Here is a 288,358-nt window from a genome sequence, read left to right as displayed (position 1 = left end):
TCTAAGACCTGAAATTATGAAACTACCAGAAGAAAACATTAGGGATGTGCTACAGGACATCAGTCTCAGAAAATATTTTTGGATAAGACCTCAAAAGTATAGGCAATCAAATAAAAATAGATAATTGAGATTTTTATCAAACTAAAAAGCTTCTGTACAGCAAAGGACTCAATTAACAAACTGAAGAGACTGCATACAGAATGAGAGAAGGAATTAATAATCTAAATATATAAGGAACTCAAACCACTTACTATTGAAAACACAAATAATATTATTTTTAAAGTAGGCAAAGTACCATAATAGACATTTCTCAAACAAAGACATACAAATTGCCAACTGGTATTTTTAAAAAACGCTCAACATCACTAATCATCAGGGAAATGTGACCACAAATAGATAACATCTCAATGCAGTTAGATTGGCTATTATTAAAAATAGAAGCTCTGATGAGGATGTGAAGAAAGACAAATGCTCCTATACTGTTGGTGAAAATGTAAAGTAGTATAGCTATTATGAAAAATTGTATGAGATTCCTCAAAAACCTAAAAATAGAACTACCGTATGATCCAGAAATCCAAAAGAAGGGAAAAAGAAATGAAATCAGTACATTAAGGAGGTATCAACACTTCCATGTTAATTGCAGCATTATTCATATCAGCCATGACATGGAATTAATCTAAGTATCCATCAACAGACGAATGGCTATATACATAATGGAATACTATTCCACCATAAATAAGAATGATATCATATCATTAGCAGGAATGTGGATGGAATTGGAGGTCATTATATTAAGAAAACAGACCAGTCACAGAAAGACAATTATCTCTTGTTGCACACAAATGTGGGAGCTTAAAAGGTGGATGTCATGGAGGTAGAGAGTACAATGGTGTTTACCAGAGGCTGGAAAGTGAAAGAGATGGGTAGGAATGAAAAGTACCCTGTTTCCCTGAGAATAAGACAGTGTCTTATTTTAAGTTGTGCTCCCAAAGATGTGCTAGGTCTTATTTTCAGGGGACATCTTATCTTTTCCTGTAAGTAGGTCTTATTTTCAGAGGATGTCTTATTTCCAGGGAAACAGGGTAGTTGGCGAATGGCTACAAAAGTACAGTTATATGTAGCAACATCATTCTTTCAAGAACTTGAAAAAGTGGTACTTGAATTCATACAGAATCATAAAAAAACCTGAATAGCCAATGCAATTAAAGCAATAAAATTAAATCTTGAGGCATGACATTATCAGATTTCAGGTTATGATACAAGTCTATAGTGATCAAAAAAGCCTGGTACTGGCATAAAAACAGAGACATCGATGTATGGAATAACGTACAAAATCTGAGGTGAATGTAGCCACATATCACCATCTGATCCTCAATAAACCAAACAAAAGCATACACTGGAGAAAAGACTCCCTATTTAATAAACGGTGCAGGGAGAACTGGTTAGCCACATGCAGGATACTGAAGCTGGGACTGCAGCCCTGAGAAAAAACAGATGTAGCAAATAGATTCAATTCTATTGAGTAAACGAAATTTTTAGTTTAAAATATTCCCAAAAAATATACAAAGAAAAGTCCAGGTGAAAATGGAACCACTAATAAATTACACCAAACATTTAAGAAAGAGGTAATACCAATTCACCACCAACTTTTACAAAAACTTCAAGAGGAGAGAGTAACTCCCAACTCATTATATCAGGCCATCATTACCCTGATACCAAAACAAGATAGAGACATTACAAGAAAAGAAAATTGGCTCGGTGCCCATAGCACAGTGGTTACAGTGCCAGCCACATATACCAAGGGTGGTGGGTTCAAACCCATCCAGGGCCAGCTAAACAACTGCATCAACAACAACAAAAAATAGCCAGGTGTTGTGGCAGGCTCCTGTAGTCCTAGCTACTTGGGAGGCTGAAGCAAGAGAATCTCTTAAGCCTAAAAGTTTGAGGTTGCTGTGAGCTGTGACATCATAGCACTCTACCAAGGGCAACATCTATCTAAATGTTTTTTTGTTTGTTTGTTTGTTTTTTTTTGTAGAGACAGAGTCTCACCTTATCGCCCTCGGTAGAATGCCGTGGCGTCACACAGCTCACAGCAACGTCCAACTCCTGGGCTTAGGCGATTCTCTTGACTCAGCCTCCCAAGTAGCTGGGACCACAGGCACCCGCCACAATGCCCGGCCATTTTTTTTTGTTGTTGCAGTTTGGCCGGGGCTGGGTTTGAACCCGCCACCCTCGGCATATGGGGCCGGAACTGTACCCGATGAGCCACAGGTGCCAACTATCTAAATGTTTTTTGAGACTCTGTCTTTTTTGAGATTCTGTAAGAAAGAAAATTAAATACCTCTATACATAGATGGAATAATTATAAAATTTAAGCAATCTAAATACAAGAAGATATAAAAAGCGTAATGTACAGGGTGGCCACAAAGTTCCTGTGCAATTTTAAATAGTGTGCAATTTTAAATTGCACATGAACTTTATGACCATTCTGTATAATGGCCCAGTGGGGTTTATTCCAGTAATGCAAGGTTGGTTTTACATTGTGCCACCTGACTTTAAGACATTACCAAACTATATCATCAAGATAATGCAGTACTGTCATTAAGATCATATAGATATAGATATCAATTAAATTAATATATTATATTATATAATTATGTATAATATACAAAATAATTATAATACATTAATATTATTACATGTAATATTATATATTATATATGAATATATAATATATAGTATATGTAAATATATAAGTATTAATATATAGTATTATATATTACATATAACGTTATATATTATAATTTACCAATATGTTATATATTAATAATATATATATTATTCACTATGTTGACGAACTAAGAAGAAACAATATGATCACATATATTACTAAAAAAAAGCTTTTAATAAGATTCAAAATGCAACATCCATTCCTGATTTTAAACAAAAATAAATGTCTCATCAAATTGAGAATAGAGAGGAACTTTCTCAGCCTGATAAAGTAAATTAATCAAAAATCCATGCCTGACAGTATACTTAATTGTGAGAGACTGACTGCATTTGACCAGGAATGAGGCAATGATACACTCTCATCGTTTCCATTCTACATTGTACTGGAGGTGCTTTCCAGTACAGGAGGAAAGAAAAACGTAAAAGTCATCCAAATTAAAAAGACAGACTGAAATGACTTTTATTCACAAATGAAATGACATCTACCTCTAAAAATCCTATGGAACCTACAAAAATGTTAAAAAACTTATAAGTGAGTTTAACATTAAAAAATTATCTTTCTATATCCTACCAATAATAAAATGGGATATGATATTAAAAAGATAATTCTACTTATAAATCAGTAGTATAAAAAAAATTAAACACAGAGATGCAAAGGTAAACCTGTCAAGGGACGTGTAATGCTTACCCACTGAAAACTACAAAACTTTTCTGAGAGAAATTAAGGACAACTTAAATAAATGGAAAGTTATACAGTATCTATGAGTGAGAAAAGTATCTACAGTTAAAACAGAAATACAACAAAGCTAGAATAGCCAGCCCCACTTTGGAAAAGAAGAATATGATAAATTATGGGACCTGACTTTAAGACATTACCAAACAACATCATTAAGATAACGCAGTACTGTCATTAGGATCAACTGGGCAAAATGGTAAGAACAGAAAGAGACACAAACACATAGTCAACTGATTTTCAACAAGGAGGCAAAGGCAACTCAGAGGAGAAAAGACAGTGTTAGAACAATTAGATATCCATGTGCAATAGATGAGATTTGGCCCATGCCTTACATCATCATAGGCCTAAATCTGTGACCCTAAGTTAGGCAAAGATTTCTCAGATAAAACACATAAAGCAAAATCCATTTATTTAAAAAAATGAGAGGCTCTTCTACAACTTGAACTTTACCTTGAAAGTGAGAACTATGTAACCTAAAAATTTGTATCCACATATTAATTTGAAATCAAAAGATAAATAAATAAATGATAAATTAAACTTTATTAAAATAAAAATGTTTTTCTCTTCAAAAAAAATAATGGTTTATGGAATCAAAGAAGTCACAGACTGGCATAAAACAGTTCAAGTCAACCATCTGATAAAAGACTTGTATCCAGAACATATAATGAGTCTCAAAACCAGTAACAGAGCTACAAATAGCCCAATTAAAAACAACTTGGGAACATTTTAAAAATTTATTTACTAAAGAAGACATCCAGGTGATAAATAAGTATACAGAAAAATGCTTAACATTATTCACTGGAGAAATAAAATTGAAAGTCCAGTAAGATACAAGTACAAACACAGAATGCCTAAAATGTAAGATTTGCCATTCTAAGTGTTGGCAAGAATGCAGAGCAACTAAAACTGTCATCTACTGCAGGTGGGAATGTAAAATTCCACGGTCACTTTGGCACCTATTTGGCAGTTTCTTAAAGAGTTATACATGTGTTTACCACACAACCAAAGCCATTTCACTTCTAGGTATTCACTTAACAGGTAAATGTATTAAAAAAAAATTGTGTTCCATCCAGATAATGAAATACTACTCAGCAATAAAAGAGAATGAACTATTGATATACACAATAACATGGATCAATCTCCAAATAAACTGAGTGAAAAAAGCCACACCACTCCCAACAAAGAGCACATACTCTTTTACAAATTTATATAAAACTCTGAAACATAAATTACCCAGAAGAAAAGAAATCATTTTATCATAAGGACATTTGCACTAAACTGTTTGTCATAGGTCAACTTACAATCACCAAAATGTGGAAACAACCTAAATGCCCAGCAACCCAGGAATGGATTAACAAGCTGTGGAATATGTATACCATGGAATACTATTCAGCCATTTAAAAAGATGGAGGCTTACATCTTTCATGTTAACCTGTATCAAGTTGGAGTAAAGCACCACAAGAATGGAGAAGCAAGAAGCCAGTGTACTCAATTCTGATATGAAGGCCATAGATGAGCTAACACAAGGCTAGGGTAGGAGAATGAGGCAGCAGGGAGAGGGGAGGAGGTAGGGGATGGGGGATCAGTGTATGACACCCCTCCTGGGGGCAGGACACAATTACAAGAGGGACTTTATCCAACAAATGCAATCCGTGTAACCTAATTCTTTGTACCCTCAATGCATCCCAAACAATAAAAGAAAACATAAATAACTACAAAACCAATAAATGAAACAGTATGATTTTTTTTTTTATTCTAGAAGCAAAAGCAGAGAAAACAAATGGTTGGTCAGACCAAGAGTTGGAGGTTAGTCAAGTGGGTGCAGCCAAAGGCCAAGAGCAAGACAGACCTGCAGCTGCTGCTTAAAGCGTGTTTGAAATAATTCCTCAGTTCTGACTTAATCATTCATTCACTGAAAAAAATGTTTATTTAAGATCTGGTGAAACCTGTGAAGCATACAAGAACAATTGTATTCAATGAAGTATATAATCAGTAGTGAAATAAATATATTTATTGATTCCTATTCTTTGAGGTGGACATGAAGCTCTAATTGAATCACAGCATCGTAGAGCCGGAAGAGGTTTTAAGGGTTATAAGTCTCAACACTGTCATTTTATTGATGAGGAAACAAACACAGAAAACATCTGAAGATTTTTCCAAAGGTAACAGGAAATTGAATGAGACCCATCTGCCTCCCAGCCAGTATTTTAGCAACTCACCAAACCTTTCAAACTTTCTGATCAACATTTAAAGGCATTTACATGATAATTATTCCTGGAAACATTAAAACCAGTGCATGATTTAGGGAAATAATTTTGGTTAGGAGAACTCTGTTCTAACAGTGACCTTAAGCGTGCACCAGCAGTAGCTATACGACCTACCATCTTAAAGGTAATTAAATTAAGTCATTTTTACACTTGCAACAATATCAATATTAAGCAATACCTATTTTTAGCATATTCCAACGCTGATTTTTTCTTTATGTTTATAAACTGAAAATATAAGCCTATTTCAAATAATACTATTTTACTGCCTAGTTTTTCCAGTTCTTAACTGATTTCCTAGTTATAAGGAAAGTGCCGTTTCAGGAGCAGGTTCTAAGGAGACATTCTAGGATTACAGCACAGCAGAAAGTTATTCCCACATAACAGGAGCTCATGGGTTCCCTAAATCCAAGTAATGTTTTGTTCACTGCTATGTTATCCAGCACTTAGGTTATTATCTACCATACAGCAAGTTCTCAAAATGTACTTAAAAATAAACTCATAATGCTAGCCAGGCGGGCACAGCGCCCTATAGGGGCACGCGGGGTCCCCATCTAATTTAGCAGGTGGGGGACAGGCCAAGGAAAAGTCCAGTACTCAGTATCCCAAAGGCATCTGAGCAGTAGGTGGGAGACCCCAGGGCAGGGGAGGTAGGAGGAGTTTATTCTGTGGCTCTGAGCGTCACTGGGTCACTGGGCTGGTCCTGGCTGCACAACAGCCTCTGTGTGACATAAGGCCGAGGATGACGCGGAGTGGGGACGAGGGACTCCAAGAGTGGACTCTGGAGTCGGAGACACGGGTTCAAATTTTACCTCTCTTACTAACCAGCAGTGTGGACCGGCGGTTTGTTTAACCCACTGTCATTCTGTCCCCACTGTGTGCTGGAGGACAGTAGCCATCACCGGCCACTGGCTTTGGCCTCTGGTCCGGGTTTAAACCCTGCGGTCACGCCGTTCCAACGTTTGCTCCGCAGCCTCTGGGGGGCGCCCTGCCGCCGTCCTCTGCGCTCTCTTCCGGGGCTCCTTCTGGCCAGCCTTACCCTGGCAGCCCTCTGATTACCGGCGTCCTAGATTCCCTTTCCGTTTCACCCCGTATGTTCTCTTCAGTCTCACTTTCCACATTCCTTTAGCTTCAACCTATATACCTCTAACACCTCCGTATCTCTTACTACCTACTTCCTATCTCCTTGTGACTATTTCTCAGTCACCTACGAGCAGAGCAGAGCTCATCGCTGTTTCTGCTCGTCCCCTCCCTACACCCGCACCGACCCTCCTCTGTTCTCCACGCTGGCTCACGGTTCCAGCCAGATACCCGAACCCCTCTCCCGCACCTTTACCAACTCCAGCAGGGAGTTCATCTTGTGTTTTCTGTGAATTATTTCTCACGTCTTCCCTTCTTTCCTGTGCTCACTGCTCTCCAGGTCAGGCTCACCTCTTCTTCCAGTGCGGTGATTTTCATCCGCTGTAGGTGCAAAAGCCTTTCATGGCCTGATCCCTCAGCCTCATCTCCAGCCACCCTCCCTTTGTCCCAGTCATGTTGAATTACTTGCCACTTCTGCTTGTGATCTGCTCTTGTGTGATTTTATGGTGTCAGCCACCTTCCACCTGAGTCACCGTGGAGTAGTCCCCATTCCGCCTTTAAGACTCACAGCAAGGATGTTCTGAAATACCTCGCCCAAGCTTCATGAAACCCCTGGGAAGGGAAGACCCCTTCCTCCCTTGTGCGTCTACTTCTTTTATAACAACCACTCATCATCTTCCTTTTCTTCTTTTCATTATATCTACCTATATGAAATTGTTATTCCTTAGGGCCAAGAGCTATGTCTTATTTACCTTTTAGTGTCATAACGCATAGCACTGTCCCTGGCACATAGAAAGTGCTTGACACGTGCTGAAAGGACAGATAATTGAGCTGATGGACGAGTGAGACAATCCTGGTGGGTGAGAGAACGGGAATGAGCAGAATAATGTTAAGGTCAAGAGGGTGAGCCAGCCTGGCATCATTCAAATTCCGTTTACATATAGAAGTCTTTGGTTTTTAAATATTAACCAGCAGTAAAGCCGTCCTTTGGCATCACTGGATCTCACAACAGGAGAACAGGGAATCAGCTGCCTGTAGGATTCCTTTTCAAATTCAATTTTCAATTAAAACGGTAGGGAATTGACATTAAAATAATTTTTGTTTTGCTAGGTGGCGGCAACCTAGGATGAGTCATTTCTCAAAAATAAATAAATAGCTTCTCTCCCACCCACCGGGAGATGCTTATCCCTCTAGGAGAAGCCCTTGGTCTCCTCTTCCAGTGGTTTACCTCACTATTTCAAAGCTTATCCCAGGAAAATCTTTGTCTCCTTAAATATACATCAGATAAACAACACAGCTGGATTGGCCTTTGGAGACACCCAGATCGATCCCTTTACCTCCACAGATGAAAAACACGTAAGGACTCCAAATTATGCTCCCTGAGAAGTGCAGCCTTCACCTCCCCCCAGTCCTCCTCATCACTCCCATTACATCTAGTCAAATAAAAGCAGCACAGACATGGTGGGATGTACAACAGATCCCAATGCTACTTAACTCTGGTGTCGGAAATCTTGCATCATCAGAAATGCTGTCATTTTTCAAGATGCTAGTTTGAACAAAAAAGTCACATCCTTTACCATGTGTATTTCTAACAGGACTCCTTATCCCACTCCTCCAATCGATCCTCTAAAAAGAGGGGTGCCTTCTGCTTTATCCTCATTCACAAACTGAGAAATGACTCAATAAGCCCTTTGGACTCTGCAACACTTGCTTCATATGAAATAATCATCATTATTTTAACTCTACCACTCTCTAATCTACCATCCTTTTCCCCCTTTAAAGTGATAATTGTAGTAATGACCTCACCATCAGGTATTTCTTGGGAATTAATGGTCAACTGAGGTTAATGGCCCACAGAATAGCGATGGTCCATCAACTCCACCCAGCCTGTCATTAATCCCCCGGAAATGTCTTGCTTCCAGATTGTTATTGCTTAATTTAGATTCTCTTCATTCTCATCAAGCCTTACAATATTGCTACATCCACCAAGAAGCTTTGTTTTATTTTATTAGTCTATGCCTTAATGGTTCAGCAAGAGTGGTTTCCCTAACTGATGATCAAATAAAACTAGAATGTACCTTATTGAAAGTTACCTTAAAAGCCATTAAATATCTCTAGACATTCTAGTATGTTATACTACTTTTAAATCAACGAATGGGATGGAGTATTGTGTCCTTAAGAATACAACCTTCAACATTCCCTCCAAATTCAACTTTAGCCCTCTACGTTCTTTACCACATGGAATAAATGTAACCCCTTTATTTATTTTTACAAGTTCCTCCCCCAGGCTCAAAGTGGTTTTAAACGCTAAATGGTGTCACCAGTTGCCTGCAACGCTAAATGCCACACACTCCTTCCTAGCAGTTCACAAACATGGTAGAGGCTACAGCGTCCCCACCTGTTTACTTGCTGTACCTACAATGCTACATTTCACTCAGAGAGGCACAGAGCTTCGCTGGCCCTCTTTTTGGTTCATTTCCTTCTTCAGGTAGATGAGTGGTGCAAGGCTAGGGGAGGTGAGAGTAGAATGTGTGGAGAGTGAGGTCTGGGGGAGAATTTACCAAGCCAGAGCTCTTTCAGCACCAAAGCCAATTTTTAAAAAATTATATATATATATATAATATATATAAAAATATAAATTATATATAAATTTATATATTATATAATTATATACTAAATTATATATACACACCAGGTCCTGATTTCAAGAAAAAAATACATTATCAACAAATAGTACTTAATAAAAATAGAGGGAAAAGATATCTATATTGTCACATTTGCTTATGAGTATAACACATAAAAAGGAAAATCGGAGGGTAACCAGTTACCCTTAGTTAATTCTTAATGGTTTCTTTGATGCAAGTAAAATGCCATAATAAATACTGAGGAATTCAAACACAAGTATAGTGAGACATACACAGGCATCAAGTCTTTGAAAGATGAGAGCTTTCATCTGACATCTGCCATTCATTAGCTATGTGACCTATGCCAAGTTATTTATTCTCCTTGACTTTCAGCTTCCTCATCTAGATGAGCTATTAAAATAGATAATGTCATTGTGCTTGTTTTTTAATAATATTTTATAATCCCTTTAATCTATATAATAACCAACTGTTATAACAGAATCTCATTAGATACGATGTATATTTTTTAAAATATATTTATTTTCTTTTACTCTTAGCTGATGTGTTGACTTATACTTGTCTTTGCTGCCCAAATGTGAGAACATATTCTATGAGGTAAACAATATATCATAGGGAATGGGACAGTTTTAATACAAAAAACAAAAATTACATGGATGTCAGAATGTAATCTCTGCCTCTGTGCCAAGAAGCATAATGTTAATAACAACAAATGGCGATAATTAGGGAATAAAGACGGTAAAAGGGGGAATAAAATGGACTTGGAGCAGGAATAGCTGAGAGGCTGAGACTGGAAACAGAGAAAACTTCATATGCAGTTATAACATTCATAAACTTAGGGCAACCAGACAACCGGGCTAGAAAGCAGAAGCAGAAGAGGTTGGAAAGGCAGGCATGGCAGGTCAGATTAGACCACATAGTTCACAGAAAGGAGTTTGAATTTTATCTGAAGTGGAAGTGGAATGGGGAGCTTATTGGATACTTTTACTCAATGGTTAACCAGGAAAAATAATTTCAGACTTTTCCAAGGAGAATATGAAAATTATTTCATTTAACCAAACATTATAAACATAAAGGATTTCAGGTCTACCAAAGTTTAAACACACTTTTTAAAACCACATTTAGAAATACACATGTAATCTATAAGTATCTATAAGTATATACATTAGATAAATGGATATGATAATTAGTTGGGTCATACCCTCAAGGTCAAGTTTGTATTTACAGCCCAAGTGCTATTTTTTACTTCCAAAATGTGAAATAATTCTATCAACTATTTCACAATTATTTGGAAAGGATTAATAACCCAGTTACAAGTCAAATGGATTTACTAAGAGAGAATGAACTTAATCCATGTGGATATACAACTCAAAGAATGTTCAAAGACAAGAAGAGAACCAGAAGTCAGCGAGGGCATTCATGAAGTGTGTGTGGGGGGGATAAAAGAGCCGTGTTTGAGCGGCAGTCTCACAAGTGACAGCAATAAATGAGCTTACTTTGGGTTTCAGGAACTGTTTGGTATGCTCCAAACTTCTGTGTGAGATATAATCTTCCAAGGGATTTGATAAAAGCCAAAACATTGGGGGCTTTTAAGCCCAGACAAGATAACATATTAGGAAGGATTTTCAAGGAATCAGTTCTGCACCAGGAAGAAACTGAGCTCCATGAGGTGTTTCTCTCTTCTACTTTTCAAATGTTCAATATAATTGTAAATAATGGAGAGAGGATGATAATTCAGAATTCTTTTTATCTTCACATATACTAGGTTTTATATTTTTCCTCTCAAGGATAACCAGACTAGTACAACTCATAAAAGTGAAAATAGAACTTGCATTATACCAGTGCACATTTAGATGTATACTGAGTAAGATGACATGGAAGAAATAGATGCAATTTGCAATTGAACTTAAGGAATCCTGAGAATTGAGAGTAATCTATCAGCTCAAATTTTTCACCTATAAAATGGGAAAACTAGTGGTATATCACTACATGGTATATTTATATGTTCATCAATCTTTGGCCTATGTTTGTAACATAAATATATATCATGTCACTACCTAAATAATAAATACATGCATTAATAAATAAACACATGCATATTGTTCTGTCAAAACTCTTTCCCTAGCAAACTGAAATTGGTTTAGGCAAAAAGAAGGAAAAAAAGAGAACATGTTAGTTACCAAAACTGAAAAATCTAGAGGGTCAATCCAGATACAGGTGGATCCAGGAGCTCACATAATGTTTTCCTGAGAAAACTCTAGCCATAACTATAGTGTATAGAAGGGGTTAAGACCGTTCTGGGCATTCTGAGCAATGAAAAACAATAAAATTAACTGAAAATCAAAACATAATGTTTTATTATAAATTAGGCTGAGTTGCTAGTAACAGCAATCCACATGAAATAGAATTGAATGTCTTTTTCTAAACAATCCAAATGTGAGTGGTCCAGAACTACTCTGGAAGCTCCTTCATTGTCTGAAAGCAGGGCTACTTCCAAGTTCTTGCTGTGCCTCCCTGAGGGTGTGGCCCTCGTCCTTTTTCTCCAGGATGGAGTCCCATCCGGTAAATCCACATTCCAAGCAAAAAGAAGAAAGAAAGAAAGTGGCAACAGAACTCAAGACCACTTTCTGGGAGAAATTTCCTGAAAGCAGCTAGACTAGCTTAGACTCCCACATATCACTCAACTAACTTTGAGCTGTACTTGGAATTGTTATTCCAGGCACTTGAAATTTGGGGGTCCTAAGGAAGAAACTGTGTATTACAGTAAGAAGCCCGTACACCCACAGCAAGACATAAGTGCCCTGATCAGGGACTTTGTGTCATTCATTTAGTGCCAGATTGTGAAATAGTTACAGTGAGTGCTCAATGAATATTTAAGAGAATAAATCAGTGAATGCAAGCATGTTTAGGGACAAAAACAACTAAAAACCTGTAATGTTATTGCAGGTTTACAATTATAGATTGCAACAGCATAGAGAACAGCATAAAAGCAGCTTCTTCACAGTTCACAGATAATATGGAAAAAAAACAGGAGCTGTGAAATCGCAGATCTAGATTGCTAAACTAGGGTCACTGCTTATTAATGTTGTGATCTTTGAAGTTTATCTCATCTTGTTATCTCTGAAGGCATAAAGTTGGGTCTAAACATCTAAACTTTCAGGAGAATTTAACTGAATTAAATATGTGGAAGCACAGAATATAGTGCTTGACATATAAGCCCTTGGTCATGGTCATTTGTTTTCTTTGTTCAATTAAATTCTGTATGGCTATATAAACCTTGGCCAATTTCTCCAGCTCTCTCTCTCAAATTTACCTCCAAAAGATTCTGTTCTTTTGAATCTTATTCTTAGATGGGTTTGATTTGCACTCAGGGCAGATACTAGAAACTTGAGTTCTACCAATTTTTAGCCCAAATCTCCCTTGGGTATATTGTTACATGCAAATGTGTTAAAGTTAATGTCCTCAAAATAAGCCAAATATTGGGGAAAGCCTTTTAAAAGAATGCTAAATTCTGGAATAAAACTGTTAATCACAAACATTATTTTTGTTCTTAAATATATACATGTACATAAAATAAAGCATTTATTATAATATGAATTGTAGCTTATCATATTCTAGCACTCAGCTCCAATATACTCTGGTAGAAGAATCTAATTTGAAAAAATGAAAACAACAAAATAATGGAGAAATAATATAACATAACCTGTTTTCTAAAAATATAAACAAAATAAAACACAAACAGAAAACTCCCCCTAATTTTTAAGATCACATTTTTATTTTTTGATTGATATAATTTCAAAAAGAAAAAAATACATGCCTGACTAAACTAAAGTAAGCCTGGTCAAGACACATTTTATCTTTGAGAATCATCTGAAGAAAGATCTGGGGCTAAGATAATCACTAAAGGTCAAATTTACTGGAAAAAGTAATTCTAAAGTAGGTCAAGAATTTCTTGAAAGCAGTAGACACACTTAAAAACATCCCAGCTGTCAACTGAGAATCAAGTAACAGTGTTGATCCTGAAAAAATTTTTCACTGTCACCATGAAGTGAACTCAAAAGAACTAAGAATGTGGTCAATGCCATGAAAACTCTAAACTGCTTTTAGGATTTATATTTTTCCATCCTTCTAAAGGTAGCATTTAATAAAATACTCTGGCTCTTTCTCAAATTCAATCATAATAAGACAGAGATTTCCAAATCCAATTTGCTATTATTTCTTCTCTGAGTTTTAAGAACCATTCATCCTTAGAACCAGTCTCATTATCAGAAAAGGTATTTACCCATAAGTCCAATAAGTATTATGAATTTTTGAGGGAAAATAGCAACAGCTTGCAGCTGAGAGATGTCGCCTCTTACACCGAATGTGTGGACAGCCCTACAATGGCCTCAATCCCTGAGAGGTAGCTTGTCTAGCATGTGTGAAGGGGCTCTTGCTGTTTTGTTTCTTGATGGAGAAGAACCAAGAGGGAGCTGGAATTTGTTCAACACTTAGATTTACATCCAATATAACATTTTATCTGCAACAACCTGGAAAGTAGAAGTTACTAATTTGCATTTTACGTTTGAGAAATGGATGCTCCAAAGGGCTACGTGACTTGCAAAAGGTAACTCACTTAGGAAGTTATCAGTTCCCGACTCAGGCAGGACTTAAGTTTTTCTCGGCACACCTCTCTCTTTTCAGTAAACTGACTAAACAATGCTGCTTTCTCTAGAGTAAGCGAAGGGAAGCTGGGTAAAAGACACACTCGGTCATGAAGAAGTGACAAACCCTCTTACCAACGATCAGTAATTTTTCTAGTGTGTGAAAAATAGTTTACACAGCCCAAAGTAGTAAACGGGTATGAGCAAAGGTAATAAGACCTTTAGTTTAACCGCGCAAATCTTCCGCCCCTCACGATCTTCTCTTGCCTGCCCTCTGATGCATCCACAGCCACACAGATACCAAATCTAAACTTGTGACTGCAGAGATAGTCAAGGGAGCAAATATTTACAAACAATTCACCTCAAACCTGTAGCCAAGGGAATCAGCTTTTACATGACAGGCCCCCTCTTTTCTGGGATCAGAATAGTGGTAAACATAGCAGTAATAATACCCACCACTCCTTTAGAGCTTACTACACACTGTGATAAGGGTGTTTCAAGCACTATGTTAACTCCCAAACAACCTCTGGGGTATGGGCTCCTTTTCACAGGTGTAGATGATATGGCTTAAGAGGTAAGCGGCGCAGCTGAGGTCACACAGCTGGTGATGTCAGTGTGTGCTAGAGAGCTGATCTGCCCGACACCCGAATTCGTCCACATTGATTGGTGCTTTGTCCTCTTACCCTTCCAGTGTCCCGGTCCTCTTTCACTCTCACCCTCCCAGGGATGGCCTTATTCAGGCTTTACAAGGGGTGCTACAGAAATCACACACAGGAAATTTTCTCTAACTTATGCCCTGATTATTTTCTATAATTTATACAATTTATATAATTTAAACAATTCTTTTACTTCTACTAGCATTTCCTCTAATTGAGATTAGCTTTCTTCCCACTTACCACCTTTTCAAACTCTACATAATCTAAAACGTGTTTAAAATATTTAAAAGTCTTGATAAAATCAGAGGAAAGATGTAGGCTTCACCCCCAGTCTCTCTGAAGCAATATAATTCACAAACAAAAGAAACCCACTCACAAGAGAGGCAACATTCTTTTCCTCTTCACAGCCTTATTTATCTCCTTTGGAAGACTTTCCAGGTGCTTTTGTTAGAGACACGTCTTAGTCTCTTTCCCTTTTTACTACATTAGCAGATTCTCATTTATTTTCAGTCTTGTTATCAGCATTTATTCCTATCTTAAAAGCAGAGTTAGGAGTTCTCTGTCCCTTTAGACCTTATAAGATAGTATAAATGTAATTCTATTGAGACTTATGCCTTATTCAACTTTTTTTTTTTTTTAACTCAGCTTGCATGTCAGAATCAAATCATTTCAGTGTTAATTGATTGGAAATACTGTATACTAGTTCCAAACCAGAAGTAAAAGTTGATGCGTTCAATCTTGTTTCTAGAGACACATCACCACATCCATGTGGGAAATTCTATTTTTAGGGAAGATAAAAATGGAAATTGCCAGGTGAATTTCGTGGTGCCTCACTTCAATGGATGGGTGTCAGAAATGTGGAATACAGTTGTCTTTTTTCACAGAGGCTCTTGGACCCTGTTGTTCTGTGTTATGAATCTCTAAGGTAATCAAGCTAGATCCTGCCAAGTCTCACTTGATAATCTCCCTCTTACTGTCCCAGCCCTTTTGTTTATACATTCTACTCTACCCATCAGTGGAAGGATCCACAGACATGTCCCACAGTATTTTAAAATGAGAATATCGTGTGACCTCGGAAAATTTAACTGACAATGTTTAAAGCATATAACTTGGGCGAGATGTAAGCATTCCACATTGTATATCAAATCAGCACATTGTAGCTCATCAATGCATTAATATACACAGCTATGATTTAGTAAAGAATTTTTAAAAAATAAAATACAACCTCTGTTACTGACAGGAAACTTCCCTGTTTATCCCACCACTCATCTTGATCACTTCAATCACAGGATGACTTCCTTTTCACTGCTGAACATAGCCTCTCTAATTTGAGTGTAAAGGAGTTTCTAAATCACTTGCATTTCCTTTTCACCTTTGGAGAGTAAATACACTATAGAAACTTGAGAATTGCTTGTAAAATTAAAATGAAGCAAGTAATGTTTCAATGATATGACTTTGTTCTATTTTTATTTTTATTTTTTTTAACCCAATGAAATAGAAGATCTTCAGTTATATCTCAGGCACTCCTAGAAGACAGAAAACACTTAGCAGCCAAAGTGAAAAAACTGTCTTAGGTGGGAGGTTTTCAGTCACACCTTTGATATAAATCGACCAGAAAGCCTCAGGAAACAAGACCAGGGTGTTAGCTCACTGGCCTGGAATCATCTGTCTGGGGGCCTCATGCAGCGCTTCTAAGAAGTCAAATAAGGACAGCAGGTAGTTTCTGTCCTGGAGGATCCCAGCTGGGAAAGCGGGAAGCTTCTGTTGTCATGGATAATCTGATATTTCTGGCACACTTGCCAGCTAGAAAATCCATGTTAAATCCTTGCTATATAGAACAGTCATGTTTTCAGGATTACTAGGGGAAGATCAGAGCCCTAAATATTCACTAATTGGATTCCAAATAGATGATCTGATGTCTGTGACATTAGAGTACCAACACAGAGGAGGGAAAAAAATCAAATCTGTCTGTCCTTTTCTCACGTGAAAAAGAATTTCCATTTTTTCCAGATTTAGGAGAGTGTAACAGGAGTAGCATATGTTTTTCTAATAAGCACCGATTAGCAGCACCTTAAAACGTCTTTTACACGGCTCTAGGAGAAGTTTGACCTTAGCCAGGTGTCCCGCATTCTGGAGTCTTAAAAGATTACATTTCCCCCCAAATAAGTATTCCATGTTCCTAATAGGTCAAAACATTCATCCTCTGGAGCAAATATCTTCCTGAAACCAAAACCATAAAAAGGACCCATTAAGAAAAACACACGCACACACCCCAATTTCACTAATGAATACAATCCAACAATACTCAAAATCCTAGCAAATAGAATACAGGTGTGGGACGGGGCCAGCGCCCGGGCACGCTGCGGCGGGTGACAACGGTCCCCTCGTCAGTCTCACCTCACCGGCTGCCGTGGTGACAACCGCTGCGGCTCCCCCGTTCCTCGCCGCCTTTGCCTCCAGCAGCCCCGCGTCCCGGCCAACTCTCCGTCTCCGTCAGCCGCCGCCTGCCCGACTGCGCACAACGTAACCGCGTCACGTGACCCGGCGCTGGAAGACGGCGTCCCCGCGCACGTCCGACAGCCGAGGCGCCTCAGGCCAGCGCGGGCTCCACAGTGGCCCTGGGCCAGGAGGCGAAGCTCGCCGCAGCCCCAGTGCCGGCCCTTCCCGGGGACCGACGCCAACGTGGTCCTCCAGAGACTGCGCGACCGGCAGTGGCTGGAGGCGGTGTTTGGGACCCCGCTACGAGCCGGCCGGGTGCTGCAGCGCACTCACGCCAGGCCCAGCTTAGGCGAAGTGCGCGCGCGGTTGCGCGCGGTACTGTGCCTGGTGCGGGGCTGCGCGGCCTGAGCCAGGGCCTGCGGGAGGCCGAGGCGGACGGCTGCGCCTGGACCCTACTGCACGACCAAGCCGCGCCGCTGCGTGCCCAGCAGGCCGAGCGACTGCAACCGCTGACCCAGGCCGCCTATCTGGACGAGGCGCGGCGGAGGCTGGAGGGTCCGGCGCCGCCATCTGAGGCTTCGCGAGAGGGCTCTGGAACTGAAGGTCGACCGGGAGGAGGAGGCCAAACTATCGGGCCCGGCAGCGCGTGGCGCTGGGGATGGATGCTGCGCCAGGAACGGTCGTCGCGCGCGGTCAGGCCGGCTGGACGGGTCCCAGACGCACAGCTCACAGCGCTGGGTCACGTGACGCGGTCTCGTGGCGCGCAGTCGGGCGGCGGCGGCTGACGGAGGCGGAGACTTGGCCGCGACCCGGGGCTGCTGGAGGCCGAGGCGGCGAGGCACCGGGAGCCGCAGCGGTTGTCACCACGGCAGCCGGTGAGGTGAGACTGATGTGGGGACCGTTGACACCCGCCGCAGCGCGCCGGGCGCTGGCGCCGTCCCACACCTGTATTCTATTTGCTAGGATTTTGAGTATTGTTGGATTGTATTCATTAGTGAAATTGGGGTGTGTGCGTGTGTTTTTCTTATTGGGTCCTTTTTATGGTTTTGGGTTCAGGAAGATATTTGCTCCAGAGGATGAATTGGGAGTGTTCTTTCCTTCTCAATGTTTTTGAATGGATTCTGCAGCATAGGTATGAGTCTTCTTTGAATGTTTGTTTAAATTCTGGTGTAAAATCATCTGGTCCAGGACTTTTTGTTGTCGTTATTAGAAGCTGTTTTATTTTTGCGATTACTGTGCTTGATATCGGTCTGTTCAAGAGTTCTAATTCTTCCTGGTTAGGTCTAGGTAGGTAGTATAATTCCAGGTATTAGTCATTTCCTCCACAATGTTAAATTTCTGGGCATAGCAATTTTTGTAGCAATCAGAGATAATCTCTTGTATTTCTGCGACATCTATTGTTATTTTCCCTCTTTCATTTCTCAGTGAGGTTATTAGAGATCTTACTTTTCTGTTTCTAGACTAGCCAAAGTTTTATCATTTTTTTATTTTTATCAATTTTATTTATTTTAAGGAACCAACTCTTTGTTTTCTTAATCTCCTGAATGGTTCTTTTGTTCTCAATTTCATTTTCTTCTGCTCTGATTTTGGTTCTTTCCTTCTGCTAGGTTTGGGATTGGATGGCTCTTTCTTTTCCAGTTCCTAGAAATGATGCATTAGATTGTTGATTTGTGCTTTTTAAATTATTGGCTGTGGGCATGTAATGCAATAAATTTCCCTCTTATGACTGCTTTCTCAGTATCCCAGAGGTTTTTCATCATCATTTTGTTAGACAAATCTAATGATTTTTCTCCTTTGTCTTCTCCTTGAAATAGTTGTCTTTCGCGTAAGATCATTTAGTTTTTATGATTTTGAGAATGAAAGGTTTTGTTGGAAATGAGTTTGACCTTGATTCCGTAGTAATCTGTAAGCTACAAGGTATAATTTCTATTCTTTTAAATTAGGCGAGGTTTGATTTGTGTCTTAGGATGTGGTCAGTTTTGGAAAATTATTCATGAGCTAATGAGGAGAATGTGTATTTGGTAATATCCGGGTGGTATGTTTGGTAGAGTCATGTTAAAGGCGATCGTTTCTTTGCTCAGTTTGTTTGGAGGGTCTGTCCAGTTCTGTCAATAGGGTGTGAAGTCCCCAGAAATTATGCTGTTGTAGGATATTATATTGTTCAGACTTGTTAGAGTTCATTTTGTAAATCTGGAAACATTTAATTAATTTGGGTGCATAAAGACTTAGGCTTGAGATGTCTTCTGGTATTGTTCCCTTGACAAGAAAATAGAGTACTTTATTTTTATCATTCCTTATCTGTTGTGGTTTGAAGCCCAATGTATCTTGAAATTGTGATCCCTGCTTTCTTTTGATTTCCATCTGCCTGAAATATTGATTTCTAATCCCTCAACCTGAGTCTTGTTTTGTCCTTAGCTGTTAAATATGTTACCTGAGGACAGCATAGAGTTGGCTTGTGCTTTTGATCCAGTCATCTGGTCTGTGTCTCATCAGTGGGTAATTCAAGCCATTCACTATGGCTTGACTATGATGGATTTGTGTTTGTCTTTTGTGAAGGTTGCCACCTACATTTATCACTTGTACCATTGAGGAAGTTAGGCTATGACCTTTAATTTCTGTGTGTCTTTGCTTGTGGTACATTGTTATGTTCGATGTGTAATATTACTCTGGAATACTTCCTGGACAGGTGGTCTTATAGTGGCAAATTTCTTCAACGTTTACTTGCAAGGAAAACATTCGATGTATCCATTGAATATGGAACTTAGTTTCGTAGAATACAGAATCCTAGGTAGGGAGTTGTTGTGTTTGAGTATATTGAAAATGAGAGTCCTATCTATTCTAGCTTGTTGTTCTTCAGCTGAGAAATCTGCTGTCACTCTGATGGAATTGTCCTTGTAGGTCAACTGGTGCTTATTCCTGGTGGCCTTCAAAATTTTCTATTTCATTTTGGCCAAGTTTTTTACAATGTGTCTAGAAGATGCTCTGTTTGAATTGAGATAAACTGGGCTTTGATATTTCTCAACGGAGTTTCTCTGAATCTTTGGTAATACTTAAACATTTTTCATTTATGATATCCTCCAATAGGTCTTCTGTGCCTATAATTTGTATGTTTATAAACTTTATAAAATCCCATAATTCTCTAAGATTGCTATTCTTTTACTCTCCTGGATTTGTTTGTTTGTTTTGTTTTTTGAGATAGACTGTCACTTTGTCACCTGAGGTAGAGTGCCGTGGTGTCTTAGCTAATAGGAACCTCAAACTCTCGGGCTCATGCAATCCTCTTGCCTCAGCCTCCCAAGTAGCTGGGACTACAGGCGCCCACCACAATGCCTATTTTTAGAGATGAGGTCTCACTCTGGCTCAGGCTGGTCTCAAACCTGTGAGCTCAAGCAATCCACCCTCCTTGGCCTCACAGAGTGCTAGGATTACAGGTGTGTGCCATGACACCTGACCTTTGCTCTCCTCTTTTCTGCCTCATTAAATAAGTGAGTTAGCTCAAGAGCCTTGTCTTCAAGTTCTAAGATTCTTTCTTCTTCAAGGTTTATGCAGTTATTGAAATTTTCTATTGCATTTTTAAACTCCTTGAATGACTCCTTCAATACTTTGAAGTCTTTTCTTTTTTTTTTTTTTTTTTTATTTTTGGCCGGGGCTGGGCTTGAACCCGCCACCTCCGGCATATGGGACCGGCGCCCTACCCGTTGAGCCACAGGCGCCGCCCACTTTGAACTCTTTTCTAATTTCATCATGTCTTTTGATGGTTTCTTGGGTCAGTTTTTTTTTATTTCTGTTTGGTGACTTTCCACTTGCCCTTTAATTCTCTTCATCACTTTGGACATCTATAATCTAAATTCTTTTTGTCTTTTCATCTTTGACAGCAGCTTGGTAATCCCTTGCAGGATTGGTCTATTCTAGATTTTCAAGTTGATATAATTTTTATTTGTTGGATCCTCTGCATGTGTTGTTACTTCTTGTTATTTCCTTCCCCTACTTAACTTTTCGCACTTCCTAGTTGTCCTGAAGCCTCTTTGTTTCTGTGCTTTGAGATTAAAGTTGTCTTTTGGGCGGCGCCTGTGGCTCAGTGAGTAGGGCGTCGGCCCCATATGCCGAGGGTGGCGGGTAAAAACCCGGCCCCGGCCAAACTGCAACAACAACAAAAAAATTAGCCAGGCGTTGTGGCGGGCGCCTATAGTCCCAGCTACTCGGGAGGCTGAGGCAAGAGAATCTCGTAAGCCCGAGAGTTACAGGTTGCTGTGAGCCGTGTGACACCAGGGCACTCTACCAAGGGCGGTACAGTGAGACTCTGTCTGTACAAAAAAAAAAAAAAAAAAAGTTGTTTTTTGGTACAAGGATTAAAAAGTGAAAAGGAAGGAGAGTAAAAGAATGAGAAAATTAGAGATAAAAAGAAGAAAGCTAATGATGATAATTGTAACAGGCCATGCATAGTGAAGCATACCAGCAATTATCAGTGATCTGGCGGCTCTAGGGCAGGTGTATTACCCAAAGTTAGATGATTCTGACCAGCCTTATCCAGAGTGAGACCCTACTTCCATCAAATATGGAAAAAACAAACAAACCAACAAAAACATGAACTTTAGTGAGGAACAGCTGTTGCAACTCCTCAGGAGGTCAAAGCAGGGATTTCCAAATCCAGGTGTTGAAGGCCACCATGAGCCAGACCATTGCTGCAACACTGCCATGGAGGCCTTAGAGAAATGGTCTTCCAAAAAACCAAACACAAAACACACTCAAAAGAGAGAGATTATCTTGATTGTTACTTAAGGGATTTATGAGAGAAAGATTAGAAAAGTAGAAAAATAAACAAAAAGAAAAAGAAATGGAGAAGAGAATAGAAATAGTATAAAGTTAAAAAAAAAAGGAAAAAATCAAAAATACATGTATTGCATGGTCCGTAAGTAATGCTCCCAGATTAGGAAAAGCAAAAGAAAAAGAAAAAACCTTTTCTTCCTAATGACAATACGTGGCACTTCTTGGTTAAGAGGGGGGAAAAAAAAAACCCAGTACTCTGTATTCTGCATGTGGTAGAGGTGGGATGTTATCAGCTAGTTTCCAAAGAGATCCAGTCTTGTTTTCCTGATTCATTGATGTTATTCTGGGCTTGGTAGCTAACTGTATGAGAGATGAATCCCCATGGGGGTGGTAGAGGCAAATTCTTGAAGCTTATGCCAGACTATGAGGTGGGGAGGCAGGGAAGACTCTGCCATCCAAACAGTTCCCTGCAGCCACAGATGGAGCAGTGTCGTAGGCATAATCTGCTCACCTCTGCCCATGTGTCCAAGGAAGTCAGCCCTGTGGTAGCTCCAACTGCTGGAGTCAGAAGCATTAACATAATGGGGTACTGTGAGGCTGCTCCAAGCTTGGCTGCCTTGGGTGTCAGCCAGCTCAAGGTTTTAGCATTATCCACACCTGCCCTGTCAGTCTCCCTAGGCAATGGGGACCAGGCTGCCAGGCCTCCCACTGAACAGGCTCCAGGACCAGATCTGCCCAGCCAGTGGCAGTAAAATGATAGCCTGGGTTCAGGCCTCTGGCTTTGTCCCTAAGAGGCAGAATATACTCTCTCCAACCCTTGAACAAAAGGCCAGCTTCTGTGCACCTGAACGTCCTGTGGGACCTATATTCCTGCTTATTTCGTATCAGTCTTCAGGCATGGATGGACAGGCCCTCTCAGAGTTCAGTTCAATTCCCAGTCCACTCCTACAGAATGCCATGGTGCGGTGTGGGGAAATCACCTGCAAAATTGATCCCCTAGGGATTCCACATGCAGGCTCTCTCTCTCCCTGGGTTGCTGCAGTCCTTTGCATCTGCTTTTCATGCGTGCCTCTCACCCTTCTTAACGTTTTGCTCCTGGTACTCCATTCTGTCTCACTGTGCCTTTGCAATGTTGTTTCTGGACAGGACAATCCAGATGGAGGCACCTAGAGACTCCGCTCATCAATTTGACTGAGATCAGCTGATGAAGAAATGTCCCTAGTCTGTCATCATGGAGCCTCCCTTTCTTCATTCTTTTTAAAACCCATCTGGGTATTTATGGACTGAAAATAGATTAGAAGATTTTTTATATTTTCACAAAAATGAATGGATTATTTTGTTTCAACGTATTACTGGTGTAAAAATATTTCATGTTACATGGATCATTTTTGTGATGCTACAGTCCTGACTATAGGTATGCCCATCACTCATATGGTATTCATAGTACCCACTAGGTTGGCTTAGTCCATTTGCCTCCTTCCCTCTACCCCTTTCCCTTGGTTGATTTCCACATACTTTTACTTCCTTCTATGCACATGTGAGCTCATCAGTAGCTCCAATTTAATAGTGACTGTATGTGGTGTTTGTTTTTCATTCTTGAGGTATTTTACTTAGAAAGATGGTCTCTGGTGCCATACAGATTGTTGTAAAAGGTATTAATTTATCATTTTTTGTGGTTGAGTAGTACTCCATGGAATACATATACAACATTTAATTAGTCCACTCATGAATTTGTCAGCACTTGGTTTGTTTCCACATATTGGCAATAATGAATTGTGCTGCAATAATCGTTCAAATGCAGGTATCTTTTTGGTAAAATAATTTCTCTTCTTTTGGGGAAAATAACTAGTAGTGGGATTACTGGGTCAAATTGTAGGTCTACTTTTAGTTCTTTGAGAAAACGTCATTCTCATTTTCATAGAAGTTTTACAAATTTGCGCTCTAACCAAAAGCATACAAAAATGCCTTTCTCTCTGTGTCCATGTCAGCACCTATTGATTTGGGAATTTTAATAAATTCCATTGTAACTGGAGTAAGGTGATAATGTCATTGTGAATTTAATTTGCATTACCCTAATAGGTCATGAAATTGAATATTTTTTCACATGTTTAATGACCATTTTTTCTTATTTTGAGAATTGTCTTTTCACGTTTTTTGCCCACTTGTTTATAAGATGGTTTGTCTTTTCCTGTTGGTTGCTTGAGTTATTTGTAAATTCTAGTTACTAGTCCTTTATTGGAAGTGTTATTTGTGACTATTTCTTCCATTCTGTTGGTTGTCTATTTTGATCTGTTAATTGTGTCTGTAGCAGTGCAGACGCTTTTTAGCTGAAACAAATCCCAGTTTTGGTTTTGTCATGATTGCCTTTGGGGTCTTTTTCTTAAATTCTTTGCCTAGAATCATATTTAGAAGAGCTTTTTCTACATTTTCCTCCAGAATACTTATGATTTTGTGCCATAAATCTTTTGTATATCCTGAGTTTGAGCGGTGAGGACTAGTGGTCCTACTTCATTCTGGTGCATGTAACAATCCAATTTTCCCAGAGCCATTTATTAAATAAGGCTTCTTTTCCCCAGTGTATGTTATTGCCTGCTTTGTCAAAGATAACTTTGTTGAAGGTAGGTGGTTTTATATCTGGGTCCTCTGTTACATTGGTGTATTTCCATATTTTTGTAGAAATACCATGCTGTTTTTGTTAAACTACAAGGCTATAGTTTCATAGTATGGCTGCAAGTGTGGCACTGGGAGTCCTACAGATTTGTTCTTTTGCTTAAGATTCAGGCTCTTTTATGGCTCCAAACAAAGTATAAAATATTTTTTTTCTTTATCTGTGAATTATGACTTTGGCAAATTGATGGAGATTGCATTGCATTTATTAATCACTTTAGGTAGTATTGATATTTTAACATTATTGTTTCTACTAAGTCAAGATATTTGTTTATATCCTCTGCAACTTTTTTGTTCAGAGGTTTCTGCCTTAATTTCTGTTGTCACCTCTGCTAAGGAAAGAGTTGGGTAGTTACTCTGCTTGTGGACTTCTGATTTCCCCTCTGAACCACAACATAGAGGTGGGACATGATTAGAAAATCATTGGGATTTCTTCTGCTAAATTCAGTCTGTAACTGAGCACATGGTGAGCACGAGGTACACCACAACACACCTGTAAGGCACTCTGGAAACTTCTGGGCTGAGCCAGCAGGGCACGGTCCTTAGGACTTGGTGTCTGTGCAACATTCAGGCTTCAGTGCAGTTCGGAGTTTAGGACTTTGAAAGGCAAGTGAGCTCATTTTTATTTCATTGGGGGAATTACTTATTCCGTTCAGCCTATGGCACATGAATGGCTTTTAGTGACCTAAAAACAAATCTCTTTTGCGGATGAGGAGGGAAGGACAATTTTTCACTTATGAATCATGTGTGTACACATGCATACGAACGTTTTTGTGTATAAAATGCGATAGTGTATCTGTGTAAACGGATACACATGGGTGTATCTGGTCCGTCTCTCAGCGCGCGCACACACACACATACACACATACACACACACACACACACACACACACACACACTACCACATGCCCTAAAAAGTACTAGCTTGCCTCCTGTTAATTCAGAATTACTGATGCTTTGGAAAATGGCTGAGGGTTTAAGTGTGGACTTTAAACAGCTTATCAAGTAAACATTTGGTAGGAGTGATAAGCTGATTAAAACATATTCTGTTTATTAAAGGAGATTCTCTTTGGTCTTAAACTAGAAAACCAGGAGTGAGCTACCACACCTGGCCTTATTTTCCTTTTTTTTAATGACAGTTTCAAGGAAAGAAAAATGTTTTCTGTGATGCAAAAAGAAAACAGTTTTAGATCCTATCTCAATTACTTTACATTCTTGGAAATTACAAACAATCTTTGTTTCAACCAATTATAAAATTCCTAATAAAAGTAACAGCTGAGGGCAGCTAAGCCCCAGCTTCTACACATCATCTCACTGAGTTCTCATGATGGCCCCAGGAGGCAAGTGTTACTGTCACCCCAGTGTTACACATAGAGCTTGGTGATAACCCAGGTCCTCGGCCTGGCAGAATCAGGTCTAACTTCTACCTTGTCTGACTCCATGTTCTTAATCCCTTAGAGACTATAGTCTCATAGGCCATACAAATTAGTAAAATTTGCTTTCTGTATTCTGCATAGTTGGGTCCTAAAGTGAATAGAGGGTCTTCTCAGTATAGACTCTGGAAAAATCTGTGGTTTGACAGCCAATTCCACTGCTTTTAAAAATATAGCATCAGGCCTGGCATGGTGGCTCATGCCTGTAATCCTATCACTCTGGGAGGCCAAGGCAGGTCGTTCGCTTGAGCTCAAGCAACTTGAAACTCTTGGGCTCAAGCGGTCTCCTTGCCTCAGCCTCCCCAGTAGCTGGGACTACAGGTGCCCACTACAACGTCCAGCTATTTTTTAGAGATGAGGCCTCACTCAGGCCTTACTCAGGCGACTGTGAGGTACGACACCACAGCACTCTACCAAGAGAGACAAAGTAAGACTCTGTCTCAAGAAAAATAAGTAAAATGAAATAAAAGTATACCATCTTCTCTCATGCTGGGTGGGTTGTAAATTACGTATTTCATTAACCACTTAGTCAATCATTTGTAATCCCAGATATTAACCTTGGTTCACGTGATGGTGTACATCTTTGCTCTCTATTCTGGATTATATAATTTTGTTGCTTGGAAGAGGCAACGACTGGAAACCAAACCTTCCATATTATTGACAATCAAACTAACGGGAGACCTTAATTTTCTGCCAGCTCACTAGAGTGGTAACAAGTAGCCAAAAGGAGAATAAGAAAACTGAGCGAATCCTCAAAGAGAGTCGGGACCTGGCACGTTCATCGAGAGGCTGCAGAGGAACGTCCAAGGTAGTGTGAGCAGTGTCTGGTTTGGGGACTCTGTACTATTCTAGAAAGAAGAGTCACATTTGCGTTCAAATGTACAGCTGTGTGTGTCTTGTGCTGGGCTTCCTGGAACCAAAAGACTGGCATATGCCACAGTTTGGGGATCTTGAAATGTCCAGGCCGTAGTGTTTGAGAATTTTAGCTTTTAAAAAATGCATGTTTCTTTTTAAATTTTCTGTATCATGGCTAATTCTCAAGCCCCATTATGGTAAAGTCAGATATCTCCCCATCCATTTGCACAAAGTAGGAGCTGGTACGATTTGGGGCTTCCATTTGGTGCCAGCATTTATCCTCCACATTGGAGTAAATTTAATCACTCCTCAGTGGGATCTAATCTGGCTTTTAGCATGCTATTTTCAATTTTCTGGCTGCTAGAATCATATTTTTGCTTTTCTTTTTGGATTATGGTAGAATGGCTTAAAAGTATAGAATCCTATGCAAGTCCGACTTTGTAGGACAAAGGTAAGAAAATTATTAAAACAAATCATATTAATAATACTATGAAATATCAGTAGTTTCTTCATGTGCTATTAAGTTAAATAATTATTTATTAAGAACTTTTATGTGTCAAGGTCTGTGCCAGGTACACACAATGGACCCTGCCCTTACGGAGATGATGAGTACTTGGCAAGACTCACATTCAATAAACTGGTTATCCTAAGTCCCTGGCCAGGCCTGGAGGTCCAGCCCAGCTTAGGTGAACAGAACATCACTTATCAAAGAGGGCTCTAAGTTTTTCATTTATTTCTGTTCACTTTTGAGAGATTTATTATATAATTGATGATTTTCTCCATAGAAACGGTTGAAAAGGCAACAACTTTGAATCAGACTTTGTATGAAGATTTCCAGCTGCCCAGCTAGATGCTTGAGAATATGCAGCAGAACATTTCATCTTTGCTCAAAACCATACAGAAAAGGCACTTCATGCAGTTGCACCAAAATGTCACCCTGGAACTCAAGTAAGTTCCCAGGGACAGAAGCTTGGGTGTTATCTCCAAAGGAGAAGAAGGCATAATGGAAAGAACAGTGCGGCCTGGGGGTTGGATGTCAGAAGAGAGGAAAAGGGTCCCTGTATTCAAGTAAGTTAGATGGGGACAGACACCTCTAACTATATGGGACACTAGTGTTGTGGCGGAACACAGTTTCAAAAAGACTGTTGCATTCTGTTAACTGAACACAAAAGAAAAAGCCAACAAAATGTTCTGAGGGTTTTGTTAATCCTGTCCCTGCCACTGAAGGACTGTCACTTCATCTCATTGTAGTTGAGAGAGTAAAGTCACGTCATACGTGAAAATTTGACCTCATCTTAAACTTCCTCAGACAGATACCTTATTTTTTTCTTTCTTTATTATTTATTTATTCATTTGAGACAGAGTCTCACTCTGTTCATGTGGGTAGAGTGCTGTAGCATCATAGCTCACAGCAACTTCAAACTCTTGGCCTCAAGTGATTCTCTTGCCTCAGCCACATGAGTAGCTTGGACTACGGGCGCCCACCACAATGTTCAGCTATGTTAGAGATGGGGGTCTCACTGTAACTCAGGCTGGTCTCAAACTCTTGAGTTCAGGCCATCTTCCCACCTCTGCCTCCCACAGTGCTAGGATTACAGACATGAGCCACCATGCCCAACCCAAGATACCTTATTTAATGATAAGGAATGACAGATTCATGATCAGACAGTAGAGAAATATATTGGTTTTATTTGTGTTCTTCATGTATCTATTTTAGATCTTATTACCTATTTCATAGACCAACATCTTTATAATAAGTAGAAGTTATAAGTATGTGTAAATAGTCCTAATATTATTCTAATGATGTCAGAGTTAAAATATATATCCTTGAAAAATACTGTCAGATATGACTTGACCCAGAGATCTGGTATCTGTGAAAGGTGAGGATGTTTTATAAGGAATTTTCCATGCAGTTTTTCCAAGTTCTCCTGACCAATTGAAGCAGAGAGTTAATGGGCTGTATTCAACCACTGCAAGAATTTGTTGTATGAAGTTTATTCACACTGCCATGAATTCAAAGTTAATTTAAATAAACAATTTGGTAGCATACTTATAAAGAAATAGGAGAAAATCTTTCCATTTCCTAATGCTTACTTTTATCATGGTAAAAATTATATCTTTTTAGCAATTTGAATTTGAAAGTTTTTATAAAATCTGTTTCTTAAGTAGATATAGAAAACCGTTTATATCATATAAATAAACTGGTGAATTCACAGCAAATCACTGATTAGCCTCCTGTTAATCTCTGACCGTATTCTGATGAAAGATTGCAGTTCCTAACATTAACACAGATTGTAGTCCTAATTTTCTAAATCCAGATTCACTGAGACTATGTATTTCGATTCCATTACTAAAATGTGTTAGGAATTTTGTGAATAAAAGTAATTTGTTAAGGATAAAGTGTAAATCTTCCATATCTGTAGCTATCTTGGAAAAATAGTTTCCATGCTTAAACAGTTATGCTGTGTCACGATTTCAGGGAGAAACATGGTATGAATATGTAAAAATTCCTTCTGCTGTCATGTGAAAGAACAAGTTTTGCTGTTCATTTGCTTACTGTGGGGACTATTCACATTTATCAGGGCTGCTCAAGACTTACTGTCATAAATTCAGAAAGCATACCAGAAGCCACCTGAAGAGTTGGAAGTGTTGAAAGAAATAGCAAGCTGGCTCCTGGCCGAGCACAGTGGACAGCTGCAGGCGGCCAGGACACTAGTGAAGGACGCAGAGGGAAAGAGCCAGGAAAGCGACCGTCTGCTGCTCGTGGCCAGCGCCAACCTGAGAGAGTTTGAGGTGAGTCTGACATGTTCCATCCTGCATAGTTAGAACTGGCAATCAAATTCTCCTGTGTCAACATCATTTTTAGCTTCTTAAAACTTTGAACCCCAACACTAACTTACCTTCCTTGTATATTTTTCTTTCTTTCTGTTTTTCTTTCTTTCTTTCTTTTTCTTTTTAAACAGAGTCTCACTTTGTCACCCTCAGTAGAGTGCTGTGACATCACAGCTCATGGCAACCTCAAACTCCTGGGCTCAAGTGATCCTCTTGCCTCAGTCTCCCAAATAGCTGGGACTATAGGTGCCCGGCACAATGCCCAGCTGTTTTTAGAAATGGGGTCTTTTTTTTTTTTTTTTGAGACAGAGTCCCACTTTGTCACCCTCAGTAGAGTGTCGTGGGGTCACAGCTCACAGCAACCTCCAACCTCCAACTTTTGGGCTTAAGTGATTCTCTTGCCACAGCCTCCCAAGTAGTTGGGACTACAGGAGCCCGCCACAATGCCCCGCTTTTTTTTTTTTTTTTCATTATAGTTGTCATTGCTGTTTTTTTTAGCTGACCAGGGCTGGGCTTGAACCTACCACCTTGGTATTTGGGGCCAGCACCCTACCCGCTGAGCCACAGGGACTAGAAATGGGGTCTTGCTCTAGCTCAGGCTAGTCTCAAACTCCTGAGCTCAGGCAATCGACCTGATTTGGCCTTCCACAGTGCTAAGATTACTAGCACAGTGAGTCACTGTGCCCTGTACCATTATATATTTATTTTTTTGAGACAGTCTTAACTCTGTTGACCTGGGTTGAGTGACATGACAACTGGATCAAAAAAATAGCCGGGCATTGTGGCAGGCACCTGTAGTCCCAGCTACCTGGGAAGCAAGAGAATCGCTAAGCCCAAGAGTTTGAGTTTGCTGTGAGCTGTGATGTTATAACACTCTACTGAGGGCAACATAGTGAGACTCTGTTTCCAAACAAAAAAAAAAAGAAAGAAATTACATTAACCTTGTGTTCAAAATGTAAATGTGATTGTATATTATGAACAGAAATTTTAAAAGTGGCGGCGCCTGTGGCTCAAGGAGTAGAGCGCCGGTCCCATATGCCGTAGGTGGCGGGTTCAAACCCAGCCCCGTCCAAAAACCACAAGAAAAAAAAAAGAAGAAATTTTAAAAGTAAAATCTTTTACCAAACTTGAGAAGGAGGTTGAGTTGAGTCCTAGTTGGGTGTCCGGAAGGGACAGCGGGATGGCCAGGGAAGTAGAGGGAGGACAAGGAGCTCCTGATAGAATCCCATGTTTGGGGTTCATAGCCCAGAGGAGAAAGGTGACCATGATAAAGTGTGAACAGGGAGCTGGTGAGTCTGGTTAACACTGCGTGATTTAAACACAGTTCTTCATTTTATTAGCTCAAAACTGGGGATGAAATTTAAGAAGAAATATCAGTGAGAAAGTGCAATAAGCAAAGTGGAAAAAAAGACCAAGCTGGCTAAAAACACACTCTTACTCTCCATCATGGATGGTGCTAAGTCTTGCTGGAAAACTTTCCATATTGCGATTCTCCATATTAAGCTATTGATTCAGTAGATGGGTCAGAAGTGATAAAGAAAGCTGTTTCCTAGGCAACTTTTTAGTAGGCTAACCTAAAAGAGAACATTTCCACCCCCTTCTCTTTAAATAGGTATTGCATCGGAACTGAGTAAATTGAGAAATACAGCAAACATTTCAAAAGAACGCTGATAAAATTACCAGGCAGACCAATGAATCACTCTCGATACATAGAGCAATTCCTGAAGGTAAGTAGAAAGGAGTTTATGGATCTAACAATGTCTTCTCCTTGTAAGAGCACCACACAGGAGCACAGGCAGGCCTGCCTCAGGCAGTCCAACCAGAGTCCCCACTGGAAAATCAGACCAAGACTGATAAAGGTTTTATCTGTAAAGGAATATGATTGAGAAGTGAAGATCACCGGGTCTTTCTTTTTAAATAACTTCAGAACATTTACACTGACATAGTAGAATATTAGAACAGAGACTTTATAGAGCCATCTTAATTGATTATTTTTGAAATGAGCTTGACATAGCACTTCGATAAAAGAAGAGGCATCCAAAAAGATGAGTAAGGAAGGAAGCCAGATTGCCCTTTACCTGCCTGAAGAGAAAATGCCAGGTTTATTATACATGTAGTAAGTGGAAGAATTCTGACTTGGTCATCTTACTTCATGATCCAATCAAACATTCTGAAATAGGCCCACCCATCACCTTCATATTGATGGTTTGGTAATGCAGTATTCATTAGCATTTTAAGTAGAATAGTTTTTTAAGTGTAATACGAATGATTTGTGCTGCAGTTTATTATTTATACCACTTCAAACTTCTCCTTGGTTCTTTCTACGCATTTTTTGAAAGTCTTAACAAGGTGCAGAAGCTCTGCTCCCAGGTGTGCCTGCTAAGTTTCTGACATAGTCTGAGTGTGTCCAGCAGAGATGTGCTGGGAGCCCTGGAATTATCTCTTACTTTGAATCAATAGAGGATTTTCTGATCTGGAAGTGCATTTTTCCTTTCCTTTTTTTTAAAGGATAATATGGTGTAGATCTCTATATATTTTTGAGATAGAGTCTCACTCTGTTGCCTCAGGCTAGAGTGCTGTGGTATCATAGCTCACAGCAACCTCAAACTCTTGGGCTCAAGCAGTCATTTTACCTCAGCCTCCCAAATAGCTGCATCTACAGAATCCTGCCATGATACTCAGCTAAGTTTTCTATTTTTAGTAGAGATGGGGTCTTTCTCTTTGGCTGGCTGGTCTTGAACTCCTGAGTTCAAGCAATCCACCTGCCTCAGCCTCCCAGAATGCTAGGATTACAGGTGTGAGCCAGTGTGCCTGACCTAATATTTTAATTAAACAATTTAATTACTTTTCATTTGGAGATAATTTCACACTTAAAGAAAAATTGCAAGGAGGATAAAAAGGCCATTTTGTATACCCTTTATCTGGCTTCTTCTATTGTTAATGTTTCACCTTATTTGTGATAAAACACTTTAAAAATTAATAGTGCTTTAAAAAAAATCCTTACCCAGATTTTTTTAGTACAACTGATTCCAGTTTACCTTGAATGGGTATTTAGTCTTTGTTCTGCTATTATTTCTGCATCCAGCTGATGCTGTGGGCAAAGGCCAGTCCTCTATCCTAAGTCCTTCTTGACTGCAGACTTTCTTTACAAAGCTTTCTTAACCAGATATGAATTGAGGTGGAGAATGTGTTTAATTGTGGCAATAAGGGGTGATAAAAGAACCCAAGTAAGGAAATTTAGCTTATTAATATATAAGACACCAAGCGTGGGGTTATTAGCCCATACTTTTCATGATCTCATTGTATATTGAAATCATATTCCAAAGAATTGGGATCAAAAATTATTTAATTTAGGCCAAGGGTGGTGGCTCACTCCTGTAATTCCAACACTCTGGGAGGCTGAGGCGGGTGTATGGCCTGAGCTCACAAGTTCAAGACCAGCCTGAGCCAGAGCAAGACCCCGTCTCTAAAAATAGCCGGGCATTGTGGTGGGCACCTCCCAGCTACTTGGGAGGCTGAGGCAAGAGAATCACTTGAGCCCAGGAATCTGAGGTTACTGTGAGCTAAGATGCCCCAGTACTCTACCAAGGATGACAAAGTAAGACTTGGTCTTCAAAAAAAAAAAAAAAAAAAAATATATATATATATATTTAATTTGTCCCTGAAAGAGTATTGAATCCAAATAAGTGACTGAAGCACAAATCCCAATCAATGGAGGCTTTTCAAGCCCAAGTTGAAGACATGCCTGGGACAAACACAGACCACCTCTAGATTTGTGGCTATTTTTCGAAAGTGGAATTTGGAGTTTTCAGGATTTAAAGGGGAGTAGGGCATTAAAAAAAAGTGGGGAGGGGGCAGCTGTAGTGAGACAAAGTAGTCACATTCTTGTGACACCCAGGAATATGTACCTTTTACGCAGGACAAGGGAGCTATGAGAAGAGGGAGGGAGTGAAGGAAGCATCGGTTCCACACATGTCCTTGCTCTAGAGCAGGCCGGTTTTGAGAATGATTTCTCCAGACAAAGATCAGGATAGAAAGAAGAAAAAGTTTATTTTACTTTATGTAGACAGGAAAAATAGCCAACACAGTGAAAGACAGAGAGATATTGTTGGCTGAGATAACCAGGAATTCTGGCTTTTTCTTCAGTTGTTGTAAAGCGGGTGAAGAAGATTTATGGCTGTAGCTGAATCCGCAGGCTGCTGTGGACCCAGCATCGGCTCCGTCCCTCTTCCTAGTGGCAGGCCCCCAGCAGAGGGAAGGACAGGTTTGTCAGTGGTGGTTGTGATCTTAGTAATTCTGCCCCAGAGGTAGTGGTAGGGGGTTTTTGGTGTTTTTTTTTGTTTGTTTTTTTGAGTAGGAGCTCACACCTAAGCTGTCTGTCCAGGAGCTGTTTGAGGCTGTAAAACAGAATTTCAAAAGTAGTTTCAAGTCAATAGGTCTAAAAATGCACATTTCTTTTCTTTCTGTTTAGCTCTTCCCAGATGTTGTGAAAACAGAGACACCCCCCCACCCCGTGCCTGTCAGCAAGGGAGAGCGGGAGGGGCATGGGTAATATGATTGATCCCTTACTGAGAAACTATGAGTTAGATAATTTTCTGTTATTGATATTTTTCTGTTAATTTTAGTAAGAATGTTAATTTCAGGAAGCAAGTCTGATCCTTCTTCTCTCTGGTCTTCTCCCTGTGCAGATAAACTTGTAATTCATTTTTAGCACAGAATCAAACAGACTTTAGTTGTAGGGGCTGGTGGGGAGGTGACATTGAGGTTTTTATTTTCTTTTACAAAGAAGTAGTAGAGCATGTTATATGTAGGTGTATTTCCATGGAAAACAAGAAGCTCTGTAGACCATTGACTACTGCCCAAAAGAAAAAAAAGCAAAGAAGGCTCAGTTTGTATTCAACAATCAGTAAACTACCATAACATATTTTTCTGTAAAGTTGTATTTGTCACATTTTTATTCTTTTCCCTGTGTGTAATCAGCAGAGTGCTCACTTACGTATATATTTATTTTAGATGTGGGACACCAAGGAGCCAGAACTAAAGAGCTGGCCACATCTGTAAACAGGAGCGCTGTGAGCACGCTGGCAGATGTGGCAGGGGGTTGAGCTGGAAGCTGCTCGACACGTCGACTGGCCTGTCCCGGGGTCAACGCCACATTGCGAGAGACAAACAAGCTCCTGCATGACTCGAACCTGACCAGTACGTCAGTGTCCTTCCTTGGAGGGTCTTTTGGGGGTTTTTATTGAGACAGAGTCTCGCTGTGTCACCATGGGTGTTAGAATGCTGTGGGGTCATAGTTCATGACAACCTCAAACTCCTGGGCTTAAGCGATCCTCTAACCTCAGATTCCTGAGTAGTTGAACTACAGGTGCCCACCATATCTCCTGTCTAATTTTTCTGGTTTTGGTAGCTAGGTCTCAACTCTTGCTCAGGCTGGTCTTGAACTCCTGAGCTCTAGCCATCCACCCGCCTCTACAGTGCTGGGATTACAGGCATGAGCCACCACGGCACCTGGCCCTTCCTCGCAGTTTTTAAATCTGCATCGTGCTCACTCAACATGCAACGGGGCCTTGCTCATAACCGTCCTTAAAAGGAAAAATGTGCTAACATATGATTAGCATTTATAAAGAAGAGCCTTGGGTAAATGCATGCTACTGGTGCATTTTTCAAATATTTACCAATAATTCACAGAATGATTATTAGGATATTCTGTTTTCCTGGTGCATTAGTGATGAACAGTTCACTATCTCGTTTCTCCCCCTCTCCTCCTTCCCTTTCACCCCTTGCCCTGTTGCATTTGCCAGCTCTGTTAGTGGAAAGAAAAAAGATGTGGAAACACAAGCCAACCTTCTATTTGATCAGTTGAAACCTTTGAAGATTTTAGAAGAGAATCTGAACAGAAACCTTTCCGAATTTAAACTGCTGATCAGCCAGGCCCGGAAACAAGCAGCTTCTGTGAGTCGGGGCCCCGGGCTCTGTGTATCCCTGGCTCTTGGCAGCCTGGCTGGGTCGCGCCCCATCCCCAGAATTCCTGCACACCAGGTCCTAGTAACCCCAGGTCCTCACAGCCTCATCTTGGTGTATTTAAACCAGTGACCCAACTCATTTTCTTTGAGATTTGCTTTTTATTAGCATGTTTCCAAACATCATCAGCCAAGAAACCTCCATGTCTTTATGGAGAGCTATTGGTAGGCCTAGATTTACGGCTACATCAGCCTCGAGGGAACAGAACGCGGTGATACAAGTGTTACCGACCCTCTGAGTTTCATTGGTTTTATATGGTGCTGCTTCTTCATTCTACCAACTTAGTTTTAATAATCACAATACTCTTCAGAACGTCTGTGCGGCTTTGGCCTCGTCCTCTAAAGGAGTCTGAGGAGACAGTTTGTAGACCCACAAATGTCGTACAAATCCAGGTCACTAAATTCGTAAGCCGCTGGGCATCTGGAGAAGTTCAAAGCTCAGGAGAGTTTTTACAGCCACCCTTAGGACATGTGCTGGCTGTGTTCTGGGGGAGGGGATTTTCTGGGCGTTCTGTGACCCCTCCTCACTGCCCTCACTATCAGAAAAGAAATGTGGGTTTCCATGACCTCTGGCTTCCATTTGCTTCAGTTACAGTGGCAAAAACTAACAAATGTCAGCCCAAAGGATGGCTCTGAATGCAAAAGTTAATGCCAACTTAGAATCTTTAAGGTTAATGTAAGATACATATGCAAATCATTACTAATCCAAGAAATAATGTGGCAAGTGCAGTAATTGTTCTATAAATATTTGTCAAATGAGCCTCTCAATTTACCAGATGATCATCAAATATCCTCTTTGTTCAGGTGGAAAGATTTCAAGGTGATAAGTTCCTTGTCCTTAAAGAATTAAATCTCATGTGAGTGAGACAGTTTCCTATGATACCCTATTAAAAGAGGATTTTCCCATATGTAAACATGTTACCAAACAAAATCATTCTTACCATCATCTGATTGCTCACTTTTTGAAACACAAAGTAGTGTGCATTATCAAGAGAAGCAGCCTGCCCCACATGGAAAATTCATTATAGGATAGCACTTTGGACCTGCTGCTTGCTGTGTGTGTCACTGAATAATCCTGACGCAGTCTCTGTCCGCAGACATGGCAACTTTAATCTGTAGAAGGAAAAGGGAAGTGTCAGATTATTCAGTGACACACACATCATTCTTACCATTGAAAGTTCTTTTTATGATTCTTTGTGACCCTTACATTTGTAAACATTGTCTCACTGAGTGTAAAGGAAATGAGCTCAAATCAAAAGCCACCATCAAAAACAAGTAAATCCCCTGGAACAGCCAAGGTTCTGGATATAAACAATTCAACACTCATGTTCGTTGGAGGACTAGGAGGACAAATCAAGGTAATGTTCTGAAAGTTGATCTGAACAGGACCGATTGGCTGACTTTACCCATCTACAAAATTAATATTTTAAATTGTTGAGTAGGTCTCAGGCAGATGAAGATTTTTCTACTTCTATTGTTTTGCTTTGTAACAACTCACCTGTAGACCTAGGCTGGTGCTTGTTCAATGATGTAATCAGTGACAGGAAGCCAATGGCTCATTTTGTTGTTTTGGGTTTCTTTTCTAATGGCAAAACAGGAAATTCAATATTCCGTGTTAATTTCTATAAAGTTTCTTTAGCTAATGGTTGACTGATACTGATTAGTGCTTAGCAAAGGGGCCTACCATGTTTATTTCATCTGTTAACCCTCCCCTGTTAAATGCAGTTGAGCTCCTTGGACCTGGAATCGTGTAGGGGACCCTCAGCAGACCAAGCACATCCCCCGGGTCTCTGTTTCCTCATATGTAACAGAAGCTTTCTCCAGCAGTAACCAAGATGATCCTTAAGATCCTGTCTAGTTCCTGCTCATTCTAAAATCCCACTTCATAACTAAAAGGAAATCCAGTGATTACAAACTGGCCGTTTTTCTGAATGTTACTCTCTCAAAATTTAAATTTGTTCCATTTGCGTTCTCAGGGAGTTTTGTGCTCTGGGAGTATTTTTTTCACTTCATCAACTAAACTAAATGTAGCTTATGTGTTTGTTTCCTTACATCAGAAATCTCCCGTCGTGAAGGTAACCATTTCAGACACTGCATGGGAGAAGCTTTCTTAAATGGAAAATCCATCAGCCTGTGGAACCACCTAGAAAGGGAGGGTAAATGTCACGGCTGCTTTGGAAGGTGAGATGTCACCACAATTTTACACGTGATGTGTCATCCTGTTAACATCTGAGGGCTGTGGAAAAAACTTAATGCACATCAGAGGGTTTGTGCTATTGTTTATTTTATTGCAAAGGATATGAAATAGATTATCTCTTGGGCATAATTTTTAACTCTTTAAAAAGAAGTGCTCTTTTTGCTGCATCTTGTATGTGTACCATATGCTTTGTTTGTGGATCATAAACTCTAAAAGCTTCAGACTTTTCTTTAAACAACCTCTGTCTCAATGAGCCACAGTTAAATTGTGGGGAAATCACTGTACATTTTTGTTTTGAAAATACCTCCAAGAGGCTCGGTGCTTATGGCTCAAGCAGCTAAGGCGCCGGCCACATATATCTGAGCTGGCAGGTTTGAATCCAGCCTGGGCCCACCAAACAACAAGGATGGCTGCAACCAAAAAATAGTCAGGCATTGTGGAGGGCACCTGCAGTCCTAGCTACTTGGGAGGTGGAGGCAAGAGAATCGCTTGAGCCCGGGAGTTGGAGGTTGCTGTGAGTTGTGAGGCCACGGCACTCTACCCAGGGCGATAGCTTGAGACTGTCTCAAAAAAAAAAAAAAAAAAAAAAAAAACACTATTCCTCCAAGAATGAGGGGTATGTGTGTACACAATTTTTACAGATAAATACTTTCCTATTACTAACCAAGTTGTATAATTCTAGAAATGAAATGCATTTGTAAGTGGAGAACAAGATCTTTTTGCACATATTAATATAATAGGAGGCATTTAATAACTCAATCTCACCAAGCTCAATACCTGCCCTGTTATTTTGTAATAAAGTAGCTATAGTCCCTTAAGTAAGTAAGGTCTGCTTTCTAGCACTGTAATAATTAAGACAATAAATTGTCTTTTGCTATTAGAGAATTGTAACATCTAAGTTATCTCATCTAAGGGGCTGCTCTGTTCAGATAAATATCTGTAATTAACAGCAAGTGTGACAAGATCAGTTAAAAGCAACTTGAGTTGGCTCACACCTGTAATCCTAGCACTCTGGGAGGCCGAGTGGATGGATCGCCTGAGCTCAGGAGTTGGAGATCAGCCCAAGCAGCAGGGAGACCTCATTTCTACTAAAAATAGAAAAACTGCTGGGCATTTTAAGCCCAAGAGTTTGAGGTTGCTGTGAGCTGTGATACCACAGCACTCTACTGAGGGGGATATAGTGAGACTCTGTCTCTTTTTTCATACACAGAGTTCCTACCAAGGAACTCTCCAGCAATTTAGTAATTGTAACGTGAAAAATGCCCCAACCCCACCCTATAGCCTTCTGATTTCATGATTGTTTTTAAGCACCAAAAGAGTTAAGAAAAGCATCATCTTTCCCTGCTGCAGCCCTTTTAATTAAAGGATTTGTTCTGTAGAATTTGGATTCAGTCCAAAGGCCACACTTAAGGATCTAGAAGGCCACAAGTTTCCCTAAGGTTGCAGGTTTCCCACCCCTGCTGAAACCTCACGGTTAGAAAGGAAAATTGTTAACAGCAGTTTCCTAATCAGAACATTTTAATGTTTCTAATCTGGAAAATGTCCCCCTACTTTAGCTGTTACAATGTCCCCTATTTTCATTGTCATCTTCAGGGTTATTTTGAATCCCCTGACCTCCAGTTACAGCCCTGAGTGAAGGTGATGGTTGCTGGCTCTTTTTGTCTTTTGTTGGAAGGAGGAAGTCAGTTTTCTGTGTGGTCAGTTTTGTTCTCATTGAGAAACCTGCCCCACAGATTCCCACCCACCCAGGACCTTTGACTGATGAGGAGGAGGAGGAGGGAGCCTGACATGCTGTGTCCTCCTGATAACACACGGCCTGGCTTGTGGATAGAGGGCAGCTGCCACACTCAGCTGGTAGACCACAGAGACTTATCAGCTCAAGAAAACTAGGGCTTCATAAACCATTTGACACATTTTTATCACAGTGGTTAACATAGCCTTTCTGGCGTTATCTCAGTTACTGTGCCAAAACATTTACATTCTACATTTACCAAGTTTCGCAAATACCCCTGTAAGATGCACCACAGGTGTGATCCCACCGATCCCCCTCCCTCTACCCACCCCCCCTTCCCACTTCCCCCTATTGTTAAGTTGTAGCTGGGTTATAGCTTTCATGTGAGAGTCCCAAATTAGTTTCATAGTAGGGCTGTGTACATTGGGTACTTTTTCTTCCATTCTTGGGATACTTTACTAAGAAGAATATGTTCCAGCTCCATCCATGTAAACATGAAAGAGGTAAAGTCTCCATCTTTCTTTAAGGCTGCATAGTATTCCATGGTATACATATACCACAATTTATTAATCCATTCGTGGATTGATGGGCACTTGGGCTTTTTCCATGACTTAGCTATTATGAATTGGGCTGCAATAAACATTCTGGTACAAATATCTTTGTTATGTTGTGATTTTTGGTCTTCTGGGTATATGCCCAGCAGAGGAATTACAGGATTGATGTGTCAAATGGTTTATGAAGCGAGTGTATGATGCCCCATGATCATATCAATGTATACAGTTATGATTTAATAAAAAAAAAATACATCCAAGAACCAGGTCTTTGGAAAAAAACAACCAAATGTACAAAGGTCTCTTTAAAATTACAGAGATTACTAAAAAAAAAAAATTAAAGAATAAAGTAGAAATAAGAAAAAAAAAAGAAAACTAGGGCTTGGTGAATTGCGCTTTTCTGCAGACTGAACAAGTCAGCAGGCTATTCTTATGTTTATTGGCCAACATTTCCAGTAATTGGTATTTGTAAAGAATACCACTTTGGTAGGACATGAATAGATAGCCTATAATAGATATCCTGATCACGAATGTTTTGGAAGCACTAAGTTAAAAAATTAAACTTTTTTTGCTGCAAGGCTATCTGAGCCTGTATTTATCATTGGTGTGCTAATATGCATGGTAACCCAGTCCTGAGGAGAAGGTGGAGTTGCAGAATTTTCCAAATGAATCGACCCTGAACCCTTTTTTAAAAGGAGCATGCAGAAAATACTTTAGCAGGTACTGATATAGACACAGATGGGGGGCTTTGAGTCTGTTTGTGAATGGATTGAGCTGTCTTCATTATAAACCCCACCCCCTTCCCCTGACTTTAGGCAAAAACTTTAGAAGGAATAACAACCTAATTTTAATAATAATTCACTTTGGCTGACTGTGATTAGAATTCATTTTGCATTTTTCCTCTTTGTGTAATTTACCATTATGAAATCATGAGGGTGCTCCATTGATATTCTTTAGATTTTTTAAAAAATTTATGAGTGGGGCAGCGCCTGTGGCTCAATGGGCAAGGCGCTGGCCCCATATAACGAGGGTGGCCGGTTCAAACCCAGCCCGGTCAAACCACAACAAAAAAATAGCCGGGTGTTGTGGTGGGCACCTGTAGTTCCAGCTACTCGGGAGGCTGAGGCAAGAGAATCACCTAAGCACAGGAGTTGGAAGTTGTTGTGAGCTGAGATGCCACAGCACTCAACTGAGGTTGACAAAGTGAGACTCTGTCTCTAACAAAAAAAAAAAGTTTATGAGTGTTAACCCATAAGTGTAACTCACATAGCAAGTCAACATGCTGATTTCTTTTTTATTCCTCCTTGACTACATTTTTACACTTCTTTATGTGGGATCACTGTTTATAATTGTGAACAATCCCTTAAATTCTAAAACGATATTATAAAATTAATCACTAATTCTAACAGTTCTCATTAAAATGAATATAGAAAAACTTTTTTATTTAGTTAATGGGCACAATCCTTGCATTACTTAAGAGTGGCTGTGGTGACAGTGTTGGCCACCAGCTGACCTTGGACCAGGGCCTTTTCTTAGGCACTGACTTAGTCTATATCAGCCACACAGTCTGTCTCCTGGGATAGCTCATGGTTAGGGAAATGGCCTGTATACAAAAAGCAGCTGTGAGGGGCTGTGCCAAGGTGTGTGAAGGGCAGCAGAGGCAGCAGCCTGAACACAAGGCCCAGGATTATCTCACACCCCACATCACCCCCACACACTTGCTCTAAGGTCAACACAGGATTATCTGAATCTCAGGAATGACAAGCTGGAGATTAGGGAGGGCTGGTGAGTCCTCCAGACTCACAGGACTGATAGCTGGGTTTGCTGACTATGTGGCTCCCACATGTGCCCTCAGAATAATGGGGGCATTTCCAAATCCAAGAACAGAGCTATCCACAAAGTGCTGTCTTGTGTCCCTCAACTGGGCACAAGGCTGGAGCCATCTTCCTATGGCCCCCTTGGGTACAGGCCCCGGGGCTAACTGGAGACTCATATGAGCCTCTGGTCATAGAACAAAATCCTGCAGTAGCCCCTGAGAACCCCGGGATGTGGGGAGGCCCCAGAAACATGACACTGCCCCCACGGAAACAAGCCTGCAGACAGTCTCATCAGTCATCATTTTATGTGAATTCATCCTGCACAGCTGCCTGGCTTGAACAGGCCCTGTTGAGGGAAGGGCTCAGGACTCACCTTCCTGAGAAAAGATTGCTTTCAGGGTCTGGGAGAGAAGGTGTCTGCACAGGGACAAGACAGATATCCAGAGTTTTCTTTGAAACTTCAGTTTCTTGGGGTGTGTCTGTGGCAAGGCATGTAATCTTTGAGGTGGCTCAGCTTTTAGTAGGCCTGATGAAGGGAGTGTAGGGAGGAGCTCGGAACACAGCAGAGTCAGAAGGGCTCATGTAGTGTGAGCATCTGCTGGGGGCCAGGCACCGGTTCAAGAACTTTATGTATTCTAACTCATGAATAGCACTCCCAGAGAGGTTCTATTATTAGAAATTTTACAGATGAAGAGAATGGACACTGGTTAAGTAACTTTTCTGAGTTCTCACAGCTAGTAAATTGGGAAACTGGGATTTGAACTCCAGGCATCTGGTTCTGGAGTCTGTGACTGCAGCCAAAGGTTTTAGCACAAAAACTTCAGAATCAAAACACACTGTTTTAAGAATTTATGCAGAGTGCATTTCCTGGGAATTACACCTCCTAAAAGAGATCACATGATGGAAGTTTTTGAAAAAGCAAGAATGCAGGTAGCTGTAAATGTGAAACCTCAGGCTTACAAAGCACTGCTGTTCTTTATTTTGTTTTGTTTCCTCAGCTTGGGGACTCTTTCTTCTCACTGGATGTCCTGTCTTGCTGGGACATGAGGCACTGGGTTTAGTTGTTACACCTTCACTTAGGGAGAAGGTGAATTCTTACCCCCAAACCATCCTAATCCAGATTTTACTCTCAAGCCCTATGTTACAGTCCAAAAAATTATTTTTAAAACATAACTATGTTGTGTCCCAGATGAATTACTCTAAATGAACAGTGAGTCCAGTCAGCCTTTTGAAGTATAGGAGGAAGACCAGGGAACACACTTAACTGAGCATTGCCCTGGCCCTCCGGTGCAGGTCTGGTGTGGAACATGCTTACCTGAGCAGTGCCCTGGCCCTCGGTGCAGGTCTGGTGTGGAACACGCTTACCTGAGCTGTGCCCTGGCCCTCCGGTGCAGCTCTGGTGTGGAACACACTTATCTGAGCAGTGCCCTGGCCCTCCGGTGCAGGTCTGTGTAAGCCATACATTCACCCCACAAAGTAAAGCAGGTCTTTAAACTCATCAGGCAGATTTTTGAGGATATCTATGATTTTTTCTTGTTTTCTTTTGAGACAGAGTCTCACTATCTTGCCCTTGGTAGAGTGCTGTGGCGTCACACTCAAACTCTTGCCTCAGCCTCCCGAGTATCTGGGACTTCAGGCGCTGCCACAACACCCGGCCATTTTGTTGTTGTTGCAGTTGTCATTGTTGTCCAGCTGGCCAAGGCCGAGTTCAAAACCGCCAATGTTGGTGTATGTGGCTGGTGACGTAACCACTGCACTACGGGTGCAAAGCCTCAATGATTTTTTTAATGATCCTTCTGGTACATGTTTGTTTTCCATATAATACTATTTTACCTGATGTATTAGTTAAAACCAGCAGAGGGTGGCTGGGCGTGGTGGCTCCCACCTACAATTCTGCACTCCGGTAGGCTGAGGTGGGAGGATCCCTTGAGCTTAGGAGTTCAAGACCGGCCTGAATAAGAAGAAACCCTGCCTTTTCTAAAAATAGAAAAATTAGCCAGGCATGATGGCAGAAGCCAGTAGTCACAGCTACTGGAGAGGCTGAGGCAGGAGGATCACTTAAGTACAGGAGTTTGAGATTGTTGTAGGCTAAAGTATTTCCAGGGCAATCTAGCTTGGGGAAAGAGTGAGTCTCTGTCTCTAAATAAATAAATGAAGTGAGTTAAAAAATAAAACGGCACAAGATGATAAATGCCAATATAAAAATTGTTCTGTTGAGGGCACCGGAATTAAGAAAAGATAGTTACATTGAAGAAAACTAGAACAAACAAACAAATCTAAATAAGTAGAAATATTTATAGCATTATCCTCCTGTGAAAAACTTTCTTCTTACTAGAGTGAACACTGCCTACATTAACTTGCTTTTCCTTATAAAGCAACTGGCTTAAACTCAGGCAAGCATGTGGTAGTAGACCTTCTGTAAGTTGACCACTCAAGGGGCTGCACCAAACACGTCAACATACGGAGGTGGTCAACATAAAGACCTAGGCCTGTTATACATTGAGTACCTGTGATGCATGTCTGTTGTATGAAAATTAGGGCAACTTAAGGGAGTGGTCAGTGTAGGGAGGTGGTGGACCACAGGACATGCACAACATGTACATATCAGTATAGTAGGCCTAGTTTCTTATGGTGGCCACCTCTGTATGTTGACCAATTTGTTACACTCCCTTGAGTGGTCAACTTCAAGAGGTTCTAATGTATGCTGGTTTCCCTAATTAATGTGATCAAAGTATTAATGTTATCAATTTATGACTAATAGCTCTACCGTAAATTTTGTGAGGGAGAAATCAATAAACCTATTGTTTGTTCTCTTAACTGTCTTGAAAATGGATTGTATCTTGTCTCTTCTGCTTTGCAGCTCCCAGAATGAAGACTCTTCCTTCCATTTTGATGGGAGTGGGTACTCTTTTGTGGAGAAGACGCTTCGGGCGACTGTGACTCAGATAATAATGCTCTTCAGTACCTTTTCACGCAATGGACTTCTTCTCTACCTGGCTTCCAACGGCACAGTAAGAGTCTGGGCACAAAGCCCTCCCATGTACACACGTTTGTATTGCTATGAATTTACTTTTGTTTAGTGAGGATTTTCTAATTAAATCATACATTTGTACGCCATGCAAGTTTATGAACATATACTAATATATAGGTATGTATGTCATACAATATCCCCATTTTGCATCATTTATTTATTATGTTAATATGAATTTACTGTAGAACAGAGCTTCTCAACCTTCCTAATGCTGCGAACCTTTAATACAGTCCCAAGGGGTCTCAACCCATAGGTTGAGAACCACTGCTATAGAACCTTTGGGACTGGGCGGCACCTGTGGCTCAAAGGAGTAGGACGCCAGCCCCATATGCCAGAGGTGGCGGGTTCAAACCCAGCCCTGGCCAAAAAAAAAAAAAAAAAAAGAAAGAAAAAGAACCTTTGGGACGTATGAAAGAGCACCAAGTGGAAACCAGTCTTCCAGTCATTACACATATCAGTTAAACATTTGTTATTAAGTTTTGAGTTCAAATAATATGTTTTGTTCTATGTTCACTGCAACCACAGGGACCTTATTTAAATTGCACTCATAGGAATGTCATGATCCCAGCTTCCTCTCATGTGCTGGTAATTTCCATCTCTCCGTCTTCTACTTTTATTTTTTAGGACTGGCCCATTTATCAGTCTGAATAAAAAAGATCCAAAGAGATTCCACTTGTCTTATGAAAATTGTAGATTTTCATAGCAATGAGGATGGTTTCATTCTTATTTGCATAGATTTTCATAGCAACAAGAGTGGTTTCATTCTTATTTGTGTAAATTTTCATAGCAACGAAGATGGTTTCATTCTTATTTGTGTAGATTTTCATAGCAACTAGGATGTTTTCATTCTTATTTGTGTAGTATTCCAGAAAACCTTCATGGACATTTTTAGTTTTATAGCATAGACGTCTGGTGATGGGGCCAGATCCAGTTTTCTGAGTTTGATTTTGGGTTTCTGCCATTCCTGACTTGAAGGGAAAGGGACACGTGGGATCCAGATATAGCCATGGGGAAATGTGTTCTTTTCTTTACAGAAAGACTATATCCATCGAGTTGGTCCACAGCAGAGTGAAAGTTACTGTTTACCTGGGTTCGGGACCCCTTGCTCTTATTACAGACAGATGTTACAGCAACATGACCTGGTACAAAATTGCCTTTCAGCGAAACCGGAAACAAGGTAGGTGCCCAAATGGATTTGTCTGCTGCCCGTCAAATTCTTCTAAAAGCAGCAATCCTTATTCTACTTTAGTTTCCTAGGCATTCTTAAATAATATTCTAATTGAAAGCCATTGTCTTTGGTATATTAAGCAACAAAATTCACAGTTTGCGGGAGGAATAGTATAATAATTAGCTGTGGTTTCCAATTACATTTTTTTGTTGTTGTTGCAGTTTTTGTCTGGGGCCGTGTTTGAACCAGCCACCTCCAGTATATGGGGCTAGGACCTACTCCTTGAGCCACAGGCGCAGCCCCCACGTACATTATTTAACATTAAATGCTGAATTGAGATCAAACATTGAATCCATTCTGTTTTCTTCCATACCCGTACTGCTGTCATTTATCAACGTGTATATTGGATTTATTGACTTTGGTCAAGAAGATTTTTCACTTGTCTTTTAATAGCCCAGAACATCAGCTGGTCAAATTTGCAGAATTTAAAAGTTGATGTCTTCGTAAATGAACTTTGTCAGCAGATGTGTGCATTTTACTTTAATATAGAAAGTGATTTTCATTTCATTGCCTCTTCCTTTCAACCTCCTTTTTGGTCTCCTAGCGGTCATCACGTACAACACTAGTTACAAAGAGACTAAGCAAGGCGAGACTCTGGGAGTATCTTCTGACCACAATCATCTAGATAAGGATCCCATTTATGTGGGTGGATTGCCTCGGTCAAGAGTTGTAAGGTATGATGTTAAACTGCAGCAATTCTGTGTCCCTCATTTCTACAACAGAGTGAGACCCTGTCTCAAAAAACACCAAAGGAACAAACAGAAAAAAATTTAATCTCTCCCAGTTCCATTTTGACATTGAGGTGTTGTCAGGGCTTTGTCCCTTGGAGGACCGTGGGAGAGAACCCACTCCACCCTCCTGGCTTCTGGTGGCTTCAAGGGATCTTCAGCCTGTGGATGACGTTCTCTTTGTGGCTTCATCTCTGTGCCACGGTCCCTCTGTGTCTAGATTTCCCCTTTGATAAGGACCCCAGTCATCCCCAGTCATCCTGGATCAGGACCTACCCTAATGGCCTCATTTTTAACTTGAGTAACTCCTCAAAGACCCTTTTACCAAATAAGATCACAATCTCAGGTTGTGAGGGAATGAAGAGGCCAAAACTGCAACATCTTTTGAGGGGACACCATTCAATTCAATTCAATTCAGTTCAGACTCATAACCCATCATGCTTTTATTCAAAGTACTCTACGCCATATTAATTGGCAAATAAAGCAAGCCTTTTGCAAAAACATTAATTATTTTATATTCATTGCCATTAGAATATCCTTTTTTGTTGTTGCTGTTGTTGAAATAGAGTCTTATTCTGTTGCCCCAGCTAGAGTGCTATGGCATCAGCCTTGTTCACAGCAACCTCAAAGACCCAGGTTCAAGTGAACCTGTCACCTCAGCCTCTTGAGTAGCTGGACTGCAGGTGCCGCTACAATGCTCAGCTAGGTTTTCTATTTTTAGTAGAGACAGAGGTCTCGCTCTTGCTTAGTTGGTCTCCAACTCCTGACCTCAAACAATCCACCTGCCTCAGCCTCCAGAGTGTTAGGATTACAGGAGCCTGGCTGACCAGTAGAACATCTAAATATTGTTTACTGTGCAATATTTGGGGACCCCACTTGTCATACTCCACTCCCTATCTGGACATTTTATTTTATTTTTATTTTTGTAGAAACAGAGTCTCACTTTATTGCCCTCGGTAGAGTGCCGTGTTGTTACATGGCTCACAGCAACCTCCAACTCCTGGACTTAGGCGATTCTCTTGCCTCAGTCTCCTGAGTAGCTGAAACTACAGGCACCCGCCACAACTCCTGGCTATTTTTCTGTTGTTGTTGCAGTTTGGCCAGGGGCTGGTTTGAACCCACCACCCTCAGTATATGGGGCCAGAACCCTACCCTCTGAGCCACAGGAACAGCCCCTGGACATTTTAAAGTAGTAGAATCTCTCTCTCCTTCTCTTTTTTTTTTTTTTTCCTTAGACAAGGTCTTACTCTGTTGCCTGGACTAGAGTACAGTGGCATCAGCCTAGCTCACTGAAAACTCAAACTCTTGGATTCAGATGAGCTTAGGAGCCTCAGCCTCCTAAGTAGCTGGAATAACAGACATGCATCACCGTGCCGCCTACTTTTTTTTCCTTTTTGTAGAGATGGGGGTCTAACTATTGCCCAGTCTGGGGTTGAAGTCCTGGGTACAAGGAATCCTCTTACCTTGACCTTCTAAAGTGCTGAGAGCCACCCATGAGCTGCCATGGCCAGTACAGAATAAGAGAACAGTATAATTTCTTTCTTTCTTTTTTTTTTTTTTTTGAGATAGAGTCTCACTATGTTGTCCTCACTACCGAGGCATCACAGCTCACAGCAACCTCAAACTCTTGGGCTTAAGCGATTCTGTTGCCTCAGCCTCCCAAGTAGCTGGGACTACCGGCGCCTGCCACAATGCCCAGCTATTTTTTTGTTGCGGTTGTTTAGTTGGCCCGGGCTGCCACTCTCAGTGTATGTGGCTGTGCCATAACCACTGTGCTATCGGCGCTGAGTCAGAAAGTAGAATTTCATTACAGGAAAAAAGTAATCCTGCTTTCCGCAAACTTCTCTGGATTCCCCTTTTGTGAGCTAGAATGAATAATGTACGTGGAAGTTTAAAGTCCAGCATCGAGAGCCCAGATGAAATGGGGCAGGGGAGAGACAAGGAATCCTTTGTAACAGTGATTCACGTTTAGCTTTGTGACTTTAATGATTTACCTAAACCCATTTGTCATTTGTGTAAGTCTAGCAATCAAGGCAAGATAGCTTCCGGGGAGTAGAGTCATCAAATGTCCAATCTGGATCACCCAGCCCAGTGGCTTCCAAATTATCCATGGCAGTGCCTTGTCTTTAGACCCAGTTCTTTTACAAAAGGCCGATGTGTGACACAGAGGAGCAGCCATACAGTGGCTGTGAGCAGCCCAGGGTCCACTTCCCACTGTGCCCCTCCCCTCTGCCAGGCATCTGGAAAAGGGCTCAGGAGAAACAGTTTGCAACCACAGTCACTTCCTGGTCTTAGACGCGAATACTGGAAACCTCTGGGGAGCTGGTCACTTGCCAAGTCAGAGCCAGGACTGTGGATGTCTCTGAATCCCACCCCAGGTGTCATTCCCTGTTCCTTCTGTGGTTAGTTTAGCCTCATGAGAGGTGGCTACAAGGAATCAACATCCGAGTCTTCATCAGTGTCACGTGCGTCTGTACTTTGCCCACACGTCACAGGGTAGACACTGGAGAAAAGGAAAGGAGTTCAGACCCCAGACGTTCATGTTAGAAGACACCTGAGTATCTTCGTGGCCCACCTCCTTATTTACGTTGGAAGAAACAAAGATCCAGAAAGGTTGAAATTTGCCCCACATCATGCAGTTGCTTAAAGGTCCCCAGCTGATTATTTAACATAGACAGAAAAAAAAAAAAAGAGCTGTCATTGTAAGAGAAAACCACCTCACTTCAAAGCTTTCTTGTAACTAGCTGATGCGTGAAGTTTGGAGATGGTCAACGGTCTCCGTGTTTGGAAATGAGAGCCTGACCCCGGCCAGGCATGGGGCAACTTCTGGAAAGAAAAATATGCTTTTGACTTGGAGGCTAAGAAATAGGGTCTTGGGCAATCTCAGACTTTCCCAAATGCAATTATTTCCTTTAGGACAGACTTCATGGGTGCATAGTATGGACAGAAACTCGTGACGTCTTTAGCCTCTGATCCTAGCACCCCTTACACCTATCCTCATGAGAGGCAAATGTTCTATTCTACATGATAACTGGATTATAACCTGTGGGCTATAATTTCCTTATGACAATGTATTGCCTTTATTATAATTGGACTGTGTTTTCATGAGTTTATTTAAATTGTCACAACTTAAAGTGAGTTCCTCTTAAAATATTAAATGTATTTGTTTGTAGGCAGCCATCAAAGTGGCCACATTCACTGGTCTAACTAAGCCCTTTCTCTAGTCCTTAGGAGAGTATTCCTTTGACCTGAAGTTCTCACCATCAATACCATTATTAAAGAGAGGCCTAGACGTTTCTGCTGCGTGGCCCATGGAAACAGATTTTTTTATAAATATAGGTCCTTTTTTATTCCTTCTTTCAAAAGTGGCATTATGAAATCCAAATTTCCTTATGATTTTTCTCACATCCTGCCCTGCAGGGAAGGAATCACCAGCAAAAGCTATGTGGGCTGTATCAAGAACCTGGAAATATATTTTTTTTAATATTACTTTTTTTTTTTTGTTTTTTTATTGTTGGGGATTCATTGAGGGTACAATAAGCCAGGTTACACTGATTGCATTTTTTAGGTAAAGTCCCTCTTACAATCATGTCTTGCCCCCAGAAGGTGTGGCACACACCAATCCCCACCCCTTTCCCTCCTTCCATCTCTCTGTTTTTCCTCCCCACAATGACCTTAATTGTCATTAATTGTCCTCATATCAAAATTAAGTACATAGGATACATGCTTCTCCATTCTTGTGATGCTTTACTGAGAATAATGTCTTCCGAGGCGGACAGGACGGACGTGTAGCCCACCTCTCCCAAGCCACCAGGTGAGGAAAGGCAGTCTGGACCTTCCCTGTGTGTGGATTATTGGAGTGGACAGACTGCTGGAGAAGCCCAGCGAACTGGCAGTTTGCTATATATGAGGGGTAATTTAAAATCACACACTCTGTTGTAGAGAATCTTCCCTGCTCGGCCGTGCTGGCCAGCAGGCCCCTCCCCAACGGAGATCAGCAGCTTGTAAATGCTGACAAAATCCAATTGACAAGTAATTAATCCTGAACTGAGGGAGGCATCCGAAAGTAGAGCCACTCAAAACCACAGGGAGCTGGGAAAACTGCTGGACAATTGAAGGGAAGGGATCCTGCCCGGGAAACAGACATTTTGAACTACCCAAAAGGGCAGGCACCTTTCCCCCAGGTGTTGGAGGGGGCTGGCAGTTCAGACTGTGCAGCGAACTGGTGGCTGCCCATCCAAAACTCTGAACCATAAAACTCAGTATAAATCCCACAAGCGCTCCAACCACGGAACGGCTTGAAGCCCAGGACCGGCTTTGGCTTCTGGGGCCGCGGAGCAACTGAAGCCGCGGGAACCAGCTACAGGAGACACCGCGGGAACTCAGCACCACTCCCCTTATGGCCGATTGCAGTCACCAGTTTGCAGGGGAACCTGGGAGCAGAGTGGAGGAACTTAGGAAGCGTGGACACCTGCACTGAGTGGGAGAGTCGGTCACAAGTGCTGTCCCGAGGAGAACAGCCGAGGTTGCACAATTCTTAGGCGACAAACTTTTACAGAAACTCCAAAATGGCGATCGGCCATGGAAGGTGGTTACCATGGTAATGGTATAAACTAGAAACCAGGTATAAGTCTCAAAACCACTCTCAGCGCCACCTGCTGTCCAGAAAGTATATTGCAGTATGAATATATTCCTACGAAAGTTGATCCCTACAGCAGACATATAGACATTTATAGGTATATTTCTACCACAAGAATATTTTTGCAGTTGGTGCCCTTTTTTTTTTTTTTTGGTTTTCATGGGTTTTTTTTTTTTGCTGTTGTTTTCTTTTTGTCTGATTTTTCCTCACCATTTTCTTAGAGGAGATTTCGATAATTTTTTATTATTACATTTCATATAGATACATTTTTTATTTCTATGTCTTCTAATTTTAATTTCTTCTTTCTTCTCACTTAACATTCCTTCTAACACCACTTTTTTCTCTTTTTTTTTCCTTTCTTTCAATTATTTTACGATTATCACTGTTTTTATTGCAGTTGTTCTTATATTGCTGTTGTCGTGGCTATTGCTTGTATATTTATGTGTTTCCGTCTATCTCTGTATCTATGGGCCCATGTGCCTGGTAACCTTTGTATCTGTTTATTTGTTCATTTGGACTCAATGAGTTTGGTGTTATGACCTGTAACCCTGAGCTCCTAACACCCCCCCTCCTCTCTCACTCCGTGATCTGGAGACCTGCCCCCTCAGGAGTCCAGATTCTTGGCTGAACTCTCAAGAGGTATAGACAGGACCTGGACTGCAGCTGGCCAGTGCTGACACTGTAGCAAAGGAGCAAGAAGACAACAGTCGGCTGAGAGGGAATTAGACTGGAGCGGTGGTGCCCCGAGGTGCAGAGCAACAGCCATCTTCAGCAATAACAAGGCCCACCCCCAGATATCCCATAGCCTCTCCTCCTGTCTTCCTGGGCAACCAGATGAGGCCGAGCATCTTCTCAGATGGCAACCACCATGGAACAGACCTGGGACTGAAACACAGGCCCCGTGAGTAAAGGGTTTTCCTGAGACGGTACCAACCTGGGTGGAACACGGGGACTAGAAAACACACCCGCTGAGCCGGGAAACTCCTAGGGTAGGGCTGATCCAGAGAACTGCTCTACTGAGCCTAAGACGCACCTGGCCCTTAGGGGATCACCAGCCCATAGACAAAGGAGGCCAAGAGGCTACAGCCAACAACTGATCGTGCTGCGAATACAAACCCGCAGGACTAAAGACAGGGCCTGAGACACAGGTTCTGGGAACTCAAATCAGCCTCTCCTCTGCAGAGGAATCTGGCAAGGTCAGAAACAAACTCCCACAGGGTTGTTCCCTTCACCCAGTAACATAAACTAAGGGTGGGGCTGGAACTGAGTGAACACCTCCAGCCTCCATCAAGTGCCCGAGGTTGACAGGCCACACCACTCCCTACTGGATAAAGACAGAGAATAGTGGCCTAGTCGAGCAGACACAGACTACCCTGTGACTTAGGCAGGTGCAAACCCCTGGAGAATCTGCTTACTGCAGACAACTGACTGGGTCACAGCCCTGTGCGGCTAGCAGAGACTGGGTGTGACAGAGCTGCAAGGAGGGGAAGGAGGCATCATTCTTCCCAGACTGATCTATTTACTGGTGGCTCTTCCTGACTCCACGCAGCACTGGAGCAAGCCTTTTAGAGCAGCCACCAGACCCCTGTGACCCAGTTCCCAGGGACTTCTTGAACTCTCCCACCCGAGGAGCTGCTGACTGAGAAAATTGACTTGGACTTTTTGAACTGAGTCACTCACCTGGGGACTATCCAGGTGGTGCCCTGGGTGTGTGGTTGTAGGAAGGTTTGATTTTCCTTTTCCATTTTTTGCCTGTGGTGGGTGGGGTGACTTAATTGCTGGTATTTCTCCACAGCTGAGACTTCAACCCAGAGTAACTGTTTCACTAGGGTCACATAGAAACCAGCTGAAAACAAGTCAGAACCACTTAGCCCCTCTACACCAAACAGGGCCCCAGTTTCTCAGGCCACAGCCCTGTACGAGTCCTCGACAAAACACTAGAGGAAAATCAAAGGGAGTAAAACAATCATGGGGCGGAATCAGCAGAAAAACACTGGTAACATGAATAACCAGAATAGATCAACCCACCCAAGGAAAGATACGGCAGATGTAATTGAAGATCCCATTCACAAACAACTGGCTGAGATGTCAGAAATCGAATTCAGAATTTGGATGGCAAACAAGATTAACAAAATGGAATTAGGAATTCGTGGAGAAATTCAAAAGCTGTCTCAAGAATTTAACAAATTTAAAGACAAAACCACAAAAGACTTAGACACACTGAAACAAGAATTTGCAGCCCTCAAAGATATGAAAAATACAGTGGAATCCCTTAGTAACAGAATGGACCAAGCAGAAGAAAGGATCTCCGACATCGAAGATAAAGCATTTGAACGCTCCCAAACTCTCAAAGAGGAAGAGAAATGGAGAGCAAAAATGGATCACTCACTCAGAGAGCTCTGGGATAACGCGAAGAAGGCAAATATCCGTCTCATAGGAATTCCTGAAAGAGATGAAGTGGCCTCACTGGGCGCAGAGGCCCTTCTGCATGAAATTATGAAAGATAATTTTCCAGACATGCCTAGAGAACCTGAAATTCAGATAGCAGATAGCTTCAGAACCCCAGCACGACTCAACCCCAATAAGACATCCCCCAGGCATATCATAATTAACTTCACTAAAGTTAATATGAAGGAGAAAATTCTCAAAGCTGCCAGGAGAAAGAAATCTATTACCTTCAAAGGGAAGAACATTAGAATGACTGCAGATCTCTCTGCTGAAACTTTTCAAGCCAGAAGAGGGTGGTCATCAACGTTTAATCTCCTCAAGCAAAATAAATTTCAACCCTGGATCTTGTACCCAGCTAAACTGAGTTTCCTTTACGACGGAGAAATTAAATACTTTAATGACATACATATGCTAAAGAAGTTTGCCATAACCAAACCAGCTCTTCAGGATATTCTCAGACCTATCCTCCATAATAACCAACCCAATCCTCTACTACAAAAGTAAACTCACTCAGAAACTTCTGATCAAACTCTAACTTCCACAATGGCAAAAGGATTAAAAATGCCCACTGGACTTTCAAAAAACTCAATACCCCAAATTTCACCAAACTTATCAATGCTCTCCATTAATGTGAACGGCTTAAACTGCCCTCTAAAGAGACATAGGTTAGCTGACTGGATACAAAAACTCAGGCCAGACATTTGTTGCATACAAGAGTCACATCTTAACTTAAAAGACAAATACAGACTCAGGGTGAAAGGATGGTCATCCATAATTCAGGCAAATGGTATCCAGAAAAAAGCAGGAGTTGCAATTTTATTTGCGGACACAATAGGCTTTAAACCAACAAAAGTAAGGAAGGACAAAAATGGTCACTTCATATTTGTTAAGGGTAAGACTCAATATGATGAGATTTCAATTATTAATATCTATGCACCCAACCAGAATGCACCTCAATTTATAAGAGAAACTCTAACAGACATGAGCAACTTGATTTCCTCCAACTTTATAATAGTCGGAGATTTTAACACTCCTTTGGCAGTGCTGGATCGATCCTCCAACAAAAAGCTGAGTAAAGAAATTCTAGATTTAAATCTAACCATCCAGCATTTAGATTTAGCTAACATCTACAGAACATTTCATCCCAACAAAACTGAATACACATACTTCTCATCAGCCCACGGAACTTACTCCAAAATCGATCACATCTTAGGTCACAAGTCTAACCTCAGCAAATTTAAAGGAATAGAAATTATTCCATGCATCTTCTCGGACCATCAGGGAATAAAACTTGAGATGAGTAACAACAGGAATCTGCATACACATACAAAAACATGGAAGTTAAATAACCTTATGCTGAATGATAGCTGGGTCAGAGATGAGATCAAGAAGGAAATTGCCAAATTTCTGGAACAAAACGACAATGAAGACACGAACTATCAGAACCTCTGGGACACAGCAAAGGCAGTTCTACGAGGGAAATTTATAGCACTGCAAGCCTTCCTCAGGAGAATGGAAAAAGAGGAAGTAAGCAACTTAATGGGACATCTCAAGAGACTGGAAATGGAAGAACAATCCAACCCCAAATCCAGTAAAAGAAAAGAAATAAGCAAAATCAGAGCAGAACTAAATGAAATTGAAAACAAAAGAATAATACAACAGATCAATAAATCAAAAAGCTGGTTTTTTGAAAAGGTCAACAAAATAGATAATCCTTTGGCCAACCTAATCAGGAAAAAAAGAGTAAAATCTCTAATCTCATCAATCAGAAATAACAAAGATGAAATAACAACAGACTCCTCAGAAATCCAAAAAATCCTTAATGAATATTACAAGAAACTATACTCTCAGAAATACGAAAATTTGAAGGAAATCGACCGTTACTTGGAAACACGTCACCTTCCAAGATTTAATCAAAAACAAGTGGAAATGTAGAACAGGCCCATATCAAGTTCAGAAATATCATCAACCATACAAAATCTCCCCAAAAGGAAAAGCCCGGGACCAGATGGTTTCACGTCAGAATTCTACCAAACCTTTAAAGAGGAATTAGTACCTATACTACTCAACCTGTTCCAAAAGGTAGAAAAAGAAGGAAGACTACCCAACACATTCTATGAAGCAAATATCACCCTGATCCCCAAACCAGGAAAAGACCCAACAAGAAAAGAAAATTATAGACCAATATCACTAATGAATATAGATGCAAAAATATTCAACAAGATTCTAACAAAGAGAATCCAGCAACATATCAAACAAATCATACATCATGACCAAGTCGGTTTTATCCCAGGGTCTCAAGGCTGGTTCAATATACATAAATCTATAAAGGTAATCCAACACATAAACAAATTAAAAAACAAAGACCATATGATTCTCTCAATCGATGCAGAAAAAGCTTTTGATAACATCCAACATCCATTCATGATTAGAACACTTAAGAAAATTGGTATAGAAGGGACATTTCTTAAACTGATAGAGGCCATCTACAGCAAACCCACAGCCAATATCATATTGAATGGAGTTAAATTGGAATCTTTCCACTTAGATCTGGAACCAGACAAGGCTGCCCATTGTCTCCATTGCTCTTTAACATTGTAATGGAAGTTTTAGCCACCGCAATTAGGGAAGAAAAGGCGATCAAGGGTATCCACATAGGGTCAGAAGAGATCAAACTTTCACTCTTCACAGATGATATGATTGTATATCTGGAAAACACTAGGGACTCTACTACAAAACTCTAGAAGTGATTAAGGAATACAGTAGTGTCTCAGGTTACAAAATCAACATTCATAAATCGGTAGCCTTTATATATACCAACAATAGTCAAGTTGAAAAAACAATTAAGGACTCTATCCCATTCACAGTAGTGCCAAAGAAGATGAAATACTTGGGAGTTTATCTAACAAAGGACGTGAAAGATCTATATAAGGAGAACTCTGAAACTCTAAGAAAAGAGAATGCTGAGAATGTTAACAAATGGAAAAATATACCATGCTCATGGTTGGGAAGAATCAACATTGTTAAAATGTCCATACTACCCAAAGCAATATATAATTTCAACGCAATCCCCATTAAAGCTCCAATGTCATACTTTAAAGATCTTGAAAAAATAATTCTTCGTTTTATATGGAATCAGAAAAAACCTCGAATAGCCAAGACATTACTCAAAAATAAAAACAAAGCAGGAGGAATCACGCTACCATACCTCAGACTATACTACAAATTGATAGTGATCAAAACAGCATGCTACTGGCACAAAAACAGAGAAGTAGATGTCTGGAACAGAATAGAGAACCAAGAGATGAATCCAGCTACTTACCGGTATTTAATCCTTGACAAGCCAATTAAAAACATTCAGTGGGGAAAAGATTCCCTATTTAACAAATGGTGCTGGGTGAACTGGCTGGCAACCTGTAGAAGACTGAAACTGGACCCACACCTCTCACCATTAACCAAGATAGACTCTCACTGGATTAAAGATTTAAACCTAAGACATGAAATTATAAAAATACTAGAAGAGAGTGTAGGGAAAACCCTTGAAGAAATTGGGTTGGGCGAGTTTTTTATGAGAAGGACCCCCCGGGCAATTGAAGCTGCTTCAAAAATACACTACTGGGACTTGATCAAACTAAAAAGCTTCTGCACAGCCAAGAACACAGTAAGTAAAGCAAGCAAACAGCCTTCAGAATGGGAGAAGATATTTACAGGTTATGTCTCCGACAAGGGTTTAATAACCAGAATCCACAGAGAACTCAAACGAATTAGCAAGAAAAGAACAAGGGATCCCATCGCAGGCTGGGCAAGGGACTTGAAGAGAAACTTCTCTGAAGAAGACAGGCGCACGGCCTTCAGACATATGAAAAAATGCTCATCATCTTTAATCATCAGAGAAATGCAAATCAAAACTACTTTGAGATATCATCTAACTCCAGTGAGACTAGCCTATATCACAAGATCCCAAGACCAGAGATGTTGGCGTGGATGTGGAGAAAAGGGAACACTTTTGCACTGCTGGTGGGAATGCAAATTAATACATTCCTTTTGGAAAGAGATATGGAGAACACTTAAAGATCTAAAAATAGATCTGCCATTCAATCCTGTAATCCCCCTACTGGGCATATACCCAGAAGACCAAAAATCACACCATAACAAAGATATTTGTATCAGAATATTTATTGCAGCCCTATTCATAATTGCTAAGTCATGGAAAAAGCCCAAGTGCCCATCGATCCACGAATGGATCAATAAATTGTGGTATATGTACACCATGGAATATTATGCAGCCTTAAAGAAAGATGGAGACTTTACCTCTTTCATGTTTACATGGATGGAGCTGGAACATATTCTTCTTAGTAAAGTGTCTCAAGAATGGAAGAAAAAGTACCCAATGTACTCACCCTTATTATGAAACTAATGTAGGACCTTCACATGAAAGCTATATCCCAGTTATAATGTAAGAATAGGGAGAAAGGGGAAAGGGAGGGGAGGGAGGGGGGAGGGAGGCGGAAGAAGGGGGACTAATGGGATTACACCTGCGGTGCATCTTACCAGGGTATATGTGAATCCTAGTAAATGTGGAATGTAAAGGTCTTGGCAAAATAACTAAGAAAATGGTACAAAAGCTATGTTAACTAATGTGATGAAAATCTGTCAAACGATATATGAACCAAGTGTATGGTGCCCCATGATCATACTAATGTACACAGCTATGGTTTAATAAAAAAAATAAAAAAAAAGAATAATGTTTTCCACTTCCATCCAGGTTAATATGAAGGATGTAAAGTCTCCATTTTTTTTAATAGCTAAATAGTACTCCATGGTATACATATACCACAGCTTGTTAATCCATTCCTGGGTTGGTGGGCATTTATAATAATAATAAAATAAAAGAGAGAAGTAGATATTGTAATATTTTATATTATTTTTATTATAAACTACTCAATGAGCACCAAATATTTATTGCTTTACCTACAGAGAAAGTGAAAAGAATGAGGTGTTAATCATTCATGCAGAATGAATTCATAAAGTCATTCTCATTGTAATATATTTCCATTAAAATGAAAAGGTCTATTAATTTCGTTGAGCCTTCTTCTAGGTTTTAGGTTTAGAAAGTAGAATGAACTACTTGGCATTGAAATTAATAGCATGTAGTACATCTAGGATTAACAATATGAAAATTTGTTGAAATTTTTATTTTTTCCTTTTCTTATCTCCTATTATCTCATTTTTACATTAAGATGCTATATTAGAATAAAAATTTCATGCTTTCCAATTTGCATTTTTCCTCCTAAGTTTGTGATACATTCAATTTTCTCTATTAGAACAATCAGAGCACTAAGTATAGTTAATAAAATAATAAATATGTAGAATATAAATTACATTTAATTTTTTTAATTTAATTTTTTTTTAATTTTAGATTTAAACGGTACAATTAGGTTACATTATTTGCATTTGTTAGGTAAAGTCCAGGTTGTAGTTGTGCCCCTCCTCCAGGGCATAATATACGCTTACATTGTGCCTGTTACGCGAGAGCACACCAATCTCCCTCCATACTCCCCCCACCATCTCTTTCCTCCCCCTCACTTGAGTTTAATTGTGTTTTTCTCTCATGTGCTCGTGTATTTGTTCATCTACGGATTTCATATTAGTATTAAGTACATTTGGATACTTGCTTTTCCATTTTTGTGATACTTTATTAGGGAGAATGTTCTCTGACTCTATCCAGAATAATTTCCATTTTAAATTAATATTATATATATAATATGCCTTTAATGCTAATAATATTATGCTAAATTCAACTTAATTTTTCTTAATCATAAAATACTTTGAGGTATATAATTATTAATATCAAGGTCATTATAATTAATATTTTATGCATTAAAATACCAATTACAGCTTGATTAACTGAAATAAAGATGAGGAAAAGTCCATTTAGAAGCTAAAATCCAAATTATAATCACATTGATTACAATATTGTACAGTGATTTAAATGTAAGTTTATCATACTTTTACTCAATATTTAAGAATACATTTATTATGCAACAGAAAAAAAAGAAGAACCTGGAAATATGCAGGTCGACCTTTGATTTACTCAGAAATTCCTATGGAGTGAGAAAAGGTTGTATGTTGGAGGTAGGAAACATTTAATTGATGTTGGAATGAGTTTTTATAAATATCCACTGATATAGCAAAATAATAACATAACAAAATCTAAACCAGTGGGGTGGATAGAATGGAGAAAATGGGGAAGCCCAGCGGCAATGGGGAGTCGGCCTGTGGCTGGAAACTCACAGCTCCTCTTATCCCCTCTAACCAGCCCATCTGAAGTGTTAGCCTCTTAAGAGGCAGCTATGTTGAGTTGCCATCCAAGTCTTTGAGCCCAGAATCGGAATTGCTGGCCATATTTGCCACCAAGAACAGCAGTGGCACCATCCTGGCTGCCCTTGGCAGGGACGTGGAGCTTCAGGGTCCTGGGCAGGCCCACGTGGTGAGTAGTTCCCCTGCCGCCCGGCTGCATGCTCCTAAACTTTTGGTGTGTTCCTGGTTGTTTATGAGTATGTATTTTTAATAAGTAAAAGTTACATCGCTGAGTGCCGTTCCCTTATGAATCAGTGATGTCCTGTGCTGTGCAATCCATCCTTCTTGTCCAGTGACTTAGGAAAAGACACTTGCCATCCACCTATAATTTTTGTGAAAACACGTTCGGCGAGCACACACTGAGTTGTCCTCCATGCGTCATGGTCCTTAGTTTTCATTCTAAGGTGAAACAGCAGTCCTTCAGTGCTGTTCAGATCTTCAGTCTACTGCTCTAAGGCAGGGTTTTCTTCATCTGCTATAGTAGTGATTTTCAACCAGAGTACTGTGAAAAATTTTAAAGATAATGAATTAAATTATTTCCCAAAGAAGTTTAAAACACAGTGAGTATATTCTCTTTCTTTACTTTTCTTTTGATCAACATAATTTCAGTATGCCGTGGAAGTTTAACTATAGGTTCAAGTATGACATGAGATAAAAAAAGGTTGAAACACATTGCTTGAACAATTTGAAAGGATCGAAAGAGCAGCAAGGGGCGGCACCTGTGGCTCCATGGGTAGAGTGCCGGCCCCATATACGAGGGTGGCGGGTTTGAACCCAGCTCCGGCCAAACTGCAACAAAAAAATAACCGGGCTTTTGATGGGCACCTGTACTTCCAGCTACCCGGGAGGCTGAGGCAAGAGAATCACCTATGCCCAGGAGTTGGAGGTTGCTGTGAGCTGTGACACCATGGTGCTCTAGTGAGGGCAATAAAGTGAGACTCTGTCTCTAAAAAAAAAAAAAAGAAAGAGCAGCAAGAGAGTCATAGCCTGTGATGAGCACATTGAGCAAGCTCCAGGAGAGGAGCGAGGACAGGGTTCCATGTTCATGTTGCCATATTTATATTCCATTTTAGGAGCGTAGGTGATACTTACCTTACCCTCTGCTCAAACTTGCACCTGTCACATGATTTGGAGAAACTTAGAGATTGCTAGTGTATTGTGTTAACGAAGTGGAGCCTGTCTTAACCGCAGTGTACTGGGGACCTTCTTTACTGTACAAGACACTTTACAGACATTGCTGCATAAAGATTATAGCCACCTGCAAGGCAGATGCTGATGCTTACATTTTGTTGAGGAAGAAATGGATTCAGAGAGCCCAGTTTATGTGCCCAAGGTCACACAGCTGTTGTGACATCTGTTTATAGACGCCAAGCATGTCACAAGCCACTTGGCGAAGAAGGGCTGATAAGGACTAACATTGGTTTGGGACTCCATTGATCATTTCATTTTAAAATATTTTTTCAGTTCTTCTTTAAAAAGTTGAACTGAAAAACTTTTTTTTTGTTTTGAGACAGTTTCAGCTGTCACCCTGGGTAGAGTGCCGTGGCATCACAGCTCACAGCAACCTTCAACTTGGGCTCAAGTGATCCTCGTGCCTCAGTTTTTCTATTTTAGTAGAGACGGGGTCTCGCCTTTTGCTCAGGCTTGTCTCGAACTCATGAGCTCAAGCAATCCCCCCACCTCAGCCTCCTAGAGTGCTAGGATTACAGGCATAAGCCACCACAACCAGCCTGAAATTTATATAAAATTAATCATTGTAGAGTAAATAAGTCAGTAGCATTTAGCACACCCACGGTGCCACAAGGCCACCTTCTCTGTTTATTTCTAAACATTTTCATCACCCAAAATAGCAGTCTGGGACCATTAAGCAGTCACTCCCTGTGCCCCTCTCTCCCCACCCCTGCGTTTTGTCTCTAAGGATGAATTTGCCTATTCTGGATGTTCCATATGAATAGAGTCACACCACGTGTGATCGTGTCGTTCACCTAGCCCGTCTTTGAGTATGTCCACACTGTCATATGTAAGGTCTTAATTCTTCATTCTTTTTTTTTTTGGCCGGGGCTGGGTCTGAACCCGCCACCTCCAGCATATGGGGCCAGCACCCTACTCCTTTGAGCCACAGGCGCCACCCAGATCTTCGTTCCTTTTTCTGGCTGACTAGTATCCCACTGTGTGAACCTCTCACAGTTTATCATTTGCTTCCTTGATACATGGGATTATTTCTGCTTTTTGACTATTATGACTAATGCTGCCAGGAAGTGTTTGAGGCCCTGTTTTCAAGTCTTCTGAGTGCATACCTAGGAGAAGAGCTGTTGGTCATATGGTAATTGTATATTTGACTTTTGGAAGACCTGCCAGACTGTTTCTGAGCCAGCAAAAACAGAGTAGTATCGTCCAGTAGTAACAACGGTATTGTGAAACACCCCCATTCCAGTTCTTCTGGTGGCATTATGAATTGTTATACCTATTTTCAATATGGCAAAATGATTTTAAGAGCTTTAAACATTGTCAAACTTTAGTTCCACTTTTAGAAATGTTAGAAACAATTTCATGGGCAAAAAAATTTAAATATTCATGTGGATGATAATAAACAATTATTAAATTGAAACTACTTTAAATGTTATTGATTAAAGCGACAAATTTATAATCTGTCTACTTATTGTACATAATGTAGCAATAAAGAATCCCTGTGACGGCAATGCAGACATGGAAACATGTGGTGGTATGTGTAGTGGTAACAGCATAAGGCAGAATGTAAATTACATGAAGGGATTAGAAAGTAACACGATAAATTTAAAATAGTTGTGTTCAATGATGAGAGTCTTAAGGAATTGCTTGCTTGATGTTAATATTCCCATGTTACCTTGGTAAGATGGAAATTTTTTAAATCCTATACTAACGAGCTTTTTTCTGGATAATTCTCTGCACACTCCTGCCCCCAGCCCTTCTCCATTCTGCTGATTCAGGGCCATGTTGAGGTTCACATCAGTCTTGGGGACAGGTCCAGCCTGAGGAAAGCCCTCCTACACTCTCCCACAGGCACCTACAGCGATGGACAGCCGCATTCCATCTCCTTGTAGGAATCGGAGGTACTGTCCCCACAGCAAGGCGTGAGTCATGACTGGGTGGGGACCTCACCAGGGCTTCCAGCAGAAACATTGTCCTGGCACCCTATGCAGTTAAATGACTGGCATGATTAGCATTCCAAATAGTTGTAGAAGCCAAACCTTGCCAGACAGCTCCTTATGAGATGTTTGTGCTATTTCTATAATTGAACAACTTTATCCTTGCCCTTTTTTGAAACTCAATATAAATTATATTGGATTAATTCTGTGGCAAAGAGCATTGTGGTATCAATAAATAGTATTATATCAATAGTAAATAGTACAGTAGTAAGTAGGTTATGTCAACATTCCTGTATATTTCCCTCCAGAACTCTAGAGCAAACATTTTAAAAGTATACTGGACATTTTCATCATAGGTAAAGAGGTAAAATTATACTGTTCTCAAAAAAGCAGTCAAATTCAATGATTTTTGTTAACATTGCACTCATTACTGAAGAATTTTCAGTTGTAAGTTTTAATCTTTAAGATTCACCTTTTGTTCTGACATGTCATATTAAAATTTGTCTTCCAGGAACTTTTATTATTCAGTAAGAACTTTGCTGGGATTGTGTGTTAAAATGGGCCATTGATTTATTATAGTTAAAGATTTTTGTTTATTTTCTCCTTTGATCTTTTAGAATTATCACTGTTAAATTGGCTGAGACCAATCCTGTGGAAATGAACTTGGGTCCATTAGCAGAAAGCAGGACTATAAATGTGTCCAACCTGTACATAGGGGGCATTCCTGAGGGTGAGGGGACCTTGGTGCTCAGAATGAGAAGCTCGTTCATTCCATGGCTGCATCAGAAATCTGATCTTTAACCTGGAGTAAGTGAAACTGTGCTCTCTGCATGTTTTTGCATTTTCTGACCTTCAACAGTGAGTGCTAACGCTAACCTGCAGTCTAATTTTGTTGTTTGAGATTGCCTAAAATTTTAAAAGTTCCTGAAGAACATACGAACCCCGTTTGTCTATCATAGAAATCCCCACAAATGGACTTTATTGGATTCAAATGATTGACAGGTACAGTCACCTTACTTTCAAAGAAAAGATGGAATCTTAGCTCCACACACAATTATCCATAAATAGCTGGGGTTAAATATATTTTTGATAAGCACTTAAAAGAAGATAGATTTTGTAATACAAATTTCTGAATTGTTTTTACAATTAGGCTACTAGCAGCTTCATATTATTAATGGTTCCCCTGAAAGCAATTACTGTATAATTAAGAACTGGAAGCCTCCATCCCATGTGTGGTGGGCTTGTGATGATTCATTCCTCCTTGCTGACCCTCTGCCCACGGTCAGCGTGCTGAGCAGACCCAACACACGCTCTGCCCTGCAGGGCCATTGTCTGCTTGGGGGAAACTGGATGTGAGCTGATGAGATTGGGATCTCTCCCGCCGAACCACTGACTTGCCACTCGATCTTTAGCAAGGACTTGGATCTTTCAAGATCACAGCATCTTTCCCCATGAAATTACCTCTTATGGGTCCCTGAACCGGGCAAGATTACAAATGTATTCATGGATTTCAACATGATTACAATGTCGGAGCCTTGGTTTAGCTATTTCTGTAGACTTATATTTAGTCACCTGTTGTCTATTTATTCTTTCCCTCACTGGAGAGTCATCTTCATGCTCCTTAAAGCTGTGAGGCTGTGGACTCCACATCTCTTGTGGTTCCCAGCATGTCCAGGAAAGTGCCACAGGGTCACATGCAGGTGCAGGACTTGGTGCTAGAGCTGCGTAGTGAAGGGGCGTGTGACGAGGGAAGCCCACAACCTCCCTTGAGGGGACATCAGTGTTCAGCTGAGGTCACTATGCAGACAGGTAGAAACCAGAGCATGAACGTGGCCATAGGGCAGCCCAGTGAAGGCTGCAGGAAGTGTGTCAGCTCCGGAGCGGCTCTCGCAGGGCGCACAGGAAGGGCCTGGGGTAGTGTTTCAAGAAGCATCAAACAAGAAAGTACCGGGTGTCCCAAAAGTCACCATGCATAGGAAAAATGGAAAATCATAGCTAAATATACCTTTGTTTAGAAAATGTTCATTACAAAAAGGTGGCCAACATGTAGAGAATATTTTGTAAATATTTTGTAAAATTGTGTAATGAACATTTTATGAATAAAGATGCATTCAGCTATAATTTCCTTTTTTTTATGTTTGATGACTTTTGGGACATCCCTGTGTATAACATGATCTATCCAGACTCTCAGGCATGCTGAAGGATGGTCACTCTGATCACTCCAAGAGAAACAGATTCATTGTTTCTTATGGATTTTAATTGTACACTAATTACATGACACAGTTTCTGGTTTGTGATATCCTAATTTTGAAACTCTCCCTTGTTTGTGCCTAGACTTTTGGATTTCACCAGTGCAGTTGGCTCTGAACAAGCGGACTTGGACACCTGCTTGCTTGCACAAAGGCCTAAGCTGGCTTTTCTTGGCGAGGACGGGGAGCGCCTGCCAGAGCCCCAGGTGTTCCCGGTGAGAGCAGCCTCCTTTTTTTATTTTTAGCTAAATCATAGCTGTGTACATTGATATGATCATGGGGCATCACACACTAGCTTCATAAACCATTTTACACATTTTCATCACACTGGTGATGTTCCTGAGGTCCTGTCAAAAAAGGCGAGAGGAGGCCAGAGGGGGTTAAAATAGGGCCTGGTGATAAAGGTATTGTGAGAGGAGGAGCTGGGTCCATGATAACAATCAGAGCAGCATAAGGTGTTGGAAGGTGCTCCCAGCAAACTGATGGGTGACATGGCCCATCATTTCTGTGTCGCAGGCCCCAATGCTCAGGGACCCTAACTAAGCTGATACACAGCAAGCTTTTTTCCAAAGGTTCTAGAAGGATTTATTATCACTTTAGATCAGTGATTTTCTCTCTTTTTGGGGTGTGTGTGAGACAGTCTCACTCTATCACCCTGGGTTGAGTGCCATGGTGTCATCATAGCTCATAGCAACCTTAACCTCTTGGATTTAAGCCATCCTCTTGCCTCAGCTTCCCAAGTAGCTGGGACTACAGGAACCTGTCACAGCACCCAGCTAGTTTTTCTATTTTTTGTAGAGGTCGGGTAGAGACCAGCCTCTTGGTCAGGCTGGTCTGGAACTCCTGAGCTCAGGCAATCCACCTACCTTTCTTGGCCTCCCAGAGTGCTGGGATTACAGGCATGAGCCACACCCCCAGCCTAGATCAGTGATTTTCAACTGGTGTGCCGTGGCACATTGGTGTGCCGTGAGAGGATCTTAGGTATACTGGGAAAAATTTTAAAGATCATGAATTAAATTATTTTTGAAAGAAGCTCAAAGCACAGTAAGTATATTCTTTTTGTTACTCGTTTTTTCATCAACATAATTTAAGTGTGCCATGGAAGTTTAGCTCTAGGTCGGAGTATGCTCTGAGATAAAAAGGTTGAAACACTGGTTTAGATATAAGCAGGAAATCATGAAAATATGTACTTAATGTAAGCCATTATACATATCTTCATTGCTAGAAATTTTTAAGAGATTTAATTCACTTAGGAAAAGCCAGTTTGGGGCAAGCAGTTTTTAATGGCAATCACTGTTATTTTCCATTTTCTCCCCCTTCTATTTCTTGGTCCAAAGCGTGCACTCGAATAATTTAAAAGATGATGCAATTGACCCAAAGCAGTGCTTTCCAAGCAAGGCCTGTCTTTGAGTTCACGATGTTTTTTTGTGGTGGCATCTGGCTTGGGCACGGTCTGGCAGCCTGAACACGCTGTGGCACCGTCCCTGGGTCTCTATCCCCTGCCCCAGGGTTTAGGAGCTCTTCCCATCTGCTCCTCTTATCTGCACCTTGTTCCTGTCGATGTGAACTCAGATGCGTAGAACTCTGAGCCTTGTGAGACCTGTGAGACCCGACACCTGTGGGCTCTTCCAGTTTCCCGGTTCCTGTGCTATGTGGACCCTGGGCTGCTGTGTCCTCAGGGCCATTCCCAAAGACCGGGACCATGATGGGGGTGGAGAGAACATGGCAAAGCCTCTGCCCTTAGGGCTGTTGAAAATTGGGGGAGGGACTTCAGCCTCCTTTTGAATTTAAGTGAACTTGAGATGGCTTCAGGCACCTCTGTCTAATCATCTGATTAATGTGAGAGGTAAGGGTTGACCAGGGCCTCACTGAAACTGAAGATGAAGGGAGTGTAGACACCCATTCATGGTGCTGTGCCCTTAGATGATGGCTTCTGAGATGTTTTTCTCATGGAAGAAACATGTGTTACCAGGGCCGTGGCTGCAGGTGGCTGAATGTCCCCATGCGTCCCTTTCAGGAGCAGTGTGCGGTTTACGCCCCTCTAGAGTATGTGCCTGGCACCCACCAGTTCGGCCTGACGCAGAGCAGCCACATGGCATTGCCTTTCAATCAGTCTGGCATCATGAAGAGGTAGGTGTTGTTCTGGGGTCCCTATGGGGCATGTCTCACGGATGAATGAGTCATAGGCATGTTCTTCAGCAATAGGGTCTTCTCCAAAAGAACGTTTTCATTTGATGATTGGGGGCTGACTAGCAACCTAACAGCAGCTGTATAAAGGCAGAGATAGGAGCTGTGTGGGTACAGACCCTACGCCTTAACCGCTGTGGGCTCCGCCTTACCCCTCCTGGATGTCGGCAGCTTACCGCCCCTCTGTGTGTGTAGGGAGGCATGTGGCTGTCTGAATCAGTCTTCCTTCTGAATCCCAAGCCCGGATCAAGCATCGTCTGGCCTTCTACTCCCTTCTACTTTGAGCATTCACTAGTCAGATTCAGTTGTCTCCCCAAATGTTTCGCTATGGCCCCCAAATCTGTAGTGCTCCGTGTTCCTATGGCCTTCGCACCTTCTGGGAATCCTACTGTTCCACTGATCTCCAGGCCTGCAGCTCCTCTGTCTCTCAGCCCTCAGATCACCCCAGGCCTACCCGCAGCCCTGCAGCACTCTGGGCCTTTCCCTGCGCACACGGCTCAGACCCTGGCTCACCCTCTCTCTTTTGCAGCTCCTGCCTTTGCTCTCTGGGACTTCACCAGCCTCCCTGCCCCTAGCCTTTCAGTGTTCTGGTTCCAGCTGCTCCCACAGGCAGACCTGTGACTTCTTCATAAGAGTCCATCCCCCTTCCCAGTCTGGATTGTAGCAGCCTCCTGCTAGCCGATCTCTTCCTCCTTATCTCGCCCCTTCCTGGTCCTACAGTGCTTCCGTGATGTGGAGGCCCCTAGGCTGCGATTCATCCTCTTCTGAGGGGGTCCAGGCCACTGCCACAAGTGTGCCACTGCAAACTCCCTCACCACCACCACCACCACCCCCAGCTGTTCCACTGTGGGAGCCCAGGTGAAACCCAGCACTTTGCCTTCTCCATGCTGGGACCCAGGCTGGAGACCCAGGCTGGGCTCTGCTCACCTCCTGCCTGACTGGTCTGACTTCAACTGCATGGCCACCAATCTCAGGCAGAGCCTCCAAACTGTGTGGAGAGCTGCTGCATTCCCCAATGTTCTCCTGGTTTATTTTCCATAACTCCTTACTCATCACTGCTCTCTTTTGTTTTTTGAGACAGTCTCACTCAGTTTCCCCAGTCTGTAGTGCCATGGTGTCATAGCTCACAGCAACCTCAAACTCCTGGACACAAGCAATCTTCCTGCCTCAGTCTTCTGAGTAGCAGGGACTAGAGGTACCCACCACAAAGCCCGGATAGTTTACCTATTTTTAGTACAGACGGGGTCTTCCTCTTCCTCAGGCTGGTCTTGAACTCCTGAGCTCAAGAAATCCTCCTGCCTCAGTCTCCCACAGTGCTGGGATTTCAGGCAGCAGCCACTGCGCCACTCACAACCTTTAAATGTCAGAGCTCTACATACCTGCCGACCTCTTTTCACACCCCAGCTAGTGACTTGCCTCATTGAGAGGACAGAACTCCTCCTGTCCACTACCAAAAAGAGAAGCCGCTGGCTTTGTTCCCAGCCCTGAGTCCCATCTGCTGCATGGATGGAGGGTTCTGCCCCCTGGACCCCATTATTCCTCTCCTCACTCGGACGCCTGCAGAAGCCAGTCCTCCCTCCCTAATGCATGACTCCCACCAGACACAGCCCCGTCAGCCTGCTATCCTCAGTCATAGAAGAGCAGCAAACCCTTGTACTGGATATCAGCTCGCTATTTCACTCAGATAACAAGATATACTTGGTGACAGTTACCCTATGAGGAAGTTTTTTTTGTTTGTTTGTTTGTTTGTTTTTTTGAGACAGAGTCTCACTTTGTTGCCTGGGTAGAGTACCGTGGTGTCATAACTCACAGCAACTTCAAACTCTTGGGCTCAAGTGATTCCCTTTCCTCATTCTCCCGAGTAGCTGGGACTACAGGTACCCAGCATAATGCCTGGCTATTTTCAAAGACAAAGTCTTGCTCTGGCTCAGGCTGGTCTTGAACCTGTGAGCTCAGACAGTCCACCCGCCTCAACCTCCCAGAGTGCTGGGATTACAGGCGTGAGCCACTAGGCTGGCCGGAAGATATTCTTGTTATCATTATTTTATAGGTAAAGACATGGAGGCACAGGGCGCTCAAAGTCACATAGCCAGTAAATGGTAGAGCTGGGTTCAAACCTGGCCTTGTGGCTCCAGCATCTGTGCCTGTGCAGGGGACGCTCATCCTGAGACCTCCGTGGAAGCCTCAAACCATGGATGGTACTGAACCCTCCATGCACTGTTTTCTCCTATATGTGCGCACCTAGGATAAAGTTGAATTTATAAGTTAGGCACAGGAAGAGAGTAACAACAAGTAGCTATTAATGGAGCCAACTAAACGGATATGTGGCATCACTCCTGTTGCACTATGGGGCAAATGTTCAGTAAAACAAGGGTGCCGGGAACACAAGCAGTGTGATCCACTACAGGTGATCTGAGGACTGAAGCAAAACTACTGAGGGAGCACACAGGTGGCGTAGACACGTGGACCCGCTGCCTTGGTTGACTGTGGATAACCATGGATAACCATGGGTAAGGGGGCTGCTGGCGCCGCTATGCTCTGTCCCTGCTATAGAACCCTAACTTCTGAGACAGAGACTCCCCAGGAGGCTTGACACCCACCTCCACACACATGTCCTGAGGTAGTGTAGCTCTGTCTCACAGCAGGGCTTCTGGAAGAGTGGCCTTACGTGGCTGTCTGTCCTTCCATCAGGGATCATTCCCTCCTCTAACCACACAATCAGCCTCCCCTGCTCCCCTCTGGGGTCTCAAACTGACTTGCTGGCCACTCAGCCCTGCTCTCCTGGACCCCCGCCACAGCCCCCTGGCTCTCTGCCTGTGCCGCATTCAGTCTCCTTTGCCTGGTCCATCCCACACATCCTCCTGTGGTGGCTGAGTTCCAGTGGTTTTAAAATACCACCTAGATAGGGAAACACCCTCCTGTCCTCTATGACACCTCTGAGGGGACTCAGGGGTACAGGGACAGTGAGCCTCACCCAGCAGCAGGGACTTCCCTCCTCCCCAGACCTGCCCTGCTGCTCTTTACTATGTCAGCACCAAAGCCTAGACCTACAGATTATTTTACTATTTTTTTTCACTCCCCGAACCGAGTCTTATCAGCGAGCCCTCTTACTTCTTCCTCCAGAACTTTCCCTGAATCAGTTCAGCTCCTCCGTGTCCCCACTGCCACCTGGTCTAAGTAAGCCCCCTTGTTCGTGTGGACCATTGTGACAGCTGCCTGGTGGCCCTGTTTCACCTGATTTGTTCTTCACACCAGAGGATCTTTTAAAGATGTCAATCAAGTCACACCCACTTCCTCCTCTAAACCACCCCCGTAACTTCCCACTGTGTTTAAAATAAAGTCGGAATACACCCAGCTCCTCCCCAGCATTATAGAACTGCCCCTCCCTCCCTCTTTCCCTGTGTGCTCCAGCGACTGACCATGGTGGTCCTTCTGAGGAAGGCGTGATGCCACTTCCCTCCACCCCAGCATGGCCACAGGTGGGGTTCCTGGCTGCTGACCATAAGCAAATTAATTTGATGGTCTCTGTGTCACCCTCACCCAGGGTGACAACTTTCCCTGCTCAGCTCTGTGGGGCTTGCTGTTTTGGAAAGCTCTCAGCTGAAATAACACCTTCCAGAATTATCTGACTATTTAGTGGAGCCTCTATGGAACGAAACCATGGCTTCCTGAAGTGTCTCTGGTGTCAGTACCAGGAGAAGGGATCGCCCTCTTTGTTCATTGCTCTATCCTCATCCCAGAAAAGCTCTGGCACACACAGGGACAAGCTAACCATTTATTAAATGAACGGGTGTGTGAATGAATGGATCATGGCTCTCCTGAGATACTCCACATAAATGCTGGAATGGCTTTCAGATTCTTTCTCTGAGGTTACTCCTTCCTGAGTAAGGCTCCTGTCCCCCAGGCTCTCGGTGCAGCTGAGCCTCCGCACCTTCGCCTCCAGCGGCCTTGTCTACTACGTGGCTCACCAGAACCAGGTGGACTGTGCCATGCTGCAGCTGCACGGCGGCCACCTCCACTTCATCTTTGATCTCGGCAAAGGCAGAACAAAGGTCTCCCACCCAGCGCTGCTCAGTGATGGCAAGTGGCACTCGGTAAGTCCCCAAGAGGCCTGCGGCCTGCCTGTCACTGGGGCTCACTCCATTATGCCCCCCCCTTTTTATTAAATCACAGTTGTGTACATCACTGCCAATGATGGGGCACCATACACTGGTTTTATAGACCGTTTGACACATTTTCATCACACTGGTTAACATAGCCTTCCTGGCATTTTCTTAGTTATTGTGTTAAGACATTTATATGCTACATTTACTAAGTTTTGCATGTACCCTTGTAACATGCACCACAGGTGTAATCCCACCAGTCATGCTCCCTCCACCCCCTTCCTCCCTTCCTCTCCTCCCCTTCCCCCTTCCTCATATTCGTAGGTTATAACTGGGTTATAGCTTTCATATGAAAGCCGTAAATTAGTTTCATAGTAGGGCTGAGTACATTGGATACTTTTTCTTCTATTCCTGAGATACTTTACTAAGAAGAATATGTTCCAGTTCCATCCATGTAAACATAAAAGAGGTAAAGTCTCCATCTTTCTTTAAGGCTACATAATATTACATGGTGTGCATATACCACAATTTATTAATCCATTCATGGATGGATGGGCACTTGGGCTTTTTCTATGACTTAGCAATTATGAATTTGGATGCAGTAAACATTCTGATACAAATATCTTTGTTTTAATGTGATTTTTGGTCTTCTGGGTATATACCTAGTAGAGGAATTATAGGATTGAATGGCATATCTATTTTAGATCTCTAAGTATTCTCCAAACATCTTTCCAAAAGGAATGAATTAATTTGCATTCCCACAAGCAGTGTAGAAGTGTTCCCTTTTCTCCACATCCACACCAACATCTCTGGTCTTGGGATTTTGTGATACAGGCTAATCTTACTGGAGTTAGATGATACCTCAAAGTAGTTTTGATTTGCATTTCTCTGATGATTAAAGATAATGAGCATTTTTTTTCATTTGTCTGTAGGCCATGTGCCTGTCTTCTTCAGAGAAGTTTCTCTTCAAGTTCCTTGCCTAGCCTGTGATGGGATCACTTGTTCTCTTCTTGCTTATACGTTTTGAGTTCTCTGTGGATTCTGGTTATTAAACCTTTGTCAGATACATAACCTGCAAATATCTTCTCTCATTCTGAGGGCTATCTGCTTGCTTTACTTACTGTGTCCTTGGCTGTGCAGAAGCTTTTTAGTTTGATCAAGTCCCAGTAGTGTATTTTTGAAGCTGCTTCAATTGCCCAGGGGGTCCTCCTCATAAAATACTCACCCAGACCAATTTCTTCAAGGGTTTTCCCTGCACTTTCTTCTGGTATTTTTATAATTTCATGTCTTAAGTTTAAATCTTTAATCCAGTGAGAGTCTATCTTAGTTAATGGTGAAAGGTGTGGGTCCAGTTTCAGTCTTCTACAGGTTGCCAGCCAGTTCGCCCAGCACCATTTGTTAAATAGGGAATCTTTTACCCACTGAATTTTCTTAATTGGCTTGTCAAAGATCAAATAATGGTAAGTAGGTGGATTCATCTCTTGGTTCTCTATTCTGATCCAGATATTTACTTGTCTGTTTTTGTGCCAATACCATGCTGTTTTGATCACTATCGATTTATAGTACAGTCTCAGGCCTGGTAGCGTAATTCCTCCTGCTTTGTTTTTATTTCTGAGTAATATCTTGGCTATTCGAGGTTTTTTCTGATTCCATGTGAAAAAAAAAAGTATTATTTTTTTCAAGATCTTTAAAGTATGACAGTGGAGCTTTAATAGGGATTGCATTAAAATTGTATATTGCTTTGTGCAGTATGGACATTTTAACAATGTTGATTCTTCCCAGCTGTGAGCATGGTATGTTTTTCCATTTGTTAACATTTTCGGCTATTTCTTTTCTTAGAGTTTCATAGTTCTCTTTGTAGAGATCTTTCATGTCCTTTGTTAGATAAACTCCCAAATATTTTATCTTCTTTGGCACTACTGTGAATAGAGTAGAGTCCTTAACTGTTTCTTCAGCTCGACTATTATTTATATATATAAAGGCTACCGATTTATGAATGTTGATTTTGTAACCTGAGACACTGCTGTATTCCTTGATCACTTCTAAGAGTTTTGTAGTAGAATCCCTGGTGTTTTCCAGATATACAATCATATCATCTGTGAAGAGCAAATGTTTGATTTCTTCTGACCCTATATGGATACCCTTGATCACCTTTTCTTCCCAAATTGCAATGGCTAAAACTTCCCTTACAATGTTAAAGAGCAGTGGAGACAATGGGCAGCCTTGTCTGGTTTCTTTTCTGAGTGGAAATGATTTCAATTTAACTCCATTCAATATGATATTGGCTGTGGGTTTGCTGTAGATGGCCTCAATCAGTTTAAGAAATGTCCCTTCTATACCAATTTTCTTAAGTGTTCTGATCATGTAGGGGAGCTGGATATTATCAAAAGCTTTTCTGCATCAATTGAGAGAATCGTATAGTCTTTGTTTTTTAATTTGTTTATGTGGTGACTTATACTTATAGATTTACATATATTGAAGAAGCCTTGTGACCCTGGGATAAAACCAACGTGGTCACAATGTATAATTTGTTTGATGTGTTGCTGGATTCTGTTTGTTAGGATCTTGTTGAATAGTTTTGCATCTATATTTGTTAGTGATATTGATCTATAATTTTCTTTTCTTGTTGGGTTTTTTCCTGGTTTGGGAATCGGGGTGATGTTTGCTTCATAGAACATGTTGTGTAGTCTTCCTTTTTGTATATTTTGGAAAAGGTTTGGTAACATTGGTACTCGTTCTTCTTTGAAGGTTTGGTAGAATTCTGATGTGAAACCATCTGGTCCTGGGCTTTTCTTTTTAGGGAGAATTTTTATCGTTGATGCTATTTCAGAACTTGATATGGGCCTGTTCAACATATCCACTTGACTCTGGCTAAGTCTTGGAAGGTGATGTGCTTCCAGGTATTGGTCAATTTCCTTTAGATTTTCATATTTCTGAGAATAAAGTTTCTTGTAATACTCATTAAGGATTTTTTTAATTTCTGAGGAGTGTGTTGTTATTTGGTTTTTGTTGTTTCTGATTGATGAAATTAGAGATTTTACTCTTTTTTTCCTGGTTATGTTGGCCAAAGGTTTATCTATTTTATTGACCTTTTCAAAAAAACAACTTTTTGATTTATTGATGTGTTGTATAATTCTTTTGTTTTCAATTTCATTTAATTCTGCTCTAATTTTTTTTTTCTTTTCTTCTACTGGTTTGAGGTTGAAATGTTCTTCCTTTCCAGTTTCTTGAGATGTCCCATTAATTTGTTAACTTCCTCTCTTTCTGTTCTCTTGAGGAAGGCTTGCAGTGCTATAAATTTCACTCTTAGGACTTCCTTGTGGTATTCCAGAGGTTCTGATAATTTGTTTCTTCATTGTCGTTTTGTTCAAAACTTTGGCCGTTTCCTTCTTAATCTTATCTATGGCCCAGCTATCATTCAGCATAAGGTTATTTAAGTTCCATATTTTTGTACGAGTATGCAGATTCCTGTTGTTACTGAGTTCAAATTTTATTCCATGGTAGTCCAAAAAGATGGAAGGAATAAGTTCTATTCCTTTAAATTTACTGAGGTTAGACTTGTGACCTAAGATGTGATCGATGTTGGAGTATGTTTCATGGGCTGATGAGAAGTATGTGTATTCAGTTTTGTTGGGATGGAATGTTCTGTAGATGTCTGATAAGTCAAAATGTTGGATTCGAAAATTTCTTTGCTCAGCTTCATATTGGAGGATCTATCCAACGCTGCCAAAGGAGTGTTGAAATCTCTGACTATTATGGAGCTGGAGGAAATCAAGTTGCTCATGTCTGTTAGACTTTCTTTTATAAATTGAGGTGCATTATGGTTGAGTGCATAAATATTAATAATTGAAATCTCATCATACTGAGTATAACCCTTACCAAATATAAAGTGACCATTCTTATCCTTCCTTTTGTTGGTTTAAAGCCTATTGTTCCTGTAAATAGAATTGCAACACCTGCTTTTTTCTGATTACCATTTGCCTGAAATATGGACGACCATGATGTCACCCTGACTCTATATTTATCTTTTAATTTAAGATTTGAATCTTGTATGCAGTAAATATCTGGCCTGAGTTTTTGTATCCAGTAGGCTAACCTGTGCCTTTTTAGAGGACAGTTTACGCCGTTCACTTAATGGAGAATATTGATAAGTCTGGTAAAATTTGGGGTTCGGGTTTTTTGAAAGTCCAGTGGACATTTTTAATCCTTTCACCACTGTGGAAGTTGAAGTTTGATCAAAAGTTTCTGAGTGAGTTTACTTTTGTGGTAGAGGATTGGGCTGCTCATTATGGAGGATAGGTCTGAAAATATCCTAAAGAGCTGGTTTGGTTATGGCAAATTTCTACAACATATGAATGTTATTAAAGTATTTAATTTCTCCATCATAAATGAAACTCAGTTTAGTTGGATACAGAATCCGAGGTTGAAAGTTACTTTGTTTTAGGAGATTAAAAGTCGATGACTACCCTCTTCTGGCTTGAAAAATTTCAGCAGAGAGATCTGCAGTCATTCTAGTTTTCTTCCCTTTTGTAGGCAATGGATTTCTTATGTCTGGCTGCTTTCAGAATTTTCTCCTTCATATTAACTTTAGTGAACTTAATTATGATATGCCTGGGGGATGTCTTATTCAAGTTGAGTTGTGCTGGGGTTCTGAAACTGTCTGCTATGTGAATTTTCGAATCTCTTAGCATCTCTGGAAAATTCTCTTTCATAATTTCATGGAGAAGGGCCTCTGTGCCTTGTAAGGCCACTTCATCACTTTCAGGGATTCCAATGAGGTGGATATTAGCCTTCTTCGAATTATCCCAGAGCTCTCTGAGAGAATGATCCGTTTTTGCTCTCCATTTCTCTTCCTCTTTGAGAGTTTGGGAGTGTTCAGAGGCTTTGTCATCAATGTCAGAAATCCTTTCATCTGCTTTCTTTACTCTGTTACTGAGGGATTCTACTGTATTTTTGAGATCTTTGAGGGCTGCAAATTCTTGCTTCATTGCATCAAAATCTTTTTTGGTTTTGTCTTTAAATTTGTTAAATTCTTGAGACAACTTTTGAATTTCTCCTCAAATTTCTAATTCCAACTTTTGAATTCCTCCTCGAATTACCCCAAATTTTCTTCCATTCTATTAATCTTGTTTGCAATCCAAGTTCTGAATTTGATTTCTGACATCTCGGCCAGCTGTTTATGAGTGGGATCTTCAGTTACATCTGCCATATCTTTTCTTGGGGGTGTTGATCTATTCTTGTTATTCATGTTACCAGAGTTTTTCCACTGATTCTGCCCCATGATTATTTTACACCATTTGACTTTTCCCCTGGAGCTTTGTCGAGTACCTGTACAGTGCTACGGCCTGAGAAACTGTGGACCTGTTTGGTGTGGTGGGGCTAAGTTGCTCTGTCTTGTTTTCAGCTGGTCTCTGTCTGACCCAAGTGAAACAGTTACTCTGGGTTGAAGTCTCAGCTGTGGAGAAATACCAACAATTAAGTCACTCAGCCCCCCACAGAGAACAATTGGAAAAGGAAAATAAAACTTTTCTACAACCACATACCCAGGGCACCACTTGGATAGTCCTCGGGCAATTGGCTACATTCAAAAGGTCCAAATCAATTGTCTCAGTCAGCACCTGTCTCAGGTGGGAGAGTTTAAAAGGTCTCTGACAACTAGATCGCAGGGGTCTGCTGACAACTCAAATATGACTTGCTCCGGTGCTCTGTGAAGTCAGGAGGACCCACCCAGCCAATAAATTAGTCTGGGAAGGTTGATGTCTCCTTCCCAACCTTGCACCTCTGTCACACCCAGTCACTGATAACCCCATAGGGTTGTGACCCAGTTGCTTCCAATGAGCAGATACTCCAGGGGTTTACACCTGTCTGAATCACAAGGAATTTTATATATGCTCAGCCAGGCCTCTATACAGCAGGGGGAGGTGAGGCCTGACAACCTCAGGCGCTTGATGGAGGCTTGGGGATGTTCACTCAGTTCTAGCCCCGCCCCTGATTGATGTTACTGACAGAACAGAACAACTTTGTGGGAATTTGTTTCTGCCCCTGCTAAATTCCCCTGCAGAAGAGAAGCTGTTTTGAGTTCCCAGAACCTGCGCCTCAGACCCTATCTTTGCTCCTGCAGGTTTGTATTCACAACATGATTAGCTGTCAGTTCTAGCCTCCTGCCTGCCTTTGTCTATAGGCTGATGATCCCCTGAGGGCCAGGTGCATCTTAGGCTCAGTAAAGCGGTCCTCTGGGACAGCCTCACCCTGGGAATCTTCCAGCTCTGCGTGTGTGTTTTCTAGTCCCCTCACTTCACCCAGGCCGGTACTGCCTCAGACAAACCCTTTACTCACGGGGCCTGTGTTTCTGTCCCAGATCTGTTACCCAGTTGTTGCCACTTGAAAAGATGCCAGGCCTCCTCTGGTTGCCCAGGGAGACAGGGGGTGTGACTTCGGAATATCCGGGGGTGAGCCCTATTTTTGCCAAAAACGGCTGCTGCTCTGCCCCTTGGGGAGCTGCTGCTCCGGTGTGGTTCCCTTTCAGTGAACCATCCTCTCTCCTCACTCCCATGCCACAGAATCAGCACTGACCAGCTGCAGTGCAGGCCCTTTCCACACCCCTTGAGAAATCACCCAAGAATCCGGACTCCTTGGGGACAGGCCTCCAGACCTCAGAGTGAGAGTTGAGGAGAGTGCTGGGAGCTCAGAATTGCAGGTAGAGAATATATACAGTTTTATGCCTGGCAGGAGAATGCCATGGCAACCTAGTAGGGGAGGTAAGTCCAGTTTTTAGAGGATCTCTCCCGTGGAGTGTAGTGGGAGGACCTTTGAACTCTGCTCATTTGTTTGTGGGGCACTCTGAGCCATTCTTATGGGGGGAGGGGACTCCGTCTGCTTGATGATAGATTTTGAACCTTTTGTTTGTATCCTTGTGGTCTCAGCTCGCCTCAGTGGGGTTGATGTGCATTCTTCAACCTTCTCTCTTGGTGAAGCTCTAATCCACAGTTACTTGCCAAATTTTTGTCCTTTACCTCTCCTGGACGGGAGCCTCTGTGGAAAGTTGGCTTCAGTCAGCCATCTTGTCTCCGCACCTCTCCCTAACCCTTTAAATCCCTGTCTGCCAGAGCCCACATATGGATTTCTCCCTAGTTAGGAATTTCACACCATCTACACTCCAGGTGGAATAAAAGCCACTTTCATTGCATTAATTGGATCTCCATCTCTGTTTCATCTCGTGTCTCAGAATGATTTTATCCTTGGGTCCACAACCTTTCAGATACATAAAAAGCAAACTGTGAATCCAAATATAACCAAAAATTCTTGAAAGTACCAGTAGAAAAATAAGCACACATTACACAGAGGGAAATACTGATTCAATAACTATTAATTTCTCAGCAGAAACCATGAAGGCCAGAAGGTAGCAGGACCACATTGCTAAAGTACTATATTGCAAGAAAAGAGCCTACCAACCCAGAACTCTGTTTCCCACGGAAGTATCTTTCAGAGATAAAGATGAAATAAGAACACTTTTAAATGAAAGACAATGAAGGGAATTTAGTAGCAGCAGTCCTGCTCTTGTGCCCAGACAATGAAAGAAATCTCATAACTCAACAATAAGACAAACAACCCAAATAAAAATGAGTCAAATATTTGAACACATATTTCTTTCTTTTCTTTTTCTTTCTTTCTTTCTTTTTTTTTTTTTTTTTTTGAGAGAGAGCCTCAAGCTGTCACCCTGGGTAGAGTGCCATGGCCTCACCTCACAGCTCATAGCAATCTCCAAGTCCTGGGCTTAAGAGATTCCTTGCCTCAGTCTCCTAAGTAGCTGGGACTACAAGTGCCCACCACAATGCCTGGCTCATTGTTGTTTGGTGGGCCTGGGGTGGATTTGAACCCACCAGCTCTTTTGTATGTGGCTGGCACCTTAGCCACTTGAGCCACAGGCACCGATCCTGAACACATATTTCATAAAAGAAGAAACATGAGTGGATAATAAGCATAATAAAGATGGTCAAAAACAGTCATTAGGGAAATACAAATGGAAACCACAAGGCAATCCTACCACATCCCTTGAGGATGGCTCAAAGTGTTGGCCAGGATATCGAGCAACTGGAACTCATGTATGTTGCTGATGAGATTGTAAAATGGCATAACCACATTGGAAAAAATTCGGTAATTTGTCATGAATTTAAATATACACCTTCCATATGGCCAGATAAACTATCCTTGGCTATTTATTAAACAAAAATAAAAATATATATCTACACAAATATTTATGGATAAATATAGGAGCTCTATTTGTAATAGCCAAATACTGGAAACCTCAGATGTCCATGAACACAAGAACAAATAAACTATAGTATACTCATGCTGTAAAATACTACATAACAATAACAAAGAATAAACTACTGAGACATGCAATGACATGGATGAATATGAGGAGCAGTATTTTGAATTTTAAAAGCCTTACACAATAGTACATGCTTTATAATATTTGTATAAAATTCTAGAAAATGCATGGGGTCAGAGTGGAGGAAGATATATGTTTCAAAACAGCAAGAGGAAACTTTTGGGGGTGATAGAACTGCTTACTATCTCAATTGTGGTGATGGCTTGAGTGTGATTATATATCAAAACCAATCACTTTATAGTGCTGTTTCATTGTACTTAATTTTACCTTAGTGGGACTGTAAAAATAATCATTTAAAAATGTGACTTCCTCAAATCCTCTTGCTTCAATCAATAGTTATTAATAGCAGACCCAACTTAAATTCTTCATGGGAATTTGAACTTGATACCTCAAATCTGTCCTGTAACAGGGAGAATTAAGTTCACCACTGAAGACAACTATAGACCCTTATCGTCCAGAGATGACACAAGAGGAAAGCATTGTCTGCTAATGTTGATGACACTAACAAAAACTTTGTCTGACATTTATTTGCCTTCCATAGACTCAACTTTTTTCCTTTGGCTTGTCAGTTCTCTAAAAATTTACTATTCTTTGTAGAAGATGTAATTCAAAACAACTTCTTTGGGACACTAATTCTCTGGGTGTCTCCCATGTTTATATAAAAAACATGGGGGGGGAAAGGAAGGATTGAGGCAAGAAAATATTGTAGCTCCTTAACAAAGTATTGTAGCTGCAGCCTCTACTGTGTCCCAGACATGCACAGTGTGATCCAGAGAGCCTTCCCCTTTAAGGCTAGACATGGGGCTTCCATCCTCTGTCTCCTGCCTCTACTGGCCTTTGAATCTCCGAATTTTCTTCACCTCCATCCCTGGGACTCCTGTGATGGCCTTTTGGCCTCCTGACCAGCCTCTTTGGCGTTCCTAAAGTGGCCTCTATTGTTGGTCCCACCTCCAGACCCTTGGTTGTATCAGTCCCCATATTAGGTCTCCTCCATGGGCCTCCCCTGCGCTGGGAACACAACCTCCCTCTCTACACTTGCTGCCACCTGAGATCTCGCTTTCTCATACCTGGACAACTCCAGTGGCTGCCAGCTTCCAGGCTCTCTCTGCACAGCACAGCCATGGAACTCCCTCCTGAGTTACTCTACCCTGGGAACTTGAAACAAAGTCATTTTCACACAGCACTGGAAAGTCAGCTTTATCCTCCTCATTTTTTAAAAAAGCTTTTGTTGACAGAAAAATGCATAGATCATAATTGGAAGACATGACAGAAGTCCACCAACTGGACACAACAAAATCCACGATTACATCAAAGTGAAACAAAACAAACAAATCACGATATTACCAGGACCCCAGAAGACACTGCAAGATTCTCCTCCAACAGTCGGTCCTACACAAGACTCACCACTGCCCTTGCTTTCAGTAGATGGATTTGTGTGTCTGGTCTCAAACTTTATAAGCTTGGAATTGTTCAGTGTGTGTGTTTTGGGTCGAGATCATTCCCCTCAACATCATCTTTGTGGGATTCAACCAATTTGCTGTGTGTAGTTCTTACCGATTTCTTCTCAGTACATAATTCTCAATATTATATTGAGAATGGATTATATCCTCAATATAATCTATTGTGACATATCATCTATGTGTCACAATATGTTTCTTCATTCTGGTTAATGGACATTCTGGTGGTTTCCAGTTTGGAGCTATTTGGGATAGTGCTGCTGTAGACGTTGGAGGACATTTCCTTTGGGGAGTGACACGTAAATTTCTGTGAGTGTAACTGCTGGGACATTGGTCATGCACATACCCAGTTTGGGGTATTTTTCCCAGTTTAGCAAAGTGATTGTAGACATTGATACTACCATCGGATGTGTGTGAGAGTTCCAGTTATTCTACACTTATCCACACTTGATATTTTCCATTCAACCATTCTGGTAACTAACCAGTGATTAACTTCATTTTAAAATTTAAAAAATTATGTTCAGTTGGATAAACTGTCTAGTCCCCTAATGCCAGCAAAGGAAGCCCTTACCTGAGTCCTGTCTGTGGCAAACATCCATAGATCCTTTTGCAATAATATTATGCTTCTTTTTTTCCCTAATACTTCAGTCAACACTCTTTCTTTCCATAGATAATTATACCTTTGCTTTTAAAATCAATCATTAATAATTTTAAAATTGGAGCAGAATTAAGCACCGTAGCTCAGTAATTAATAACATGATCTTTATTTAGCACCAGACTAGTCTGTGTTCAAGTGCTAAACTTCAATCATATTAGCTACAGTTCTCTATGCCTCAATTTCCTCACCTCTAAAAATAAGAATGAGAATAGAGTATAGCTCCCAAAGATGTTATGAGGATTAAATAAGACCAGACATAGAAAAAGCTCAGAATGTTGCCTGAGCTTTATGGAATGATACAATGATCATTCCATAAATTAATAACAAAGGAGAAATTGTGTATTTGGAGACTTTTAAATATTTGCAGTGAGTGGAATTAGAATAACCGATTCTAAGGTAAGGTGCTGAGATCCCTCATTTTCATGAATATAAAACTTAGTGTTCATTAGCAGCAACTCTGTAACTTAGCAGCAGTTTCCATTTGCTACACTATTCATCACTGCCCTGGTGTAGTGCTGGATGGTTAAAGCGATCATAAACCTAAGTGCACAGAAACTATTTTAAATAAGGAGGGGAAGGCATCCATCAGGATTTGCTGGAAATTTCAGCAAATCTCACCCTCATTGTGAGAGTCTTGGTAAGAAGCTTCTTGTACCAGGAAGGACCATTGGTGGCTTGTCAGCTGGGCTTGTTCAATCATGCACTCCACCCAGGAACAGTTCTGCAGAGGGCGATGGGCAGCGAGGATTCACATTATCTCTTGAGAGCTCATGGTATCAGGGCTGGGAGGGCTCAGTGTTACTGGTGGAGTAGACAGTTCCCTGGCCCGGCTCTATTCCCCTGCTACCCAGCTCCCTCATGTCATTCAGAACTGGCTCACCACCCTGTCTGTTGATGTGGTAAAAAGAAACCATTCTGCTTTTTAAATTGCCCACATGTGGCTGCTTATTAATTCAACCTAGGACCCTAGGAGTACACCAGGTTTCTTTATATTTGATTACTCTAACTCAGGCCTACATATCTTTCTCTGACGGTATCCAAAGTTCACAAGATTGAGGATTTTGTTTTCTATGAAAGGCAGACTGGAGGAAATAAGTTCATAGTAACTTAGAAGTGGGAAGCTGTAAAGTAAAGATGGTCTGGAAGCATTAGTCTTCCTATCCAACTTTGGAAGTCCTGGATTTGCAGGATTATCTGTCTCTCTGACTTTGGAAGTCCCGGATTTGCAGGATTATCTGCCTCTCTGACTTTAGAAGTTCTGGATTTGCAGGATTATGCAGTGACTCTTCTGGTTTGTTCTCTGCTCTTATTTGTGTACTAGATAACTTGAGTGCAAGTGTGCAGAATGAAGTTGCCAACGTGCAGCTCAGGTTTTGCAGCATTGCTTCATTTTTGGATATCCTAATCTAAGAGAATTTGCATTATTGTGTCAGCCTGGTGGGTCAGAAAATACAGGCTGTTTATAAAGCCACCCAGGAACCCTCACTGATGATAACATGTCACGGGAAAAGTAAGCTTCCAGAGGATCATGAAAAATCAACTTGATCATAGCCATACTAAGCACTGCCTAAGAAGTGATAAAATGCTAAATTTAGTTCTACATTTGATATACACACGAGAGCCAAAATTTGTATTCATTATGTGCAAGGCAAACGTGGGTATACATGGATTCATGGACCCCTCTCTCTCCCACAACCTACTCTGCAGTCACCACAGCCAGCCCTACGTAGAGCCAATGACTCTCACCCCAATGTGGTCATGAGGGCCAATGGAGCTCTCTGATGCAGCCTAAGGGGGTGAAAGGGACAATTACAGCTCCGGCTTCAGACAGCAATAATCCCTTCCTTGGGAAGTACCTTCAAGGCGGCACAGGGAACACGGTATCCAGGGATGCCCTGAGTTTGTGCACATTCTCAGCATCTTTACAAGGGAGCCACTTCAGCAGGAGTATCCAGAGAAAACAAGCTTAAGTCAAATCCAAAATGGCATCTCAGCTACCTTCAAATCTGGGCCATGTCTGTGTTTCAGCTGAGCCTTCTAGGATTTGGTTATGGCTCTATGCAAGGCCCACTCGCCTTTGTTCCTTAAAAGCAGTTTGAAATACAGAAATTATCCTCCAGTAGCCAAGAATTTCCAGTAAACAAAAATAACGACAGCAAAAGCAGTAGTGACCCAGGACCATAACAAGAGTAATAGCTGCCAGTGATTTCCGGGACAAATTTCATGTATCTCCTGTTATGTCATCCAGTCATCCCGATAACTCCATTGTTCTGATGGAATTCTCACTTTACTTGTAAGGAAAAGGAGCTTTGGCAAAGTTCAGTACATTGTCCAGTAGGAATCTTGGGAAACTTGCCCCCTCACCAAAGTTTGCTGAAAGATCAAGTCACAATTAAGGCAGATTAATAAATACCATGAACGTGGGGAACCACATGAGTGATTACACAGTGTCTCAGAGATGGTCAGAGACCTTTGTAGATGCCTTTTGAGGAGGGGAAGGAGGCTGCAGAGTACAGGGGCAGCAAGTGGTTGCTAAGGAGAATGAGGTGGGGGAAATAGATTGACTTGTAAGTTAACCTGAGAGACAGGTATTGTGCGTTGAATGACTTGGTCCAGGTCTTCCAGAATTCTGGAGGAGGAAAAAAAGTTGGGTGCCCATCCCCCTTGATGTTTTGATCAGGTCAGTCTGGTTTTATGCAGATAAAGGGAAATTCCCTTCCAAAGCTTTCTGACTCTGAATGGCCTTTAACTCAAAATATTCTTTACCTCAAATAGGCATGTTTGGGGATGAAATTCTCTTAGCGCCTTCATCCCAGAGTCTCACAGCCAGTAAATTGGAGAGCTGTCATTTCAGTCCAAGTTGGCCAGCTCCAAGCGCCTTTCTTTACAGTGAGAACACCATGAACTCAGTATAGACCAGGGCTGTATTACTTTACTCTCGGTCTCCTAGGTCTTGGCTTCCCATCTGTAAAGTAGAGGAACTGAATGAGATTTGTTCTCATGGGGCTCCAGCTCAAAAAATCCATGGCATTGGTTAAAGTTACAGGGGAGGACAGGGCAGGAAAGGGAAAGAAGCAGTCCCGAGGATGGTAGTGTGTAATTCCAGAGTGTGGCCACCAGGTGACAGCATTGTACTTCGTTTTGATGTAGTTCCTACAGACTGATTTTTGGGTTCAGGTAACTCCACCACATGTGTATAATGACAACAAGTGTCTTTTCCCAAGGGGCTTTATGCCTAGCACTGAATTACCCAAAATGAAGACTGTGTATATCTTGGAGCAAAGCAATACAATCCAATACCCCTTCCCCAATTATTTTTAAATAATTTTATATTTTAATTTTAAAAAGCACTTGAAAAGAGTCATTTTTTGGGGAAAAAATAGTTAGAACTTCTTTGACTTCCCTGCACTTTTTTTTTTTTTACTATTTAATATTGATTTCATATTAAATTGCACGTGTTAGGGGTTGGGTGTAGACATGGGTTGTCTTAGGGCCCCCTGGAGGCCTCAGTCTGGCTTTGCTGGTGAAGTCCATCAAAGGGTTAATAAACATTGCTTTTGATTCTTTCAGAAATGTGCTAATTTTCTTTTCTTAATTGTTAAATCATAGCTGTGTACATTTGTGCAATCAAGGGGTACAATGTGCTGGTTTCATATACAATCTGAAATATTTTCATCATACTGTTCAACGCAGCCTTTATGGCATTTTCTTAGTGTTTGTATGTAGACATTTGTATTCTGCATTTAGTAGGTTTGGCATGTACCCATTCTAAGATGCACCGTAGGTGTGGCCCCACCCATAACCCTCCCTCCACCCTGACATCCTCCCTCTCTTCCCCTCCCTTGGCCCTTTCCCCATATTCTTGTGCTATATAGTTGGGTTATAGCCTTTATATGAAAGCTATAAATTAGCTTCATAGTAGGGCTGAGTACATTGGATACTTTTTCTTCCATTCTTGAGATACTTTGCTAAGAAGAATATGTTCCAGCTCCATCCATGTAAGCATGAAAGAGGTCAAGTCTCCATCTTTCTTTAAGGCTGCATAATATTCCATGGTATACATGTACCGCACTTTGCTAGTCCATTCATGGGTCGATAGGCACTTGGGCTTCTTCCATGACTTAGCAATTATGAATTGGGCCGCAATAAACATTCTGATACAGATGTCTTTGTTATATTGTGATTTTTGGTCTTCTGGGTATAAACCTAGAAAAGGAATTATAGGATTGAATGGCAGGTCTAGTTTTAGATCTCTAAGTATTCTCCAAACATCCTTCCAAAAGGAATGTATTAGTGTGCATTCCCACCGGCAGTGTAGAAGTGTGCCCTTTTCTCAGCATCCACGCCAACATCTCTGGTTCTGGGATTTTGTTATGTGGGCTACTCTTACTGGGGTTAGGTGATATCTCAGAGTAGTTTTGATTTGCATTTCTCTGATGATTAAGGATGATGGGCTTTTTTTCATGTGTCTGTAGATTGTGCGTCTGTCTTCTTTAGAGAAGTGAAACTATAAAAATACTTGAAGAAAGTGCAGGGAAAATTCTTGAAGTAATCGGCCTGGGTGAATATTTTATCAGGAGGAATAACCAGGCAATTGAAGCAGTATCAAAAATACATTACTGGGACCTGATCAAACTAAAAAGCTTCTGAACAGTCAAGAACATAGTTAGTAAAGCAAGCAGACAGCCCTCAGAATAGGAGAAAATATTTGCACGTCATACCTCCAACAAAGGTTTAATAACCAGAATGCACAGAGAACTCAAACGTATTAGCAAGAAAAGAACAAGTGATCCCATCTCAGGGTGGGCAAAGGACTTGAAGAGAAACTTCTCTAGAGAAGACAGATGCAAGATCTACAGACACATGCTACTTTTCTACTAAAAATTTTTGACTTATTAACGTGAATTGGGAGCTTTTTCAGCTTTATGGCAGGAAAATTGTGAAAACGCTGTTCATTGGGAATGAATCCTCATAAGAGCCAAGACTTTCTACCTGCTAGGAAACTTCTCTAGGAAACAGAAGGAAGTGACCACTTCATTTGCTCAAAGACCAAATTTATTCTCTCTCTGTTATCAATGAAGTCTAGACCCTCAAACCTCCAGGTCTGGGCAATGGCCGCATCAGAAATGAGGATTTCAGGGATCCCCTTTCATCTGTGTTTGTCATTAATCTGCAGCTGGCAGTGTGGAGCCTCAACTGGTTCAGCTCCCACCTGATTCCGGTGAGGCTGACAGGCGCTGCCAACGTGCAGCGACCCCAGAGAAACTGGATGCAAGATTAATGCTGCATAAAATGTCCCATGGCAAATGTCTCCTCCGAGGTGCAGGATTTCTGCAAATAGAAGGGAAATAAGACCTGAGAGTCATTTTATCTCACTACAGAATGTTCATTAACAACACACCAAACATAAAGAATGAGTGTGTGATAACACAAGAATATATTCAACAGGGAGAGAACATTTTATTCCACATTTTATTCCCCAAGGCCTTGGAAGCTCTGGAAGTTTTGTGAGGAAAGAACAGCTACCAAATATATGAATAAAATTTATAGGAAAGCTACTTAAGAAAGGAAAGATCATAAACAATGCAAACGCGAGTGGCAGGTTATTTCTAACATCCCTCGGGCTCCATTTTGGATCCCAAATATGCACATTGTATGCAAGAAATATTCATTTATTCATTTGCCATTAGGAATGAAGGATGCCTGCCTTTTGCTTTTCAAACTTCTCTCCAAGCTGTCCTTCCCAGGATCGAGAAAGCAAAGGGCCTTTCTCAAATGAGGCCTCAATTCCCATGACCTCCACAGAACTCTCTCCTTCTGTCCTGGGCTTGCGTTGACCCCACAGGATTTATTTTCCTAATTCTAGAAGACCCATGTTTAATTTATTATTACCATTTTTCTTGGATTAAAGATGACACACCTGTTATGTGATTACCTCATTGTCTAGTTTTCAGAATAGATACCGATGGCCTCTCAGTCATTTCAAATTGAGGCCATTTTTGACAGAAAACAAATCTCAACACCGAAAACCCAAGCATGTACATTGCATCTATGAAGTAGGTAGTTTGGGCACAGCAAACAATTCCTAGAGAATTTTTTGCAACGTACAAAAGGAGTGCCTGGTATATATTGTTGGCAGCATTGAACTCAACCTGATATGCCTGCATTTACTATAATAATGTAGAATTCCTGATAATTAAAGTAGGTAAATCTTTCATTCATCTAGTAATCAATATCCTCTATGTGTCTGTTACTCATGGGTTAAGGAAAAGTAAGAAGCAAAGCGGACCCATGGCACACTCCTGTGGAGAGTCAGGGTTACTGCAAATGCCGCAGAGGAAACCCAGCAGATACCTTATGACCTTGGGTCCTCAGAGAAGAATGTGGGAAGATGGGAGGGGTATTGAGGAACTGAGTTCAAGGGACTCAGCAATTGGACATGGAATTAACCAAGGAGACTGTGTCACAAACAAGTCCTGAGTTTCTGGTTTAGCAGATCAAATTGACAGAATAAAACATATTTTAGAAATGGCAACTAAGTGATTTTTGGTATACCAATAAACATAGAATTAAAGGACAACATTTACCCATAATGTCAGAGAAATGACTGTGTCCAAGTTAATATTTCCAAAGCTTAGAGGTCATAACTTCAAAATAACACAATTTTTTAAAAAAGCACTTTAGCCCATAATTTATGGCAATGGTATAAAAAAATTGGATATAGGGTGGTGCCTGTGGCTCAGTGAGTAGGGCGCCAGCCCCATATGCCGAGTGTGGCGGGTTCGGACCCAGCCCTGGCCAAACTGCAACAGAAAAATAGCCAGGCGTTTTGGCGTGCGCCTGTAGTCCCAGCTGCTCGGGAGGCTGAGGCAAGAGAACTTTTAAGCCCAAGAGTTAGAGGTTGCTGTGAGTCGTGTGATGCCACTGGCACTCTACCCAAGGGCAGTACAGTGAGACTCTGTCTCTACCAAAAAAAAAAAAAAAAAAAAAATTGGATATAACCTATAGTAAGGATTAAGTAAAACTTCCCAACTTTGAGGACTTTTCAGGCAGTGCCCTGGGTGTGCGGTTGTAGGAAGGTTTGATTTTCCTTTTCCAATTTGTGCCAGAGGTGGGCGGGCGGGGTGACTTAATTGCTGGTTTTTCCACACAGCTGAGACTTCAAGCCAGAGTAAATGTTATAATAGGATCAAACAGAAACGAGCTGAATACAAGACAGAACCAGTTAGCCCCACCACACAAGACAGGGCCCCAGTTTCTCAGGCCACAACACTGTACGGGCCCTCGATAAAGCCCCAGGGGAAAAATCAAAGGGAGTAAAATAACCATGGGGCGGAATCAGCGGAAAAACTCTGGTAACATGAATAACCAGAATAGATCAAAACCCCCAAGAAAAGATACGCAGATGTAATTGAAGATCCCATTCATAAACAACTGGCTGAGATGTCAGAAATCGAATTCAGAATTTGGATTGCAGACAAGATTAATAAAATGGAATTAGGAATTCGAGGAGAAATTCAAAAGTTGTCTCAAGAATTTAATGAATTTAAAGACAAAATCACCAAAGACTTAGACACACTGAAGCAAGAATTTACAGCCCTCAAAGATCTGAAAAATACAGTAGAATCCCTCAGCAACAGAATGGAGCAAGCAGAAGAAAGGATTTCTGACATTGAAGATAAAGTCTTTGAACGTTCCCAAACTCTCAAAGAGGAAGAGAAATGGAGAGCAAAAATGGATCATTCTCTCAGAGAACTCTAGGATAATTCGAAGAAGACTAATGTACGAATAATTGGAATTTTTGAAAATGATGAAGTGGCCTCGATGGGCACAGAGGCCCTTCTGCATGAAATTATGAAAGAAAATTTTCCAGAGAAAATTGCCTAGAGAATCTGAAATTCAGATAGCAGACAGCTTCAGAACCCCAGCATGATTCAATCCCAATAAGTCATCCCCCAGGCATATCATAATTAGCTTCACTAAAGTTAATATGAAGGAGAAGATCCTCAAAGCAGCCCGGCAAAAGAAAACCATTACGTACAAAGGAAAGAATATTAGAATAACTGCAGGTCTCTCTCCTGAAACTTTTCAAGCCAGAAGAGGGTGGTCATCAACTTTTAATCTCCTAAAGCAAAATAACTTTCAACACAGGATCTTGTATCCAGCTAAACTGAGTTTCATTTATGATGGAGAAATTAAATACTTCAGTGACATTCATATGTTAAAAAAATTTGCCATAAGAAAACCAGCTCTTCAGGATATTCTCAGACCTATCCTTCACAATGACCAACCCCAATCCTATACCACAAAAGTAAACTCACTCAGAAACTTCTGATAAAACTCAAACTTCCATTCTTGGGATACTTTACTAAGAAGAATATGTTCCAGCTCCATCCATGTAAACATGAAAGAGGTAGTTATGATTTAATAAAAAAATTAAAAAAAAAAAAACTCAAACTTCCACACTGGTGAAAGGATTAAAAATGTCCACTGGACCTTTGAAAAACTCGATATCCAATATTCCACCAGACTTATCAATATTCTCCATTAATGTGAACAGCTTAAACTGTCCTCTAAAGTGGCATAGGTTAGCTGACTGGATACAAAAACTCAGGAAAGATATCTGTTGCATACAAGAGTCACATCTTAACTTAAATGACAAATACAGACTCAGGGTGAAAGGATGGTCATCCATATTTCAGGCAAATGGTAATCAGAAAAAAGCAGGTGTTGCAATTTTGTTTGCAGATACAATAGGCTTTAAACCAACAAAAGTAAGGAAGGACAAGAATGGTCACTTCATATTTGTTAAGGGTAATACTCAATATGAGGAGATCTCAATTATTAACATCTATGCACCCAACCAGAATGCACCTCAATTTATAAGAGAAACTCTAACAGACATGAGCAACTTGATTTCCTCCAGCTCCATAATAGTCGGAGATTTCAACACTCCTTTGGCAGTGTTGGATCAATCCTGCAACAAGAAGCTGAGCAAAGAAATCATAGATTTAAACCGAACCATCCAACATTTGGATTTAGCAGACATCTACAAAACATTTCATCCCAACAAAACTGAATACACATACTTCTCATCAGCAGATGGAACTTACTCCAAAATCGATCACATCTTAGGTCACAAGTCTAACCTCAGTAAATTTAAAGGAATAGAAATTATTCCTTGCATTTTCTCGAACCATCATGGAATAAAACTTGAGCTGAGTAACAACAGGAATCTGCATACTCATACAAAAACATGGAAGTTAAATAACCTTATGCTGAATGATAGCTGGGTCAGAGATGAGATTAAGAAAGAAATCACTAACTTTTGGGAACAAAGCAACAATTAAGAAATGAACTATCAGAACCTCTGGGACACCACAAAGGCAGTGCTACGAAGGAAATTTATAGCACTGCAAGCCTTCCGCAAGAGAACGGAAAGAGAGGAAGTTAACAACTTAGTGGGACATGTCAAGAAACTGGAAAAGGAAGAACATTCCAACCCCAAACCCAGTAGAAGAAAAGAAATACCCAAAATTAGAGCAGAATTAAATGAAATTGAAAACAAAAGAATAATACAACAGATCAATAAATCAAAAAGCTGGTTTTTAGAAAATGTCAATAAAATAGATAAACCTTTGGCCAACCTAATCAGGAAAAAAAGAGTAAAATCTCTAATCTCATCAATCAGAAACAACAAAGACGAAATAACAACAGACTCCTCAGAAATCCAAAAAATCCTTAATGAATATTACAAGACACTGTATTCTCAGAAATATGAAAATATGAAGGAAATTGACCAATACTTGGAAGCACGTCACCTTCCAAGTCTCAGCAGAATCAATTGGAAATGCTGAACAGGCCTATATCAAGTTCAGAAATAGCATCAACCATACAAAACCTCCCTAAAAAGAAAAGCCCGGGACCAGATGGTTTCACGTCAGAATTCTACCAAATTTTTAAAGAGGAATTAGTACCTATATTACTCAACCTGTTACAAAAGGTAGAAAAAGAAGGAAGACTACCTAAGACATTCTATGAAGCAAACTTCACCGTGATCCCCAAACCAGGAAAAGACCCAACAAGAAAAGAAAATTATAGACCAATGTCACTAATGAATATAGATGCAAAAATATTCAACAAGATCCTAACAAACAGAATCCAGCAACACATCAAACAAATTATACATCATGACCAAGTCAGTTTTATCCCAGGGTCTCAAGGCTGGTTCAATATACGTAAATCTATAAATGTAATCCAGCACATAAACAAATTAAAAAACAATGACCATATGATTCTTTCAATCGATGTAGAAAAAGCTTTTGATACTATTCAGCATCCCTTCATGATCAGAACACTTAAGAAAATCGGTCTAGAAGGGACATTTCTTAAACTGATAGAGACCATCTACAGCAAACCCACAGCCAGTATCATATTGAATGGAGTTAAATTGGAATCATTTCCTCTCAGATCAGGAACCAGACAAGGCTGCCCATTGCTTTTTAACATTGTAATGGAAGTTTTAGGCATTGCAATTATGGAAGAAAAGGAGATCAAGGGTATCCATATAGGGTCAGAAGAGTTCAAACTTTCGCTCTTTGCAGATGATATGATTGTATATCTGGAAAACACTAGGGACTCTACTACAAAACTTTTAGAGGTGATCAAGGAATACAGCAGCGTCTCAGGTTACAAAATCAACATTCATAAATCGGTAGCCTTCATATATACCAACAATAGTCAAGTTGAAAAAACAGTTAAGGACTCTATCCCATTCACAGTAGTGCCAAAGAAGATGAAATATTTGGGAATTTATCTAACAAAGGACGTGGAAGATCTCTATAAAGAGAACTATGAAACTCTAAGAAAAGAATTAGCTGAAAATATTAAGAAATGGAAAAACATACCATGCTCATGGCTGGGAAGAATCAACATTGTTAAAATGTCCATACTACCCATAGCAATATATAATTTCAATGCAATCCCTATTAAAGCTCCACTGTTATACTTTAAATATCTTGAAAAAACAATACTTCGTTTTATATGGAATCAGAAAAAACCTCGAATAGCCAAGACATTACTCAAATAAAAACAAAGCAGGAGGAATTATGCTACCAGACCTCAGAGTATACTACAAATCAATAGTGATCAAAACAGCTTGGTATTGGCACAAAAACAGAGAAGTAGATGTCTGGAACAGAATAGAGAACCAAGAGATGAACCCAGCTACTTACCGTTATTTAATCTTTGAGAAGCCAATTAAAAACATTCAGTGGGGAAAAGATTCCCTGTTTAACAAATGGTGCTGGGTGAACTGGCTGGCAACCTGCAGGAGACTGAAATTGGACCCACATCTTTCACCATTAACTAAGATAGACTCTCACTGGATCAAAGATTTAAACTTAAGACATGAAACTATAAAGATACTAGAGGAGAGTGCAGGGAAACCCCTTGAAGAAATCAGTCTGGGCGAGTATTTTATGAGGAGAACCCCCCGGGCAATTGAAGCAGCTTCAAAAATACACTACTGGGACTTGATTGAACTAAAAAGCTTCTGCACAGCCAAGAACACAGTAAGTAAAGCAAGCAAACAAGCCCTCAGAATGGGAGAAGATATTTTCAGGTTATGTCTCTGACAAAGGTTTAATAACCAGAATCCACAGAGAACTCAAACGCATTAGCAAGAAAAGAATAAGTGATCCCATCACAGGCTGGGCAAGGGACTTGAAGAGAAATTTCTCTGAAGAAGACAGGAGCGTGGCCTACAGACTTATGAAAAAATGCTCATCATCTTTAATCATTAGGGAAATGCAAATCAAAACTACTTTGAGATATCATCTAACTCCAGTAAGATTAGCCCATATCACAAAATCCCAACACCAGAAATGTTGGCATGGTTGTGGAGAAAAGGGAACACTTCTACACTGCTGATGGGAATGCACATTAATACATTCCTTTTGGAAAGATGTTTGGAGAACACTTAGCGATCTAAAACTTGATCTGCCATTCAATCGTATAATTCCTCTACTAGGTATATACCCAGAAGACCAAAAATCACATCATAACAAAGATATTTGTACCAGAGTGTTTATTGCAGCCCAATTCATAATTGCTAAGTCATGGAAAAAGCCCAAGGGCCCATCGATCCATGAATGGATTAATAAATTGTGGTATATGTACACCGTGGTATATTATGCAGCCTTAAAGAAAGACGGAGACTTTACCTCTTTCATGTTTACATGGATGGAGCTGGAACATATTCTTAGTATAGTGTCTCAAGAATGGAAGAAAAGATATCCAATGTACTCAGCCCTAGTATGAACCTAATTTGTGGCTTTCACATGAAAGGTATAACCCAGTTATAACCTAAGAATCTGGGGAAGTGGGAGAGGGAGGTGAGGGAGGGGGGAGGATGGGCAGAGGGAGGGTGATTGTTGGGACTACACCTGTGGTGCATCTTACAAGCGTACATGTGAAACTTAGTAAATGTAGAATATATTTGTCTCAACACAACAACTAAGAAAATGCCAGGAAGGCTATGTTAAACAGTGTGATGAAAATGTGTCAAAGGGTCTATAAAACCAGTGATGGTGCCCCATGATCGCATTAATGTACACAGCTATGATTTAACATTAAAAAAATATTGCTAGCTGTTATTTTTGTTGTGGATCTTTTTGGTCACCTGTTTGTGGTGGCATTGCTCTCTTTGCCCAGGTCTCCCCATCCTGTTCAGTTTGTCTGAAGCGCATCTAGTTGTGAGGGTGGGTTAGGTCTCAGAGGAAGTTCTGTCTGTCTAATATTATCCTAAACTTGGAGGGCAGCCAGGCCCGGGAAACACCATTTTGGTTTCTGAGGCATCCTGGGCATACTATGATGCTTTCATCTTCTTTAACTCTGTTTGCCCCTCCTTAGAATTCCAGTTCCTTTACTGATGGACAGACAGGCCCATGAACGATTCAATCAGACTCTAGCCCTGCTGGCTGCCCCAGGACCCCATGAATGGGCTAACCCCCAATGGCCCTGTCAGAAGCCCACCCTTCTGTGTGCTAATGGGAAACGATGGGACCCCAGGAAGAATGGGGCAGCCCAAAGTCCACCCAGATGCTTCCCCCAGGTGCTTCTCTGTTTTGAGTAGTCCATGATGTCAAGAGTGAGCTTGCTTCCCTGAATCCTCCTTGAGAACTACCTAAATGATTGGCATCTTCTCATGGCCACTCAATGGGGCATGACACATGGGGTCCACCCATGTTCCTCCCCTGCTTCCTAGAATTGAGTTCTGCTCCTGTGGTCTCTCTAGCTCCCTCCCACCATGGACCACCCCACCCTCAGGACATTCACAGCTGTCCCTCAGAGATGCCAAAGCTCCTGTCATCCTCCTTCACGTGTTTCCTCTGCTTTGAAAGTACCCACAATGTTCCTTTACCACTTGACTCTGGCTTTAGTCTTCCTTTGCCACTCGCCCCATAGGGACTCCACCCAGTGCATCCCTGCACTTCTCATTCTTGGCGTGGATCATGGTTTGTGCTTATATGTTTATTTGTGTGGCCACTTGGTTAGGGCCTGTCTTCCCAGTCAATTTTAAGATCTAAGAGGCCAGAGACCACAGGTATAGGGCCAGCCACGGCATACAGGAGGTACGAGCTCCCCACTATTGTAGCTACGCTGCTGCAGTCATGCATTGCTTAGCGACAGGGATACATTCTGAGAAATGCATCATTAGGAAATTTCATCATCGTGCAAACATAGAGTGCACTTACGTGAACCTAGATGGTGTAGCCTACTACACACCTGGGTTGTATGGTACCACCCATGGCTCTTAGGCTACACACCTGGACAGCATGTTACTGTGCTGAGCACTGTAGGTAACTGTAACACTGAGAAGGCCAAACAAAACCCAATTTGCACTTTCTTTACTCCTCCCCTTCAGCACTCTCTTCAGTATGTAGGCCTTGCAGAAATGGGCTGTTAAATAAACATATCCTGCAGAGACAGGGGATTAGCCCAGAGTCACAGGAGACCCTTATAAAACTGCATTCCCATCCCCAGTTCCCCTGGTAATTACCTGACCCCCAACCCTGTAAATCTAACCTTGCAAAGATCCTACCTCAATTGGAAAAAGGTATATGGAAGAGAATTTGGGATATGTGATATGGGACAGAATTTGGGATATGAATCTGTCTCAGTTGGCTTAGCCAGTAAAGGACCCCATGCCTAATTTAAATTCAGTGTGCTGGTGTTTTCTTTATAATTCTACCAGCATTGGGTACAACAACACAATAGTCAATATTTGTGTGTCTTAACATAGAGAGGGTGCAGTAGAAATATTGCATTATAATCTTACGGGACCTTGTCATCATGTCATATAGAGATCCATTGTTGACTGAAATGTCATTATGTAGTGTGTAAGTGTGTGTGTAAATTAGCTACTTTTGAAATGATCTTTTAATAATAGCTCATACAGTTCTCTGCAAACAGAAAAGGACTTGGAAGTTTCAAATATGCCTAGAGCTCATACAAAAGGATTGATGGGTTAATCAAATAAAAATATGACACTGATACGATAAGAATGCAATAAAACGGGAGCAATTTATTTATAAGATCCTAAGTTATATATTATTTCTGCTTATAAAATACTAGCCTATAAATTATGATTCTACTGAGCTTCAGTTTGAGCAAACCTGCCATGTTGGTGTTAGGCCCAGGAGTTTCTCAAAGACCACACTACCAGGCAATTCGAATTAAAGAGGAGTCCTATTATTGAAGAGCCGGCTGGTGATTGCCTCAGTGTCGCACATGGGGTTTCTCAGAGCAGCCCTGAGTTGTCTGAGGGTCTGACTTTAATAAGGCAAAATTTTTCCAGAGGGCAAGCAAACATAGCAGTTAGGGGAAATCATGAGGGTAAGGCAGCTTAGTTAGTTTACACAATGCTATGATTAGGAGAGCAATGAGTAATTTTTACAAAACAGGTGCAATGTACAATGTCCTAAGGTAGTGTAGGGAGGGGAACTCACAGATGAGGGTTGTAAACAGCATGATCATAAAAAGCGCTAATCACCAGGGATATAACTGTGAGTGTAGTCAGTAACTTACATCACTAACAATTTTAGTTGAATGCATTCACAGTTACACAATTGGAGGGCAAATAAGAGGAATCAGTTTTGAAGGTAACGGAATATAACAGAAAAGGAGTAAACAGTAAAGTGGAGTCAAACTTGCTCTTTTAACGTTCCCATGTCATATACAGATGGCATGAAGACCACCTTAACATAGTCACAAGGGTAGTTAGTGACTTTCTACACAATACTAATAATTCTAATAGTTCTAACCAGGTACACTTAAAATACTATGCAATGGATGGGGAGGCAAGTGGAACCGGTTTTTTTAAATGCAATAAAATGTAACAAAACAACAGAATGGAATCAGGCCTACTTTGCCTTCCCACTGATTCTCAGGAAAATAAAAACGGAGCTAGGCTTGCTTGTCTTTCACCTTAACATTGGAAATGTGAGAAACTACAGAGAATGAGTAGTTGGATGAGGAGTCTTGAGAAAAGTGGTAGGGACGTCACTAGGTGGGGTTCCAGACTTTTAGGAGCAGCTCATTTGGAGGCCCCGTGAGACTGCATAGATTTCTGATTCTGACTTGCCCTGTAGTGAGTGTACCTGCCCGGGTGCAGAGGGGCTCTTGCCTGGCCCTCCCACCCTGCTCTGAGCCTTTGGCAGGGCTATTGTATTCAGTAGGAATCTTGCAGAGGAAAGTTGGAGGATGGGTGTTGACTTGCTTTACAACCAGGGCTTCTGGGATTCCTAAGTGTCACCCCAGTGGTCCACAAGTCAGTTGTTTGTCTCCTCCCACTCTTTCCCCCAGAAATTAAGATAGCCATAAGACTCTTCTCTTCCAGAAAGGGCTCTTTCCCTTCTGGAATTTTACAAATTGGGGTATTTGTTTGTCCCCCAGATCTCTGATGGTTTTTGAGCTCTAAAAAAATCTATTTTTTTTCTTTTTCCTTTTTTTTTTTTTTAGGTTAACTGGCTAGTGAGTAAAACCAATGATCTCTTGAGCCTTTTACATTGTAACTGTAGGTAAATGCCCAATAAGTGATTTTTGAATGAATAAAAATTATTCTGACCTGCTCATAGGAACTTGGCATTGACAAGCTCAAGAAGGAGATTTTCCTATTTGCTCTCATCTCTTGTTTTTGTGTCATCCAATATAGTTACAAAACATCATAGTTAATTTTTTCTACTGGGGGGGTGGGGAGAGTAAGAGAGAGAGAGAAGATATGTGTGCTGAATACTCTGTGGCTCTTCAGGTTAGAAGAAAGAGTGCAGCTGAAACTGTATTCCTTCCCTGACTTCTAATGCCTTGGTCCTCTGCCCAATTGTTGGAGAACAGATTGAACTTGAAGGATTCAGGAACCTTCTTTTGGCTCTGTTACTCTGTTTCCCATCAAGATTGTTTTCTTTTCTTACTTCTGGTCACCATCTAGAGAATTGCTTTCTCTGATGGATATAGGCCTGGGAGCTAGGGTAAGCTAAAAAGACACACCCATTTTATTGTCTTCACATCAATTTCTATAAACAATGTAATGCATTTTTTGTTTGTTTGTTTTTTTGAGACAGAATCTCAGTCTGTTGGCCTGGGTTGAGTACATGGCATCATGATAGTTCACAACAATCTCAAACTCTTGGGCTCAAGGATCCTATCCTCTTGCCTCAGCCTCCCAAGTACAGGTTCCCACCACCATGTTCAGCTAATTTTTCTGTTTGTACTAGAGTAAGTATCTTGCTCTTGCTCAGGCTGGTCTTGAACTCCCGAGCTCAAGGGATCCTCCTGCCTCAGGCTTCCAGAGTGCTAGGATTATAGGTGTGAGCCACTGCACCCCACAATGTAATATTTTTGATGGTGACTCTAAATCCTATGTGATGTATAAGGAAAATTTTATGACACTTGGGTATACCAGAACAAAGGACAATGGCCCCAAAGGCATTGGCTCTGTTACTTAAAGGATAGTAGTGGGCATGACTATAATTAAAGCCTTGCTTTTACACAGTCAATTCAACTTTTTGGTAGATCTAGGAAACAACATGTAAGAAAGCAAACACAGGGAATTAATTCTCATGCAAGAAAGGTGCATGAAAACATGAATTTATGTTGCATCTGTCAGGTTAACAAATACAGATTCCTGACTTAGGAAGGGTGAATTAAGAAGCAGCTGCAAGACTCTTAGATTACCTACAAACGCCACTTGTAATAAAACTCTATCCCACAGAAAGCAGTAAGGAAAAGAGTTGCATAGCATAGACTCTTTCTGCTTAGACAAGAAGTGGTTTGACCACAAGAAAAGAGTTTAGCAGTTAAAATTCTTGTAGTTCTACATTTTCCTCTTAGTGACCTCACTAATGGTTATTGCCTCATCACTTCATGTTCCATAACTTTAGGATTAGGACAGTCTCAACTTCTTCATTCTTAACATACTTGCTTTGCCCATTTTAAGTACTAACATTTATGGAAGGCACAGGCAAAATTCAACCTCACCAAGGCTGAAAAATATCCTTCCTGTTTGTTGGTATCATTTATCCATTCTTCCCCAGTCTCTAATCACACCTGCTCATCCTGTGAATACTTCCTCCTAGGGAATATTTTAGGTCCCATTAATATTAGAGGTGATATAATCAATCTTGAAAGCACAGCCAAATGAAATTTTGTCACCCAGATATTTCCTTATTTGAGCAAAGGTCTAGGCTTTTAAAAACACAAATTGTTGATGTAGGAATACTTTTCTTCATCCCAAATATTACCAAGATATATTTGGTTATATACTGGATATAGATATATTTGGATGTAAGTATGTATGTATATATGTATATTCTTATATATATTTGGATATGTTCTGGATTTAGATACATCAACCACAAAGTTTACATTCTTTAAAAACTTTATTTAAAAAGAGAAATGAAGGTGCAGTGTTTGTAGCTCAAAGGAGTAGGGCGCCAGCCCCCATATACTGGAGGTGGCAGGTTCAAACCCAGCCCCGGCCAAAAACTGCAAAAAAAAAAGAGAGAGAGAGAGAGAGAAATGGTCTAGTGTGCCTTCTTCTGAAAATGCTCTTTAAATATGTATATTACCTGAATAGATTATTATTATTATTGTATTATTATGAGAAGGGAAGTGTTTATTTTCAATGGGCTTAACTCTGAAATCTTTGGTCTTTTAAATCACTATTCCACATTTACTTATGTTCTCTAGGATTTCCTAAATTTGATCAGGTTACCAAGGTGTGGGCACCATGATGGATTACATATAGTAGGTACTAAAAATATTTATTGATGAATTGATTGACAATTGACTCATACAATAATTAGGCATAACAGATGCAATAGGTACTCTGCCCACATCTCCTTCGCACGAACTGTTCCCATAACTCTGCATGAGGGGTTTCTACCTGCAGGCATATACAACTCTCTGGCTTTCTTTGAGGACAGAGCATTGCAGAGGTGCCTAGACGTGAATGCTTCCTAGAAACAATTCTCGATCAAAGGCAGTTGGGAGTTGGTGGATCAATACCCCAGCTCCCTCACCATTCAGGTGGAACAACTCTAAGGCTTCTTCTTCACCATCTCACAAAAGTATCCAGTGTGATGGGTTTCCAGTTGTCCCTAAGAGTAACCTGTTAGACTGATGCATTTTTTATTGGTTTATTTCTCCTTCTGGTCTTCCTTCCCCACTCCCCTGCTGGTATTCAGTGGGATCGCCTAGTAAATAAATTATTCACACTTTCATCTTTGTCTTGAGATCTGCTTCTGGGAGAGCTCAACCTGAGAAATTAGGTTAAGTGAATATGCCTGTATCTTAAGAGGTGTAAAAATATTTTTTCATGTCTCACTGAGAAATCATTGCAAGAGTGTGTCAGGGATGTCATAACTCACCCACTCCTTAGAGTGATCCTCTTGCATTTATAGGGCTTTGGGAGTGTGGCTGTTAGTTTCAGTCATTTGACTGGGCCATAGATTTGCAGATATTTGGTCAAATATTATTCTGGATACACCTGTGATTAGATCAACATTTGAAATGGGAGACTGAGTAAAGCAGATTGCCTTCTCTAATGTGGGTAACCTTCATCCCATCAGTTGAAGGTCTGACTACAAGAAAAAGGTGAACCCTTTTAGGATTAAAGGAACTTCTCCTTCCTGACTGCTTTGAGCCAGGACATTGATCTGTGATAGCCTTTGGATTTGAACTTAAACATCTGTTCTTCTTGTGTCTAACTCTTGCTGGCTTTAAGACTGTAACTTACACCATTGATTCTCCTGGGTCTCAGGCCTTAAGACTTGAACTAAGACTATATATCTACTTTCCTGGGTTTCCGGATTGCTGACTATAGATCTTGGGACCTCTTGGTCTCCGTAACAGCATGACCCAATTCCTTGCAATAAATCTCTCTCTCTCCTCTCTCTCTCTCTCTCTCTCTCTCTCTCTCTCTCTCTCTCTCCACACACAACGCACGCACACACACACTCACGAACGCACACACACAAACACACACACACACATTTTGTTGCTTCTATTTCTCTAGAGAACCACGACCAATACAGATTCTGGTACTGAAAAGTGAGATACTGCTGTAACAAACATCTGGACATGTGGAAGCAGCTTTGGAACTGGATAATGAATAGAGGTCGGAGGTGGGGGTTGAGGTGCATGCTAGGAAAAGCCTGCATTGCCAGGAACAGAATATTGGTAGAAATCTGGACATTACAGGTCATTCTGGCAAGGTCTCAGAGATGAAGAATTTATTATTGGAAACTGGAGGAAAGACCATCTTAGTTATAAGTGGTAAAGAACTTAGCTGAACTTTGTTCTAATGTTTTTGGGGAAGGTAGAGCTTATGAGCAATTAAACTGGATAAAACAGTCCAAAATCATCCATTGTTTTTCTTTCTTCAGTTACTCCTGGTCAAGTGAGCTCTGAAAATATTAAATGGAAAATCCCAGAAATAAACAATTCATAAGTTTTTAAATTGAAGGCTGTCCTGAGTAGCCTGATGAAATCTCACATCATCCCCCTTTGCCTTCCCTGGGACGTGAATCCTCCCTTTGTCCAGCATATTCTCACTGTTTGTTCTTTCCTCCACCCCCATTAGTCACTTAGTAGCTGTCTTGGTTATCAGACTATCAGGTATCACAGAGTTTGTGTTTAAGAATCCCTTAATCATGTCCCCAAATCATGACAGTGGTGATGTTGGCACAGTGTTATAATTATTCAATTTATTATTATTTGTTGTTACTCTCTTACTGTGCCTGATTTATGAATTAAATGTTATCATTGATGCAAGGTCTGACAATTAAGTTTGTGAACTTTCCACTGTGTGCGTATGTTGGCAGCACTATACAAACAACTTGGTTAGATTTCATAACCTTGGTATAGCAGCATCTCACAGCTGTGTTCATGTTGACATGTGGTGGTGTCTTGCTGAGTGGTGTTCATTTATATGTGTTTTTGTGTGCTGTTGTGAGAATTGGAGCAATGTACAAACATTCATAAATTTGTCATTAAACTTGAGTAGAGTTTAATGAGCAAGAGTGGATGTGAAATCTGGGACATGTTAGTTGTAGGATAATGCCATGAAGAAATTGGCAGTGTACAAATGGATAAAATGTTTTCCTAGGGGGAGAGAAAGCATCACTGGTGAAAAGAGGTCAGGGCTGCCAGTAATAAGAACTAATGAAAACATTTCAAAAATTCATTGAATTGGGTAAGAAAATTATCAGTCAATTGTGAACAGCATAGCAGACCAATTAAACATTGATAGAGAAACATGAAAATCTTTATTTTTTTTTTTGTAGTTTTTGTCTGGGGCTGGGTTTGAATCCACCACCTCCAGCATATGGGGCTGGCACTCTACTCCTTTGAGCCACAGGCACTGCCCAGAAAACAGGAAAATCTTTTTATTCATTTATTTATTATTTTTTTATTGTTAAATCATAGCTGTGTACATTAGTGCAATCGCCTGTACCCATTCTAAGATGCACCATAGATGTGGCCCCACCCATTACTCTCCCTCCACCAAAACCTCCCCCCTCCCTTCCCCTTCCTTGGCTCTTTCCTCATAGTCTTGTGCTATAGTTGGGTTATAGTCTTCATGTGAAAGCTATAATTTAGCTTCATAGTACGGCTGAGTACATTGGATACTTTTTCTTCCATTCCTGAGATACTTTGCTAAGAAGAATATGTTCCAGCTCCATCTATGTAAACATGAAAGAGGTAAAGTCTCCATCTTTCTTTAAGGCTGCATAGTATTCCATGGTATACATGTACCACAATTTGCTAGTCCATTCGTGGGTCGATGGGCACTTGGGCTTCTTCCATGACTTAGCAATTATGAATTGGGCTGCAATAAATATTCTGGTACAGATGGATGTCTCTGTTATATTGTGACTTTTGGTCTTCTGGGTATAAACCTAGTAAAGGAATTATAGGATCGAATGGCAGGTCTATTTTTAGGTCTCTAAGTATTCTCCAAACATCCTTCCAGAGGAACATATTAGTGGGCATTCCCACCAGCAGTGTAGAAGTGTGCCCTTTCCTCCACATCCACGCCAACATTTCTGGTTTTGGGATTTTGTTATGTGGGCTACTCTTACTGGGGTTAGGTGATATCGCAGAGTAGTTTTGATTTGCATTTCTCTGATGATTAAGGATGATGAGCTTTTTTTCATGTGTTTGTAGATTTGTGTTGGTCTTCTTTAGAGAAGTTTCTTTTTAAGTCCCTTGTCCACCCTGAGATGGGGGTCACATGTTCTTTTCTTGCTAATACATTTGAGTTCTCTGTGGATTCTGGTTATTAAACCTTTATCGGAGGTATAACCTGCAAATATTTTCTCCCATTCTTAGGCCTGTCTACTTGCTTTACTCACTATGTTCTTGGCTGTGCAGAAGCTTTTTAGTTTGATCAGGTCCCAGTAGTGTATTTTTGATACTGCTTCAATTGCCCGGGGAGTCCTCCTCATAAAATATTCACCCAGGCCGATTCCTTCAAGAGTTTTCCCTGCACTTTCTTCAAGTATTTTTATAGTTTCGTGTCTTAAGTTTAAATCTTTTATCCAGTGAGAGTCTATCTTAGTTAATGGTGAAAGGTGTGGGTCCAGTTTCAATCTTCTACAGGTTGCCAGCCAGTTTACACAGCACCATTTGTTAAATAGGGAATCTTTTCGCCACTGAATGTTTTTAATTGGCTTGTCAAAGATCAAATAAGGGTAAGTAGCTGGATCCATCTCTTGGTTCTCTATTCTGTTCCAGACATCTACTTCTCTGCTTTTGTGCCAGTACCATGCTGTTTTGATCACTATGGATTTATAGTACAGTCTCAGGTCTGGTAGCGTGATTCCTCCTGCTGTGTCTTTATTGCTAAGTAATGTTTTGGCTATTTGAGGTTTTTTTCTGATTCCATATAAAACAAAGTATTATTTTTTCAAGATCTTTAAATTATGACAATGGAGCTTTGATAGGAATTGCATTAAAATTATATATTGCTTTGTGCAGTATGGACATTTTAACAATGTTGATTCTTCCCAGCCATGAGCATGGTATGTTTTTCCATCTGTTAACATCTTCAGCTATTTCTTTTCTTAGAGTTTCATAATTCTCTTTGTAGAGATCTTTCACGTCCTTTGTTAGGTATACTCCCAAATATTTCATCTTCTTTGGCATTACTGTGAAAGGAATAGAGTCCTTGACTGTTTGTTCGGCTTGGTTATTGTTGGTATATATAAAGGCTACAGATTTATGGGTGTTGATTTTGTAGCCTGAGACATTACTATATTCCTTGATCACTTCTAAAAGTTTTGTAGTAGAATCCCTGGTGTTTTCCAGATAAACGATCATATCATCTGCGAAGAGTGAAAGTTTGATCTCTTCTGACCCTATGTGGATACCCTTGATCGCCTTTTCTTCCCTAATTGCAATGGCTAAAACTTCCATTACAATGTTAAAGAGCGATGGAGACAATGGGCAACCTTGCCTGGTTCCTGATCTAAGTGGAAATGATTTCAGTTTAACTCCATTCAATACGATATTGGCTGTGGGTTTGCTGTAGATGGCCTCTATTAGTTTAAGAAATGTCCCTTCTGTACCAATTATCTTAAGTGCTCTGATCATGAATGGATGCTGGATATTATCAAAAGCTTTTTCATCAATTGAAAGAATCATATGGTCTTTATTTTTAAGTTTGTTTATGTGTTGAATTACATTTATAGATTTACGTATATTGAACCAGCCTTGAGACCCTGGGATAAATCCGACTGGGTCATGGTGTATAATTTTTTTGATGTGTTGGTGGATTCTGTTAGGATCTTATTGAGTATTTTAGCATCTATATTCATTAGTGATAGGAAAATCTTAACTGAAAATCTTGACCAACAACTCAAGGCTCTTGCATCGTGATGATTCACCAGCTCACACAGCACTCACCATAAAGGAGTTTTTATCCAGTTAACAAATAACTGTACTGGAAAATCCTCCTTACTCATCTGATCTGGCTCAGATGAGTAAGGAGTTTTTTGAGTTTTTTCTTTACCTGAAGATAAAAGAAATATTGAAAGGAAGACATTTTGATGACATTCAGAACATCAAGGATAATACAATGACAGCTCTGATGGCCATTCTAGAAAAAAAGAGTTCCAAAATTTCTTTGAAGGGTGGACTAGGCATTAGCATCAGTGCATAGTTTCCCAAGGGGAGTACTTAAAGGGTAACCATAGTGATATTCAGCAGTGAGGTACACAGTACTTTTTCTAGGTTGAGTTTGCAAACTTAATTGTCACATCTCATGTGTAGGAAAAAACATAGGGTAGATAGGGTTGAGTACTGTCTGTGGTTTCAGGCATTCCCTAGGGATCTTGGAATGAAACACCCATAGACAAGGTGGGGCTCAACTCTGTTTAGCTGAGGAAATGTCAAGGCAGAACATTGAGGGACTGGCTTGACTCCTCCTGATTGTTTATAAAAAAGATATGAATGGAGAGAGATGAATTGAAGAAGGAATTCTTAAGCATATTGTTTATGTCAAACAAAACACTCTGAATCATGTACTAGATTCATCCACAGATAAACAAAAACAGGCCCAAAATATTTTAGACTATTGTCTGCAACCATCTTTGGAGAAATACACAAATATGCTGAGGACTTTCTTTCTTTTTCTCTTTCTCTCTTCCTTTCTTCTTTTCTTCCTTCCTTCCTTCCTTTCTTTCTTTTTTTTTGGACACAGAGTCATAGTTGCCCAGGCTAGAGTGCAGTGGAGCCTACCCTAGCCCACAAATCCTGGGTTCAAGTGATCCTCCTGCCTCGGTCTCTTGAGTAGCTGGGATTATAGGTGCCTGCCTTGATGCCCGGCTAATTTTTCTATTTGTAGTAGAGTTAGGGTCTTGCTCAGGCTGGTCTTGAACTCCCAAGCTCAACAGATCCTCCTGTCATGGCCTCCAAGAGTGCTAGGATTATAGGTGTGAGCCACTATGCCCAGCCTACTGTTTGGATTTTGAACCAGGCAAATGTATTATCTTTTTAACAATTGAATTTTAAAAATAATTCAGGGAAGAAAAACTGTAAAGGAAAAATGATGATTTTGGAGTTCTTTTTGGTAGACAAAGTGAACATAGTAGGAAAATTAATAATTGTTGCCATTTGTATTTATTGGAATTCCTAGCATGTGCCAGGCACGATGGTAACATGGAACAGGGCTTATCTCATTGAATATCCTCAACAATATAGGTCCCCATTTTTCAGAAGAACCATTTGCCCAACATGTCATTTAGAAAGCTAGAGAGCTAGAATTTGAGGACTAGTCTGTCTTGTTCTGTAATCTGGGTTTTAAATCACTCTTTCTACTGCTATAGAACAAGAACACACACAGAAAGCTATGGGAACAAACAAAATAGGAGGGAATAGAGAGCAGGGCAGAATGAAGGATGACCCTTTAACTTCTTGGATTCTGCAGGACCAAACCACAGAGCTACTCAGCTGTGAGTATGTGCTATTCTTCAAGGAAGGGAAGAATGACCTGGAAGGGGATGGAGAGGCTATCTGAGCTGCCACTGCTACCACAGGCCCAGGAACCAAAGCTATGTCACAGGGTGGGGCCGTGTGTCTGGTTTCAGCCAGGATGACCCCAGCTGGGGCCTCCTGGGTGGGCTGCCCTTTGAAAACAGCTGTGTAGACAGGGCTGCTCCAAACTGGGGGGATGCTGTCAGCCCAGGGGCCTCTAGGGCAGAGCATCAAACTAAAGAGGTTTATCCTTGAACTTTCTGATCTAATGGGATTTGCCTGGCTGAGCTTTACACTTGCTTGAGAGCCTTTCCTTCCTTCCAGCGATTCCCTTTGGAAGGGGAATGTCTGTCCTATGCCTGCCCCAATACTGCATTTTGGAAGCACGTAACGTGTCTGCTTTCACAGGTTCACAGATGCAGAGAAATCTTGCCTCAGAATGAATCATACCTGGCGTCTCACTCATACCTGATTTAGATGAGACTTTAGTGTTGATGCTGGGATGAGTAAAGACTTTGGGGGCTCTTAGGGTAGAATCAATGTATTGCATGTGAGAAGGGTGTACATTTTAGGAGGAGGCCAGGGTGGAATGCTACAAACTGAATTTTTTCCCTGCAGAATTCACACGTTGAAGCTCTAATCCCCAATGTGGCTAAATTTGGAGATAAAGCCATTAGTAGGTAATTAAGGTTAAATAAAGTCATAAGGGTGAAGGTCTAATCTGATAAGACTGTGGACTTTTAATAAGAGGAAGACCTCCCCTTCCATACCTTCCTCCCCCAGCCGTGTCAAGACACAGGCAAAAGGCCTGGAAGGGAGCTCTCCCTAGGGCTGGACCTGAATTGGCTGGCACCCTGATCTTCCAGAACTTTGAGAATTTTGAGAAATGAATTCTTGTTGTTTAAGCCATCCCACCTGTCTTGTTCCAAGCCTTTCCTGAATGCTCCTGGAACTTTTCCTGAGTGGGCAGTCTTGTTTTTGCACTCAAAGTATCAGTAGGTCTTATGCCAACCCAGTACCCTCTCCCAACTGGAAATATCCCACTTGGTGCCACCTTGGAGCATTTGTCAACAAATAATCCCATACATTCAACTCTTTTTCATCTGTTTTATTATCATCAATATATACAAAGTGGAAAATGACTTAATTTCATTTTTTTCTACCTTAGAAAGTTTGTTTTGCTTTTTATTCTGTTTGGCAAGGAAATGAAAATGAAAATTTTGCAGGAGATAAGCCTACCTTGGAGGGTGCCGAACGATTCAATGATATTAGAACTCCAGTGACCCATCACACCTCGTCAGGGACATAGAAAAGTCATGCCCTTTGCATTTACCTCCAAGGAAAGGGCACTTTTGTCTGTGCCTCATGCCTCAGCCTAAACCTAGCCCAGGTAATTTGCCAAATCACTTCCTCTTTTACAGCCATGCTGATGATGTAGCCACCTGGCTTGTTCCTGGGCTGTTGGGCAGTTTTCAAAGCTATCAGCCTGAGATTCTGTAGGCTCTCTCCAAGGAGCTAGCATCAGAAGGTCATCATTAAAACACATCTATGAAACTAAGTAAAGATGGCCATCAACTAGTGATCAGAATACTTATGTTAGCTAAATAATTCTACCAAAAAAAAAAAAAAAGGCTAAAAGCTGAGCTCCAAGCTGCAGAGGGTCGAATGTGTGCATTTTTAAAGCACAGGGTGGTAGCTGACAGATACAGCTTATATGAATTAGCATGTAATACGTGCCATCACATGCATTTGCTGAAGCTCGCGATCTCTGTAAACGTATGTCCCACTGTTTTAAAAACAGAGTGGCTTGTATGAAGGCTCAGTTCATTCTCGAGTTTCTCAAGAGTATATCCTGTTCAAAAATATTTAATCCCAGTGAGTTTTAATATTGATTTTATAAAAACACACATATATGAACTGTAATGAGATGCCTTGTGCGTTTTTGGCAATAGTATTATTATCATTTGTTTGTACTTTTACATGTTACAAATACACATTCAGATATTTAAAAAAGAAAAATAGACATCAACCTGTCTTTTCAATCACACTGTACCTTTCTGAACGCACATGATCCATCTCTAGGCTAAAACAAACTTTTAAAACATGGTTATAGGTGCCTAACTACCAAGACAGAACTAAGACATTGGTCTCCTAAAAGAAAAAAAAAATACTGTTTCTATCTGTCCAATAGCTGAGAAGAATACCTGGGCCTGGCCTGGTCAGTTTTAGGGAGCAGGTTTAGAATAAATACATGTGTTTTGTAAGTCTTTACAAAAGGCTAATGTTTAGTTTTCACATACCCATACTATGTTCTAAAATCGAATATCATTAATAGAATTCTTCATTCCAGATGACCCAGGGTTAGGGTTAGAATTAGCATCAAATAGATACGAAAACAAGGATTGGATTCTGACTTTTTTTTTTTTAAAGGTTACATTATTTATGTGTGTGTGTGTGTTTTTTTTTTCTAAACATGATGTTCACTAAGATCCTGGAACTCTTCTCTGGTTTTTGCATTGAATGGGGGTGGGCTTTGGGTCCTGGAAGCAGCTCTTACCGATTTTTTGCCATGTATTACAAATGCAGGACTCTCTTCTGGAAGAAGTAAAATATTATGGCCTCAGATCCCCAGGATTGAAGTCGGAGCTCCTGCTGGGAAGGACGAGTGTGCATAAAACCAATATCCCTGTCTTCCTCAAGATGTTTCCAAAGTAACTACTAACATATGGACTCCTAGCCATTCTCCCTATGGCATGGCAGTTTTCTTGTTTGAAAACCAGCAGACCTAAAACAATTCTATAAAGCAAGGGGGGCAGGGCTCTAAAAGCCACTGAGCCTGTCTAAGCCATCGGCCATTATTTCCAGTCCCAGAGAGGTGGATCTGCCTCACACACCCTATTCCTTCCTTTTCACTACACTTGTATTTAGAAAAGAATTTTTCAAAGAGTCATATGCTCACTAATATGTTGGGACAAAAGGACTCTAATAACTATCTATGGATGCCCATGTGATCAGATGTGGTGCTGTGAATTCCTGTCTGGGCCGAAATTCTTCCTTCTGCCCTCATTGGTGTTCAGGTCAGATGATACAAATTCCATTGGATAGTTTGCTTTTATTTTTATTTATTTATTTTTTGGGGGTGAAAAATACTTATTTTTGCAAGTGGGGATAGGCAGTGTGTGTGTGCATGTCTCATTGTGTTGCCCAGACCGGTCTCTAACTCCTGGCCTCGAGCATTCCTCCCACCGGCCTCTCAAAGTGCTGGAATTACAGGTGTGAGCCACCACACTGGGCCTGGCTGTGATTTTGAAGTCCCCTGCCTCTATTCTCTGCATCTCCACAGACAGCATTCATGTCTAACTGTCTAACATCCAGACAGAACTTCAGGAAATAGAAAAGTAAGTTCCTTCTCACAGGACTCCCCCTGCCAAATTACTTATTCCTGAAGGTGACTCCTTTTAGAGAAAGAGAGTGCTTGAATTTCTTCTGTTTTGAGGGTCAAGACTTTCCAGAAGCCCAGGAGAAAAACAGAGTTCACCCCTGGATTTAAGAACACAGCGGCTCCCCTCCCTCCCACACAAGCCCTAATAACTATATGAGTGAGTCGGCCCGTGCCTCCCAAGCCTGTAGATTTATGATCACATCACGGCCTCCTGAACAAGACGATGGATTCTGACACTTGTAACATAAATTACTTCCTCTTTCATCCTTGATGGAGTGTCAAAGAAAAGAACATTTTATTAATTCAATCCCCTCACCCACCATTCCCCCTCGCCCAGTTCTTCATCGCAACTCTCAAATCTCTCATTTTCTCTAGAATTTCTCCTTTTTGTCATTTATCACCTTTTTAGCAAAGAAAAAACAAGTTTAAAAAAAATTTGTCACTGTCCAGTGAGGCAATGTTGGTAAAACACCACATTTATGCAACACCTTTGCTGCCTTCGGGACCATGAGAGGGAGGGCATGAGGCAAACCCTGGCAGAAGCTGGTGAAACTAGAAGTAAGGACACAGCATTTGTTTTGGAGCAGACCTTAAAAAATGGGTGTAAGCACCCGTGCTAAATTCCAAACTGTGCAAAGCCAACAAGAGCTACTAATCCTTTCCAACCTAATCTTGGGACTGAGATTTGTCCTAAAAACACCTCTTCAGGGCATGGATCCTAAAGAGGGCGCAATTTGATGCAGCCTCAGCATGGCATGACGATGGGAAACACCTGACCTGCTGTTTTCTGTTTTGGCTGCTGCAAGTCTTCCACCTGCCTTCAGCATTGAGGCTGTAACGTGAATTTGGCTATGGCCACAATACATCCAAACCACACCTATTTCACTTTTTTTTTTAAATATAATAACTACAGTGAAGAAAACAAGAAATCTTCAAGAAAGAGTCTAAAGAAAAGACAGTTGACACTCCGGGGTTTCCATCAAATGCCACATGGTCTCTGGATGGATGTCTTAAGGAGGTTGTATTTGTGTTCATATCTGTAAGTCCCCTTCTTCCGTGCTCTCTTTAGATGGAAACCTCATACTCTCTGGTTTCCTGCAAGAGAGAAGCACAGATTTGTTACATCTTGTGTAGTAGATTAACACACTGATGGTTCCACTTCTTCACACCTTCCTGTGTCCATGCCCTTGGCTGTGACTTTGCAGTGCCCTTCCACCCTGACCCCACCTTGCATTTGCCAGTGGTTTAGGGGGAAATGGCACATGCCAGCTGCTTGAAAAGGGCATGTGTGCTTCTTTTTTCTGTGTCTGCTCCTCTGTCATCACCATGAACAGGACACGTTCTGCAGGCCTTTAATCCCTACAGAAAGGTGAAGGACACACAGGAGAATTGAGTCACCAGCAGGCCAGTTCCAGGATTACCACCCAGCCGAAATTAGCTTCAATCACTGCCCTACACACTGATGAGCAAATTAATGCTTGCAGCTTTCAGCCAGTGAATTTTGGGGATTGTCTTTTACCCTACTGACGACGTTTTAATAACATCTAGTCTTGGAACATGTCTCTTTTCATCAGGCTGACTTTTATTCAAGATTTGTAAGTAAGCAACAAGAATGAAAAATAACACATGCCACTGCAATGATGGCTGTGTGTGTGTGTGTGTGTGTGTGTGTGTGTGGGCAGCAACAAGTTCGAGTTCTCCAATATTTATGCAGTACGCCTAATGTATTCTAGACCCCAGGGACAAAGAGCTGAGAGATATAAGAAGTCATCGGTCAGCCCTGGAAGTGGTCACTGTTACATGCTTTACGACAGGTCTCTAGTTCCTGCCGAGTCAACACAGATGTGCAGTCCCATCTATGGTACGGGAGACTCTAAGGTGGTTCTGGTGGACTGCCCCCCACTGCAGGGTGCACGGCCTTGTGTGGTACCTTCCACTTAAGGGTGTGAAGGACCTGTGACTTGATTCCAACCAATAAATAGAATACTAAGGTGCTAGGATGTCACTTCTGTGTATGTGACACAGGATTCTGACTTGTCTTGTAAGGTGTGTCTCTTTCTTCCTTTCTCTTTTTGTCTCTCTGTCTTGCTTTGAAGAAGCAAACTACCATGCTGTGAGGTGCTGTCGAGAGAGGCCCACATGGAAAGGAACCGAAGCTGGCCTCTAGATGACAGCCTGCAAGAAACCGAGACCCTTCTTCTAACCACCTGCAAAGAACTGCATGAACTTGCAAGAACTCTTCTAACTATCAGCAACTGCATGAACTTGGGAGTGACTCCTTCCCTGCTCTAGCCTCAGATGAGACCATAGCTGAAGCTGATGCTTTGATGTAACCTGTGAACCCTGATGCAGAGAACTCACCTAAATTGTACTTGGATTCCTGATCTCTAGAAATTATGAGATCATAAATGTGTATTGTTTTAGGCCCCTCAATTTTTTTTTTTTTTGAGTCAGAGTCTCACTATGTTGCCAGAGTGCCAAGGCATTACAGCTCACAGCAATCTCAAACTCTTGGGCTCAAGCAATTCTCTTGCCTCAGCCTCCCAAGTAGCTGGGACCACAGCGCCTGCCACAATGCCTAGCTATTTTTTTTTCTTTATTGCAGTTGCCACTGTTTTAGCTGGCCTGGGGTGGGTTCAAACCCACCAACCTTGGTTTATGTGGCAGGTGCCGTAACCACTGTGCTACAGGTGCTGAGCCTAGGCCCCTCAATTTGTAATAATATTGTTAGTAATGATATTACTAGATATTAATATAGATAATAGATAATTAATAGGGGAGATCAGAGGAGGTGGGATGCGGGGAACGTATCAGGGACAAGGAACAAGTCAAGGTTATTTCCCCCAAATATTGGGAGATGATTAAATGTAGGTCACTACAGAAGTTTTGAGACAGACTGTGTTACGGTCCATTATTTCACTCCCAAGAAACACAGTCAGCCGCGTCCTTTCAGATTCACGCGTGCAGGTTTCAACTTGCTTATCTTGTTGGTGTTGCTGGGAGGGCTCCATTTGTTTCTGTTCCAGTGGATTTCACATTTCTTGATTTTTATGTATCTCAAAACTTTCATAATGACCCATCTAGTGAATTTGAAGGTCTGTGGTTTTGAAAAGGCATGTTCAGCCTTTGGGTTTCTCATATGTGCCTGTGTGCTCTCTCTCCTCCCTGGTCCCTTCTTCGCCCACCTCCTACATCTCAGCTTGACCATCACTTTCTCAACAATGTCTTCTCCAACATTCTCCCAGTGTCCCCCAAAATATGCCCTCATAGAAAGCTGTCCATTTTTTTCACAGTCCTAAAAAATCATGATTTATAAAAACACAAGTATTTATTGGCACATTTGATTTTTGAGGTTCAAGGTGGGGCAGGATAACAATGATTGAGGGCATCAGGTTGGGTTGCATCCTGGCGCCACTGTGCATTCTGTCCATGTGCAACCTTGGCCAAATCATCTTCTCCTATCTCTGGTCCTCAGTGACCCCAATAATTAAACAGAGATACTGTTGGAACCTATTGCAAAGAGTTGCAAAGATTTAAGGAGATGATGCATTTAAAGCACTCAGCACACAGTGCATATTATTATTATCAGTAGTTGATTCATTGATATCTTTCTCCTTTGTGAGACTGTAAGCTCATTGCTAGCAGGATCGATGTCTATTTGACTGATGACCGTGTCTCCAGTACCTGACGCAGGGCCTGCCACTCAGAGGTGCAGGCATGTGGCACACATGTCCTTACTACACGTCCAACGTAGTAAGGAGGGGGACCGTAGCAGGATATGTGGAAGTGCTGCACCCCTGGGCACTGACTGACCCATCATGGCCCCTCTCTGGGTGCAGACCCTTCTTTCTGTGAGTGTTCTGCTGAGATGAAGAGCCTCAGAGGCCCATCATCAGCTCTGACTCCTTTCAAAGATAGCTGGGTTCTCCCACCAGCTATCTTTGTAGGGGTCTTAGTGATGATGGGATAGGACCACTGGGTTTGCCTCTTGTCAGCAAAAGGAAATGAAACCTCTGATTTCATCATGAGGGTGTTCATTCAGAGCAAAGAGGAAGGAACTCACCCCTGTCTCGTAAATGGGGTTATCAAACTCGGTTTCGACAGTGATCTGGCTGTAGGGGTGGGAGTACATCAGGGGCAGGCGGAGGCTGGAGTAATAGCGATGTCTGGGGGAGAGACAGAGTGAGAGAGAAGTTTACTCCCTGACTGCGAGACGCATCACCATGGTATCAGAACGTGAAGAGTCAGTGCCAATTCCCAAGCAGCAGCACCTCCATGAGTGACAACGAGGATGTGTGCAAACAGTCCCGAGAATCCTAGTGAGGTGCAAACAGAAATCATAATTGTTCTCAACCTGTAACCCAGGCCGCGACAACAAAAGCCTGTGACCTCCCCTTACTGGGGAAGGGGTGGAGCTTAATTTGTTTTCACCTGTAAGGTAATCCAAGTCCCTCTTATTAAAGGGTAACAACAGCAATAATGAGCTTTCATTGAGCACCTTCTATATGCCATGTCACCTTCGAGCAGCCCTCGGTGACCACCTATTTTAAAAGGTGAAAGATTTATTTGCTCTGAAGAGAAACCAGAGACCACCTATTTAAAGGTAGTTCCTCTGTTACACACTGCAGCCTATCTCTTTTCTCCACTGGGTTTATCTTGGTGTGTCATCATTTATTTTTGTACTTACTATCCTCTTGCTCTACTAAACTGTGAGCCCTGTGAGGTCAGGAGAAACTTATATTAGGCACATGCCTGCCTTAGGACCTTTACACATGCTGTTTCTCTGCCTGAAACCTTCCTCTCCCACATATCTGTATGGGTTACTAATCACATTCAAGTCCTTGCTCAAATGTCATGTCTCAATGGGGCTTCCTCTACTTACCTCATTTAAAATGTAACCACCACTTCTGTTCCAGAACCCCCTTTCCTCTCTTCCCCATCTATCACCTCCTAATATACTATATGCTGTTCTTATGTACTTTGCCTATTTTCTGTCTTCCCCCATTAGAACCTGAGCCCTCTGCAGACAAAGTTTTTCTTCTATTTTGTTCTCAAACAATGTTTCTAGAGTACAGAAAACTTCCTGGCATATAGTAGGCATTAAATAATTGTGGATTTGAATGAATTAGTGACTATCCTAGTTACAGTTTAATATCTTCTTTTTTTATCAAATGCAAGTTATATGATCCTCAATATCTCGGACAATGTCTGGGGCACAATAAGGAAGTCAATTCATATTTGTTGAATAAATTCTTGAATGAAGGAGTGGATAAGTCGTTGTGCCCAGCGATGTGCAACGTCTATGTCCTTTCTGAACTATAAAGCTCCTTGAAGTCTGTCTTACTTGCTGCTTTGCACTCATGGAGGCCTGGTAGGTGCCCAGTGTAAATATTTATCTCATTTATCTCATGGATCTCCATACAGTGGAGTTGAATTTCACCATCTCTACAATCACACCCATGCTGCTGTCCCCAAGCTGCAGGTGGAGATCCTCAGTCTCAGTGGGTGAACTGCCCAGTCCCCCAGTGTGCCGAGTGCTTGGCAGCCCCCTCAGTCCCCTACCTTGTGATGTAAATGTAGGCTCCTCCCAGGAGTAAGGAGATGATGAGGACTGGGATGAAGATAGCCAGGGCCATGTTTCCACCTTTCAGCGACATCTCCGCTGCTGCTTCTGCTACTGAACACAGGAGCCAATGAGATCCTCATTTCTCACACAGGGCCCTGGCTCCCAGGTGAGCACCCACCTTCCCAGTTCTGCACCACTCAAAGAGCTGGCATCACAGAACCTTAGATTTTCAAGAACCATCTCTAGAGGAGGAAAGAGTGCTGGTTCTTTGCAATGGGGCGCAGATTCATCCTTGGGTGGGCTGGCCACAGGGGCAGAGGAGAATTAATGCTGCTGAACCCTGATCATGCCATGCTCATTTCTGGGGGAACCATAGTTGAAATATGGTTAAAATCCAATTCAAAAGAAGACTTGGCAAAAACCCCAAATGCAGTATCTGAGAAGTCACATTTACTGGATGTTTCATGGACTGGAGAGGGGAAAGAGGAAGGGGTCTGGACCTGAGACTCAGGAGTGGTGGGCAGGGACAGATTGCCCCTACGTCCGTGAGGTGGGTGGTGCTGGGGGCCAGACGCCAGGTCTCTAAGCAGGGTTTCCCACCCCTGGCTGCTCACCTGGAGAGGCGAAGCTCTTGCACCCAGACTGGTGGACGCCTCCCAGAACTACCGAGTCACACTCTCCAGGAGCAGGCTGTGCGCAGCCAGAACAGCAGCTGGGACACCTGTCACGTCTGCATACCCCAGTGACACCCAACTGTGTAGAACCAGTTTTGATTCTCAGAGGCCACTGCTTCACATTCTTGGGCTGACCTTGGAGGCTCCTGCTACCTCCTGATGTTTGTGGGGAGTGGGTGTGTTTTGCCCAGCACAGCTTGAATGGGGGAACCCCGCATTTCTTCTAGAAACTTGGCCTCTGGGTTTCCTCTGCCATTCTCCATGGTCCCATCTAACAGAGCTTAGCTGTACACCAATCTATAATCCATTAACTGCCACTTCATGAGGTCTGAAAAATCAATCCTAGCACCCGCGATAAATGCCTGAGCACAAAATGTTACGATGGTGCTCATAATCTCTGAGCAACGGCAGCCATCTGAGATATTCTCATGCTTCATTGGTTGCCGTCTGAGATATTCTCATGCTTCATTGGTTGGCAAAAGACAGAAAAAGAATGCTCTGAGTGGAGATTAACACAAAATGCCCTCTATTTTCCAAGTGGAGTGACTGAAACATGTTCTTCCCTTTCCTTATACTAGGGACTCGGCTCTGCCTGCGTGGATGGAAACATTGTCTGTTGCCAGTAAGAGCGACTGATGAAACATAATCCACATAGCCCCTGGTTTCCGAGCGAACTCATTACCGTCAGAAAGCTAAAGATGACTCCAGAAACAATTATACAAACTGCTTAATGGGTTGCAACATTAAAAAAATGAAACTGTAGATGACAGTGTATGTTTTTTTCCGATCTCTCAGCTTGGGTGAATGGTTTTATACCAAATTTAACAGAGGTGACAAGGCATACAAAATGCTCTGGGAAAGAACTGCAGAATGAAAACAGAACAAAAATAAAATCCTGGAGAGTTTGAAAGATCTGGTCCACATTAGTAAAGCTCACTTGGGAATTCCCAGTAAAAGGAGAACAGGAACAAGGAGAAGAAGGGGAAAGGGACTGGTATCTTGGAGAAGAAAAAAGACCCAGGGGAATATGGACCATAGAATGCAGCCGGGGCAAACTTTTCCCACCAGAAACCAGGAGATGCTCAGCATGGAAGGCGAGATGTCCCTGGACCCAGCTCCCCCCAACAGCATCACAAAAAGTTTTCCAACAGTGGTATGTCTCCCTCACGCTTTCTCTTTCCTGTGTACTCTCAACTTTTCTCACATCAGTGTCACTGTCATGTATAGAACTGGTGCCACGTCCCTTCCAGGTTATAGCTAGGACCCTGACCTGCAAGTCCCATTATTATTTTTTTCTTCTTAGGATATTATTTGTTTTGAAATAATCTTTGACAGTGTCCAGGCAAAATGTATTATTTATTATGTTTAAGCTCCTGGATGAAGATATTCAAAGGCCTGTCCTTGTTTTCTATGATTAGATTGATTTATTGGATTTTTATTATTCTGAAACTCACCTTCTAAAGCATGTTCAAAACTGTCTTGATTAACTGAAAGAGAAATCAGGAAGCACTGGTCAATGTAAAGTGAACTTACTCTGTTTGCATGAAATGAAGCCCCCTCCACCCCAAATTTAGATGCAAAAGCCCATGCCACACTTTGCTGAAGTTACTGCTGTGTTTTTACTTATCTTGAGCTACTAGGGTCTGTGAAATGTCAGGGCATATTCACTTCATAAGTTGCCAAGAGAAAATAAGATGCATAAGACATGAGCAAAAATGGTGATAGCAGGTAGTTCCTGAACACTCACCACCTGTCCAGTATTGTTCTCTATACACTCGCTCCTCTAACCTTCACGGTGACTTCGTTAGGGTGCTACCGTTATCATCCCATTTTATAGAAGAGCAGAGGTTCAGAGAAGTGAAGCAACTTCTCTGTCATCACACAGCCTCTGAGTGATGGAGGCAGGATTTAAATTGGGACTTGTCAACTTTCTCTCTCCTCTGCTTTTAACTACACATATGTGGTTAGGGTTGTTTCATGGTTTTCATGTGGGACAAAGCCCCCATGAATCATGAGGCTCTAGATCTTTATTAAATCCAGTTGGAAGTCAAACTATTTTCCTACTTTGAGGTATATATAGAGGATGCCCAAAAATGTATACATATTTTAAGTGTTTTTTTTGTGTGTGTTACTTTTCCAAGTTTTGAATGGAAGGTACCATTACTGGTCAAGTGTACCTAGACATGTTACCTATGTACATTGATTTTACCTGCAAATCATCCATTTTACTTACAAGGTTGCTTAAATTGTGCATACACTTTTTTGGCACCTCCTATATTTATGTAAATCTTTCTAATCTCATTTTTTCCCCACATTTATTTGACTAGGATCTTTGTATTTCACATAAAACTATTTTCACTCATTTATAATTTTTGTAAAACTTCTCTGGAGGTTCAAAATGCTGGGGGCTGGCAGCCCATGTTTTGGAATAAAAGTCATCACAGTTGCTGAGCATAAAAATATACCAACAAGAAGGAGCGTTTCTTCCAGAAATCCTAAGACTTCCTAATTAGTGACTTGTTTAATGTTACTCTCTGATTTATGTCCTTGTCATCATCATGTGATGACAGTAAAGGCAGTTGAAAAGCAGACAGTTAAGTACAGGCATTGCTGGGGCTTTGGCATCAAGATCATGGCAAGATTGAGGCAGATGCTACCCACCCAAGGCATGTGTTTGACTGTGGTTGAGTAGTGGGAGCCCGTGAATGTCCACAGTATCTTAGAATGAGGAGGCATTGGATCTTACATCTCCTGGAGCCCCAAGTCCATGACCCCATGGAGAACATGTTAACATGAAGGTTTCTGAGCCCTTTCTGGGACCTGCCAAGGTGGTAGCATTTTTGGAGGTGAACTCCTATAGGTCTCCCCAGCCCCCTAGGTAATTCTGATACAGCAGGCCAGTCCACTGACTCTTCTTCAGAAACACCGATCTGGGCTCACTCAGTTATTTCATACAAAGGGAAACTAAGGTCAGAGAGGGAGAGTGGCTCCCCCATGGTGACACAGATGGTCCATAGCTGACTTAGGATGGAGTCCAGGGCCCCTGAGTCCTAGTTGGGAGGTCTCAGATTGGCAGGGAATCACTTCTGCAATCCAGATCATAAAGTCACAGACCCCACATCGTTTCCTTCTAGAGTTGGTGGTGGGAGAGAAGGACCTCTGGAGTAGAAATGGATATGGCAGCAAGGTATAGGGGTCTCCCAAGACACTTACTTGCTGGGAATTATGTCATAATTGTGGATGAAGGTAAAGGGCAGTGATCACCTGGTGGGGATTCAAGGGATAGTAATAGAGGTTTGCCACAGAATGGCAAATAGAGGTTTCAGGGACAGCCTGTAAAACTAAATATTTAAAAACTTTTTCCTGTTATTTGGTTACTTGTGTATTTTCTGATGGCACTTGCATTTTCCTATCAGATTGACAACTTCAAAAATAATCAATAACCTCCAGTGCTGGTGAGGATGTGGAGAAATGGACATTATCACACACCATTGGGGGGGGTGGATCACTCTAATTCTGGAAAACAGTCTGGCACCATCCACAACAGCCTGGAATTCTCAGGTCTTTGCCACACCATCAGGCCTGCTTTAAGAACTAGGTTCTACAGGATGGAAACTGCCAGCACCCAAGAGTCATGTACAAGGATGTTTTTGGCGAAACAAAACAAACAAAAACCCCAGAAGAGAATTGGGAGCCTTATCAACAGATAAAAAAAGACTGATACATTGAGAAACATGTATAGTGTGAACTGGTGGGTAGCGGTTAAAAGAAAAAAAAAGATGGAGCCATGTGTTTGAAAAACTTTTATTTTTTTAAATGACTCTGCCAAGCAGAGAAAAAGCAAAATACAGAGGACACTATGGCCTGACTTTTTTTGAATCCTCTGTATTCATTAAGCGGTTACTGCCCACTCCTACCTGTAAGCCCTGGGCAACCACTAGTTTGCTGTCTCTGTGGGTCTACCTGCTCTGGATATGATATTTCACAGAAATTGATATCTGACCTTTTGTGTCCAGCTTTATTCACTTAGCATGAAGCTTTTGCGATTCATCTAAGTTGTAGTGTATATTAGTACTATATTTATTTCTTTTTTTTTTTTTTTTGTAGAGACAGAGTCTCACTGTACCGCCCTGGGGTAGAGTGCTGCGGCGTCACACGGCTCACAGCAACCTCTAACTCTTGGGCTTACGCGATTCTCTTGCCTCAGCCTCCCGAGCAGCTGGGACTACAGGCGCCGGCCACAACGCCCGGCTATTTTTCTGTTGCAGTTTGGCCGGGGCTGGGTCCGAACCCGCCACCCTCGGCATATGGGACCGGCGCCCTACTCACTGAGCCACAGGCGCTGCCCATCTTTTTTATGTTGCATGAATATGCCAAAATTTTGCTTATTTGTTCAGCAGCTGATGGTCATTTAAGCTGTTTCCATCTGTTGGCTGTTATGAATAATGCTGCCATATACGTTAATGTACACATGTTTGTCTGAATACCAGTTTTCATTTCTTTTGGACCTATATCTAGGAATGGAAAAGCCAACTGAAAAAGTATTTTTAAGTCTTAAAGCTGGGGTTCATGAAGAAGGCATTCAGGGATCCACAGAAGTTAGAGATCCTCAAGCAGAAATGTGAAACTTCATGTTTCTGCACCCCCCCGGAAGTGAATTCAGAGCTTTTTGCCTATTCTCCAGGGTGTATTCACACCACACAAGGTTAAGATCCACTGGCCTAAAACATTGAACATATTTAGGATATTATTACTGACCTTACGCTGCAAAAGCCCAGATAAACAGATACAAATTTCACTTGTGAGGTCACAACTTCATTTCAATGATAAGTATTTTTTTCATGGATTCTCAGGTGCAATTTCCCCATTTTTCTATCTTCCCTATTGGGCGGTGCGGGCGTGGGGGATGGGGGAGGTCTGCTTTAAATCAACGGTGTGTTGTAATCGTTGCTACTAGGAGGCGCTCATGAGACCCTGTGTGGGCAAATGTGGAGAGCAAGACCCCGCGCGCGTTCGCAGAACGAGTGTGAGCGCTTTGAGACATCTTGCAAGCGCTAGGGGAGTGCTTGGAACCTACGGGAATCAAGTGGTTGCGGGGAGTGGGCGCAGAAGGTGGGAAATATTCAAGCCACGTTCTCTAAGCGGATGTCAGAGCAGGCTGGCTCTCAGGGCCAATACTTGGGCGATACAAAACAGACGTCTAGATCACAAAATGTAAGGAGGTAATTGTTTCTCGAGGAGGACCGTACATCACAGGACTCAGGATCTCTTTACATTTTTTTTTTGCTTCCACACCTATCTTGCCTTACCCTGTCCCAAGCCCTGCTTCCACATAATTGCAAACCCTTATTACCAAAGACTTTACTTTAAAAAAAAAAAAAAAAAAAAGGACCTTCCTGAGGAATTCTGCCTTAGGGAATCGGGCCATATTGAATGGGGGGGAAAAAAGGACTCTGAAGTCTCTGAGTCAAAAATGATTTCAAAACGCAAGACTCTGAAGGTGGGGAAGATTTATTTTGTTTATATTTTCATTTTAACGTTTTCAAAAGTGTGACAAAACATAAAGATCTGAGCTTGAAAAAGCTCCTTTGAGGTAAAAATAGAAATGCTATAACTAGGAGAAGATATGGTGTCATAGTTTAATTGGCAGTAATTTTTTTCTTTCTCAGTAGTGCATGAAATCATGGTGACATCTTAGACCTAATGAAGTACAGTAGCCCAGCTTTTTAAAGCAAGTTTGGAAACCCTGGGGACCAGTCCTGACATCTCTGGCCCCTTGGCCCCCGTGTGCAGAGAAGACTTCTTTACCTTTACAAACAGGCAGTGGGCCATTCCAGTGGGATGGTTGTCCTAGGATGCATCGAATGGTTACTTCACCCATGAGCTCGAAGCCTTCATAGCACATGAAGGTGAGAGACTGTCCTGGCAGGTAGAGTCGCTTGTATAGGATTTGATATCCATTTTCAGGCAATCCTGGATTGGCACATGCTAGGGACTCCTCCGCTGAAATGCAAGCCAAAAGTATCTCTGATGAGATGATGCCAATCTCTGTGGGGTCCTACTCATATGTAGCCTGTCTGAAACAATGTGGCCAGCCTTTCCAGTGTCATCTCTCTACAACCCCACCAGCATTGAGTTCTCGCTATTCCTCAAACTCAACCTTTCCCTCTGCCACATTTAGGTGCAGATGACACGTGGTCATGGTAGAATGAACTGGGCTGTGGAATCTGGGTTAAAATGTGGTTTCTGCTACTTATTAGCTGAGTGACTGCCAGCATCAGCAAAATGGGAATAATAGTAGGACCTCTCTCACATGGATTTGAATGACTGAATAAAATAAGTAAGAAAATACTTAGGATGTTCTTGGCATGTTATAGTTGATCAACAAATGATGGATGCTTTAATTACACAATATTCTTGCTGTATCTCACTTTACACCTACCCTGCCAGGGCAGTCCTTATTTCTCCTCCTCCAGGAGGCCTATCTTGGTGCCTCCTACTACTGAGTTACCAGTCTTTTAAGTTTTTCCTTCACACCAGCACTTCCCACACTGGTTGGTGCTGAATTATTGAATGTTTGTTTCCCTCACTGGAGATGAGACTTTAAGGTAAGCTCGAAGATAAGATTTTGGGACAGAGTAACATTGCAACAAATGCCTCCAAGTATTGAGCCCACACTGCCATCTGGTGGCTACTTTGCTCACTGCAGGCACAAAGTCGCTGGTAGCCTAAGACTTGTTGGACAGTTGAACCTGCATGGTTAACCCCTTCCAGTCCCTGAATGTAATCTAGTTCTTTTTTAGTACTCATCTGGAAGAGGCAACCAGCCAACACTTCTTTCCATACAGGACTACAAATACTAAAATATCTAAAATATGTTTTATTATTTATTTATTTTTTTTTTAGCTGGACACAGTGGCTCACACCTGTAATTCTAGCACTCTGGGAGGCTGAGGCAGGCAGATTACTTGAGCTCATGAGTTACAGACCAGCCTTAACAAGGCTTAGACCCCATCTCGAAAAATGGCCAGGCGTTGTGGCAGGTACCTGTAGTCCCAGCTACTCTGGAGGCTGAGGCAAGAGAATGGCTTGAGCCCAAGAGTTGAGGTTGCTGTGAGCTATGACACCAGGTTACTCTACTGGAGGGTGACAAAATGACACTCTTTCTCAAAAAAAATTTTTTTTAAATTTTAGTAAAATCTACATAATAAAAAATTTCCCATCTGAACTATTTCAGGTGTACTGTTAAACAGTGTTATGTGCATTTACAATGTACAATCAATCTCTAGGATTCTTTTCATCTTGCAAATCTGAAACACTGTAAGTGTTAAACAACTTCCCATTTGACTCTCCCCTCAGTCCCTGGCATCCACCATTCTGCTTTCCGTCTCTGTAAATTTACTACTCCAGAAACCACATATAAGGGAATCATACAGTATTTGTCCTTTTGCGACTGGCTTATTTCACTTAGCATAATGTTTGTAAGCCTCACCCATGTCATAAATGTGCCTGCATTTCCTTCTTTGTAAAGGCTGACTACTATTCCATTGTAGGCATATGCCACATACTGTGTTTCCATTCATCCACTGATGGACACATGGGTTGATTTACCTTTCGGCTACTATGAATAAGGCTGCTGTGAACATGGGTGTACACTTATCTTGTTGAGACCCTTATTTCAGTTCTTTTGTGTATACACCCAGGAGAGAAATGGTTAGATTATATAGTAATTCTATTTTTATTTTTTTGAGGAATTGCTGCCTTGTTTTCCACAATGGCCACAGCATTTTACATTCCTACCAACAGTGTGCAGGGGTTCCACTTTCTCTACATTGAATCCTAAAGCAGTTGATAATTTTCTTCTGGACCTTGGTTTGACTTAAGAAGACCCAGGCTGGACAGGTGTAATGGCTCACACCTGAAATTCTAGCCCTTTGGGACAATGAGTTGGCTGGATTGCTTGAGTAGAGGAGTTCAAGACCAGCCTGAGCAAGAGTGAGACCCCATCTCTAAAAGTAGCCAGGTGTTGTGGTGGGTGCCTGTAGTCCCAGCTACTGGGGAGGTTGAGGCAAGAGGATCACTTGAGCACAGCGTTTGAGGTTGCTGTGAGCTATGACACTGTGGCATTCTACTGAGGGCAACAAAGTGTGACTCTGTCTCAAAGAAAAAAAAAAGACCCATGCCTTCAAATGTCACATCTGGCACCTGCCATCAGTAGTTCAGAGACACAAGATGAAATGGGTTTCTGTCCACAGCTTGTTTAGTAAAACTTTTTGAATGGCATGCTGCATCAACATATTCCTGTAACATCTGAGGGAGTTTTGCAAACTTACCAGTGTACTTTCCCAGCTTCTCAGTATCTCAACCCTGTAGATCCTTGATATAGGACATGGAGCAGGTGGCTGGCTGATATCTTGTCTGATGATTCTGATGTACCTTGAGGGGACACACTTTCTCTAGATTTGGCTCTTAAGGCTTTGTTTCATCTCCTGCCTCCCTTTCTGACCAATCTTTAACTCACATTGAACTAGTTGCATTTTGCCAGATGGATGACACTATTTTACCCTTTGGTGCTTTGGTTCATGCTGTTCCCTCTGCCTGGAACATCCTTTTTCTATTCATCTATAGGGAATATGGTAGCCATACTCTAAAGTTGCAGTCCCCAACCCCCAGGGCTGCATAGCAGGAGATAAGTGCAGGCGAATGCGTGAGTAAAGCTTCATCTGTGTTTACAGCCATTCCTCATCACTTGCATCAACACCTGAGTTTTGCCTCCTGTTAGATCAGCAGTGGTGTTAGCTTTTCATAAGAGCACTGACCCTACTGTAAACTGTGCATGCAAGGGATCTAGGTTGCATGCTCCTCATGGGAATATAAAACCTGATGATCTGAGGTGGAGATGTAATGTTTTTGAATCATTCTGAACCACCCCCCACCCAGTTCATAGAAAAATTGTCTCCCATGAAACTTGTTCCTGGTGCCAAAAAAGGCTGGGTACTTCTGCTCTAAGACACTCTTAATAACCCCTGCCTCCTGGAACTCACTCTTTCTGAGAGTGGGTGGGACCTGTGGCTTGCTTCTAGCTAACAGAATATGGCAAAGGGGATGGGACGTCCTTTTCTGTCATGTTACATAGAACTGTAACTTCTGTCTTTCTAGCAGATTCTCTCTTACTTCTTCAGTGAAATAATTGTTTTTGACTCTGTAAACTGACTTATGGAAAGGACAAGGAACTGAGGGTGGCTTCTGGCCAACAGCTGGTAAGGAACTGAATCCTGAAAGCAACCAAGTGAGAATGGAAGTGGGTCCTTCCCCTGTCAAACCTTCAGAAGAGACCCATCCCTAGGGTTTCTGTGGTGAGAGCTCCCACACCAGAGGACCCGATTAAGGTGTGCCCAGCTTCCTGACCCACAGAAACTATAAGATAACAAATAACATATGGTTTGAAGCATCTTATTTTGCAGTTTGAATCTCAAGAATTCCCTCAAGACCCAGATCTGCCCCCAATGGCATGAATTCCTCTCAATTTGGAACTCTTTTCTATAACATGCACAAACCTCTATATCTCTATTATGGTTTCAGAATCTTTTCTAGCATGGTTTGGTTCTCATCTCTGCACCTCTTTCCCAGACTGGGCACATGTCAGGAACCCCAGTGCCCAGCACAATGCCTAATTCATAGAAAGCATTCACTTATTCAGTCTATACACATTTATGGGTTTATGGAGCAGCTATTATGGGCCAGCACATAGGTAGCACTGAAGACACAGAATGATACAGATACAATGCCTGGCCCCCCTGAACTCACAGTTTGAAGAACACAGTGTAAGACAGGTCATGATTCAAATTTTTTTCTGTGTGACTATAATGCATCTGTAGACTCTATTTAGCTAGTGCAATGTAAATTAAGGGAATAGTTACTGAGCTTTGACAGGTAAGAATATTTCAAGTAATAATTTAGATTTCTGGCTTCTTTTGAAACACTGGAAGACTGGATGATCTTGGGCTCACAAAATCACATGACAATGATTGGCTGTGCCCCCTTAGACCAGGAACGTGCTTTATTTTAGCCACAATCCCTACCACTCCCTATTCTCTTTCACTTACCTGGCCTGGTAGGCATTTTAATGGCCTATCACCGTTTCCAATGAAAATAAATGAATGAATCAGTGAACGAATATGTGTTAGTATTAAGTTATCACCACTAATAAGACTCACCCTCCAATGGGTGAGTCAGTAGAAACCTGACTTCTGCTCTTGAGATTGAACGATTTTCCTGTATACTTCAGTAACCATCTTCACTATTTTCTTCCCACCCTGGAAATCCAACCAGCCTAGAAGTTAGACTATGGAATGGAACTTTCCAGGTCACTGTGCAGTTAGAATGGTATCTTGTATGACAACATAAATATGTTCTGGCAGGCACTCATGCATTTATTCAGAAAATATAAGTGCTTACTTCATGCATGGCAATGCATCCAACAGAGGGGTCAGGAGGTGAATCACACACCATTCCTGCCCTCTGGAGCTCATGGCCTGGGTGACCCAAGGGGCCAAACAGATGTGTAAATGGACAATTTAATTAAAAATAGCAGGTGCTATAAGGGAGAGAAACTCACAAGACTCTGGGAGCCTGGAGGGGACCCCTGATATATCTGAGGGGAGGGGCTGTGAGAATAGTTGAGTGAGACAGGCAGAGATGTTGTATACATTTCTCTTTCGAGAACACTCCCAGAGATAAGGCTCCAAATGGTTGAGCTGATATTTGATCAAGGCTAATCCTTCCATTTAATGAAGATCTCCCTACACTTGAAGTTCACCCCCCACCCCGGCTCTCCAGATCAAGCTGGAGAGGAAGCCAGGCTTCTGCGTCTAAGCCCAGAATCAAGTCACCAGGCCTTCTTTAAATCAATCATGCAGGCCCCTCTGACGCAACACCCCATGATGTGTTTCTGGATGAGACACAAAATGGCTGGCAAGGAATGATTAACTTGCAAGTGTGCCTGGGTAGGGATGGGATATAGGAAGGGAGAATTTCATTTTTATTTTTTCCAGTCTATGTTTTGATATGTTATTTTTTAAGTGGGGGGCCTCCATCATTTCTATAACAAACATGAACGGCATTATGAATGGGACCCAATGACTATTGTGTTCTAAAGCTTCCTCTGAAAGTATTCTGAGAAAAATCTTTGGTCCTCAGCCTGGGTGAATTCACTGCTCTGTCCCTGGTAGCCTGGTACACAGGAGGTGCCCAATAAATAGTTCTTGAAAGACCACATATCATTTCAATTAAAGGAAGATTACAGAGGAGAAGTGCTTGAGCTCAAGTGTCTGAGGGCTGAGGATTTGTATTCTAGTTGTGTGTCTGTGAGCATAACTAACCTCTCTGGGCCTCAACTTCCTCATCTGTGAAATGGGCTAACTCACAGGGCTGTTATGAGGGATCTTACTAGCTCATGAACATGAGAAGAGCAGCATATAGTGAGTACCCAATAAACGTGAATTATTTTCATGAGCTTTATAATTGCTGTCTAGTCTCATATCGACTATACTATTGTTTCCCTAATACAGTGATTCTCAATCTTCCTAATGATGCAATGTATTTTCATTGTTAAAAGGGGGTTGCAACCCACAGGTTGAGAGCCACTGCCTTGATACTTGTTGAATTTCTATTGACTTATTTTTCCATTTAAATTGTGCTATATAATTTAGACTCACCCCACATAATAATATTTCTATAATCACAGGTTTCAAATATTAGTCTTTTTCTCATTTTTCTCATTTTCTTAGCCAAATAAAGCAAAAAAATGTTCATCTGGGCATGAACAGGTTTAAAGCCAGGTGGGCACCACCATATAATCCTTCCTGGAAGATGCAGCCCCGTGCTCTGTACTTCATGAACTTTCAGAGTCCAGAATTCACTTCTTTTTTTTTTTTTTTTTCTGGTCCTGTAGCTTCTGCAGCACCTTTGTGCCAGGACTGAGCTGGGAACTGGGTATAGAGGGGTGAATTAAAAAACCATGGTTTCTATTCTCCCAGAACTCAGTCTAGTGGGGAATAGGGAGCAGTTTTCCAGTCATTGCAACCCAAAGAGATAATAGCTGTGCTGGAGAAGCACAGAGGAGAAACTTCCTTCTCTCTCATTGGGGTGGAGGAGGCTTCCTCTTGGGGACACTGGTGGCTTCACAGTGATTCTTAAAAATCCCAAGTGTAATCCATTCATGAGTTGATGGACACTTGGGTTGATTCCATCTCTTGGCAATTGTGAATTAAACCGTGATGAATATTCTAGTGCAAATGTCCTTATGGTAAAAGGACTTTTCTTCTTCAGGGATTTCAGGATCAAATGGAAGGTTTACTTTTAGCTCTTTGAGGATTCTCCATACTTCTTTCCAAGGAGGCTGTATTAGTTTGCAATCCCACCAGCAGTATAAAAATGTTCCATTCTCTCCACATCCAGGCCAGTATCTGTAGCTTTGTGATATTCCCAGGTATCCATAGTGTGAAATACTAATATGAACCAATAGACAAACAACTACACCCCCACATGAGAGAAAAACAACTAAATTCAAGTGGGGGGAAGAGTGAGGAGGGAGGAGGTAGGGAAGATCGGTAGGCTGTCACATAATGTGCACAAGGTAAGGGTATTCAGCCCACCCCCGGGTGCAGGGCTCAACTACAGCTTGACCTTTATCGTACAAATACAAACAGTGTAACCTAATCATTTATACCATCATATTAATCTGAACTTTAAAAAAAGAAAAGAAATCTTGACCTTGTTGGACAAACTTAGACACGCAACTTATTAAATATTGTGAAAATAACGTCAAATGTCAAATTTTGTGTACTGTGTTTATATCCAGAAAATAGGTGAATAGTTGACAAAACCCTTGTATATTACTTGCATTGCAGCAAAGTAACCAGCAGATGGCAGTGATAAACAGGAAAAGATTCCTTTATATTACTGTCCCCAACCCTGTGCCTTGAGACTGATACCAGTCCCCGGCCTGTTAGGAATTGGGCTGCACAGCAGGAGGTGAGCAACAGTTGAGTGAAAGAAGCTTCATCTGTATTTACAGTTTTTCTCCATTGCTCACTTATCCTCAGCCATGGTGAGTAGTCCAATTATTTCATTATATAGTCTGTGCTTGAATCACCCCCAAACCACCCCCACTTCCACCCCTACTCCAGCCCATGGAAAAATTATCTTCTATGAAACTGGTCCCTGGTGCTAGACAGGTTGGGAACCACTGCCTTGTCATTTTTCCCTGAAATTTTCTTTCATACATTAACAGATTAATTAATAGCCTGGTATTTATTGATTATCTTCTGTGTGCCAACCACTGGTCTTGGGCATGGGCTTACAATGATAAGCAAAACTGACATGGCCCCTGCCTTTGTGTAACTTGACAACAGTATGTTAATGGAGTATTCCACAGATATGTCCTGCTACCAGTCTTGTGCCAGGCACTGTCCTGGCCCTCAGAAGGCAGAAAGCAGATGAAGGATAAATTATTAGATTTGTATGCAAAGGAGGATATTGACAGCACCCTGGGTTACCTAGTGCCTTGGCTCTGCCCCTAACCCCTAAGGTAATTTAATTTAATTAATTCCCCAGTGTATGCTCTTTAAAACTCTCCAGGCAATTCTAAAGCTTGGCACCGATGCTTTGGTGTCTTGGCATGATTAACAAATTGATTTATCATTTTCATTAATTTATTCATTAATTTCCAAAATATTTCAACATCCATTCTGTGTTAGACGATTTGCATATGTTATTTCTAATCCTCCCCCAAATCTTTGAAGGTTAGAGCAATCAAGACCAAAATAGCCAACATTTACTGAGAGCATCCCCCAAGCCAGATACTATTTTGAATTGTTTGTCTATAAACTCAATTATCAGAACAACTCCAAGGCACAGATATTATCATCATCATCATCCCCATTTCATACCTGAGGCAAAGAAAGCACAAAACGGTTGGGTAACCTGTCAAAGGTCACAGGCTAGGGAGGGATAGAGATAGGGTTCAACCTACTCTATTGTTAACTACCACACCATGTGCCCATTTTACAGATGAGGAAACTGAGTCCCTCAGGTGGGGCTTATTTGTGACAATCCCACAGGAAGGCCAAGCTGTGATTTAAGCTGAGGATTCTCTGGTTCTCAAGTCAGTCTGATTCGATGTTGTGCCAACCATCAATAAGAGTTTTTGAGACGGATGTCACATGGAATTTCTCCCTGGCAGGAATCAGTTCCTTGAAGGCCTTTGTGTGCATCTTCAGTGCCCAGAAGATGGCAGGAGAGTGATATGGAAAGTAAATTGAATTTGGAACTGGAGGTTTGGGCTTGCTGTGTGACCTTGGGTGAATCACCTTATGTCTCTGCTGGTAAATGGGCTGGACCAAGACCTCATTCTCAGCTGAGACATGACTGTGCAGTGACATGTGGTCTTGCTTTGAAAAAGGATCATCTGAGACAGGTTATCTCCACCTTGATGCCCTTCACATTTGGTCTGGATAATTCTTTGTAGTGAAGCCTGTCCTGGGCCTCACAGCATCAGTGGTCCCTACCCTCTAGGTGCCAGTAGCACCCTCTGCAAGTTGTGGTGACCAATAATGTCTCCAGAAATCATACTGGCGGATGTCCCCAGGGGAGCAGAATTGCCTCTGGTTGAAAACCACTGGTCTTGGGTTATAAACAATTGTGATTGTAACTGATGTGACTCCATCCTATTCTCCCTTGAGAATTCAGGTGAATTGGACTGATGGCCTTATGGATAGATCTACCCTCATTTCTTTCTCTCTTTCTTTTTCCTTCCTTCTTTCCTTCCTTCCTTCCCTTCCCCTTCCTTCCTCCCTCCCTCCCTCCTTTCTTTCTTTCTAGACATGGTCTCACTCTGTCACCCTGATAGAGTACTCTAGCCTCAGCCTACCTCAAAACAACCTCGAACTTCTGGGCTCAAGCAATCCTCCTGCCTCAGCCTTCCAAATAGCTGGGACTGCAGGTGCCTTTGAGGCACAGTTCTTTTTGATAAAGTTTCTTTTGATAGTTCACAGTTTCTTTTGATAAAGCCCCTCCTTGGCAAAGCTGGGTTTTCTGTGGTTGCTGTGCTAAAAAAGCAAGAATTGTGACAAAATCAGCATGGAAAAGCACACTAGGGTGGTGGAGTCCAGTCTGATCCCAAAGTTTGGGAATTTTTGCATGGCTCAACAGGTACATATATCCCTGTAGCAGTAATGTTGTTAAGTATGAAAAACTTCATTTTTCTTTTCTAAAAGAAAACTATGCATTACTTTTCCAAATGGCTACTAATTACTCATTATGTTGTTTAAACTTAACTGCATAATAAATGGCAACTGTTAGGCATTTTGGCCTAGGAAACCTGTGAAAAATTTCTGTGACAGCCAGGGTACTGTGAGTTGAGAAAGGTTGGGAACTTCTGTCCTGGCAGTATACTTGCACACCGGAAGTCCTGTTGAATGACTGAGAGAGTTGCTCCCAACAACCCTTCTTGGTAGAGTAGGATTCTTTTTCACAGATGAGAGCTCTGATGCCCAGAGAGGGTAAGTTACTTGCCCAAGATACACCAGCAGAGCTGGGGGTGTATCTGACTGAGAAATTCAGATACTCTTCTCTCTGTCTATGCCTGAACTATTTTTGAATTGTCCTGAGGTAAATGGACTAGGATTGAAAAAACAAGACCTTGAGCCCCAGCTTGGCCAGACCATGGCCTTGGGCAAGTGACTAGGCAAGAGTCTGTAGACAACCAGAGCTTAAACAATTTTCTGTCTATTTCATGAGCTTGTTGGTGGAAGCTGTAAAGCCTCAGAGCTCTGCCTAAAAGCTGGAACTTCAAGGTGGTGAGGTAGGAAGATACTTTTGTGTTTAGTCAGGCTGAGTTAGAATCCTTGTCCTCTTTTCTACTATGTGACTTCAGGAAAGCTACTCACCTTCTCTGAGCCGCCTTTGACCACTTTTAACTGGATGTACATTACCATGTGTGCAGTTTTGTGAGGGTGAGGCATGTTAATGTTGGGGAGGAGGTTAGCATACTTAAGGCACTCACCAAATGGGGTCTATTTCCTTTGTTCAGTTGAGGGAAACATTTCTAAGCTGTGTTTTGTCTAACAACCTCATCCTTAAAAATCCTTAACTGTCACTCCAGTTCCCTGCCACTCAGCTTTGACTGCAGCCTCTTGTCTCCTGAGTTGTCTCCCATTAGCCCTGGCTGCTTGTGGCATCACATTATGCTGGGTTCTTCTTCAGGCTTTTGGAAGGACCATGCATCTCCCAACATGCCACTTGACTTGTGAACTCATTAGCATGGTGTCAGGGAAGCTGTCTCAACTTGGTGCTGCAGCTCCAACATCGAGTTACAGGGAAAGGGGCCCAGAGGGGATGCTGCAGCCCACAGGGTCTGCAGAGGCTGGGCTTCATTAGTGAGGTGCGCTTCCTTTATAAAAAATGATATCTCGACCTTTCTGTATTTTAAAATCAGCTTTTATTTTTGCCTTTGCATCTCTGGATTGCTACAGTGTGAGTTCCCAAAGCTGCCTCTGATCACTCTTATGGTCACTAGAAGAAATGGGAGCTCTGCTCATTTTCTAAGACTGCCAGTAACAAGGAGCTGAGGGTGTGGGGGGACCTTCGAACAACAGAAACTTACTGTCTTGTAGGTTCTGGAGGTTGCAAGTCCAGAAACAAGCTGTCAGCAGGGCCATGCTCCCCTGAAACCCACAGCGGGGAAGCCCTCTGTGCCTCTTCCTAGCATCTGGGTAGAAGCTGGCAATCCTCAGTGAAGCTTTTCAGTCTCTGCCTCTGCAATCCCAGCACATTACCTCCATGCCTGTGTCTCTATCTGTGTCCTGATTCCCATATTTTTACAAGGACACCAGTCACTAAATCAGTGCCCCTCTTAATCCAGTGTTACCCCCATCTTAACTTGATCACCTCTGCAAAGACCCTGTTTCCATCATGGTCACAGTTCCTGGTAGTAGGGAGGCGGTTAGGACCTCAACATATCTTTTGGGGACTAAATTTAATCCACAGCAGGAACCAGTGTGGTCACAGCCCAGAATTCTAGGGATGGGGACAGGTATCACTGCAGTTAGGGGATTAGGGACATAACCTAAAATTCCACTGGGATGTCCCCATAGGGGTTTGTACCCTGTCAGCCATGGTGAATTGATAGTGGGGGTTTGGCTGGCATGGGGCAGGGGACTTGGAGACCAGAGTCCTAAATGTGAATCCTAGTTCTGTCTACAAAGGACTGTTGTAATCTCCATCCCATTTCCCTTTGGAGTCTCAGTTTACATCTATATAGATATAGCATATATAATGTACATACACACATATACATTCACCAATAAATAAATAAAATGTGTCTTGCACATTCAATAAATGATAACTATTGCTATTATCTGTAAAATGGGGCAGCTGTATTTTATCTATGTTACCCTTCAATTGTACTTTAGCCCCCAGATTTCCTTCAGCTTTGAAATTCCAGAATTGTTATTTTTGAGACAGAGTCTCACTCTGTTGCCCTGCCTGGAGTGCAATAGCATCATCAGAGCTCCTCCTCTGCAGCAACCTCATCTCCTGGGCTCAAACAATTCTCCTGCCTTAGCCTCCCAAGTGGCTGGGACTACCATCCACCACCACGCCCAGCTAATAATTGGTTATTAGTATTATTTTTTTGGTGAGACATGGTCTCACTATGTTGCTCAGGATGGTCTTGAACTCTTAGCCTCAAGCGATGCTCCCGCCTCAACTTCTCCAAATGCTGGGATTACAGGTATGAGCCACTGCAATCCAAACTCTTAACTACAAAGGCTGATGGAGACACAGGGATGTGTGGTCCAAGAACCCCTTTTGTTTGAGGGAACAGAGCAATAATGTTCCCCCTTTTGAGAAGCAAAAGTGGAAATATAGAAATAGAAATCTTCCTTTAATGCAGGAATCAGAAGCTAATTAAGGGAAATGTATGAGGCAAATGTGACCTAAAATTGTTCATTTATTTGGTTCCATGTGGTAAAACCTTTCTGTAGGCTGAGGAAGCTGAACGAATGAACTAGCAAAAGTGGGATCTTGGCCTTGGTTGGTTCATGAATAGAGAGCAGAGAGAAAGGTCTCGTGTGAGTTTGAATTTGACTGTGCTCTGTTCTCTGCCGAAGCAACAGACTCTTCGTTTTGTTTTCCTTCCAGGAATACAAGAGTTAACGCATGTGACATCCTTAGAATAGTGCCTGGCCCAGGTGGGGAGGGTCGATTCTAAGGCTTGGACTCAGCAAGCATCAGCTTATCTAGTGGAAAAGGAAAGGACTTCCTGGCTTTCCAGTTGTCTTCCCACAGTGGTAGCTTTTACCCATCTAAAAGGTAGCATTAAAAAAAAGATGCAGTCTTACAAGGGTACATGTGAAACTTAGTAAATGTAGAATATAAATAATAAAAAAAAAGATGCAGACTTTGCATGTTTTGTATGTACTTTGATGGATTTAGAGAACATTCTCCTAAGTATCTCAAGAAGGGAAAAGCAAGCATCTCATGTACTCCATACTGTGTTAACACTAGTAGATCAACAACTACAGGCCCATTTGAGAGAAAAATACAGTTAAATTCAAGAAGGGCGGTAGGGGGAGAGGGGAAGAGTGAGGGGAGAGAGAGGTGGGGAGGGGGCGGGGTTTCAGGAAGTTCCCACCTGAGGGGCGCAATGTAAATGGCTCACCTCTTATGGGAGGGGCTCAAGGACAACTGGGATTCTTCCTAACAAACGCAAACAACGTAACCTAATTGCATGTACCCTCATATTAATCTGTAAAAGTGTGAAGCCTATTTTAGATAATTGTGAACAGTTGCAAAACATAGCCACTGTTGGTGCCAAAGCCATAAATTTACTCAGTGTTATTTATATCAGGTGTAGGTGAATTTACAATAAGCTTCTTGAAATTCTATCTTTTTTTTTCCCTAAAGTGAAATTCTTAGTTCTCCATCCCTGCCAAAGACCTCAGTGTGGCTTCTGGCCTCTGTGCTGGCTGTGTCCCTAATTGGACCTGTTCACAGCACACTCATTAAAAATAGTAGTGCAGCTGACAGTTTTTAACCCCCGAACATGGTTTACAGCTCTGTTCTTCCCATATAACCTTATGGTTTCTTTGAGTAGCAGTTGTGAAGCCTGGTTGTACATTCGAATCCGTGGGGAGCTTTGAAAAAGGCCTCTGCTGTTAACTAGCTGTGTGCCCTGGGACCATGACTTCACCTCTCTGATTTCAGTATCCTCTTCTTAAAACAAAGGCAATGATACTGTGCTCCCAAGGCTATTCGGGGGAAGGAAAAAGGGAAATTAGTGGAGGACTTAGCTCCATCCACAGTGCATGATAAAATGACTGTAAATATTGTAGTATAAGCGCCCCCTCAGCATAAGCTACTGCTGTGTGGTAGTAGAAATAATAAAAGCCCTCCCCCTGCCCCAGAGTAGGAGGCCTCCTCCTAGCAGCTCAGCTCTTGGTTGAGAGTAAGAGTTAGTGAATCTGAGTCTACATACAGAAGGCCCAAGGCAATAAACAGGACTCACAAACGCAGTGGGGCAGGCGCGATGTCCAGATAGGAGTCCCTGTTTCGCGGCTGTAGCAGGTCAGAAGAGAACTCCCTTCTAGCACAAAACCGGGGTTGCAGGTGTACTGGATGGTGGTCCCCACCAGCAGCACAGGGTCGGAAATTAAGCGGGTAGAGTGGTCCACCTCTCCAGGGTCAGTGCAGTACATGACTACAGGAAACGAAATCAGACCAACGTGGGTGTCAGAGTTCTTAACCATCAGAGGTGTGCTCAGAATTACAGGATCATCTAGGAAGTTTTCTGACTCAGTTCTTTCCCCTTTTGGAAGAAAATTAAAGGTGGCTGGAAGCTAGACCAGTAGGAAAGAAACTTGAATTTAATTCCTCTTTTAGGAATTTCCCCGGAAAATTTGCATCAGGGCCCAAAGGTCTATGTAAAATAGATTGTATATCCCAGCCTTAGGCAGGAAAAATTTAAAAAATCTCAAAAAAAAGAAACAAGAAAATTCTTTTACAATGACTCCTTTAATGGAGGAGAGTTCAATATAATGGAACAGCCATTCCACATGATCCCAGCGCCTGCTAAATGACGGCCGAGTGAGGAGTGGCCTGGCCGCTGCTTTAGCAGTGCTTAAATATAGTAAAACAAGCATCTATTACTTTTTTAATTAAAAAAATCAATACAGGTAAAGGGAAAGCAATAAACCAATTAAAGAGGAATAAAGTGGACAACGTGCGATATGAAAAGGTGTCCATATTTATAATCGGGAACAAAAGCAGCTGCAGGAAGCTTGTAACAATTCCCTCTGGAGGCAACGACCTCTACAGCTATTTCTATGTGTCTATCTGTTAATTTACATGCACTGCACACACATGTACATGTATGTACAGGACGTATGTGCGTGCGCACACACACACACACAAACACCCCTCCCTGCATACTGTTGTAGGATACCTAGAACTGTTTGTGTATTTATTTTTTTCTTTTTTTGAGACAGAGTCTCACTTTGTCACCCTAGGTAGAGTGCTGTGGTGTCACAGCTCGCAGCAACCTCAAACTCTTGGGCTCAAGTGATTCTCTTGCCTCAGCCTGCCAAGTAGCTGGGACTCCAGGTGCCTGACACAACGCCCAGCTATTTGTAGAGAGGGCGTCTTGCTCTTGCTCAGGCTGGTCTCGAACCCCTGAGCTCAGGCAATCTACCTGCCTTGGCCTCTCAGAGTGCTAGGATTACAGATGTGAGCCACCACACTTAGCCTTATGTATTCAGTTTTGTGGGACTTTGGTGGGTTCATTCACATTTCCCACAATTGCAATTTTCTTTTATGTTGAAACATTCATTATAGAAATTGTAGGCAACCCCCCACTACCACCCCTTCCCTTACACCCTCTTTCTCTGCTAACAATATCTTTTACTGTGTAACTGGTGATTCAAGTCACATGGAGCAGGTAGGTCTACCACAGTATCCCCAAGGATTCCCAACCAGAGGGTTGAGGATGAGAGATCCATTTAGGTGATAAGGAGGGTGTCCAACCTTTGTTTTTTCTCCGTGGCATATTAGAAGAAGAAGAGTTGTCCTGGGCCACACATTAAATACACAAACACTAATGAAAGCCGATTAGTAAAAAAAAAAAAGAGAGAGAGAGAGAGAGATCCATGCATACTTTTTGTGATATCTGGCACTACAGGTAAAAAAAGGTCCTCACAAAATCAGCAGGCCACAGGTTGGACACCCCTGATAGGAGATGGGAAGCCAGGGGACGAGGCCACTTTCAAATTTAGCTCGGCCCTCTGCCAGTAAGGCATCAGTGTAAAAACCAGAAAGACTTCCTTTTTATATCCCTTTTCAAGACACTAAACTCTGTTCTTGCCATATGACTGGGTCATGTTCTTGGGGAGAACAGAAACAGTCAGCAGGCAGAAGGGATCAGGAGAGCAAGAGAATGCCCTCTGATGGAAAGAGTTTCTGTAAATGTTTAGAGCTGGGGCTCCCAGGGCCAACTTAGGCTTATTTTACTTAGCACCTACAGGTCTTTTAAGATCTGAGTTGAATTTTTCTTTTTCTTCTTTTGTTTTTAACCCAGGCTACATATACTCCCATTCTCCACAGTCCACACTACTCCCTATTGTCTCTCACTCACCTTGTTTCACTCCTTTACGTTATCTGCCAGGCTTCTGAAGGCACTTGACTCTGAGATCCCACTGAGGGCTACAAAATGACATTTTTGAACAAAACCAATGAATTGGAAGGGCAGGTGATAGGCCACTATGTTCACACGAAAGATACCTCTGGGAGGGATTTGCCACTCAGTGACCGAGCGAGAGGAAACAAGACTACTCTTACTTTTCTCACAGAATGGGGGGTCACTGCTTCAGCTGAGGTCCCACTGACAGGTGAGGGTGTCACGCCCCACGATGTCGTAGCCGGGGTCACACTGGTAGGTGATTCTGGCTCCCCTCACAAGCTCCATGTGAGATGTGGTTTTCCAACTATTCTGTATCTCCGGCAAATCTGAGCAGGAGTCATTCCTTGACACCTCTTTCAAACAAAAACATCAACCTTAGATGGGGAGGTGGCCTTTTTTTTTTGGGGGGGGAATCCCTTTATGAATAAAAGCAAGAAGAGAAAATAGAAGAAAAGGCTTCAGAAATAAGTAACACACTTCAGAAATTCCTTAAATGGCAAGGACTCTTCCATAGCAAGGTTTTACAGTTACCTCTCTCAGTGGGCCACTGAACTTAGGGAACAGTCTCTCGGTGTAAAAAAACCCCAGTTTAGGACTGAGAGTCAGGCAGAATCCTTGCTTTGCCACTTATTAGCAACATAACCAGGAAACGGTGACTTCTTGTCCCTGTGACACAGTTTCCTCACCCATCATGAGGGAAATATTATCAACCATATTTGTAGATATTACTAACTCACCAAACCCATGGGAACAGGTTCCCCCATGTGACCCTGTGCCATCACAGACTTTGAGGCTCCCTGCTTGCTCTCTCTTGGATCTCTTACTCTGGGGGAAGCAGCTGCCATGGTGTAAGGAAGCTCAAGCAGCCCTCTGGAGAGATCCACGTAGAGGGAAACTGAGACCGCCTGTCAACAATTGGCATTGATTTGCTAGCCACATGTGCAAACCATTTGGAAGTGGAGCACTCAGAGCCTGTCAAGCCATCAGATGACTGCAGCCCTGCCTGACACCTTGACACAAGACAGATTCCAGGACAGACCCATTCTGCTAATGCTGCTCCTAAATTCCTAACTCACAAAAACTGTGAGATAAGAAGTGCTTATAGCTGATTTGGCATGTAATATGTCACACAGCACTACATTAATATATTACACAGCAGTAGGTAAGGCACTCAGCCCCATCCAAAGAATATCTGTAAATCCATGAGTTTGGTGAGTTAGTAATACATACATTTGAAATACACATTAAGATAAATAATGGACTATTACAACACAAAAAATTGTTGGTCTATTCTTCACATGAAATTGCTTATTATCAATGAACATTTACCATACTCCAGAAAATGCTACCCAGGGTCTTTCTTGGGAATAATTGTTTCCCTCTTACAAACTCTTGTTACTAAGGTAGCAATCCAAAGCCCGCTATTATTATTCTTGCTTCCAAGTGCCCACTGCACAGATTTGGAGGAGAGAGCTAATTATGTTGTATAATTAATTTGCAGTTCTTATGTGCTTCTGGAGAAAGCAAAGCACCTCCATTGTCTGCAGGAAAATCATTTTGAGAAGCGAGCAATGGCTTTTCCCGGGATTTCATCATGATTTTATTTGGGGAAAGGAGATCTCATGGGTGTCTGCAAGAAGAAGGGGCAGAGAAATGGCTTCCAGAATTGCTTGGTGGAGAACAGGAGCCTCTATATTTAGGCCTTTGAAAAAAGTCAGCCAAGCTCTGGATTTGGGACACAGCTGCAAATGCACAAACTATGAATGAAAGGGGGAAAATGGGAGCAGACATTAGGGATGTGGTCTGCCTTGTGCCAAATGCTTTGACACTGAGAAAGGTTTGCTTGTCTGACTTCTCAGCATAAGCCACCGTTGCCACACACTCCCGCAGGGCCTCCTGTCTCCTCTGTGACGCTCAGCGCATTTGTAATTACTCAGTTGCTGGCACCATGTAACAGAGCCTGGGCTTAACTCTTGTCCTCACTGTTCACCAACTGGGTGGCCTTGGCTAAGTCACTTAACCTTCCTTTTGTTCAGTTCCTAGACTGCACCCCTGTGACACTGCTTCATGAATTTGCATGTTTACAAAGCACCCTAAGTGGAGGCTCTGGAATTATCTGTCCCCATGGGCCTTCATTAACTTTTGCTAAGAATGAGAAAACTGTCCAAGGAGTTGGGGAACTTCTCTTCTACTCCTCTTTCTTTCTTAAGGATACAATGTGACTCCAGCCATGTCAATTAACTGCTCTAAGCCTTATTGTCCTCATCGGTGGAGTAGAATCAAGAATCCTTTTATCCCAAAGGCCAATGTGAAAGTGGGATATGGCAGTGTTGTGTGAACACTGAGATGAGTTATATGGATTCAGTGATTTGTTTGACTAAGGTTTTCACACTAGGAATACAGGGATCTGAAGTCAAAATTTCAGTCTCTTAGTTAAGATTAGCACCAAAGTCCAAAGTTTGGCAAAAGTAAATGCCTGAATGCATTGAGTATGCACCACCATCTACCAGTTTCATGCTCATAACAGACATCGCTAATCAATCACAGCCTTCTCTTTCTTTGATTCCAACTGAAACCTCCCAGTCCTTCTCAGTACAGTACTCTGGGGAGCCCCTGTTATTTTATTGAAACTTATTTATTATCCTAGGATTAGAGGAATAAACACAAAAGCAAGTGACTAATACCTCTTCAAAAAGCATTGCTTATCCATCTCTGTTTTTTAATCACTTCCCTCCCATGCACATGGTCACAGACACCAGGCAAAGAACAGGAAGCAGTGAGGAGAATGGGTCTTTGCCTCTCTTTGTGCAAAGGAGAATTCCAGGTCAGAACCACATAGGGCATATAGTCTTCCCATGGCAGGCTCTGACTGCAAGAACAGAAGATCAGTCTTGGCCACCTTTCCGGGCTGGATCTAGGCCTCTACATCAGTCTAGAAGCCTCAGAATTCTCTAGATGACCTCAGAAACCCCTGATCCTACCATTTGATCCCTCCACTGAGTGGGAGTTGCATCCGATGTTGTCTATTAATGGGACTGCCTTTCTTAGTCTCACTGGTCAGGCTCAAGGGCAGGGATTCTAGTCATTCCTGACTCTGGTGCTAGTGCATAGTCTAGGATATAGGAGGTGCCACAAGATTTTTATAAACCAAATTCTCTGGAAAACAGAGATAACGCATTTAAAGATGAAATTAAATTATGCATGTAGAAGTGTTTGCCAACTATAGATTGTCACACAAATCTAAGTTTCAAGTTCAATTAATGAGAACACTTCCTCTTCAAGATGTTGCATAACATGGCCAGACTTTATGGTTAACCTTGATCAGCTTTGGTTGGACGGAGTCAGATTTTTGTCATTGGGCTGAAATGCAGTTTTGGAAGACTGACTTGGGCCCCAATGGAGACAAATGAGCAAAATGATGACCTCAGCTTTCAGCTGGGAGGGAGGGGAAATTCATGGAGAGAGGTTGAAGCCAGGGCACCAGAAACTCTCCTCCCAAAGACAACCAACTCTGGGGGGGTACCTCGCCTGCGCAGCCAGTAGGACTCATCCCCTGGCATCTAGGGCAATGCCCAGTAAAGAATGGAGAACCTAAAGAGTAGTAGCAATAACATTCTGAAAATATTTAGCAGCACAATCAAAGGTAAAAAGGCCCCTGAGAAACATAAAAAAGAAGATCAATACTTGGGTTAGCCTCTCTGAGAGGTGGACGTGTAACAGGCAGGGATGAAAAATGTTTGCCGGCTGGAAATAAAAAAATGCAAGGAAGGAATTTTAGCATGCACGAGGCTTGTCAAGACAGCCAGTGGTCTGGGGGAGGGTGGCGTGTATTTTAGACCCAAGGTGGGGTAGAGAGAGGACAATTATATTAGATAGAGATGGGCAATTCTTCAAGCTAAGGGGAAGAAAGAAGCAAAGACATGGAGTCTTGCTGCAGCCAGAGGGTCTTTGGTGGTGACGGTGGTGGCGGAGGGCTTGGTAGGATGAGTCCTCCTTGTACTGCTCCATCGTGGAAGTTGAGATGCCAGCCTAGTTTCTGAGAAGTGTAAGCACATCCCTGAACTGCTGATTGAATCCTGCCTATTGAATTCCTGAGACTATCCCTTGCCCTGTTTCTCCCAGCTTCTCTGCTGCTGCCAAGAATCTTGGGGGTGGAGATAATTTGCAGCTGGAACTGAGGAAGCCCAGGTATGGGCACTGCTCTGCCCCTGATGAGGAGCCCCTCATTCTTGCTGGTACAGAGCTGCTTCTGCTGTGACATGACAGGGCTGCACCAGAGGCTGTGAGTTTGTGAAGTCCCAGTCTTCCGACTGCCAGGGATGTTGGCAGCTTGGACTAGGGTGGTGTGGCCACTAATGAATGAAGGAGAGTTATAGGCGGGGAGAGAGAATGGAAGGATGAGAGTGGCTGAAGCCCCCAGGAATGGGTATCGCAGTGTGTGAACTTAGCTCCAATGTAATAGCAGGTTTTGTTTTGTTTTAACAAGAGCAGGAAAGAAAGGCTTGGCAGCCATATTAAGGATCAAAAAAGGTATTTCTCGCATCTGTAGACACTAAAGTACATGAAATGGGAGCTGTTATTTTTTGATGTGGCTTCAGGAAGATTCTTCAGAGGAGAACCAAGCTTCTGTTCAGGCAAGAAGGTAAAGATAATGCTTTGGGAAGCTGCACATGATAGGAGAGTGTGTTGATGATGATACAAATCTCAGCTCACATCAAAGGACACACGATGAACCTTAAAGTTAGGAGGCCTCATCTACCAAATCCTGATTCCATCCTTATGGAGTAGGTCTTACTATTCCCATTTTACACATGGCACAAAAAAGGTGCAGAGACATTCCCTGACTGACCCAAGGTCACAAAGCCCTTGGTAACAGTGCTGGGGCTCAAACCCTGGTCTTCTTAACTAGTCACTAGTACTGAGGGCGAGAGACCCTGACTTATGAAAATGCACTTTGTAAAGAATGTGCAACAGACTATTAAACTGAACTTCCTTTGTGGTCCTGGAATTCAGCAGAAGTCCCCTAAGCTAAGAACCAGACCATGGGTGCTTAATGTTCCCACTTTCTAAAGGGAGATAAAACTGCATTTACTAACTGCATTGAAACCTTAAAAGACCACCCTAGCACAAAACCTTCACACAGACATATCTGGAGGGAACCATCTTAACCTGCATCCAAGCAGGAAAAAGAAAGTTAACCAGATGAGACACTTACCAATGTAGTTCATGATAAATCCCTGGCCCTTTCCAAAGATGAGGCCAGCAGGGTCCGAGTGGAACTGGATGGTTAGGTCTGGTGTGGAGGAGTACAGCTTCTGGGGGCCACTATTCCCAAGGTACTGCCTCAAGATGTGGGGCATGACCTCATCGCCGTCATAGATGGTTAAGATGTCACTGTTGCTCAGGTTCAAGCTTGAAGGGCAGGGAGAAGCACAGGGGTCACACAAAACAAAGTATGGACATTCAATAAGCCTTCGATTACTTTTTTCAGACAACACATAATTTCTCTCTCTCTCTTTCTTTCTTTCTTTTTGAGACAGAGTCTCACTTTGTCACCATCAGTACAGTGCAGTGGCATCACAGCTCACAGCAACCTCCAACTCTTGGACTCGCGTGATCCTCTTGCTTCAGCCTCCCAAGTCGCTGGGACTGCAAGTGTCTCCCCCAAACACTAGGCTATTTTTAGAGACGATGTCTCGCCCTTGCTCTGGCTGGTCTCAACCTCCTGAGGTCGGGCGGTACATCTGTCTCAGCCTGGGGTTATAGGTGTGAGCCGCCGTGCCCGGCAACACATAATTTCTTAAGGCAAACTATGTGTTAAGTCCCAGGCTTAACACATTACTAGGAGTGACCCTTCCTATACACGTGACACACAGGTCTGTGGATGAATTGGGTTTTTGAAGATACCTTTACGACATGGTCTTGCCTGCACAGGACCCACTGCAAAGTCAGATACTGCACTGTAAGAAGAATCTCCTTTGACAACCCCATTATCAATAACCATTTCTTGGGCGACAACTACGTGTTGGGTTGTGACATGGGCCTTTCATTCTGCTTTGATGCAGAACATGCTGACAGCTTGCTATTTATAACTCACCTTTTCATGTAAGGTGAAATGATCTTTTCACTTATCATGTGGCAAATACCTCAAAGTCAACTGAGTTTTCACTTAAGAGGGGCAGAGGGTAGAACAGAAGCACTTTATTCATGAAATAAGCCCAAACCTGCTATCACTGTTCATAGCATTAAAGAATGACACATTTTCAAAGACTTAAGTACAAGAAAGTACCTTGACATTAAGTACAAGAAAGTACCTTGACACTAAATAATTGGGCCACAATGGACAGTTAATAATCCGGAAAGCACTTCAATACACAACAGAAATGCGGGCCGTCCTAGGCATGCTGATGAAATTGATCTGATTGAAAGAATGCCAGATAGTTCAGCTTTGGCTGCGTCAGTCTTGAGCATTAACTCATGCTCTTTTCTTTTCTGTCTTCTCTCCCCCCTCTTTCTTTCTCTCTACTTCTGTCTCCTCTTCTTTGTCCTCCCTCCTTAACATTTTGTTCTGAGCACCTCTTGTGTGCTAGGCATTGTGTTGCCTGGCAGAGAGTCACAGAATAGTGATGTAGCTAGATCATAAGCCAGGGATTGTGGCAGGAATTATGATCAAGGTAAAGCAGAGAAGAGCTTCAAATTCAGGTTGAGGACATCATGGATGCCTTCCTGGGGGAGGTGTTGCTTCTTACTCTGAAGCCTTAAGAAAGAGTAGGGGGACCTTGAGGCAGGTAGTCATGCAGGGTTGGGGGTAGACATGGGAGCTGCCGAGCTCCACAGGGACCAGACTACGGCTTACAGAGCCAAGCTCAGGACATCATCTTGCTGGAGATGGAGAGACTGGTTTTAAGTGGGAGCTGCATGACTGAGCAATTCATTGCCAGCGGAGAGGCATTCCAGGAAACGGTCCTGAGCACAGTTCCTGGAGCTGATGCACGTTGACAGCAGCTCTCCCCACTGACAGCTTCATCCAAGCCCATGCTTGTCTGGGAGAGGGAAGGAGGACTGCCAGCTACCCATGTTGGTGTTTCAAGTGGTATGAACAAAACAACAGAAACGCAAAGGATGCTATTGAAGGTTTGCTTCTGGGGCGCAGGGATTACATTTTATTCACTCCAATACATTCTCATACCTCTCATGGTTCCTCATGTTAAGTTGCTCCAATGGGTGGCTGGAGGAGATTTTAACTGCCTTCCTCCCACAATCTTAATCAGCTTTCCCCATTCCCCAGCTACCCCCCAAACAGCCTCTCCTAATAACTGCTGTCTGCTTGCTTTGCAGACATGGCTTCAAGATAAAGCCCCCTGCCAGTTTTCATCTAGACAGAACACTCAGCGAGGGCAAAGTTTCCCGAGCCTGTCTGCTCTTGACTTGAGAGTTGACCCCAAATCTCCACTATGTTGAAATGCTTGAGTTGCCACCTGCCTTCTCTTGCACACAATAGGTGCTCAACAGATGCTATCATATAAAAGAGGCTGCCAGAGAGTTTATTTGACAGCAGAAACACTGGGGTTGATGTCAGCTCTTGACCTATGCGAGGGAAGAGCCACTGAAGCTCCGAGTACCATGAGAACATCAATCACTCATGAAAGTCTCGGATTAGGCTGGTGAGAAACATGGTAGAGGGCAGATATTTATTCCTTAAAGCTGACATCACAGCTGATCTTCTGGCAGCGGTGGGTTCCAGACCGTGTGCAACTTGGCTTTATTCTATCGTTCATTTCAATGATTAAAATGTGGCAGCAGCATCTTCAAGGGTGCAAATAGCTTTGGTTTAAAAACTGTACCACAACTCTTTGTTCTCTGCAAAATGGCAAGGAGCAATGCAGTGGAAAGAGCATGCTGGCTGGGAAATCAGGGAGGTCTGATTCTCCTCTTTGTCACTTTCATGGAAGGCATGCAGTCTTTCTGATTTTTTTTCTGCCTGTGAATTGAGCTTAACGTTTCTAGTCTATGTCCTGAGCTTTGGAAAGGAGGGAAGGCATGCACAGAGTTTGGAATCAAATTCTAGACTCACCATTAGCACCAGAACAAGTCTGGGTTGTCTGAATGTTATGTTGTTATGTTCCAGTTTTATTATGGTCATCATGATTATGGCCTTTGTCATCATCACAGTCACCCTAACATCATCACCACCATCTTCATTCTTCTCTCTTTGCATTTCTGTTTATGCTAATTCAGGTCTTGTTTCCAGCAAGAGGCAGTTTTGTCCCCCATGAGACATTTACTGTGACTGGAGACATGATTTTCCCAACTAAGTGGGTATCACTGCTGAGTAGAAACCAGGGATGTTGTGAAACATCCCACGTGTGTAAGACAGTCCCCATTCCAAAGAAATACTTAGTCCAAAATGTCACTAGTGCTGAGGGCAAAAGACCCTGACTTCATAAAGAATGTGCAACAAACTATTAAACTCAGCTTCCTTTGTGGTCCTGGAATTCACCAGCAGTCCCCTAAGCTAAGAACTGGACAGTAGGTGCTGAATGTTCCCACTTTCTAAAGGGAGATCCTTGGCTGCGGGTTGAGATTAGAAGAAGCAGAGCCAAGCAAAGCCTGGAGTGTTTGGCTGTCTGGGAGACTGTCCCCGGCAGTGCCTGGTGGGCAAGTGAAACGGGAGGATGAAGAGACGGAATTGATGCAGAGTGCGTCTGGGATGTGGTCCTGCAGGAACCTTTAGAAAGAGCGTAGGACACAGCCGGAGGGAGAGGGAGCTGGGGTACTTATCCTCCAACTTCTTACCCTTATTGGCTGAGGGCTGTTCCCAGGTATATTGAATCTTCGGCTTGCCCATGTGGTACCGCAGAAAGGCTTCCGGTGAATCAGGCTTGCTGGAGGAAGTCATCATGGGCACCTGTGGCCAGCACTGCAGGCCTTGGAGAGGGTACCGATGGCAAGATCTTCTACCATCGATGTAGCTCTTCCAGTTTGCACCCTTCCTCCAGCACCATATGAGAGAAGGGAATGAATCCACTGGGCCTTTGAAGAGGCCGGCAGGTAGGGTGCATGGGCAGGGGAGCTGTCCCTGTGGGATACTATAGGGAGGAGGGGAGAAAGTGTATCATTTTCACTTCAGCCCCAACATGGAGCACTTCAGGGGAACTCCTGGTGACTGGGCAGGTGTCTTTCTCTTGAGGCGCAGGGAAGAGAGGCTGGATTTGATTCCCACCAAGAGAAGAGTAACAGTAAAATCCAGCTGGGCCTGCCTACTTTCCTGGGGGCAGATCAAAGAGGGGAAATGGGGTATTGAGAGTGAGCTTCCCATGACTGATGAGGTCAGGGAACAATTTATTTTTCCCTCCAGGGAGCAGCCAACAATAGTTCCCCTTAGAAATGAAGGGCTCAACTACGACTTGAACTTGGCCTTAGAAGTGAGATCAATGCCGCCTAAAAATTTATATCCTCATGTTGACTTGAAATTAAAAAGAAAAAAAGAACTTTGCTGATAGAAATGCATCAAAGGGGAAAAGTCAAGAGTAGACAGGCTCGGGAGACTTTATCCTCACTGAGTGCTCTGTCAAAGAGTTTCCCCCGCCCCCCAGCATTCTATACATTCTGTAACATGACAGTGCAGTCAACTGAGGCTCCCCTGTCCTTTTCCCGTGAGAAAGAAGCAGCCCCTTGTCCTTTTACACTGCAAAATTCCCAGCCAAGGGAGCCCCAAGGGAAAGGTGAAGTTTCAAATGAATAATGCTTAGAGTTATGTGATTATTAGACTGGACTGCACTTCTTATGAGCAGAAGACCCATGAAAATGCAGCTTTCACCCTGAGAAGAAAAATGACAGAGAACACACCTGAAGGGGCACTGGGAGAATGAGTGAAGTGACTCTCTGCTGCATCCTTCCGAATCTGCCTTTTGGACAGACTGGTTCCAATGACATGCACACACGGATGCTGGCAGTTTAGTTCCCCTTCCCCTATGCACAGATGCCCCTGCATCTTTCTTTGCTCATCCACGTATTTGCTGAACATATTCAGCATCCCAGCATTGGACCATTCTAAGCAGCTCAGACGAAAATGTGGAGAACTGACTGACCACAGGGAGATTGGCCACAGGGCAGATCGGGTTTTCTGCTGAGGTCTGAATTGAGATGTCAGCCATGTACAATCCAGGGAGGCGCTGAAAAATCGGGATATCGGTTTGACTTCCGGACCAAGGGGAGATGCAGAGGTGGTGACAGGCAGGCAAGTTTGGTCTGACTGGGATCCCCTTAGGGAGGATCTTGTCTCTGCAGGACAAGAGAGCTTCCCAAGGCCACAACCTGCCTGCTCAGCTTTCCACAGGGACAGAGTGTGGGTTCTTGGCAGGACCCCAGCTTCCGAGTCTCCTTCTACAATCCCCCCTTTCTCCTTGGTCACTGTCTGCAGCTTTGTTCAGATCACTGCCATCTTTCACCTGGACTCCTGGACAGCTCCCTGCTGGCTTCCTGACTCCATCCTCACCTGGCCCCAAGCCCTCCTCCTCTCTGCGGCCAAGTCAATCCTCCCAGAACATAAATCTGATCCCTTTATTCAACAGATGAATGGAGAAGCAAAATGTGGTCCACCCATGTAATGGAACATTATGCAGCCATGAAAAGGAGCAAAGGACTGATACTTGTGAACCCTCCAAAGATGCTCAGTGGAATAAGCCAGACCTAAGGGTCACATACAACATAGTAGAATTCTTTCCATTGATATAAAATATCCAGAATAGGCAAATCCTTATAGACGGGTCACAGATTGGTGCTTGCTGGGGCTGGAGGGAGAGGGGAATGGAGAAAGACTTCTTAATAGGTGTGGAGGTTTCTTTTGGGCTGATGAAAATGTTTGGGAACTAGATAGAGGTGCTGGTTGCCCACCACATTGTGAATGTACTAAACGTATGTAATACATATACGTTAAATTGTATGCCATGTGAAATTCACCTCAATTTATAAAAACCAGCTACCACCACCTCATCTTAGTGCAGAATGCAAACTTCTAATCCTAGTTTTGAGGCTCTGTATATTTCTCTTCTGCATCCCCTTCCCTCCCTGTAGCCTCGATCCCTGGCTGTCCCTTCTAAGCCAATATTTTACCACCACCCCATCTGCACTACTCATCAATCTCTCCTTTGCAGCTTTCCTCCTTACCTTCCTTTTGCCTTGAAGGGCTTCCTTAGCCTTTTTCTCTAGACCTGAGTAATTCCTGCCTGCCCATTCATCTTGTTCTTCCAGGATTCGCTCACATGTAGATCCCCAGATGTTCCCTCTGAGTCTCAGCTGCAGTCCCTTCTGTGCTCCCCCCTCAGAAGGAGCTCAGCATCCGGTGTTGCAGTGGTGTGGGACACGTCTGCCTGAGACCAGGAGCTCCCTGTGCACTCCCCAACCCCATCTTGGTCACTACTGTGTCCCCAGCACTTGGCACTGTTCCAAGTGTGTGCCAGGTGAATCAGTGCTGGCCCATGGCAGGTGGCTGGCTCTCGGCCTCAGCTCCCACTCAGAGTGGATGGGGCCCTGACCCTATCGGACTCTTACCTGGTCCAGCCTTGGGATGGGGACTTGGCTCGTCCAGGGCCCTGACTACGTTCAGCACTTACTCTTGAGGGGTAAGTTGGAAACCTCAGCCCTGTCGCCTATCCCACAGGATTTCTGCCTGCCTGTCTCCAGAGCTCCTGGTGCTCATGCCCTCAGCTCTTAGGAAGACCAGCAGGGTCAAGTCTGATACCACCTGACATCCCTGCATGCCTGAGAGGACAGTCCAGGGCCAGCCCACTGCCTTGTCCAGCTGGGCTCCAGCCTCCTCTCCTCCCCCATGTGGGTCTTGCTCTGGGCACACCCCACAGCCCCTTGGAAGGCCTGAGTAGCCAGTAGCGGGCGTGCTACCCAGTTCTTCCCCAGCTGGCTGCCTCTTTCATCTCCTGCTTTTCTCCGGCCAGTAAAAACTCTGATCTCATCAGATGTCTGAGAAAGTATTTCCTGGAACCCATCTCTTTCTTTTGAATAACAACAGTGCTGCCTACTAAGTATTAAGCATTCAAACAGTTCCATAAACTAAGATTTATGATTATCTCCACTTCACATATAAAAAACCTGAGGCTTGACCAGGAGAAACCACTCATCCAGGGTCACATAAGAATCAAACCCAAGACTCAGGCCTTAGGTCTGAGCCATCACTTTCTACGAAGTCCTGTGAAAGCCACAGAAGCATGTCTCCAAGAAGCCTGCCTAGGTTCAGTCCTACATTAGAAAATATGACAAAAAACTGCAAATAAAACCAACCAAATATGGGTGAGAACGCCACATTTATTGCCTCCCCAATCCTGGTGTGCCTGTGTTCTTACGACGTCACTGCTAACATATATTTGATTTTGCCTGTTATTTCCAACTCTTTTTTTCCCTGCCAAGGTAATAATTATTCTCTGTACAACTCTTTGTTTCTTTTTCTAATTTTTAATTTAAAAAAATATTTATATTTTTAATCGAAATGTAATAATTGTACATACTTATGGGGTACAAAGCGGTATTTTGATACGTGGATACAAAGTGCAACAATCAATTCTATCACCTCAAACAGTTACCATTTCTTTGTTACCACCCAGTGCTAAAGAATTCTAGAACTGAGTCGTCCTATCTGGCCATCATTTTGTGTTCCAGACTCCCTGTTTTAAACCCATCTTGTCTCTGGTAGTGCCTGTGGCTCAGTGAGTAGGGTGCTGGCCCCGTATAGTGAGGGTGGTGAGTTCAAACCCAACCCTGGCCAAACTGCAATGATAAAAACAAACAAACAAAAAAAAATCATCTTGTCTCTTAAACATTGTACATTTCTCGGTAACACATTTATTTCATTTTTTTTTGTTATTATTGATCATGTAGAGCAGAGTCTGCAATGAAATCAGTGTTAAACTTGTTACTCAGGCTGGGTGGCTTTATTTTGGTAGATAAGAGATTTCTGTAACGGTTTTTGAAATATTAGAAAGAGTTGGAGATAGATACATAAGAAAGAAATTGCAGTGGTCTCCTCTAGGCAGGGGAGCCCACCAGGGGGCTGTTTCCTGGGGAAAGGTGGAAAACAATTTTCACAGTAGACCCTTTTGTACCTTTGCATTTTGAATCATGTGAATGTATTACCTCTTCAAAAAGGATAAAAACAGCCTAAAGGACTCTCATTATTGTTTTCACTGGGGTCTAGAGAGTGGAAAAGGTGAGAATAGAATGCAAATTAGAATTTGACGCATGTCAGCACTCTTCTTCGGTGAGGTAATTCTTCTCCTCACCAGCAGAGGGCAGTGTATGCCTAAGCGCAGTATCGGGCCTTGCCCTCCCCGCCCCCAAGCAGGTGATCCCAGCCTTACTCCAAGTCCAAACCATCAGGATGTGAGGAGATGGTAGTAGGTGAAGTCTGTAACTATTGAGCAGGAGTCAAATTTTACAGAGGGTGGAGAAAAATGATGAGCAAACTATCTTACTTTTCTTTATTTCTTTCCAAACAAACATTTGACCCTTGCTTAGAAATCTTGCCTTTAAAAGTCTTCCTCGCCAGACACAGTGTCTGAGCCTATAATTTTAGCTCTCTGGCAAGCCAAAGAGGAAGGATCACTTGAGGTCAGGCATTTGAGCTCAGCCTCAGCAAGAGGGAGACCCATCTTTACTAAAAATAAAAAAATTAGCAGGGTGCCTGTCGTCACAGCTACTGGGGAGGCTGAGGCAGGAGGATCACCTGAACCTAGGAGGTTCTGTTATGTAGGCTGACGCCACAGCACTCTAGCCTGGACGACAGAGTGAGACTCTGTCTAAAAAAAGATAAATAAAGGCTTCCTCTAGTGATAGTCACAAGATCATTTTAGGCAGACAAACATATTTTAAAATGTCTAACGCTTACACATTCATTTAAATGAGAATTAGAAAAACATTTAAATGTAAGGTTTTGCACATCAAATTCTAATTTCATGGGCATTATTTGCTTAGAGTAAGCCAAGTGAAAAAGGAGAGCCAATTTACATGGGGATTTTAGGAAGAACAACAACAAAAGAGAAGTAGCTGGTAACAGATCGGGTCCAGGGAAATAGCAACACTTTAGCCCACAAAATAAAGTCTGTTTCCTTCCAGGAGGTCTGCAGCTGGGTCCTAACCCATCCTTTGCTGTCTCAAACGTCCAGTACAGCAGACCCCTGGGGCCCCCTAGACCTGCCTCCATGTTCTGTGCCTTAGTCCATGCAGATCCTTCTACCTAGAAAGCCCTGCCCTCTCTTCTCTGCTGGACATCTAACTAATTCTGCAAGGTTTTCCTCTGTGCTCTGTGCTCCAGCCTGTGTTTAAAGCTATCTAATAATTAGCCAAGGTTTTCCTAAGACTCTCCCTAGGTCAAGACCTGTTTAAGCACTTTACCCGTACCATCTCATCTTATTCTCGGACTAACATTATAAATAAGAGGTGTTCACGCCCATTTCACAGACAAGCAAACTGAGGCACTGAGAGGCAAAGAAGCATGCTCAAGCTCAAACAGCTAGTCAAACAGGACAGCCAGAATCCAGACGCATGTTGTTGGAAGACAGAACATGAGTAACAAAATCACCAAACTCCACCTGTCTGTGTTGGCTCTCTGAAGATACATGCTCTTCACCCCAATCTTTGGACCCTGCACAGGGCTTGGCACAGGTGAAATAAATGTCATTTAAATGAACAGATTAAAGTGAGTTTATCTCCATTTCCCAGATGAGGAATCTGAGGCTCAAGGACTTAAATGACTTTTTCTAAGAAAACACTACTTTGCACTAAAGCTAGGATCTCCATGGGACAGTAGAGATAATGATTAAATGAACCCTAGGATATAAAAAAGGAGGACAAGAGAACCAAAACCTATAAATGCAGTTGTGGGTACAATACAATTACGTTGATAGTTTTTTCCTTGAAAAAGAAAAACCTGTTTAGAGTTTCTATGTATCCATTCTCTCATCTGATTCCCTCAACCCCACAGTGAGGTGGTCAGAGAAAATGTTATTAATCCCATTTTACAGAGGAGTGAAGTCCAGACACCAAGGCCCCTTGCCCCTTCATGATGCCACACAGGTGGCACCAGGCACTTCTCGGCACCATGGAATTGCCAAGGGGCCCTTTGGCCCAGTGCTAATTTGGTTTCAATTAAATTTGATAAAATGGCAGAAAGGACAAGAAACCATGTCAGCTGCAGGGAGGGCATAGAAAACCAATTTCTTTGGTTCCCTAAAGGAAAACATAAAAAATCAACAGTTTTTTAGTTTCCTTCCTTATACTTTCCTTCCTCTTTTCCAAGTATTCACCCCCTTCCCAGTGGTTCTCAGCACTGGCTGTGGATCAGAATCTCTGGGGATGTTTAAAACCTGCTTTCAAACCAGTCAGGCCCTTGGAGACTCAGGCCCTTGGAGGAGTCTCCGCTGGGCAGCCAGGACCAAGAGACTTATGCTCAAAGTTGCAGCCTGGAGGGAACCTGGTCTCAGTCCCAGTTTCAGAGAGACGATGTTTCCCACTGCCTTTCCCCTTTCCTTCTTTTGTCCACCTTTCTCCCCGCTTCAACCTATTTTCCTCTTATTCCCAAAGGAAAAAGAGGGCGTGCCTTTCATCTGGGCACGCCTCTGGCTGCTCAGGCTGTTTCTCTTTTCCACATCCCTGGGCCAACCCTCTCAGAGCTAACCTCGAGGAAGCATTGTCAATGGGGGAGGTTGGATTTGCATGTAGAGGTGTGTTTGTTTGTATGCTGTGTGTGGTGTATGGTGGTGTGATGTGTGTGTGACATATGTCTCTGTGTGTGTGGTGTGGTTTGTGCGTGAGATGTGTGTATGTGTAGTGTGGGATGTCAGAGTGGTGTGTGTGGTATATCTGTGAGTGTGATGTGTGGCGTGTACCTGGTATCTCTGCATGTGCCCACACACACGTGCATGTGTGCAGAGGGAGGTGGGCCCAGGGCTCTGAATTGCTGGAGGAAGATATTAGAGGGCTTTTTCTAGCAGATGCCAACAGCTGCTGTTGTTTCTAGTCCTTCCACATCCTTGTTGGGACCTGTGTCCTGAAGGCTCGGCCTTGGTGCAGCTCATCTGAGCAGCCAAGACACTCCAATAAACCCCACCTGGGGATCTGCTCCCACCTGGGGTGGGAACTCCGCTAGGAAAAAACAAACCCTTGGAAACCTGGAGGGCTTGTCATGAGTTCTCCCTGGGAGCCCCCCAAGGGGCTTCTAGGGTCTTCCCTGGGCTTTGACTGTCACAAGACCACAGCCCCGGCCTCAGCCACAGTCCCTCAGCCTCCTGCCTGGCTCCCTACACCTCCGCCCCACCCTCTGCCTTCTTGAGTGTGGCTCTGTTTCACCCTGGGTCTGAGCATGCTGCTTACCTGCTCACCTGCTCAGAACTCTCAAGAGAGGCTGCCCTCAGGATCAGTCAGTTCTATTTTGTGAACGAGGATTGAGGGGAGACAAGGGACATGGTCTCAATATTAGACAGCCAGGTCTGAATCTGTGTCCAACAGTTAAGCATTTCCCCCATTGGACAATCATTTTCCTCATCTGTAACATGGGAAACAAATACAGTAGAAGCTCCATAGTTGACTACCTCTCTACATTGACCACCTCTATAAGTGGATAGATTTTAATAGACTGGACATGCACTACATGTACTCAGTGGAACATGCTGACCACCTCTGTATGTTGACCAGTTTGTTACAGTCCCTTGGGTGGTCAACTTACAGAAGTTCTATGGTAGTGTGAATCTCCTGGGTTGTTTTGAGAATTAAATATGTTGCAAGAGGTAATGTGCTCAGAACAGAGTGTGGCTTGGAGAAGGGCACATTAGTATTTTGGCACAACAGTAATCTGTGTGAGTTATTCTTATCTCCAGACCTCTGATAATTGAATGAAATATTAGCCATGTGGTGGGCCTGCAATAAACACTTGTTGGTTAGTAGGCACACGAGCACAGTGTATGTCAGAGATTCATAAAACAAGCAGTTGTGGCTCCCCAAGATGTCAGGGCTAATTGCATCCAAATGTCTTGAACTTGTAGGTGTACCTCAGTAAGGCAATATCCCACCTCAGACAGGGGATGGTCCCCTGCCACAGCTGCTCTTGTAATCATCAAAGCTGAGAAGAGGGTGGTGAGGAGGAAGACAGGTGTGTGTGGTGAAGGACCTATCTCCAGTGTTTGTGTTTACAAGTTACCACCATGATCTCCTACAAACTGTAGGGAAGGGGCAGGTAATCCATCAGGTGGGCTACCTGGATAGCACCTGTGTAAGAATCATTCCTACAGTCCCACTTACACCACAAGCTCAGAGGAATCAACCCTTGTGTGTGTGTATGTGTGTAATGGCATAATGGAGCTCATGGGCCACGGAAGGGATTAATCATCGTCATCATCGTCATTACAGCTGTCAAGTAAATTGTGGAGTGTGTGTATCAGGCCCTTACTGAGTGCTTCTATTAATGGCTTTGTTTCATCCTCTCAAAAATTCTTAAGAGATGAGTGTCACTATTATTTTCATTAGGAAGACAAAAAACTGAGTTTCAGAGAAGTAATGTGACTTACCCAAGGTCACACAGCCATTAGGTAAAAGGTTTGGGACTTGAACCCAAGACTTCCTACTGTTGGCAAAGGCTGTTTCCTCTCCCTGAGAAAACTCAGAATCTTTCCAGAGTGTCTCCCATATGTCAAAAGCATTGTGTGGAGGAAGAAATATTTTCTGATCTTTCTATATGCTAAGGCACCAAGCCCTAGGTACAGGTCTTATCTCTTATTCTTCCTAGCTTTGGGATAGTAGACAAGTTCCTTCATCTCTCTGAGGCTCAGTTTCCTCATCTGTAAAATGGGCACCATTATGTCCATCTCACAGGATCATTGAACATGATTTCATTTGGAGCTTGGAACTGGAACTAGAAGACCTGATTTCTAATTGCCATTCTTTTGGAGTTGTAGTATCTCAAAGGCCAAAATAGTCTCAAAGCTTGGTCCTTCTCTGTATTCACACCATACATCTGAGCTGGCCCTTGCTTTGTGACCAGTGATATAATATAGCAGACATAATGCTCTGCTATTTCCTCATGTAGGCTCAAGAAACCATGAATGCTTCCCTTCATTCTCCTGAAATCCTGTCCTGTCACCGTGGGAACAAGTCCAAGCTAGCAATTGGAGGATGAGAGACATGAGGAGCAGAGGGGAGCCATCCCAGTCCATCTAGACATCCAACAGACAACTCACCCCTAAGTGCATGAGAAAGGCCAACCAAGATAAGCAGAACTGACTACCCACAGACCCCTGTGTGAGCCCAGCTGACAGCGGAAGAACTGTGCTGACCTGTAGACACATGAGCAATTATACACACTTGCTGTTTTATGCCATTGTGTTTGGGGTGGTTTGTTACACAGCAAAAGCTGACTGATAGAGTGGTCCTGTAGCAGTCTCTTCCCATCTCTGGGACTCAGTTTTCTCATCAGCACCATGACAGAATTTGGGTTCCTACCAACTTTGCTGTTCCTTTCCTTACAAATTTTGGCTCTGGGGAAATCCTGTCTCTCTCTTCTAATGGGCTGGAAAACCTGGGTTCAACTAGCTTCATTTTTTTTTTTTTTTGTTTTTTTATTGTTGGGGATTCATTGAGGGTACAATAAGCCAGTTACACTGATTACAATTGTTAGGTAAAGTCCCTCTTGCAATCATGTCTTGCCCCCATAAAGTGTGACACACACTAAGGCCCCACCCCCCTCCCTTCATCCCTCATTCTGCTTCCCCCCCATGACCTTAATTGTCATTAATTGTCCTCATATCAAGATTGAGTACATAGGATTCATGCTTCTCCATTCTTGTGATGCTTTACTAAGAATAATGTCTTCCACTTCCATCCAGGTTAATACGAAGGATGTAAAGTCTCCATTTTTTTAATGGCTGAATAGTATTCCATGGTATACATATACCACAGCTTGTTAATCCATTCCTGGGTTGGTGGGCATTTAGGCTGTTTCCACATTTTGGCGATTGTAAATTGAGCTGCAATAAACAGTCTAGTACAAGTGTCCTTATGATAAAAGGATTTCTTTCCTTCTGGGTAGATGCCCAGTAATGGGATTGCAGGATCGAATGGGAGGTCTAGGTTGAGTGCTTTGAGGTTTCTCCATACTTCCTTCCAGAAAGGTTGTACTAGTTTGCAGTCCCACCAGCTGGTGGGAACTGCCTATCAACTAGCTTTATTTTTATCATGGTCATTTCTCCCATGATTTCTGCTGATAGCTAGAAATCCTTTCTCCTGGGACCAATATTGCCTCAACTCTTGAATCCCCCTTCTCCTTGCCTGGCTCTCAGGTGGAATTCTTGCAGCCCAAAGCACCTATATCTCTGTTTGAAGAACTGAAGTGCCTCTGCAGAAGGCACTTAAGTTTTAGGGCTTGGAATTAACTTAGCACAGAACAGGTTGGCAGCAGCCAAAGAGAAATACTCTGCGGCTATCAATCGTATGGTTACTGGGGTTTGTTATTCCGTCCTTTTATTTCTAGCTAGAGATCTGTACAGGGGCCCATAAACAGAGAGTGATGTTGAGACTAGGCTCTGCATTAAAGCCAAGGAAGGTGAGCTGGAGCTTGGTTGAAACTCTTTAGAGACGTATGTATGAGGTCTGACAATTAAGGTTGCAAACTCATTCCAGAAAAAGTGCTACCATACCTCTCTGCTGAATATCCCTCCAGTCACCTTTGAGTTACTCCCCTTGAGAAGCTGAGCACTGACTCAAGCACCCTTAAAAGCATTTTTGGAACTCTTTTTCCGGCATGACCATCAAAGCTGTCATCATCATAGGAGGTCTGACAATTAAGTTCGAGAACTTGCCACCATGCACTTGTCTGGGCAGCACTGTACAGACAATTAGGTAAGGTCTCATAACTTTGGTCTATCAGGGTGTCAGAGCTGTGTTTGTGTTGGTATATGGTGGTGTCTTGCTGAGTGGCAGTCATTATTATCGTTGGGTATTTTGTGTATCATATGATGACAACTCTGATGCTCATTCCAGAAAAAGAGTTCCAAAATTGCTTTGAAGGGTGGACTAGGCACTTGAGTCAGTGCATAGTTTCCCAAGGGGAGTACCTCAAAGGTGACCAGAGTGATATTCAGCAGTGAAGTGTGAAGCGTTTTTTCTAGGATGAGTTTGCAAACTTAATTGTCAGACCTCTGAGTGTCTGCAGTAGATGCTCAGGAATGTGAAGGGGCACCTCTCTGAGCCTCAATTTCTTCTGTAAAATGAGGCGAGGAATTTTCCCCTTGTAGAGAACCTCACTACCATTTATGGTGTGGCTATGACACTGGCTTTGGCCTTGCCAGTTCCTAGCTCTGTTGATATTGGACAATCAATTTTATGTCTCTCAACTTCCATCTCCTCATCTGTAAAAAGGGATAGTCACACTGAGATTATACACGGGGTATTATACAGGGTACTAATGTCACACTAGAGAGTTAAGTGAGTTAATACAGGTAAAGCACTCAGTCCCTGGCATATCGTAAATACTCAATGAATGGTAGGCTTTGATTTCTAACCAATGAGATCATGTACACCAAACTTGTAGCATACAGTCTGAAATGTGGTAGGGGTTAAAATAGTTTTAGCTGATGATTATCTGTCTGTTTTGTGCCAGAAGCCTTATGATATTTATGCTATTTTAGTTTTTTAATGTTATTTAATTTTGTTATATAATTAACTTACACACTCACTCTCTTGTGTTTGATAGGTATTTATTGAGCACTTTCTATGTGACAAAGTGAGCAAAATATTCCATCGTGAGGCAGTATTACCACCATCAGTAATCTGCCCACAGCCACAGAGCTGGTGAACAGCAGGATAAGAATTTAAATTTAGTCTTTTCGACACTAGAATTTTTTATGTCTTTTTTGCCACACAGCATTTTCAAGGTTGGGGCCCTTGGGCTGAGCTTTTGCAGCCATGTACAGGTTGTTTTTTGGGTCCTAACTCTTGCTGTTGGGTGCTTGGTAAGTTATTTTTCCTCTCTGGGCCTCTCCAAGCTTTTCTATTCTGTGATACCTTCACAAATAATTCCTTAGTTTTCTTATTTTCTTGCCCATAATTTATTTTCCGGGGAGGCAGGGGAGAGAGAGAGAGCGATCGAGATCTCATAAGGATTTAAAAGGCTTATTATGTTCAGTTGTGTTTTGAGGGTAACAGACAGATTCCTGATGGAGCTGGGAAGTCTGTGGGAGGTCAGGAAGGCATTTTTGGTGTGAAGGAAGTTAAGCCTGGGGCTTCCTGGCTCATTGCAACATTATACCGTCCTTCTCGCCGCCAACCCTGCACATAAGCAATGCAAGGCAGATAGATCTGCTTTGTTTTGTTTCCTGTATTTTTTTTTTTTGAGACAGAGTCTCTCTGTTGTCCTGCCTAGAGTGCTGTGGCATTAACCTAGCTCACAGCAACCTCAAACTCCTGCCAAGACATCCTCCTGCCTCAGGCCTCCTGAGTAGCTGGGACTACAGACACTCTACACAACACCTGGCTAATTTTTCTATTTTTAGTGGTGACAGGGTTTCTTTTTGCTCGTGCTGGTCTAAAACTCATGACTTCAAGTGACCTCCCGCCTTGGCCTCCCAGAGTGCTGGAATTACAGGTGTGAGCTACCGTGCCCAGCCCAAGGTGCACAGTTCTTACTGCTTCAATTCGGAGCATCCATCCCACGCCTAACAGTGATAGTCTTCACGGCCCTGATCCTTCTCGCATGACACCCCCCACCCCCATTATAGCTTGGCCAACTGACTTTCTTCAAAATTCTGCCTGGATGTCACCCTCTCTGTGACATTTCCACGCAGAGATAAATCAGTGCACCTCTACCTCCCCAGCCCATCCTCCAAGCCATAGCCATTTGCTTTCATTTTTCCAGGTTGTCTGCTCATGCCTCTTCTTCCCTATGTGAACTTTGAGCTCCTGCAGGCCTGGTAGCCTCTCTGCATTATTGCTAAGAGGTACAGCTGATCCCCCACTTCGCCCTGTAGAAGCCTGTGCAGGTCAGTGAAAGTGGAGGCTATGGCGTATGCTCAACCTTTCTTAGCTATGCGACCTGAGAGAGCCACTTAACCTCTCTGTGCTATCATCATCCAATCCATAAAGTGATGTTGATAATATCTGCCTTGTCGGAGGATTCCTGATAATCATAGTTTCCATTTATGAAGCACCAACTATGTGCCAGATACCATGCGATGTGCTTTGCATACATTATCTCTAATTTGAGTAATTACCCTTCTGTAATTATCTCTACTCACATTAGCTCTAATTTATGTAATTATTATCTCTACATAATAATATTCACATTCTTTTTTGCTCATGGACATAAACTATGCAGCTTAGGGCCTAACGCATAGTAGGCTCTTAAAGGGTGACTAGTGAGAACTGTCTTTATGCCCACAGCATCAACAGACTGCTAGCAGACGAGGAGGGAAAAAAGGTCCCCTTTTGCCTGGCCCACGTGGCTCATGTCCTCATTCATGACTCAGCAAACCTTGCCCAGCGCCCACTACGGGCCACCTACCCAGTTCAGTCTGCCGAGCAAACTCCTTCCCCCTTGTTGATGTGATAAATAACAATTGCAAACACTTAGGAGTGCTGAGGGGCCCGGAGGACGGAATTATTTTTACTATCAAACCCAAGTTGGTTTACTAAAACTGTCAGTGGAAACCAAGCAAGATAAATTAAACCCAGCAGCTCTTGGGCCTCACATAACCCTGGCTGGTGAGATGCTATTTTCACTCCCTCTGTGGGAGGGAGGAGGTGCCAAGCCCAGATGCCACTCTGCCAAGTGTGTGCCAGAGCTTGTCAGAGCAAGCCTTGGGCTGGTGACCAGAGGACTCGGCTCCCTTTTGCAAAGCTTTAAGTGCTTTGACCTTTTAGTGCTTAAGACCTTTTCCCTGCTGCCCAGTTTGGGAAAGCCCAGATTCCCTAATGCGGCCTTTGAGGCCCTCCTCCATCCCACTAACCCCCCGGATGTCCTATTTTATTGATGAGTCATTGAGCCCCAGAAACACAGGCAGGGCCATGGAGACATGGCAAGCAGGGTTCAAATTTGAGCCCTGCCAGTTCTTGGCTGTGCAATCATAAGCACTCTTCCCGCTCCCTGAGCCCCAGTTTACTAATCTGTAAAATGGAGATAATAACAGAACCACTGTATCTGCTTGTTATGAGGATACCTAGGACGTAAGTGCCTGGGATGTCTTAAGTGTAAGCACATATTAAGTGTCATGGACAAATAAGAGAGCTGTTGTTTTCCTGCCTCTGGACCTCAGCACATTCTCTTCCTTTTGGCTGCAGCACCGTTCCCCTCCATCTTGGCCCACTTTCTCTCTCTTTTTCTGGTCTCAGCACAGATTAGGGTTTCTCTCCTTCATCACTATTGACATTTTCTCAGGTGGGGGGCTGCTCTGTGCATTGCTGGATGCTGGGTAACCAACCTCTCTGGCCTCTACCCACCAAATGCCAGGAGCACCCTCCAGTCCACCCTCCAACTGTCACAACCAGAGAAGCCTTCAGATATCAGAGCGTGTCCCCTGGGGCAAAATTGAGAACCTCTGATGTAGAGATTACTTTTCCAGGAAAGCTTTTCCTGCTTCTGCACCCCCAAGGGCCCTGCATTTCCCCTCGCGCACACCAGGTCCGCTTACAACGCGGCTCCCTGGGCAGGACTCCATTTGACTTGCTTCCCACCAGTGTTCACCCACAATGCCTGCTACCTAGTAGGTGCTCAAAAACATTTGTGGAATAGAATTGAACTTGCTTAATGACAATAGTCACAGCCCTCACAACATGTCTATGGTGGATGAAGCTGAAACTGAATCAATTCTGATGTTGCTGCAAGTTCGCAGGTGGGACGGTGTTGGTTGCTTTGTCCTTGGGAGGGCACAGTGTTGCCTGAGGGAGAGCAGTGCCCTCTTCACTGGCTCCATACTGACCCCGGCTGTGGATACACCACCGCTTTCAGGTTGGCTTAGCATTTGGTACCCTGATTATTCAGAAAAACAGTATGGCCTCCCCATACTTCACCCTACTTGGTCCCCAAACTCTCCTAGCATGTTTGAACATCACTGGACTTGGGGCCCTCTGAAGTCCTCCCACTCTAGATATTCTGATTCTGAGGTCTTTGATGGTGGATGCTTTGATATTAAAACTCTATAAAACCTCTCGATGGTCTTCCGGCTACTGTTACTGAAAGAACCAGACCAGCGCCATCTTAGGAGTTGAGTTTCGCTCTCCCTCCCCCCCATTTCACTCAGTAAGTTTAACTTTCCAGGCAAGCCCAGGCAATTCCCCCAAATCATGAGACAACTGCCCACCAATCAGGGATCCCCCCACCTGACCAATCCAGAAGCGCCCCCTTTGTTTCAAGCTGTGCACGCCCACCCGCTGCGTGGAACCATAAAAACCCCCTGCTCCAAAGCTTGGGGCTCCTGGCTCTGATCCATTGTAAGGGATACCCTGGGGGCCCAAGCTCGAGCTTGCAATAAAATGGCTTTTTTGCTTTTGCATCGGACTCGGCTCCTTAGTGGTCTTTTTGGGGGATTTCGATATCTGGGCACAACATTACTTTATCTGATAATTTAAAGCCAAAATGTTATTTCTTACCAACTAGGTTTCTTATTGTATAATATATGTAAGTTTATTGACAAATGGAGGCCATGTCCCTAGAAGACCTTCCTATATTTGTCTTTTCTCCCCTTTCTTGTACATTGTAGCCGACTAGACATGAATTTGGGCTTGAATTCTGGCTTTGAAACTTTATGGCAGTATGACTATGACAAGTTACCATTGTTTCATTGGCTTTTATTTATTGAGCCTCTACTATGAGTCATGCATTAGCATCTGTGCTGGGGTTACTGCAGTGAAGACAACAGGAAAAAATCCTTCTGTTCTCATGGAGGTGACATTCTAAGTAGAGAAGGTGGGAGTTAAAACATTTCAACAGATACAGCAATGTGCAGTGTGCCAGGTGGCAATAAGCATGGGAGATGTGAAGATGAAGAGATACTCAGACATTTGGGGCAGAACATCCCAGTGGAGGGAAGACAGCAGTGCAAAGTCCCTGAGGTCAGTGTAGTCAAACGAAAAGAGTGAGGAGGGGAGAGAGCCAGATTACATATGGCCTTTTGTAAGAACTTTGGCTCTAACTTTGAATAAAATGCGGAGCTATGGTAGAGTTTTGAGCAGAGCATGATGTGATTTGACTTAACAGAATCTTTTTACAGGATCACTCAGAATGGTAGATTAGAAATAGTCCAAAGGGGACAAATGTGGGAACAGGGAAACCTAGGATGTTGCAATAATCCTGGGAAGAGATGGGGGTATCTTGGACCCGGGAGGCAGCAGAGCAGGTGTCAGAAGCGCTTGGACTCTGGGCATGTTTCGGTTTTTGAATAGACTCAACAGTATTTACCGAGGATTTAGATACAGGATGTGAGAGAAAGAAAAAAATTCCGTTCACAGTGAATGTGCTGGAGCCGGCTGATCCTGGTTTGTAAGGGCAGATTGTTAAGTGCCCAGGCACTTGCTGAGCCTATTATCATTACATTGGTGTTTTGAAACCGGCTATGGTGGGAATATTTACACCATGGAAATAGGCAAATATTACAAATCAGGATGTAGCCCACCCCCTCCTCCCCTGCTGAGAAATCCAGTTGTTCAGCATTTACCAGCATCCCACAGGGCCAGAGGGACTTCAAGGGGTTACTTAAAATCTTTCAATTACATTTTAATTTTTTTTTTTTGCCTGAGCAGATGGTAGAATGGATTACTCCTTACTGAGATGGGACAGATGGAGTAAAATAAGTATCAGGAAGGAGAATCTGAGTTTTGATTTCAGATACATTTTGTTTGAGATGCCACTTAAACATCCACATGACTCAGTGAGGCAGTAAGTCAATATATGTTGAATATAATGGCTGGAACTACCTTATAGGATTGCTATGGGAGACAAGTGAGGAAATTTATTTTTTACTAGAAATTCATGTTAGTAAAGACCTTACCAAGAATAAATGCTCAATAATATAAATTTCTTCATTGCCATGATGAGAAAGGGCCATCATCACTACCTAGAGCAAGGGCTGCAAACTGGCAGCTCTCAACTTGAATCCAGTCAGTGGACAGTTTTATTTTTGGGGGCGTGGGGAAGAGTGTTACCTTAAAACATCAAATTTAGATGATTTAGATGGGTCATCACAGGGCCTGCACTCCATACTATTTCACACCATCCCCAATTCCCGTATTTAGGTTACTTGCCTGGCTCTGTAAGGGTTAGAGTTTGTCCTACCCTGGATGGCAGCTGTCATTATGCAGAGGAGGAATCTGAGGCCAGAAGAGGCTGGTGTTGGGTCCAGGGCTGTTGATGGCATGGAAAGGGTGAGCTGGGGGATCCTCTCTGCCAGTCAATGCTCACATTTAATGTCGCCAAACAAATGATCAGAAGAGAGAAAGTCTGTCCCTGGAAGGGTCCCCTTCCTTCCTTCTGGTACTGGTGCCAGTGGCCTGGATTTGGGGAAACTTTAATTGCTTGTGTTTCCCAGATCAGCCAGCTCTTCGCGTGAGTGGTGGGAATAAAACCCAATCTGGGGTGAAGGTGGAGGTTAATTGAATATTTGATGCCTAGAAGTGATGAAAGCAGGAGCCCCATTTCCCTATGTCCTCATCCCAATCTCTGGCACCAAAGAGAGACGTAGGCCAGTCTTATTTAAGCAAAACCACCCTAAACTGTCCCTGTGAGAAGAGAACAGCAGAGCTACATGCAAGAGAGGGGATCACAGACAATTTCTCAGGGTTCAGGGACAGATGACAACCTCTGCAGGATAAAACAAGCACCCAGGAGTTGATTTTACCTTCTCTTGGCTGAAGACTGAGGTGGCTGCCCAGTGACTTCTGGGAGAGGGAATTCGTAAGCTGGGACTATAAATTTATATTTATCATGAGGCTTCCTAGAGGATGCAGCCTCCAGCAGGCACAGCTTTTAAATGAAGTTTTCTACTTGAAGTTTCACCTAAACTCCTCCCAGATCCTCTCTTTGACCTTTTCCTTCTATAACTCCTACCCAACCACTATGCTCCAGCTATATTAAACCTCCTTTATGCACGGAGGTGGGGCATACTCTTTCACTTCCTCTCTTTGAAGAGGCTGTCTTTGTCATTTGGGACACTCTGCTCCCCTTTTCACCTGCCTACCTTCTCTTTCATCCTGGTGGAGAAATCATCTCTTCCCAGGAGCCCCCCTAACTCCACCCCAGCTCTCTCAGCTGCCATCCTCCTCCTATCTTCTCGACCTGGAGGAGGACACCCCCCACCGCATATGGAGGTGGAGACTTTTCTGTTTTCCTTCTAGTTGTATCTCTGGCACTCATCCTAGGGCTGGAACACAGTAGGTACACAGACACTTTTTCCCCCTAGAGTTAAGAGAGACCATTCCATGCTTTGCCAAAATAAATTTTACCACACCTATGAGAACTTTGCAGGACTTAAAATTGTGCTTGGCTCATAGCAGATACTCAGAAAATACGTCTAGAATGAATGAATGAATGAGCATCTCCTTCCAGACTCTAGAAGGCAGAAGGGAGGGAACAGGGGAGAGAGGGTGAGCACGTGACTCAGGCCAGGGGTAGAGGCATGCACCCTCTGCTTCCTGTGGCCACAAAACACTGCCGTTCCAAGACCTCCGTTACAGATGAGAAAAACAGAGGCCCACAGGGAAGCCCAAAGCCACACAGCGGGGAGGTGAAGAGGTTTGTTCTCAGCTTGGCCTGGTCCTTTTCCACAAGGAGCTCTGGAAGTTTTTGACTCCACTGGAATAGAAGCTTTTGGGACAACCTTGGAGAACACTTGTGCTGCCTCTAAGAAACAACCTAAAACGCCAGTCACTAATAATTTGAAGGTAGTTCCCTTCTCTCTTGCAAGGCTCCTCTGCAGAGCCAGGCAGCCCTGAGTTCTGTTTCCAGTCTGCTGGGTTTTGGCATCCCCCCTCACCCTCAGCCACTTGGGTCTGCCAGGGAGTCTTTTTATTTTGCTCTCACCAGACACCACCATCTGTCTTTGTCCCCTTCTCATGCTCATCTCACACAGGGCAGTGGAAAGAGCACAGCTGAGAAGCCACAAAACTTAGATCTCAGCTTTGCTACTCGCTAGCTGGGACTTCTCCCTGCACTTCAGCTGTCTTATCCAGACAATGGGGATAATTACCTTCCAGGCAGGGTTCCACATGAGAATTACCTAAGATATAAATGCTTAGACCAATCACTGTTTTATCTGGCCCAGAGCAGGTGCTTCCCTGCTTCCTGTGAGTGTCATCCTCCTGGGGAGGTCGGGGGAATATTCTGGATGAAGCATCTTATGGTTACTCCCTCTGAGAACAGAAAACACAGCTACACTGTCCATTCATTAAACAGTTTTTCATTCAGCAATCATTTCCTGAGTCTCTACTATGCATCAGGCTCTGTGTTAGACCCTACAAACAAGTAAATGAGACCCTGACTGGTCTCACTGACGGAGACAGATAGGAAAATAAACTACCGTAGCACAGTGGGCATGTGTTATAGTGATCCCCTCTTCCTGGCCTCACTGGGCATTCGGGCTTTTGAAAATGTCGTGTTTGCTCTTGCCACAGGGCCTTTGCACATACCATTCCTTTGGTATGCATCACTCCAGCTCATCCTTTAGTTCCAAGCTTTAGGAAGCCTTTTCTGATGGTCCTCTTTATTTCAAATCCCCATCATAGAATCTCATAGTACCACCAGGCTTTCCTTATATTTCTTGTTAAAGTTCCTGTATGCAATTATATATGTGCATACTCATTTAATATGTTTCCTCAGACCCCGAATTTCTCAAAGATAGGAACTGGGGTGGGGTACGGAGCAAGATGGCCAACTGGAGCCAGCTTTCCACAGAGGCTCCCATCCTGAAGGAGAGTTAAAGGACAGAAGTTTAGCAAGTAAGCTGATGGTTTGGAGCTGAGCCAAGAGAGAAGGTTGAAGGATGCACATTAACCCTGCTGAGGTAAGCTGTGACCCCAAGGATACGAACAATAGGTACAAATCCATCACCGAGCGGATAGAGTCCCCTCACCCATGAGAACGGCCCGCAGTATACTTTCTACAAACAAGTGGGCAGAGTTCAAACATCCTCCCACTTTATCCCACGGGAGAGATCCTCAAAGATAGGGACTAGAGCAGCATCTGCTGCTATCGTTGGCCTCACCAGTTATTTACACAATCCCTGGCCCATTGTAGATGCTTAATTAACATCGGTTGAAAAAATAAAACAAGAGCAATTTCCTCCCCAATGTCTTAAATGTGTCTGGACTGGCAGGGGTGGGGTGGGGGGGAGGTCACCCACGATAAACACTCACAACTGGATAGCTAAGAAGATCCGTTTTTCTTCGCTCACATGGATCTTCCAGATATAGTCTTCACCTTCCACGTAAGGCTCTGGCCAGTTTGGGGACAGCACCACCCCAGCCACAGCAGAAAGTTCCCCACCACACATGGCTGTAAAAGACAGATAGATTTTGTTTGTATGGTGAAGTGGCTAAGAGTGTGGGCTGTGCAGTCAGACAGCTATGGGTCTCTGTGGGTCGTGGACAGGTGTTTTCACCTCAGGCAGGCAGCATGTGTATATGAATAATTAAATGAGAGCTGGCCACCTGCCTGCTCTTTACATCAGGGTTGGTAAAAGTTGGGCTAAGGGTGTTGTAGCTCTTTCAGGACCAAGTGCAGAGTCTAAAGGTCGGACTGAATCCCCAGCTGCCCTTTGCATAGGGCAAGTAGTGTGGCCAAGAGACAGTTACTCAAGTCAGGTGCCTGGGGGCCTGGAGGCCAGTCTTGTATCTGCCACCAATAGGCTTTAGGAGAAGGCATGTAACGGCTTGGAGCCTGAGCTCCATTTCTCTATAAAACTAGGGTAACTGCTGACTTCATTGGGTTATTTTGAAGCTCAGTTGAGTTCATGAATGTGAAATGTACAGCACGGTGCCTGGCACATGGTAGTGCTCAGTAATTTAGATGACTTTACTGTGACAGTTCCTGGCCCTGAACTGGAAGCAGAGATGTGGCCATGGCTGGTGCTTTTTAAATTCCATTTTGTATTTACTGCTTTGGAAAGTTCTGAACGTGGCAGAGGCCAAAGTACCAATAAATTCCACTCTGTTAAACCAGCACATTTAATATAGGGATCAATCCCTCACCATGGCAAGGCTGTGATTTTATGCCAACTGCCATCCAGGCAGTGGCTGCCAAGAGCAAGAGAAGCCTTTGTTATTCCATGTGCCACCTAGAGATCCAGCCTCAAGGTAGCTCAGTGGATATGGGAAACAGGCAGGGAGGGACGCTGGGGGCCTGTGTAGGTAAGGGCCCCTACACAGCCAACCTTGTCCAGAGCGTAGATCTCTAAAAACAGGGAGACCTGAGTTCCATTTTTGTCTCTGCCAATGATCTCGATGTGTTCTTAGACGTGTCACTTCATAGCATCAGTTCTTTCATCTGTAAGTGGGACTAATGATATCTGCTTTATAAGATTGTGGAGAGGATGAAATTAGATAGTGCACATACAGCCCTTGGCAGAGTGCCGGTAGTGTAGTTATTACACACCAATTGACAGCTATTATTATTACCACTATTAATGAGATTCAGGACTGCCGAGTGTTGTGGGGTGGGTTGGCACTGCACGAGTGTGTGCGCAAGAGGTGTTATGTAGGAGCTGAAGTCCATGCAGGGGTCCGAGATGTGCAGCATCCTTGGAGGAAGGAGCACCTTTTAAAGTTTATCCATTTTGCAATTTTCTCAAGACAGGTAGCAGCCCTGATCCAAAGGGTAGTGAGCCCTGGAAAGGTTTCTAATCCCAATATTGGTATGTAAATGGGGGACATGCCTGTGAGCTGTGGCTTTAGTCCTCCCATCTGAAGGGTAGAGTCCCTGGGAAGAGGGCAGAGAGCCGCTTACCTCTGCACAGGGGCTCTGTGTCATTCCAGTACGGGTCCTGGACATAGATGCACTCTATGATGGCCGGGCCCTGCTCCAGGGAGTGGCCAGGGTCACAGGCAAACTCCGCTATGGTCCCGATGTTGTAGGTTGGGTCCGATGTGGTGAAGTTCCCATTCTGAATATAAGGCTCATAGCAGTGGCCTTTCTCAAATGCTGGGGTGGGAATACAAAGGGAGACATCCACTCAGATGAGTTGGGGACACCCCAGGGTGCTGCATCCCAGGAGATGAGGCCCCTCTTGTTGTTTAGAAAAATCCCAAGGAATATAAGTACCAGAACATGTGTCCTTGTTCCAGCTGACCTGATGAGACCCCTTGGGCCATTCACTTGCCTGCTTGGGGCCTAATTGTTTTCAAATCTAAACTGGGAATAAGACTCTCTGGCTCTCTACTCTGCAGAGAGTTGTGTTTTAATTTCTTTTCATATCCCATGGGGTTCCCACTTCAGAGTCCTGATTTCTGCCACCAGAAACCATACATTTGTCTGTGATAATGGCCAACTTTTCTTGGGGGAGCCAGAACAGAAATTCCCCCAATGTACATGAAATACCCAGAGTGCCTCCCCCTGAGGCTGGAGCAGGAGAGGCCCTTGCTAGTTCTTCTTGGAGGAAGAGGTTGCTGGACTCTAAGAGGTCCACTGGGGAAAGTAAAGTGAAAGATTAGGAACCCCTGTAAGTGCTGGAAAGAAATCTTAGCGCCATTCTTGTCTGCTGGTGGTGTTGGGCAAGTGGCCCAAGTTCCCTCAGTTTCCTCATCTAAAACTCGAGATAATACTAATCCTAACATTTCAATGTGGTTGGGATCAAATAAACAATGTATACAAGGCACCAGGCACATAAAAAGCACCCAGTAAATGGTGGGTGAAATTATTAATAGAACCAGGAGTCAAAGGATCCCTATGGCCACTGGGTCTTCCCCATCCTTAGGAGCCCAGATTTCTATCTCTCAGGACCCAGCACCAGCCCCCCCACCCCACCGAATGCTTCTCATTCACCAGGCCCCCAGCCCAAGAGAAGGAAGGGCCCTCCAGGGACCCTCACCCTCAAATCGGATGTTGAAGGTGGATGCTGCCCGGTCCTGGCTGGATGTGAACTCAATGCGGATGGTGTTGCCATCACTCAGGAGGCCCTCAAAGGGGACAGTCTCGGTTTGGAGGGAGTCATACAGAAGAGCTGACTTGTTGGTCTCCCGCTGTGGACCATCATCCTGGTGGTACAAAAGGAGATGATGAATTCTGAGAGATTTTCCTGTGCCACTGACTCAGCAAAGAAAGAACTGTGTTATGATTGCCTCCTTTGGAAAGTCGCATTCCTGGATTCAAAACATGACTTTGCCTCTTGCTTGCCCACACGACCTGTGTCACCATGGTGGACCTGATTCTTCTTCTACAGAGTGGGATTAAATGCTTGTCCTGGACTCCCTATGGATTTATTCTGAGGTTGTAGGGAAATTGGTAAGTGTGATGTAATAAACCAATTAATGAACTATCAAATTGATGTTTATTATAATATCAGTCATTGAGAAGTTGAGATTAATGAACTAATATCTTTGCTGAAACAGTGGCTTATATAAAGTCAGGAAGACCTGGGTTTGAGTCCCAGCTGTATAACTTCTAAGTTGTATGACTTCGAGCAAGAGAAATTTACCTCTCCGATCTGTTATTTTCTCATCTGTAAAGTGGGTACAATCAGACTTATGTCAGAATGCAGGGATGAGAGATCATGCATATAAAGTATCCAGGACAGAGCTGGTGTTTAAGTCCCATTTATTAAGAATTTGATCCCTATAAGGCTCTAACTATGATCCTCAATTCCTAAGAGCACTGTGTGGGAAGTAGTCAGGAGCTCTGATTTCCAGTCTCCAACTCTCAATCAACCGAGTTTACATAAGTCTCAAAACATCTTTGGGCCTCAATTTCCCCAGCATGAAAGGAAGGATTACGTCTTTCTGACCTATTTTATAAATACACTTTGAAAAAATTTTAAAATAAAGTGCACTGAAAAATAAAATGTATTCGACAAAATGTTGGATGTTTATTTTTATGGTTATTAAGACCGTTTGATACTTGACTGCTTGCTAGTCCTGGTATTTTTAAAGAAATTATACAAAAGTGAGGAAGAAAACAGTATACAAATTAGATAACTTTCTTTTATGGAGTCATAAACACACAGTTTTAATCCTTTGAGCCTTTTACCGTGACTCATAAAAACGGTTTATGTTGCCCAGATGAATTTGTAATGTAAGACGCATAAATGTGGGAGCAAAGTTTGTTCATTTTGCCATGTGTCCAGTGTGGCTGAGACAAGGAGGGAGCTGCCGTGGAGGCCAGGGGCCGTCCCAGGAGTGGGGAGGGGCATCCCACAGACTTTTAATCTCAGCTGACTCTGTTATAGCTTGGGGGCTGTATGCCAGGGCTCCTCTTTCAAAGAACAGAAGTCTTTGGCAAAAAGGGTCACTCAAAAAAAGTTCAACTCCCAGATCAACCACTTTCTTTCCCATTCTTATCACTATGTCTGCTTCCAAGGGAACCCAAGCCAAGAAAGCAACTGAGACCCTCGTTTTTAAAGAATATTCTAGAATAAGTTCCTACAATATTAAAGTTTTAAGGTTCTGGATTCTATGCCTATTACTTAGAGGCTACAGACGTGCTTTTGCTTAGATGTTGCCTTGGAACTTCTTTTGAGTTGTGTTATGGGTATTAGGCTAATTTTTCCATTTCGACTTTCTATCATTCCAGGAACCAATGTTCTTTAATTCTCTGCTGTTCCCCACGGCACCTAACACATGGCTGGGCACAGAGCAGGTGATCAGTAAACACCCCTTCCTCATTCCACTGCAGAAAAGGATGTGCATTAGCCTCATGCGAGAAAAACTCAAATCAAGTCAGGGTGGGGGGCAGGGGAAGGAGGGCTGGGGGTTAGGGTGTATGGCACGCCTCTTGGGGGCAAGAAACAATTATAAGAGGGTCTTTACCTAACAAATGCAATCAATGTAACCTAATTCTTTGTGCCCTCAATGAACCTGAAATAACAACAACAATAATAATGATAATAAAAGGTGGTGCAAAAGAAAGAATGAGGCAGGCAATGTGGGGCCTGGATGCCCGGTTTGTTTTGCCTCCCCCTGCTGTGTGGCCAGGGGTAAGTCTGTTTCCCTCTCTATGCTGTAGTTTCCTTATCTGTAAAAAGAAGAGATTGAAGCTGATGGTCTCTGAGATCCTTGTCATTCACCTACCTTTTCTTTTCTTGAATTCCATGAGTCAAAGCTTCACCATGTCAGGACTCCAAACCCTTGGCTACAATCTAACACTCCGGGAGGGAAAGGGGCTGTGTGCAGACCTTTCGAGGCTTACCTGTCCTTCTCATGCAGCGACAGCCTCTCAAAGTGGAGGTGCAGCTTCTGTCCCTCCGGAGCTTCAATGGTCCACATGCAGAACTGACTCCCATTGGAATTTCCAGGGTAACTTGGGGAGAGGACGCGGCCAATGGTAGCATTGTGCACTGCCCCTCCACAAGGGGTTGGATGCGAAAGTAGGGGTGGGAGGGTGAGAGGGAGAGCAGAGACAGAGGAAGTTAGTGTTTGGCTCTTTCCCGACACTTACCCCTAACCCTAAGCGAGAGTGAAATACCAGAGACCTGTGGTGGGAAAAACAGGGCAAGGAAAGGAAAGCTTGGAAGAAATTTGTTCTCTTGGGAGGAAATCGTCCTATTTTACAGAGGCTCTCACTCCACAGTTGGAACCTTCAATGTGTGTGTTTCATGGTAGGGAATGACTGCCGCTTAAGGACTTTTGCATGGCACTAGCTTTGCCCTGGTTTTAATTATAAAATGGTAATCAAGGATGTAAATAGGCATTTCACAACAGAAGAAATGTATATATGTATATATATATGTACATATATACATGTACATATATACATATATATGTACATATATACATATATATATATATATTTTTTTTTTTTTGAGACAGAGCCTCAAGCTGTTGACCTGGAGAGTGTGGTGGCATCACATAGCTCACAGCAACCTCCAACTCCTGGGCTCAAGCGATTCTCCTGCCTCAGCCTCCCAAGTAGCTGGGACTATAGGCGCCCACCACAACGCCTGGCTATTTCTTGGTTGCAGCCGTCATTGTTGCTTGGCGGGCCCGGGTTAGATTTGAACCCACCAGCTCAGGTGTATGTGGCTGGCACCTTAGCTTCTTGAGCCATAGGCACCAAGCCAGAAGAAGTATATTTTGAGTACTTAGTAAGCACTAAAAAAAATTCAGCTTCGCTAATAATAAAAGAAATGTCAATCTAAACTACATTCCACTTTCATCCACCTAATTGGCCAAAGTAAAAAGCAGTAATAAAAGTTGAAGATGGTAAAAGCTTATTCTTATTCACAACTGGTTAGAATGCAAACTGTGATGTGCTTGCAGGAGAGCTTTCAGTGAGAAGTCTAGAAAATAATTTTAGTACTTTGACCCAGTAATTAGGGTTCTGGAAATTTATCCTAGAAAGAGATCTGGAGATTTGCACAAAGATTTAGCAATAAACATTTTCACTGCTCTCTTGTTTTGAAGAGTAGAAAGTGAGAAATAATATGAATGTCCACTCCAGATGTTTAGTGAAATACAGTCATGCACCACATAATGACGTTTGAGTCAATGACAGACCACATATAAAACACTGGTCCCATGAGATTATGGTGTCCTATTTTTATTGTACATTTTCTAGGTTTAGATACTGAAATACTTGCCATTGTATTCCAATTGCCTGGGAAATTCAGTACAGTTTCATGCTATACAGGCTTATGATCTCTGAGTAACAGGGGATATAGCCTAGGTGCGGAGGAGGTTATACCATAGAAGGTTGTGTGAATGTGCTCTGTAATGTTTGCACAATGACAAAATCACCTAAGGACACATTTCTCAGGATGCATCCTTGTCATTAAGTCATGATACATAACTGTAAATAATGTCACTGCTATAGTTAGAAAAGACCATGTCCTCAAGGAATGCTTAAGAATATAGAATTCCTGGCTGCACCTATAGCTTAGTGGGTAGGGTGCCAGCCACGTATACCTAGGGTGGCGGGTTTGAATCCAGCCCAGGCCAGCTAAGTGGGTAGGGTGCCAGCCACATACACCCAGGGTGGTGGGTTTGATCCAGCCCGGGCCAGCTAAAAACAACAATGGCAACCACAACAAAAAAAAATAGCTGGGCTTTGGGTGGTGTCTGTGGCTCCAAGGAGTAGGGTGTTGGCCCCATAATACCGGAGGTGGCAGGTTCAAACCCGGCCCCAGCCAAAAACTGCAAAAAATATAAAAAATAAAATAAAATAAATAGATGGGTGTTGTGGTGAGTGCCTGTAGTCCCAGCTACTTGGGAGGCTGAGGCAGGAGAATCACTTAAGCCCAAGAGTTGGAGGTTGCTGACACCACAGCATTCTACCGAGGGTGACATAGTGAGACTCTGTCTCAAAAAAAAAAAAAAGAAGAAGAAGAAAAAAAGAACATAGGATTCCTTAGAAGGCCAAAGCAGGAGGATTGTTTGAGGCCACGCATTCAAGACCAGCCTGAGAAACATAGGGAGATCCTGTATCTACAAAAAAAAAACAAAAAACAAAAAAAAAACAGAAAAATTATCCAGGTGTTGTGGCATATGCCTATAGTCCTATAGACCTAGTTGCTAAGGAGGCTGAAGCAGGAGGATTCCTTGAGCCGAGGAGTTGAAGGCTGCAGGGAGCTATGACTGTGCTACTGCACTCCAGCCTGGGCAACAGAGTTAGACTCTATCTCAAAGAAAAAAAAAAAAAAGGACATAGAAAAATGTTCACTATTTTTTAAGGGAAAAAAACCTAGCAAGTTAGAAAATGGTCTGTCATACCTATTTTAATGAGCTATTTGCAAGGATCAATTGAGACCAGGAATATAAAAGTGATTTCTTTCTACTTTATACACTTCTATATTTCTTGAATTTTTTTTAACCAAAGTCATATATTACTTTTATCATAAAAATCTAATAAGGAAATATTACCAAGTGATTTGTACACTGGAAAGAACTCTTTCCAGTTCACAAATAAGGAGGTATTCTTATCTGTATTCTTCGGAGATATTGGGAAATAGTTTTCACGTGCATGGTTAGGGAGAGTTATTCTGGTGGGCAGCAGACCCCTCTCACCACAGGAAGGGACGTGAAGTATAACCAGGGGGTTGTGGTGGGTGAAAGCCCCAAACCATGACCAGGTTTTCAAGTCTTGAGATCCATTTCTGTTTTTTAGATCAAAGAAGCTTAAAAAAATGTTTTCGGCCCAAGAACATGTCCTTTGGTTTCCCCTCCATTTTCAGAGGAATACAAGGATGGAATACAAGGATGAAAAATTGAACAGGTAGTTTGGAGCCATCTCGCAGAGGGTTAAAGAAGTTTGTAGGTTCCACAAGAGCTGGGACTGTTATTTTGTTTGTTTTTCATCATACCAGCAGAAGCCAGAAGAGCCCATAGGATATGATCAGTAAATATTTATTAAATAAACAGAAACCATTAATTTTGAAAAAGAGGTAAAAAGAGTCTGGAGGTGTTAAGTCACTTGCTCAAGGACACATAGCCAGTGAGTGGAGCAGATGGTACTTGAGCTCGGTCTGCCTCGCTCCAGAATCTGTTATGGAAGCCTCTGCTTCACCCTGTATCTCCTGATGATACTCTGTTGATCCAGAAAGGTGCATGAAACATTGTGGGTTCCTCATAAATGTTCATTGATTGAAAGAATGAATGTTGTTTTTTTTTTTCTTGTCCTCTGGCACAAGTTCAAAGCTTGACACATGGCAGGCACTCATTAAATATTTGTTGAATGACTGTATGATTGAATAGGGCTGTGATAGGAGGAAAGGGTAGATAGCTGTCCTGTGTGCTTCAAACTCTGCTGTGACAGTCAGCAAAGCCATTGCCAAGAAATGCCACACTTCTCTCAGGATCACAGACAGCATGAGGTTACTGTCTCTCTCCAGGCTGTTTATTTTTAGGTGGAGAGATTGTCCTCTCAAGCAAGCTAGTTCTAGGTTCAACCCTTGCTTGTGCTAGTTATTTGCTGTGGCTTTAGGACAAGTCACTTAAGTTCTATGAATTGAGTTTACCCATATGAGGTGAGTAAAATGGTGGTAATTATTCCACCCTCCTTACAGGACTGCTGCAAGAAATCAATGAAATGATGTGTACAGAGAGCTTGCTACCATTCCTGGCACAAAGGAGGTGGTCAAAATGCTGCCAGCATTATCGCCCTGTGGCTTGAGAGCTGAAGATGGAGGGCACTGCCTCTGGTGGGGGGTGCCAGCCATCTGTCCACCCGAGCTGCTGATCATTTCCTGCCTTTCTGCCCCCTTTTGGCCTTATTAAGCCAACTGATGGCTCTGTCTGGCTTCAGTTTGCCAGCCATGGCTCCCCATCCATCTTCCTTAGCACAAATTGAGGCTTAATTCTTCTCTGATTTTGCACATAGGTAAAAATTAACATGAGACAGGCATGGAGACTAACTGCCCTATGGTCTGAATTTGCTTTTTGTTAAACAAACCAAAAAAAAAAAAAAAGTGAAGTTCTGAAGGGCCTTGGGGGAACAATATTGCCACAATGAAATCTCAGAATTTATGATCAGCTCTCATTTACTTTTTGAATTCCACTTGACTGTAAATGCCTGGAGAGCAGAATTTATGTTTTATTATTTCCAGTATTCTCTCTGTACATGGAGCATAGCCTGGCACATATTAGGTGCTCAATTAACATGGGAAACCTATACTCTCTCAACCACTATCAGGATTGTTGAAAATCTAAAAAGATTTTTGCTTTCTTGATAGCTGAAGATGGTTGAGGCTGGGCCCACTAGTGCAAGGACAGATTTCTGCAGCCTAGAGCTTCTTAAACTTTAATTTGCACATGAATCATCCAGGGGGCATGTTAAAATAAAAATCCTGACTGTGTGCATGGCTTATGCCTTGAATCCCGGCACTTTGGGAGACTGAGGCAGGAAGATTGCTTGAGGCTAGAGATTCCATACTAGCCTGGGCAGGATAGAAAGACCTTGTCTCTACAAAAAAAAAATAAAATAAGAAAAATTAGCCAGGAGTGATGTTATGTTCCTATAATCCTAGCTACTTGAAAAGCTGAGGCAGGAGGTTTGCTTGAACCCAGGAGGTCACGGCTGCCAGATCTTGCCGTGCACTCCAGCCTTGGTGACAGAGCAAGACCCTGTCTCTAAAAATAAAATAAGATAAAATAAAATAAAGTATCCTAATTCAGTCGATCATTCATGGGGCCCAGGATTCTGCATTAATAATCTCATCAGTCTGAGGACCATACTGAGTAGTGAAGGGATAAGGGAAAGCGCTCAGGAGAAAAGGATGCTGTACGGAGTCCTGCCACTTTAACCAGGAGACTTCTCCCTGAACCTCATTCTCTTCAACTGTCGAGGGGCAACCTTTCCTCCCTGAGCTCAAGTGAAATAGCAGCTGCTGTTGTCTTAACTGATTTCCACAGACCTATTCTGACCGCCTCAACCCTCTGTTTTCCACATAGAAGCCAGAACAATCACTCCTCTGCTTACGTGTTTACAGATTCCTCCTTCCGGTTGCTCACATCCTCTTGGGATTTAGGAAGCAATACGGTTGTTGCCCACGGCTCCACCTCCTATCCTGCCATTTTTACCTACAGTTTCACCAGATTGGTGCTTTCTTTTTTAACTTCCTCAAACTTACCTAATGCCTTCTCACCTCTGAACCTTTCCTAGTCTGGTTCTTCTGCCTGGACTAATCATTTCCATTCTGCATCTACAGTTCAGTCTGATGATCTCCAACTTAACTTCCAGATCATGGTTTAAGAGTCTTCTCATTGGGTGACCCTTCCCTGACCCTTCACACATCACCTGGTGACCCTTCCCTGACCCTTCACACATCACTGTCCTTGTCCCAGGTCGGGCCCCATCGCCATTTTCTCCCCGCATGCCTTTTCTCCATTGTAACGCCTCTCACAATTACACCCATGTCTCCTCTGTGCTTGCTTACTCTGCTGCATTCCGCCCTGTGAACGTCTGCCCCGGTACGTAGCACAGTCTGTTAGAATCACATCTGCCCCCTTGTTTAGTCATTTGCACACACTATATCCTCATCTAGACCAGACACTCTGTGGGGGCAGGGTCCCTGCAGAAGCTGTAGAACCCAGGCAGTGTCTGGCAGCCAACAGTCACCCAGTGGATGTTTCTTGAATGATTACATAGATCCACATAGAAAAGTCTTTGAATGACAAAGAAGCAGCAACATATGCTTAAAATTCCTCTGCCTTGAAGTCTCAGATTCTATCTGCAAACCCAGAAGGCTTTTTCCTTATTAGAGAGCATCAGACTGCATTAGCAGGCTAACCGCAACAATTTCTGTCTGGTGATTTTGAGCAAGTGACTTCACCTTCACAAGCCTCATCTGTAAAATGGGGATAGTGGCTCCCATCACATAGGTTTTCTGTGAGAACCAAGTTCAGCTCCTAGTATGATGCTTGCCTCATATTGGCTGAGCTAAGAAAATGGCAGCAGTCACAGGCAAAGCACAAGAAACAAAAGAAAAAATAATTAATTTTATTAAAATTAAAACCTTTTAGCATCAAATGATGCTATCAAGAAGTTATGACACAGCCCACAGAATGGATCAAAATATTTGCAAATCAGATAGCAAATCATCCCTAATATGTAAAGAAGGTTTACCTCCCAACAACAAAAATAACCCAATTAAAAAATGGGCTAAGGACTCAAATAGACGTTTCCACAAAGAAGACATCCAAATGGCCATCAAGCACATCAAAAGATGGTTGACATTAGTCATCAGAGAAAAACAAATCAAAACCAGGATGCACTACCTTCATACCCACTAGGATGGCTATAGTAAAAACAACATGGAAAATAACAAGTGTTGGCAAGGATGTGGAGAAATTGGTAGTCCTGTACATTGCCAGTGAGAAAATAAAATGGTGCAGGCCAGGCACAGGGACACACACCTGTAATCCTAACACTCTGGGAAGCTAAGACAAGAGGATTAACCCACGAGCTTGAGGTTGCAAGGAGCTACAATGACACCACTGCAGTCTGCCTGGGGTGACAAAGTGAGACTCTATCTCAGAAAAAGAAAAGAAAAGAAAAGAAAGGTGCAGTTGCTGTGGAAAACATTTTGATGGTTCCTCAAAAAGCTAAACACAGAATTACCAGATGACTCAGAAATTCCATATCCTTAAGAAAGATGAAATCTATATCCTCACAAATACGTGCGAATGTTCATAGCAGTTGTTCATAGTAGCTAACTAGTGGGAACAACTCAAATGTATCTATTAATGAATGAACAGAGAAAATGTGGCAAAGTAGGCTATTATTCAGCCATAAAAGGGACTGAAGCTCTGATACACGCCACAATGGGCATGAACCTTGAAAACACAAGGGTAAGTGAGAGAAACCAGACACAAAAGTCACATATTGTATGGCTCCTTTACACAAACGTTCCCAATAGGCTGATCCCTGGAGATGGAAAGCAGACTGGTGGCTGCCAAGGTTGGGGGTGGGGTTGGGGAGTGACTGCCAAGGGTCACAGAGTTTCTGTTTGGGATGCTAAAGGTATTTTACAGCAAGTAGCGGTGGTGGTCGCACAATATTGTCAACATGTGGAATGTCTTTAATGGTAAATTTCAAGTTATGTGTATTTTGCTTCAATAAAAAAATTTCAAGGCAGCAGTCATCTGTATTGGGAGCCGTCTGTTCCCCTGGGCTGAGAGCCATTCCCTGAGGTCACTCCTGAGGTCCTGGGGGTTGGTCTTCCCCGTGAGTTTGGTCCATCTGAGGCTGGCATGTACCTGAGCAGATGGGCTCCGGGCTGCTCCAGTGGGGCTTGGGGCATTGATGCACGTCAGTGTCTTGGCACCCTGGAGCTCATAGCCCAGGTGGCAGTGGAAGTGGGCCATGCCACCCGAGTGTAGGTCCATCACCGTGACATCCCCGGAGTTGGGCCGCTGGGGGAAGTTGCAGCTCAGCATGAAGGCTGGGAAGAAATGCAAAGGCAGGCCACGTTATCCCTCTGAAGAGGAGGCCACGAACACGGCCTGCAGCCTGGGGCCAGATTGTGCTGAGGTGGAAAGATGAGGCCGCTGGGGACTGCAGAGCACCAGAGGATGGGATTTTTGATCACAGGGCACTGAAGCTGCCAGGTGAGCACTTTCCTGGGGTTCAAAACTTCACATCTTGACTAAATAGGGACAGTAGGTTTGGAGTGAAAAGTGAGTCCCCATGCCTCATTTGAGCCTGTCTCTACGGGGAGATAGAATGGCCTTATCTTTGGAAACATGAGAAGAAGGATCACTCAGAAAGGTTGGCCCACCCGCACCCACATCTTGGGTATTTGTTTTAAAATGCAGGCATTTGAGGTCGGGTGTGTTAGCTCAAACCTGTAATCCCAGCACTTTGGGAGGCTGAAGTGGGAGGATTGCTTGAGGTCAGGAGTTTGAGACCAACCTGAGCAATACAGTGAGACTCCTGTCTCTACAAAAATAGAAAAATTAGCTGGACATGGTGGTACGCACCCGTGCTTCCAGCTACTCAGGAGGCTGAGGCAAGAGGATCCCTTGAGTCCAAAAGTTTGAGGTTGCAGAGCTATGGTGACACCACTGCACTCTAGCTTGGGTGACAGAGACTCTATCTCAAAAAAAAAAAAAAAAAAAAGTAGATATTTGGACCAGCCCTTGAGGAAAAATGCCCAAGGATGTGAAAACTTAAAACAACTGACCTAGTACATGGTGGGGGGAGGGGGAAGGGGAGAGCAGAGAGAGGGAAAGAGGGAAGGGGCTGGCAGTGGGACATGATTATAAGGGGGACCTTGCCTAACAAATGCCATCAGTGCAACCTGGTTCTTTGTACCCTCAATGAATCCCCAACAATAAAAAGAAAAAAAAAAACATCACTGGCGTGGGAGGTAAGTGCTTGGGCTTTGGAAGGAGACCAACAGGAGCTTATATTCCTTTCCTATCACTTGGAATCCATGTGACCTTGAAACAAGGACTCAGTGCCCTGAACGTCACTGTCTTTATCTTTCTGATGGAGCTGAGAATTTCCCCCACCTCACAGATGGTAGTGGGAACTGAAAGCCATAATGCCGAAAAAGTGCCTCCTTAGCACAACATCCAGCACATGACACTCACAGGACATGGGGGTGGGACAAGGGCGTGCAGTCCATGTCGAGCCCCTCAGTTTTCAAAACAGAACATCAGGTTTATCCTAGCTCCACCCTAGACCATGGTCTGAATTCTCCTACAGCCTAAAATATCTGATTAATTAGGAGGCATAAATTCAAGTTCATGGCTCAACAAGTTGTTATTATGATTATTATTTCATCTTTAAATTTCCACCACCAGCAAAGAGCAACATTGAAAAGTTGTGGTAAAGAGAACACACCCACACGTAGTCATCTGCCTGTTTCAGAAACAGGTGAGAGAAAAGTAAAAATTTTTTTTTCCAGATGTTAATTTGATACAAATGTGAATGGTTCCCCGTATCCTGATGTAATTCCAGCCCTTTGGGAGGCTGAGCTGTGAGGATGGCTCACGACTCCACTTTCCATTCAGTTCTTTTGGTGGCTGGCAAGTCTAAGGGGAGCTCCTGATTGAGAGAAGGGAGACCTGAGATCTGCCCAGGAGCAAATGGGAGGGAGGGCGAGGAAGGGGAGGAAGGAAGGAAAGGGAAAAGGAAGGAAGAGAGGGACAGCGGCAGAGGAGGAAATAAAGGAAGAGGGAGGCAAAGAGAAGGAAGGAGAAAGGAAAAAAGAGAGAAGAATGAATAAAAGCAAAAGAGAGGAGACTGAGAAATAGACTACAAGGAGAGAGAGAAACATGTTGGAGGACGAAAAAAAGAGAAGGACCCTAGTGCTTCTGGCTCTTTTCCAGGAGTCTACAAACTCACTCAGGATCCACGTGCTCAATGTGGGGACCGTGAACTTGAATGGGGAAGAGTGGTTTTCTCATTTTCATTAATCTCTAAATGAATGACAGCACTTCCTTTAATTATGAATGTAGGCAAAAAACTGCAACATATTAGCAGAACCTGTGATTTTGTCATCAAGAGAAAATCCCAGATATTTTTCATATCAGAATGAATCTCTTGACATACTTCTTAAGCTCTTTAGTACTTTGAAATTACAGTAATTATCAGAACTGCTAAGAGATATTATTATTTAATGAATTAAAAAAGAAGCACATGGATTATTATATCCTGGATTAGAACAACATTTTGACAACTGTACTTCATTATGACCGTCTTCTTTTTTTTTTTTTAATTCTTGAGAAACTTTACTAAGTAGAGAATGTTCTTTAGCTCCATCCAGGTAATACAAAAGGTGTAAAGTCTCCATCTTTTTTTATGGCTGAAAAGTATTCCATAGTATACATATACCACAGTTTATTAATCCATTGCTGGGTTAATGGGCACTTGGGTTGTTTTGTACATCTCTGCAATTGTGAATTAAACTACTATAAACATTCTAGTGCAAATGGCCTATGGTCAAATGATTTTCTTTCTGCTGAGCAGATACCTAATAATGGGATACTATCTTTGTCCTTTTTCTTTTTTTTTTTTTTGAGACAGTCTCACCATGTTGTTTTCGGTAGAATGCCATGGCATCACAGCTCACAGCAACCTTAAACTTCTGGGCTCAAATGATTCTGTTACCTCAGCCTCCCAAGTAGCTGGGATTACAGGAACCCACCACAACACCTGGCCATGACCGTCTTCTTTTAAAAATTGCATGTATTTTATTTTATGCTTTTAAAAATCTTATTCTCAGTTTCTCTGAGAAACTATTTTTTTATTTTTGCTTCTAATAAAAAATCTTTTTGAAAAATTATAAAAAAATAAAAATAAAAAAATAAAAATCTTATTCTCAGAAGAGGTTCACCAACGGACCCCTTCTGAGAATAATAGGTTTTGCCAAACTGCCAGAGGGGTCCGTTGGACAAAAAGTTTGAGAATTGGCTACAGAGGGAAACTGAGGCACACACCTATATCTCATAAGCCTTGGCCCGACCCTACCCTGGTAGTGCAGCTGGAAGGTCCCAAGGCCGTCATCCTGGAAGGTCCGGAAGTAGACATAGATGGTGTTGGTGGGGATTCGGATTACCTGTCCCTCCACCAGGAGTGTCTGGTTAGCCAGGACCATCAGGGTGGGGCCATCCACCCCGCGGATAGAGAGCAGTTCCCCCTCGGACAGGTTCATGCTCTTCACCTGGGGACACACAGGAGCACACAGGAGCTCTGAGTCACATGTGAGACAAGGCCTCCCAGGCTGCGAAGGTATCAATGCAGCACCTGCCAACTAGCCCCATGTCCATGTGCCCCAGCCCACAGGGGCCCTGGGAGCATCAAGGCTGCTGAGGGGCTTCATCGGTCTTGTACAAGTAATAAAGGCTGAGGGGACAGTGAAACCAAGCTGTGGGGCAGACTCATCGCAAGGGACCCGTGACTCTGAGACCCCCACAGCTGCCACTTATGAGAGAGGCCCTTGACAGAAGCTCTGGCTGGTGGTGGGATTGATTCTCCTGGAGCTGCTGAATGGGGCAGGGGTTTGATCAACTTGTGCTTAAGGTCCAGTCTCCAGGGAGACAGGAGAAAGATTCCACCAGAACGTGAGCTCCATCCACAAGGGTAGGGATTTCTTCATGGTATTCTGTGCCCCTGGTGCCTGGCACATGGTAGGTGCTCAATCAATATTTATAATACATTCTCCCCTCCTGCATGAGCTGGGAGGTGGGGAGTGAGGGCTGCGCTTCTAAGGGCCCTCTCAGGCCCCTCTTTTACCCTCCCAAATGGTGGCTACAGCTCCAGAGCAATCCATTCTTTCTTCAGAGAACTGGCCACTCGCTTTGCCATTTCCATTTTCCAGGTTTGGACGAGAAAGAAAGGAGATGCTGTAGGTATACACCATGAGGTTGGATAAATGGACTGTGTGTGTGGCGGGGGGAACTTCAGTCAGTTCCCAGTTCTCAGTTTGAAGATTTACGCCATGATGAGGGCTTGGAATTCTATCCCTTTTGCCCCTTGTCTCAGCAGGGCAAGCCTCACCCACAGCTCTTCCTCGTTTTCAAGCTATAAATCTTACTTCTGTTTCTCTTTGTTAAACTCCTCATTCGTCAAAACCCCATGAAAGCCGCCCTCCTCTGTGAGACCTTGCCTGACTTCCTAGGAACTTGCCTATTTCTCCACTGTGATTCCACAACATCCTCTATAAACACCCGCTGGAATCCTTATCAAATAGCATCTTAGGTGTTTCTATATCTCAGTCTGTGAACTCTGTTAGGGAAGGCATTGCATGGTTTTGCACAACACCATGTTGCACTGTGTGAATGAATTCTACTGTGTCTGATGAAGGGCTCCACGCAGTACTAGACATATAGTGGGTCTCTTCATTTATGGCGGGAGAAAGGGGTTTATTAAGCCCAGAAGCTGTTGGACTACAAATTTCCTCCCGTTTACTTTATTTCTGTGTATATTTATTAAGCACCTATAACGTACCAAACACCATGCAAAGCTCTGGGGACTGCAAAGAGCTTCTGAGGGGCTTAATCTGTCTTGTACAAGTAACAGAAAAGCTTTCCTAAACAATGTTCTGGTAAGGTCATACTGCCCCTTATTTTACAAGGGGGAAACTGAGGCTCAGCAAGTTGAAGTTCCTTAGTCAAAGTCAAGCAATTGTAGCTGGAAGCGGTAGGACCTAAAACCTAGATGTATGGGCACTATGCCTCCCTGCTTTTTCTTTCTTCCTTTGTAGGCAAAATTTTAAGAATCAAATGAACCAAGTGGGGCTTGCTTGAGTGTGCAGGTTATATGTTTGAGAGAGAGAGAGAGAGAGGGCATCAAGGAACTTTCCTATTGGGTATAGTGCCTCACTATTCATCATCATGTCTCACCCATGTATTACAAGCTATTTCAGAGGGTCACTGAGTTGGGAACTCCTATTCACTCATCAAAACCCAGCCAAAACTGCCCTGGTTAAAGAAAAGAGAGCACCAAACTGGTTAGGATGGTTAACAGTAAGTCTGACTCAGACAATCCTCCATAGACTTCCTGTCAGGAGAGGCAACTGCTTCAGGCACCTCTCTGGGGTTACCTGGAGTTCCACTCCATAGCTGGTGTACACCGTCACGTTGTACGTGCACTCCAGGAAGTTGTTGAAGGGCAGCGGTGGGTAGTCACTGGAGTCAATGTACCCCTCGGGATCAGAGATACTCACACTGCAGAGAGCTGGAGGGAAGTGCTTTAATTAGGACTTGAGGAACAACTCAGATGGAAGCTCACAGAAGGGCTGGGGGGTGGGATGGGGCCTCTGTGGGGACTTGTATTTTCCGGTCCTTGCTTCTTCGGCTGTTGTTGATTCTTCAGCTCCAGAATGGACATGATAATAAAAATATCAATAATGGACAAAAGTGATCATCTACCATAATACCCCCTGCTAGGCCCCTTCTAGCTAGTCTTTAGGGAGATCCACTCATTGAACAGGATTAGTATTTCATTCCCATTTTAGGGGTAAGAACATAGATGCGCAGAGAGGGGTGTTGTCTGGGCCATGCCCACATAGTGAGCAGGATTTGGAGCCATTGTGTTTGTCTAAAATCCATGTATGCTTGACAATTAGGGGTCCCTCTCTCATGTGTGAAGATGCATCCATGGAGGTGCATTTCATTAAGTCTACATTTCATTAAGAAATACACCTATGGGTGAAAGCCAAAGCGCTCTGGAAAGGTCAGCGGCTCCCAAGCAGGCAAAAGAGTTTTGTTCCAAGATGAAGAGGTTTCAAGTCCCTCTTATTAGCTGTGTGCCCTCGGGCAGGTCGCTTGGGGTCTCATCATTACAATGGGGATGTTAATTCTGAGCCCAGCCCGGAGGCCAAGCTGGTAACTTGGACTTCTCTCTGCCTTCTCTCTCTGTGTGTCAAAACCTGTTCTAAGCCCTGGGGGCGTAGCCCAAAATAAGTCAGGAGAAGCCCTCCAGCAAAGAGCTTCCATTTTAGTGAACAGAAGATCCAAAACCATGTACATGAATAAGCAGACTTAAATGTAGCATGCCTGCTATAGTTACACAATAGTCAGAGGAATGAAAAGCAGGGGAAGGAGTAGAAAACAGGATGTGATGCTATTTTAGGTGATCACAGAAGGACTCTCTGAGCAGGTAACATTTGAACAGGAACCTAAATAATGTGAAGACGTGAGCCAGGTAACATGCAGCAAGTGTAAAGGCCCTGTGGTTGAGGCATTGTCAAGGTTCCCAGGAATAGGAGAGTATAGGAGTACAGGTGAGTGCTTCAGGTATAATGTCTGGGAGGTAGCCAAGAGTCTTGGAGGCCATGGGAAATACTTGGGATTTTAAGTGTGATGGAAAGGCATTGGAGGGTGAGTGTGATCCGATTTATTTTTAAATGATTAATCAGACTGCTTTTTTAAGACTAGACTGCAGTATTGCCAGAGCAGAAGAAAGGGCACCAATTGGAAGCAGTTGCAGCTGTCCAGAGAGGGGTGACCCTGGCTTCTCCAGACAGCTGCAGGTGGCTGTGGAATTGCTGGGACGTGCTTGTATTGGAGTTGTGTTCTGATGGGAGAACACACAGGATATGCTGGCAGATAAAAAAATATACAAGGCCCAGTCTGTGTTAAATGTCCACTCCTTCCTTCTTGTTCTAAGGATGCATCAGTTTCTTCCTCAGAGCCTTCTAATGACCACGGGAAGAAAGTTCTTTATCCCTACAGTAAATATCCCCCGTCTGGGCTTTGCTGAATTCTTCAAGGTGTAATGATAACTTTCTGTCATTTATTGCGTTGTTTCCATGTGCTACCAAGCATAATAAATTATATACACACATCATATATATATGCATGTGTTATGTATGTATGTGTGTGTGTTTGTGTATTTAGAGGCATAGAATTTATCACAAAAGCTGAATGAGGTAGGTGTTACCATCATATCTGTTTTGGATAATAAAATAAGAAAAAAAAAATGTATGTTCAGGCCCAGAGAGGTTTGGTAACTTCCCACAATCACATTGGAATCCATCTGATACCAAAGCTCTTTCCACCTGGACAGACTGTAACCCCCCACCCCATGCTCCTATTTTCCTGACCTTAGATTGTTGACCTTCTGCCTCCAGAAGGAATTCTCTGGCTTCCTCCAGCTGTGTCATCTTGCTTCTAGAGCATCCGTATGTGTGAGTTGGAGGACAGGGTTGTTAACATTTCTATGTGCCCGCAGACCACTGGCTGGTTCTCTACAGCTGTTCCAGGGCCGGTCTCTCTAACTTGAACTGTCCCTTTCAGGTGGCAGGGATGTCCTTCCTGCCAGCTCAGGTGTGAGGGTGGAGGGAGCAGAGGCCAGGATTCAGGGAGCATGTTTTGCATTAAGGGAGATAGAGGGTTAAATAGGCAAAGTGTATTCTGAGGTCCGTTTGCCAAGTGTCTCATTTTTGCTGAAAATCAGTAGCTAAAAATCAACTAACAGAATTAGCTTATTCCCTGAAAACCACCAAAGTTTGAACTGGTTGTCTCTGCCACAAAATCGTAGGCAGAGACCTCCCAGCTGCCCATCCCCCACACAAGGGAGGTTGTGTTGGGGCAGGAGTGGGGCCTGGGACTCCCCCTCCGGCAGCAAAGCCTGCTCCCTGCGCCACACCAGGACCCATCGTGGTGACTGAAGAAGCCAATCTGGGGGTATGCTCCCAATTCCTAATCAATATTGGGCACAGCCATGTGGGATGTGGGTGGGGGAGGTTTGCAAAAAGGTCTCCACCAGACAAACCCATCTGTAGAAGCTGTTGAAACTGTCCTCTGTGGGACAGGCTGCCATGCAGTTTACTAAGTGATTGTCAAAAGCAATGTTCAGCAGATTCAAGGGGATGAGAGGGAGTGCCACTACCCCCTTCGACCCTCCTATCCCCACTTCTCAACCTGCACACACTCTCAGCTGCACTAAAACTTCAGATAATATTTAGAACAAATCTCCAAATTGGCCATTCTCCTAATTGATCCTTCAGCGAGTCTCATCTAATTGTCTTCCCTCTGTCTTGGTGATCTGATTATTCAGCAAAGTTGTCATGCAGCAAATCGTTTTGTGGTTAATTGGTCAATTTCCAATAAAGTGTGATGTGTATTATAATAGGGGAAGTTCAGCGTGCTAAGGGAGCCTATAAGCCAAGGAAAACACCTTAGTAAAAACAGCTTCCTGTGGACAAAACATAGTTCCAAGCATGTTACATGCGATCACACGCATGGGACATGGCAGGACCAGGATGTGACTCCAGGAATTGTGGCCCTGGGGAGTCCTCGGCTACTGTTGAACCAGGGGAATGGAAGATCTGTTTTGTAAGGGACATAAACATCATGTCATCCCCCATGTGGGTTACACTGTAGGCAGGGTGTCGTGGCAATTTCAAAGCACAATGAGAAATGCTTGGTGATTGTGGTTCAGCAGTAGTAGACACAAAGAAATCATGAAACAGGATTTTTAAGAGGAAGAAGGCCTTGAGTTTTTTTTTTTTTTTTTTTATTGTTGGGGATTCATTGAGGGTACAATAAGCCAGGTTACACTGATTGCAATTGTTAGGCAAAGTCCCTTTTGCAATCATGTCCTGCCCCCATGAAGTGTGACACACACCAAGGCCCCACCCCACTCCCTCCGTCCCTCTTTCTGCTTCCCCCCCCATAACCTTAATTGTCATTAATTGTCCTCATATCAAAATTGAGTACATAGGATCCATGCTTCTCCATTCTTGTGATGCTTTACTAAGAATAATGTCTTCCACTTCCATCCAGGTTAATACGAAGGATGTAAAGTCTCCATTTTTTTTAATGGCTGAATAGTATTCCATGGTATACATATACCACAACTTGTTAATCCATTCCTGGGTTGGTGGGCATTTAGGCTGTTTCCACATTTTGGCAATGGTAAATTGAGCTGCAATAAACAGTCTAGTACAAGTGTCCTTATGATAAAAGGATTTTTTTCCATCTGTGTAGATGCCCAGTAATGGGATTGCAGGATCAAATGGGAGGTCTAGTTTGAGTTCTTTGAGGTTTCTCCATACTTCCTTCCAGAAAGGCTGTACTAGTTTGCAGTCCCACCAGCAGTGTAAAAGTGTTCCCTTCTCTTCACATCCACGCCAGCATCTGCAGTTTCGAGATTTTGTGATGTGGGCCATTCTCACTGGGGTTAGATGATATCTCAGGGTTGTTTTGATTTGCACTTCTCTAATATACAGAGATGATGAACATTTTTTCATGTGTTTGTTAGCCATTCATCTGTCATTTTCAGAGAAATATCTATTCATGTCTCTTGCCCATTGATATATGGGATTGTTGGCTTTTTTCATGTGGATTAATTTGAGTTCTCTATAGATCCTAGTTATCAAGCTTTTGTCTGATTGAAAATATGCAAATATCCTTTCCCATTGTGTAGGTTGTCTCTTTGCTTTGGTTATCATCTGTACAGAAGCTTTTCAGTTTAATGAAGTCCCATTTGTTTATTTTTGTTGTTGTTGCAATTGCCATGGCAGTCTTCTTCATGAAGTCTTTCCCCAGGCCAATATCTTCCAGTGTTTTTCCTATGCTTTCTTGGAGGATTTTTATTGTTTCATGCCTTAAATTTAAGTCCTTTATCCATCTTGAATCAATTTTTGTGAGTGGGGAAAGGTGTGGGTCCAGTTTCAGTCTTTTACATGTAGACATCCAGTTCTCCCAACACCATTTATTGAATAGGGAGTCTTTCCCCCAAGGTATGTTCTTGTTTGTTTTATTGAAGATTAGGTGGTTGTAAGATGTTAGTTTCATTTCTTGGTTTTCAATTTGATTCCAAGTGTCTATGTCTCTGTTTTTGTGCCAGTACCATGCTGTCTTGAGCACTATGGCTTTGTAGTACAGACTAAAATCTGGTGTGCTGATGCCCCCAGCTTTATTTTTATTACTAAGAACTGCCTTAGCTATACGGTTTTTTTTCCAGTTCCATACAAAACGCAGAATCATTTTTTCCAAATCTTGAAAGTACGATGTTGGTATTTTGATAGGAATGACATTGAATAGGTAGATTGCTGTGGGAAGTATAGACATTTATTTTTTTTGGCCGGGGCTGGGTTTGAACCCGCCACCTCCGGCATATGGGACCGGCGCCCTACTCACTGAGCCACAGGTGCCGCCCGGGAAGTATAGACATTTTAACAATGTTGATTCTTCCCTTCCATGAACATGGTATGTTCTTCTATTTGTTAATATCCTCTGCTATTTCCTTTCTGAGGATTTCATAGTTTTCTTTATAGAGGTCCTTCACCTCTTTCGTTAGGTTTATTTCTAAGTATTTCATTTTCTTTGAAACTATGGTGGAGGGAGTTGTGTCCTTAATTAGCTTCTCATCTTGACTGTTATTGGTGTACACAAAGGCTACTGACTTGTGGACATTAATTTTGTATCCTGAAACATTACTGTATTTTTTGATGACTTCTAGGAGTCTTGTGGTTAAGTCTTTGGGGTTCTCTAAGTATAAGATCATGTCATCAGCAAAGAGGGAGAGTTTGACCTTCTCTGCTCCCATTTGGATTCCCTTTATTTCCTTGTCTTGCCTAATTGTATTGGCTAGAACTTCCAACACTATGTTGAATAGTAAAGGCGACAAAGGACAACCTTGTCTGGTTCCAGTTCTAAGAGGAAAAGCTTTCAGTTTTACTCCATTCAGTAAAATATTGGCTGTGGGTTTGTCATAGATAGCTTCAATCAGTTTTAGAAATGTGCCACCTATGCCTATACTCTTCAGTGTTCTAATTAGAAAAGGATGCTGGATTTTATCAAATGCTTTTTCTGCATCTATTGAGAGGATCATGTGATCTTTATTTTTGCCTCTGTTAATATGGTGGATAACGTTTATGGACTTGCGTATGTTAAACCAGCCTTGCATCCCTGGGATGAAGCCTACTTGATCATGATGAATGACTTTTTTGATGATAAGCTATAATCTATTGGCTAGGATTTTGTTGAGAATTTTTGCATCTATATTCATGAGTGAGATTGGTCTGAAATTCTCCTTTTTGTTTGGGTCTTTTCCTGCTTTTGGTATCAGGTTGATGTTAGCTTCATAGAATGTGTTGGGGAAGATTCCTTCTTCCTCAATTTTTTGGAATAATTTCTGCAGTACTAATAATTCTAATAATAATTCTAATAATTCCTTCAAGGAATAAGCTCTTCCTTGAAGGTTTGATAGAATTCTGGAGTGAAGCCATCTGGACCAGGGCATTTTTTGCTTGGAAGATTTTTTATTGTTTCTTTGATCTCAGTGCTTGAAATTGGTCTCTTTAGGAGCTCTATTTCTTCCTGGCTGAGTCTAGGGAGAGGGTGTGGTTCCAAATATTTATCCATTTTCTTCACATTGTCAAATTTCTGGGCATAGAGTTTCTGGTAGTATTCAGAGATGATCTCTTGTATCTCTGTGGGATCAGTTGTTATTTCCCCTTTATCATTTCTGATTGAGGTTACTAGAGATTTTACTTTTCTATTTCTAGTTAGTCTGGCCAATGGTTTATCTATTTTATTTATTTTTTCAAAAAACCAACTCCTTGTTTCATTAATTTTCTGAATGATTCTTTTGTTTTCAATTTCATGGATCTCTGATTTGATTTTGGATATTTCTTTTCTTCTACTGAGTTTAGGCTTAGATTGTTCTTCTTTTTCCAATTCCATAAGATCTCTTGTGAGATTGTTGATGTGCTCTCTTTCTGTTTTTCGAATGTAGGCATCTAAAGCGATGAATTTTCCTCTCAAAACTGCTTTTGCAGTATCCCACAGGTTTTGGTAGCTTGTGTCTTCATTGTTGTTATGCTCAAGGAAGTTAATGATTTCCTGTTTTATTTCTTCCTGCACCCATCTGTTATTCAACAGAAGATTCTTTAATTTCCATGCCTTTGGGTGGGGTCGAGCATTTTTGTTAGAGTTGAGTTCCACCTTTAGTGCCTTATGGTCTGAAAAGATACAAGGTAAAATTTCAATTCTTTTGATTCTGTTGATATTTGTTTTGTGTCCCAGGATTTGATCAATTTTGGAGAATGTTCCATGGGGTGATGAGAAGAATGTATATTCTTTATCTTTGGGGTGGAGTGTTGTATATGCGCGTATCAAGCACAGTTGTTCTAGGGTCTCATTTAAATCTCTTATATCTTTGTTTAATTTCTGTTTAGAGGATCTGTCCAGCTCTGTAAGAGGAGTGTTAAAGTCCCCTGTTATGATGGTATTATCAGATATCATATTGCTCAGACTGAGTAAGGTCTGTTTCAAGAATCTGGGAGTATTTAAATTGGGAGCATAGATATTTAGAATTGAAACGTCTTCTTGTTGTATTTTTCCCTTGACCAATATAAAGTGACCATCTTTGTCTTTTTTTGACTTTAGTTGCTTTAAATCCACATGTATCTGGATAATAACAGATATGTGGAAAATAACATTGCATCTCCTCTTGTCTTCTGAATTCCATTTGCCTGAAAAATTGTCTTCCAACCCTTGACTCGGAGCTTTAATTTGTCTTTTGAAGCCAGGTGTGTTTCTTGCAGACAGCAAATGGATGGCTTGTGTTTTTAATCCAGTCAGGCAATCCATGTCTCTTCAGTGAGGAATTCAAGCCATTAACATTTATGGAGATAATTGATAAGTGTGGTAGTATTCTATTCGTCTTATTTGGTGAGAGTCCATTGCTTAGTTTTATCTTTTGCATCAGTGTGGAGGTTAGGTTCTGTCCTTTAATTTCTGAGTTCTTACTTTGCTGCTGATCCATTGTGGTGGTCAGTGTGCAGAACAGGTTGAAGTATTTCCTGTAGAGCTGGTCTTGTTGTAGCAAATTTCCTCAATGTTTGTATATCCATAAATGATTTGATTTCTCCGTCAATTTTTAAGCTTAGCTTAGCAGGGTACAGAATTCTGGGCTGGAAATTGTTCCGTTTAAGTAGATTAAAGGTAGATGACCATTGTCTTCTTGCTTGGAAAGTTTCATTAGAGAAGTCTGCGGTCACTCTGATGGATTTGCCCCTGTAGGTCAACTGGCGCTTACTCCTGGCAGCTTGCAAAATCTTTTCTTTAGTCTTGATTTTGGACAGGTTCATCACAATGTGTTTTGGAGAAGCTCGGTTAGAGTTGAGGCGACCTGGGGTCCAATATCCCTCTGAAAGCAGTGTGTCAGAATATTTGGTGATATTTGGGAAATTTTCTTTTATAACATTCTCTAGTATGGCTTCCATTCCTCTGGGGCATTCTTCTTCCCCTTCTGGAATTCCTATAACTCGTATGTTGGAACGCTTCATAAAGTCCCATAATTCTGACAGTGAACGTTCTGCTTTCTCTCTCTTCTTTTCTGCCTCTTTTACTATCTGAGTTATCTCAAGAACTTTGTCTTCTACCTCTGAAATTCTTTCTTCTGCATGGTCTAACCTGTTGCTGATACTTTCCATTGCATCTTTAATTCCCTAATTGACTATTTCAGTTCCTTCACCTCTGCTATATCCTTTTTATATTCTTCATATCATTCATCTCTTATTTGATTCCGTTTTTGGATTTCCTTTTGGTTATTTTCCACTTTATTAGCAATTTCCTTCATTGTTTCCATCATTTCTTTCATTGTTTTCAACATGTGTATTCAAAATTCCCTTTCTGTCATTCCTAACATTTCTTTATAGGTGGAATCCTCTGCAGTAGCTACCTCATGGTCTCTTTGCGGGGTTGCTCTGGACTGGTTCTTCATGTTGCCTGGAGTGTTCTGCTGATTCTTCCTCATGAGTGATTTCTTTTATCTGTTTCCTTGCCCTAATTCTCCTTTCACTTCCTCTTGCTCTTTAAGTTCTCATGCCTGTGGACTAAGGGTTACAGGACCAGAAGGGTGTTAAGGTTGAAGAGCAAAAAAGGGATGAAAGAAATGAGGACCGAGTGATAAGAATAAAAAAGAAAAATGGAGAAAGGAGAGGGGTTGGGTAAAAATAATATTGACAAAAAGAAGAGAGGCAGAGAAAGAGAGAGACAGAGAAATATAGGTGCACAGTAGGGTACTTTGACACAACCTTAAAAAAAACCCACCTTCTGGGGGTGCCCAGTTGGGTGGTTTCCTTGAGGTCAGCCGCTCTTTGCTAACCTGATCAGACACAATACCCCACCTCCACCAAATAGAAAGGAAAGACAATAATGCTATAAATCAAACCAAAACAAGCAAACAGAAAACTTTACGGGATAAAATTGGGTGAAAAACCAAATAATAGTGGTAGAAACACTAGCAAAAATGAAGTTCTAGTTATTGAAAAAGGCAGCAATGGGAAATTATAATTAAACAAAAAAATTGAGAAAGAAAAAGGATCTGTATGGAAAAGGTTGAAATTAAAAAACAAAACAACATCAACAACATCAAAATAAACAAACAAACAAAAAAACAACCAAACCAAAAAAAAAAAAAAAAAAACACAACCAAAAACAAAGCAGTATGTATATGTTATTGAATATTGTCTGGGTAACACATGGTCTTCTGGGGTAAGAGATGTTAATCACAGTTCTGATATGACTGGAGGCTGCTGATTTCTCAAACCCCAGCAGGTAAACACCCTACATCTCTCTTCAGCCCACTTAAAAGGTACTTTGAACTTTTAAACTTGCTGAGCGGAAGCTTTCCCAGGAAATTGCTTGTAGCTGGAATCACTGCTGAAGTGGCTATCCACTTACCCAGTGTGCCAAAACCCATCTCACTCTGCCCCTGAGGGTTAGGGCTGCAAGGCGGCTCAGACCCCACCCATAGGCTACTTGGCCACTGGGTTACCAGCTCCCACCTGATTCTAGCTCTGTGACCCTGAGGGCAGAGCTTGCCGGGGCAGATCGCTCACAATGGCTCCCTGTGACCCACAGCCAAACACTATTAGCTCCGTCTGTCTCAGCAGCTCAGACTGGGGCCCTAGACAACAGCCAAAGTTCTCCGCACTCCCGCTCAGGCTCTCCCCAAGGCAGTTCAACTAAGTGCCAAGTCCAAAGACACCAAAACAGTTCACAGGTAAGGCCTTTCTGGTTTGCAGTCTTGCTGCTACTGAACTTACAGTTGCGGGCGGGTTTGGACAGATTGAACACACGGGACCACTTGCCGTTTTTCCACTGTTTTAGTCCTCCTCTTGGGGTCCAGAAGTCTCTCGCTGACTCCCTGTATCCTCACAGGGGTGATGATAGGCATATCCCACCAGCCAGAGATGCCTGGAGTCCTGTCTCCCCATACTCACGGTGCCTAGATGCAAGGAAGTTGTTACTCAGCTGCCATCTTCCTCCACCTGGCCTTGAGTTTTGCATCACAGGGAATGTGCCTATAGCTCTTTGTTAGAGCAAACAGGTGTTTCGCTTTTGCCAAAGGGAAACGTGCCTATAGCTCCTTTGTTAGAGCAAACAGGTGCTTTGCTCCTCCAGAGCAGATGAACTGCATGGACAAAAGCAGGGCTGATTGTGCCCGCTCAGCTCTGCTCTGTTGAATCCAGAATCAGGGTCTGTCTTCAAATCTGCTCGGCAGGTTTCAGGATAGGAAGAGGTTTGGAATAACATTGAGAATACTCAGAAAGGGTGATGTCATGGGTTGCCAGAGTGGAAGGGCTCTGTCTTTAGATTCCACGGGAGTTGATGTTGGTATGTACCTGTGGACACACAATCCAGATGGAAGATGGGTACGCAAGTTCAGTGGCTTCCCATGTAGAAGTTAAAGAGCCCGGAAGGTGCTTTTCCCCCTGCTTCTCAGGCTTGCTGTGGGGTAAGGAGAGGACCACAGGGCTGAAAATCTTGCTAAGTGATTTCTGAAGATAATCATTCTAATGCCAAGCTGAGGGAGCAGAAATGTCAGAGCCAAGTCGAGAGGCCTCCATAAAATTGACCAGTGTTTTTCAACCTTTTTAACCTCACGGCACACTTCAACCTATAGTTAAACTTCCACAGCACACTTAAATTATGTCGATCAAAAAAAAAAAAAAGAGTAAGACAGCTGGGCTCCATAGCTCAGTGATGAGTGCATTGGTCATATAAATCAGGCATTGTGAGTTTGATCGTCACTGGGGCCTCCCGCTGATTTAAAAAAAAAAAATAATATACTTACTATGCTTTGAACTTCTTTTGAAAATAATTAATGATCTTTAAAATTTTTCATGGCACACTGGTTGAAAATCACTGACATTGAGCTTGGACAATTTCTTCTATTCCTACTTGTGTCTTTTTCGGAGGCTTTGCTGTATTGGGGGCTGTTTTCTGGGTGTTTGCAGTTATGGGATTAGTTAAGTTCCTCTAACTTATGTATTGTGAGAGGCTTCAAGAGGACCAGGGCTTGGTCACCCCCATGGCCAGCAGGTGTGTAAGTCATTGCCTAGATTAAAAGTAGCAGAAGGCTACAGTGGTCACAGAGGGGTCTTCCCTCCCTGAACACGGTCACTGAGCCTGACTGCCCAGCTAAGATCTAAGGCCCAGAACGGGAACGGGAACGGGGCGTTCCCTAGCTAGACTATTGCTGTCTAAATTATCTTCAACTCCCTCCAAGTTGTTCTCATCTTAATATGTTTAGGCAGATTTTTATTTTGTCTTTCTGAAACCAGGATGTGTATGTAGCCTGAGGTCTTGGGAATCCTAGCAAATCTTCTATGGGGGCACAGCCGACTGCGTGTCACTGATTATATTTCTGTGTCTCATTGTCCCTGCCGTGAAAGACCCATGGAAGATTTGCCCCAAATCTTGCCCATTATTACCCCCAGCAGCTTCTCAAACTGCTGTTGGCCCAGACTTCACATCCTGAAAGTTATGGGGTTCTGGGATTTGAAAATGGAGACTTTGCATCCCTAACAGTCTGTGTTATCTGGTAGATGTTCATGGGCATGACGGTAAGAAACTGTTCATTTCAGAAATCTGCTGAGGTGTCCCACGCCAGGAATTTGAAAGATCTTCCATGGGATCCCATATTCTGAGCTGTCTTTCTTCCTCCTTTGAAATGAAGGCTTTTGTCTCTGAGCTCACAGAAACCCCATACCTAGGTCAGATGCTGCAGCTACAAAATGCCCAAGAAATTTGTCAGAAGCATTCTGACAAAAGAGCATTCTGCTCTTTGGGCAGGACTGTACATTTTACTCTGTTTTGCTGCATTTTTGTTTAGTGATGAGTACGGGATGGTTGAGTTGAAAAACAAAAATGCCTTTAACATTTCATGGTTGGAAATGTATCGAAATGTCATTAGGTCGGGGAGGGAACTAACTTAATACCTAGAGTAGAGCTGAAGAATTCAGAGGCCCGTGTGCCCTCTGTTTGTTTTTCTTCCTTTTCCTGATGAATCCTGGCTGTGACTCCTTTCCAGCCACTGAAAATTGTCGGGAGCAGAGCATTTTACCCCAGAGAGAGAATGCTTCGTCTGGAACATGTGTTCTAGAAATATTCCTCTGGATGATAAGAAAAGTAATTATTTACTCATCAGCAATTAAACCAGCCACATGCAAACCAAAGGTTTTCAGGTTTCCTATGTAAAGATGCTCAAAACTCAAAAAATGAGCATGATGAAATAGGGGCTGTCTTGGCGGGATGAGAATCCCTGGGTGCAAGTTAGCCTCTTACATCTTCCTGTCTCCCTGGGTGCCTTGGACTGCCCCAACCAGGCTGGACGTGGGGATTAGTGAGAGGCCTTACTAAGGCCCAGACCTCAGCTTATCCTCCACAGGACAGTTGAAAAAGACACTCCCTGGCTAACCCATGGCTTTCCAAATAGCACAATGTTACAAGCACGCGTGCAGAATTGAATGGACTCATTTTCCCAAGTACTTACGTTGCAGACTGTATCTTTTATATAATGAGGTGGCACAGCAGCCCCTACTGGCCTTGCAGAGACTGGGGGCCACCCATTGACCCCTGGTGAGTCATCCCATTTTGAATACATCATTCTGCAGTTCTTCTCTGTGTTGGGAGGGGTGTGTGTCAGTGCAAATTCCTGCTGCAATTGGGCTGTCAAGGACGTCAGTGCCACCTCATGAACTTCATCTGAAGGGTGAGCATATTTTAATCATCTTTCTACCCACAGAGATTCCTCCAGCTACCTCTAGGAAAGGAGGTATGAGGAGGCCGTGCTAATGGAAGAATAAAAGTTCCCAGGGGCATAAAGACTCTTAATTGAAATATAGAGGGTAAAATATAGATAATTAATTACATTGTTCTTCCTGTGCCCCTGTATGAAAACCACGTGGCAGTTAAAACCCACTGAAGGGTACCAACATGGGCGTATTTCATTAGCATCCAGTTTGTTTCCACTAGATTGAGAAGATGTTAATGAAAAGTAATATTTACATATGTCAGTAGGGTTGACAAAGCACTTTAACAAACACGAGTTCATATTTTCTATTCAACAGACTACACACATATTCATTTTTTGCTCCAACATAACCTTAAGTTCAAGTATATCAATTTAAACTACATCTGTAACTCATAAATTAGATCTCGACTCCAAAAGCTTGTGTAATTTGATTGCTAGAGCTACACGTGATCATATTAGAATTTTTCCATTGCTTCTGCAGACCAGGAGTCTGGGCAGGAGTGAGAGATTAGTTTGTGAAGTGCAATGTAAGAAGTGTTGTATCATAATGTCCTATATCTGTAGATGGCTTTAAAATTTGTCTGGTTTCCTTTCATGCACTTAATCAATGAACAGCTAGGGCTCAGACAGAAGGCTGACTATTTTTATGAATGAGGGATATAAGGCTCAGAGAGGGCGATTTGCCTGACACACGTGAGCAAGGACATTGTAAAGGCACAACTCAAACCTGGATCTTCTTGCCCCCAAGCACTTGGCTCTCCCAGGGGCCTCTGGTTACGTTCTGATTTTAAACTTGTTGCTGAGGTCAAAAAGATGCATTCTCATGACAGTTACAAGCCATAGCAACCTGGCTAGCAAAGCAGTTAACTTTTATTTCTTTGTTTAGTTTTTCCCTAAAGGTTTTTTTTTTTTTTTTTTTTTGGATGAGCTTTATGGTGATGTGGCTGGGGGTTTTATGAACCTTCAGGGGAATGTAAAATGACACACTCTGTGTTTCTCCAGATTCCTCTCAAAACTTGTCTTCTGAGCATCTTGTAGGGTTTTGAATGTGTCTGGGTGCAGCCAACCTAGAATCCTCAGAAAGTGTAGCTGAAAGAGTTTCTGCTGATAGATTCTAGGGGCGGGATCATGATGACAGGTGTGGGTGTCTTCCCAAGCCTCCCTCTTCTCTGCAAGGCCTCTAGCCTGGCGCCTCTCTACCTGTACCTCGGCAGGGGTTGTGATAGAACAGACCCAGCCCCCATGAAGCTCTCAGTCCAGGAGTGGGAGAGGTAAATAGACAGAAAGATAAGTAAGCAAAAGTATTAAAGATTTGCCATGTGAAGAGATGAGGTTAGAGAACTCCCTTACAAAAGGGCGGCTGGCCAGGTGCGGTGGCTCACACCTGTGATCCCGATACTCTGAGAGGCCAAGGCAGATGGATTGCTTGAGCTTAGAAATTCTACACCAGCCTGGGCAAAATCGAGACATCATCGCTACTAAAAATAGAAATAAAAAATCCTAGCCAGGCATTGTGGGGGGTGCCTGTAGTCCCAGCTACCCAGGTGGCTGAGACAATGAGTTTGAGCCCATGAGTTTGAGGTTGCTGTGAACTATTACACTGTACTGAGGGGGACTAAGTGAGACTCTGTCCCCCCCAAAAAAAAATTAAAAAAAGGGTAGTCAGAGAAGGAGACATCTTGGGGAGTTGATGTTTGATCTAAAACATAAAGGTTGAAAGGAGGTGGAGGGTGAGCAGGTGCAGGACCCTCAGGTGGAGGGTGAGCAGGTGCAGGACCCTGAGAACACTTCTGCATCTGTGTCCAAGAACTACAGAGTGTTCCAGAATTCTCCATACCTAGGGAACATTGCATAACAATGTTATCTTGGACTGTGTTCACCATCAGTGGGAGAGAAGACTTCGTGTGTGTGTGTGTGTGTGTGTGTGTAGAATGGTGGCTACCATGCAAAGATTTTTGAACCTTTATTTACAAAATATCCGTTACAAAGTTTTACATTTAGCCACAATTTCCCACTTTCCCTACATGTGGCAACTGTTGGGACACACTGTATCAGTGAGGGCTGTGTGCCTGTACCATGGGGCATGGGGGAGAAAGATGTGGATTGAGAGAGAGGGCAGAGGCAACTCATGAAAGTTTGCATTTTATTCTAAGATAAAGGGAAAGCCATTGAAGGGTTTTAATCATGGAAGTGATAGGATTAAACTTATATAGCTTTATACTGAGATAAAGACATAGATGAATAAATAGATGGGAAAGACTTGAGAGAGCTGATAAATGTAAATGGCTATTGGTTTGAAGGGGTTAGAGTTGGACAAAGAGGATGAAATTTAAGGGTATTAACTTGATTTTGATGAACTACTAGCAGCTTATAATTAGAGGCCAAGGCAGGTGAATTGCTTGAGCTTAGAAATTCTACACCAGCCTGGGCAAAGTCCAGACATCATCTCTACTAAAAACAGAAATCAAAAAACCTAGCCAGGCATTGTGGAGGGTGCCTGTAGTCCCAGCTACTCAGGTAGTATGGATTGAAGTGGACACATTTAATATTTCCTCTGAAATTGCCGATGGATGGGATGTAGGGATGTAGCATCATGACCTGTCTACAGCTCTACCCACGTTGGCTAAGGAGGGCTGGCATGAAGCATGATCAGGTCAGGTCCTGGCACGGCAGTCGCAAGACATTTAACCATCACTCCCTTGAGGTCCCTGGGAATCAACCATTCTGTCTTTGGGCTGTGCCCGGCCAACTCTGAGGATGTGAGCTTGCTGATGGGCCTGGCTGCAAAAGTCATGCTCAAGTCCACATCTCCCCTAATAACCTTGTGTCTAAATGGTAGTGTCACACAAGGGCATGTTTAGAAATTTGAAAAGAAGCCTCCTTGCTTTCAGTTTGAGCTGACATGGTCCTTTTTCCTGTAGTGGAAATGAAATTTATTAATCATAATAAAACCATCAGATTCTGAAAGTAGAGGTCACCCTGAGGAGAAAAGGAGCCCGCTCATTTGTGAAGAATAGTTCAGTGCTGCTGTATTTTTCTCCTGCTTTGCAAGAGAATACTGCCAAATTGTTACCTTGGGTTTTCCATAAAGGTTGAAACCATGCCCAGTGTTACAGCCCAAGGAGGAGGTACCATTTCAGTATGCGTTAGGAAGAGGTGGGGGCTGTGTTTTCATTAAATACCTTCAGAGGTCCAATATGTTGTCTCCTCAAAAATGGAAATTATTGCCAGAGTAAAACCAGTTCCCAAATTCAAAAAAAATTGTCCTGAATTTGTATCTTCATGCTCATTCTGAAGGAGTACCATGCTTAATAAATCCCCAAGGATTTTCAGCTTTCCTTTGCAGTTTCTGTCCTATTTATACAACCGTCTTTACCAAATAAAAGTGGATCACCCTGTTAATAGGTTTTTGTCTAGACCAATGACAGACTATTTTCTCATGAAGTAAAGATCAATGGCAACATGTATACCATTTCCTTTCACCCCTCTTAGTTACGTGAGCAGAGGCCCAGGTCTTCTGTGTGACCTCTGTGAATTCGTTATTTGTTCAAAACCTTTATCAATCTTGTCTTAACACACCTCTGCCTTGGCTCTACGTCTGTTTTTCGTTTTTCCTGGTAGAGGGATAATCTTTTGTTAAGGGCCATTTGTGATGAGCAGAAGGACCAGAGAGTATCCCAAAAAATGAAAAGCAAGAAGGGGATAACTATTTGTTAGTCTCACAGAGAAATTTGCCTCACAAGAGAAATATCCATTCTTGTTCGTGGTGAGGATCAAGAGAACACCAGGCCGAGGCGAAAAGCCTCACCTAGAGTATTTGAACTCAGCACCCCTTTGAAACAGGCTTGGGAATTAAGACATGCCCAATGTGAGCTTGGTATAATCATTTTTTTCCATCTGGGCTATAGCTTGGAGTCTGAGTTCGAAGGTCCTTCTCCCATCGTCCCTCACCTTCCCTGACTCAAGCGTATAAGCACCCGAGACCGATCCCTCCAATATGTGCTCATCTACCCACTACAAAAAGAAGATTGGAAGGGAAGGTGAGGGATTGTGTTCATGCAAATTGGACTCTAAGGGATGAGAGGGGAACTTAAGGTTGACAGTGCAAACCATTTCTTCCTGCCTTGTTCCTTCAAAAAAAAAAAAAAAAGGCAAAGAGTCAAGAGCTGTTGAAAACCCACGCAGATCCCACAGAGAGCTGGTGCATTCATTGCCCACCACTATGAGTGCAGGTTGCTAATGAAGAATAGCTGCTCCCTTCTCCAGAAAATTGCCCTCTGCCAAAGGAAACCACTTCAACTCAGTGGTGCATCCCCCACCCTCAATTAAGCTAATGCTTCACTTACATGGGCATTAAAGAGCCAACCCGTTTGCCTCCAGGCAGGGTGGACTCTGGCATCAAACTCCCAGAGTCAGGTTGCGGAGGCTGCAGCTCAGCACGGTCCTTGCCCATCTTCTTGCCTTTGTTCAGATCTGCTTGCTTCTGTCCTTCTGAGAGCCCCTCTTCAGTAAATCAGTCACACAGGAATCTCCATTTCCAGCTCAGCTTCCAGGAAACCTAACCTAAGATTGCCTCTCGGATTTGATCCATATCAACACAGCCCTGTTCAAACCATCTCCAAGAAAATATCTGGCGGGTCACAGAAGTACCAGGCACAGGATGCTGCCAGAACTCACCAGCAAGCTACCCCGAGAGATTGAAGGGTCAGCTCTTCAATTGGCTGCGCGAACTTGAGCAAGTGACTTAACCTCTGAGCCCTGATTTGTGGCAGTGTTCACTTCCAGACATTCGGTAGATACCCAAGGCATCTGGTTTCCATCTTGTGTTCATTTTTATCTTTTAAAGCCTATGCTGGAAGCCATGGCAGTGGAGGGAGGAGAACAGAGATGGAAAAACCCAACATGAGTAAATGTCATTAAGATATATTAATTACAAATGCCTCCTTTCCCAGAACCTGTCCATAGGGCTCAAAATCAAATTAGGCTTCACCTTTTGAGTGGGGCTGAGGGGTAGAGGTGGGGTGTCCCACAGACCCTTCCATTCAAATAGACCTGTGCTTTCCCATTCTAAGACATTGGATACCTCCTACAGACAGGCCACTTCACCTTTTCTGATTCATTCTACCGTCCTTGATTGATGACAACTAAATCAGGAGAAAAAGGGAATTTCACTTGAGTATTAATATATCTTCAGGGGATGGGGGCGCTGGGCTTCTTAAGACCACTATTTCAAGTCATTTCCTTTTGGCACCTCTAGCACAGTCTCAAGGTGTAGAAACAGCATTATGGTGGAGAGGGAGAGTGTGTGTGTGTTAAACATACGACTTTAACCAGACATGTTAAATGGATGAAAAACAATGCATTGTGCACAGATGAAATATTCTCACATTTCTTATTTCAAGGCTAATAGGGCCCCCTTCACACTGTCTTGGCATTTTGAATGTTCTGATTTTTATCATTACTTTATAATTGTGTATTATGGATCAGTCTTCACTTCTGTTTTCCTTTCAGTTACGGACGAGTTTATGCTGCCGACCCCTACCACCACGCACTTGCTCCAGCCCCCACCTATGGCGTTGGTACAATGGTGAGTACGGGCTCATTCCTGTCCTCACTTCTTCCTGCCGCCCTTCCCTTTCCCCAGCTGGGACCTCAGCATGGGTTGACGGTTGACGTCCTCTCACTTTCCCTTAATTGAATTTGTCTCTTGTGCTAACAGCAGCTAAAATGCCACATTAATCCTCCCAGTAAACTTGATAAATGTCTTAATTTCTTGGCAATGTAGTGCATGTAAGTTATTATATTTCTAATTTTGCAAGTCCCACCTAGCGGAGCACTTACCTTAATGGAATAATTAGTCATTTTGATAATTAAATCCATCACTAACAGAATGCAGTGTCAATGCAGAACTTTTTTTTTTTCTTTTTTTTCCCTCCCTTGCTGCTCATTCACATAGCCCCAAGGTTCCAGCCCCAGCACAGACTTCAGAGGAGCTAAGCTGCACTCTTCCAGGCCTCTGCTGTCAGGCAGCTGAGAATCTGACTGCCTCTCCTCCCCTATTACAATTCATGTTTAAAGTCATAGTCGCCCAGGAAAGAAAATAGAGAAAGGGGCACACTTTGTGTGTGTACCCAGTACCTAAAAAATTAGAAGGAATCAGCTGGGTTTGGGGGTTGTCTTTTGGTTTTGGAGGGGGGGAGTCTGGGTTTTTGTTTGGGGAAGGGGAGGGGGGAGGGCAAAAATGGGAGGTAAGGGTGGGGTGAATTTGCCTGTACTTGTTCAAACTTCTATGCACTAAAACTCTGAGTACAGTAACCCGTGCCCATCACGTGAAAGCATATGCAATCATTACAAAGCTTTGGCATGCAGTTTTCTGCTTGGATCAAGAAAATCAGTCCTTATCCTAAAAATAAATCCCCATAGGCATTCATTTGAATTGCCAATACTTTTAGAAAAACAAAAACAAAAAAAAAGGAAAGAGTTAAGTGCTGTCTCATAGCCATTTTAACGCCCTGGCCAGACAATTCACTGGAGCTTGGTCATAGAAATTGAGCGATGATTTGGAAACATAATGTTTTGCACAACGCTTAGTTCCATCAAGCGGTTCATCTATACAACTCCCCTCTCGAGATCAGATCCCATGCAGACCGCTGAACCATGTCAAGTAAGACGTAAATGTGAGTTTTCAACCGGAGTTTGTATTCGGCAACTCTGCTTCAACAACTTGTCCAACTGAGGAAAGTGTTGGCAAGGAGAGTTGAAATCCTACTGGCCAATACATAGCCCAAATTCAACCTGTGAGCTTTTCCCCACTGAGGGAACATAGGATTAATTCATCAATCCAAGAAACAAACCAGTAAAAGTGAGACAGTGCAAATCCTTCCATCGTCCAGTTTGGGTCAGTGTCCTTTTAGCTACAGGATTACTTTGACAGGGAGTTTGCTGCTTTAGAAGGAGTTATCAGGGAAGTTCAGGATGGCCCCTGTCTTCCGTTCTCAGAGAATGGCCTGGGATGGGTAGGGGGTGCCTCCATGTTGGTTGGTTTTGAGTGTCTATTTTACACATTAGTCTTTTTGATATCCACATGTTCTAAAAGGAAAATGTAAAAAACACACCCCTCAAATTGCTTTGTTTCAGAATGCTTTTGCACCTTTGACTGATGCCAAGACAGGAGCCATGCTGATGATGTGGGTCTCGTTCTTTCTTCATTGCAGGCTAGTATATACCGAGGGGGACACAATCATTTTGCTCCATACTAAATGACAAAACCATAAAAACCTTCCAATGTGGGGAGAGAGGAAGCTTTCCGAGGCCTGACTATTGCAATACATGCAGTAGTGCATCATTTTAGCAACTCTAAAAAATACAAAATAAATAAAAAGAGGAAAAAAATTACATTTTTTATCTTATACCTCAGATATTTTGTTCTGTGTATTTTAATATTGTGGGTCCTTTCATTTCTGAAGGTTCCGTAGTTTGGTTGCTGGCTGTAGGAGTTTTTTTGTGGTTGATCTAGAGAGATGCTAGTTATAAATAAAAACTGGTATAGGGCCATATCCAGAGTGCTATATTATGTAAATGAATTATATATGCTGAATATTAAGCTACTGGGGGTATCAGCTGTCTGGGAAGAGTGTAAGTGACTACAGTAGTCATTTTTTCTGCATCTTACATTATTTTATTTTGTGAAAGGGGAGGTTGGGAGGGGCTTAGGGGGTTGGAATTGGGGTTTGGCTGAAAGAAAACAAAAATGTAGTAACTGATGAATCTAAACGACCCACTGCACCAACCATCACATATCAATGGTTCTAAGTTACTCATTGCCAGTTCAAGCCAAAGGTTATGCCGTTCAAGGGGGTGCTTCTCATAGCACCTATGCAACTGAGTGGAAGGAGACTGTGCAAACCCACCCTTTAAACCATTCCACCCGGCAGTATTCAGCTTCTTAACCAGCTGCTAGTTATTTAGGCAAAAAAAAAAAAAAAGAAAAAAAGAAAGAAAAAAAAAACCTGCTAGTTAGGCCATCAACAAGCATTCTTTTTATATTTCTTCCAGTATAAGAAATTATTGATATCATTGCTGACTTTTATATTATGGGAGGGAAAAAATAACATTAATAAAAAGGTGATAAAAAGCACTGTTTCTATTTTTTCTTTTTTTCCAAAAAAAAGAAAGTAATAAAAACTTAAATTCTTTGTACCAGTTTAAAAAATGTATAAAATTTGCATCTGTGCAGTGGAGTTGTTAAGTTCTAGAAACAGTCTATGAAGCTTTAGTTTTAGCCTAGTAGAACAACTGTTAGAGACAGACGTATAATTTTTATGGAACTACATGATAATCATATTCGGATTTATAGAAGCATTTTACAAGTATTGCAACCATTGAGTAGAGATAATCATGGTATTTTCATCAGCTTGGTACTTTTTGAAACATGACTGCGTTGTGTGAGCAATCTGCAATTTTTCAGTCTGTGAGAGCCTGCCCTCCCACCTCTCCCCTATGCCTAAGGACTATCTCAAACCACTATCTTTAGCTTCATCTCCGAGGCCCAGGACATTTGTCAGAAGGAAGCAAAAAAAAAAAAAAAACCAAAACAGATCCATCCTGGTCATCCCCAAAGAGCAAAGCACCATCCCCCAGGCCTCACCATTGCAACACGACTGAAAAATTGCAGTTTGTCTGACTACTTCTGTTTGAACTCTTTCCATGTTGTCCTGTTTACAAGTTAACCTAAGTTGGGGTATCTGTCACGGGTCTTCCTGTTTTTGTATTTAAATTTAAAAGAAAAAAACAGCATTAAGCTGTCCCCAAGTAGGTTTGCTGCCATAGTTAAACCCTCCTGTGTACAGTGCAGGCCCTGTGGCTTGACACTTTAGTAAGTTATTAACTCACCGCTGTGAACCCGCCAATCCGCTGTAACAACTCTGCTTTAAAACAAAACCAAACAAAACTGAAAAAAAAAAGTGTTTGTGATTCAGCTTTCTCTCGTCTTGCTGCGTGCATGCCGTAAGATCAGTTGCATATTAAACCATCAATAAAGTTTCATGAGATTTTAAAACAAAGTTTCTGTAGCTTCGATATCTAAGACAGATTATAGTTCTCTTAAAAAGAGAAAAAGTCGTGGGGAAAAAAACTGCTTAGAAGCCAGAAGCATATAAAATGTTCTTTTCACCAAACTTATTTGGGTGGGATAGGGGAGGGGCTAGGGGGTGTTTTATAGCATCAGTAAAGACATTCTCATTCCCCCACCTGGAAAACGATGTTATGACAGTGGGTGCCTGGTTGATGTTCTTAAAAAATAATAATAATAATAAGTTATTAAAAAGCCATGGCATCCCACTTCAGAGGGTTCTCAAGAAGAGTAGGAACAGGTGGCTAGGGAGAATATATAGATTTCTCTCAATTGCCTCCGATTTCAAAATCCAGAATTTACATTGTGTTTGGAATCACAAACATAGAATTATTACTATATAGTGTTGGTTAAAGTAAAATTCATTTGTGGTTTTGATTTTCACCAATGAGCTGTACTTTCCCCCATGACTGTATGTAGTTTTAATAAAATCATTTAGAGCAAATGGGTGCCATCCGATGTTGCAGAATCTTTTGTCTAGGCACTCCTCCAAGATGCCAATAAGTCATTTTAAAATGTATGTCAGAAATGTAAACAAACATTTTGGATTTTTTTAAACAGTATTTATTTGGAATGTTTTCATTTATCTAAATAACTATTGCTATTATGAATTATGGAAAAAAGATTAATATCATGTGTGGCATATAGTGACTCCTTAACTCACACATCATGCAATCTGCAAACCCAGAAAATGTGTATATCTGTCTTTAGAAATTAGTGTTTATATCACTTACAGTGGTTTGTGAATAAAGAAAATTGTTTTGTAATATCAAAAAAATAAAAGCTTAGTCTGAAACGTTATATGTGAGTTGGTGTTCTGAGTTCTTTTGCCCCTGGGAGTTTCTTCAGAGGGTAGATGTGAAGGGCATATGTGGGGACATGGGCAGGCGCTGTCATGGCCACCTACTGGCCCATAATGTTTTCTGGTTCAAAGGGCTCATCTCTGAAGAAGCCAATAGAACAAACCGTGGATGTTTAAGGAACTGAATTAAGTTTAGCTATCCCCCAGCGTGGAAATCTCCATCTTTGGTTTAAAACAAAGCAACCACAACACATTGTGCATTTCAAATGAATATAGGTTCAAGGTATTAACACACTTTTGGGAGACCTTGGATGAGGAAGATGAAAAAAAAAAAAAAGTGCTAGACTTGTTCCCGTTCACTGAGTGCTTATTATGAAGCAAGAACACTGAGTTGTCCTATTTCATTTACTCCTTTAAGAATCTTATCAGGGTTGAACTATCTACCCCATTTAATTATTACTCAAGAATATCTTAAGTCTATCTCACTTCCTTATCTCAGTACTCTTAGGCAGTTGGTAACACACATAAAGGTTGCAAAAAAGTGGGCTCTGGAAGCTGATACTCTGAGGACCCTGGTTCTGTCACTTGCTAGCTGCAGCTCAGGGCAAGTTAAACCAAAACACTGTGCCTCCGTCTCCTCACCCGCACTTCAGGGTGGTAACTGCCCCTGTCTCTTAATGTTGTCATGCAGAACAAGCAAAACAACTAAGCCCTTGGTTGTGTACTTTATAAATTGTAGTCTGTTACAAAATGAAGGGAGTGAAGTACAAATAGGTTAATTTATTTAAAGCCACACAGCAAGCAGTCAATAAGACTGGGATTTCAGAGCATGCGTCTTAACTGATAGGGAATGTTGCACCTGCCCAGTGAGAACTTTACACAGGAGAAGCTTTACCCAGAGCACCACTATGTCCCACCCTCTCCACACTGTACACTGTCTTAATAACAAAAATCATACTATTTCTAATATATGTAATCATCCCTGATCTGTGAACTCATTATATAGAGGACTATACGGGTTATAACAAACAACTATGTCAATTGATCCTTAAAGATAGTATCACTCTTATTTTATCAATGAAGACAATAAAGACCCAATAGGTCATATGATTTGCCCGAGGAAATGTCTAGCAAGTGTGGAAAGCAGGTGCCACACGAAGATCCAAGTGATCCTGAGGTCTGTGCCCTTGTCCAAAAATTTTGCTCCGTTATTAAATAATGAAGATGGTGGTGGTGGTACTGGGGCTGGTAGTGTTAAACCTGGGCTTCTTGTGGTATCCTTACAAAACATGTATGGGTATATTAATTAAAAGAAAGCCATCACTAGCTTTATCCTCACAAAAGGAGGGGTTTGAGAAGGGGTTTCCTAACTGAACTTCTTCCCCAGCTGTAGCTGACAAAAACAAGAGTTTACATTAGAATCTCCAAAAGCAGACTCATCTAAAATAGAGAGAACCAGATACATTTCCTGGGATGTACAGAAAATTAAAACGGTGGCAGAAGTGAACAGATTTCTTAAAAGACTTGACCAGTGGCTGTGAATGTTTGTCATCTACTCCCATCCTCCACCCGGAGTGTGGGCAGAGGTGAGAGAAGCCCGGAGGAGGCCATGTGTGATGCTTGTGCTTCCTGCATAAACAGAGGACAGTTCCTGAGATGGAGCCGTAACCTCATTTCACCTAGAGTGTGTTTCTTAGAACAATATTTTAATTAAACAGAAAAACATTGTCCATGTTTAAAAAAATGAAAATATTACAGATATAATGCAAAAGCTGGGACCACTATCTCTGTCCCAGTTCGCTGCTTAACCCCTTGACAGCCTTTCTTATCATCTGGAGGCTGTTTCTACTTCGTGGAGAGTAGTCATTTTTGAAGTACCATATTTTGCCCTGTATAATATGCTACCACATATAATACCCACCCACTTTTTTTTCCCCTAGAAGTTTAAGCCACAGAACATCTTTTTGATTTTTTAATTCAAATTTTTATTTGTTTATGTTTAAGGACTCATTTTTGGTATTGGAAGGGAACTTTACCATGTATTTTTTAGGAGAGCTACACTTTCAATGCATAAATGTGAATAAAAGAATTAAAAACATTTATATGGATACGGAATGAGTACTACCCACCTATAATTTATACTGCACATGTATAATACACATCCTTTTTTTCCCCTCCAAAGTGTGGGCAAAAAGCACATATTATACGCAGCAAAATACGGTGAATGTACTTCCAGTGATCTTTTTCTCCCCACTGCATGCACACATATGTGCACAAAAGCAAAAGCATTTCACTAATGAGACATCGTCCCTCCAAGAAATGCTCCCCCAGGACTGCTCTCAAAACTCAGTGAGCATTCTGAAAAAGTAGATTCCCGGACTCCCCTTGCTTTTAGATTCCTGAGGTTAAGACCCACCATCATTTGGGAGATACTATCTTCCCGTGAATTTTGTGACTGTGTTCATCCCTCATTATTCCTGCAGCTCTGACACTTGTAATGCCGGTGGAGCTGACAAATGCATCTGCACACATGTGCACGCAGGCAGCATATACCACACACACACACACACACACACACACAAACACACTCACACAGGCGTACCCTATATAGGGACGTGCACTCTCAAACTTTCTCATGACAACCTGATAATTATTTTTTCACTAAGAAGGTCAACAGCTAGGACTGAAGATATATTCTCATAAAGGAAGGGCGAAAACAGTCCTTTTAGTTGGAAAACTTAACAAAAGCTAATTTGGGGGATTCTCGTGGTTTTCATGCATAAGAGACAATGCACATCTTGCAAGTTCGAAAGATTTGAACAGAAATTCACAAGGTGCAGAATTTTCTGAAGGCTCCAAGATTGTCATTGTGCCGTTGTTCAGGTTTCCACCTGATGCCCAGTATTAGACCAAGAACGGGCCTTTTTCACAGGGCAGAGCAGAGTCCTTCAGCTCATGAGTAAGATCAAGGCTTCTCACTCATCACTGCCATTTGCAGTTTTAGGGGAGGTGGATGTGCGGTTGCCAGAACAGCCGCTTGGCCCTTTTGAAACCTCTCCTGTGAGAGCCCCGTCCTAACTCATGTTCTGTGCACCAGTCACCCTTGTGGAAAAAGGAAGAGGCATCAGATCTGTGGCCCAGATAATGACGGCCAATCTGATCACAGAGAACCTTGCCTGGGAAAGGAAATTTACCAACGACCTCAAAAGGGAAATATTTTCTGGGTAGCAAGGTAGTGTTGTGGCAAAAACATTAAGCATTCTTTTGAAACTATAATAGTTCATTTCCTAAAGCGAACAAGTGTTGTAGCTCACACAGAGGATAAAACAAATAATAACGATAGTCATAGCGAACATTGTTGAAATGCACTGCCGGGCACAGTGCAAACACACGTCACTTAATCTACATACTTAGATTCACACAAATGTCTGTACTCTGCATGTGAGAGGCATTTAGAACATCTCCTAACCTCTGTACGTCAATCATCTCATCTATAAAATGGGGATAATAACAGAACCTAATTATAGGGTTCCGTGATAAGGGGATGCATTAAAATACGCAATGCACTTAGCCTAGCATACAGAATTTTTTCTTTTTAATAATAACTCTTATCTATATAATGTACACATATCCATATACATTTTTTGGATTCAAATTATAGAAAACAAATTATATATATATGTGTATATATATATATATATTCCTTATCTACATAGTATTATATGCTAAGTATGTGTTTATACAGAGAGTTATATACAATTGTATACATCTAAGGTAAGTCTCTACACACATGGTACCAAATGTGTTACCAATCTAATGTTTTATTTTTGTGACCAAACATAACTACAGAATATACATTATTGGACCATAAATATTTTTGCTCATTCTTACAGAGTAAGTAATCAGCAAAGGGGACTTCTTGCCCTTACTATTGTTAGTAACCACTTAGTGCTCACAGCCTGAGAAGGTAGGAGCTACTAGTGTCCAGTGTACCCAGAAGGAATCAGATGCTCGAGCAAGGCTGATGACGTTCCCAAGGGCAGGAAATGGCAGAGCTGAGTTGTGGGCACTCAGCTAACTCCAGAGTTGTTGCTGCCATGGTGCCAGACACCACTTAGCACGTATCCTGGTACTCAATCCTCACGGCAGCCCAGGTAAGCAATTTGCCCCATGTCACAAAGCATATAATCATTTGAGCTAGGAATACACCCTGAGATTTTTCATTATTGTACACTGTATTTAGAGGTCTAGATTTAAGAACTGCCTTGGGAGCGGTTATTTGGACAGCAAGGGTCATGAGAAGTCTAGTGTTCACCTTTGAGAGTGCAGCCCCCCTGTGTCCTGTGATCATTCCTCATGAAACCAATTGCGTGCCTGTGATTTTGCTATCCCGCCTCCCTGACGCAGATAGAAGATGGTGTGTTGCCTGAATGAAGCAAAAAGTCAGCAAGAGCAAAAGCATTCCCCTGGCTCAATCAGTCAATCAATCAACCAATAAAGTAAATAAAACCCAGAAAAAAATACTGGCTGCAGGTAGAAAACAGAACAGCAGAGACCCAAGAAGCAGAGTAATGGTGGTGCTGTGGGCAGGTGATGACTGTGGAAGGAGCACAATGCAAATTGCAGCTCATCAGCATGCAGACACCAGCCAGCCTTAAAAAGAAAGTTGACCCCCCACCATCCTTCCCTACCCATCCCCACCCCTCCCCACAAAAAATCAGCCTTAAAGCAGACTGCAATAAAACTGCAGGCCAGAAAACAAAGTCCTCATGCTCACTCCTGGAAAGTCAAACTTTGTGCAGCCACACCAGGAAGTTGTCTAGAACTGAAAACCAGGTCACAGGTGTAGCATACATTTCCACTTTTATCTCCCCCAAACACTCCTAGGCTGGTGAACAGCATTGAAAGTCATTACTGTAAGTTGGGTTTCAGCACCAGCAGACCCACTGCTCAGCTGGATGGGGCTGTCAGCGGAACTGGCTTGCTGCTGCTTTCTCCTTTTCTATTCTCCTAAATTGCATGACTAGATGATGTATTGTTCTTTCTGCTATTTCCCTTCCCCCCCCAAAGATCTGTTCTTCTCCTCTCACCCCAGAGACTCTGTGTGTGAGAGAGTGATACCCATACTTTATGAGACAAAGTAAGAAGGGGTGGGAGGGGAACACCCATAGAATTTTCAATGTTGTTTGCAACGGTCAAATTCAATATGGAAAGTCAAAAAATTGATTAGGCCCTAGAAGAAAAACAAACCCCCCCCCTTTTTTTGAGACAGGGTCTCTCCCTGTTCCCTGGCGTAGAACACAATGGCACAATCATAGCTCACTGCAACTCAAATTCCTGGGCTTGAGCTATACTTCTGTCTCAGTCTCCCACAGTACTGGGACTACACCTAGCCCATAAAATCCTTTTCCTGGAATCATTTTTTTCCATCACTTAGAAACAAAACAAAATGACTCATCTGGGCTGATGATAGAAAGACAGTAGGTGGTTGTTACTTTCATTAAGTCATCAAGGATTTAGACATACAGCAGCAGCAATGGAAAAATGGACAGAAAAACTTAGCAGTTAGAGATCTTTTCCCTCTTTTTTTTTGAGAAAAAATGAATTCTAGATGAACCTGAGTTTGGAGTCTGCCTCTGCTTTTCTTCTATCTTCCTTGTAGAGCTTAGGCAATTTATCCTCTCTGGAGCTCAGTGTTCAAACTGGTGAGATGCCTCATTAAGTTTTGGTGAAAATTCATTAAGAATATTTAATACTGAGGGTTTTGGTTCTAGAAAAGTGGTAGGAAAAAAAAATCCAAGTTGTAGGAAAACAAAATCCACCTCATAGGTAATAAATGCGATACTAGATTTTATAACCACAGGAGGGATTTCCAACTGAGGTTGAATTTGGAAGACCAGGGAGGATACTCACCTATTTGTTAAGATTGTTCTTGGAAATGTTAATGGTGCTGTGAAGTCTGTGCGTGTGCCAGTGTGGCAGTCGCCTAAGAAATCCAGGAGTCTATACTTTAGGTTTTCACGTCTGCAATGTGATCCACAAATGCACAGAAGCACTAAGCATCTGGGCCACTCTGCACCATGCATAAAATCCCTGCTTTGCAACTTGGTTCTCAGCCAAGACATCCAACCACATTAAGCCCCCACACCCTCTTTAGGAAAATAAGGGGAACTAAAATTATCTTGAAAGCTGATTGTCAGAAGGAGGTGAGATACATACTCAAAGTGCTCTAAACATGGAAGACGCCCAGTAAATATTCACCTATTTTCTTTCCTTCTTTAGCCTCAAGATACGTTCTCTCAGAAATTTCTGTCACTCTCTAGAGGATTAGCAAAACACTAATGCCCATGATAATAGCAGCAAAAACTGTACCAAGACCCACCCTTTGCCTCATAGACATAGATTTTAGGGTTAAATTAAAATATATCATAGAAATCCCTTTACCCCAAAAGACAGGTAAGGTTCCAAATCAAACTGGACTCAGAGGGAAAGATACACCTGAATATTTTGGAATATTTTGTAAGTTTTTAAAAATGGCCACCATTGGGTGGTGCATGTGGCTCAAGGAGTAGGGCACTGGCCCCATATGCCGGAGGTGGTGGGTTTAAACCCAGCCATGGCCAAAAACTGCAAAAAAAAAAAAAAAAAAAAAAAAAGGAAAAGAAAAGAAAAGAAAAATGGCCACCATTTTCTGAGTCCTCTGCCACCAACTTGGTTTCTTTTCCAACAGAACACTATATCTATTCATGTCCATATGGATTTGTGTTCAAGTTGGTGATGGGAAAAGAATTAACCAATCCCTAAAGGCAACAACTTTCACCCTTGGAGTAAGAGGTCACATCTCATCCATTAGTCTTCCCAATAAGAAACAGCCATTTGCTTTAAGACCCAGCCACAGCCTCTAAATTCCTGGATTCTAGTCCCATGAATGAGGGAAATATTTTTGATCTCTCCAACATTCACAGGGATGCTGTGACTGAGCCAAGGTGTAGGTTGGAACTCACCTGCTGGTGGCTTTGGAAACTAAATCTGTCTCCTACTCTATCGTTGGATCTGTACAGGTTTTTAAAAGATATGCATTAACTTCCAACGCTTGAAAATAGAGAGAATTTTACAGAATTTGTATCTTGAGAAGATGAAAGTTAAGGAGCATAGAGCCCAGATTCTCTCCTGGTAAGAGGCAGCTGAAGCTAAGGAGTAACAGCCTCCTGAAGAGAGGATGGAAGACATAGACCTAGGGGAGCTCAGTTGGCTTGAACCCCTGCTTGCTGGTAGATGACAGGAAGAAACCATGGAATATGGAAGGGCACAGAGGAGTGAGGCCTGTTTCAGACTTCCAGAATGTGAATCTCAGTCCCACATTCACAAGATTTCTGGTTGTGTGAGGCTGCTTCAGCCCCTATCTGGTAGCTTTGCCTAGAAGCTAGGAGAAGGCCTTTGACCCCTACTAAATCATACCTTGCCAACTTTGGTGGAGGCTGAGGGCAAACTCACCCCAACTCAGCCCTGCCCAGCTCCACTCCTCTACCCACCTCTGCTGTGGCAGACAACAAGGACTCATCCGACATTTCAGGGCCCCACCCACCACCAGGGACTATTGATAGCTTCTCTTAAGGAACTAGAGCTGGTCACGGGACCCATTAAAATAACATTGCAGCTTATTCCTTCCAGCAAGTGCCATCTACTGACAGGAGGTCAATTTGCATGCCCTTTACTGCATTTATTAACTCAATCATACGTGGTGTGATTGAGTCTCACCCACACAAGCACCACCTACTGCCTCAGAGATTAAACTAGGTGTGCCACCTACTGAGTCCCCTGTGAGATGTACTCAAAAGATAATTTAAAAATAAGAAGAAATGGTGGCTCCAAATGAGAAGGAATCAGTGAAAGAACTCCAGAAACAAGAAAAATCAGGGTGGAAGGATACCCCCAAAAGAAAACAATAACTAGATTAACTTTGTACTAATGGAAACCAATTAAAATGAGAATATTGAAATGACTGATAAAGAATTTTGAGTATGTATTCAAAGGAAGCTAAATGAAATACACTATAAAATAGGTACCCAACACAAACCCTCCAACCAATGCAGGTAATAAATGAAAAATTCACTAAAGAAATTGAATTATTAAAAAATAAATCAAGCAAAGCTTCTGTAAATGAAAAAGTCATTCAAGAAAATACAAAACACAATGAAAAGCCTTAAGAACAGGCTAGATCAGACAGAAGAAAGAATCTCAGAGCTAGAAGACAACACCTGTGAATTAAACAAATCAGTCAAAGTAAAAGAACAGGGAAATAAGAGGAACTAACACAGCCTACAAGAACTATGGGATTATGTAAAGAGGCCTAACATAAGAATCATGGGGATCCCTCATTGTGAAGAAGTAAATACACAAGGGCTGGAGAACCTATTCAAGGGAATACTTGAGGAAAAATTTTCAGGTCTTGATAGAAATCTAGACATATAGGTCCTGTGCAGCAGACTCCTGGGAGATTCATCACCAAGAGGCAATCACCAGGACATGTACATGTAGTCATCAGATTGGCCAAAGTAAACACAAAAGAAGAACTCCTATAAACATGAAAGCATCAGGTAACTTACAAAGAAATACCTGTCAGATGAACTGCAGACTTCTCAACTGAGATCTTACAAGCAAGAAGGGCATAGGACACCATTCTCGGTCTTCTCAAACAATGAGGGCCAGCTTAGAATAAAAATTCTTGATTTTTGAAAAATCTTGGAAAAAGCTTTTCAAGATAACTTGAAAAACTAAGGTTTTTATATCAGGGAGAAATAAAGATTTTCTCTTACAAGCAAATGCTGAGGGAATTTGTCAAGATCAGGCCTGCCCTGTAAGATGTACTCAGCTCTGCACTACTCACTGATGAGCACAGTAGATATCCACCAGCATAAAACCATCCACGTGCTAAACATTTCTAACCCTGAGGTAAAGAATTACTTTTTCTAGATTTGCAAAAAATGACATTGGTGTTTTAATGCAGATTGCATTGAATCTGTAGATCAGTTGGGGTAGTAAAGATATTATAACAATATTGTTTGTGTCAATCCATCAGCATGATGTATTTTTCCATTCATTTACATACTCTGTGATTTCTTTTCTCAGTAACTTGTAGTTCTCCCTGTAGAGATCTTTTACCTCCTTGGTTAAATATATTCCCAGGTATTTTATTTTTATTGTTGCAATTGTAAAAGGTATTGAGTCTTTGATTTGATTCTCAGTTTGTTGTTAGTGTCTAGGAATGCTGTGGATTTGTATACAGTGATTTTGAAACATAAGACCTTGCTGAATTTATTTATCAATTCCAGGCTCCAAAAAAGGGTCCCGATAGCCAAAGCAACCTTAAGCAAAATGGAAAAATCAGGGCGCACCACTTTACCAGTGTTTAAGCTATACGACAAGGCTACAGGAACCAACCCAGAATGGTACTGGTACAAGAAGAAAGACATAGATCAATGGATCAGAACAGAAAACCCAGATATATACCATCGTTATATTGACAAAGCAATCAATAACATTAACTGGGAAAAAGAATCTCAATACATGGTGCTGGAAAAATGGGATAGCCACCAGTAGAAGACTGAAACAGGATCCAAACTTCTTACCATTTACAAACATTAACTCACAATGGATAATGGACTTAAACCTGAGGCATTAAACAAGAATTCTAGAAGATAATGTTGGAAAAACTCTTGCAGGCATCAGCCTAGGGAAAAAAAAATACAAATAATACCTCAAAAAAAATAACATCAGTGGCAAAAATAAACAAATGAGACCTTATTAAATTGAAAAGCTCTGTACAACCAAGGAAACAATCAATAAAGCAAATAGAAAGGCTACAGAATGGGAGAAAATATTTGCATGCTGAACATCCAATAAAGGGCTAATAACCAGAATCTATACAGAACTAAACTAAATCAGCAAGAAAAAAAGTCAAACATCCCTGGAAAAACGTAGGCAAGACATTAACAGAAGTTTTTCAAAGGAAGGCAGACTAATGTCCAATAAATATATGAAAAAATGCTCAATATCTCTAATCATCAGAGACATGGAAACCAAAACCACAATGAAGTATCATCTAACTCCAGGGAGAAAGGCTTTCATAAAAAAAAAAAAAAAAAATCCAAAACAATATTTACTGGTTTGGATGCAGAATAAAGGAACCTATTCTTAGAACTGACGTCCTATCACCATTGCCATATCCTATTCTGAGAAGAAAGTCCTTACATTCAACCCACACTCCAGGAGAAAAGCTCACTCGTGGCTGAACACCAGAAAGCTGGGGATTTGGGGGTGGCAGCATTTAAGAAGCCAACTACTGCAATCTCCAATAGCCGGGATGGCTGTGATCAATGCAGGGTCACCATTTGGAGGAACCCCAGGCTTTTCTTTAACCTTCTCCTCAATACATGATGCCGTTTCATGGTAAAACTATGCTGAGCACATTGAAATAACCCTAAGTGAGGCGACTGAGGAAGCCTTTCCATCTCGAGGATGTGCCCTTCAGGAGAGTCATACAGTGTCTTGATGCCCAGGCTATAACTATTGCAATTCCCACCCAACCTACACAGTCTGGGCGATGAAACCTAACACTGTTCCAGTTCTAAATTCCTCTTAGGAAGCATCGCCTATGTATACAACAAGTTAGACAAGGAACACTTTGTTTGCAATAACCTCTACTGAAATCAGTAAACATCCAGGTTAACCTTCCTATTTATAATCCAAGGCGTGCCCTTCAAGAGCTCATCATTCATCAGTTCCATAGAGCTCTTCCAAATTCCTCCCCAAAACATTCCTAAGGGAATTTCCCCACATCCAAAGAGTTTTTCTTTCATTTTTGTTAAGGCTTTTCTCATAACTTTCACAGGAAGTGAACACCCTTGTCACAGGAAAGTAACCACCAGCAGTTGAGACTTAGACGGGAACTCAAATCTGACACTGTGTTCACAGCTTCCCTCATGCATGTGACTGTCCCCTTGCTCCTTAGATTTGTCTGGATGATATCCTGCTGACCTATACATTTTCACCTGGCTTTAATTCTACTGTTTCTGAAAACTAGCCCTCAGACTTTCTGCTGCTTAAATAAAGATTCCCTTTCTGATCAATACAGCCCACTTGATACCTTACCCAGCAGATTCTTAGTACATCAAAGATGAAAGAGAGCTTACGGCATTTTTCCCCTTCAAAATGTGGACCATGGACTGTCTGCCTCAGAACCACCTGGAGGGCCTGCTGACAAGGCAGATCTCTGAGCCCCTTTACAGATCGTCAGAATTCAGGTAGCTGGTGTTGAACCCAGGCAATCTGCATACAGCGTACATTTAAAACCTAACACATTCTCATCTCCCCTAGTGGGCCTCTCACCTGGCACATATTAGAATCACGGGAAATGCTTTTGCAGAATACCCTCTGATTCTGATTTAATTGATCTGGGTGGGCCTGGACAGCCAGAACTTCCAGACACTTACTATTCCATCTTGACTTTATACACAAAGAAGTGGAAGCTCAAGAAAGTAAAGCCATTTTTCCTAAGTATTTAGCTAACAAAACAAAAAAAAAAATTCAGGATTTGAATCCAGATCTATAGGAGTCCAAAAAGTATACTTTTGTTTTTATTTTTATTTTTAAGTGACAAATAATAATTGTATGTATTTATGGGGTATAATCTGAGGTTTTAACATATGTATACACTGTGGAATAAACAAATCAGGTTAATAATATATTATTATATATTTAAAATAAGAGAACATTTAAAATATACTCTTTTAGCTATTTGAAATATACACTACCTTATTATTATTAACTATAGTGACCTTGCTGTACAATAGACCACCAGGAGTTAGTCCGCCTGGCTAACAGAAACTGTTATGCCCTTTGGCCAACATTTCTCCTTTCCCCCCCCTGACCCCTACCCCCAGTCTTTAGTAAACACCACTCTAATCTCTCCTTTTACGGGTTCAAATTTTTATATTCCACATATAAGTGAGATTATACAATAATCTTTCTGTCCCTGGCTTATTCCCCTCAGGATCAGCGTGAAGACAGAACCCACAGACTGGGAGAGAATTTTATAAATAATAAAACAGAGGCGAAAGTCCAAGAAGGCAAGAGGGGGCAGGAGGGCGTGCTGGTTGGAAAGGCTCTATGTGAGCAAGGGGAGGCCAGAGGGCAGCCCCCATGAGTGGCCTGTGGAGAGGGGGAGGGAGAGTCTCAGGGGGTGCTTTTGGGGATGGGGAGGGATGGGAACCCTGATGAACTAGAAAGCAGAAAGCTGATCATCCAAGGTGAGAGCTGGGGTGCTATGAAGTGGCTCTGTGGTGGCTATACCAGTATCAAGACCCTCTGAAACCCGTGTTCTGTGAAGTCTCGGATCTGCTTGCTCACTCTATACAATTATCCTCAGGTCATGTGGGCCTGGGACGTCTCCCCCGTTCCCCTGCCTCCTGTCCGCATGAATCTTTTCCGCAGCACTTGTGCACTCCTTAATTGGGCCCCACCCCACTTTTTTTCTTTTGAGACAGAGTCTCACTTTGTTGCCCTTGTGAGAGTGCCATGCCATCATAGTTCACAGCAACCTCAAAGTCTTGGGCTCAAATGATTCTCATGCCTCGGTCTCCCAAATACCTGGGACTTACAGGCACCTGCCATGATGCCTGGCTATTTTTAGAGATGGGGTCTTGCTCTTGCTCAGGCTGGTCTTGAACTCCTGAGCTCAAGCAATCCACTGGCCTCAGCCTCTGAGAGTGCTTGGATTATAGGCGTGAGCCACCACACCTGGCCTGGAGCTCTTGATGTATTGTCAGTTTTCCTCCCTAGAGGCAGCGAGTGCCATTGTGTCCCAAACATCTAGAGTCAGGGCCACAGCAAAACTCAATAGATGCAATATGAGTGAGGAATTAAAGATAGATAGATGATAGATAGATAGATAGATATCTCAGAAAAGGGGCTCATGTCTAAAATATACAAGGAACTCTAACTAAACTCAATAATAAGAAAACAAATCACCCTAAGAAAAATGAGCAAAAGACCTAAATAGACATTTCTCAAAAGAAGACACAGAAAAGGCCCAACAGGTAGGTATACCAAAGGCTCAAAATCACATAACTGGGAAATACAAATTAAAACCATAATGAGGTACAACCTCACACCTGTTAGAATCTCTATTCTCAAAAAGGTGCAGGCCAGGCATGCTGGCTCACCTCTGTAATCCTAGCACTGTGGGAGGTTGAGGCAAGATGATTACTTGAGCTCTGGAGTTTAAGACCATCCCAAGCAAGAGTGAGACCCCAACTCTACCAAAAACAGAAAAATCAGCCAGGTATGGTAGGTGGCTAATAGGCCCAGCTGGTGCAGGAAGAGCACTTGATCCCAGAAGGTTGAGGTTGCTGTGAGCTCTGACGATGCCACAGCACTCTAGCCAGGATGACAGAGCAAGACTGTCTCAAAAAAAAAAAAGGGGGGGGGGCGGTGCCTGTGGCTCAAAGGAGTAGGGCGCTGGCCTCATATGCTGGAGGTGGCGGGTTCAAACCCAGCCCCATCCAAAAACTGCCAAAAAAAAAAAGAAGAAAAAAGGCAAGATAACAGGTGTTGGCAAGGAGGCAGGGAAAAGAGAGCCCTTGAACACTGTTAGTGGGGATGCAAATTAATACTATAGCCATTTTGGAAATACAGTATAGTGTAGAGGTTCCTCAAAAAATTTAAAACAGAATTACCATTATGATCCAGAAATCCTCCTTTTAGGTACATATCCAAAGAAATTGAAAGCCGTAAGTTAAAGATATGTGTGGATTCTCATGTTCACTGCACCAGTATTCATAACAGCCACAAATTGGCAACAATCTAAGTGCCAATCAACAGATGAATGGATTAATAAAAAGGTGTTTATATATACACAATGGAATATTGTTCAGCCTTTTAAAAGAATGAAATCCTGTCATTTGTGACCATAGGGATGAACTCAAAGTCCGTATTCATTTTACTGTCTGAAAGTCCAGTCTGATGCTAAAAGGTACTTTCTACTCTCCAGGTGAACCCCCAAATTGGGGAAGCTGCAGTACTAAAAATTAGAATGTAGAACACAAGATGCCTACTGTGGTCAATATTTATCCTATATTCAGGCCAATCAGAAGGAAAACTTTCCACATGATATTATATTAGTGTAGATTCATTCAATTGCAGAGGCAGAAACTTAAATTGGCTCACTAATAGCAACAACAAATGTGCAGAGGAGGAAATTATGGGTATGCAAAGTTGTCAGAGCTTGCTCTCTCCTTATCTCTAGGCTCTGTTTCACTTTACGTTTAGTCCTCATGTATATAGGTTGTTTTAGTTTGTTTTTCCTTTTTCAAACTGGCTTCTATCATTTGCTGGGGTAGCTGCCAACTGGCAGCCTCAAGCCTATATTGCTTGAACTTAGAAAATCCAACTAAACAAATAGCTTTCCTCCCCTCCTCCCGCTCTTTGGGACTATGTAGCAACGACCTAAGGAAAGATTGTGATTGGTCTTCCTTGGACCAATCACTGTGCCTGGTAGAAGTAAGGTGCTCTGATTGGCCAGGTTTGGATCAGTGTCATTAAAGACGTTTCCATCTTTATCAGATGAGACAAGAAATGCTCCTTTGTGAAATCTAAGTATGGCATTGCCAATAATAATAATAATAATAACGGTAAGAAAAGGAAGGTAAAAATTACAGGTGTCTGAATGACTATGACCCATGCCCTTGAATTTCAGCCCTGGGACTGATGGCATTATCAAAATGAAAACTTCATCCTAGCTCTGAATGGAACGTGAATAAACAAACTTATTTCTCATGGGCAATAATGCATTGATTATAACGGTGCCTATTTTGATCAATAAAGATATATTTGAGCATAGTTATAATGATTTAAAATGCATGGTGCAAAACCTCAATTGTTTTGCCACCAACCTAACGTTGCGTGTCCCCCTCAACCTTCGTCTTCCACCTCTGTGCTCGGTGGCACATGATATTCTGGTGAAATTGGGGAAGAAACCGCATAAGGAAAACTCCAAAGCATAGTTGAAATTTAATTTTCTCAACATAACCATGACTGTAGCCGTTACGAGTGAGTATTCTCCCCATATGGGAAAACGCTCAGCTAATTTCTGAAACCTTGAAGAAACGAAGACCGCGGCATTGCCCATCCCCGAAATCATTCTTTTTTAGTTTGGTTGCCTGCTGAGCTAATGACCCACTGACTGGGTTTTAGGCTTTTGAAAGCAGAGTTCTAACATCAAACTTTCATCTTCACGATAGCAGCCTGTCTCTAATGAATTTTTTATTTGTTTACTCATCGCTTCTCTGGGATATAAAAGTAACACTCGTCTTTTTAATATGAAAAATAAAACTTTAAATCAGGGCCTAATCCAGTGCCAAACTGTTTAAATTCACTACATCCAAGACCTGGAGAATCACGTTCTGAAGAGCAGGAGATGGTACTGTGGGGAAAGTGTGACATGTCCTGTGTGTGGTGGTCTTCCTCCTCCTCTTCTTTTAATCCTTTTATGAGCGTGGTAGGTAAATTATTCATGTCAAACTGTTCTGTACATGTGTGCGTTGCAGGGACACATCCACCAGGCAGCTGTGCTCCTGCCTCCGGGGGCCCAGCTCTCAAAGACTTCACATCACTCTCTTCTCTGCCCTGGAAGCCCAGTCTGTTTGCTCTTGGGGATTTAGAAACCATTGAGGAGAGAAAGTGTTATTCATAGAAGTGTGGAGTGAGGGTGTCTAAGTGTCCCTGGAGGGAAGGCGAGCACCTCAAGGCCAGGAGTGTACTCAGCTAAACTTCTGCACGTTGTCTGCTAGCCTTCCATAGGTGCGATGGGAAGATAACACACAGTTCACAGAATACAGCTGGAGGAGGGAAGAGCCACCTGGTGAAGAGACTGGCAGAGCAGAGGAGGGATGACTTCTCTGGGTGGGAGAGATCAGGAGAGGGGCTGCCAAGAGCACAGGGAAACCCTGGAGGGTGGCGACTATGTTCAGGAGCTTGAGGTGGGTGGCGGTTCCAGTGGTGTGAACCTGAGTCAGAACTCACTGAATCACAAATTTTGTGTGCAGTGTTTTTTGTGTCAATTATACATCAATACATATGCAAACACACACACACAGGAGGTCTGGAGTCACAGCAACTGATGTTCGAATCCCACCCCCCTACATATTAGGCATATGGTTATTAACATGCAACTTTATCTCTGAGCCTCAATTTTCTTATCAGAAAATGGGTATAACAATTACTTCATGGAGTTGTTGCAAAAACCAGTGAGATACTGAAAACCCTTTGTATGAACCTTGCTCATACACAGAAGCATTCGAGGAACCACCAGTTAATTTAATCTCTCTCTTTCTCTCTCTTTCCTCTATCTCTGGTAACTTAGGTATATCTCTCCATGTTCCTTCTGGGGATATTTTTCTTCATACCGCACCAGTCCCCGAAAGTTCAAGGATCTACCAATAATGTAAAACCATGCCTTTTACCATCTAGGTGTTAACACTGACAGATGGCAGCTGGGCCGTGAAAGTTCCCTGGCACCGCATGAGTCTCTGATTTATGTAATCTTTCAGAAGCTCTACAGTGTGGATTAAATGCATGCCCCTATTCTGAACCTTATCCAACTCATAAAAGCCTTCATAAGAATGGTATGTACTTTCCGGAATGTCCCAGGGGAAGGCTTTTTATAGAATCTGATTACACCACCTTCGTTCATGCACAAATATGCTGCTTGCTAAAAATTTCACAAAGTAGCTTGCTAAGTGTGATATCTTGGAATTGATTGTTCACTGTTTGAAATAAAAATTTATATGTACCTAATAATGTATTTACCTGGCAGTAATCTTTATGAAGATCTGTTAGAACAATGTATTCCAAGTTTAACTGGGATGCAGCGAGCACAGACACAGGTGCAAGGCAACTATCTCAGAGTCTGATAAATCAGGTATTAAATCCTGGCTTTCCCAGCATCTCCCTGGGTGACTCTGGAGAAGTCGTAAACCTAAGCTTCCTCCTGTGATAAAATTGGGACGATTGTAGAACTTGAGTGTATTTGAGAATTAAGTGGAATAATTCTATTTATAGGCTAAAGGTGCTCTTTAGTTGAGGAAGGATGCAGGTTACAGACCTACTTCGCACACTCAGTAACACGCCCTGCTCCTATAAAAGCAGGACCAGGGGCCAGTGTAAATCTGGGATGCATATCCATTGGGTCCTTTTAAAAAAATAGGCTGTCAGTGTGTTCTGCCATATTGAAAGCACTTCCCAAGTCACAGAACAGGCAGCTAAAAAAATTACTGTTCCTCCCAGGCCCTCTGGGCAACTCCAGACTTTGTGATAGAAACAGGCCCAGGTGGTAGCAGAAAGATCCAGCAGGCCAGCCACTTCCAAGAAGCCATACGGGGGAAAACAAGTTTTTGTTCCACCCCAATTTGAGTGTCTCTTTCAACCTGGCTTTTCCTTCCAGTCCAGACAGGCAATACTGAGAATCCTCTCTGTTTACTTGTTTGCACACTGGCAATCCACTCTGTGCAAACAGTGTGTGCACCAGGATGACCATTGGCAGATGAAAAAGAAATGTCTTTTTAAAAAGGTTTTGTGAGAACAGATTTTTTTTTATTATTTAGGTTACATTGTTTGCACTAAACTATTCAGCCATTAAAAAAAAAAAAATAGGGGTGGCGCCTGTGGCTCAAGGAGTAGGGCGCTGGTCCCATATGCCAGAGGTGGCGGGTTCAAACCCAGCCCTGGCCAAAAACCACAAAAAAAAAAAAAAAAAAAATGGAGATTTTGTATCTTTTGTTATACCCTGGATGGATTTGGAGAATGCTCTTTTAAGTATCGCAAGAATGGAAAATCCAGCATCCTACTCATTCAATACCAAACTGAAACTTGTAGATTAACAACAATGTGCATACATGAAAGAAAAACTCAGTTACATTCAAGAAGAGGGGAGGGAGGGAATTTGGAGAGTTTCTACATATCAGATACAATGTATGGGTATATGGCACACTTCCTGGGTGAAAAAGAAGACTCTTGTAATAAAGATTGTCCTGCAGGCAGGCAGCCGCAGCACAGTGGTTATGGGGCCAGCCACATACAACGAAGCTGGCCAGTTTGAACCTAGCCTGGGCCAGCTAAACAATGACAACTGCAACAAAAAATAGCTGGGCATTGTGGCAGGCGCCTGTAGTCCCAGCTACTTGGCAAAAGAATTGCTTAAGCCCAAGAGTTTGAGGTTGCTGCGAGCTGTGATGCTACAGCACTCTACCAAGGGCGACACAGTGAGAGAGGTCGGTGCCCATAGCACAGTGGTTACAGCACCGGCCAGATACACCAAGACTGAAACCAAAACTGGCCCAGGGCCAACTAAACAACAATGACAACTGCAACAAAAAATAATAGCCGGGCATTGTGGCAGGCACCTGTAGTCCCAGCTACTTGGGAGGCTGTAACAAGAGAATAGCTTAAGCCCAAGAGTTGGAGGTTGCTGTGAGCTGTGACAACACAGCACCCTACCCAGGCTGACAGCTTGAGACTCTGTCTCAAAAAACAACAAAAAAAAAAGATTTTACCGGAATTTCTATTCTCCTATTCCTAATAGGAAGCTTTCGCCTCTCTCCTACAAGGGCTATTGTTTTCGTATGTATTTGGTGATAACAGGGTTATCTGAATTCAAGACGCTGTCTTGTGGGGAGGCCAGCTGATCAATTATCAACCCCCTGGAAGACCCTGGGGATGCCACCTCCCATTTAGAAACTTAAGTTCCCTCGTATGATAAAATGGGATAAATAAGACTACAACAGCGGGTGGTACCTGTGGCTCAAGGAGTAGGGTGCTGGTCCCATATGCTGGAGGTGGTGGGTTCAAACCCAGCCCTGGCCAAAAACCACAAAAAAAAAAAAAAAGCCATGGAGTGCTAATTAAAAAAAAAAAAAAAAAAGACTACAACAGCCCACAGGCCAGAGGGAGAATTAAATGGCACAATAAATAAAGTTGTTAGCACTATGCTCACTCACACCTGGGGTGCAATAAAACCTATTGTTGTTATTGCTGTCATGATTGTTTTTGCTCCAGGTACTTTCCTACAGCCTGATAAGTTAGGGGGGAGAGTTGACCTCCAACATGAAGGAGATAATCTTGACATTGTTGGCTTGTGAGAGGGGAGGCAGGTTGAAGAGTTTTGAGTTATCTAGCTCGTTGGTTATGTACTTTTTATTCCTGGATTCCTGGCATGGCTGTCTATTGGGATAATATTTTTCTACTGACAAATTTCTAAATGTAATAGGGAAAAAAATTGAAAGAAAAATAAAAAGAAATATACTATTGCTGAAAATTGTTGCTGAAAAAAAATATAATGAAAACTTTCATTGAAAGCCTGGAGGCATTTCAGAATGGATGTAATCAAATGCATCAAATGTGCGTCTCTGCTCATGGACCAGAATATCTGAGATGGGCTGTGGGCTTGGTCAGTGGGTGTGAGACAGAGTAACTTGGAGACTCAGATGTCTGTTACCTGCTACTCTCCTGTCTCCTTGAGCGCTCTGTTCAAGTCATTTTTTTTCTGAGCCTCTCTTCTTAGCTGAAAATTAAATGGAATAGTACTTACTTCCTGTTCAGTTCCCAGCTTAATGATGAGAAGGAAAGTTGTTTTACTAATGCATAAGTAGGTGTGCATGTGTGTGCCAGGGAGAATGAGAGGGAGAGAATTTCTCACATGAGCTAAGACTCAACCTAAATAAATTCCAGAACCCTTAAAGTCCAATCAGGTACCATGTTCTAAAAATCAAACTCAAACTAGATATTTGCTTCAGTTTCTTGACCCGGTATCATTTTTCTCAAGTCAACGTCACCTACTACAAATCAAAACAAAAAGAAACAGGAAAGTAAATACATAATTAAATAAGCACAGTTCTCTGGGACTAAATTTTCTTCGAGGTGAACATTCTGTTACGGCAATTTTTTCTGGCTGACACCTTCCACTCCTAGTCTTAAAAATATTCCTTCATTCATTCAACATATTTTTGTTAATTAAGTATCTGCAATTAAAGGTCCATCATTGCACACATACCTTTAATAATCTAGCCCTACTCAATCTCTGCCATTCTCTTTCTCACGTGTCTTGGGATTCATTTGGACCAAATAATAAGACTTTTTTTTTTTTTTTTTTTCCGGAGACAGAGTCTCATTATGACCGCCCTCGGTAGAGTGCTGTGGCATCATAGCTCATATCAACCTCAAACTTTTGGGTTTAAGAGTTTCTCTTGCCACAGCCTCCCAAGTAGCTGGAACTACAGGCTCTCGCCACCACGCCCAGCTATTTATTGTTGCAGTTGTCATTGTTGTTTAGCTGGCCTGGGCCAGGTTTGAACCTGCCAACCTCCGTGTATGTGGCTGGTGCAGTAACCACTGTGCTATGGGTAACGAGTCAATAATAAAACTTAATTTAACAAATGCTCTGTGTCTCACTCTAACCCAGGTGTCCATTTTACTTCACTTACATAATAAGTTCTTACACATGGTTAATTTCTCAACCATGAACTATTGGAAAGAAAATGGTCCAAGTAACTTCAACAGAGGTAAAAGCCTTGAGTTGGCTGATACGCTTCCCAGACCACCCAGATCAGGCATTTCTCCTCCTCAGAGCAGAGTTGGAAGTTTACAGGGTGAAAACAAGAGCGGGGCTGCATGTCGATGAAACAATAGTCAAAAACTGGTACAGAAATAAAGAAGATTGTCAAAAAATATATTAAGTGAAAATGCCAGGCACCAAAGTGTACATACAGTTTGATTCCATTTATATTAAATTTTAAAAGTGTGAAAGAAAATACACAATGTTGAAAAGGAGTTGGGTGGTCTCTTTAGCGTTGTGGGTGATAGGGATTGATTAGGAAGGAAAATGAGGGAATGTTTTTGTCGAGGTAAATATACTGTAATCTTTACAGGCATACAGGTGTGTGAATTAATCAAGTCTGGCCAATCACACACCATATGTTTCACTGTATGTGATTTATACCTAAAGAAACACCCCAGTCTACATTTTAAAAGCATTTTAGTGATCTGAGGTCATTCACCCGCAGGAGAATCAAATTAGCATTTCTGCTGTTTGGTTTGTGATACTAATCTTCTTTTTTCTGGCTGAAGACATAGACAATGTGGCTGGTGTTTAGAATAATAAAATACCATTAGAGGGTCAGAATGTCATGCAAAGGGTGGGGCAAATGGTGGGAAGAGGAATTTTGCTTTGAAGCTAATGGTCATGCTGTGTGACTCTGGTGGAAACTGTGCCTATCACTGGGTGCGTTTGCTGGAACAGCACAAGTGCATTCAATTTGCACCCAAGTTCACAAGGTGTTGAAAATGATGTACGTGCCTTATTGATTATAAAATACTCTTCCTGTCTTCAGAGACCTATACTGAGACTCTCATGAATCTTCTATGTGATTTTCCCTTTGCCAAGAAATTGTAAAGAAGAATAATCAACCTGCAGAAGTTCAGAACACCCCGCCATAGACTAGGGGATAGGGACTGTATGAGATTTAGAACTCTGTTCACCCCTCAGATGACCTATTTGGCTTTAAACTATTCAAGCCATTAAAAAATGCAGGGCAACTTTCGCAATTAGTTATGAGACAAACTTTCTAAAAATGACACAACCCATTAACTAGGGATATTTCTCAGCAAGTACATTATATTAAAAAGTCACCGTCTCTACTATGTTCATCAACTCTGTTGTACTAAACCTCCATGTAAATTAGTTAAATGCATTACTTGCCAAAAGGAATGTGACATTATATACAAAACTCCTATTTCCTCTCCATCACACACAGGGCCTTATAATAAGGGAAGGTTATAAATTAATGAATGTCTTCTCACACAGCACCACTTTAGTTCTCTGCTACATGATTTTATTTTTGTTTAGTTATTTGCTTATTTTGAGAGAAAGTCTCACTCTGTCATCCTGGGTAGAGTGCAGCAGTGTCATAGCTCATAGCAACCTCAAACTCTTGGGCTCAAAAGTTTCTCTTTCCTCGGCCTCCTGAGTAGCTAGGACTATGGGAGCTCACCACCGCCTTGCTAATTTGTCTATTTTTAATAGAGATGGGGGAGTCTCACTCTTGCTCAGGATGGTCTCAAACTCCTGAGCTCAAGCAATCCACCTGCCTTGGCCACCCAGAGCACTAGGATTACATTTAACTTTGGTCTGAGCCACCCTGCCTGGCTTGCTACCTGATTTTAAACAGAACTGAATGAAATGATCCCTTCACAGCTGAGTCAAACACTTCTGCAAATAACGGTTCAACAACACGCTTGTATCTCTGGGTCTAAAAGCACTTTAGGTGTCTGGCACTAAGATGAACATTTGCTTTAGATTTTTAGTTTTAGCCTGGGATTGTAGAAATGAGTCTGTCACCTGTCCTCACAGAGTCTCAAAGAAAACGTGAAATGAATGCCCTAAACGAAATTTTGGTGCTTGCCAACCCCACCCCCTAGCACCTGGGGCAAGCAGTTAGGATATGAGTTTAAAAACCTGAGAGAGGGAAGGCGGGAGGGGGGTGGGGCCTTGGTGTGTGCCACACCTCCTGGGGGCAAGACATGATTGCAAGAGGGACTTTACCTAACAAATGCAATCAGTGTAACCTGGCTTATTGTACCCTCAATGAATCCCCAACAATAAAAATAAAAATAAAAATAAAAACCTGTAAGAGGAAGAATAAAGGTTACAAACACAAACATTGAAACTTAATTGTTTGTACCCACACATGAATCTGAAAGTTAAAAACAAGAACAAAGGTCACTATTACCTACTTTCCTGGCCCACAGCCCTCCAATAAGTTGATGCCACAGTTGGATTGTATTGCTAATGATATTCCTCTGCAATGGCACTGCCCCTCACTCAAGGCCCACAGAGGCAAGACTACGGACACATTGGACAGGGTAGTTAACTGCTCCAGGGTAAGTTTTCTCCTTCATCAATGAGAGTTTTGTGAGGCCAATGAAAGTGAAATATGTATAGTGGGCTCAGAAGGGCCTGGCATACCGTGCTATGAAATGGTTGGCATCACCATCTGCTCACTGCGCTAGGTGGGCTCTAAGAGCCTCCACCCTACCACCTTGTCCCGTTTCACCATTCATTGTGGCCTTTCTCCCAGACCACCCTGCCCCATCTCAAATCCTGCACTGGTGTTTGCAGGAGTCCACCTGCTCCTCTGAGTAAGACGTCCTTCCAACCACCGCCAGGAGATAGCTGGCATCATTTCCTTACTGTGGGAAGCAAATACGTGGTGTGTTTTAAACGTGAGCTTTGAAGCAAGACAAAACCGTATTCGCTTTCCAGCTTTGTCACTTGTGAAGCGACCTTGAGAGGACATCTTAGATCCTGAAGTCCCCCTTTGGTCTAATGGACATACCGATGGCTCCGGCATCTGGGGAAACGTGGAAAGATGTCATTGAACTCAGGTGAATGTGTCAAATACTTTTCACAGTGTATGTTAGGTGGTCCGTAGGTAATTGTAGAATAAATAATAGTAGCAGTGTGTTGCCAAGAGAAATACATATTCACTCATTCAGAACAGAAATAGAAACATAGACATTATATAATGGAAAGTACGGGTGTCGCAAAGGTCGCCATACATGCATATATAGGGTCAACCGGAAATTGTAGCTAAATGTACCTTTATTTGCAAAATATTCATTATAAAATTTTATAAAATATTTAAAAACTATGAAGTCTTTGAAATGTTTAATCATTTAAATTATTATTTTTAACATTATTTAATTATTTAAATTGTTAAAATATTTTTTAAAATAAATATGGTGAGAATTCTTCTTCCTTTCTTTCTTTGGGATGCACCCTGTCTGCCTTCTCTGGTCTCTTCCCTCTTCCTCTCGCCCCCCGTTTCCCCTCTTCTCGCTTCCTGTGCTCTCGTCTTTTCTCCCTTTCCCGTCTCTTCTTCCCCAGTCTCTTTGTTCTCCCTAACACAGTGGTTCTCAACCTTCCTAATGCCATGACCCTTTAATACAGTTCCTCATGTTGTGGTGACCCCCAACCATAGAATTATTTTTTGTTGCTACTTCATAGCTGTAATTTTGCTACTGTTATGAATGATATGTAAATATCTGATACACAGGATGGTCTTAGGTGCCCCCTGCGAAAAAGTTGTTCGTTCTTAGTTATTGTGTTAAGACGTTTACATTCTACATTTACTAAGTTTCACATGTACCCTTGTAAGATGCACCGCAGGTGTAATCCCACCAACCAGTAACTAAGAAAATGCCAGGAAGGCCATATTAACCAGTGTGATAAAAATGTGTCAAACAGTCTATAAAACCAGTGTATGGTGCCCCACGATCGCATTAATGTACACAGCTATGATTTAATAAATAAAATCAATAAATAAAAAAAGGAAAATTCTCATTGCAAAAAAAAAAAAAGTCGTTCGACCGCCAAAGGGGTCATGACCCACAAGTTGAGAACCACTGCCCTAACATAAAAAATAAAGTTATATTTTATACCCTAAAAAATATATTTACAAAATATTCACCATGCATTGATACAGAAATATAAATAGATGAAAAATATATAATGTAAAATATGAATGTGTTAATTTTTTCCTATGTGTGGCACCCTATGGGACACCCTGCATATACATACTGATGGTTCCAGCATGGACAGGTGGTGTGACCACGTGGAGCTCAGCGGAACCAGGTCTGAAGCCAGTTCTGTCACTTTCTGGCTGTGTGACTGCATGCGAGTTTCTTCCAAGGTCCATCTTCCTAGTGACACGACTGGTGTGATGCCACCTGCATGAAGCACCCGAGGGGCATTAGGGCTTTGTAGGGAACAGTCTCTGTGCAGAAGCTGCTACTGCTGATCTGGAGAAATAGGACAGCTCAGCTCGCCGGTCTGCTCGCCAGATGTGGCTTTGTGTTTCCTTCCACACAGGGATGTCTTCCTGCCACAGAGACATGACCGTTTCTAAGGAATCCGTTGACGGCAACTGAGAGCAACAGCAGGGAATGCTGACAGGCAGAGTCGGGCGACATTTCTGGAACTAGGCCAGGGGCGCGTAGGAGGGAGGAGATGGGGAACACGACAGCAAGTCTTGCTTCCTCTGGTTGCCCTGTTGTGAGGATCCATTTCTGGCCCCATCTGCCTGTTGGTAAGTCATTCTTTAAAGTAAAATAGCACCAAAAGTTTCGATGCTTAGCATATGTGAGTACTAGGAACTGTGTTCCAAGACATAGCAAATTTTGGAAGCAAAATAAGTCCTTTAAATAGTCAATTTCAAAATGTAATTTTGCACAGCACTGTTAATCTTGCTAGGAGATACAAACATTCCATTATTCCAATATCATCCAATAACATTAGGTTGTGTGTACCAGTGTTTATATATTTATTATAAGCTACAGTGGTTTGTAAAGCAAGTTACGTAGGTAGAAAAGTAGACACAGATATCCATCCTTAAAAAGGAACAGGAGCAGGCTTGGCACCTGTAGCACAGTGGTTATGGTGCCAGCCACAGACACTGAAGCTGGCAGGTTCGGCCCGGCCCAGGCCAGCTAAAGCAACAATGATGACTGCAACAAAAACATAGCCAGGCACTGTGGCAGGCACCTGTATTCCCAGCTACTGGGAGTCTGAGGCTAGAGAATCGCTTATGCCTAAGAGTTTGAGGTTGCTGTTAGCTATGACACCACAGCACTCTACTGAGGGTGACATAGTGAAACTCTGTCTTGAAAAAAAAAAAAAGGAACAGGAGCTCATGTGTGGACCTATGAGAACCCTAACACCAAACTTGAAGGTACTTTTGGTCTCTCTCTGTTAACAATTCAACAAACATCGGTGCAAAATGAAAGGCATCATTCCACGTCTAGACCATTTGTTATAAAACAAAGGTCAGGACACTGAATGGGTCAAGTAATGCTTTGTGTTTTAAAATGTCTACTTAATAGGCCAGGCAAGGTGGTTCAGGCCTGCAATCCTAGCACTCTGGGAGTCTGAGGCATGTGTATTGCTTGAGCTCACAAGTTCAAAATCAGCCCCAGAAAGAGTGAGTCCCCATCTCTAAAAATAGCCGGCGTTGTGGTGGGCACCTGTAGTCCCAGTTACTTGGGAGGCTGAGGAAGAGGATCACTTGAGCCCAAGAGTTTGAGTTTGCTGTGAGCTATGACATCACAGCACTCTACCTAGGGCAACTAAGTGAGACTCTGTCTCAAAAACCAATAATAATTAAATAAAATTTGGGTTAAAGATGATCATTTAAATATCAAACATGTATGAAATCTTTTCATTGTAATAGTGATTTTTATTTCAAGTTTATTTCTACTCAGGGTTTCTATGGTCACGTGCGAACTATACAGTTGAGCCTGTGGGGAGCTACAGCAGCTGAGACCCCAGCTAATGGGGGAAGCTTGTCAGAGAGAGCTTTCCTACAGAAAGAGACGAACAAGGAGAGACCAAGAGCACATCTAGATGCCATTTTAGCCCCTCGCCCACCTGATCAGAGGAGCCACTCCGTCTCCCTATTAACTGAATCAAGGCAGAGCTGGGTTTCTGTCTACTAGAACACTCTTTGCTAATAGAGCCACTTAAATGGAAATTTGCCTCAGAAGAGAACGCTGGGGATAGGGGGACTTGGTAGGAGCTCTTCAGTTGTGGGGGAAGAGTGACTCACGTGACATGTGCCCCACTGATGGGAGCCCGGCAGCTGTGAGGAGGCAGAGGTGGCCCTCCCCTGGGGATGACCCCCTCCCAGCTGTGCTTCTGCCCCAGCTTCTCATGCAGCACCAACTGTGTGCTTGCGCCGGACAGGTCCATCTGCCCTGTCATTCATCTCTTCCCTGTTTAGGGTCAAGGGGGCCTCAGAGAACAGTTTCTGAGCTTTGAACACTGAAGACATGGGAGCAGGGACCCACCGTGACCTGAGCGGATATGTGCTAGGGTGCAGCAGCTCCCAGGCCTGGGAGGAAGGAACAGGCACCCAGCCCCTGGGGGCTCAGCAGTGGCCACTTTTGGCCCAGTACGAGTCACTGTCCTCTGCTCTGCGAAGGTCCGGCTGCCTTGGGCTGAGTCAGTTTGGAGGTGGTGGTTTAGAGAGCCCAGCACCGTTTTCAGGGCTGGCTTCTTTGTGAACAGCACGGCTGCCCAATCTAAACGGGAAACAAAGCTGATCTTAGTGTGCCGGCTTAATGGGAAACACGAGCCATCTGTGATTGTTCCTTCTAGTTCATTTCCTTGTTTGGCAAGGATTAAACAGCATTGTAAAGATCCAGAGAAATTATGGAAATGGGCATTAACATTAAAATCAGAGTACAATTAGAACATTTCACCGCATAATAGTTTGGCAGGGCCTGTGAGCAAGCAAAGGATTTCCAGCTCTGTGATTTATTGGTCACAGGTTGTCCAACTCGGTGGAATCTCCAGGGCCAGGAGCACATTCTGGGGGGTCGCCCCTGAGATGACAATACAATTGTGCCATAAGAAGATACGTAATACCGTCTTTGTCTGATTGCTGGCAACCCTTCTCTGAGCTGCTGGATCAGCACGGCAGCAGCCAACCGGTACACCAGCCAGATGAAGGGAACATGCAGAGAAACCTTTGTGCCACGCTCCTGTGTCTTTTTTGGAGAAAGTGTGCCATGTTTGCCTGTAATTAGCGCTCCAACAGACCTCAGAGAAAACGGCTAATCACGGACATGGCCCACAGTGCTTTGTAAGTAAACACCATATTGCAATAGACATGCAATTAATTACACAACACTCCAATTAAACACATTCAAAATGAAGATGGGGGAGGGGAGAAGGCATCACAACCATGCTGCCAAAATTCTCCCAGTTTTGTTTTTCTAGATAGATATCAAGAAATAATAAATGACTCTACTCTTGAATGTCACCAAGCTGTTTCCAGGCATCTCTTGGCTTCAGGCCTGTGGCTGCCACTGTTTCTGGGAAGTTTTGAGTTGCTGGAACAAAATCCTCTTTGATGTACTCTGAAGCCAATGTCTCCTTGCCTGTGGTAGCAGCTACTGTTGGAGGGCCTGCTCTCATTCCCTCTTAGGAGGCCAGTGTCCCACCCCAAGCTGCCGCAGATTTTGGCTGCTTATCATTCACACTTGCACACTTCCTTGTAGGACATTGGCAGGTAGGAGCCACCTCTGTAAGGCGCTTGGAGTAGTATTCATAGCTCCTCCCTGACCAATGAGTGATCCTGACCAATGCCTCAGTGATGTGGCTATCCATCAGCCCCGTCCCCTTCTCCTGTGGGTGGGAAACCTCTGTAATGTAATCAACGCTCCAACATTCTCCACGTGATTGAGCCAGGGCTAGACTTCCCAGGAAATCCTAACTTTCTCTAATTGTTTGCCCTGTCCCAATTCTTCTTTCCTTATTCATGGACAGGCATCTCCTGAGTTCCCTCACTCAGTGAATCCCTTTCTCAGAAAGGGACTTCTAGGGAACCTAACTTCGGACAACTGTCATATCTTAATTTGAGATTTGGACTAAGTATAGTGGACTTGTGTTTTGTTTTTAATATGGTAAACCTTAGACAGATGCACCACAGAGTGAGTGTTTAGCTAGGAGTTTGCATCCTTGGGAAGGATGGATGGATGTTTGGAGGAAGGGATGCTTGCAGTGAACCTTGAAAGAATAAACATAGTTTTCAGAGGAAAAATACAATAACATACGACAATGATTGAAACACAACATTTGGGGCCACAGTGGTCAATTAAGTAAGTGCATGCTGAGTACTTCCTCCGACAGACATTTAGGAAATAGATATCAAAAATGCAGCTGTGTCCCAGAAGAAGTGCTTTGTCTACTGAGGTAGATGGATACACAAAGAGGCAAAATGACCACATTTATTGAGCATCTACTGTGAACCCAGTATGACCACATTTATTGAGCACCTATTGTATACCCAGTATGACATTAAATTCTTATACTGATTGTATGGAGTGATTTATATTATGGCCATTTTGCAAATTAAAATATAAAAAGGTTTAGGGAGAGTAAGGCACCTTGCCAATGCCACTCGGCTAGAAACTGGTGGAAATGTAGCAATCAGAGACGCTGGCAGGTGTATTAACAATGGAAAGACAGGATCTGATGAGGTTGCATGAGGGAAAAGGTGGCCTCAGAGCTCTGTAAGTCCCATAAGCAAGAAAGCAGGCCCAGAAGAGGCCAGAAGCATTTCACTGTATAATGTGGAAACTGGCGCGCATCACTGATAAGCCAATGACACTGGCAAAGCTCATCTGCTTCGCTCTCCATGTTAAAGCCTCGTTGCTTCTACTGGGAAAACTAATAACATAACAAATGAAAATATTGTTCGGTTTCATTAAAAATAAATCTGATAAGATGGGCAGAATTGAATTAACCAATCTCAATAGAGTTCTTGTTATTGGAGCAAACGGAATATTTTCTCTAATAGAATAAGTTCTGGTTCATTTTGGCTGGCCTGAGTAGCTCCTTGCTATGGGTTTGGTTTCTTGCCTCTGGCTCTGGGCACCCTCTCACTAATGTCAGTATTAGCAGGTCAGCGTAATGGATCAGCATGTGAGGTCTGGTGAAAGTGCTGGACACCTCAGCGTGAGAGATGTAGAGGCCTCTGTTAGCCTTGGCAGACAAGAACTGTCCTCCCCTCCAAGGGAGTCAGATTTAGGGCCCTAGAGCTTGCAAGAGAGAGATGGCCCTTGATCCAGAGCGAGTAAGGTTAGGCTGGAGTCCTGAGATGGGCTGCTCTTGGTGTCAGGGACAGGGAAACAGGCCTGCTTGTTTTGGCTGGCTCTAATTGAAGCTAGTGCCAGCAATATTTCTATTCCTTTGCACTGGCTGAAGTTCAAAGGCTCAAGACCGAATAGCAAAGGGGAGCATGCAGGTATTTTTGTGGACATGCACACATGTGGAGGCACATATACCTTCGCATTATTTTGTGAAAAAGGCAGATTTTACTTAGTTTATAAAATACTCACAAGATACACAAAATGGCAAAAGGTGTAGACAGGAGATTAAATGTAGAATGGAATAGAAAAATAATATCAAATATTAATAAATGTTCATGTCCTGTTATGGGACTGAATGACTTTTTAGAGGTGAGCCGTAACATTTTTTTTTTTTTTTCCTTCTGGGCCTAGAGACTTTTTAAAAAAGTCTTGCTTCTGGGCGGTGCCTGTGGCTCAAGGAGTAGGGTGCCGATCCGATATGCCGGAGGTGGTAGGTTCAAACCCAGCCCCGGCCAAAAACACACAACACACACACACACACACACACACACACACACACACACAAAGTCTTGCTTCTGAACTAAAAAAAAAAAAAGTGCACTTATCAAGAGGTAACTAAGTAAAAGCATTAATGAAGGAAGGAGGGAAGGAAGAAGCAAGTTGTGAGTAAGGAAGGACGCATGAAAAGTCATTTTGTCCCCTGGCCTCCTTCCAACATATCTTCTGCCCTCATGGAGCCAAGAATATGGTCTTCACTGTCCTCCTCCCACCCTCCATCCCCTCCCCTCACTCTCCCTCTTTCTCTCTCTCTTTCTTTTTCTTTCCTTCCTTCTTTCTTTCTTTCGACAGTCTTACTCTATCACCCTTGGTACAGTCCTGTGGTATCACAGCTCATAGCAACTTTGGGCTCAAGTAATCCTCCTGCCTCAGCCTCCTGAGTAGCTGGGACTACAGGTGCCCACCACCAGGCCCAACTAGGTTTTTCCTGTCTTAGTAGAGAGAGGTCTCACTCTTGCTCAAGCTGGTCTCCAACTCCTGAATTCGGACAGTCCACCCCCTTGGCTTCCCAGTGTGCTGGAATCATAGGTGTAAGCCATTGCACCTGGCTGTTTTCTGAGACAGTCCATGCTCTGAAGTTCTTTGTTTTACTGAGGTAAAATTCTGCAATACCAGCAACATAGTTGAGGTAGGAGTATGTGTAAAAAAAAAAAAAAGAAAGAAAGAAAGAAAAAATATAGCCTTTGTGTCCAAGTCTCAGTTCAAAGTGTGCCCTTGCTACTTTCTTATTGAGTGGCAATGGGGAATTGGCATCACCTGCCTGAGCCTCAGTTTCCCCATAAGTGAAAGAAAAGTCCTAGCAGCAACAGGGCAGAGTATTGACAAGGATTAAGTGAGAATATGCTTGTTAGTGTCTAGCTGCATGTAGGTGAGCACTGGGGGTCTACCCCTTCAGTTCACTCACAAACATACAGAATAAAAATACATATACCATTTCTAGGTAAGGAGAATGTAGCAAGGAGCCTGGTAAACTAGGTCCCTGCTCTTTCAGAGCTAACAGTTTATTAGACCATCTGTTCTGTCTAGTTATATTTATATCATCCATGCACAGAAACCTCATGCAAATTTATTAATGACCTTGCCTCTGTAATGAGAGCAGTTAGGTTTCACCTTTTTATTCTGATTTTCTGGTCTGAATCTAACAAATCTTCCGCTCTTGACTTTTGAGTCAGGGGCAGTGGTTGGCTGGGTGTCTAGTCAGAGAAAGACTTGACCTCACATCTTGTCCTCATAAAACACCAGTGGGATTTAACTTCTCAGATTCACTGCTGGCAGTTTGAGTAAAACAAGCATTTAATTTTTTGTAATTTAGTCCCAGAAAGCCAAAATGGCTCCATTTTAAACTATCTTCTAATATTTAAAAAGGAAAGAGACGAAACCCAGCTGGGTCAATAGGATAAGAAGGTACATCTTCCCTGATTATTTAAAGTTGTGGACCTCTCGGTCTGGTTATTTAATGATTCAACTTAAATCATGTATGCAGGATGCGTAAGTAAAGAAGGAAGTTTTGGCTGTATTAGGATCTGTAGACAAGTTATGGAGACCACTGATTCAATTTTCAATATATTTCCTTATTCATGCTTTAGAATTGACACGTTTGGTTTTCTGGGACTAAAGCACAAAAACCAAAATGTTTTATTTTACTCAAATTTGCATGCACAAAACCCAAGCATTGGACTTTAAATAAATACAACCAGGATGATGACAGTGGTGATGGTGACAGATCATAAAAGCTACTGTTTATTAAGTATGTACAAAGTTCAGTCTTTCTCACAACCCTGTGAAAAGAAAAGCACCAGTATGACTACATTCATTTTGAAGAAGAGGAAACTCATTTACAAAATGGATAAGTAATGTGTTCAAGAAAGGTTTGCTCATAAGTGAAAAAGCAGGGCATTGAATGTCTATGCCAATGTCCATCATTGGATTTACCTTTAATTCACTTTCAGGACCTTGGACAGGTCATGTCTCCGCAAGAACGTGGATTTCAAGGGTTTGGGCTATGATTTGGTTCATATCCCTTCCTCTGATATTTAATGATTCAGAGTTTCTTTCAACTTATGTGATGAAATTTATTTTGGCTGTCACCAAGCTTAAGTCTTTCAGTAATTCAGACCCCCTGTGATCACTAGATGTCAGGAAACAATCCATTTTTTAAACATTTAGGTTCTGTTTTATAGTATAAGAAGTCTCCATTTTGAGTCAAGAAAGAAAGCAGATTTTCCCAAGGCTTGATGAATATAGTTAATAGTTGATAAAACTAGAACTTAAGCTTAAACTATACTTGAAATATTTACTTTGCTAATCTCATATCCACATTGGTGTGGGGTGAGTTTACAGACTTTATTTCTGAGCTCAAAGTAAATTGTAAATGGGTCAGTGGCTTCCAGAAACAATTCACAGATACACACACTTTCTCTCTCTTGCTCCTGTTTTTTTCTTAAATGTACCTGTGTTTCTCTGGTTTTCAGAATATGACTTTCAAAGTTGCTGGAAATAATCACTGAATTCCTCTCACATAAAGGAATCAAAAGCATATAGAAACTGCTCTCTCAGCTTACTGCTAAATCCAAGCAGCCCCAAGTGCTGTTAGATATTGCTTTGTATGCTGTTAAGATGCAACATCTCTCTGGCTGGAATAAACAAGGAAAACCTCCAAGTGGTATGCTAGTGCAAAATCATTACTGAGCTGGCAAAATTCATAAACTAATATTGCAAAGTAGCCCTTGGCACATGTCATTTTCAGCAATTTGTATTCGCTGTCACTATTTTCTTTCACACACCATCTGTAAAGTATACCCTGTTTTTCTCCACAACAAGAAAGCTGTTTTTCTGGAAGGTTGTTCTGAAAAAAATAGAAAACACTTGGCTGTATTGGCTAATTACTATAGAGAAAGTACTATTTTAGCACTTCAGGGTGTGTGGTTTGGGGTTATTCGGGTCATATGTGGGAGGTTGATATAAAAAGGAAGGAAAAAATTGAAAACTACTACCTCTTGGCTAGGATACACTAAATATTTCTTACCTTCATCAGAAATGGTCATTTTCAAGTCTCTATTGACTAATTAAGGATAAAGAGGAAAAGTATCAGTGTTCATTAAATTAAAACCTTTCTGGTTATTAAAGAAATACACTTAATGATTTGTACACACCTGATGCCTGGGGTGAGGTTGCTGGATTAGAGGGGAGGAGTCAGAGACCTGAGTTCAACCACATAATAACCCTGACACCCTTCTGGGTCTTGGTGTAATCAAACCAGATCATTAGGAAGGGTCTTTATAGCCCGGAAGTGCCTTGGTTTATCAAAGTGAACATTCATTCATTCATTCATTCATTCATTCAACAGATGTTATACTGAGCTTCTACTGTATGCTAGGAAATGATGAAAAAGACATTCCTCCTGTCATGGTGCATATGTTCAAGTTGAGGACGGAACCAGCAACTGAACCGCTGCATAGCTGAAGAAGATAGTTCAGGTAGGAGTAAGTGCCACAAGGAATCAGAATGGGATTTTATGATAGAAATCAGTTAGCAAGAGGAAGGGCAGAGATTAGCCACACTTTAAGTATACTGGTGCTGGAGTATCAAGAGAAGGGATTTTTAATGGGTTGTTGTGCATTCTACCGGTGTTCCAGGATTTTGTAAGGTAATTTGCTATAACAGTAAAGCTACACCAGGTAAATGACATTGAATACAAAACTACTGTCTTATAAATTACCTTTTTATTCTTTTTTCTTATTATACCTGGAGCATTTGTTAGTTCTAAAATTGTGCAGGTGTATATAGTATTTGTGAATTTCACTTCAGGATCACTAAAAGGGAGTTAGAACTTGTTTTTAGTAAGAGAGGGCACCAGGTCTGATAAGATTAAAAACACTGATCTAGAGCCTTTGTAACTAGAAATGTTATGTAGCTGGCATTCTTCTGCAATGATCCAATTTTAGGCAAAAGGGATAAATCATCAAGACACAAATTCCTATAGGGAATAATGGGCACAAATAAAAAAGCAACAAATTTCAGATGATTGTCTTCCCAGGCATCTTGGTCTGTTCTGGTTACTATTAACAGAAGACCACAGAATGGGGGAATTAAACAACAAACACTGATTTCTCACAGTTCTGGAAGCTCAAAGTGCAAAATTGGGGCACCAGCATGGTTGGGGCCTTGGTGAGGGGTTCCAAGTGGCTGCCTGCTGGCTGTACCCTCACATGGCAGAGAGAAACATCTATGGTCCCTTTCTCTCCCTGTGAGGGCACAAATCCCATCCTGAGGTCTCTATCTTCATCTTCACCACTTTATCTAAACCTGATTATCTCCCCATATTTTCACCTCCCAGTACCATACATTGGAGATTAGGGCTTCAACATATAAATTTGGGGAAGACACAAACATTCAATCCATAAGACTGGATTAGGCACAACCCCTCAATAATTTCTTACATCATCTGGATAGTGGATAGGGACTAGTTTCTCCATCCAGGAATACCCTTTTGCACTCTGGAGATTTCCCCCCGTATTTGTGGGGCTACCTCCACTCTTACTCAACCAAGTTGGAGAACCACAATGAATAACCACTCTATCGCACACAGTTGGCTGGTCCACAGGCCTGCACCAATTAGGGCTGATCAGAAATTGTTCCCCAGAAATTTTTAAAGGGAACTGAAAGAGGGAATTAAGTATCCTCCAGACATGATCAAGAACCATGTTTCCCTGCATGGGGAGAAGGCAGAGATCAGAAGTGACATGGAGGCACATACACTTTTTTTAAGTCATTCAACCAACTATAAGCAATATTTTCCCCACTACTATAGGCTATACCTTGTGCTAACCCAAAAGTTAGTTAATGCCTGCAGAATTAAACAATGCTACCTCCTCATCCTCACCCCCATTCTCTTCCAAAACCAAACAGATAAACTAAAAACCATGTCCATATCCAAATCCCCAGAATCTGTGAATGTTACCCAACATGACAAAAAAAGACTTTACAGGTGTGCTCAAAGATTTTGAGATGGGATGACCTGGATTATCCAAATGAATTCGATGTATCACAGGAGTTCTTATGAGAGAAACAATATGTTTAGAGCCACAAAAAGATTTGAAGATGCCACTCTGCTGGCATTGAAGATGGTGAAGAGGCCTCAAACCAAGAATGTAGAAAGTCAAGAGAACAGATTTTCCCTTAGAACGTCTGGAAGAAGCTCAGCTCTGCCAACACCTTGATTTTACCCTGGTAAGATTCATTTTAGCCATTTTACCTTCAGAAATATAAGAGAACAAATATTTATTATATAGTTTTCAACCACTAAATTTGTATTAATTTTTAGACCAGAAATAGGAAACCAATACAAATCCCCTGCCCTAGAATTGCTCACCTTCTAGTTGGGGAGACAACCTGTAAACAGGTAAAACAAAATAATAGAATCTCAGAGAATGATAAGCAGAAATAACAGATGGAGAAAAGGTAAAAGCCTCTGGTTACAGTTGGTCCCCAGTCTGGGTTGTTTACCTGGAGCTATTCAACAATACTTCAGTACCTTTAATAAATCTCATTTTTTGTATGGTTTTTTTTTTTTTTTTCCACTTGAGTTTCTATCTTTGTCAAGCAATAAAGTCCTGTCTAATGTAATTTGCTGTCATGGTCCTATAGGACTTCTGATGAACCGGAGGCAGATTTTCAAGAAAGTCTTAAGATATTTACCCTATGTAGACTGCTCTTACAGGAAAATAGACTCTTACAATGTAGGAACATTTTCAACAACAAGAAGAATGTTCTGTGTGATTTTTATTAGGTAGTCAGTTCCACGAAGTAAACTCTTTATGCCCTGGACAAGCTAATCAAAATTCTAATTTGTTCATTCTTTCTGGTTCATTTATGGTGTCCATTGGACATGTACTTCATGCCAGGCCCTGGGAAGATGCCAATGAACAAGTCAAAGTCCCTTCCAAGACTTAGAAAAGGAAGCGCTGCTTACAGAAACTATTACGAAGCACAATAACAGCAAACCTAGTAAGTAACGCTTAGGATCACCCTCTATGTGCTGACCAGTGTTGAAGCTATTAACATGCCTTATGTGTTGTAATGGTAACATGTACACTATTTAGTAGGAGGGTTCATTAACTTTACCAATACTACTGTACAGATACAAAACTGAGACAGAGTTAAGAAATCTGCTCAGCAGGTGATGGTGTCAGGCTTTGCTCCCAGGCTTTGCATTCTGAACCTGCAATAGTAACTGTAGCCATTTGCTATCTTCATTGTTGTTGTTGTGTATTTATATACAGATATTTTTTAAATCAGGCTGAAGTGCAGTGGTAAGATCATAGCTCACTGCAGCCTTGAACTCCTGGGCTCACGTGATCCTCCTGCTTTGGCCTCCCAAAGTGCTGGGGTGAAGGTGTGAGCCACTGTTCCAGGCATACTCTGCTTTGGGGGAAAAGACTAGGGATTCACAGGCGGATATAGTAAGGAACAGCTTGGGAGCCAAAATGAGTAGAAGAGGAGACAACTGGTTTGAATTTTTCTGGCTGATTAAGAATTAATCAGGAGGATAGAGGCTGAGTTTGAGGCAGAGGAAAGCTATGGGGAGTGGCTTACAGGTAAAGCTTGAAAGTTTTTGGACCCAAGGAAGGAAGATTATTCCAATGCACAAAACAAAGGAAAAAGGAATCCTCATTCTGTAGAAATAATGTGGTCTTTATTTCTACCTGGATGCAAGTGGGACAAAATCAAGAAAGGAATTCCACACGTGGGTTATGGCAGATGGGACACACCTGGGGGCAAGACATGATTGCAAGAGGGACTTTACCTAACAAATGCAATCAGTGTAATCTGGCTTGTTGTACCCTCAATGAATCCCCAACAATAAAAAAAATTATAAAGGGTCAGGGAGGACAGCAATTGGCAGCATTCCTATTTCTTGGGAAGGACATGAGTCTGACTCTTCCTGGGAGGTTCATTAACCTGACCCTGCCTGGGTGGGATGGGTCTGTTTGGCCAGGTACACCTGATTCTAACATACCAGCCTCTTTAGTTTATTATAAGGAGGCAGGGTGGTGGGCGTGGTGTCTCTTTGACTGCTTCCTGCAAGAAGAGGGGCTGTGGGGGCTGCCTGTAAAAAGAATGGGAGGGGAAGGGGAATTGGGAGGAGAGTGGTGTTCATAGGCACTCTTTGGCTTTTTCAGTCTGAGGTGGTTGGTAACCAGTAGGGCAAGGATATGAGTTGTTTTCTGGTGTCTGTCTAGTTAATAAGGGTTACTTGTCTAAAACTGAGAATGAGAAAAAATAATAACACAATTAGTGGCTCTATCACATACAATAATCAGGAGTTGTCAAGGCCACTAGTAATCCTGAGAGGACATTCCCACCTACTAGGGGATTGTTGCAATACTCATTACCGAGATCTCTGCCTGTTTTTTGAGACCTTTTATAAGGTGGCAGTGTGGAAGAAGTTGTTCCTATGCTTATCAGAAAAGGAATTGGCTTACCTTCCAGAAATACCCAGAAGGACATGAGTCTGACCCTTCCTGGGTGGGTCATGAACCTGACCCTGCCTGGGCGGGGTGGGTCTATTTGGCCAGGTACACCTGAATCTATCAGAGCTCAATGGGATTTCACAGCAATGGAGCTGGAGGAAAAAGCAGGATCCTGGGTTTGATGAGTGCCTCATTCCAGGTTAAGGGCATTCATTCTGCCCTTGGCACTAATGCTTCTGTTGGTGGCTCCAGTGACAGTACGTCACTGCTTGTGCATCATTATCCCCCGCATCTTGTTCCCTGCAGGTGTCTGATTACCCTGCTAGCCACGATGAATTTCTCTGTGGCAGCTCTGACTTCTTTGCCCAGCTGATTGCTTGCTGTGGAAGCACAATTCCTTTTGCCACAAGTTACAAAAAATCCAACTGGGAAGAACAAGAGTGGATCCAAGGTATCCAATAGAGTTGTTGTGAGTCTCGTTTGCCATCTTTTGTCTGGCTTCACTCCAGTGCTTTCTTTTTGAGTTCTGATGATTACCATTCTCTGGGGTTTCTTTATTTGCACTGCTCATTCATTGTCTACACAGTCACTCAACAAACATTTCCTGAGCATGGGGAGATGCTTTCCTTATGGTGCTTTTCCTGAGAATTTCTTATGGTGGGGATGCTGTACTATTTTTAGACACAGAGATAAATAAAATATAGCCTTTACTCTCAAAAGAGTTCATGGTCTAAAGGGGGAAGTGAGGAATATATGGATTATTAAATAACAGCATGATATGAGGCGCTATGGGAGCAGAGAGGACGCTCAATGATTTCAGCAAGGAAAAGGTTGTTCAGAGGGTGGGGCTCTAGTGCAGTTGATAAGCTATTACCGTTTTTATTTTCAGGTTTCATGTAGTTTGTAAGAATTATAATGAAAATGTATAACACTTTAATATACAAATGTATGTATATGGTGTGTGATTAAGCCATGATCATTGAGTGAAAAACAAATGAGAAATGCAACAACTTAAGAATGAAAATTCTGAGGGACAAAATTATAGATATGTATACAATTGGATGATTTGTTATTAAGAAGGCCAGCAACCATGACTTCTTAATAACCCTCCAGAATATGAGAAATAATGCTTTTAACAATAATTACAAATAATAAAAGAGCAGTTTCTTACAGTAGGAGGTCATGGTACCACTCTTCAGACTGTCCAAAATCCTACTAGGTGATGGTTTGCTGTGTGAGAGCACGGAGGTGACATGCATAACTTAGGTAGCTCTATTTTGCTGAAATATTGAAAACAGCACTTTTCAAATCACGTGCAAAGAAAAATGTTTTCAACATATCACAAGACTCTCTAGTCCGTTAATCTTCATGCAGCATGGTACGAATTCATAGCATCAGACTAAGCTACTGCCTTTTAGCTTTAAACTGATTTTTTGTATGCAGTTCTGGGATGCTGAGGCTGTGGAGACACGCTTCTGCTCCCCGAGTGGCTTCCTGGGAGGTTCTGCAATGGGGGTCCCAGAGGGAGTCTGTGAAGCCAGGGGAGGAAGAAGGTGCCTGCTTCTGCCTGTTGGGCATAGGCAGACCCCCTTTGCTCTCTATATGTCAGCGTGTTTCTTTGCTCTACTTAGAAGAAGTAGCAGCAATTAATTGATTCTAGTTTTTTGTTTTTTCAAGACTCACAAAACCAGCCTCATTATCCCATTCAGAGATACAAGCCTCAGTTGGCCAGTGCCCCATTCTCGGGTAAGAGGAGGTCCCTTCTTCTAAGCTCAGAAACTTCAGTATCATCCACCCCAAAAACAAAACAAAGAAAAAAAAAGCAAAGAAAGAAAATGCCCTCAGATACAGATCTGAGTTCCAACTCAGCAGGATACCTCCTCCAAGCCTTTAAATTTTAATAATTCCAACCTCTTCCCTTTGTTTCTGGAGCCTAGGGGTGGTAGCTGCTTTCTACCTGTGATGTTGCAGGGTTGTTTTGCCTTTTTAGTTCAATACCTAGTTAATAATTCTTTATATTAAATTCTCCCTGTTAAGATAACTGTTGTGGATTCTGTTTCCTCACTAGACCCTCACTGATCCCGAGTCCTAAAGGATAACTAGATTCTCCAAACAAGAAGAATAGTTCAAGGCAATGTTTAAATGTGGGAAAGAACTTAATATGTACAACTAAGACTTTTTGCAGGGTTCAGGATAATTGTTTTCCGGTTTGACCGTACCACCTTTAAATAGCAAGGGCTTCCCCGTCTTTTCACATGTGACACATGAGAAAAATGATATTTATATAGACCGCTGGCCTAAATGGATAAAGTTGCTTTTACCTACAGGCCATTATAGCCCTCATGAGAAGCAGTGAGACCTACCCAAAACCATCAGCCATCCAACTTGAGGTCTAGTGTTATGCTTCGTTATGGCAACCCTAGGAAACAATACAGTTATAATAAAGCAGTAACCACAACAAAAGAAGAAACCCAGCAAACAAATGTTGATGAGGCTGTAGAGAAAGTAAAATCCTTGCACATTGCTAGTAGGAATCTAAAATGGTGCAATTGCAGTGGAAAATAGTATTTCCTCAGTACCCATAAAATTACCATACAATGAAGCAGCTCAACCAGCAATTTCAACCTAACTTAAATAGGTACATACCCAAAGGAACTGAAAACAGATATTCAAACAAAAGCCTGTTCAGGAATGTTCACAGACTCACTAGTCACAATTGGCAAAGGGTGGAAATAACGCCTGTGCATTAATGAGTGTCTAAACAAAATATGGTTTATCGGGCAGCGCCTGTGGCTCAAGGAGTGGGGCTCTGGCCCCATATGCCAGGGGTGGCGGGTTCAAACCCAGCCCCAGCCAAAAACTGCAAAAAAAAAAAAAAAAGTGGTTTATCCATACAATACCCATCGTGTGTATATTATTCAGCCATAAAGAGCAAAAAAGTACTGATTATGCCCTAAAATGCAGATAAACCTTAAAATATTACGTTAAGTGAAAGGAGGCGGATGGAACAGGTCATGTGTATGTACCACATAATTCCATTTATATGAAATATCCAGAATAGGTAAATCCATAGAGACAGAACGTACATTAACGGTGCCAGTAGCAAGGGGGAGAGAAAATGGAGAAAGAATTGTTAATGGGTATAGAGGGCTTTGTGGTCGAGTGGGTGATGGAAATATTTTGGATCCAGAAAGAGGAAATGGTGGCACATTGTTGTGAGTATACTAAAGGCTACTGGATTGTACACTTTTAAATGGTTAATTTTATATTATATGAATTTTACCTCAATATTAAAAAATCGTCAAGGTTTAGGAAAGCACTATAATAAAAGAGAAAGGGTGTGATTAGATTTTGATTTCAGGAAAGATAATGGGAAGACAGACTGGAAGAAAAGAACAAGATTAGAGATAGTGAGAAAAGAGATCCTACTTCTACAATCTAGGTAAGAAATAGATGTCTTGGAACTAAATGATGCCAGCAAAGGTGGAGTTAAATATGTGAATTTAAAAGATACAAGAGAAAATATTTAGGAGAAGCAGTTATAGCATAGTTACTAAAATTGGGGGTCCAAATCAAGGTGCATTTGAATTTCACTTCTATGACTTACTAGCACCAGAGATCTATGCCTCTCCTTCTTTACATGAAAAACAACTAGGATATTGTTCTGGATATGTCTTCTGTGGGTTCCAAGGTACCCTGGAAATCAAGAGACTTCTTGGGAGAGATCCCTGAGGTGTCACACAGGAGCACATTTTGACTCACATTCTCAAGGTTCTCTATAACCACTAACATGGCATTTTTCCTGCATTCAGAGCAAAAAGTACCTTCAGAAATGTCTACAATGAGTCGGGCTCTCAGCATTTCACTTTTGAAGATGCCAGGGTGTCCAGTGTTTGTCCACTAGGGGGTAAAAGAACCTGTAACTGAGCCTGTATGTGAAAAGGAAATCAGCAGAGATGACCCGAGTCATTTAACTACGTTAAGAAAAGAAACAATGGAGACTTCACACAATGATGTCTGGGCATTCCAACCACACTGCCCTAAAATAACTGTCGAGCCTCAGCAGGGGAGGTGGTAAAAATTTGCTCCTTGTCTTTATACTACACGAGTGACTTCTGGTCGTCTGTTCACACTTTACAGTGTAGGTGAAAGGGTGAAGGCTTCCATTTGTGAAGCTGGATTTGTGGTGTCCCTGGTGTACCCAAGTGGAGCTATCCAGACAGCGGTTGGCTAGACACACGTTGTTGACTCACGTGGATTCAATTTGGGAGGTTAAGCGACAATCCAGGGCAGAACTCACAACCATGTGTAAGATACAGGTAAGAGGGAACCAGTGAAGGAAATTAGATGGGAGGAATAAGATCTAGATGGGTGAATAAAGAAGAATCAAGGGAACTCTGTGTCTTTCAGACCAAGAGAGGAGAGAAGGCAAGATGGCAGAGTCCTGCGTGTTCGCACCTGTGCTGACTTGCTCACCACTTTGCATCCCATTCATTGCAAATCAATGCTGTGAAAACAAGTCAAAAAAAGCAAAATAAGGGCGGCTCCTGTGGCTCAAGAAGTAGGGCGCCAGGGGCAGCGCCTGTGGCTCAGTGAGTAGGGCGCCGGTCCCATATGCCGGAGGTGGCGGGTTCAAACCCAGCCCCGGCCAAAAACCACAAAAAAAAAAAAAAGAAGTAGGGCGCCAGTCCCATATGCCGGAGGTGGAGAGTTCAAACTCAGCCCTGGCCAAAAACCAAAACAAAAAGCAAAATAAAAGTTGGATGAAAGGCATGTTACTGTGGGCAGCAGGAAATCGGAAACATGCCCAGGAGGGCAACCCAATTCCATAACCTCTGGTTACTTCTGCTAAACTAGTAATCACAGTTCTTGTAATTCTTAAGTGGATTAACAAGTAAAATTTACACCCTGCAATTTTTAAAAAGTTTTTTTTTTTAAAGCTATTTGCTATTTTAAAGGGAAGAAAATAAAAGAAAGAAACATCCTTTGGCTTTACCATATGTAGCAATTTGTTTCTAGGTTTCTTTTTTTTTTTTTTTTCAGAGAAGAAGCCTGGGAAATTGGATTTTGAGTTTTGAGGACACAGTTCAAAAGTTTCCAAACCTGGCATGGCCACTTTGCTGGGGAAGAATAATGGGGTTGCATGGCTGCGACTGCTTGAGAAGTCTCACTCTATTGAATCGAATCAACTTTAGACAACTGGATTTTAAATGTGACTTGAGAACAGAATGCTGCAAACCACGCGGCTGGGTGAACTTTTCAGCCTCTCCCTCCTGACACATTTCCATAGAAGCCCTTTAGCTGAAGGGCTCAGACCTCAACTGCCTTCTTCCCGATGAGAATATATTTTAATGATGGTGCAGGCCCATGGGTTTGCATTTCAGACCTGCCTCTGCTCTGGGGCCACCTATACTGATATTCATTTTTAAGTTGAAATGATAGAAAAAAAAAAGAAGAAGCAAATAACCAGCCTGCATGTGCATTCTACTGGAATTGGGTGTAATCAATTCTAGGAATTCAGGAGTGGGGAAGGGCTTTAGGCCATCCACTTAGGGGGTCTGGAGACTCTCATAAAGGGGGGAATTCGTTCTGAGGAAATGAAACCAGAGAGTCCTTAAGCCATATTCAGAGCATATCGGTTTTTCCTTACTCTTATTCTTCTTCATTTGTTTATTCTGAATTTTAATAACAAGGCCCAAAAAGAATTTATTTGGATTTTCCCTGCTCGTACAGTTTCAGGAAACACCTGCAGGAAAATTGATACATGTGCTCTTTAGGGGTGAAAACAAAACAAACCAAAAATCGTAGTGATGGTTTGGCTATGGCCCCTTAGAGTTTATTTTTTTAGGAATTAGCTAACTGCGGGTAGGGATAAACTCCTGTTGAATAATAGGAAGAACACACTGAATTTGGGGTTAGAAAATGTTCTTACTCAGGAACTTTGCAGGTGAAGTTTTTCTGTCTCTTTCTCTCTTTTTCATATAGGATGAGTTGGAGGAGAACTCATACCACTTTTTCAAAAATTTTATTTGACTCTCTAGTCTAATTTCTTTTTAATTCTTTTACTTTATAGTATTTAATTGACAAACAAAATTGTACATTCAAAATGTACATGATTTGATGTTCATATTCATTGTATACTGATTACCACACTCAAATTAATTAACACACCCATAGTTAATATCTGTGTGTGTGTGTGGTGCAGGGATAAGGACACTTCAAATCGTCTCTCTTATCAAATGTCAATGAAACAATACAGTATCATTAGCTAGAGTCACATGCTGTGCACTAACACCAAGCTTCATGTCATAACTGAAAGTTTGTTTGCTGTGACTGACATCCCCCCGTTTCCCTACTCCTCTGCCCCAGCCACCCTTCCTTCTCTCTGCTTCTGTAGGTTTAACTGTTTTCAGGTCCCACATGTAGCTGAGATGGTACAGCACTTGTCTTTCTGTGTCTGGCTTTTTTCACTCAGTATGACGCCCTCCAGGGTCATCCAAGTTGTCAAAATGTCAGGATTTTCTTTTTTCAAGGCTGAACGAGATTCCACAGTGGGTATGGGTGTGTGTACTATTCACATATACACATTTATATGTGTACTATTTACATATAAACACACATATATATTTATATATATATATACCATTTTTAACTCTATGAATCTTTCAGTGGACACTTAGATTGTTTACATACCTTGGGTGCTATAAATAATGCCCTTGTGGGTTGCTGAACACTTTTAGAGATCCTTAGAGTTCATGTGCCCAGGAGTTCCACAAAGACCACACTGCCAAGCAAGCTGAATTCACAGCAGAGTCCCTTTATTGAAGAGCCAGCCAACGACTGCCTCAGTGTCCCAACATGGGGTTTCTGAGAGCAGCCCCAAGTGCTTAAGGGGTCAGATTTTTAAGGCGTGGTCTGCATCCCGGTTGGCACACAGGCTGTCCAGGTGTATCTGGGTAGGGTAGTAAGGAAGGATTGCACAGAAGCAGAATTTTGAGATTAGCCATACGTCATACACGTTTGTTTTAATATTTGCCCCCTATACATCTTAGTTTCGGTACTTTCCCTCCATACATCTTGGTTTCAGTATTTTCCCCACCTGGTATTGTTTAAAAGTCATTTCAGGAACAGTTGGTACTTCCTGGTCTGTTTCCCAGGGATTTAGCCAAGCAAGAAACTGGGAATGAACTAGAAGAAAGAAATCAATTAGTACTTTCTCACTTATCTTAGGAGTGAACTAGACTTATTTCATGTCATTTGAAAGCTTGCAGTCTGGAAATTTGCCAGGAGTTAACTGGTATTTTTCCATTATAGCCTAGGCCTGACACCTTTCTGTCTTAGTCTAGGCCCACTAGGCTTATCAACACTGATGTCAACTCCTTCAGATATATGTCCCAAAGTGGGATCACTGAATCATGTATTAGTTCTATTATTAATCTTTTGAGGAACCCCCATAGTGTTTCCCCTAGTAGCTATTCCAATTTACATTCCTACCAGCCGTATGTGAGGGTCCCCTTTTCTCCACAGCCTCTCTGACACTCATCTCGTCTTTTTGATAAATGCCATCCTAGCAGGTGTGAGGTGACAGTTCCTTGTAGTTTTGACTTGTATTTCTGCTGTGATTGCTGGTGCTAAGCAGGTGTCCACGTGCCCATTGGCCGACTGTGTGCCTTCCTCGGGAAAATTTCTTTTCAGCTCCTTTGCTGCTGTGCTTCCCATGTACAGCACTATTGCTGTGGACAATCAAGTATTTGTGATTATTTATTTACATTTGTTTTTAAAGCTTCTTGGAGGCAGTGACTATTTGGGTTTTGATCACTAATACATGGTGTCCATAAAGTTTGTGTGCAATTTGAAATAGTTGGTAAGGGGCCAGGCATGGTGGCTCACACCTGTGATCCCACCTGCCCTGGGAGGCCAAGGCAGGTGCATTGCTTGATCTCAGGAGTTTGAGACCAACCTGAGCAAGAGCGAGACCTTGTCTCTGAAAATATCTGGATGTTATGGTGGGCATCTGTAGTCCCAGCTACGTGGGAGGCTGAGGAAAGAGGATTGCTTGAGCCCAAGAATTTGAGGTTGCAGTGAGCTGTGACGCCACAGCACTTAACCCCAGGATAACGGAGTAAGACTCTGTCTCAAAAAAAAAAAATTGAAAAAATATGGTTGGTATGGACCCCCATATACCACCACAATTCTCTCAAAGCCTGGCATACCATAGGCCTGATGCATCAGGTGTCCGTAAAGTTCATGTGCAATTTAAAATGATGTGTCTCATATGTTGGCATTTTTTATCTGTGGCCTTGAGTGAATCAAATTTTCTCTCAAGTCTCTGAACTGCAAAATGGGTGTAATGCTGTTTAGCTTCCAGCAAATGGAAGGATTCGCCTACTCATGGAAGGTGCACTTGTTTAAAAGACCTTACCATGTCATTTTAGATCATTTTCCCTTATTTTTTTTCTGATGCCTGCTTGCTATGTGGAAAACATATAAAATGACAAAGAGGAAAATAAAACTTACGATCATTTCTCCTGATTCAGAAATAATCTGACACTTTGTTACAGCAGCACTGGAAAGCTAATACCGTCCTCTTCGACTTAATCACATTTTTCCCTTTCGCTTATGAAAATTATCGAAAAGGTGGCTGAGGAATAAAGGACGTGTCATTTGCATAATTTCTTAGAGATTTCACGAAATATTCCCTCAAAGCCCCATTTGACTCTTCCTTTTTCCCCTGGTTATTGCATCAGTATAAATGGGAAAGGGTGAAGTTGTTATTTCTTCACATCAAAGTGTTCCATTTCTGGGGTAGCATTCAGTGAGAGTCATGGAGTGTGATTAGAGGCGACAGGTTTTCTCCTCCTAAAAGAATTACTATCTACCTGATGTCAGCCGCTCCTGGGCAAGGCAGCTCATCCCAGCACTCCCTAACCCCACCCTCACCTTACCTTTAGAGGAGTTCTGGACTCAATAGACACATAAAAAATTAAGAACCCTTCTGATCTTTCTCTCTTTTTTAAAAAGTAAAAGTTTTCTTTGTTCTTAGAAGACAAGAGTGGGGAGGGGGACAATAGGCTTTTCAGCAATATTTAGCAGATCAAGCTGTCAGGGACTATGTCTGGGAAGTAGAAGGAGCTGGTCCTGGCTAAAATATGTCACCGCTCTTTGAAAGACTGTGGCCTCTGACCTCTGGTTTTTTCTGTGATAGGAACCTCTCACCCCGGCAGAAGCCAGCAGCACAGGCTGGAAAGAGGCGAACACAACCTAAAGCTGGCAAAGTGAAAGAGACAGAGGCTTTGGGTTTCATCTGGTGGAACTGCAGAGACTTGACTCAAGCAGGGTCATGGTCATAATTACAAAAAGGATGAGTCTGCTTCTCATCTTTCTCTTTGTTTTGTGTTTTCTAATGGAGTGTGGAGAAAGAGCAAAGCAGGAAATTCCCATCTGGGAGACAGGAGCAGAATGTCAGGTGAGGAGGTCTTTTGGCAGGGCCAGTGCATGGCCAGGCCCTGGTGAGTTCTGAGCTCGGGCGTGAAATTGAACACAAGTAGAGTTAAACCAACATGAGATACGACCCTGTGTGCTGGGGAAATAACTAAGCCTCTTGCCCAGGAAAGTACACACTTTACCTATGGCAAGCCAAATAAATGAAAGAATGTCCACATTGTTTCATATTTTGAGCATCCTTTCATTGGTCCAGAAGGCGCGTGTCAAGCTGGACAAGGAAACTTTCATTATTATATTTTATGCGATGTAAGTGTACATCATTTCTTTAATGCTTTCAGGTAAAAACATAAGCTCCCCCATGTCTATGTGCCTTTACACTCTCCTACCAGGATCCTGGGGCAACAAAATTAAGCAGAAATCAGTTTGCTGGCACAAGTCCCTACCCCAAGATCTCTCCATGAGAAATCTTTTTAAAGATTGTGTAATGTACAATGGGTCCCGCCTCTTATTCTACACTCAGCTTGTTACTGGACAGGGAAGGTCTGGCCACCTGTCACTGTCACTGTCAGCCAATATGCAGAAACGGGGATGGGTCCACCAAACTTTGCCAGAAGGCCAGGATTCTGGACAGCAGCGAGAGTAGCCTCTCCAAGAATGTTCTGTTCTTTCCATTTCCAAAACCACAGTATTATACATAAAAGCAAGAACTGTGCTAACCCTTGCCTTAAACAACAGTAATTAACATATCCCATGACCCAGAATAAAACATAATTGACATAACCCATGACTCAAAACAACATTTCTAATTTAAAAGTTAATCTCCTAAATCAATTGCCCTAAACTACTCAAGATATACACTTTTAGCTCAAAGCTGAGTTTACAGAACAGCAAGAATAGGAGACATGAAGTCAAGGTCACGTAGGACCTAAACAGGCCAGTCCAGCTGTGCCTTCACGGCCTTGGCCTCACTTACTCCATCTTATCCCCACTACATGAGCTCATAGCCCCATAGAATGGAAGAGCTGGAAAGGATTTCCCCGGGAAAGATGGGTTCAAGCTAAATGTTGACTAATTTTTCTGAAAAGACTCCTCTACCTATTGAAATTCTATCACCTGACTGCCTTATGTTTAGAAGCTAAATCTAAAGAAAATAAATGTAAGACCAAGACAAAGCCCAGGCTGTAAATTTTCTGTGCCTGATAATGGAAACACTCTCTTCACTTCCTTTCACCTGTACCCTTATTTACAGGAGTTTGTAACAGGGTCTGAGCCTGAAGGATTTTTTTTTTCCAAGTCACCCTAATTCAATTAGTTGGCAATAAAAGAGAGCCATTATGCAAATAGTGGCCATTCAAAGTCAGAAATTGAGGTCAGGAGGTGGAGGCTGGGAAGAATAAAGACTGGGAGGTGTTTTTTTTTTTTTTCTTGTCAGAGTTCATGCCTGTTTCATTGTAGTATTAATTTTCTGAATGATTATTGATGTTCGAAGTTAACATACTGTATCACCAGTCTTATCTCCCACATTCCAGCTGTACTGGGTAATAAATTTCCTTAAATGACACTCTACTTTCTGACTTCCAGATCTAGACCAGGAATTGGCAAACATTTTCTATTAATAAGAACCAAAAAAGTGAGTATTTTAGGCTTTGGGGATCATCTGTGCCATAGGCACTAAATAAACTTATGGGCACCAGTAAAACTTCATTTACAGACAGTAGCATTTAAATTTCACCAATGCTCATTTATAATGAAATATTCTTCTTTTATTTTTAGGGATAGGGTCTTGCTCTGTCATCCAGGCTAGCGTGTAGTGTCCTCATCACAGCTCCCTGCAGCTTCCAACTCCTAGCCTCAGGTGATCCTCCTGCCTCTCACCCTCCTGAGTAGTCAGGACTACATATGTGCACGACCATGCCTGACCAAGTTTTTTTTGTAGATTCAGGGGTCTTGCTACATTGCCCAGGCCAGCCTTGAACTTAATAGCTATCAGTGATTGAATCCTTCTGTTATTGAATGTTGGGCCCTTATCCCCTGAAGCTGCATCAGACAAAGAAGGAAAAGCAGTATTTGAGAAGAAAAAAGAAGTTTATTATTGTGCTGGCAAAGGAGGAAAATGGCAGACAACTGTCTCAAAATCCAGAGCAGAAGCACAGAGTTTTTTAAAGGCTCTGATCCCATAATCCCATCGTGGGCCAAGACAATCTCATGGCCTTTGCCTGGATTCATTTCAATGGGATTGATCCCATTTTCAGCTACAAGGATCTTGGTGGTCTCCGCCCATTCCCACCTTCACCTAAGAAGATCTTGAGAACTAGGCCCAGATGATTCCCTTGAGCTATCTCCTGTGGCAAAAAGAACAAGAGACATTCCCTGCCTTTCCCAAACACCGGCCTGAGGCAGAGATGCAAGTTTAAGTTCCCCAAAAGTTTGGGAGACAGAAAATATTGCTGCTAATTTTTTTTCAGGCCGTTCCCTCTGCCACACTTCCTATGTGTCAGGCAGTCGGTTAAACATGCATACGTGTCACAGAATATATAATAATTCATGGGAAATATTGTGAGTAATAATCCCAGGGAAATAGGTGCAATTTCCTCAAATTTTCAGAAGGTTAACTAGTCTCAAATCATCCTACCTTGGCTTTCCAACATGCTGGGATTATGGCTGTGAGCCACCATGCCTGACTTCTACTGATTTTTTAAATCATTCTTAGGTCATGGGCAGTACAAAAACAAGCACAGATGCTAACACCTGAGTGCGTGCTCGCACGCTCTTCGCTTCCCTACGTGTCTAGGTTACCAGCATCCCCTGCAGGGTTTTTAAGAAAGCAGAGTCTCAGCCCCAGATTCTGCCTCCATGGAGGGCCCCCAGGTGATGTACATTAAAGCCTGGGACTGTTTCCCAGTTTGCCCCCCTCAGGAACATCAAGGAGCCTTGTTAAAAAGGGCAGGTACCCAAACTCTTCCCCCTGGAAATTGTGACAGTGTTTGGGATGGAGACTAGGAGTATGTGTCTATCCAGTTCTTCAGTGGGTTCTTAGAAGTATCTACATTCCAGCATTTCGTTTTTTTTGTTGTTGTTGTTTGTTTGTTTTTTTTTGTTTTTTTTTGGCCGGGGCTGGGTTTGAACCCGCCACCTCCGGCATATGGGACCGGCGCCCTACTCCTTGAGCCACAGGCGCCGCCCCCAGCATTTCGTTTTTAACAAAGCTCTCTAGAGAAACTGGCCCACGCTGTCTTTTGTTTCCTGTTGAAACCTGCACAGATCCAGGAAAGCAGAGATGCTTGTTAAACATAAATGTGGCTTTGGAAATTAGAGCAGAGAATAGTCTCTTTAATTTGCAACCTTCTGCTCACGCAGAGATTGGTGCCTGCTCTGGCCACACCCATCTGAAGGAGAGCCCAGAGATGGTTTGGCCCCCTGGCCTGCAATCTCTCCTCATCATTCTGCTCCCCAACCTCTTCACCACCTGCAGGGAATGTAGAATAGATTACCCTGAGACTTGGTGAAAACCGGGCCGGCTTCCCTGGACACCAAGTAAGTGTAACTAGAACCCCAGGGAGGTAAACAACTGTAGAAAAAGTAGAGAAAGGGAGTGGGGAGGCATGTCCTCTGCCTTGTTTTAAAATCACTTCTAACAAGAAACCACACCTGGTTTCCCTAAGCCGTGATACCAGGTGTAAGACTTTCCGTGAACAATCACCTCTGGCTGATGGAGTGGAAGATGGTACATTATCAAGAATAAATGAGACAAAATATTCCAATTACAGACTTGTCCTCCTTCTCTCTGTCTCATGCCAAGTGTTTGTCTCAATCGTTCAAGCTACAAATTGCTCCCGTGCTAGAGAAGGGCTGCGCAAGTGGGCAGACTGTGCCTTCTACTTAGAAAGAGATTGTTGATTCTACTTCCATTGGAATGTTTGTGTTCAGGGAACTGAGGTGGCATGAGTGGCTTCTCCGTCCCCCACCACCTTCAGCACATACGGCGGCCGGCATCAGGCGGAAACATCCCGGACTCAACCAACGAATGGGAGAGATTCAGAGCACAGTCACATTGGCCTGGAGGTATCTTAAGAGTAATAGGGAAATTGCAGTATTATTTTTTTTATATTGAAGATCAAAAGTATCTGTGGCCTAATTAGAAAACTGGCTGAATGAATGATTGCATATCAATAAGAGAAAGTAGGCAATCACAACGAAGTCATATTTTTAAAGAATATTGAATAACATGGGGGGAAATTGTCACCGTAAAATAAAAATAATAGCACTATCGTTGAAAATAATAGCTACCAGTGATTGAATCCTTCTTACGAGCCAAGCACTCAGTTAAACACTGCACGGGTGTCACAGAATATAATTCACAACAGCCCTGGGAGGTAGGTGCAATTTCCCCAAATTTTCAGAAGGTTAAGTAACTGGCCCAAGATCAAACACCCGGCAGGTGGTGGAGCTGGGAATCACATGCAGGCCTGTTCTATTTCAGAATCAGGAGCTTTAATCTCCAGATGCTAGACTCCCAATTTCACTTTCAATGAATTTAAAACAAATAGAAAAAAGATGGAAACAGTGTTTTGTTTCATTTTGTTTTTCCTAGGTGGCAGAGTTAGAGATGATTTGGGGGCAGGTTGCTCTTTCTTTGTGGGTCCAATTTTCTACATTCCTTTCTTCATATTGGACAGTGACATTGTAAATCTTTCATAATCTGAAGCAGATCGGCAAAAATGTGAGCTTTGTTTAAAATGTTTAGTTTTTGTTGTTTAATATTTTCAGTCTTCAACTGCATAGCTTCCCTTTGTGATTTTAGCCCTAGCCAGAAGATAGACTGAAGGATAATTGGTGTACTTTAGAATATGTATTCTTCTGGCTGTAACTATTGTTGTCTTCACAGGATGGGGCAAATGGGCTGTTTGTGATGAGGTTCTGAAAGAAAGAACAGGTGTGGGGGCACACCTGTGTGTGTGGCAGACAGGGAACACATGAATTCAGCTCACACTGGTATTCTGTGTCTCCTTCTGGGGTGCTGAAGGGAAAGGTAGCAAGGCGGTGTGGGGTGAAAGGTGGAATGCCTTTTTAATCACTCATTTCATCACAATGAGCATAATAAGTTCATTAAACAAGATTTTATGTGACATGGGAGGCTTCAGAAAGGAAGACTCAAAGACCCAGGGGAAATGGTTTACTTTTTAGATTTAGATTCAATGAAAAATAGCCCATGTAGAAACGTGATTGGACAAAAGGAAGCGACCTAATGGTATAATAGGCCCATCTGCTCTGTCCTCTTTGGCCTCTCTGTGTGGCCTTCCTTTCCTTTGGACGTGGGACAGGACACCTGTCACACGAGGGTTTGCAAGGAGGAGAGAGAAGGGTCAGAGAGTGATTTTTGTAGGTTTTATGGCTTACTCTGGGGAAGAAGTGTTCTAAGTTTCAATGACCCTTCGTGGGGAAGGAAGAGGAATTCTGGTTGGAAGAGAAGAAGGCAGAAGGAAGGAGGGGAGGGTACACACGAACACGATATTGTGCTTACTTGGGCACTTTTCTGGGTACTGGTGGGGAGCAAAGATGTCCACAGCCTGTGCAGGGTGTTCAGAACAAATAGATGCCCAGCCTAGCAGGTGAGGGATGCTCTGGGTGACGGGGAGAAGGTGCAGGATGTCCTAGAGTCAGAAGGAGCTGGAGAAAAGGGTTATTATTACATGTACTGTCAATGTCCACAACAAAAGACAGAGGTGCAGATGACAGACAGGCAGATGGTGGGTAGATAGATGCAGATGATAGCTAGGTTAATGAGATATCAGGTGATAAAATTGTGCCTGTCTGTAAGAAGCGGCTTTAGGTTGCCCCCGTGAGGGCTTCTGGTCTCCGTGAACGGACTTTGATCAAGCATTGATAAGAGCAACAAGGAGCTGTGTCGGGCAGGATAGACTGGGCGCACTGCAGTGACAAAGCAGCCCAGAGCCCCAGAAGCCTAGCGACAAAGCTGTATTTCTCACGCATGCTCTCTGTCCGGTGTGGTCACTGGGGTGGGGGGCTTCCCTATAGCATCCCACAGAACCCAGACTCACAGAGACTGTCCTACCCTGTGATGCTGCCATTATCAACACAACTTCCAAGTTTGCACAGCAAGAGGGAAGAGAGATTTAGGAACTCACATCCACTCCTAATGCTCCTGCCTGGAAATTGCCCACGTCATTTTTGCTGGCATCCCGTCAGCCAGAATGAGTCACCAGCCCCAGCCTACCGGCAAGGAAGGGAAGCTGGGGAGCACTAGGGTGATTTGGTAATCATTGCTATTGGGTGTTTTTGTTTGTTTGAAATTGACCAAGTGATTACTATGTGCCAAGCACTGTGCTTTACATGTGACATGTGTGTTTAATTCAATTTTCCTCAGAGATTCCTGGAGCTAAGCAACTATTCCTATTTAACCGGTAACTAAACTTCAATAATGTGCCCCACAGGGAAAGGATTTTGTCCCATATCATGAAGCTTCTGAGTCAACACTCCCTCTGCTCTGCAACCGACCCCTACTTCCCTGAAGTCTGATTTTTCTAAGGAGACAAAAAAAGTAACTACGAATGTTGTACATAACTCCCAGGCTTGGTGCTGGGCACCTCACCCCGTCCTGTCTGGGGAGGGAGTGAGCCACACGGCCCCAGGGAGCTGAGTCTTCACCCTCACCTGGGTATCTAGGTTTTGTTGATAAGAGGGCCCTTTGCTGCTTTACTTTCACACTTGAGTTACATGCATTATTTAGTAGCAGAGTTTCAAAAACATTGAAATGACCCTTGTAAACCTGGCTAAAACGTTTTCCTTTCAAAAGGCCCTGCTTCTCTTTGTAACAGTGGAGTTTCAGCACACAGAAGTAGCTTCCTCTTTTCCCACCCTTTGGTGCCAAATGCATCTTAATTTTGTTTAACATGTGGTAAATATTTAGTTTTGCTCTCCCAGGGCCAAAAGACATTTGTACAAGCTTTTGGGTTATTTAGAAATTGTCTCGATAATTAGTGATGTTTTTGTAGAGATCAAGAAGGCTTCCTGCTGCTTCTTCAATTCAGTTTTCTTTTTGTTTGTTTGCTTTGGTTTCTTCATTTTGTTTTTAGCGATTACTTCAAAATGATCAAAAATGAGATTTTTGACTGGAATATCTTGGGTGTCTGGAATAAAGCAAAAGCTCATCTTAAGGGAGAGATTGTCTAGAGCAGTGGTTCTCAACCTTCCTAATGCCGTGGCCCTTTAATACAGTTCCTGTGGGTCCCACAGGTTGAGAACTGCTGGTCTAGATGTTAGCTCTCTAAAATGCTTTTACTTCCTCTTTATCTTAAAAATGGTAACTTATGTTTGTGAAACAAATTGCAGAAAGCAGTCGTGGTATACAGAGTGAGAACCTAAATTATTCATTTTTTATTTTTTTTAAATCAAAGACTGCTTTGGGTGTGCGATGGGGATAGATTAGAAGGAGATACTTCTCTTTACTGTTTGTTTCAAACACTGGTAGAAAAAAGCTACATGTGAACAAGGCTCAAGTTGATAGAACAAAGAAATTTACTTTCAACGCAGAAAGTATGAATGTTGTTACGGGAAACCTTCATACATGTGAGAATAATAACCATCAAGGCTGTGAGAGATCATAGGAAATGGTATAGGTTGTTGAATCATATATGAACTTAAATCCTGGTTCTCCAACTCACAAGCTGTGTGCCTTTGGACATGCCAATTAACCTCTCTGTGCCTTGATTTCTTCCTCTAAACAATGAAAAGCTGATGATTATTAGAAACCTTCCTCCCTTCCTCCCTTCCTCCTTCCTTCCCTCCTTCCCTTCCTTCCTTCCTTCATTAATTTTTTCAGTATATGACAAATATGTGCTAGGTACGAGGGAAACACCAAGACCATAAAAATCAAAATCCCTGCAATCACAGAGGTACCTGGAGAGGAGTAAGCTGGTGAACAAATTAGCAAGTGAATAGAGTAGATCATTTTAGGTGATGATAAATGTAATATAAGTTAATGGCATACTGAGTATGGAGAGAGGAAGTTGTTGTTGATCAGATGGTGTGGGAAAGTCTCTAGGAGGACGTGATGTTTCAGCCAAAATCTGGGAGGTACCCAGGGCCAGCCAAGCATGCAAAGATCTGGGGAAGAGAATCGCCTTTGAGGTGGGTAATAGCTTGCAGTGCTCAACCGTGGGTACCTCTGATCTCGAAACAGGGCTGTCTTGGAGTCTAATGTTCCTGCTCTGCGGCCTTTGTGCTTCTCCAGGCAACATTCCACTGCAAGGTCCCTGCAGCTCATGCAATTATCTGCTCTTCAGGAATGGCCATCTCCTAGGCTGGGTGGGAGCCCCTGGAAATATCTGTGGAGGGCAGCACCTGTGGCTCAAGGAGTAAGGTGTTGGCCCCATATACTGGAGGTGGTGGGTTCAAACCTGGCCCCTGCCCAAAACTGCAATAACAACAAAAAAATCTGTGGAGGACGATTGGCAGGTTGTTTTGCTTCTCTGCTGACTCTCAATGAGTAGGATTATTCTCCTGCCAGCTGTTGGGAGAGGACAACCTCCACTTCTCCATGTGCTGCTGGCAGTTTGCACCAGGACTCTGAGAAAAGCAAACTCTCATATCTACAAAACATTGCTAAGTTTTATGAATTAAGGGACAGAAATCCATGATCTGGGTTTATGCTGGGCTGTCCTCTAGGGACATGATTAGTGAATGTAGAACTCCTGAGTTCAAATCCTGCTTCCACTAATTGGTAGCTGGGTGATCCTGAACCAGTTAACCAACCTCTCTGTGCCTTAATTTTCTCCTATTCAAAGTGGTGATGATACTATCTGTATTGTTCTACAGGAGATCATTACATTCAGAGATACAATCAAAGTAAATTGCATTCTGGAGATACATATGTGTTCTCTAATAAATTGGAACTCACTAGTGGACATGGAAATACACAGAACAAAGGAAAAGTCATTAGAAATCAAGCAGGGGGGAGGAGGGAAAGGGCAAAACCTACCTCACGGGTACAATTCACACTATTCAGATGATGGGCACATGTACAGCCCTGACTCAGACCATGCATCAAAAATATCTGTACCCCCTTAATATTTTGAAATAAAAGAAATATATAATAAATAAATAAATATTTTTTTTTTTTTTATTTTTTATTTTTTTTTTTTTTGGCCAGGGCTGGGTTTGAACCCGCCACCTCCGGCATATGGGACCGGCGCCCTACCCGCTGAGCCACAGGCGCCGCCCATAAATAAATAAATAATTTTAAAGAGAATAAAAATAAATTGCATAGTGATGATTATTAGAATTTCGGCACTTAGCACAGCACCTGGAACATAGTAAGAACTCCACAATAGTAGCTGTTTTATCGTTGTTAATCTTCCTTAGAAGCAATGCGGCTGCAAACTTCGATCTCTCTTACCTTCCTTTCTTCTCTTCTTCCTTCTGCCTGCCTTTCTTCATAACCATCAACTGTTCATTATTAAATATATTTTTCCATCTCCCATCCCGGGCCCTGTGTTTGGTGTGGGGAAGGCAGAGGCAATGGAGAAATAGCCCTGGAAGGCGGGGGAGTGAAATAAGATGGACTGAACGAACGTACAAATTCTGACCTGGGCATCCTGGAGTCACTTATGCTCAGGATTCTCTGGGCTTTGGTCCCTTCACATGTATACTGTGTTGGTAGGTTGATGTGAGGTGTAGGCCATGCTTTTATAAATTTAAAGTTAAATCTTCAGCATCTAGAACACTGCCTGCCTTCCAGTCATTACTAAAGGGGAGAGAGAAACTCTACCACCATCAACAACAGAAAAAAATATTGTCATGATGTCTAGAGACACCATTGGAGCGAGGTCAGAGAAAATCGGCTATTTTCTTTGTACATGATCGTGAGAGCCAACAACTCAGTGCAGAATGTCCATCACTGGAAAGCGATGAGATCTTTCTGGTTTGCCCCTCTAATGCATTTTGTTTCTCTCCGGCTATTCCTATTTACGCAGCAAATATTTACTGAAGGCTTATCATGTATCAAATCCTGTGCTGCTAGGAATTAGGATTATACCAATAAATTAAAAAATGACATGATCCTGATCTCATAAAGGTTTTGGTCCAGTGGAAGATATAGACATTAATCAATGATTGACAGATCAATAGATAAAGATGTTTTTCCTCTCACGCGCGCCTATCATTTATCCACTAGTTTCGAATTAGTATTGAGTACATGGAATGAACCCTCATATTCATCTGAAATTAAACAAATAAATAAGTAAATGATAAGCTTTTGAAACAAAAAGTTAGGTTTGTATTTCCTCAATCACTATTTTCAAGTGCTTACTAGCCATTTTTATATTTCTTTGCCAAATCTCTATTCAAATTGTTTGCTCATTTTTTAATTGCATTGTCTTTTTGTCATTGACTTGTGAAAGTTCTTTATATATTAGGGATACTAGATCCTTGTCAGTTATATGATTTTCGAATTAAGTTGTAATACTTCTTTGTATACTGGGGATACTAGAGCCTCCAGTTCTGAGATTTATTTCCTTAATTTTTTTTTTTCTTTTGAGACAGAGTCTCACTTTGTCACACTCAGTAGAGTGCTGTACTGTCACAGCTCACAACCACCTCAAACTCTTGGGATTAAGCAATTCTCTTGCCTCAGCCTCCCAAGTAGCTGGGACTACAGGTGCCCTGCATGACGCCTGGCTATTTTTAGAGACAGGTCTTGCTCTGGCTCAGGCTGGTCTCCAACCTGTGAGCTCAGGCAATCCATCCACCTCGGCCTCTCAGAGTGCTGGGATTACAGGTGTGATTACCAGTGAGCCACGGTGCCCAGCTATTTTCTTGCTTCCTTTCAGTGCCGTTTGAAAGTAATAAAGCTACAACATGGATAAACCTTGAAAACAATATACTAAGTGAAAGAAGAAAGACGTCAGAGGCCACATGTTATTTGCTTCCTCTTGTATGAACATGTACAGAATAGACAAATTCACAGAGAGACAAAGCAGATGGGTGGTGGCCATGGGCTGGAGAAGGAGGAAACAGGGGTGAGTCCTACAGCAGTTTGGGGTTTCCTTTTGGGGCAGTAAAATTCTGGAACTAGACAGTGGTGGACATTGTTGTGAATGTATTACATGCCACTGAATTGTTCTACTTAAAATGGTTAAATGGTAAATTTCACGTGATGTGTGTTTTATCACAGTAAAGAACAGGAAGGTATGAAGGCATGCTGATAACGTGGACGGAGGCCCAACTTCGTCTGGCGAGTGGAGAAGTCATGCTTGAGTGACGATGCCTGAGCTGTTAGAAGCCAGCTGTGTTCTTGCTGAAGTGCCCTGCAGAGAGAGCACTGGTACACGGTGGGGACGGCTGACGGTGGAGAAGGAGGGTTCTGCGTAGAAACACCACGTGCCAAGACGCCACTCCCTGCCCCACCTTGCACTGCCCCTGCAAGTGGGGACTGTGATTCTTCCATCCTTCTAGTAAGGCTCTAATCTCCCTAACTGCACTGTACCTTATGGTACAAGACAGCGTGACTGCAAAATAAGCAGCAAAAACAAGTTGGAGACACAGAAATAAATGCTTATTAAGTGTTACAATATATACTCTTCATGTTCTGAAGTGAAGATTCCCAAGAGATACTTCGAGGTTATCATCCCCCACTTCAATCAATTAATTTTAGTTGTGGTTATTTGTCATCATGAAATATTTCACACACGGCAAAGAGCACAGAACTATGTATAGCAATTACCCACCTACGAACATCCAGGTTTAACAAATGCTTGTCATTCCAGCTTAGAAATGAAACAGAAAGGGGCCAGGCGGCTCATGCCTGCAATCCCAGCACTCTGGGAGGTTGAGGTGGGAGGATCTTTTGAGCTCAGCAGTTCGAGACCAACCTGACCAAGAACAAGACCCCGTCTCTACTAAAAATAAAAAAACTAGCTGGGCATTGTGGAAAGTGCTTGTAGTCCCAGCTACTCTACAGACTGAGGCTAGAGGATGCTTGGACCCAGGAGTTTGAGCTTGCTGTGAGCTGAGCTAATGCCATGGCACTCTAGCCTGGGAGAGAGGGAACGGAAGGGAAGGGAAGGGAAGGGAAGGGAAGGGAAGGGAAGGGAAGAGAATTCAGTAATTCCAGGATGCTTAAGGCGGGGAAGAGGATCTGACAGTTTGGATCATCCAAATCAAAATGCCACTTCTCCAAGTCTTGCATAATTCCATAGACGTAAGCTGGTCTATAACTGGCCACTGGGAGTCAGTGTGCGCATCTGTGAAATGGGGATCACATTTTCTTTTCTTCTTTTTTTTTTTTTTTGCAGTTTTTGGCCGGGGCTGGGTTTGAACCCGCCACTTCCGGCATATGGGGCTGGCGCCTTACTCCTTTGAGCCACAGGTGCCGCCCCCACATTTTCTTTTCTATTCACCTCACGTAGTTGTCAGTGTGTGAGAAGCGGGTGGGGTGTGGGGACATGGTGACTTTCCAGTATGGAAACTGTAAAGTGCTGTGCAAGAGAAGAGTCACCGATGCTCATACTGCATTATTTACCCTTCTCCACACTGCCTCGCTTCCAGGAGAAAGTAAACCTTGTAATCCATCTTGTCCAGAGTCACTCTGCAGATAAATATTTGTTAAAAGCTTTAATGGTGATGACAGTAATTTGCTACTCGTATGCAGACCTATTGGACTCTTCCCAGGACAGTCCCAGGGTGAGCAGCAGAGCCCAATGATACTATTGTCCCACCCCCAAATTTCCTGAAAAAATGAAATGGATGGTGGCATGTGTCCTCTGCTCCTAAGCCAGATCCTAACCAATCCTGTAACTACGTTTCCACTTTACTAATGGCTCGTGCCCTGAGGGCGGATGCCCTCCATTGCCCAAAAATATGCAATCACTTAATTGCCATAGCAATCCTATTATAGTACCATTACACAACGTCTGCTGGGGAAAGCTCAGAACATGTTATTACTGTGGAAAGGGACAATTTACTGGATTTCACTAAATGCCATCTCTTCCCTAAAAATGAATCAAAATTACTCGATTATGCATGTCTCACTTTAATGTCCCACTCAAAGAATGACAGGCAAGCTGCCTCTGGTGGTCAGGGTTTCAGCCGTGCTGACTCTGGGACATCCGTGGGAATGCTGAGTGTTGACTGCCTCTTTCCCACTGAGTCTCCCCAGGGTGGCTTCTCTGGGGTCCAGTAGTGTCACCGTGTTGAGGTATGTTGGACATGGACGTGCTCCCTTCACAGAAGGCTCCCAGTCTATCAGCCAATTTCAGGTGAAGCTTTTGTTGGGAAAGTTTAGTTCAATGTATACTAAATTCTAAAATACTTCTGTATTGCTGAGCAATCAATGTCAATAAAACACAGACATGTCCCAAACTCTGAAAATTAAACAATCAAGCAAACTGAGGGTGAACAAGAGCCATGGGGCTGAAGGGAATAAAAATTAGTACAAAGGGATCAGACCAAATCCTGAAAAAACAATGCCAATCTCTATGCGTCAGACCTGATCTTTCTGTATGAAGAGCAGAGCATCGTGAATACGTGGACAGCATCCCGGAGAGTCTTCTCTGCTACTTGGCCATGACTCTGCTTATCTCCTTGTCTGTGCCTTTGTTTCCCCAACACTATAAAATGGACAGGCTTTTGAAGAGAGACACTAAGTCTAAAATAAAAAAGAAGACGTGGGCTTGCCTCCCAATCCTTAGAAACCGCTTCCAGCTACAATTGCTTGACTTTGACTAAGGAACTTCAACTTGCTGAGCCTCAGTTTCCCCCTTGTAAAATAAGGGGCAGTATGACCTTACCAGAACGTTGTTTAGGAAAGCTTTTCTGTTACTTGTACAAGACAGATTAAGCCCCTCAGAAGCTCTTTGCAGTCCCCAGAGCTTTGCATGGTGTTTGGTACGTTATAGGTGCTTAATAAATATACACAGAAATAAAGTAAACGGGAGGAAATTTGTAGTCCAACAGCTTCTGGGCTTAATAAACCCCTTTCTCCCGCCATAAATGAAGAGACCCACTATATGTCTAGTACTGCGTGGAGCCCTTCATCAGACACAGTAGAATTCATTCACACAGTGCAACGTGGTGTTGTGCAAAACCATGCAATGCCTTCCCTAACAGAGTTCACAGACTGAGATATAGAAACACCTAAGATGCTATTTGATAAGGATTCCAGCGGGTGTTTATAGAGGATGTTGTGGAATCACAGTGGAGAAATAGGCAATGTGGTAACTAATGGTGAGGCCTGGGCTTCCTCAGACCCCTACACCCTTCTGCTCCGAACACAGTGGGTGCCTTGTGGCTGGTTGCAGGAGGGCCCAAAGAATTGGGGGGCTCCTTACCTGGGACCTGCTCAGTGGTGATGACCATGGTGGTGATGATGGTGGACGTGGTGGTCTCCTGGCTCTCCTCTGAGGCTGACCCAGTCAGCTCGTTCTCACCTTTGTCCATCAGGGTTGTGGAGCTGGCGTCCTCTAGGGGAGCTTCCTGGGGGAGGGTGTGGGCCATATAGGGCTGCGAGGTGAATGGGGAGATTTGCAGGGGTGCGGGTGTCATGGGGTTGGCTCCTTCCTTCTGTTCCATCCAGAGGGACACTTCTGAGGACCCCTTGGAGGCAGCCACAGGGTCCAGGTCTCCTGCCAGGTGAGGCTTCTCTGTGGAGGATTAGAGCAGACCCAGGCCTAAGGGTGTGGTGGCTGCAGAGGTGGCCTTGGGCGTCAGCTGCTTCCTGCCTGAGTTTACTTGCTTGAGCAAAGGTAGCTTCTTCCCTGGGGACAAGGTATGCTTGCTGCTGGCCTCCTTTGGAAGCAGTGGTGACATGACTGGGGTGTCATGATGTGCAGAGGGCACTGTCCCTTCCAACTCTGGCTCGCCAAGTTCTTCCCCCGTGGGATTGGGAGGGGCCATTGCCACTCCCTCTCTGGGGCTCTCTGTGCCCAGACCGCTGCTCTCCGGTGCTGCTGAGGGCAGGACGTAAGGACTTGAAGGGCCAATGTCTCTCTCTGAGTGAGCATCTTGGAAGAGGAGAAAAGACATCAGTTAGCTTAACTTGGGGGGCTTAGGACCTCTGCTTTTTGTCAGCCTCTGAGGGTGTTCTTTGTAAGGCTGGTGCCCCAGGCTTGCCAGGCTGGCCGCTGGACGCCCTCCTCCCTTTCCCCTCCCTCCCTCTTTCTTTCTTCCTTCTCTCCTTTTTACTCCTCCTTCCTTCTCTCCATCTCCCTCTTTTGCTTTTTTCTTCCTTCTTTTCCTCCATCCCTCCCTCTTTTCTCCTTCCCTTCCTATCTTCCTTTCTTGCCTCCCTTTCTTCTTTTACTTTCTCTTCTTCCCTTCATTTCTACCTTCATCCCTCTTTCCCTCCCTTCCTAACTTTGATTCAAGTGGTACAAAAACAATCCATGTCACCAAAACATTCTGAATTTAATAAATAAATACATGTATGAAGACCCAGGTCTGCCAACTGCTGGCTAATGGCTTCCCTCTCTGAGCCTCAGTTCCCTTTGCTGTCAAATGGGGCTGCCATTCCCTATTCCCTGGGGTTGTCATCAGGCAGCAGTTGGTGTATGCAAAGCACTCAGGACAGCGCCTCACCCATAGTGAGCACTGAGTGGACCTCAGTTGCTGTCCTGTGCTTCACTATCGTCATTGCAATCACAGCCCCTCAACGGGAAGCTGGAGCCCTCAGAACATCCCCAGTGGTGATCTCTAGATAGAGAGGAATTACATCCTGGAGACAAAGGCCATTGGACGGATAGTTGTCCTTGTCAATTTTCTACAGAGAGACACTCGCTCAGCCACAGTCTCCCGGCCCTTTGGTGCTATCATTTAAATTTATTTCAGCAGCTGTTGGAAGGGCTCATTTACTTTCATGGAGTTGGTGGCAGTGGCTTAATCTATATAGACTGCAACAGTTTGCAACTGGCATCAACAAATGTTCCTGTTGTGTAACATTGATTACCAGCCAGTGTTCCTTCCAGGTCACCAGTGGTGCTGGGGCAGGAGCTGGTTTGGGGAGGAGAGGGTGTGTGCATGACATAAGGGCAGATCTTGTTCCTTCAGGGACCAAGCAGATTTTTTGATCCAAGGTGGGCGGCATTGAGGCTTTGCAGTTATACCTGGGTTCAATTCCTATCTCTTATAGTTACAAGCTGAGTGAGCCTGAACAACTAACTCCATTAACCTCACTGAGACCCAGCAGCATCTTTGGTATAAAAGAGATAAACATACTCTATCTAACTCACAGATTTAGATTGATATGGATCTGCCCCAGAGTGGTGACTTTCATGCTCACTGTCACATTCATAAAATGATTGATGTCAACCATTTTTGTAGGCTGCAGTGTGAAGTTTATGAAATAAAAAGAGCAGAGGGTGAGAGGTAGGGACACCTGGCTCCTGAGACCCAGCTGTTGTTCAATGCAACAACGCGGGTGCAGCCCAGGATTGGGGGACTGCGTAGTTGTCCTATCCTGGTCACTACTCATTAGCATACCTTTGCAAAAAGAGAAGGGTCTCCTCTTCTCTCTGCCTTCTCTCTGTGTGTGTCAAAATGGGCAGCCAGACTAGATATGATATCAAGGCCCTTCTAGCTCTGACGTTGTTGGTTTTTGAAATAAGCAGGTAATTTACAATTATTCTTAGAGCCATCTATTAACCCTGCTGAATCAGGCCCAGTAACTGCTAAATCCTGGTACTGGCTGGTGAGTTTTGTTAGGTTCTATTGTCAGCCACAGCCCCTTCACAGACTGGACCCCATGATCACAGGGAGGATAAGGGGAAAAGGAGATAATGAGAGAGAGAGAGAGAAAAGAGAGGGAGCACTCACAATTACAGAAACAGGATTGCCTGCACAGAATGAAGTGATGGAAAGTACATCAGTGCACCTTGGCCTTAATACTAGCTATATTTATCACCTTCCATTTTTGATTGCTTTATTGAGAGCTGAGTAGGTTCTTTGCATTCATTACTTCATTTAGTTTTTTTCTCACTCTTATTAGATTGAAATTATTATTCCTATTTATGGATGAGCAAACTGAATCTTTGGAATATGAAGTAACTTTTCAAGGCCATACAGCAAAGCTGAGTTTCAAACATAGGTTTTTCTGACTCCAAAGAGCACACTCCTAGTTCTCTTAAGAAATGGGTGGAATTGCTGTCACTTGGCATCCTCCTGTTTAGCTTAAGCAGTCTCTTCCCCATCCTCTTTTTGTTTGTGTTTCTGCTGGGTAGGTCTTGGGAAGCTAAAGATTGAAAAGCCCCTTTGGTGACTTTTATTATCAGGGTTCTCAGGGACATTTGAGAACATGTGACCTCGCCTGGCCTGTCTTTCTACATAGGCCTCATTCATTCTGCCTTCCAGGTGCCTGAGGTTACAGGAGGCAGGAAATAGGCTATGGGTTTGACTCTTTCCAAGGCCTGTGACCTCGCTAGTCAACCCAGCCCTCCAAGACCAGAATATAGCTAACAAAAGCAGAAGGAAATATAAGAAAACGGGATCCCCCAATTGGCTTGTCTCCATAGCTCCTGCTTCCAGACTCTGGGGCCGCCGGGCTAGAAGGATGCCAACTGCAGCAGCTACAGAGCTCTTTAGAAAGTGAATCTAGCTGGGTTCAGAGTCATCCATTTTCTGCCAAAAACCTGACTGTCAAACAGTTTTGTGTCCACTAGATAAATTCCTTTCCTTGTCCCTATGGTCCCTTCCTCCTCGGACCATATACAAACTGGGATCTTGCTGGCTGACGCCAAACTTAAGGCCTTAAGGCCAAGTTCAACACAGAGGAATGTGCATCCATGGCCTGCAACACATGCAACTGAAGGCTGCATCCTAGCCAGGATGCTGCTCAGGTGAGTGCCACGCAAAGCCAAATCCCACCCAGAATGAGTTGGAATAGTTTCTAGCCACCTTAGAGATCCAGCAACTTTGCAACTTGCTCCAATAGGCCAATTTTCCTGGGTACTTCACTGACAGTTGAGTTAAACAAACTCCTTTTTCTCAAAGCACATCAAAATTTCAATCATGGCAGTCACATGTGGCTGAGTCTTCCTTTATCATGTACCTTCAGTGCCCTACTCAAATTCGGTCAATCAATCAATGGAAGTGTTGGGTGCTGACTTTCTCCTCTGGTTGACACTCAGCATGAGAGAGTCAACACTCAAAGACACGGCCCTTGCCCTCAAGGAGCTAGGAAAACAGACATACACCGGTAACCAAATACAGAGGCAAACAGAAGAGATGAAGCTTTAATTAAATGCATACTGATGTTTGCTCTTGTCTGTAGGGACAGAGCCCAGTCACACAGAAGTCATCTGGGATTAGCTCTGCTATCCAAGTTGGGGAGGCAGCACCTCTGTCTCTCTTTCTCTCCACCCCTTTTTTCTAGCTTTGACAGCATGATGGGAGATTAGACTGGCTGTTGTCCCACTAAAGTGTAAAAAGCACAAGTTCTGAGGCTGAGGGTTTGTTATCTTAAATGCCCAGCAGCAGCAGCAGAAGGGCTGGGAAAAGCATGGAATTGCAAGCAATAGCATGTCATCCTGCAGGCGCAAGGCGATGTGAGTGAGGGAAAGAGAGCTGGGGACTGATTCTGATATAATGCTCGGTGAAATGAGCAAGACGTAAAATTCTATGGTGTGTACGAAAACAACCAGAAACAACCAAGTAAAACAAATTGCAACGTGGAGAGCTGTGTTTTGAATTGAAGAACGGCCTGAAGATGGCGGCCCTGGTGAGCTACAGGTGATGGATGATGTTTGGTGACATTTTTTTCTTCCTTCCACTTTTGGGCACTTAAAAATTATGTTTCATAAGCATCTCATACTTCCTTGAATGAAAAAGTAAACATTTCTGAAAAGGGCTGAGTTTAGGTGCTGGCTCCCAGCACCTTGTGGTTGAGAGGTCTAGGGAAGGCAGGGACACATTTGTGACCTTGGAAGCATTTCCTGGGCTACCTGAGTCACTGGACTGCCTTGGAATGCGTTTTCCTGGTAGGGATGATGATAATTTTTCCCTCACAGGACTGTTTACAATGACCACCTTTGTAGTCAGGCAGGAGTGGCAGATGAATCAAATGGGTCTATTTTTGGTAAAGGTGCTACAAAAATATCAGTCACTACTCTTATATGTCATCATTATTAACGTCCAATCCAATGGTTATTTTCTAGACCTTCAGAATCCACAATAAGGACTTATACATCTGCCTCGGTTGCTTGGTTTGACCCACAAGGACAAAAGCAAAAAGCAGATATCACTTTTTTTTGTTGTCATTGAGGCAGTCTCATTCTATCACTCTGTGGCATTATAGCTCTCAGCATCCTCTAAGTCTGGGACTCAAGCAATCCTCCTGCCTCAGCCTCCTGACTGTCTGGGACTATAGATGCCTGTCACCATGCTCAGCTAATTTTTTTTTTTTTTTTAGGTAGAGATGGCATCTCTTGCTCAGGCTGGTCTTGAACTCCTGAATTTGAGCAATCATCCTACTTCAGCCTCCCAGAGTGCTGGAATTACAGGAATGAGCCACCATTCCAGCCTAAATATCATATCTTAAACATCAAAAGGTTCCTGGAGATTATGGTTACAAACTGCCCAGGTAAAGAGCTTGATGTCCAGAAAGAAGAAATGGCTGCCCATGGTCACACAACACATCAGTGGTAGTAATAAAACAAGGCCATTTGGGTTGGGTAAGGTGGCTCACACCTGCAATCCTAGCTCTCTGGGAGGCTGAGGCAAGAGGATTGCTGAGCCAAGGAGTTTGAGACCAGCCTGAGAAAGAGAGACACTCTCTCTATCTTTACTAAAAATAAGAAAAAAATTAGCCAGGGGTTGTGGCTGGTGCCTCTAGTCCCAGCTACTTGGGAGGATGAGGCAGAAGAATCCCTTGAATCCAGGAGTTTGAGGTTACTATGAACTAGGCTGAGGCCATGGAACTCTAGCCTGGGTGGCGGAGTGAGACTCTGTTTCAAAATAACAACACCACCACCACCAAAGCCATTTGAGGCTTAAAAAACCATTCTACAGCCTATCAAACAAAATAAAAAACACATCTGGAGCAGATTTAAGACTTCCAGTCAATTCTATGCTGCCTACACCTGGGCTGGGTCATTTTTGCCGGGGGCAAGGGCATCCCTGGATTCTTCCCGATAGATGCCAGTAGCAAACTTTTCCCTGACAAACTCACCAAAATAATTCCAGACATTGTCAGATATCCCCTGGGTGGCAAAGTCGCTTAGATTGAGGACCACTGGGTTAGTCACAGTGAGCAAAACTGGCACTGTGCTCAGAACTAAACCAGATTGCTCCCTATTCCCAGAGCTGATCAGCTTTGTTTTGCTTGTATCATTGAATTTTAGGGTTGGAGAAGGTCTTAGCATAATTCTTGCTTTATAGATAAAGGAAGTTAAATTGAGTGAGGGCCGAATTTTCTTGTCCCATTCACATTTGATTATTGCTCCATCCATCCATTCATCTATCCACCCATCCATCCATCCATCCACCCACCCATCCATCCACACACCCATTTATCCATCCATCCATCCATCCATCCATTTATCCATCTAATCATCCATTCATTCTGCACTTACCACATGCCGGTCACTGGGACAGAAACAGGTGCTGGCACCTAGTAGTCTGCCCTGGATATCAAATTGCCACAGCTGAAAGACAGCTCTGACTTGTTATAACAAAAGAAGACGCAGCTCACCCAGTCCTGTGGGAATGAGAAACCTTAGATAGATTCACAGGGCTGATCCCATCTGGACTTTGAGAAGACTGTCTTGGATAAAAGGCAATGGTGAGGGTGGGTTTGCAGACAGCAGAAGTTGCATGTACTGATTCAGTTGCAGCCCTCTGCCTGGGTAACCATGCTACGAATACTGGTATTAGATGGCAATGTATACTCCACAAAGTACGTTCCCACTTGTGATCTCATTCTAACCTACAAACAATACTGTGAAGTTGGCATTTTGTTTTTTCTATTTTATTTTATTTTTAGAGACAGAGTCTCACTTTGTCACTCTCGGTAGGTGTCACAGCTCACAGCAACCTCCAACTCTTGGGCTTAGATGATTCTCTTGCCTCAGCCTCCCGAGTAGCTGGGACTATAGGTGCCCACCACCATGCCTGGCTATTTTTTTGTTGTTGCAGTTTGCCGGAGCTGGGTTTGAACCTGCCACCCTCCGTATATGGGGCCGGCATCCCACCCACTGAGCCACAGGTGTCGTCCCTGTATTTCCCATTTTATAAATGAAAAAGAAAAAAAAAATATCAAGGCTTAGAGAGGGCAAATGACTTGTCCAAAATCATAGAACAAATTGGGGTAGAGTTAGACACTGTCCGATATCATTTCCTGTGTCCTTTCCTCTTCCCCTCATTTTCAAATTTTTTTTCCCGATGAAAGTTTATTCAAAAAGTGCAAGAGTACCTAAAAGGTGGAAAAGCAAAAGTATAACCCCCCACTCCAATTCACCAAGTTTGCCTTTTAATGGGAATCAGTGTTAATAGGGTCTTTAATCTGTACAAAATGTATTGATGCAAAAACCAAAAAAAGTATTTTTATTTAAAAAAATGGAATAGTACGCAGGAGTGTGGGTCTGGGAGTCAGAATTGTTTTTTTTTTCTTTTTTTTTTGATATATATACCACATTTTATTTCTCCATTTATCAGTAGGTAGACATTTAGTTGTTTTTACTTTTTCGCCATTGTGAATAATGCTGCTCTGAACAATCAATGTTCTAGACTCAGTCCACTGCTAACTGCCAGTGAGACCTTACACGGTCACTCCCCTTCTCTGCAGCTCACTTTTCTCTTCTGTAGGGTAGGTTTACACCAGCTTTATTTATCTTTTAGGGTCCTTACAGAGTAAAATGAAAGCACACTTGTAAAACAGAGCTTACAGGCAGCCTTGACCCTCACCAGCACCGCTGTCACTTTCTGTCTATCTGAGCATTCACCGAGTCATCACATAGCATAGATTGTTCTGTCACTTACAAAGTAACATATTTTGAAATATTTCAGTCATTCAAAAAGAGTTAGTGACTAAGGCAATAAATATTCACATATATACACCTTCATCCTGAGAAACAGAGCACCCCCAATGTAGCCGAAGCCCCCGTTTCTTCCTCTTCCACCATTTTCATCTCCCCCAGAAGAACTATTGCCCTGAATTTGGCATTCAGTTTTCTCATTGATTATGTGAACCTTTATTATTTTATTATTATTTCTTGTGTACATTATTTTATTACAGATATCAATAACTCTAAGCAATATACAGCATTGTGTGGCATTTTAAAAAACTTTATATAAATGCCATCATGCCATATGAATGAAAACTGTTTCTTTTTATTTCTTTGTTTTTCCCTTGTTCAACACTGTATGGGTTAATCCACACTGACACCCGTAGTGCTATGGATTCATTTTCATTGCTGTACAGTGTTCCATCATACCAATATTCCATCACTGACTTTTTACATAGATTCCATCCCGAGTAATTTTTCATGTGATTCACATAGTCACTGCTTTCTTTTTCAAATGGCTACGTTATAATATAGATGTATAAGTTATTGAATCAGTCTCCTATCATTTACTATGGGTGGTTGTCAGTCTCCTATTAATTATTATTTAGGTTTCTCCTATTAATTATTATTTAGGTTTTTTTCCATTCCCTTCCCTGCAAATAACACTTGAATTAATGCATTATCTTTAGTGAATGTGGTCAGGTAATTTTTTCAGGCAATTGCTCTGGAAGTTGCATTGCTCAGCCAAAAGATGTACATATGTAACATTTTGATTGACATGGAAGAATCACCTTCCAGAATAATCCAAACCTATTTACCTTGCCACTAACTCCACTCAAGAGTGCTGCTGTTTTTCAGCAGTAGAGTCAACACTTCACATCTGGTGATTTTAACTAGATCATCTAAATTAGAATCTGAAGGGTGGCGCCTGTGGCTCAAGGAGTAGGGCGCCAGTCCCATATGCTGGAGGTGGTGGGTTCAAACCCAGCCCCGGGTAAAAAAAAAAAAAAAAAAAAAAAAGAATCTGGGGCAGGTGGATACAGGCAGGATGTGCTTATAAAATGTGCCCTCCCCTGAATGGTGGGATCACACCTTTGGTGCATAATGCAAGGGTACATGTTGGATCTATTATTACAGAGTATAAATGTCTTAACACAATAAGTAAATGAGATGAGGTATATATTAACCAGTGTAAGTGTTCCTAATTCTATATGAAATCAGCACATTGTACCCCTATAAATGAATTAATATATACATGATCTGTGTGTTTATGATTTAATTAAAAATAAAAATAAAAAAATGTGCCCTCCACAACACTTTTGCTCAAAAGCAGCCAAGGAACCATTCTAGGGTGCTTTTCAAGTCCACCCCATCTTAGCCAGATATTAGGTAACAGAGCAGATGAGGAAGAGAGTGTGTGTTCAGTGGCCTGAGAGTCAAAGAAGCTTCATTTAAACAGCAGTAGAGCGGCTCCCGCAGCTGGCGCTCGGGACATGCACAGATGAGCCTGGGGCCTGCAGCTGCCACTGCCGCCAGGTCCATGGAAAAATTACCGCCCAGGAAACTGATCCCTTGTGCTGAAAAAGGTTGGGAACTACTTCCCATGGGAGTGCTACCAATGTATACAAAGTAATAAAAGAAAATATATCTATTGGCACCTGCCCCGACCTCGGTAAGAGCTGTGTGGAGTGGACCTCTGTAAGAACTGCACTGCAACAGTGATTGGCGCCAGCCCGGACCTTGGTAAGAGCTGCACTGTGACCCCCCGACCAGCGACCCTCGCCTGCCGGGCCTCTGCACGCCCTGACCATGAGCTACGGGAGCGGCGCAACCCCACGTCCTTCCTCCTGTACCCTCCCCGCCTCCACACCAGCCTGCTCATCTGGCCAGGGACTCTGGTAGCTGCGTGACCTCTGGAGCCCTCCCTGGCTCTGTGTGGAGCCCTTCTCTTGGCCAGAGACTGCTGGAGCCTTGGGCCCTCTGTGCCAAAGTCACTGGGCACCAGGCACTCCCAGAACTGTGTGCACCACCCCCCACCCTGTTGCTGGATCTGGGTGTGTCACACTCCTGAGCTGCATCCACAACCAGAACTCCCTGGCTGGGGCAGCCCCAGAGGAGCTACACAGGGTCACTCCCTACAAAGATCCAGCAATAATAGAGTGATCCCGCTGGGGTCTAATCTTGGAGAGATACCTTCCCAACTCTGAGGAGGGCCAGAGGCAATAGTGAAAAACAATCATGAGGCGAAATCAACAGAAAAACTCTGGCAAGGGATTACACCTGTGGTGCATCTTACAAGGGTATATGTGAAACTTAGTAAATGTACAATGTAAATGTCTTAACACAATAACTAAGAAAATGCCAGGAAGGCCATGTTAACTAGTGTGATGAAAATGTGTCAGACGGTCTAAAAAAAACAGTGTATGGTGCCCCACGATCGCATTAATGTACACTGCTATGATTTAATAAAAATGAATAAATAAATGAATAATCAAGAGTAGATCAACTCCCCCAAGAATCAATGGGGTAGACACAGCACAAGTTCCCATACACAAACAAATGGCTCAGATGTCAGAAATCGAATTCAGAATCTGGATAGCAAATAAGATCAAATTAGAATTCCAAGAAGTAACCCAAAAGATATCTCAAGAATTCAATGAATTCAAAGGTCAAATGACCAAACATTTTGACACATTGAGACAAGAAGTTGCAGCCCTCAAAGATCTGAGAAACACAGTAGAATCCCTCAGTGACAGAATGGAGCAAGCAGAAGAAAGGATTTCTGGCATTGAAGACAAAGATTTTGAATGCTCCCAAACTCTCAAAGAGGAAGAGAAATGGAGGGCAAAAACAGATTACTCTCTAAGAGAGCTCTCAGATAATTTGAAGAAAACCAATATTTGTCTTATAGGGATCTCCGAAAGCAATGAAGTGGCTTCACAAGGCACAGAGTCTTTTCTACATGAGATTATGAAGGAGAACTTTCCAGACATGCCAAGAGATTCTGGAATTCAGATAGCAGACAGTTTCAGAACTCCATCATGACTCAACCCAAATAAGACATCCCCCAGACACATCATAATCAATTTCACTAAAGTTAATATGAAGGAGAAAATTCTGAAAGCAGCCGGATGAAAGAAAATCATAACCTACAAGGGGAAGAATATTAGAATAACTGCAGATCTCTCTGCTGAAACCTTTCAAGCTAGAAGAGGATGGTCATCGACTTTTAATCTCCTAAAACAAAATAACTTTCAACCCAGGATCCTGTAGCCAGCTAAACTGAGTTTCATTTATGACAGAGAAATTAAATACTTCAATGACATTAACATGTTGAAGAAATTTGCCATGACTAAACCAGCTCTCCAGGATATTCTCAGACCTGTCTTCCATAAAGACCAGCATAATACTCCACCACAAAAGTAAACTCACCCAGAAAATTTTGATCAAATTCCAACTTCCACAGTCGTAAAAGGATTAAAAATGTCCACCAGTCTCTCGAAAGGCTTATCAATATTCTCAATTAATGTGAATGCTTTAAATTGTCCTCTAAAGATGCACAGATTGGCTGACTGGATACAAAAACTCAAGCCAGATATCTGCCGCATACAAGAATCTCATCTTACATTAAAAGACAAATATAGACTCAAGGAGAAGGGATGGTCATCTATACTCCAGGCAAATGGAAAGCAGAAAAAAGCAGGCATTGCAATCCTATTTGCAGATGCAATAGGCTTTAAACCAACCAAAATAAGGAAGGATAAGGATGGACACATCATATTTGTTAAAGATAAACTCAATATGATGAGATTTCAATTATTAATATTTATGCACCCAATCAGAATGCACCTCAATTTATAAGAGAAACTCTAACAGACATGAGCAACTCGATTTCCTCCAGTTCCACAGTAGTTGGAGATTTTAACACCCCTTTAGCACTGCTGGATAGATCCTCCAAAATGAAGCTAAGCAAAGAAATTTTAGATTTAAACTTAACCATTCAACATCTGGATTTAACAGATATCTACAGAACATTTCATCCCTATAAAACTGAATACACATTCTTCTCATCAGCCCATGGAACATATTCCAAAATCAACCACATCCTAGGCCACAAATCTAACCTCAGCAAATTAAAAAAATAGAAATTATTCCTTGCATCTTCTCAGACCATCATGAAATAAATGTTGAACTCAATAACAACAGGAATCTGCATACCCATACAAAAACATGGAAGCTAAACAACCTTATGCTGAAGGATAGATGGGTTATAGACGAGATTAAGAAGGAAATCACCATATTTTTGGAACAAAACAACAATGAAGACATGAATTATCAGAACCTTTGGGATACTGGAAAGGCACTGCTAAGAGGGAAATGTATAGCACTGCAAGCTTTCCTCAAGAAAATGGAAGAGAAGAAGTTAATAACTTAATGGGACATCTCAAGCAACTGGAGAAGGAAGATCATTCCAACCCCAAACCCAGCAGAACAAAAGAAATAACCAAAATCAGAGCAGAATTAAATAAAATTGAAAACAAAAGAATTATACAACAGATCAATAAATCCTAAAGTTGGTTTTGTGAAAAGATTAATAAAATAGATAAACCTTTGGCCAACCTAACCAGGAAAAAAAGAGTAAAATCTCTAATTTGATCAATCACAAATGGTAACGATGAAATAACAACAGACCCCTCAGAAATTCAAAAAATCCTTAAGGAATACTATAAGAAACTCTACTCTCACAAATATGAAAATCTGAAGGAAATCAACCAATACCTGGAAGTCCACCACCTACCAAGACTTAGCCAGAATGAAGTGGAAATGTTGAACAGGACTATATCAAGTTCTAAAATAGCATCAACTATACAAAATCTCCCTAAAAAGAAAAGCCGAGGACCAGATGGCTTTACATCAGAATTCTACCAAACCTTTGAAGAAGAACTAGTACCTATATTACTAAACCTCTTCCAAAATATAGAAAAAGAAGGAATATTACCCAACACATTCTACGAAGCAAACATCAGCTTGATCCCCAAACCAGGGAAAGACCCAAACAGAAAAGACAATTATAGACCAATATCACTAATGAATATTGCTGCAAAAACACTCAACAAGATCCTGACAAACAGAATCTAACAACACATCAAAAAAATTATACACCATGACCAAGTCGGATTTATCCCAGGTCTCAAGACTGGTTCAATATAGGTAATTCTATAAATGTAATTCAGCACATAAAGAAACTAAAAAATAAAGACCATATGATTCTCTCAATTGATGCAGAAAAAGCGTTTGATTATATCCAGCATCTGTTCATGATCAGAACACTTAAGAAAATTGGTATAGAAGGGACATTTCTTTTTCTTTTTCTTTTTTTTTTTTATTGTTGGGGATTCATTGAGGGTACAATAAGCCAGGTTACACTGATTGCAATTGTTAGGTAAAGTCCCTTCTTAAATTATAGAGGCCATCTACGGCAAATCCACAGCCAATATCGTATTGAATGGAGTTAAATTGAAATCATTTCCACTTAGATCAGGAACCAGGAAAGGTTGCCCATTGTCTCCATTGCTCTTTAACCAAGTACCATGTACAACTGCCAAGAAGTTTCTACGGCAGGTCCATGCATGGTACAAAAAGCCGTGTCATTTGGTCCATATGAACTGGCAGATCCCACAGTATCTGTGGTACGATTGCCTGTGGAGTCTCTGGCTGGCCCCAGTAGGAAAGTCACAGTTGCTGTCCCTTATGGTTCTGCAGCAAGATTGTGCCATCTACCAAAGACAATTATAGACCTACTGAAAAGGAATTCATATTACAATAGGGGGCACTGGTAACAATGGGACATTTGACTAGGTGACATCACCAAATGGTCCAAAGCACCCATCATGAGTTATGGGACATATTCCTCCTCCCCCCAACATTTCCTCACTTTTGTTTGATGTCCTTCCACATTTTCTTTATTTCTCAAGGGAGAAGTGCTGTCACTCTAGATTAACTCAGGCTTTTTAGAATTTCAGATAAATTGGATCATATACAGATAGTCCCAGACTTAGAATGGTTTGACTTACAATGATACAAAAGAGGTATGTATTCAATATGCTCCTCAACTGAGCATGGGGTTATGGCTGGCTAAACCCATCAAGAATTGCAAATGATGGCTGATGGGATGAATGTTTAGTCCCTCTCTGCCAAATCATCAGGTGAGAGCGAGGGGGCTCTAGATCTTTTCCCAGCATGGAGTGTCATGTGGATAGGCAGCTAGAGGTGTGCAGCGAATTGGTCGATTCCTGTATTTGAGCTGTAATCCAAAGCCACGGACTCTGCTGTACAAATTTCCCCTGTAGATCCAGCAGCTAGCAGCTGGCAGCCGGCCCCTCCCCCACGGAGGACTGCAGTTCCCAGTTCAGGGGGAAACTTAGGTATTTGTTGGAAATTTCGGTGATGGATTCCTGAGCAGAATTTGGAGACCAGAAAGGGGTGCTGTTTGGAGCTGCAGGGGGCTAGGCAGCCCCATAGAAAATTAAGGGGAAAGGATACAGCCTGGGAAACAGACACATTTTGAAATGTTGGAAATGGCTGACACCTTTTGACACCTTTTTCCCAGAACAACAGGTGTGATTCAATAGACTGGACCCTTCCTGGTGGGGAATACTGGTGGACTGGCAGTTGGGGTGTGTAGTGAACTGGTGGGTTGCTGGACTCAAAAGTGAGATTCTGAACCATGGAAACTGATGGAAAGTTCTTGCAGTTTGTGGAGAAACTGGGAGCTGAGTGGAAAGATTTGTGAAGCGTGGACTCCTACACCGAGTTTGGAGGTCAACCCAGGATCTTGTACCCAGCTATACTGAGTTTCATTTATGATGGAGAAATTAAATACTTTAATAACATTCGTATGTTGTAGAAATTTGCCATAACCAAACCAGCTCTCCGGGATATCCTCAAACCTATCCTCCATAATGAGCAGTGCAATTCTCCACCACAAAAGTAAACTGACTCTGAAACTTTTGATCAAATTCCAACTTCCACAGTTGTAAAAGGATTAAAAATGTCCACTGGTCTTTCAAAAAACACAATACTCAAAATTCTACCAAGGCAATCAATATTCTCAATTAATGTGAATGGCTTAAACTGTCCTCTAAAGAGGCACAGGCTGTCTGACTGGATGCAAAAACTCAGGCCAGATATCTGCTGCATACAAGAATGTCATCTTACCTCAAAAGATAAATAAAGACTCAGGGTGAAGGGATGGTCATCTATATTCCAGGCAAATGGAAAACAGAAAAAAGCAAGTGTTGCAATTTTATTTGCAGATGCAATAGGCTTTAAACCAACAAATGTTAGGAAAAATAAGGAGGGTCACTACATATAAGATACAGAGGGTCATACATACTCAATATGATGAGATTTCAATTATTATTATTTATGCACCCAACCAAAATTGCACTTCAGTTTATAAGAGAAACTCTAACTGACATGAGTGACTTGATTTCCTCCAGCTCAATAGTAGTTGGAGATTTTAACACCCCTTTAGTGGTGTTGGATAGATCCTCCAATAAGAAGCTAAGCAAAGAAATTTTAGATTTAAACTTAACCATCCAACAATTGGATTGAACAGACATCTACAGAACATTTCATCCTAACAAAACTGAATACACATTCTTCTTATCAGCTCATGGAACATACTCCAAAATTGATCACATCTTAGGACACAGATCTAACCTCAGCAAATTTAAAACAATAGAAAATATTCCTTGCATCTTCTCAGACCACCATGGAATAAAAGTGGAACTCAGTAACAACAAGAATTTGCATACCCATAAAAAACATGAAAACTAAATAACCTCATGCTGAATGATAGCTGGGTCATAAATGAGATTAAGAAAGAAATTACCAAATTTTTAGAACAAAATGAAAATGAAGACATGAATTATCGGAACATCTGGGATACTGCAAAGGCAGTCCTAAGAGGGATATTTATATCACTGCAAGCTTTCCTCAAGAGAACAGAAAGGCAGGAAGTTAATGGGACAACTTAATGGAACATCTCAAGCAATTGGAAAAGGAAGAACATTCCAATCCAAAACCCAGCAGAAGAAAAGCAATAATCAAAATTAGAGCAGAATTAAATGAAATTGAAAACAAAAGAATTATACAAGAGATCAATAAATCAAAGAGTTGCTTTTTTGAAAAGGTCAATAAAATAGATAAACCTTTGGATAACCTAGCCAGGAAAAAAAAAAAAAAAGTAAAATCTCTAATTTCATCAATCAGAAATGGTAAAGATGAAATAACAATAGACTCCTCAGAAATTAAAAAAATCCAAGATTAAAGATGGTGGCCGAGTAACAGCTTCCCTTAAACTGGGAACAGCGAGTCTGGGGAGACAAGACTCCAGGCATCTCTGGCTGGTGGGATCTGCCTATAAACATCCCTTTGAGGATACAGGGAGCCATCAAGGGACTTCTGGACCCCAAGAGGAGGACAAAAACAGTGGAAAATTGGCAAGTGGTTGTGCGTGTTCGATAGACCTAATCATGCCGGAAAACGTAAGTATAAGCAGCAGTGAGACTGCAAACCAGAAAGGCCTTACCTGTGAACTGTTTTGGTGTTCTTGGACTTGGCACTCATTTAAACTGCCTTGGGGAGTGCTTGAGCAGGAGTGTGGAGAACTTTGGGCATTGTCTGGGGCCCCAGTCTGAGCCACTGAGCTGGGCACAGGAAGCTATTGTGAAAGAACTGCCCTGGCAAGCTCTGCCCTCAGGGTCTCAGAGCAAGGATTGCGTGGGTCAAAGTAACCTACTGACTAAGCAGCCTAAAGGTGGGGACTGAGCTGCCTTACAGCCTTAATACTTAGGAGCAGAGGGAGACGGTTTTGGCACACTGGAGCCTTGGGCTGTTGCCCTGGGTAGAGTGCCCTGACATCACAGCTCATAGCAACCTCAAACTCCTGGGCTTGGCGCCACCCAGACCTCCATAAGAGTTGTGCAGCGACCCCCGACAAGTGACCTGCCCCCACCGGGCCTCCATATTTCCTGACAAGGAACTGCAGGAGCCACGCAACCCTGCGTTCTCCCTCCTGTGTCCTCCCAGCTTCCACATTGGCCCGTTCATCTGGACAGGGACTCTGGTAGCTGCGTGCCCCTTGAGCCCTCCCTGCCTCTATGCAGAGCTCTTCTCCTGGCCAGAGACTGACAGAGCCTTGGGCTCTCTCTGCCAAAGTCACTGGGCGCCTGGCACTCCCAGAACCATGTGCACCACCCCCAGCCCTGTTGCTGGATCTGGGTGTGTCACAAACCGGAGCTGTTTACACAACCAGAACTCCCTAGCTAGAGCAGCCCCAGAGGAACTACACAAGGAAACTCCCTACAAAGATCCACCAACAATAGAGTGATCCCTTTGGGGTCTAATCTTGGAGAGACACCTCCCCAACTCTGAGGACAGCCAGAAGCAACCGTGAAAAACAATCATGAGGTGAAATCAACAGAAAAACTCTGGTGATATGAATAATCAGAGTAGATCAACTCCCCCAAGAATCAATGGGGCAGAAATAGCACAAGACCCCAAACACAAAAAAATAACTGAGATGTCAGAAATTGAATTCAGGATCTGGATAGCAAATAAGATCGAATTAGAATTCCAAAAGTTATCTCAAGAATTCAACGGATTAAAAGACCAAATGACCAAAGATTTCGACATATTGAGACAAGAAGTTGCATCCCTCAAAGATCTGAGAAACACAGTAGAATCCCTCAGTAACAGAATGGAGCAAGCAGAAGAAAGGGTTTCTGACATTGAAGACAAAGATTTCGAATGCTCCCAACCCTCAAAGAAGAAGAGAAATGGAGAGCAAAAACAGACCACTCTCTCAGAGAGCTCTCGGATAATTTGAAGAAAACCAATATTCATCTTATAGGGATCCCCGAA

At 42.4% G+C, this 288,358-nt stretch overlaps 1 long non-coding RNA gene and 2 pseudogenes across 1 annotated transcript; 2 read left to right on the top strand and 1 right to left on the bottom strand.

Annotated features, from left to right (window-relative positions):
- The first annotated feature begins 29,569 nt into the window (after positions 1-29,569).
- Positions 29,570-34,861, top strand: LOC128574261 (uncharacterized). Its single transcript, XR_008376654.1, has 3 exons — positions 29,570-29,705; positions 31,357-31,471; positions 34,758-34,861. It is a non-coding gene; the product is annotated as an uncharacterized LOC128574261 (long non-coding RNA).
- A 3,001-nt stretch (positions 34,862-37,862) lies between these two features.
- LOC128574191 (laminin subunit alpha-1-like) lies at positions 37,863-76,140 on the top strand (annotated as a pseudogene).
- A 35,803-nt stretch (positions 76,141-111,943) lies between these two features.
- Positions 111,944-272,067, bottom strand: LOC128574190 (seizure 6-like protein; annotated as a pseudogene).
- Between the last annotated feature and the right edge of the window lie 16,291 nt (positions 272,068-288,358).

Source organism: Nycticebus coucang, chromosome 21 (assembly GCF_027406575.1).
Source record: "Nycticebus coucang isolate mNycCou1 chromosome 21, mNycCou1.pri, whole genome shotgun sequence".
NCBI lineage: Eukaryota > Metazoa > Chordata > Mammalia > Primates > Lorisidae > Nycticebus > Nycticebus coucang.
This window is presented reverse-complemented; position numbering and strand designations above follow the sequence as displayed.